This window comes from Urocitellus parryii, chromosome 2 (assembly GCF_045843805.1).
Source record: "Urocitellus parryii isolate mUroPar1 chromosome 2, mUroPar1.hap1, whole genome shotgun sequence".
Lineage (NCBI taxonomy): Eukaryota > Metazoa > Chordata > Mammalia > Rodentia > Sciuridae > Urocitellus > Urocitellus parryii.
In genome coordinates, this window is record NC_135532.1 from 21,728,491 (window position 1) to 22,016,848 (window position 288,358).

The 288,358-nt window shown below is 32.5% G+C and overlaps 1 pseudogene; it reads left to right on the plus strand.

The window, feature by feature from the left end:
• The first annotated feature begins 8,018 nt into the window (after positions 1-8,018).
• Positions 8,019-150,142, plus strand: LOC113182474 (STARD3 N-terminal-like protein pseudogene; annotated as a pseudogene).
• The last annotated feature ends 138,216 nt before the right edge of the window (positions 150,143-288,358 follow it).

The window sequence follows — 288,358 nt, forward strand, 5'->3', positions numbered from 1 at the left end:
TTTCCCTCTTAAAACTGCTTTCATTGTGTCCCATAGATTCCGGTATGTTGTGTCTGTATTATCATTTGACTCTAAGAATTTTTTCATCTCCTCCTTTATGTCTTCTGTAACCCATTGATCATTCAATAACATATTGTTCATTTTCCATGTGGTGTAAGGTTTTTCCTTCCTTCTTTTATCGTTGATTTCCAATTTCATTCCATTATGGTCAGATATGGTGCATGGTATAATCTCCACACCTTTATATTTACTAAGAGTTGCCTTATGGCATAATATATGGTCTATCTTTGAGTAGGATCCATGTGCTGCTGAGAAGAACGTGTTTCCACTTGATGATGGTTGATATATTCTTTATATGTCGGTTAAGTCTAGGTTGTTGATTGTGCTGTTGAGTTCTATAGTTTCTTTATTCAATTTTTGTCTAGAGGATCTGTCTATTGGCGAGAGCGGTGTGTTGAAATCACCCATAATTATTGTGTTGTGGTCTATTTGACTCTTGAACTTGAGGAGGGTTTGATTTATGAACGTTGCAGCTCCATTGTTTGGTGAATACACATTGATAATTGTTATGTCTTGTTGGTGGATGGTTCCTTTTAACAGTATATAGTGCCCTTCTTTATCTTTCTTGATTAACTTAGGTTTGAAGTTGATTTTATGCGATATGCGTATGGCCACTCCTGCTTGTTTCCGAGGGCCATGTGAGTGGTATGCTTTATCCCAACCTTTTACCTTCAGCCTGTGAATGTCTTTTCCTATCATATGAGTCTCCTGAAGGCAGCATATTGTTGGATTTATTTTTTTGATCCAGGTTACTAGCCTATGTCTCTTGATTGGTGAGTTTAGGCCATTAACATTTAAGGTTACAATTGAGATATGATTTGTATTTCCAGTCATGCTTCTTTATTTATTTATTTTAGTTTGGATAATTTTACTTTTTGGTTATTTTCCTCCCCCTTTACTGAGCTACTTCCTGCTATTGGTTTTGTGCACTATTTTTCAACTCCTCTTCTTGTAGTATTTTGCTGAAAATACTTTGCAGTGCTGGTTTTCTTGCTGCGAATTCTTTTAGCTTTTGTTTATCATGAAAGATTTTAATTTTGTTGTCAAATCTGAAGCTCAGTTTTGCTGGATACAGTATTCTTGGTTGGAATCCATTATTTTTCAGTGTTTGAAATACATTGTTCCAGGATCTTCTCGCTTTCAAAGTCTGTGATGAGAAATCAGTCGTTAACCTAATTGGTTTACCCCTGAATGTGATCTGCCTCTTATCTCTCTTAGCATTTAATATTCTCTCCTTGTTCTGTATGTTGGTTATCTTCATTATTATGTGTCTTGGAGTTGGTCTATTATGATTTTGAATGCTTGGGGTCCTGTAGGCTTCCAGGATTTGGCAATCCATTCTATCTTTCATCTCTGGGAAGTTTTCTACAATTATTTCATTTAATATGCTGTCCATTCCTTTGGTTTGAATCTCTGTTCCTTCTTCTATCCCAATGACTCTCAAATTTGTTTTTTTTATGACGTCCCATATCTCTTGAATAGATTGCTCGTGGGTTTTAAGCATCTTTTCTGTGTTGACTATACTCTTTTCAAGTTGATAAACCTTGTCTTCATTATCTGATGTTCTGATTTCTACTTGATCAATTCTATTTGTAATATTCTCGTTTGAATTTTTAATTTGGTTTATAGTTTCCTGCAATTCTAGGATTATCGTTTGATTTTTTTTTAAGATCTCTATCTCCTGATAGAGCTCGTTCTTTGCCATTTGAGTTTGTTTGTTTAATTCATTTTCAAAATATATTTTTATTTCTTGGACTTGCTGTCTCACGTCTTCTCTAATATTCCTTTCCATTTGAGTTAGGTATGCCTTGAGTTCTTTCCCTATCCCTGCTTCTGATGTTTCTATGTCCTCCTGTAGAAATAAGTTGTCTTGCATTGTTTGTACTCCTTTTTTCCCTTGTTTTCTCATGTTGTCCACGTTACTTCCCAGCTCTTTTTGATTGTCGTGTTTCTGCTCTCTTCTATAGCTTTGTTTTGGTTCTGTATTACTCTGATGTCTCTCCTTTGTGTTGTTAAACTATGCCTGCTAACTTGGATTCCGCTGGGAAGGAATTCTGAGGTCCGAGTTCCAGTGACAACACTGCTCTGCTATGGCGGGCCCCAGGCTCCTTGCTGGGGTGTCCTAAAGGGGGGTGTGACTGGACTGCCTCTGTTTGATTTCGGTTCCCAGTCACGGCAGGCAGGCAGTCTCCAGCCGCCCAGTACCACAGGCCGCTGGCGGGTGATCGGTCGTCTGCGGGTGACGTTCTCCTACCGCCCAGTTACGCAGGCAGTGGGTGAACTGTCGCCAGCGGGCCTGCGGTTTCCAGCTGCCCACTGGCCAGGGTCTTGCCTCTAGTCTCCTGGTTTCTCCTGTTAGTCTTGATTTCTCCTGTTTTGTTGTTGCAATCTGTTGGAGAGTGGTGGTGGATACTTCAGCTTTCCCAGATGGTGGCCGCTGACTGCCTCGGTTGGAGTGTCCGCTGTGGGGGATGGGACTGTACCGCTTCCTTCCCCTTCTGAAATCCCATACTCAGCCCAAGGCTCAGTGTGGGCTTGGCTGGCGGGATTCCACCTAATAGTAGTCCCTAATCTCCCTGCTTGCTAATTAATGGCTTCTCTGCAGCGCCACGCCTTCTGTAGCCACAGGGCAGGCCGCAGGAGTCAGTGGGCCTGGATCTCCCGGGTCCTGCTGCAGGCTATTGCGATCCCTGGCACTCTATCACTTTGATTTTTTCTGCTTGCCCCTCCCCCAGCGCTGGCTAGCCAGGTTTCGTTTTGGCTGCTACTGGGAGGAAGGGTTGGAGGTCAGGTGTCTCTAGTTTCCCCCTAGTCTTTATGGAGGCTCAGCTTGATACTCTCTCTCCTGGAAAGCCTAGGAGAGATTTTATGCGAATTCCCGATGTCTGGGGGGTGAGCTGATTGACACAAACCTGTTTTGATGTTGCAATCTGTGGGAGAGTGGCGGTGTATCCTTCAGCTTTCCCGGATGGTGGCCGCTGACTGCCTCGGTGGAGTGTCCGCTGTGGGGGATAGGACGGGACTGTACCGCTTCCTTCCCCTTCTGAAATCCTGTACTCGGCCCAAGGATCAGTGTGGACTTGGCTGGCGGGATTCCACCTAATGGCAGTCCCTAATCTCCCTGCTTGCTAATTACTCAGGTCTCCGCGGCGCCACGCCTTCTGTAGCTGCGGGGCAGGCCGCAGGAGTCAGTGGGCCTGGATCTCCCGGGTCCTGCTGATGGCTGTTGGGATCCCCGGCACTCTATCACTTTGGTTTTTTCTGCTTGCCCCTCCCCCAGCGCTGGCTCTGAGTTCAAGATTTAAATAACAATAATCATCATTGCATTGGTAACTTTTTTGTTATAACAAAACATTTGAGATGGTAATTTATAAATAACAAAAACTTATTATCTTTCATTTTTGAATGTTGGGAAATCCAAGAACAAGTCACTGGTGGATTCACTGCCTGGTGAAGGTCGCTTTCTGCTTCCAAGCTGGTGCCTCATGCTACATCCTCAAAAGGAGAAGAGCCCAACTGTTTCCTCAAATAGCAGAAGAAATACAAAAACAGAAGGGGCACAACTCTCTGATGCCTTTTTTTTAATAAAAGCATTTGATCCCGTTCACTAGCTCAGAACTCTTGTGACTTAATAACTTTCCAAAATGTCCCACTTCTTATATCACAACCTGAGGGTTTAGATTCCAACATAAAAATTTTGAAAGGAAATATATATATATATATATATATATATATATATACACATTTATATATATATATATATGTATATATATATTCCAACTATAGCAATGGTGTAATAATTATAATTATAATAAAATAATTAGAAAATATAACATGAAAGAATTTATTAATAGCCTGCAAATACATAGTATATTGATTTTAAACAAACATAATAGTCACAGGTAGTTTGAGGTGTGAGAAACATCGTTTTAACAAACGATGCTTAAACAAATTATAAATAAATACAATTTGAACTTTGACCAATATCTCATGCCAGAAACAAAAATTAATTTACTTGAAATACCAAGTTCAACATAAAAGCAAATTTGAAAATTACATTAGTAAGTGTAATGGTATGCATTCAATACTTTAGGGGAGGCAGACATTCCTTATAAATCCCAAAGAAATTCACTTAGTAAAAAGGAAAAAATGATTCATTGGATTTTCTTGTATTTATGTCACACATTCATCAAGAAACAGAATATAAAAAGTCAAAGTTTTGTTTTCCAAGAAGTAATATTTCCAATATGCCTATTTGGGAAAGGACTTAGGTCATAATTATATATAAAAATTTTAAAACTCAATAAAACAAATCTTGGACCCAATCAAATTTCTAAGCAATCCACAGTTCAAACACAAAGACATAGATATAGCTGATAAGCTCATATGCAGTGGTGTTGAATGTCATTGGTCATTAGGGAAATGGGAATGAAATAAGTTCTCATTTTCCATTCACTAAAACAGCTAAAATTTAAAAAGGCTGACAGTGGCAAAAGTGAGTGAGCATGTTGAACAAATGAATTCTTATAATGATAGCAATGATATATGTTTTTATATTAGACTTTGAAAATATTTGTCAGCTTTTTATAATATTAAATATAAATCTACCCCATGATCTGGAAGCTGTAGTATTAATAAAATGATAAATCAATACAATATTTGATGGGAATATTGTAACAATTTAATTAAATCAGAAACTGGGAACTAACCCATGTGCTCATCAATAAAAGATTTAACAAACAAAATGTGATATTACATGAAATGAAACACTACTCTACAGGGAAAAAATGAACTATATATCAATATGTTAAAATAACTGAGAAAAATAAGACAGAAAAACACAGGGGCTACGTGTAAATTAAACTGGTTTAATCTTTGGGAGATTTTTCTTTTCTATTTGTAGTAGAAAGATACACTATTATCTAGATCAATTTTATGTTCAAGAACCAAAATTGTTGTTGCCTTACTGCTTGGTCTCCTGCAGTATTTTTCTTATCTTAATCTATTTTTCCTTGTGACTCTAAGATGATCTACCCCTGTAAATCATTACCACATACACTTCATTCAGTATACATTCAGTAGAGTGGGGAGACTGACCTGTGAATTACATAAGAACAAGTAAATGTTTGCCCCAGAAGTCCAATAGCAGATGTCTCCTTAAAACTAATTGACCTAAAATAACATAAACCTCTCCCTCATTAGTCCAACCAATACTAGGAATCATGTAAATGGATTAAATGATTCAACCTAGGGTAAAAATAAGTGGAAAAATTGTTTCCCCCCAACTCCTTAAGAAGTAAAGTATTTACATGGCTACCATCTTAAACCCAAATAGAGCTAAATGTGGTTGGAAGCACCAATATTTTGCTTAAAAAAAAACACTTTAGCTTAAAACACATTTTCTGTCAGATTAAAGTGAGTCCATATAGCCAACTTGAGCAAGCTAGTTTTTATTTTAGATAATGTAAACCTAAATGTACATAGCAGGTAAAGAAAGTAGGAAGCACCCATAACATTACTTTTGAAGGTTCTATTTCTAATCAGGTGTTCTGTGCTTCATATAAACTGAGCCTTATTTCATATAAAATATCAAAGTTGCATAGTTTAGAAGTGCGTCTTGAGTAGATGGTAGAGAAAATTACAAAAATTTTTCGTTTTAGTGAGGAGATAAATCTTCTTATTATAATAGAAATTAACAAAATTTTGTAGAAAAACATTTTAGTAATTCTGACTAATATAATAATATGTCACACAAAAGTAAGAGGTCATGTTTTCTGCTGTACTGAGAATGCTGGGCTACTTTTCAAAATCTGAATTGTTTGTATATTGTTGACATATAAGAAACGAGATGTCACTTTTGAAGTGACTAACTCTTTAAAAGCCATCTGCAGTCACACTGGGTGGTTTTATGGCAGGTGGTATTTAAAAAGTCACTCAGCTCATTAGTGGTTCCAATTAGCTGATATGTATAGTGCAGCCCCCTGACAGGTTGTATCAACTGCCATGTAAAATCTGGGCAGGATTCTCAGGAAAGGTCTGGTGAATTGGAACATGTGGACCTGCCAGTGCAGAAAGGTACATCTTCTAATATCATTGAAATCATCTAGAATTGCCATTAGCATATATATTGTGACCAGATGGGCATACAGATCAAAATAGGGCATCCTTCTAAGGCAATATTTAGATTTAATAATTTTAATTTAGGATAAACATTTTTTGTATGTATTTATACCTTTTAAATGAAAATCACTTTAGTTCAAGGAAACATCCTAGGCCTGTCTAAACGGGTTCTGAGGCATATTTATCTTATTTTCAGAACACAATGTTGTGACAAATGTATAGTCACCTGTGTCTCAAAGTGAAACTACAACAGTTGAGGAATGTTCAGAACCAGTAACAAATCATAACCAAAAATAAAAATTTAGTGTTCATAAACTAATTATTATGGTAAAAGATGAGAATAATGGGTTTTCATGGGATGACACCAAATATTCATTACTAAAATCTTTCCAAAAGTTCTTACATTCATTACTTAGTTTCAAATAATATTTCAGTTTAATTATATTGCATAAGAGGCTACATATGTGTGTATGTGTGTGTGTATGTGTGAATGTGTGTGTGTGTAAGTAACACACACAGAGCATCAAGAAAACTATAGAACATTTTTTACCTAATGTATTGCTCCTAATAAGAATTATGAAATTTTTGCACATGTAAATTTAACTAAGCCTTCTCAAAGCCTTCTTTCATTACAAATCTCTTAAATGCATTAAATTTCAGCAGAAATAATACAAAAGTTCCAACCACAGGTTTTAATATGGTAGGTAGAGAAATTTCTTAGTAATTACCTAAAAGTAGCAAATCAAAATTAATGGATTACTGTCAGATGTATTTATAAATGATAAATTAAATTTTTATTAACAGGTAAAATGGTAGAAATTCCTAGTTTTATGTAAAAGAATTTAATATTTTTCTGCTTAACATAGTTCATATTTAAATATTTTATATTTAATATTCACTATTATCAATTATGAATAAAATGTGTCATGTTGTTTTATTTTACTGAAAGAACATGAGACTCATTTACTTATTTAATTTTTCTATATATTTATGAGAAGATGTGCTTATTAGTAGTAATTTTAAAGAGATTTTTGGAAGGAAAAGAAAGCTCTAACAGTAATGTTTCCAGAATCTAATAACTAAGGAAAAGCAAATTATAAACCATAACAAGATATTGCCTCATTTGACTAGGATGACCATCATTTTTTTTTAAAGGAAATAAAAAGTGTTGTTAAGGATGTAGGGAAATTGTGTCCCTTGTGCATTGTTGGTGGGAATGCAAAATAGTAAAGTCTCTCTTAAAAAACAAACAAAAAAAAAAAAAGAAAAAGAAAAACAACCCAAACAAACAAACAACAACCAAAAAACAGGCTTACACCACTACCTTTATTGCTGCTGCCTCTGATTCAGCTGCTGCCAGCGTGAGGTTGCCTGGAGGAGAAACTTCTGCCCCAGATGCAACTGAAGCTAACACTGCTGCTGACCCCAGAGATCGCCTGGTGATGCTGCCCCCACAGCTGCTGTGGCTACTGTTGACCGGCTGCCTCCTGCTTACAACCACTGCCACTGCTGCTGCTACCACTGCCTAAAGGACTGCTGTGGGGGAGACTCCAGGTTTGGTTGCATGTGGCTGCATCCATTTTGGGACAACAGCCAGCACCTGGGGCCTGGGTGCCAGCAGGTTTACCACAACAAAAGCCTCTGTCTGGGGACTCCAGCTGGGACCAGCAGGTCCAGTGTGGAGGTGCCTAAGGATTTGGAGGAGCCTGGGGTCTGCCTGCTGAGAGTGCTGGTGGCCCTTGTCTTGCTTCTTCATCTCAGAGTTGCTCCTTTGCATGAGTGTACCCCTGGTGGTCTCTCTGCAAGTAGGAAAAGCATTGAGATCTTGGGACTGCAGCATGGCTGATCCTGAGGTATCTGAAGACCAGATTGGTGGGATAGAGACTGGCTTTGCGAACCTGATCTGGGCTTGGTGATCCAAGAGAGGTAAAGTCAAAACTGAGAAACTGATGAACACTGACAAAGACAGTTTGACTTTCCACCAAGATTTTTTTTTTTTAATTTTATTTTTTGATTCACTAATCTCTCTACCATATTTGGAACAGGATGTTTTTTATACATCAATATGTGGAGGACAATGACATATGAATGATGTTTTGCATTATTGTTGTATTCTTATGTCTTTAATTTTTTTCTCTTTGTTTCTATTCTTCCTCTCTTTTGCCTTTTTTCTTCCCAACTTCTCTCCAATCAAAAGCCAGTCTCTGTCAGCTCCTCTTCCACTCTTCCTGTGAATTTTCACTTCTAGCTTCTCTCTTCCTTCCTCAAATATTGCATACTACAGTATCTCTGTTCTCTCATCCAACATTTGAAATTTGTAAATTATTTTAACAAATATTCTGTTTGCATTATAAATATAGGTAGTTATTTAACTCATCATTTTGGTTTAATGTGAGAAAGCAGTAGATGCCTTAGTGGGAGCTATTAGTTATGAGGCTATATATTGTGTACACTGGGTGCTGTTGATATTGTCTCACCAGTAAAGGTGAAGTGCTGGAAATCTTCAGGAACACTATAGACTAAAGGGTAGAATTATCCTGCCTTAGATCCATATTTTTAGATGGGAAAACATAATAATAACATGAAAAAGCAAGGGGATAAAGATCCCCAAACAAACCAAGATGCTTTAACAACAGAAGCCACTGATAACACAGTAGAAGAGATATCCAAGAAGGAGTTCAGATTGTATATAGTTAAAACTGATATGTGAAGTGTAGTATAAGGAGTGAAATCAAAGAATAAATACAGGAACTGCGAGGAAGTGAAAGACTACTTCAGTAAAGCATTAGAAATCATGGGGGGGAAAAGACAGAAATCCTTAAAATGAAAGAATCAGTAAACCCAATTATAAATTCAATAGAAAGCATCACCAACAGACTAAACCACTTGGAAGACAGAACCTCAGACAATAAAAGTAGAGTTGAACATGCAGAGAACATGGTAAGACACCATGAACAAATATCCAAAAATTATGGGATAACATGGAAAGACCAAATTTAAGAGTTGTCAGAATAGATGAAGGAGCACAGATACAAACCAAATAAATGCACAACCTTTTCAATGAAATACTAACAGAAAATTTCCCAACTGTAAAGAATGGAATGGAAAATCAAATACAATAGGATTACAGGACCCCAAATGTACAAAATTATAGCAGACCCACACCAAGATACATCATAATGAGAATGAATAACACAGAGAATAAAGATAAAATCTTAAAGTCTGTGAGAGAAAAAATATCAAATTACGCACAGGGGGAAACCAATTCAGATCTCAACTGATTTCTCAGCCCTGACCCTCAAAGCTGGAGGTCCTAAAATAATATACGTCAACTCTGAAAGAAAATGGATGCCAACCAAGAATTGTATATCCAGCAAAATTAAGTTTCAGATTTGAAGATGAAATTAAAACATTTCATGATAAACAAAAATTAAAAGAATTCACAACTAGGAAGCATACACTACAGAGCATTCTCAACAAAATATTTCATGAGGATGAAGTGAAAAAAAAAAGTGAAAAATAGCAAAAGGAGTATCTACAATAAGAGGACATTCAACCAAATAAGAAACAAAGACAAATTAGAAGTAAATCAAAATGACAGGGAATTCAAATCATATCTCATTAATAATCTTATATGTTAACAGCCTAGATTCATCAATCAAAGACACAGTCTGGCAGATTGGATTAAAAAGCAAGAGCCAACAATATGCTGTCCTCAGGACACTCACCTCATGGGCAAAGACATCCACAGGCTGAAAGTAAAAGGATAGGAAAAAAACTTATCATACTTTCATAGGGAAGTATATATAAGCAGGACATAGCAATTATAATTATTTATGCCCCAAACAATGGAGCATCTAAGTACATCAAACAAACCCTTTTCAATTTCAAGAGTCAAATAGACCACAATACAATAGTACTGGGTCACCTTAACACACTTCTCTCACTAGTGGACAGATCTTCCAAACAAAAACTATATAAGGAAACTATAGAACTAAATAATACAATGAATAATTTAGACTTAACAGACATATATAGAATATTTCATCCATCATAAGCAGATATATTTTCTTCTCTGCAGCACACGGCTCCTTCTCTAAAATAGACCATATCTTATGCCACAAAGCGACTCTTAGTAAATACAAATAATAATAATAATAATAATAATAATAATAATAATAATAATATCCTGCATTCTTTCAGACCACAATGGAATTAAAATAGAAATTAAGAATAAAATTAAAAAATAGAAGATACTATAATAATTTTGACTAAATACTACACAAATTAATGATGAATGGATAGTAGAAGAAATCAAGGATGAAATAAAAAAATTCCTAGAGGTAAATGAGAACACTGATATAACATCCTCTGGGACACTATGAAGTCACTACTAAGAGGAAAGTTTATTGCATCGAATGCAGTCACTAAAAGAATAAGAATTTATAGGAAATATTGAAGACATCGAGAAATTTCTAGAGACATCTGACCTACCCAAATAAAAAAAAGGAGGGCATACATGATTTAAACATCAATTTCAAGTAATGAAATAGAAATCACCATCAAAAGCTTACCAACTAAGAAAAGCTCAGGACCAAATAGATTCTCAGCTGAGTTCTACAATATTTTTGAAGAAGAATTAACACCAATATTCCTCAAAGTATCCCATGAAAAAGAAAAGGAGGGAACCCTTACAAATTCATTCAATGAGGCTAATATCACTCTGATACCCAAACCATAGAAAGACACATCAAGGAAAGAAAACTTCAGAACAATATCCCTGAAGAAAATAGATTCAAAAATTCTCAATAAAATCCTGACAAATCAAGCACAAAAACAAATTAAAAACATAGTGCACCACGATCAAGTGGTTTTCATCCAAGTGATTCAGGGTTGGTCCAACCTATGGAAATAAATAAGCATAATTCATCATATTAATAGACTTAAAACAAGAATCATATGATTATCTTAATAGACACAGAAAAAAAATTTGACAAAATACAGCACGCCTTCATGTTCAAAACACTAGAAAAACTAGGCATAGTAGGAACATACCTCAACATTACACTAGCTATATATGCTAAACCCAAGGCCAGAATCATTGTAAATCAGGAAAAAATTGAAAGTATTCCTGCTAAAATCTGGAGCAAGACAAGGATGTCCTTTTAGACCATTTCTCCGGAACCTCATCTTTAAAACTCTATCTAGAGCAATTAGACAGAAGAAAGAAGTTAAAGATATATGATAGGTAAAGAAGAACTCAAACCCCATCACTATTTGCTGAAGACAGGATTCTATATCTAGAGGTCCCCAAAAATTTTATAACTAAACTTCTAGAACTAATAAATGAATTCAGCAAAGTAGCAGGATATAAAATCAACACCCAAAAATCAAATGCGTTCCTATTTATCAGCAATGAATCCATTGAAAAAGAAATTAGGAAAATTACCCCATTCACAATAGCCTCAAATAAAATGAAATATTTGGGAATCAATCTAGCAAAAGAGGTGAAAGACCTCTACAATGAAAAAACAGAACACTAAAAATAGAAATTGAAGAAAATCTCAGAAGATAGAAAAATTCCCATGATCCTGGAGAGGCAGAATTAATATTGTCAAAATGGCATGGCCGTACTACCAACAGCACTATACAGATTTAATGCAATTCCTATTAAAATCTCAATGACATTCTTCATACAAATAGAAAAATCAATCAAGAAATTTATTTGGAAAAATGAAAGACTCAAGAGTAGCTGAAGCCATCCTTAGCAAGAAAAATGAAGTAGGAGGCATCACAATACCAGAACTTAAAATATACTACAGAGCTATAGTAATACAAAGAACATGGTATTGGCATCAAAAGATTGCCAATGATACAGAATAGAGGACCCAGACAGAAACCCACATAAATATGGTTATCTCATATTAGACATGGGTGCCAAAAACATTCACTGGAGAAAAGATAGCTTATTCAACAAATGGTGCTGGCAAAACTGAAAATCCATATGGAGCAAAATGAAATTAAACCTTCATCTCTCACCCTGCACAAAAATCAGCTCAGAGTGGATCAAAGACTTAGGCACTAGAACAGAGATCCTAGGTCTAATAGAAGAAAAAAATGGGTCCAAATCTTCACCACATTGGCCTAGGATCTAACTTCCTTAATAAGACTCCCAATGTGCAAGAAGTAAAATCAAGAATAAATGAATGGGATGGATTCAAATTAAAAAGCTTCTTCTCAGCAAAGGAAATGATTAATAATTTGAAGAGAGAGCCCACAGATTGGGAGAAAATCTTTACCACATGCACCTTCAATGAAGCATTAATCTCTAAGATCTATAAAGAACTCAAAAATGTAACACCAAGAAGACCAAATAACCCAATCAGTAAATGGGCTAAGGAACTGAACAGACACTTCACAGAAGAAGAAATACAATTGACCATCAAATATATGAAAAAGTATTCAACATTTCTAGCAATTAGGGAAATGAAAATCAAAACTAAGATTTCATCTCACTCCTGTCAGAATGGCAATCATCAAGAATACAGGCAAAAATAAATGTTGGCAAGGATGTGGGGGAAAAGGTACACTCATACATTGCTGGTGGGACTGAAAATTGGTGCAACCACTATGGAAAGCAGTATGGAGATTCCTCAGAAAACTAGGAATGGAACCACCATATGACCCAGCTATCCCACTCCTTGTCATATACCCAAAGGACTTAAAATCAGCATTGTATAGTGACACAGCCACATCAATATTTATAGCAGCTAAATTCACAATAGCTAGACTATGGAACTAACCTAGGTGTTCCTCAATAGATGAATGGATAAAGAAAATGTGGTATATATACTCAATGGAATATTACTCAACTTTAAAGAAGAGTGAAATTATTGCATTTGCCATTAAATGGTTTAAGTTAGAAAACATCACACCAAGTGACATAAGCCAATCCCACAAAACCAAAGACAAATGTTTTCTCTAATATGTGGATGCTAATTCACACTAGGGGGCACTAGGGAAGAATAGTGTTACCTTAGATCAGGTAGAGGGAAGTGATGGAGGGGAGTGGAGGGGATGTGGCAATAGAAAAGATAGTAGAATGAAACAGACATTATTACTGTATGTATATATGTGAATACATGACCAATATGATACTGCAACATGTATACTCAGAAAAAGAAAATTATATCCCATCTATGTATGATATATCAAAGTGCTTAAATGCATTCTACTTTCATATATAACTAATTAAAACAAATTTAAATATTTAAAACAAACAAAGAAATAAAACAGTATGGTAACTCCTAACAGCACAATGCTTCTTAATATAAGCTGCAACATTTTGAAAACTGGGACTCAAAAAAATATTTGTACATATATGTTCATAGGAATAGTATTTACAATAGACAAAAGCATCCCAAGTGTCTGCCCATCGATGAAAGAATAAACAAAATGTAATACATATATCCAATGGAATTCTAGCGTATATTGCATATCGAAATGGATGAGTCTTGAGGACTTTAAGTGAAATGCACCATTCACAAAAGACACATTCTGAATAACTCCACTTACATGAATTATGAAGAGTAGTGAAAGTCATAAAGACAGGGAGTAAAATGGTAATAATCAGAGGCCAGAAAAAAGGGGGGTGCTACTATTGTTTAATGGATATAATAGTTCAGTTTTCCAAATGAGTTTTGTGGCTGGGTGGTGGTAATTGTGGGACAACAAATTGAAGGTGATTAATGCCACACTTGAATTTGGTTAAGGTGGTTGTCTCATCCTCAATGCAGTTGTGCCAGGCCAGTGGGGTAGGCTGAGGGAAGGCCAAAGAAAGTGCCTGGGGTCGTGGTAAAAAAAAAAAAAATGTGTTTTGTTGAAGAAAGTTTGCCAGATGTCAGACACTGCTTCAAGAGTTTCGAAGAAATAGGACCCAGATAGGCTGACCTCTGTCCTTCAAGGTGCTTTGCCAGGTGTACTTGCTAGAAATTATCTTTCCACAGATAACACTAATTGCCCTGGTTCTCTGTGTGCATAAAAGGAAGCCAATGTCTCTCAAGATAATATGTATCTGGACTTTCAACCCAGACTTGATCTTATTGTTCCCTTAACTTGGCTGTTCCCAAAAAATGAACAGAAAGAGGGCACACAGAGACATGGTGTTTTACTGTTCTTCGTTTTAGGGGTGATTAAATGGCAAAATTTAAAAGTTTGCTATAATTCACTAGTGAAGCCATTTAGTGATAAACATTGAAATTACTTTTTTAAAAAGAAAATAAGGGTGCTGGGCACAGTGGAACATGCCTGTAATCCCAGCAGCTTGGGAGGCTGAGGCAGGAATATTGCAAGTTCAAAGCCAGCCTCAGCAAAATCGAGGTGATAAGCAACTCGGGGAGACCCTGCCTCTAAATAAAATATAAAATAGGGCTGGGATGTGGCTAAGTGGCCCGAGTGTCCTGAGTTCAATCTCCATACCAAAAAAAAAAAAAAAAAAAAGAAAGAAAGAGAGAAAGAAAGACATTAATTTTAATATTGCTTACCATATTAAAAATCTCAAAGTGTGATTGTCTCAAATTTGTAATAAAATTTGGAATTTTTATATATGAATTTGCCCATTAGTAAAAAAGAGCTAAGTCACATCAACTTAATACATAATAGCTTATAATAAATTTAAATGCCATCCTTGATTTTCTAAATTTCAGTGCCATAAGCCACTTTTCCATGGCCACGTTCATATATAAATGTCACCACTCTTGGAATCTCAGTAAGAAATTTATTTGGAGATAAGGTATTTACAGAAATAATCCAGTAAAAATGAAGTCATTAGCAAGAGCCTAATCTAATGATATGCATCCTTAGGAAAATGGGAAATTTAGACACAAACAGAGAAGAAAAACTAGGTGAAGAAAGATAATACAGCTATCTACTAGCTTTCCCTTGGAGATCTAAGAGGAAACCAAACCTGTAAACATTTTAATTTTGAGTCTCTGATTATAGAACTATGAGACAATAAAATCTGTTGCATAAGCCATCTAGGTTTTAATATTTTGTTATATCAGCTCTAGCAAATTAACACACCATTTGATACGAAGTGTCAATAGAGCCAGATCATTATTTCATGTGTAACTAAATCCTAAGTGATTATGATGTAAAATATATTGCTTATGTTAAAGACATAAATCCATCACATAATTGTAAACTGAATTAGATTGATGGAAACATTTAAATGTGTTTGCATTAGGGAATGTGCAAGTGTTACACACATATGTATTAATTCTCTCTTCCCCTACATTGAGAAAACAAAAAACAACAAAAAAAAAAAAAGTCATTTAAAAGTCAAGTCGTATTCTATTACATATAAGAAGGAAAAAAAACCCTGCTTGCTAAAAGCATGGACATGGTCGTACTTTGCTATCATGAATCACTAAGATATAAAACATTAGTAAAAACTGTAAAACTTTAGGAGAGATTTTTAATTTTACTTTATCTTATAACTAGCACCTCTGGAAATATTGGCTGTCCAATGTGATATTTGAACTAAGAAAGTGAAAAAAAAAATGATTTTATTATGGCCCGTATGTTGAAAACTGGAATGAAAGGTAAATGGAGAAACATTCTTAAATAACATAGTAAGTATATAATATTCTCAACAACAGCACCTTTATATATGTTGCGAGAATTTGGGGGTATTTTCCTTTAACATAGCAAAAAAAATTTAAGCCACAGTGTGAGGAAAGAGACTTTAAAATTAATTATTCAGAAATAATAATCATAAATTTTCATTTGAACTTTGCACTTTTTCCTTTATTGCATCTGAAATTTCAGCCATCTGATTTGGTTTCTTCTGGTACTAACTGCTGGAGTGGAAATGCTCCCTTAAATGAATTCTTCAGGCTATTAGTTTGGATGTGCCCCATTTATTTGTGTTCTGCTCTTTTTCTTGTACATAGATTAGAAAACACATAAATATATTCTATCACTTTCCATCATTCTCCTACCATTCAATCTGTGATTTTGTAAGGAGGGAATTTCATTATAAGATCAAAGATGCTTATATCTAAAACATATTTAGAAGCATAAAGTATGTATCTAAATGTTCAAAATGCTTCCACTTAATATAATTCAAGGCATTTGAATGCCTAACACACGAAACGATAGAATTCATGCTATGCTGAAAGACAATTATTATCACAGCAGTGTGTTTAAAGTAACTGCATAAAAAATCAGTTAAAGATTTTCTCACTGGCATTTTATCTTGAAACCTGACAGACATTCTGTAAGCCTATTCATCTTTACTACATATGGGAATATTTGATAAAAAAAACAAAATGTCCTAGTGCATGCACATATGTATCTGTGCATGATTATGATATTAGATTTAGATATAAAGCAACATCATCCTAATTAGTTCTTGTCTAAAAAGGAAAGATCTGGAGTTTTATCATATTTGCAATCTATAGCTATTGCTGGCCATGGTTCCAGAATACTGACAGAAGGCAGTAGACACCTAAACCAGGGACAAGCCATTTTATTACTCAGGGAAATAGTAGTTGCAAAGTATTAGCATTTTCATGTGGCAGTTCTCTGAGCCCCAGTTCCTGCAGGTGATGAGAAGAGAGCCAGGTGACACTTACACATGTAAGAAATTTCATTAAAGGAAAAGAAACGTGAGCATAACAAATTCAAATTTCATACTGACCAGTTGGCATGCCTTTCCTTTGCTCACACAAAAAAGCAATCTCTGTTCCTTCCAAGGCTCTTTGCTCTGCAGACACATCTTAAAAGAAAATCAAGAACAAAGTTGTCAGTGACTGTGATTGCAACATGTACAGAAATATAGGACCTGTGAAGAATTTTCTCCCAACTGTATTTTAATTTGGCCTGGAACAGAAACACTTGAATGTACATGAAGGTCACAAGCTTCTAACAGGTGGCTTGCTTATTGCCTACTTTAACATAAAGAGACTCTCAAGACTATTTTAACTTCTGTAACTTACAGTGAAGAAGATAATGTCTAAGAAATGCTATGTCATTGTGACTTTCAGAAGTATTTTAGAAACTACATACCAAGAAGGATACTATTAGGATGCCTGTAAATTGAGTTGTTCCTTGGCAATCTTTCTTTACCTTGAATATTATACCATCATCCCTATCATCCTATTTTTAAATATCCATTCTATCACATTTTAGACAGTTTAAGAAATTTAGGATCAAAATCAGCTGCTGTAAAATATTATTAAGCAGCCTAGCCAGCTCAGTTTAGCTTATGATGAGAAAGTAAAAACAAAATAAGAAAAAACTCAGAAAATAACAAGTCATTAGGCAAAGCTGACAACAGTTAATAACCTCTTAGGAAGTATTTCGGAGTATGTTTTTGAGATATCTTAAAAATGTTACTCTCTGGGCCAGGTGCTGTGGCACATGCTTATAATCCCAGAGGTTCAGGAGGCTGAGATAGGAGGATTGTGAGTTCAAAGTCAGCTTCACCAATGGCAAGGCACTAAGCAACTCAGTGAGACCCTGTCTCTAAATGAAATACAAAATAGGGCAGGGGATGTGGCTTACTGGTTGAGTGTCCCTGAGTTCAATCCCTGGTAAGCACCCCCCCCAAAAAAAAGTATTACTTTTTGGAAACTCATACATAATTTGGTGGCTAACCAAGAATTTATAGTTTGCCCATCTATATCACTTTTAAACATAGTCCAGAGTTTTGAATCTTACAAATACATCAGATACCTATGTTAACTCCAAAACATTCTTACGTAAAAGACCACATTAAGATCATAGCATTCATTTGTATGGCCCACGAGAAGGTAAGGAAGATGAGGAAGGAGTTTGTGTGTGAGGCTATCTCATAGGGACCATAAGAAATTATGAGAATCAATAAACTCAGGCACATGCATATGCTAAACAGGATAAGAAAATGCCAATATGAAATGTGTGATTTGAAAATCAGTTACATGTAATTAGTAATGCACCTTAGACCTGTCATGTGCATCAAAGAACAAAAAATTGAACACATGTTAATAGATACTTTTTAAAATAAGAGTTAATTATCATTACCCTCTCATTCATTCATGTTATGCACATGGAGATGGAGGACTATGTGACTATTAGGTCCCATGTCTATAAGATAAAGCTAACATTACTATATGGAATGTTGAGTATTATGGAACAAAATTTAATTCATGTAATTCATCCTACAGTGAAAATAGTGATAGCAAGTACCCTATGTAATTATTCTAATTTTATTATTGCATTAAGAACATCACTCCTACTCACAAAGAATTGAATGCATTATTTAATGTCTACACAATAAAATAATGTGTAAGACATGAAGAAATAATGAATTAGTACAATGAGATTTAATTTGGAGGTATTTCCACAAAGTTTCATTGATTGTATCAAAAAAATACTTTTAAAAAATTAACCAAAAAATATACTGCTCTCTGATTGAACATTTTTTAAATATCATTAATCATCTTGTTAAGGTTTCTGTTCTTAGTTTGATAGCAAATATACAGTGATTTGCAAAACACACACACATGCACACACACACACAATCTATTCTTATTGGTGTGTCTCAACTTAGGAAGAAGTACTTGTACTACATATATCTTATATTCCATATGGCTTTTGTTCTTACTTAATTTTTGTTTTCATATATTTAAATGGACAATAAGTTATTCAATAAAAATATGCACGAACTTTCAAAAATTGATTGGCTTATGTTTCACCTTATGGTGAATTTGAATTTTAAGCCATCCAGAAGTTTAGACTAACCTATAAATCCAAAGGTCAGTGAATGGAATTTTAATTATATATTTTAGAAATATTATATCAATTATTTTTGATAGTAAAGCCTAGCTATCAAATTGTTTTAGTTGTATAGTAGACCTGGGGTTATTTTAACCTCTGACAAAGAGAAAATATTAAGCACATAAAAATACTTATGACATTGAGCAAATGTAAATTAAAGAGTAAAACCAACTCACAGGATAACACATATATCAGATTTAAACACACAGAAGGAAATAATGCTGTGCATTATACATCAATGCATACATCCCAGAAATGAGGAAAAAGTTCGGTTCCCATGTGGACCTTGTCAGAGCTCCAGGTGACATGAATATCTGAGTATGTGTGCTTCTCCAGGTTCTTTGTGGGACAGAAGTTAAGAGTCCTGCAGCTTCCATCATTTGGCTGAAGTTCATTGCCTGCAGGTTAGCTCTGTTTTCACAGATGAGATCCTTCACCTTGTTTGGATACAGTCAACTGAGGTCTCTGCACCTGCTGGGTCAGATTACAGGAAGATATTTCTGTTTTACCCTGACTTTGACTTTATCTAAACCTGAGCCTTGGGTGTTCTGTCTTTTGATCTCTACATCTCTAGGCAATGCTAATAATTAATTTGCCTGACTTACCATTGCTCTTTTAATAAAGATCATGCTTTAAAATATTTAAAATTGTCTAGAAATGCTGAAGTCAGTGGTGAATATCTGGACATCTCTAATTAACACTCAAAGAAATTACTTTAAGAATACTTTGAAAGACCTGAAAATACTTTTTTATTTATGGACAAAAGATGAGCTTCACACGCTGAGCAACTATAAAACAAGATCAAATAATATTTTGATTAGTCTATTTTATTAACATCTAAACATTTTATTAACGTCAAAAACATTCTGATTTTACAACCCATATTATTTCAGATAGGCAAGGAAAGTGAAGGATTGTCTACACTCTCCTACCTTTCAGCCCTTGGAGGTTTCCTGGGGTTGCTGTTTATGACCTGTTTAACAGCTCAGTTGACAATGATCTTACCACTTTACATTAGAGGTCACCTTCTGAAGCTCTCGATTTAAGATCGCAGTTGTAATTATTATAAAGTTTTTATGGCATTACATTTACAACTGCGCCTTTAATCTTCAGAGCCACAGGTAAAATATCTAAACTCTGTCATGGAAGACTTTTAGATATCTGAAAACAGTTATATTTGCCTCCAGAAAGATCACGGATTCCTTTAGAAAGTTTCTGTGAAGAGGCTTCTTTATTTTCACTACCCTCACTGATACTGTTGGAAATTATTTAATTTTAATAATGTTTTTGTTAAACTATGGCTCTCAGAACTGTGTACAACTCTTCAATTGAAGTCAGAGAACCTCCCCTCCCAAAAAAGAAAAGATTAGTGAGAATTCAGTGAATAAATATTTATCATTATCATTAATCTGTTTTACTATCTCTATATAAGAGCAAAATGTTTGTACTGCTTGTTTGTTGTCTCCATTTTTCTGTTCAAAACACAGAAAACTATCTCAATGGCTATTAGGGTTTTTTAAAATGTTTATATTTTGGCAGCCCTATTCAAATATTAATCCTATTAAATATTCTTGTTACGAACTATTTTCAAGTCTATTACTTTCACCCAGAAAATTTAAAGCTTTTATTACATGTTTTACTAAATTTTAAATATTTGAAAAAATATTTAAAATTTATTATATATATTTTTATTAGTTATATAAAGTATAACTTATTATATATATATTATTAGTTATATACGATATAACTAATACATTAAATATATCAACTTGATATATTTATGCTGGTAGCTAAATTAAAAAGTGTTTTTCCCAACCTCAATTTTTTGAAAATGATTAACTGGATAGAATCACTAAAGTGTCTCTGTTTCATGGTATTCCCAGAGTCTAACAATATTTAGTAATTTTTAAATACTATTTATTGAATGTTATATTTTCTGTGAGGGCATTTCTGTCCATTCAACACTATCTTTTCCATAAGAGTGTTTAGCTTCCTATAAATTTGCCTAATTAAATTATAAGTCCAAATTTTTTAATTCTTTTTTTAAATTCTAATTTGTTGTATATGACAGCAGAATGCATTACAACTCATATTACATATATAGAGCATAAGTTTTCATATTTCTGGTTAAGTCCAATATTTTAAAAAATATCTGAAGTAGAATCTCATATCAACTACCTAACAATGACCAGGAATTTTTCATTCATTAAAAGTGGAATTTTTAACCTCTCCTATTTCTATCTAAACCATTCATTCATGCCAGATAAATTTTTCTAGAGCTCATTCTAATTAAAATATTTATCAACTGAGAAACTTTTTCTGGTTTAAGAATAGGAGCCTCACTAGTTGTTGCTCCTGACACACCATTTTTAAAATCTTTTCTCTTGCTACCTCCTTCAAAACCATAGAAATCCTCTGAAATTTATGTATTGCTTAACTTTTCTTCTCTTTTTGCAACTTAATGCAATCTACTTAAATCATAGAAGTCATGGACACTTCCTCAAATTTTTTCTTTCTCTTTCCTGTTTTACATGATAACAATAGCAATAAAAGTTGATGATTTCCATTCCTGGAGCTTAGTGGTAAACACTGCATAAATGGGAAAAATTATGCTAATAAAGTTCTGTGACATCTCCCTAATATTTCCCCTCTAGGAAATGGTTTATTCAGGAGTTAAGTAGGTCTCTCTCCTTTCATTTCCACTGTTCACAATTGCTTACTTCCTCTAACCTCCTACAGGAGCTCCCTGCAGTAAGTGATCCTCCTGCTATCCTTTCCATGATCACATATGTACACCACCAGTTAGGACCAGGAACTCTTAGTTCATTGAAAAGACACTTCCCATGTCTTTCTTTTTGCTTTTGTTTCCTCCTAATTCTCCACTCCTCCTGTGCCCCATAATCTGCTCAGCTCCCCAACTCTTTCTGCTTCACCAGTTTGCCCTCCTCTCCCTTTTTCCTACATCCTAGTTAAAGCCTGGTGAGGGTGGAAGAAAACAAAAACAAATAAACAAACAAAAAAGAGTTGCTCTTCAATGTTCTCATTGTGAGGTGCCCAAATTAGCCAACAGTTCATCCACTTCTCTGTTTATTTTTATTTCCTTTAATTTTTTTTTTTAATTTTCTGAGTTGATCTTGAAGAACCTCATTGAGTCATTCACTGGGAAGTTTGAAATAAATAAGTTTAGATAAATAAGTTTAGATAAAGCTGGTATTACCCGTTTTACTCTGTATTTTTAATTTTGTATTGACTATAGTTTTTAATTTTTTTAGTTTTAGAAATTGTGAACTTTACCTATTAATTAAAAATTTAGCAATAATTCTGAAAGGTTAGCAATAATTGCTAACCAGAAAGCATTTTTTTGTGAGCAATGTATGGGTGTGTTTTGGTTGTTGTTCTCTCCCTTTTTGTCTCTTTTAATAGTTATGCTCAAGTCAGGCAGGAAAGTGTGCCAGAGCCAACTAAATTGGTGCAAATTCTTTTCATTTTTTCAACCAAAGAAACACATGTGCAATGTTATGCAAATATGTATAGACAAGCTATGGCTGTTGCAACTCCAGTTCTCCAAATATATATATTACTTCAAGCTTTTCTCTTTATGCACAGGATGCAAAAAATCCCTTTAGACTGTCTAGTTTCTTCACAGGTGTTACTAAATTTTTAGAAGGCATTTTGGCTTAATAAAATAAGGATGATGGCAAAATTGTACAATCCATGTAAAATATCCAGGCATGAAATGCTACACTACTGTAGTGTAATTGATTTTTTTTCCTTTTAGCTCAAAGACACAATGAGAATCTTCTGGCATCTGTATGTATATTAATGTGAAGTTTTCTAAATCAAAAACTAAATTTTGGATAATTTTTGGTAGGAATTTCATTCAATATTTGGATCATGAGGGATAAGTTATCAAAGTTACCTGTGTATGAATCACTCAACTTCAAGATGCTGCTAAGTTGCCTTAGTTTATTGCCTGTGTTTCATCAATTCTTATCTCTTTTCCACAAATGAGTTTTATATATGTTGCATTTTCCTCATATTTTATTTTTTTTATTTCTAATTGATTCCAGGTTAGCTCAAGAATAATAGTGCTGCTGAATAGAGTTAATGCATTCTTGATGTTTCTTTTTACAAATTTAAGTAGTTTATTTTCTATATTTTTTAAATATTTAGCATCTTGTGTCTTCCTTTTATGTTTGTTTTTGTTGCTAAATTTATCTATTTCCTTATTTACCTTAATTCTTCAATTTATTAACACAGGCTCTATTTATTTTTGCAAATACTCAAAATACACTTTTGGAAATCACTCAGATTTAGTTCCAACTGTTTTAATTGAATATTCATATTCCATTATAAACGTATGTATATATTCAATTACATATACTTTTTTCCACCCCCAGATTCCATGTGCTTATTATAATTATACATTTTGTAAATAATTGCATTTGAAATTACTAGTTATCCTGCTGCATTGTAAATAACTATTAGATAACTGTTTACTCCAATTTCTGTGATTTTGACAATCAAAATTTGCCAATTAAAAAGCAAAAAATAATAAACTAAATTTATTCATTAAGATGCAAAAGTTACCAAACAAGGTCCAAGTCTCTTATTGCTTGATTGAGAAGTAAAATAAATCATATTTTATGCTGAATATTATAATAATCAATTTCTGATAAGTTAATTAGCTTTGTTAGAAATTTAAATATTTAAATATATGAGTTATATATTAGACAAAGATAACACTGCATTTTCTACTAATATGAATTGTTTAAGTTATTGAAACAATTTCATGATTTGTATATTGCTAAGTTATTATTTAGGTTATTTTTAAAATTCAGATAAAGTTAAAAGCAGTAGATCAAAAATTGATACTTGCAACTAAAATCTTGACTAAGAAGAAATTGATGCTCAGGTAAATGAATTAACTAAACTCAAAGAACTATAATTTATTAAACTGTTATAAAAGATCAATATAGGTATTTCACATCAATATGGACACTTTTGATTCAGTGGCAATATTTTAATCTATAATTTAATAATCAAAGTTTGAATAATTTTTACTTTTGATGTTTCATAATTTTTAGCTCATACTCATTGTTCATTTATTTTAAACACTAGGGAAAGTTTTTCTTTTTCTTTTTTTCTTTTTTTTGTAATTCAAAAATCTATTAGTATTGTGAAAGTGTATTTAAATGTTCCTGTTAATTACAGTTCTTTTTAATTTTGATAAATATTTCATTTGGGCTTATATGTATTTCTGCCCTGGCTTACAGCAACAATTTTTATTTCAGTTCACAGAAAATGGATTGTCAAATTATCGACCTTTACAATCTAAAACTATCAATATTCATAGGAAAATAATAAATTATCAAGAAGAATCAACATGAAGACTCTGAATTGGTGACGGGATTACATTTGGTAGTTTCTACTTTGTAACAAATCATTCTAATTAGTTTAAAACCGAAAGTATTTACTATTATTTCATATTTCTCTAAGTGGAATGGAAAGTTATTCTGGTCTGTGCAGGCTCATGCTGGGCTCTGGTATGTGGGTGGTTGATAGGGTGGTTAGCCCTGAATACCTTATTCACATGTCAGCAATTTGCTCAATATCAAGATGATAGTCTTGTGTCTTTATTAATCAGTTTAGTTTGTACTAACTTACATGATGTGGTTTGGGCTTTTTAAAAAGGAACAAGCTGAGAAAGCTCTCATATGAATGTATTTTCCAAGCATCTACCTGGCCACACTGGCAAGGAAGTCTCAGGTCCAGGATTACATTCAAGTAGTTGGGAAATTAATAATGCATTCATTCATTTTGCCACCTAGAGAGAAGTGACAGCATGTCAGAAAGTCAGATGATCATGTGTCCTAGGGATTTAGATATGAAAGGTACAGAATACATGGATCAAAGAACAGAGAACAATGGGTATCCAGACATCTCAGCAGGTGCCGCCTGCAGGCATGTCTATCTTTGGCAGAACAATGCACAGATAAGTCAATGTCAACATATCCTAGTGACAATAACAAAATGTGGCCAGAGATACTTCTCTGAAATTTGATGTGGCTCTGGGAAGATGAGTTTTTAGTCCGATAAAAATTATGATTAAATGTATGCAAAATATTATAGATATTTTTAGTAGTTATGCACAAACTCACACACACACACACACACACAAACTCACACACACACACAAACACGCACACGAGATATAACTAGCTCCAACTGTAGGCAGTATCCCAAAAGTGAGGTCTCAATATGGGATTCATTTTCATAGGAAAGATGTTATTTTATGTCTATTCAGATCTCTTTCAAAGGGAAGTGAATGTAAGCAATGTTGCTTTTACATAGTATGGTATTTTATGAAAGTCTCCAGGTATCTAAGATACAACTTTAGACACTTGCTTCAAATAAATTATAATGCCACATCAATAAAATGGACACAACATTTATTTATTCAGGAGAACCTCATCACTATTCTGTTTTAAATCAGTCATATAAGCAATAGCCAGAATAAACTCTATAATTATCTCAATGATTTTTTTTTTCAAAAAAATAATCTTTATAATCAGGTATTCTCTAAAATTATCAAGTGTTTTATTCTCTGTGCATCAGCAAACTTTATCTCCTAACAGATATTAAAAAGTGACCTTAAATCTACCATTCTACTTTCAACTCCTGTGAGACTAACTTTATAGATTGCACATGTGTGACATCATGTGGTTCTCATCTTTCTGTATCTGGCTTTTCCCACATGACATTATTTTAAAAATTGATCTACTACTTTTTTGTCCCAATTTCAAGCAAAATTAAACATGAATGTCTATACGTTTTGCCAATACATAAATAATTAAGAGAGCATCCCATCATTCTCAAGAACTAACAAGGGTTTTATACAAAATAATTCAAAATAAGCCATCAGTTCAATAATCTCCAGTGCCTTTACATACATAAAAATACATACTATCCCATAAATGTGATCTTGTATTTATTTATCACCATGATTTCTGGGAAAATGAAGTAGAATTATTCAAATTGCCATAACTTTGCTTATTCTACTTTTTCAACACAGAAAGTTTTTTGTATAACTTTATGTGTATTCAAAATAATACATATTTCTATATATTCTAATGTTTATAAAATAATTTATGACTTTTCTTCACTATCAATTTATTTTAGTCAGCTTTCTGCTACTGTGATCAAAAAGACCTGACAAAAATTGTTAAAGAAGGAAAAATTTATTTGGGGGCTCATAGTTTCAGAGGTCTCAGTCCATAAAGAGCCAAGCCCATTCTTTGGGTCCTGAGGGGAAGCAGAACTATAATGGCAGAAGACTGTGGTGCAGGAAAGTCGATGGGAATATGGCAACAAAAAGGAGAGAGAAAAGGAGAGACACTAACCTCTGCTCACAAAATATGTACTCCAAAGTTATTCCCCTATGACCCACCTCCTCTAGCCACATACTACCTGCCTTTAATAATCACTCAATTAAACCCTATCAGGGGATTAATGCACTGATTAGGTTAAGGCTTTCAAAACAATAATTCTACCTCTAAACTTTCTTACTCTCTTGCATTATTTTACACATGAGCTTTGGGGAAGAGACACCTCACATCTAAACCAATTTATGCTTAATTATGAATATTTAATACCTTTTCTGTTCAAGTATGTGTCAAAATTGTATCCCCAAATCCTTTTGTGTGTGTGTGTGTGTGTGTGTGTGTGTGTGTATGTTATTGTTTTTACTGGGGAGTGAAAACAAAGATACTTTATCACTGAGTTACATCCAAAACCCTTTTATTTAGAGGTAGGATCTCACTAAGTTTCACTGGTGGTCTTGAACTTGTGATCTACTGACCTCAGTCTCCTGAGCCACTGGGATTATACATGAGTTCCTATAATCCTGAGGGGATTTTTGTTACACATCATGGTAAAATATTTATCATGAAGTAAAGGATTCCATAGCACAAATATATCTAGCATTTATCAGTTTGGGGAAAGTCTCTCTAGGGTGATAAAACTTCATACTCTCTACTTTCTGCAGGCATCCATTACTATAGTTGTATACCAGAATATATTTGTTTAGGAATCAAACTTGAATGTCATATATGCTGTAATATATGGATTATGATCATGGATAAATTTAACATTTCATTTCATTTCTCTTTTTGTTTAATACTATAAATTTTCTTAAGAAGAAAAACATTTTTTCCAATACAACCCCAAATTTATTCAGTGATGTAACTTAAATTCACATATTCCTAATTCAACAAAAAATACATCTAAGTATACTGTGAGTTTTCTTTCTTTACTTGCAAGTTTAATATTGAAATTTCTGAGTTTCCTTGTAATACTCTTAAGTTCAAGCATTTCTTGACAAGTAGCTTACACACTAGTCACTTCTTTCATGAAACCATTACCTGTCTTGAGCTATCTTGCCAAATATATCCATTAACAGCCAGTGCACACTATGGACCTTATTTTCCCCAAGATCTCCTACAGTTAGAAGTACAGTTGGATTTCAATTAGCATATCTACCTTGTTAAACAGTAAGGTGATCAAATATTTCACCTATAGATTATGTACAGAAATATATATTTGCTTAGCACATCAGTTTCTTGCTACCTATAAATGGACTGCTAAGTCAATAGAGTAGGCCACCTAACAAGCCCTAGTGAACATGGATAGTTCCAAACCCTTATACAAATGCAGTGGATCATAACAGAGAAGGTTGCAAAGTGAATAATGGTTGGGTAGTACAAACACTGTGGATATAGTAAACAGAGTGTGATTTTGGACCTTGGTGGTACAGAGCAGGATAGCATGATTTTCACACCCTTCAGGGAATGTAATTTAAAGCTTATAAATTATTTATTTCTGGAAATTTCCAATTAATATTTTCAGACTGCAGTGGACTTCTGGTAACTGAATCTGTGGAAAGCAACACTGCATATAAGGGTAGATCCTAAAACACACAAATCAGGTTTGCTTCTAGTCACTAGAGACACATAAAATTAATCTTACACTCATTTCACATGTGCAGTATCCTGGGGTCTTCTTTTGAATATAGGGCCCTAGGTTCCTAGAGGTTCTACTCTTTTGATCTACATCCTCTCGAACAAGGGACCTTGCACCTCAATAACTGCAAGTTAAAATACATGTCCTTGCCTCAGATATTTCACTATAGTAGTGAAAAAACATCTAATAAAGAAGACTTAGTGTTTTGAACATAAAGGGATGCTGTATTTTGTAAAATACTTTTTCTGTGTCTATTGAGATGATCATATGATTCTTATCTTTAAGTCTATTGATGTGATGAATTACATTTGTTGATTTCCACATGTTGAACCAACCTTACATTCCTGGGATGAATCCCACTTGATCATGGTGCATGATCTTTTTGATATGTTTTGTATTCAATTTGCTAGAATTTTATTGAAAATTTTTGCATCTATGTTCATTAGAGATATTGGTCTGAAGTTTTCTTTTTTTGATGTGTCATTGCCTGGTTTTGGAATCAGAGTGATATTGGCCTCATAGAATGAGTTTGGAAGCGTTGCCTCTTTTTCTATTTCCTGAAATAAATTGGAAAGAATTGGTATTAGTTCTTCTTTAAAGGTCTTGTAGAACTTGGCTGTATATCCATCAGGTCCTGGGCTTCTCTTGGTTGGTAGACTTTTGATGGTGTCTGCCATTTCATCCCTTGAAATTGATCTGTTTAAATTGTATATCACCCTGATTCAATTTGGGCAAATTATATGACTCGAGAAATTTGTCGATGCCTTTGATATTTTCTATTTTATCAGAGTGCATGTTTTTAAAATAATTTCTGATTATTTTGAAAATTATTCTGTATTTCTGTAGTGTCTGTTGTGTTATTTCCTTTTTCATCATGTATGTTAGTGATTTAAGTTTTATTGCTCCTTCTCTTCATTAGTATGGCTAAGGTCTGTAAATGTTATTTATTTTTTTCAACAAGCCAAATTTTTGTCCTGTCAATTTTTTCAATTGTTTCTTTTGTTTTAATTTCATTGTTTTCAGCTATGATTTTAATTATTTCCTGTCTCTGCTGCTTTTGCTGTTGATTTGTTCTTTTTTTCTGGGGCTTTGAGATGTAGTATTAAGTCATTTATTTGTTGACCTTTTTCTTCTTTTAAGGAATATACTCAATGCAATGAACTTTCCTCTTAGAAATGCTTTCATAGTGTCCCAGAGATTTTGATATGTTGTATCTGTGTTCTCATTCACCTCTAAAAACTTTTTAATCTCCTCCTTGATGTCTTCTGTAACCCATTGTTCATTCAGTAGCATATTATTTAGTCTTCAGGTGTTGGAGTGGATTTTCTTTCTTATTTTATCATTGATTTCTAAATTCATTCCATGATGATCTGACAGAATGCAGGGTAGTATCTCTACTTTTATATATTTGCTAAGAGTTGCTTTGTGGCATTGTATAAGGTAGATTTTAAAGAAGGATCTATGTGCTGCTGAGAAGAAAATATATTCCCTTATTGAAGTTTGGAATATTCTATATATGTCAGTTATTATCTAAGTTATTGATTGTATTATTGAGTTATATAGTTTCTTTGTTCAGCTTTTGTTTGGAAGATCTATCTAGTAATGAAAGATGTGTGTTAAAGTCACCCAAAATTATTGTGTTGTGGTCTATTTTACTCTTGAACTTGAGAAGAGCTTGTTTGATGAACATAGATAACAGAAACATATCTCAACATTATAAAAGCTATCTATGCTAAGACTCCAGCCAACATCATTCTAAATGGAGAAAAATTGAAGGCATTCCTTCTAAAAACTGAAACAAGACAGGGATGCTCTCTTTAACCACTTATATTTAACATAGTTCTTAAAATACTGGCCAGGGCAATTAGACAAAATAAATTAAAGGATACACATAGGATAAGAAGAACTCAAACTGGCACTATTTGCTGATGATATAATTCTATACCTGGAGGACACTAAAAATTCCACCAGAAAACTTCTAGAACTAGTAAATGAATTCAACAAAGTAGCAGTACATAAAATCATCACCCATAAATCAAGGCATTTCTGTATATCAGTGAAAAATCCTCAGAAAGGGAAATGAGGAAAACTATCCCATTCTCAATAGCCTCAAAAATTAATAATAATAAAATAAAATACTTGGGAATCAACGAAAGATGTTGAAAGAACTATATAATGAAAGTTACAGAACCCTAAAGAAAGAAATCAAAGAAGACTTTAGAAGCTGGAAAGATCTACTTTTCTCTTTGATAGGCAAAATTAATATTATCAAAATGACCATACTTCCAAAAGCACTATTCAGATTTAATGCAGTTCTGATCAAAATTCAAATGATATTCCTCATAGAAGTAGAAAAACAATCATTAAATTCACCTGGAAAAATAAGAGACCCAGAATAGCTAAAGCAATCCTTAGCAGGAAGAGTGAAGCAGGTGGCATCACTATACCAGACCTTAAACTGTACTATAGAGCAATAATAACAAAACCAGAATTGTTTTGGCACCAAAACAGACTGATAGACCAATGGTTCAGAAGAGAGGACACAGAGACTAACCCACAAACTGCAACTATATTACACAAAGGTGCTAAGAACTTGCATTGGAGAAAAGATATCCTCTTCAACAAATGGTGCTGAGAAAACTGGAAATGCATATGCAACAAAATGAAATTAAACCCCTATCACCATGCATAAAATTCAACTCAAAATGGATCAAGGACTTACAAATACAACCAGATTCCCTGTGTCTAATAGAAGAAAACATAGGACCTAATTTCCATCATGTGGGATTAGGTCCCAACTTCCTTAATAATACTCCTGTGGCACAGAAATTAAAATAAAAAATCAATAAATAGAATAGATTCAAACTAAAAAGTTTCTTCTCAGCAAAAGAAACAATCTGTGAGGTGAATAGAGAGCCTACATCTTGGATGCATATTGTCACCCATCACACATCAGATAGAGCACTAATCACTAGGGTATATAAAGAACTCAAAAAGCTAAAAGCTAAAAACCAATAAATAAATAAATAAATAAATAAATAAATAAAAATAACCCAATCAACAAATGGGCCAAGGATCTGAAGAGACACTTCTCAGAAGATGATGTACAATCAGTTATTCATCATAACTAGCAATTAGAGAAATGCAAAGCAAAACCACTCTAAGATTTCATTTCACTCCAGTCAGAATGGCAGCTATTATGCATACAAACAATTTTTATATTCTAATTTTCCATAGAAACATTATTTGAAGTAAATATATTAATAATTCAAGAACAATGTTAAACTCCTGTTGTGAAATAATACTTTTCTAAGTAGAGCTTTGATATTATTTACTACCTATGAACTGCTTTGGACCACAGCAAAATTCCACACATAAATCAGTAAATATAGTAATAAATTTATTCCAAGTAGATTTTTTTGAATGATATTTGTTACTAACATCAAATTTCTGATCTTAACACATAATGATTCATTATTGTATTTATAATTCATCAAAAAGCAGGAAACAGCTGAATAAAAGCACAGGATGAAGGTATGTGTAGAGCTTGATGGCTCATAAATTTGAAATAGAAGGCTCTAGGCTTGTTTACCTGAAAATAGCTTTTAATTATTCATGCAAAAATTTCTGGCTATATTCAACTCAAAGAAAGACAGTTTTTGATTTCATAGATTACTAAGGCTCTATTTTTAAAAAAGTATTCATCTCTTATTTGCACCTTCAAAACCATCTCTCTAAATGTTTATTCCCTAAAGAGACCCCAAAATTGACTGTTCACTTAAATTTCAAACTCCTTATTTTTTTTCAGTTTGTTTATAGGAAAAAAATCATTGAAGCTATTGAGAAATGTTATGGTTTGCATCTGAAGCATCCCCAAAGGCACATGTGCAGACAGTGTGGTCCCCAGAGCAGCAGAATTTACAAGTAGGGCTTTTGGGAAGGGTCATGAGGATTTGAACCTAATTAATGAATGGACTATTGGTAGATGGTAGAAACTGTAGGAGGTTGGACCTGGTTAGAGGGAGTGAATCCTTGAGCACATGTCTTTGGAAACCATATCTTGTCCAGCCTTTTCCCACTCTTTCTATTTACTTCATGCTCTAAGGTGAGCACCTGGGCTCCACCATGCCCTCATGTTGCTCTGCCTTACCACAAGCATGGAAAAATTGGAGCTAGCTAATCATGGACTGAAATCTTTGAAACCATGAGACAAAATAAATCTTTCCTTATTTTAGTTTATTTTCTCAGGTATTTTGTCACAGTAATGAAAGGCTGCCTAATACAAGGAGAATATAATCAATAGATAAAATTGCCAATAACGAAAAAAAAATAAAAGGCCAGTACATAAAATAAGCATAACTGAATTTAAAAATGAACCAGGTATTAATTTTAAATTACCTTTATAGCATATAGTGTCATATCACAACAAGTAGTTAGAAAATTATATTAGAATCTTAAAATTCAGTGCTGTCTAAAAGACAAACTGACAATCCTCTTGTTGTTTGACAGTATATGTATCCAAGATCATTTTTCTTATTCATTTATATGTGAGAGAAGATAAAACCCAGTGAAATAAAAATTAAATGGTCACTTAAAAGGGGTTGACTGAAGGTAATGGGATAAATTCCTCAGAGGAAAAACAAGCTCATGTATGTGCACATGCACAGATTTGTGTGATGATCAAGAGTTAATTTATAGAAGCATTGTTAGTACAAAAAAAATCTATTTTATGTCTATACAGACATATATAAATTAAAATTTATAATAATTTATATGTATTCTTATGCATAAAATTTTGATATATTTCTCACACAATGAGGCTATTCATTGTTTATAATAATTTATACAGATACTAGGGTATTATATGAATATTAGCAAAATTCAGAAACAATGTCAGTGTCTAAAGGAAATATCTAAGTCAATATATTTTGTATTATCAGAATGTTTTTTAATATTTAGTAATTTTAAAAGTTATACCTTTGTATAATAACAAAGCAAAATGCAGTATTTATAGTATATTTATCTTGTAAATATATATTTCATTTATGGATATTGAGACGGAATTTTATGAATAAAGTGATTACAAAATTTGGAAAATTTAAAAAAAATGTGTTGATGGATAATTGATTTTTCTCCCAATCTTTCTCACATTGTCTGTCTTCTAATATCTATGGCGGGTATACATTTAGTTTATTAGCAGAGTATATATTAAATGAAAGTATATATGTAATCACAATATTCAGTATTTTATAAAACATAACTGTCGTGAGAGATGTGTTAAATACTGCCTCTGTTGAGCTGTTATTCTATATTGTAACACTAAATAATGCATTAAGAAGTACACTTAAATACATATTTTAAGTAGAAGAACATCAGTGTCAAAGTAAAATAATAACCGGGTAATAAAACTTGGTTGTAAATTGAGCATTATGTATTTGAAATTAGAATTGGATTTACAACCTTGTTGGGGAAATAACTTACATCTAGTAGACAAATTGTATATGACTCCTGAAGGCCAGTAAGAATGGTGGGGAGAAATGGGGGTTGACGAATCCATCAAATTATTTTCTGAGTAGAAGTCTCAGGTAAGAGTATAAAGGAAACTGAGGATCCAATAATCGCTCTTTCTGTGTTCTAAGCCAACAGATATGGAGATTTTCCTATGAGTTACAATTAACTAGTAAAACTTATTCCATAGGTTATGACACAGAGCTATTTTTATTTTATAAACATAATTAAAAAGGCAAAATCAAATGCATATCAGAAGACATACCAGCAGAAGAAAGAGTAATTGGAAACTGCTTGGGTTTATTTAAATAAGCAGATAATCATGCCAGAAGTAGAACATGGGAAATGGAATGGAAGGAGACAATGTAACACAATAATAAAATAAAGTTACAGGCTCAATGTAAGGGAAAGGGAAATTAAACAGAAGTATTCATTTATTGCTTATGTGTTGATGATAGCGTAGTTGTGCAAACAGATGTTGTAATGTTATGAGTTTATTTTAAATTCACCAACATATCTAATGCCTATTAAGCATTATCAAATTAAAAAAGTAAATTTATTCCCTGAAAAAGAAAATTATTCAAGGAGACCATTGCAATAGGAAGAATAGTCTGGCCAAGTATGTTGTGCAAGTGTTTTAAGAATTAGACAAAAGGGGGTTTCTTGTATAGGGAGGAGTATGTAACTGTAAGTGTTGAAGCAAATTTAAATTTGGGTTGTGTATAAATGAGTGCATTATACAGAGCTCAGCCTATTCCAGGTAGACTATTAAAGAAGGGCTATGGCTATGTGCTGGTTTGGCCTAAGGTAAACCAAAACTCAGAGTCCTGGAGGAAAGAAAGAATGCTTAACTGAAGTTTGGTTAATAAACATTTCTGTTCTGATTCACAGTGGGAAAATCAGTTTAGATAACAGTTTATGAATTTAAAAAACGGGATAATTGGGATTTTTAAAACAAGAAACAACAAAAATGGCACTATAAACTTTGTATTTCATAATATTGAAAATATGAGTATTTTTCAAAGAGAAAGAATTGTGAGTTTTCTGGAGCATCATGTAATTAGAGATAAGCTTCATATTTTAAGCTTATGTATCACATGTGGCTCTGGAACCAAAACAAGACTGGAGGCAGGGCCATGTTGAGTGACATCTTGAACAGGTCCCTCATATCCCAAGGCCCCATTTCTTACCTGTGACTGGTCTATTCCAGTGCTTGGTGAGCCGTCCTAAACAGGACAGGACCTTCAGAAAGATGAAAAAAAATATGGTCCCCCAACATGAAACCCCCTGGAAGGCTTTTAGCAGAAACACTCTAAGCATAGCAAAAAATATAGCTAATTCAGGAGCTAAACTTATACCTGCAGATGATTCAAATCTACCTTCATATACCTGTTATTCTTTTCTTCCTCAAGTTTTAAAAGCAAATTCATTGAGATTTTTCCAAAGATTGCTATGAAAAACAAACAAACATGGTCCTGTTTTCCCTAAAATGCACACAAAGAAGCGGACATTCTGTGCTTACTGTGATTGCATACATTCTGTCATTACGTACATGCTTTCATGTTTCACAGATCATCTGGCTCCAATGCTTTAGCATATTCAAATAAATTGCTATGTGATTCCAGATGCCAAGAGGATTCATGGTGGCACTGTTCCAAATGTGTGTTTCTGTGTGTGTGTGTGTGTGTGTGTGTGTGTGTGTGTATGCATGTGTAGATATATAGATATATATTCATATATCTATATAAATATATAAGGTGTGTGCACTGAAATGCAACTTGATAAAACATTTTTTTGGGTGTCCTAGGTAGTATTATCCAAATAAAACATGTTTACTCTGATTTCCCTTAATCTCCAATTTCAAGATAAATATTTAGATGCCTTTCATACCCCATACATTGTGTTTCAACATGGTTAAAATCAGTGCAGTAAATTCATAATTCATCTTCCTCTACTTTCCTCAGGTGGACGAGGTTACTTTCCTTGTAAGGAGGGGAATTGGTCAGGTCAGGTTTTAAGACACTGAATTAGCCCTGATGCAGATAAAAACTCAGGGTCAGAATGAACATTGTGTGTCTATATGTTTTCCCCATAGATAGCCAAGATCAGCACTTCAGTTCTCCTGGATTGTGTATTTCAAGCATTTTAGGTCACCACCAAGAATGTAAGATGTTCTTCCTTACCCTTTCTACTCATCACCTCATAGTTATTATTATTTTTTTTTGAAATGTGTTTTAGTTGTAGATGGACACAAAATCTTTATTTATTTATTTATTTTTATGTGGTGCTCAGGATTGAACCCAGTGTCTCACACATATAAGACAAGCACTCTCCCACTGAGCTGTAACCCCAGCCCCCTGGTTATTATTCTTCATGTCACTGGTAGTTCAAATATTCTTCCAATCTTTTTCTGTTTCTCTCTTTATCTCTCTCAATCTGCTGCCTTATTTTTGTTTTTTCATGCTATAATGCTTCTTGTTGAAACCATTCTTTTTTTCCTGAGAAATGCTGTTTATGGGCTACTTCAATGGTTCTTACACTTAATGTGAGAATCTGTTAGGGAACTAATTTAAATGCAAATTCTTATACTTATCAGCAAAGACTCTGAATCGATAAGTTAGTAGTCTTAAGCCAAAGATTGTCTGTGTTTAAGAGTCGTAGCAGATAATTCAAACAGTGATTTCCACAGCTCACGTAAAGTCTGGATACTTAACAGGTAATAGGGTGTAATATTGCTTATTTCTTTTTGCATATTTTACCTATGCTGACCATATAAGATGTTGTCTTTGGGGGTAGAATGAGGAATCTTGTTCTGCCAGACAAATGTCATCACTGTATCATCAAACCATCAGTACCTTCAGGACTGGGGGCTATCGCTCTGGTTGTTCCCTTCTTTTACCAGCTGAACTCAGGACATGGACACCTGGGCATGGGAGTCAGAGGATCCATATGGAATGAGACTGTATCCTGCAAGGGAGACTTCCTTTGCAGAAATGGCATTAGTAGTGTCATTTGACAATCAAAATTCAGCATTTTGACATCTGTTATAGGTTGAATATGAGGTGTCCTCACAAAGCTCCCATTAATGAGGAAATATTCCAAGGTAAAATGATTGGATTGTGAGAGCTGTAATCAAATCAGTCAATTCTGGGTTTAATGGACTGACTAGGTGGTAGCTATAGATAGGTTTAGTGTGTCTAGATGAGATGGATCACTGGGATCATGCCCTGGAAGGGCTATTCTTCCTGAGAAGCCTCTCTCTCTCTCTCTCTCTCTCTCTCTCTCTCTCTCTCTCTCTCTCTCTCTCTCTCTTTTCCAGACCCCACCATGAGCTGAGCAGCTTCCTTCTGCTGGGCCCTTCACTCGTGAGATGCTATCTCACCTTTGGCCTAGAGCAATACAGTCAGCCATTTATGAATTGAGACCCCTGACACCGTGAGCATCTACTAAACTTTTAAGAAAACTCCTGTTTGTAGACTATTCTCTCAATTTTCCATTGTGCACATTAAAATTTTTTTCACACAATATATTGCTAATTATTTTATTATGTTTGTTTATATATGAAGTCAGAGGGATATTATTTTATTTTTAAATATAAATGTTTTGTCAATAATATGAGACATAGTATCTGTAATATGTGCATAGAATATGACTTCTACTTTTAGAAACTTACAGATTAAAAAAAATGTTCCAATAAATAAAGAAGTTATATTATTAAGAAGGGAATTGTTGATCAACTCTCAGTTTTTCAACAATTTCAGTTCACAACCAAGGAGAGATTGTATTGAAAAACAAATCATTGACAAGTTTAACAAATGTTTTAGTCTTCTTAAAGCAGTGTACCATTTCTTTAAAATTTTTAATTATAAAAATGCTAGAATTGCCCACTAGAAAATCAAGCCACAAATTAACAGAATTGAAAGGAGAAAAGTTCAAGATTTATTGTTGGCATGAGTTTAGACTAAGCATTTTTCTAATAGTCCCCATAGCTCATACTGGGTGCCAAAGGCAGTATGCTTTGTATTAATTTTAACTATATGTTTGGAGCCAGTTGTTTTGAACCTCTTGATGATAGTGCCCCTTTGTGGGATTTGAAATTGCATAGAATAACCCATGCTACATTGTGCCCACTGGCTTTCTACTTAAGAATTAATTGCTAGCATTCTGCTTGTCCTATGTGCATTATGCTATAAACATAAGAACTTTTTATAATTAAGGGAAATTGCCAGTATCCTGGCCAGCAGAGTAAATGCAAACTTGTATTAACAATACTATAAGCCTCTGTGTTGTACAGGGAATTATAATAATGTCCTAAAACTCAATGTCAGAGAATTATAATAATGTCCTAAAACTCAATGTAGAGCTTTATTTCTACAATAGTGATTCTTTGGAGCTACAGCTTATTCAAGGAGAGCCTGACAATGTTAATGTAATGAGCAATGAGATTATAGTTTTGTCATTTCTGGGAGTCTTTTTGTATGTGATAAAAAATGTTATTTAATTAATTTTGAAATAAACTAAGTAATTATTCAAACTTTCTTTGAATCCCAATATGCTTTCTGGCTAGCCTTTGTTTTCCAGCAAAGTTAGGGTAAGGAAATGAAGTAAAGGGAGAGAGAGAGAGAGAGAGAGAGAGAGAGAGAGAGAGAGAGAGAGAAATTATAATAATGTTAAAAGTTATATTTTCCAAAACCCCTATTATTTTTAATGAATTAATTTTTGTTGATGTATCACTTGTATGCAATATCACACAGATCTTAATTAAGAAACCTATGTATGTGTTTACAAATTAATACATGTATATACACCATTTTTCAATCAAGATTAGAATATTTCAGTCACTTCATGAAAAAAACACTTAAAAAATGCTTAGCCAACCTTTATCTCCTCTGACCCTGCTATTTTCCCCATCATTATTGTGATAATTGTTACTTTGATCCAAAGGATTGAAATCAGTATCTCAAAGAGATATAGCACTCCTATGTTCCTTGCAACACACCAGCACAAGATGTGGATACAATCTAATGTCTGTCAACAGTTAAAGGGAAGAAGAAAATGCATTAACCACTCTGCATAGTTTTATTTTAGAGGTCTCCTAATAATAACTTTGTTCAGCTTCTATTTTTCTGTAAAAAGACCTAGTTTGCTTAAAAATTGAAAACTAATTTTGCTTTACAACTCAGGTTTAGTTTAGTTCCATTTTGTTTTCTTTCTATAAGTCCTTTAACATTACCATTTCACTGGCATCTTTTTATATTTCTTAATATATTTTTGTCATCATTAAGTTGTTGATAATCTGTGTTCATTCTTTTACTTTTAAGGTGTGATCTTTACAACTGTTTTTCAGCCTTTTGATTATGATTTAACATTGAATGAATTTTTTAAAATTTATCACACTTGAAATTTCTTGAGTTTTGTATATGTGGGTTTATAATTGCCCTAAAATTATTTTTTGATTAAAATTTTGAATTTATTTTTCATATCACCAATTCTGCAGCTAAAAATAAAATGACCTTCATGTTTAAAACTTGATAATTTCCCATTAGTCAGAGTCCTGTTCATTCATTTCAGTTGTCTTTTCACACTGTGATTCCATTTATAAAATCTCTATTTCCCTTATACCAGCTTCACCTTTTTCTGTATGTTTCCTAATATTCTCTGATTATAGTTTAGTTCAAAATTTTTATTTTTAGAATTTTTAGTTTTAGAATTTTGTTTTGGTTTTACCACATTTCTCTAATTTTTATAGATTCCATTCTTTACTACAAAAATACTTGTCTGTCTCTTATGCTCACCTTTTATTTAAAGTATTCAAATTTTTCTTACAAAAGTTCCTTTAAAATCCTTAATTGCTCATTCATTTATCTGAGTGATTTCAGGTTCTGTGTCCACTCTATAATTTTTATGGGATATTTGTACTTATTTCTTTGCACATTTAAGAATTTTGTATTGTACCTTAATATTAGGTACACCATGCTGTTGAGTGAGTTTTTCATGGCTAAGATGTCATTTTACTTCAATATTAGTTTGATCTTTTTGAAGATTGTTTTAGATTTTATTGTTGTATATAAATTAATGTTTACTATTGGGTTAGGTTAGCCCTACAACTATGGTTAGATACTTCTGATATATCTATTGAATATGGAATTCTCTACAGAAGGCTAGAGAGTTCAGTATGGCCACTCCTTGGTGATTATTTTGAACACAATCATCTTCTAGCCCCTTATGATTTTCAGGGGTACTTATCTCATGGTCCATGGATAGTGGTTCTTTTATCAATTAATTATTTTTCTTTGCCCCATACCCCCGCCGCCTAGACCTCCTAGATTAATCATGCATGGGATTCTACTTCAAACTCAAGAGAAAATTTTTGTTTATGAACTGTTTTCTTTGTTGAACTACCTCCTCTCAAATAATTTGTCTTACGTTATATCGTCATCTCAACAGCTGACCTCTGATAGGTCTCCTCAGGTATGTTCACCTGCCCTCAGGCACATGCAGTGATTTAGAAAATGCCTCTAGGCAGAGTCAAGGCCATGATGGAGCGCACCTCTTTTATTACCCTTATCTCACACATACTTGTTCATAACTGAACCCTGACCAAAATCTAAAACCATTTAGATCACATCTTTTCCCTGTAACTGTTCAATTGTTCCAGGTGAAAGGAATAATCTGCTACTTATTACTTGCAATGACAGAAGTATAAATCAGCTATAGAGATTTTGATTATAAAAACCTACATATGCTGTCTTCATTTTTATTTGTTATCCAAAGAATCAAATACTTTTTTCAAACATCAAGCATAAAAATATAAAATAATAGACCTTTTCTTTTTTAAAACTCCATTTCAACAGCTTGGGTTGTGGCTCAGTGGTAGAGAGCCCACCTAGCATGTATGAGGCCCGGGGTTTGTTTATAAAGATAAACAAATAAAGGTATTGTGTCCATCTGCAATTAAAAAATATTTTTAAAAATCCATTTCAAATAATAAAATCGCTGGCCCTTATTCAGGATCACATTTCTAAGTAAATTTTTACTCTTATAATTTATTTAATCATTTAAAATGAGAATATAAAATTATGTAATTATTGGGTTCAGCAATCTTCAATTGTTAGTTGATTATTTTGAAAGAAAAAATTAATTATGTGGCACAATATAACATTATCATCACAAATGAGTAAATTTTAACCACAGACTCTAATTAACTTGATTAAAGTTACACAACAGAATAGTCTGAGATCCAGTATATAAATCAAGACAATGTGATATAAATGTATCCACACAATCATTTTGCTGCTGCCTTTTCCATGATATTTTTGTTGCAGAACATATTTTAATTGAAACTTTTAATGAAAAATTTTTAGTTTCTCTATTTCTAATTTTCCATGATGTAATGAAAACAAATATAATATGGTTGAACTCTTATATTATCCTAAAACTTACTTAAATGCTATTATAGTTCTATTTTCGACATTCAGTACTTAAATGCATTTCTTTTGGTTTGTTTTAATTAGTTATACATGACAGTTGAATGTGTTTATGCACTTTGATATATCATACACAAATGGGGTATAATTTCTCATTTTTCTGATTGTACATGATTTAGAATCACATCGGTAATGCACTCATACATGTATATAAGGTAATAATGTTTGTTTCATTCTACTATCCTTCCTGTCTCCATTTTCCCTCCCCTGCACCCCCTTCTACCTAATGTAAAGTAACTTCATTCTTCCTTAGTATCCCCGAATTGTGAATTAGCATCCACATATCAGAGAAAACATTCAGCCTTTATTTTTTTGAGATTGGCTTATTTTGTTTAGCATGATATTCTCCAACTCCATTCATTTACCAACAAGTACCATAATTTCATTCTTCTTTAAGGCTGGTTAATATTCCATTAAATATATATACCGTAAAGAATGAATTAAATATATTCTTAAATATACTCAATGCTCATAGGTTTATTTATAAATATAATCATTCTATTTTTAATGTGTTTTATATATGTGAAAAATAGATATTAAAATATGTCATCGTAGAGATTGGAGTTGTAGCTCAGTGGTAGAGTGCTTGCCTGGCATGTGTGAGGCACGGGGTTCAATCTTCAGCACTATATAAAAATAAATAAAATGAAGGTCCATCAACAACTAAAAAAATTTTTAAAATGTCATGCTATATTAAATATACATATGAATATACTCAGAGAGGCACAATAAGGGGTGGGGGATTGGATTAGACATTGGATTAGACAAAGGAGAATGAAGGGAATATATTTATATATTATTATATATATATATATATATATATATATATATACACACAAAAACACACACTAAAAGTTTCTAAAATATATTTGACAGGAGAATATTTTTATATAAAAATATGTATTCAACTTATATTTTTTAAGTTATTTTTATTTATTATAAATAAATAGAGCTATAAATGTTTGATATTTAGTATGTGCCAAACAAGATGATAAGGTATGGAACTGAATTGAAGAGATGAAGTAGTATTCACCCTCTTGAAACTAATTTATTGAAGAGGACCAAATTAAAACATAATAAATACTATAACTAGGGTGAATTAATTTCTGTGATGCTATACACAGATAAAAAATATGACTGGAATTGTCCACATAAACCTGAGAAACACTGAGAAGAGAGGAAGAGGGAATCAGAAGGTGATATAACCTGAACAAAGCCATTTATACACATTTTCTGCTGGAAGCCATGTATATTGGGCTTGTTTGAGCTACCATAAGGCAGGGAGGCTACTTTTCTGGGAAATCCTGGGTGAAAATCTCAGGTTGGAGAAGCCCAGATAGTGCTGGTGCCGTACATTAGCTTATAGCCCTAGGTTCAAATGCAGCCTCTTGGGGATGGGCATAATCTGCCAATCCCCAAACAACTTATTTTTCCATTTTTAACCTGTTTTCCTCAAGAAGGCTGCCATATGGAAATCTTTTCATGTATTTCCCCTTATTTAAAGGATTGGGGCCTTTTTCACTTGTTCAGTTCCCGTTCCTATCAGGACTGGAATCCCACTAGGCACCCCCCTTCTAAATCTAATTTCTGCCAGTTGTCTTTTGTTCCTTATTATTTTCTGACTTTTTTTCCCCAGCTGATTGACACCTCCAAGCATAAATCTGCTCTACTGGAATTCTGGTAATCCCAGGAATTTTCTTTTAAAAAATCTATTTGTTCTTTTTAGATATACATGACTCTCGAGTGAGTTTTGACATATACGTACAAGGAGTCTAACTTGTCATTCTTGTGGTTGTACATAACATGCAGTTACACTGGTCATGTATTCATATGTGAACAGAAGAAAGTTGTATCCAATTCATTCTACAGTCTTTCTTTTTCTCATCCCTCTGCCCTTCCCTTCATTTTCCTTTTTCTAATCAAATGAATTTTTATTACTCTCCCCTCTTATTGTGTGTCAGCATCCACATATCAGAGAACATTTGACCTTTGAATTTTGGGGATTGACTCATTTCACCTAATATGGAAATCTCCAGTTTCATAGATTTACTGAAAAATGCCATAATTTCATTCTTCTTTATTGCTGGCTAACATTCTTTTTTGAATATAAACCACATTTTCTTAATCAATAGAAGTGTAAAATTAAGGTTGATAATTGTTGTAGCAAATATAAAAATACTGCATAGAGATGCTATGCTACTTTAAAATCTTCCATTTTAACTTCCTAAAATGACTAACTTAATAAATGTGTAAAAAATTTGATTTTTAAAAATGTAACAACACCGTATCATGTATAAGCACAAGAATGAGAAGTTACACTCCATCTATGTATAATGTGTCAAGATACACTCTCCTGTATGTGTATTTAAAAAGAACAAATACAAAAATAGGAAAAAATGTAACATCAGTTGCCTGCTCCTAGATTTTTCTAATACCACACACAGAAAATTACAATACCTTTTTTATTCAATAAATTAAAAAAAATATTTATTGATTGTTACTTATAGACAGTGGGACTTCAGTGATAAGGGTCTATGTATGCATATAGATCATGGAACCTACACTTTGGAAAGCATACTAATGAAAAGTATATCATATTAAGGGAAGTATAGCTAAATTTGCCTTTACCCACATTGGATGCAACTGAAGGGAGAAAAAAAAACAATGTTTTGCAAATATGTAATTAATCTAGCACTAACACGGCTTGTAGGATTTAAATTTGATATTAGCTGGATCTAAATCTTAATCTGGTAATTTAATTTACAGTAGATTTGGTGACAGAAACACCTTGACCTATCCATTCCACAATGTGTGCATATTTCAAAACATCTTTTTGTGCACCACAAACTACACAACTTCTACTTGTTGAGTTATACAAATTTCAAAATAAAACAAACAAAAGCATAAAAATATCCCTTCATTGAAAGAGTTATTCCCAACCTAAGACAAACAAAACAAAACAGAAAAAAAAAAAAAACTCTCAAGAAAATGAAGAACTTAGCTTCTGGTTTCTAGTCCAGTATGTAAGAAGGTTGCAAATCACACAAACAAAAACAGAACAAACTGAAAAAAAAATCAGTGAATCTTCTTAGATCCATGAAAAAATTGTGGATACAAGGCCATCTCTTGTACCCCACGCTAGAGAGGCGCACTGGTGAATATAGAGAATCACAGTTTACCAGAGCAGAAACCCCACATGCAGAAATCCCTAGTGGAGACAGAGCCAAGGTAAGAAAACCTGTAATATATTTTGAGACATTGCCACAGGCTCAGTATGGACAACTGTGAGAGTTAAACCTCCAAGGTGACCAGTCACTGTGGCTTGGAACCCTTTGTGAGTTTTATCATCAGAAGTTCAACTTCATTCTCAACTTCAATATTAGACAAAAGATATCTCCTTTGCTTCTAACAGATAGAGAGAAAGGAAATTGGAAATACAGTAGCACATTTTTAACCAGGTCTGCACTCAATAAAAACTATTTAACTACTCCCTAACCTATCAGGGTTTTCCCAGAGCATAACTGACCTGAAATTCACAGTGCAGAGGCATGAGACCATAAAATTTCCCATCTACTGGCATGTTGACACCATATTACTAAAGTATTATTTATAGTTCCTTTAACCAAGTACATCTTGTCTGGCAAGAAAAAAAATCATCATGCATAAAAAGACAAAAAAAATACAATTTGAAGATACAAAGTAAGCATTACAACCAAATTGATATATGGTAAGGATGTTTGTGAGAATAGCCAGAATTTTAGAACAACTTTGACTGATGTATTAAGGTTCTGATAAATAAAATATCTCACAAGAATAAATACAATGAAAGTAGAGAGATGGAGTTTCTAAGGAAGAACTGAAGAATAAATGTTAGAGATTTAAAAAAGTAATATAATAGCAACTAAAAAGTCCTTCAGTGGGTGAATAGAATAATTGTTGTTTTAGTGAGTTTTTTTCATCTCTGTGAACAAAAAACCTGCCATAGAACAATTTTGGAACAGGGAAAATTTACTTGAGGCTCACGGTTTCAGAAGTATTAATCCATAAACAGGTGGATCCATTGCTCTGGGCTTGAAATTAGGCAGAATATCATGGCAGAAGACTGTGGTGGAAGACAGAAGCCTAGGACATGGTCATCAGAAAATGGAGAGAGGACTCTGCTTGCTAGCTACAAAATATATACCCTAAGGCCATACCAACAGGAAACTACTCCTCCAGCCACAGCTTACTTGTCTTCAGTTAACAACTAGTTAATCCATTCAGAGGATTAATTAGGTTAAGGATCTCATAATACAGTTGTTTCATCTCTAAATTTTTTTTAAATTGTCTCTCATATGAACTTTTGGAGAACATTTCATATCTAATCCATAACAACTGTGGTACTTCAATGATGAAGAGAAATTATCTCTCAAGCAATAAAGAAAACTCAAATGCCTACAATTAAGTGGCAGATTCTAATATAAAAAGTGTATATACTGTATGAGTCAAACCACATGGGGTCTGGAAAAGGCATAGAATGCAAGTTGTAAAACGATCAGTGGTTGCCCAAGGTTTCTGGGGAAGAATGGAGGGAGAAATGAAAACATGGAGCACATAGGGTTTGAGGGGGCACTGAAACTACTCTGTAGAATACTATAATGGTAAATAAATGTTATCATAACTTTGTACAAACAAATTAGACATGCAAAACTAATATTGTACTTGAACCTGAATGATGGTCTGTGGGTGAGACTGATGTGTTAATGTAGATTCACCCACTGAATTAATATTCTATTTTTGTGAAGGTATGAGGTAAACTGGGCATGTATGGGGACAGGGATAAATGGTATTGTTCTAATTTCCTCTCAATTTTTTTTTCAAATATTAAATAACTCTTAAAAATAAAGTTAATAAAAAGGAATTAAAAATTATCTCTAATCTGAATTAGAGATTAGATGAAGTGGTGAATGCCTATAATCTCAGCTATTTAGTAGGCTGAGGTAGGAGGGTTGCTAGCCTCAGCAATTTAACTAGATTCTGTCCCAAAATGACATAAAAAAGATGAGAGAGTGTAACTCAGTAGTAGAATTTCCCAGGGTTAAATCCCCAGATTTACAAACATATGGGCATGCACACACACACACACACACACACACACACACACACACACTCACGTTGCTTGTAAATGTTGAGAAGTTTAAAATACAAAAAGATCATATTTATATGAAAAAATGTGTTACTTAAAATTCAATAGAAAACTTAAATAGATTAAAAATTATGGAAAAAAAACCCATTATACTATTATAGCAAAATCGCTTCTTAAAATGAGAAGCAAAAATTTAAAGATGGCAAAAATGGAGAGATGTTGAATAGATGGTAAAATTTTAAGGCTAGACATATCTAATTGGAGTTTAAAAGACAGTAAAGAAAAAAATTTTTTAAATATATCTTCATACTACTACTAGTACTACTACTATCACTACTACACACTCTGTATAAAATTAAGAATTCCTATTATCATTACAGTATAAAAAGTCAACCCACAGAAAAGGTAATAAGGTCACTGAAATACACATTTGATTAAAAAAAACCCTCATATCTACAGCATGTAAAAAAAGACAAAACAAAGCAAAAAAAAAAAAAAAAAAAAAAAAAAAAAAAAAAACCTCTGAAGAAACAGTAAGTACAATCACTTAAATGAAAGGGATAATTCCTGGAGATGTAGTATTAATCAATCTTTCCATTGTGTGAGCATCATAAAGAGTACTTACATAAGTTAAGACAGCTACAATATCACTGGGTTAAATGATTGTATGGGACTACTGTCATATATGCAGTCCATCACTAACTAAAATGTCCCTCTGCAGTGCAGAATTGTTTAAGACAGAAAGTACAGTGTGGAAAAAGGAGAGAAGGGTTGACTAATATATTCCAGTTAGCCAGTAAACATAGGAACAATATTAATAAGACATGTAGAGTTTCTGAAAGGACCTAATAAATCTGGAAAAAATATTACTCTGCACATCATACCTCAAGGTATGCAAATATATGATGTCCACAAAATTAGGACCACATCTTGGTTTCAAAGGTGTATTTCCATCATGTGGCATGAAGTCTAGAATATCATGAATTCAAATGATGTTTGTTGAATAACTGAACAAAATGTATTTCTTGCACATTTCATCATGCTGGGCATTAAGACAAATGTTGCTTTAAGCAAAAGAATTAAAGTTTACTTTGTTTAAAAATAACAAAGTATTAGTTGGAATAATATATGGTTATGTATTTGGAAATTATGATGAAAAAATAAGCTGAATTTAATTATAGAGTTATGAGTGAATTCATTCTCTAATCCATTCTCATTAGGAAGAAGGAAAAAAATTAGATAGAAAAGGACAATACTTGAAGGTAAATACTTGGATTAATTGCATATAGAAATGATGTGACGGCTTATTATTGTATATGATCAATGTTCACATTTTTAAATAATGAACACTTCTCTGACTTTTAAATTATGGCATTCCATTTCACTTTTTATTTCTCTGTGGACTTGTTCCTGTCACTTCCCTAAATCAGTATTTTACTACTTTTTATACTGTTATCACATCATGTTATTTTTCTTTTCATACAGTGCAACACTTCATGATTTATTATTCCATCTGTGATTTTAATGTAATATTCGGGAATCTTAATAGTAATAAACAGCATTTTCTAAATGTTAAAACACACACATATACAAAATGAGGCATTCGATAGAACAAGGTCTGTATTTTCTTTATTTATTTAAACTTCCAGAAGAATGGATTTGTCTTCAAAAAACAGTCATAAGATATGATTTCAATTAATGAATTTTTTAAAAAGCAGATTCTAGCATTTCCAAGTCTCTGTTATGTGTTTATACATTGAGTTAATTTCCTAATATATTTGTGTATTTTTTGAAAATATTTTAGAAATTAATGAAAAATGAATTAAAAACCTACTAACATTAAAATAATAAAAATTAAAATGTCATGCACAAAAGATGTAAAAAATCACATATAAGTCTTGAAATTCTGACTATTACAAAAATCAAGGATATTATTATTTTACACTGATTAATTTCTAAATAGTTTTTTGGATGCAAATAAATGTCAGTAAATAAATTATTAAAATTTCACATTGCTTTATTTTTTTCCTTAACACTCACACACACCCCTAACTTTTAATTCTATTCAAACAGTTTGTGTGAGTTAATGCCTTTCAGAGTGAATGAAGGATTGCCTATGGTATTCATAACTTTTGATTTGTAAAAGATGTTTTTAATGTTAATGAATGATATTATTCCAAGCTGTATATTATAATTTCCAGCATAAAAAATATTAATATAAAAGATAATACAGGTTTATTTTGTAAAATTCAAATTAAGCAAACATAGAATAGAGAAAATTAATGCCTTTCATTTCAAAATTGACAATAAAGAAATATTAATAATTAATAATATTAATAATTGATAATTATATTTATATAATTATATTTATATTAATAATAATTATATTTATATTAATAATTTAATATTTAACTTTTTGTTATGTATATATAACATACGGGCTGATTATTTATTATTTATTTATTCATTTGTTAATTTGAGATTCTAGTACAATGCTTTTGGGCAGTCTGCCATGTATATCAACCAATGTATACTATTCAGAGTTACCTTAAGTAATACAAGAAATTAACAACAAACTCACTATATTAATATTGACATGATACAAGGAAGATAACTGTTGTACTGGGGAAGAGCAGCTATCTATATTAAAAAGATAACTTTGCAGCTGTTGTAGATAAATTTATGTGATAATCAAACATGCCAGGTGATTCTAGTGTCTCAATTTATGAGTCAATGAAATTGAAGTCCAGAAAATTGGTGACTTGCCAAAATTTTTCCATTATCTCAAATATATAAATACCAAAAATTGGGACTAAACCTAGGAATAATGTCATAGAATAGTAAATTTATTTTGTAGGTAAAATTTTCCCCTATGAATGAACTTTTTCAGGTGGCCTTACTAGCAGTGTTATTCCAGCAATAAGAAAATGGGCATTTGGCATAAGTTATTTATATTTAGGAAGAAATCATTATGTTAGAAGAATCTTTAAGTTTGCAGAGTCTCTGTATTCCTTTAATACACATTCATTGGTCTCCTACAGGATAGGAGATATTTTATTAATTTTGTATAATATAAAGGAAAATAAAGTATTTAGCAACAAAAATTACGTTGGACTATAAATAATGTGGAATAATAATTACCAAAATATAATCATGATGATTATTTTTATATATCAATTTGTAAGATGCTTTTGATAAGGTTAACATTATATTGCTGATACTTTAGTATTCACAGTGTGGGGATGAGTTTTATCCAAGAAGTGAATCTGGAAAAAACAAACAAACAAAGATGCTTCAGATCAAATGGGAATTCTCCAAGAGACTTTCCTAGGACTTTTTTCCACCAAAGTTTTCTCATGTCTCTGGTGGCCTATAGACTTGACAATGCACATTTCACTCACCTAGCCATTGAATATAATAGTGTGTGACCAAAATACTTGATAGGAATAACTTGGAGGAGGCAAAGTTTATTTTGGGCTCACAATCTGAGAGGTTTTAGTTCATGGTAAGTTGACTCCATTGCTATGGGTCCAAGGAGAGGTAGAACACCATGGTAGAAGGGCAGGATGAAGCAAAGAAGCTCAGGACATGACATGGTGGCCAGGAAACAGAGAGAATGGGGAAAAGGGGCAAAAGGGAAGGTGAAACGTCCCAGGACACACCCCCTTTGACCCACTTCCTCCAACCATATTCCACCTGCTTATAGTTGCACCCAGTTAATTCATTCAATCTAGAATGGACTGATTAATTTATAGCTCTCAATACAACCATTTTACCTCTGAGTATTCCTTCATTAACACAGGAGTACTTTTTTGGAGGGGGGCACCTCATATCCAAAACATAACCCAACCCACTTTTAATATTTTGGATTTCACAGCTTCTTTAATATTGTGAGACATTTTTTAATAATAAAATCTCTCTCTCTGCCTCTCTCATTTAATATCCTGTGGTTATTATTCTGGAGAGCCCAGACTAATGCAGTACCAAATACAGAGTTAGAGTGAAAGATCTGTAATACTGAAACCATGAAAAATTTGTGAGGTGACTGATGCTAACTTTTTACTTTATGTGACATCAAGAGAGAATTTAATAATTATAGGAATTTACCCAGCTGGAGTACAGTAAGGGGCATGTATTGGGAAGAAAGAAATAGAGAATACAAAGGTCCAGTGAAGTGTATAGTGGTTTATTAGTATTTTTTGTACAATAAATGAATGAGTGAATGTTGCTCAAAGTATTGCACAAAGTTTGTTTGGAAACTATAGGAAATCTAGTATACAGGCTCATAATGTGTTAGGCATAAAAGGAAAATAGATGAGTAAGGCAATGGCAAAGGTGTGGTCTCTAAATTGTGAAGTCAGCTCTGTTTTCTTAGAGGAGCTTTATCTTCATCTTACAATCAATGGCTAGTCATATATAAGAATGTCAAATCCGCCAGGGGAGGTGGTGCATACTTGTAATCCCTGTGGCTTGGGAGGCTGAGGCAGGAGTATCATGAGTTCAAAACCAACCTTGGCAAAATTGAGGCACTAAGTAACTCACTGAGACTCTGTCTCTACATAAAATTCAAAATATGGCTGGGGATGTGCCTCAGTGGTAGAGTGCCCCTGAGTTCAATTCCCAGTATCAAAAAATAAGACAAATTTATGTCCTCATTTTCATATATCTTTCATGGTACCAAACTGGAGGTATACAAAGCAATTACAATGTTAAGTAATGCTTACAATGGAGACAGAGGATGCAAAGATAAAAGACAAATTTCCAACTTGTGAATTAGGCATATGCTAATACCTATATTGGAGTAGAAATATGGGTACTGGCTAGTTTCACTGGAACAATCATGGAAATAATCCAGATATAAATAACAGGATGATGTTGGAAATACAAGAAAATAATGTAAGAGTAACTGAATTATGTAAATATAAAAAATAAAATGGTTATCATATTAGACAAATGTGGAATTCAAGGTGAAATAGTAATGAAAGGAAACAAATCAGGAGAAAAACAAAGCTCTAAGTTAGTTAGAGAATGCCTGCGATCTAATTTGTCCACTGATCAAACATTATAGGCCTGCCAATAGTTTGGGTAGTGAATAAGCTTCCTTTTTCTCTCCTAAGTTATCAGTCACTGTTTCTGTTTTCAAAGAGACAGTGGTGACAATCATCATTAACACCTTTTTCAGGGTGAGGACCATGACATTGTGTCATGGTTCTGGTAAGAAAACACTTCTGGGTAACTTTGGACTGGGAACATTTAATATAATGTTGTGAAGATATTTCCAGGACTTTAAATATAAGGGAGGTCTGGAGGTGATAGCTACTGAGCTAAATAAGACCTGAATGTACACAAATCTTAAAACCTCTTGAGGTCTGATGAATGTAAAATGTATATGATTGGTTCTTTTCAGTAAATCTTTACATCTTCTACTATAAAAATTATATAGATTCAAGCAGACCCTCTACTGTGGCCAAGAAAAGGATAAGGGTGTAATTGTAAGAAAAGGGGATCAATGGAAACAACCCAATTTAACTCGGTGAATTACCCATGTTTGACTCTGTTCTGTTCTGCATACCAAATGCTTCTTGGCTTTAGTATTAATGCTAGACTAAAGGAGTTCTTTGGCAGCTCATAATTGTCTGAGTGTAATCAGGCACTTAGCAACCCTGACACTGGATGCTGGCATCTTTGTTTAGAAACAGCAATTGATTCCACAATGAACCAGTGGATTGCTAATTTAGTGCACTAATGTGAAGAAGCAGGGGGTCCACATACTGCACCTGAATCCAGATGTCAGTTTGCTTTCAAGGTAATATGTTGTTTAGAGAATATTTTCACTCATGTATTGGTTCTACACAGATACATTTTTACCTTCCTTTTTCTTGGATTTTTGACTCTTATCTTTTTAAATAGTGATATAAATGGTCATTGTTAATCTTGTCAATCTTGCCTTGAACTATACAAATACTAGATAGAAGTGTACTCTTAACGGTAATCAGTAAAAATGATGTAAGTGAACAATAAATAATAAAACAAATGGACATGTACTTGAGCATGTTTAATATTTTAAAATAGCAAATACTTATTTTTGATTAACATTTTAAATTTGTCAATATCTACCATATATTCAGCAAAATGTCATACTTTTAGAGTATTTTGATTTAGGCCAAAATTTCAAAAACTATAATATCAGATATTTATTTCAGTTAACTATCTAAACTTTTCCATAGCTCAATGAAAACTAAATATTATCTTAACCAAAACTTCTTAAATGAAGAAAAAGAGAAAAGCTAACAATGGAATATATGCTATATAGTTTTACTAATTCAGAAACTTGTCATCATTACCGAATTATGGATTCAATGAAAAAACAATAGTAGAGTAAGAAAGAAAAGAAAACCAATTTCCAAATAAATAATTAAAGTTAATGTAGGATTATTTTAAAGACCTAAAATAAAGTTTAAAAATATAATAAGCATAAAAATGAAACAAATTGGGAATAATATGTAGCAAATTATTAAGTTAAAGTTTGTAATGAACAGTTCATGCCATGCTAGTCAAGAGATCTTTTAATATGTTCACTGACTGTTTTGTTGTATCTGTGTATTAAGACTATACATTTCAAAGAGCTCTTGATGTTTGCATCTCCTGGACTGTGTATGGAACAGACAGAAATGCTTTCGTTAATTAACTCAGTTATTTTCCCCCCATATCAAATCAAGTAGAGTAAAACTTCCTCATTTAAATGTAAACCTTACTACCTGAATTCTAATATAAAGTTATTATTAATGTTATTGTTATTTTTATTCCTACATCCAATCTCTCATTAAATACACTTGCTATTTAGACTGGATTATAGATGTGTACCAAAATAAATCAACATTGTGTAAAACTCCCCTCAGCAAAGTCCCTACTCAATACACTATTAAAATTATGTGAATAAATCTTTAAGATAATCAAATTTTCTTAAATGGTCTTTTCTTTATGCCTTCAAATCATATCATTTATGTTTTTGATTTATAACAAGTAATGTATTGTTTCTGACTTTTTTTCCTTATGAATGGGGGTTTTTCTTTCATCTCCAAAATGGTTCTTCACACTTTTACTGTTCAAGAAATATTTCTAAATTTGTAAAGATGCATCATCTTTATACCCATCTTTTTCAGTTTTCCTTTATTTTTAACACTTGAATCTGTCCTTTTGTGTAGCTTCACTCATTGACATAATCCTCACTCTTAAGGCCTACACTCTCCAAGAATGTAAAACAGCCCTTGCTATGAACAACTGCTTGTCATGTGTTCAGTTTCAATTGAGCTTTGTATCATTTTGTAATTTTTTTTATTCTTAAGGTAACTTATTTAAGGTTCTATTTTTATATAAACATAAAATTATAGGAAACTGGTCATATAAATTAGTTTTATTTTATTGATCTCAACTTTGATTTTTATTGAATCCAAAAATTGTGCCTATTTTTGTTCCTGATAGTTTCCTTCTTATGTCAAAATCAATCCAAGCAGAAAAAAAGAAATATTTGCTTAAATAAGACATCTTTATTGTGTTTGCTATTATGTCAATTCTAAGTGTTTACAGTTTGATGTTTTTAAATGGAAACCTCAAATCAGTTATTTTTAGAAATTGTAAAATTGAAAGAATAATGATAATCAAGCTACACAGTTAATTAAATTAAATAGTGAAACTGATTCATTTAAAGTGAGATACTTTATTTAAAACCAAGTCATTATATTGTGATCCATATTCTGTGATGTTTATTTTAGGTCAACTTGGAAGGTTTGTTTGGATGAGATTAAAATTTGAATTGGTGAACTCTGGGTACAGGAGATTACCTTCCATGCTGTTGGGCTAATCAGTTGAAGCCTCAGTCGAAGAAACTAGCAAGAATAACCTTTAGACTTCATCACACCATGGCCACTGCTGGTCCTCTGCTTGTTAGCTGTTAAAGCTCTATCTTAATGTTCCCCAAAATCTGTTGTGCATAAGTATTTGTCCCCAGATAATAAGGTCATAGAAAAGTGGCGGAAACTTTAGGATGTGGGTCTTATTTGAAAGAAGTAGATCACTGGGGGTGTGACCTTGATGGGTATATTGGGGCCCTGACTCCTTCCTCACTCTTCCTCTCACTTTGCTTCCTGGCCACCTTGAGATGAGCAGCTTTGCTCTACCACATACTTCACACCATGATATGGATCATGACAGGTCCCAATGGCAGAGCAGCCAAGTGACCTGTAAACTCTGAAGTCCTGACTCAAGATAAATATTTCCCATTACAATGTTGCTTATCTGAGGTATTTTGTCACAGTGGCAGAAAGCTGACTAACACACTAGCCTTCAGAGAAGAACTCCACAGTCGTTCTCCTGGGTCTTGAACTGCTGACCCACATTGCAGATTTGGACTTTCTAGTCTCCATAATACTTTGAAACAATCCCTTAAAATAAATATTTTCCTGTATACACATACACATATGATTAGTTCTGTGTTCCTGCAGAACTCTGGCTAATTTGAATTCTCCTTTTATTTATTCTACCACCTCTATATTAACATTGAAATTCTCAGTAAATTAACTAAATTCCTTTACAGTCATTTGTGTGGTCATGCATAAAATTGATCCCTGTCTTGCATGTAAAAATTCAATATGATTACGATGAGTCAGAGTACTGGCAAAAGCTTTCATTCATAAAGACTGCCACATTCAAGTTCTTGGATCACAGCCAATTCCTGAGCAATGAGGCGATGCACATTGTAACTGTGCTGCTGGGGAAGACATCCAGGGAAGACAGATGACAGCAGGGTGACAGCTGTGTGACGGTGAGGTGAGGAGGGAAAACCACCAGCACACAGCATGCAGGAGAAACACTGCAAGTGCTCACTGAGGCACAGCTTCCCACAACATGACAGAGCAATGGAATGCGGAGAAACAGCAGTGGACAAACTGTCATCGGCAACAGTAATCATAAATGTGTGACTCATGTGGAGTAAATGCATCAGTTACCCTGTGGGGAGAAGGGAAGTGGATACTGCATAAAAACATCACCTTTCATAGCAAATGAAGGTTTGACATTCATCAGGTTTGTGAAGAAAATCAGTTGTCCTTGAAGCATGTTTATACAAACAAGCAACATTGGTACTTTTTTTTTTTCAATGTTACAATATAGCCTGAAAAAATAATATCTGTTATTGCCATGGAGGGAGCACTTTCAGAAGGAGTTTGTTGTTGTTGTTGTTGTTGTTGTTGTTTTGGGGGGTGTTTTTTAAATAAAAGTGGCAAGGTGTGCATTTACAAATCTAATGATGGGAAAACCCAAATCCTTAAAAAATGCTAATTTTCTCTCATGAGTTCTATGAGAAACTTTGGGCTGTTTTCCAATTATTTCTTTCCAATTATTTCTTTCACTTTTTTTCTTGCTTTTATATTTGACTTTTAATGCTATTAGTGACATTTATTGAATTGTATATTTTGCAGCTTTTGCAAATTATAAACACCAGTGCTCAGACACTAATAGTAATACTATTTTAACAGTCTTTTAATCAGTAGAGATATATTTTTGAAGCTATATATAATTGATAAAAAATTCAAATAAACAATAGCATGATAAATATGATATAAGATAATATGCAACTGTTATCTGTTCTTTTTGTCTCTTCTTGTCATCAGAGTTGAATAGCAAAGAGGTTTCAAATTGAAAACAAACTAAAGGCATATTATCTTTAGTTCAGTTAGTTTATCACAGAAAAGGTTTCAACGTACTCCTGGGTAGAAGAGTATTTTGCTTGTGTCCCACACTGATGAAATAGTTTAGATCTTTAGATCTATTTGTAAATTGCCGAATTCAAAAAATTGAAGACTTTAAGAGAAATCTGGCTTCATAAGAGGACATTGATGTTCCAAAGTACAGTGCATTTTTCTCATATTCTTGCCAAATGTTATACTATAAAAATGTCATTACTTTCCATGATCTCTAACACTTTTTTGTCTTTTCAACCTAATAATCGCCTACTTTTATGAATATTTAAAATGATATGTAATTTGCTTTTCTCCTTAGCAATAATGATAAGACATTTTAGTCAGCTGTTATGATGCTGTGACTAAAAGAACTGACAAAAACAATTATAGAGGAGGCAAAGTTTACTTTGTGATCACTGTTTTGTAGGTCTCGATCCTGAGACAGGTAGCTCCAATGCTGTGGGCCAGAGTAAGGAAGGACAGCAACGCAGAGAGTATTTTGGAAGACAGCTGATCAGGATGTGGCCACCAAGAAGAAAAGAGAGCCTCCCCTTACCAAAGATTAAACACATATCCCACAGTCAGTCCCCAATGACCCACCTCTCTTACCATGCCCTACCTGCTCAGAGTTACCACCCAGTAACTCAAACATTTCTCCTCTAAGCTTTCTTATGTTGCCTCACACATAAGCTTTTGGGTGACACCTAATATCTAAACCATAACACAAGATAAGAAGTCGGAACGTGAGCAGAAATTGTGCCTTGATCCTTAGGAGACTTATAACATTATGGAGAAAAGCAAATATAAATGATTGTAATAAGATTTTAATAAAAAAAAATATATATATATATATATATATATATATATATATATATATATGAATTTTAAAATAATGAAAAACCTTTCCATCTGAGTACTTTGGGGAAGTCTTCAGAAAAAAATAGCTTATTGTTTCAGAACACAAGTTTGGGAAGGATATTGAAAGAATGAAATTGTATTGAGTATTTATTCAATTTCATCCTGTAGATGATGATAACAATCTGCAAAAACTAGCATAAAATCTGCTATTATATTTTATTATAAATATTATATTTAGAAACTTACTAAAGTAGGAAGTAAAATTATAAGAACATGATATGTAAACCAACAAATCCATAGTAACTCATATAATTTAAGAAAAGAAAGCTTCTGGATTTAATCCTGAGAAGAGAGTGAATTTGAAAAGTTGGGGATGGAAGAAGAGAATGAGGACATTTTTAGAATATATTTGAAAGGTTTCTTAGATTCAATGTAAATGATTCTCAGAAACACTCCTAGGCTGGGCTTGGGGGAGCAAGCCTGTAATCCCAGGTACTTGAAGGCTGAAGCAGGAGGATCAACAGTTCAAAGCCAGCCTCAGCAAATACAACATGCTGAGCAACTCAGTGAGACCCTGTCTCTAAATAAAATACAAAATAGGGCTGGGGATGTGGCTCAGTGGTTGAGTGCCCCTGAGTTCAATCCCCAGTACCCTCCCTATGGGATAAAAAAACAACTCTAATTTCAGCAAACATATATTTATTATTGTTTTAATTGACACAATAATTATACATATTTTAGATAGAGTGTAATATTTCTATATCCCTATACAATGTATCATCAGGGTGATATACTTTCTGCATCATACTTTTGTGTGTGTGTGTGTGTGTGTGTGTGTGTGTGTGAGCATTTTAAATCTTCTCTTCTAGATCTTTTGAACTGTTCAGTGCAATACTGTTAACCTTGATGTTCAATAGCATTTATTGTTCTTATTTAACTGTAATGTGTGTCTTTGACAAATCTCTCCACATTCCCTTCACCACCAGCCACTGGTAACCCCTCCTGTGCTCTCTAGTTTTTTTAAGAACAACTTTGTATTCTATGTATGAATAGGATCATTGCAGTCTTTTTGTCTTTTTGTGCACAGTTTATTTTACTCAGGATTATGTCATCCAGGTTCATCCATATAGCTGCACGTGACAGGATGTCATACTCTTCTGGCTGAATAGTATTCCATTTTAAATAGCCCTTACTCTTTGTCCATTTATCTGTTGATGAATGCTTTGATCTATTGTGTATGTTGGCTGTTTTGAATGGTGTTGAAATAAAAGTGGGTTTGGAGATTGCTGTTCAGTGGTTGTGATTTTTATAGGTATTTTTGTTTGTTCTTTTGTGTAAACCCTGGATTGCCATACTGCATCAGAGATTTATTCACTCAAAATCAGGTTCCAATTTTCAGAACAGACTATTGCTATATTATTTCCCTACTGAATTAAATTATTTGAAGATATCTTTGACTTGTATATAGCAAATACAAGTTTGAACAACTAATGTAGAAATTATCCCTAGAGGCTAGGAAACCCTAGCTGAAATCTGAATATATGCATGAACTTTCTATTTTACAATAACAATTTAGAAGCAACAATAACAATAGAAAATAACTATTCTATAAAAGTATGAGGATATAAGTTTGAATTTATTTCATCATTGATACACAAAATAATAATTTTGTATCTAAAGGTGATATTAGAGACTAGATGATTCCTTAATTTTAAAAAGTGACTTCCAACTTAAACAACAAGTGGATGATTTTCAATTTTAGGGGACATCATGAGTTCATATTCTAAACTAATACTATATTTAAAACAGTTGTAATTTACAAAGTATTTTAAAATATTAGATCATGGAGGCTTTTAAACTCAAGATAAACAAGAAAATCTGAAAGATTTGCAACTGCTTCCATAGTCTTTGGGTATTACCTTCTTTAGAACCCATTAAAAATTGTGAGTGTGGGTATGTAAATGTGTGTATGTGTTCCAGTAAAATATTGTAGCTTCCTTACTATATATGGGGTAAAAATTTCTCACTGAGTAATAATGTATTTAATAACTACATTTGTTTCAAGTAATAAGCCAAACTTTTAAAGAAATGCTTTAACTTTTTTTTCTGCATAATGGTCTATTTCAGACATAGAATTAGAACAGAAAAATATATCTACCTATCTATGTTCTTGGAGAGACATAACATCTGGTCATAATTGTTGTCTATATTTACTAACATATTAAGCACTTACACTCCAAATATATGATAAAATCACAATTGAGTTAATAAAATTGTATATAATATATATGAAGTTAAATATAAATTAAATATAAAATATAATCACTATTTTTGATGTATGGAGAGCTTATATATATTGTGTTATTATATTACATATGAAATATTGTATGCATATACATATTGCATATATTTTGTTTTTGTAATAATTAACTTTAGTGTTGGAATTACGTATCAGCCACATTTTAAGATTCTGAACTATTTCTATTCTGATGCATGCTAGATAATTCTCCCTTCTGAATAGTCAGAAAATTAAACTTTCTGACCTAATAAAGAAAGAAAATTTCTACTGGTAGCCAAAATACATTAGTTTTGAAGAGAGCATTAGAAAACCCATAATCAAAAGTACAATGAAGGAGCAATTAACTCTTGTCTTGCAACACAGAACTGCTATCAGGCAAGGTGAGAGCCATACATTGATATTTCTAAAAATCAGGGGTAACATCTAGGTCAAATTGTATATGAATGTATTAGTAAGAAAAAGAAAATCAGGAATAAGAATAGAAGGGAAAAATAGGCTTCAAGGTTTTACAAATTGAACATAATAAATATTTAATTGCTATGTTCTGATTTGAGCATGTTTATATTTAAAATTGATGAATTGCTAAAATTTTGCTTTTCAATAGTTCCATATTTTTTATGGAAGTTGTATAAATTTTGTAAGTTTTACACACCTAAGAAAGGATTCCTCATTTAGCCTATTATGATAAAGTAATTGCATATCACACTCACAAAGATACACAGCTCCTTAATAAACATATTCCACTCTCAACTTGGAATGATAATATAATCTACCTATCTTGAATCCATATGTCTCATAATTTTTAAAAATGTCTTAAAATTGTTGCCCAAATACCTCTGTTCTATTGTTGGAAGCATTTTTTGTGGAGGCAAATTTACTGAAGGGAAAAGTGTTAAAAAATGGATAAATAAAATGACATTAAAGATCCAATTCTTTGCTCTGTACCTCAATAATTATTATCAGAGAGACCCACTGTCTGGGCATGTGTGTTATCTATATTGATTCTACTATAATCCACTTAAACCCACAGTATACAATCATGCCACAAAATCTTAATAAAATTACAGAAAAAAAATAATGTAGCACCAGAATGTTCACATTAGGCTCTGCCACCATTGTGGTCACAAAACAAACAAACAAAAAATTAAATTTTCATATTGGAGTAATATATATATATATATATATATATATATATATATATATATATATATTGATAATGTCACTATAACAAATCAAAAAGAGAATATCAAATTAGAAAGCTAATAAGTTAAAAGAGTGACTCTCTGGTCATTTTTAAAAGCAATAAATTAGTCCTTCTTTAATTCACTTTAACTTTTTATTAACTTTGAAGTTTCCAAATGTGAACTGCTTATGTCAGTTCACTCTATATCCCCAAACGTTTCTGCTATAATATCATGTATGTCTGGAAATAATTTATTCCAAGTGTTCTTGGGGACAAAAAGTAATATTTTAAGTGTTTGTATGTTTATTTAAAACAATAATCATGCAATCTGGGTTATTTGTTTATTTATTTTGGTATTGGAAATTGAACACAGGGGCACTTTACCACTAAACTATATCCCAAAGTCCTTTTCTTTTCCCTCCTTTTTCTTTTCTTTTCTTTTTTTTTTTTTTTTGAAAAGAGACCTCACTAAGTTTTTGAGATTCTCACTAAATTGGAAAAAATGTCTTCCAAGTTCAGTTCTTCCTGTCTTAGCCACCCAATTTGTTAGGATTACAGGCATGTACCATTGTGCTCAGCTTCGAAGTTTCATTTCCAAATTCCCTTAAGTGATAAAAGAGATGAATTTAAAAAAAAAATTAGTCCAAGTTTTCTTCAACTTTAATTATTTTTTTCTTCATTAAATTATTTATTTATTTTAATTTGTTATACATGATGGCAGAATGGAATTCATTTCATATTACACATATACAGCACAATTTTTCAAGTCTCTGGTTGTGCACAAAGTAGTTTCACACCATTTGTGTCTTCATACATGTACTTAGGTAATGATGTCTAACTCATTCCACCAACATATGTACCTGATTGCCCCCTCCATTCCCCTCCCTCCCCTTTGCCCTATCTAAAGTTCCTCCATTCCTCCCATGCTCTCCCACCATCACGATTATGAGTCAGCATCCTCATATCAAAGAGACCATTCTGCCTTTGGTTTTATGGGAATTGAGTTAATTCTCTTAGCATTATCTTCTCCAACTCCATCAATTTACTTGTAAATGCCATTTTATTCTCTTTTAATGTTGAACAATGTTCCATTGTGTATATATATCAAAGTTTTCCTATCCATTCTTCTACTAAAGGGTATCTGTGTTGGTTCCACAATTTAGCTATTGTGAATTGTGCTGCTATAAACATTGATATGGCTGTGTCCCTGTAGTATGCTGTTTTTAAGTCTTTTATGTATAAACTGAGGAGTGGGATAGCTAGATCAAATGATGGTTCCATTTCCAGTTTTCTAAGGAATCTCCATACTGCTTTCCAGATTGGCTGCACCAATTTTCAGTCCCACCAGTAATATATTAGTGTACTTTATTTTCCCACATCCTCTCCAACACTTATTGTTGTTTGTATTCTTGATAACTGCTATTCTGACTGGAGTGAAATGAATCTTAAAGTAGTTTTGATTTGCATTTCTGTAATTGCTAGAGATTCTAGCCTCAAATGCCTCTGTGTCTTATTCCTATAGTCAGAATCAAAAGCAAGTCTATGTTGTACATTTCCAACATGACATAAATCATCTTAAACAAGTGCCTGGACTGAAATAGTTTAGCACTGTTATTCATATAGGAGAGAGGAAAGTTGATAAATTAATATTGTGGCCATGGCAGAAGAGGTGTTGGCAAAGCCTGGAATCAGATTGAGGCTCTTTTCATAGAATCCTTTTACTGCACAAACCATCCTTAAATTGTGTAGCTTTCAAACAGAATAAATTGGTGCTTCATTCACACACCATAGTTCAAAGTTTAGAAATACTTCCTGGCTGACATCAAAAGGTAGACTTCATTGTACCATTTTCATAGGGACAAAATATGATTTTTGAATTAATGGATTTTTATTCAGGTTATGAGGTTGCTTTTTCTTTAGGAACAAGAACTACATTATTCACCAACATGGAGTTTTTTCAAAAAGATATTCAAATACAAACACATTTCAAGAGACTGATGGAATAGACACCTTAAGCCCTGGCTTAAGACAGAATAATTCTATAATCCTATCATAGCCAGTAGTTCGTCTCCTGGTTGCTATTTTCTCAGTGATGACATTTTTAAATATATTCTTTCCCTATTGAAATGCCTAGGTGATGAAGAGCACCAATATGTGAAGTGGGATAACATACATATACAAGTCCAATTGATAAATATATAATACTAGATTATTTTTTTATATTATGAAAGTCCAGTATAAAAAACAACCTTTCATAATAAATTTAAAGTCAGAAGAAATTAGCCATATTTTTACTTATTTAATTTCACTGAGTCAATAGGTACTTGATTTGTAAAGGAATCAAAGACTAAGTTTTAATTGTCATTTAATTTATGATTCCCAACTACTTGATGTATAGTTTTCCCTTCATATGATTAAAGATATTGTAAAATTCTAATTTAACTTTCTTGGATAGTTTAGAATATATTAGTGTAGGGCATGACTTGCTGCCCAATTCCCGGTCTTGGGGCTGCACATGTGGCTGGGATGGCGCCTGGCGATTAGCCAGGAGGTGGTGCTATGGGTGGTGACAGAGAAAACAGGCCACCTCTAGGATAGGTCCAGGGCTCTTCCGCCCTCATGGACAGCTCATGCCTTCCCTTACAGACCATGGGATGGGTGTACACGTGAACTCGCTCCAGCCCTCTGACCTTTATCCTGATTGGCTCCTGTGCAGTATATAAGCAGTGTGTACTTACTCAATAAATGAGATCCTGCTTGGACTCTTCTCCCTGGCGCTTCTGATTGTCCTCAGGCAAGGGAGGGCTGGGTGCAGGCTGCCAGTCGACCTTTGCCTTTCTTGGCTCCTCCTGGTCAGGGCGTGCTTTCCCTGCTTCTCATGGCAGTCAGGAGGAGATGGGGGGCTAAAAACCCCGACATATAAGTTTGTATTCTGTCCATCCATTTCTAGGGAATTATTCTATAAAATTATTTTATATGATTATATTTGAAAATTTAACTGATTGAAATTATATTTAATAACATTGTTAGTAATACATATTTTTAATAAAAATTATTCCATATATACAGTATCTTGAAATCAAAACTTTAATTAGTTAGACCAATAAACCTAAATTAAATTATTTTTATACTGTCATTGCATATCAATAATTGGTACTGCGAATGTGGAATTTGAGTAAATACTGTTTATGAATATGTTCACAAAAGTGAAAACAACCCTTCATATATTGAAGGATCATTTCAAATTGAAATAGAATATTTATCATAATAATCTATTCAGTACTGTGTGAAATGGCAATATATTTATTGACTTTTAACCAAATACCAAACAATGGTTTATATGCATTGTTTACTAATTTTCACTGCTATCCATCCAAAAATTACATTATTACCTGACATTTTGTACATTTATACAAGTTTGTCTAGATTATATTAATACTTCAAAGTTATAAACTTTTGCAATTCAATGACAGTATCAAGAATCAGTGCAAAAGTTGAAAACAATAAATGACTGCCTTGAATTTCCCCAAAATGTAAATTTTATGAATAAGTTGGTTTTCAGGGCATACAGTAAGCAAAAATACTTGTAGGATATAGGGAATCCAAATGTTAGTAGCGAAAACAATTTGGTGAGGATTAAATTTTCTTAAGTTTTTAAAAAATGCTTCAGACTGTTTTTGTGTAAAAATAAGGCAAAGCATTGTTTAAAAAGTTGAGTTGAAGAATTTTACAAGCACTTTTTACTAGGAAAAATAGTATGAGTAATATGGAAATTATTTCCTTAGGTAAATGAATGATGCTGATAAACCTTTTACTTTTATGTAAAGTGTATGGATGAGAAAATATTTAAATTATCAGAGGTAAATGCAAAAAAGGAAGAGTAATATGACATTACTCATTTATATAAGCAGTAACTACAATAATTGTAAATCTTTTATTAACAAGACTAGAGAAAAACAGATCATTGAGGAAATGTTCTAAAAATAGAAACTTTTCTCTAAACAGTAGTAACACAAACAATGGAAGAATCATAGCTCAATATTAAAATGAATTATGTTTTACTGGGTAGTTTTGTGAACATAGTAAACAAGCTCAGGTCCACCAAATGTAGAGCACAACATTTTCCTGACTTTATAAAACAGAAACTTATAAATCAAAACAAAAAAGTAAGGGAAGTTGGTATGGATTTTTATGAAACAAATGGGGAATAATTTCTATATTTTCATGATAAACTAAAATGTTTAAATAAAGAACAAAGGTGTATAAAAATGAAAAAAATAAAGTTTTCTTGCATACACACACACACATACACACACATACATATACACACTTTAGGAATTTTGAAAGAATTGTACAAGTTACAAGTTAAATATGTCCACTGTATTCATATTGTATAGCATGCAATTTTTATGAAGCAGTCAAGATATTCATCCAAATTAACATAATACTTACTGAGACAATTAACAAAGGATTTATAGAAACATAAGGTATTTTAAGAACCTAATATCACTAGTACTGAAAGTCAGCAACAGCAGTGAAATATAATTTCAGACAGTAGGTTAATATTTTGAAAACACTATGTTAGGGGAGGCGGTGCTGAAGCACCTTTGGTTAAAGATAGAATGCCATTGCATAAGATTTTAAAATATTCATAGTGTTGCTTTGTTTTTTCATTTCTGAAAAACATGCTTTAAAAGAAATAGTATTGAATGTAAAAATTGCTATGTACACAAAAATAGTCATGATTTTTAGAAGTGAAAAGAATCAAAACATCAGGAAAATTTAAATAACACTAGTTTTCTCTCTTTTTTAAACTGAAAGTACTAGAGTATTATATGTTTTATAATTTTTTGCTTATGATAATACATTTCATTATATAAAATACATTAAAATAAATAAGCATAGTATCATTAAAACCATACAAAATTTCTTAGAAAATTCAGTTCCAGATTTGAGTACCTAACATGATGGATCCTTCAACAACTTCTACTTTAGTTCTGATTATGAATCTGATAAAAGTTGTAGGAGAGACATAAAGGTTAACTGAACAGCAAATGCAGGGATTTTTGTGGGTATAGATAGGATATAGAGTTAGGAGAAAATGGTAGGTGATACTCAAAGATACAGAGATATGGATATGGAGAAAAGGTAGAGGAAAGTGCTTTAATCACCACACTAATTGGCTAATATATTTTGAATTATATGAAATAAAACAACAATAACAACAATAATAAAAAAAAGACCATGCTGCAGAGACATTAGGATAGTGGAAATCTGTTGGTGTGGGGTTGCAGGTGATTAGACATTAGGCGAATGGGAATTTTTTTTTTAAACTTCCACATCCCTTCCTCATAGACAAGAACATTTTAATAAAGAAGACAAATCTTGAAAACACAGTGGAATATACAGAATTGTTAGATGTCAGGGTTAGGAAATGGCACAGAGTGACCATGCAGACAATAATGAACAGCACTCTGCATGCAGTGAGTCTATCAGTTTTTTACTCTTGGCTGTGAAACTCATCCCAGTGACAGCCCAGGTTGTGAGTTTAGAGAAGAATAAATCACAAAGTAATAAACTCCCAGGGGGAAAAATGTGGAGAAACCTTAGGAGTTAAATAGGTATAACAAAAATAGAATAAGAAAAATGGTAGTTAAAGGAACGTATGTGAAATACAGTAGAGTTTTTGAATCAATGAGATCAGAGATGTTAAATAAGCCTCATAAATACTAAAATGATAAGTATGTGGGAAAAGTAAGTAATGTTGAAGTTATAAAGAGGGATTAATTTGAAAAAAAAACAGATTTGAAAAATATAATGATGGAAACAAAGTACTTTGTATTCAGTGGATATAACTGAATGCAGAAACAAAGGGACAAATTGTTTCTTTTTATGTCACAGATGCCCTTTTAGATCTATGTATTTTCCTGGTGGATTTTCTTCTCTGATAATATTTTTAACAGTGGAAAAACAAAGCAGAACAACAACAGAAAAAAGAACTAGTAAAAATGTTTCCCCAAAGTAAAGAAGGATCAGAACATTTTGGAAAACACAAAATATATAGAAATGATAGGTGATTTGTTGAGTTGTTCACATTCACATCCATACAGTTTCAGATTATGAAGAAAAAATAATCTAAAGTAAGTACAAACCAATTTTAAGAAATATGATGACAATTTCCTAATAATGTAGACAGATCAAGATGGCACCTTGAAATAATTCATAGAATTAAAAAATAGTTTTGAGTAGAAAAATAAATTTCATCTAAGTACACAAAATTGCAATAGAAAAGTTTACAAATTCCTGAAAATGTAAAGAGTGTCTTAGTAAGAGATTACTCTTGAGTAGTATGATTTCATTCAAATCTCAGTTGCAACATGAAAGCTAGAAAAGCTTGGTATAACGTTTTCAAGGTGATAAATAAAAGTAACATGAAGGCCATACTTCCTCTTTACAAAACCAGTAGTTACCAAAATACGGCTACAGGTCAAGTCTTTTATCACTTGTTTTTGAAAATAAAATTTGTGATCACACTTAAAAAATAAAAAGGCTGAGTTTTCCTTTTTGCTATGACTGCTTCAAAATAACAAAAGAAAAGGAAATGCTGCTAAAAATGAATTAGGAAAAACACTGGTCATAGTTGTTCAATGTGTGCATGAATGATTAGAAACAGAGTCTTATCCATTTGTGTAAGATTGAAATTCTCCATACATTAAATTTAACAATGTATTAGGTATTGAAATTGAAGAGTAATTGAGATGTCATAATTTAAATGTTATCCTGAAACGTTAATTTCATGAATATTGTGGGAAGTTTTATCAATGACAGAAAATAAGAAGAGTGAAAATAATTATTTTATTTTATTGAATTATTTTCACTCTTCTGAAAAAACCTATCATGCAATATGCAATATGAAGTCAAACTTTAAAAACATGATAAAAATAAATATTTACCTACAAATATTTTCTACATGTTACTTTGTACTGATCTAAAAGGACTATAAAGTTGTTTAATTTTCTTTATACAAACATACAATTTATATTAAATATTATAAAATGTCTACTATATATAAACATGAAATACTATACCAATGTATACATTATCTAGCTTTATATTTGAAAAGAAGTTGACTTTTGAAACTAGTTTTGGAAAAACAATCATTTTTTTGTTCACCAATATTTTCATTCAATATCATTAAGTCAATAAATATTTCTAAATTTTAATTAGACATAGTTTTTTTACTCTCAGATACCATATTATGTACAAGAAACATGACTGCAATTTAGACAAATGTAATGACATGGTTACCTGTTAACAAGACAAATATTATACCAATAAAATAAAACAATAATCAACATATGCACACTGCAAAATATTTACATCCTACAAAAACATGGATAGAGGTAAGTAAATAACTGTTATCATTGTAGATTTTAATAGGCTACTCTTAGAAAGGAAAAAAGCAAGCTCTTCAACATACGAATAGAGACATAAAAGATAAGGCTTATGATCTCTTTACACCCAAAGAAAGCATATGTAATAAAAATCAAAGAAATAATTGTAAAATTTAATAAATAGATTCTAAAAAGCATTTGGAAGGATACATATTATTTAAGAAACAAATCAATTTGAGAAAGCTACAGTCAACCATAAAGGCCCGTACTTTAATGGGTCATTATTCAAAAGCACAGTATTGGTACAAGAACAACAAAAAATCAAATATGACAGAAAAATCAAATGTACTCAGAAACATAGTTATTTAGAGATAGAAAATTTAGCAATGAAAACTTGACATTGCAAATAGATGAGGCAAGAATATGTCAGTAGACAGGATTGGGAAAATGTGATTAATCTCTGGATGAAACGGAGTTGAATCCTCCATGTTATTTTGCAATATAAAATCTATATTTATTAAAGAAGCAAATGTGAAAGGCAAAACAACTGTGATGGATGGAAGTGGGTCTGAATATCTTATGGTCATGAGTCATGGAGAAACATTTTTAACAATACCTCAAAACACACCTTATAACAGAAAGATGGCAGGATGGAAGAACATATTTGCAATGTCTAAAATTGAAAAGAAAATCTTACATATCAAACCTTACATATCAAAACATTAAAAATGGAAACAAGAAAATGAATAAAATTTAGACTATACAATAAATAAGTCTAATGCCTAAGAAAACTAATAAATAAATAAATAAATAAATAAATAAATAAATACAAAGATGTCAAACTCAATCTAGCCGTTGTGATATTGATGAAGTGTAACCTTATAGCCATGATACTGGCAAAATATTGAAATCTGGATAATTTGATACATTAGTGAGAATGGAGAAAAAGGACAATGCTTTTCCTAATTGTGGGGGTGGAGAATGATCCAAGTAATACTGAGACTGTTTTATTCAGATCCCAGTGATATTAAGTTTGCATGTACTCTATAATTCAAACAATCTTACACTTCAGTGTATATACAGAAAAAAAAACTTTTATAAAAGTTCATGAACTATATGAGAATAATTATCCCACATATTGGACAGAAGAAATGAAGACAAACCTGCTATGATTTAACAATAGAATAAATGATTACTTTGTAGTATTTGGGGAAAAAAACAGAAATAATATAGACTTTAGAAGCAAAGAAATAAATGAATTTTTATCTGTATAGGCAAATATTTAAAATTAGTCTTTAATGAAAAGCAGTAGGTAAATGAATACATTCATACCAAATATCAATCATAATGATTAAATATGTATTAAAAAACCTATATATATTACAGGCTGACATATACACATAGGGGTTTATATCTACCACATTGGGTCAATGCCCATGAAATAAGGCACAGGGTTAACTCAACTCTGAATATCTGCAACTCTACATTTCACCCATATAATAAAATGTACTATATAATATTTATTATAAGGGACAGATAATGGATGACATATTATTTCTCTGTTTTGAAATGTTGTCTAGTTGTTTTCCCATCTATTTTTTAAACCTATTCATTAAATTCATTCTCCCACTCTAGGTGGATCTGTTCTGTTTTCTAGGACAGTATTAAAATAAAGAGGAATAAAAACAACATGAACTGACTTAAATTCTCATAGGCAAAAATGACTACATTTACAGTAGCAGGAGAAGATTCCACTTTTTCTCCTTTCCAGTGTCCTAGCCACACAGAGATTTCAATGGGTTGAACAGGTATATAAATGTGAATAATTTATTGATTAATAAATTGATAATTTAATCTGATATAAAACAGTATAAGAAATATGTGTGTGATATACCCTAGACATTCTGATCATTCAGAACAATTTTAAAATATTGAGTAGGCCTCAAACTCTTTTCCTTATAAAATGCCTCAACCCCTAGAGTTCACCTCAAATTACAGATAGATTGCCCATTGAGTTTTATGTTTCAATTTTTTATTGAATTCATTTTAATCTAATAATTAGCAATTAGCTTGGGAAGGATAGTCTATTTGAGCAACTCAGCCATCTGGGTATACTTCAATGGTTATATTCATAGGACATTCAGGAAACACACAATGCTTGCTTCCTTGGCTTCAATGAAGAAAGAGAAAGGTATGGAGGCAGTGGATTGTGATCTAAATGCACAGCTTCCAGTCCCCCTACTTGGCACATAAGGCATAGGATCACAAGATCAGAGGGTTAGTGTGCAATAGTTTATCTCATTTCTGGGAAGCCTGTGACACTAAATAAACTAAATTTATTGATTCCTTGTGTTATTGTCCAAAGTGGGGTTTGAAGCAGCGTCTATCCTCAGGCAGTGATGAGGCAGAGAGACGATTAGGAAATCAGATGCTAATGTTTTCTTCCCAGTTTGCCCATGGATTCTTGCATCATATACCTCAAATGTTTTATCACAAAAACTTCTACAGTATATTAAACTCCAAAGGAAACTGTAAAATATCAATGTCCCCAAATATTTATGTCACCAAATGAGTCATAGAAATCCCCTATAAAACTTATGATGACCATTAACATATCTCCTTAGAAGTTATTTGTTTTCTTTACCAATTGGACTGTTTCTTTCTCCTTCATATAATGATTTCCTCCCTTTTGTCTGAACATTTATTCAGGCTGCCAATATTGTATATGACTTTTCCAAAACTAAATTAGTATTTCTTTTTAGAAATAATTCACAAGCATTAAAATGCAGACTTTTCAATGTGTTAATCTTTTGAGATCATCTTTGTACAACTTTAAATTTAATTTTTTTCTAAAATCGAATCTACAAATTTGGTTTTGTTCTGTGGTATTTTCAAACCTCCTAATGAAAAAGCCCCTCTGCCTTAATTGAAAGAAAATATTTTAATAATCACAGACACATAAATTGATATAAACAAATACATGCATTATACAGGAATCTACATATGAATATAAAGATTAATATATGAGTCTATAATTTACCTGTATATAATAAACTATATCATGCTCTAAAGACTGATTAGCATGTTTATTCCACAATATAAATATCTTTGCCATTTCAATATGCACAGATCAATCATTTATTAATTACTGGCTACAAATAACATTGCTTTAAGAACCTTTATTTTATAATGAAAATTCACTTTATCTGTATGTATTTTCTATTGTATATAATGCAAGAGTATGCATTATCATGCATGTTTCTGCATACTTATGTGAAAATTCTAGTTGGATAAATTTTTCAAGAGTCATAGGGAAAACTTATTTGAATTTTTTATGAGTTTCTTTCTTCTTCAATGTGATGTGATTCTAAAAATTTACAAATGCTAGTGTGTATGAAAGCATTCTTATTATACATGCACTGCTACATTTCAAAAATAATCAAAATTCAATTTTTAATAAAAGTATTCACAAGTCATGTTAATAGTGGTGTAGATAAAAATTATACATAATGTTATTGGCATATTAACCAAGAAGCAGACCAAAACACATTGTTAGTATATATATTTTAAGTAAATAAATATAATAAACATAACTCATATATATTTAAGTAAATATTAAACATATTCTATTTTAATGTTACATATACTTATTATAATTAGGATACAAAGTAACAGAGCTCATTCCTGATTTTTTTAGTAACATCAGGTTAATTGACTTTATTTGCTTGCCTACAGTTACTAAGAAAATTCGATAACATAAAGCAATGGCAACTAAAGAGAAGCAATAAAATAATAAAGAAAACAATGATTTACATTTTGAAAATATGTATAAGAATTTTCATGTTGTATAAAATGGTTAATTTCGTAAGGAAATTTGAAAATTCCGATATAATTTGTTATGTAATTTAAACTGATAATGAGATGTTCTACTAGGTAATTTTGGCAAATTTTAATGAGGATCTAATTAGCATTTTTAGACTTTTTAAATTTACTAATCTGTGTGCATTTGTGCTAAACCATGTCATTCAGTTATAAATACAAGTATCTTTTTATATTGGTTGCAATTTCAAATTATTTATATTTCAGATAATAAAAACAATTTCTGCACCTGTATTTACCAATTTTTTTTCTCATGTGTTAAATTTGCAAGATAAATGAAAATATTTGTGATGTTTACAGGTTCTGGTATTTCTGAAACCACTTTTTGGGCTTTTTCTCCAAATAGCTTGTAGTGCTTCGTGTTCACTCTTGAGCAATAATGCTTTTGTTTTATATATATATATATATATATATATATATATATATATATATACACTTATATATATACTTATATATATTATTAACAAAATTCGATATATATAGCATATATCGAATTTTCTTAATAAAATTTGATATATATATCGAATTTTCTTAATAATATATATTATTAAGAATAATATATATATATATATAGTACCTAGTGCAGCTAAGCAACCTCCAGATGTTACCTCATTCATAATTATAAATTACCCAAATCACCAAAATCCATCATAAAGTCATTTAGTGACAAACCTCAAGAAAACCAATGTATACATCTTAGTGTGTAATTCCTTTTAAATGTAGAAATGTTCATGTGTACACTCTAAGTGCAATTCTACAAAAGTTGTAAATATCCAATGGAGTACATATCTGTTAACTTTTCTGAAAGCTGAAAAATTCTAGACCCATGCAATTTATATGAAGTTTGAGGATAGAAAGCAGAGAATAGATTTATTTTATAACCATTATTATAAACAACCAAAAAGGTTGCTGTGATTTAGCATTATTCCTCCAAGCTACTAGTTAGAGTCTCACATTGAACTTCTGAAGACAAATGAGTAAAATATATTTAAATTTCAGGATGGTCAAGCCAAAGAGAAAGAAAGGTATTTAGATTTAGAATAAGATAGTAAGGTGTTAAAAAATAATAGCATGTGAAAGTACCTATACTGAATTGTGAAGAATCAACACAGAGACCTTTATTTATTTATTTTTTTTAACAAAGTCATTATAAGAAGTTCAAGGATGATTCAGGTAGGTATGAACTAGCTACCTTATTAAATATGGTGTTATTTTTCATTGTGATTAATGAACTCCTTACATATCCTTTTGATTTTCTTTCATTTTATTTTCTATTGTTACCAATTTGGATTTTATTTATGAGAAAAAATATTTTTGTTGACATGTATCTTCCTTTGTCATGAATACCAGGCAGAATTTGGTAAATGAAAATAATGAGAAGTTCTCTCACAATCTACTCTTTCCCATCAATCACTATATATGTCCTATTAAATGTTTAGTTTCTCTCAGTGTCAGTTTCCCTGATTCTAAAATCATAATATAGTTTATTATTGTCTGCAGATAAATTATCAGTGAAGCATATTTTATTTCCCATATCTCATCATATGGAAAAAAATACTTTGTCTTCATTTAATTCATTAAATGTAATACAAATCTTATTTTATCTTTGTTTAGAAACTGTAGTTATTGTTCTGTTTTTCTATTTGTATATCAATTGACTAGCATTTTTTAAAGTAGTAGGTAAAATGTACAGCACTTCTGTGTGAACATTTATATTTCATTTAATTTTAGAAAGAAATAAATGAAGCACACTTTTTTTCCCAATATAAATAAGAAGAAAAGTAAGATTTAAATCAATGAATATAAATCTGTGACTATGAAACTAATTGAACTGCTAAATACATATTTAGTGTAAGTTGACTGATTCTAGGCTAAACTTTTTTAACCAGTGTACCCCTTGGCTTCACAATATGACAGATAGATACTATTTTAGTGGTTATTCAAGTAGAAGACATTTACAAATAGGCTATTTTATTTACTGCTGATAATACACTGCTACAGCTAACTCTAAACAGTTTTTAAAATGCCCCAAGTAATATAATTTGCAGAAAATATGAAATGCTAAAATAATATTAAATTTATATTGAGTGAATTTTATAATATCTGTGCAACATTGCATGGTATTTCTTGAATTAGGTGAAAACATATCCAATATCTTACATGTCATATTCAGTTTAAAATGATAAATATTTCATGACCTAAAGAAATATAAGTATTGCTGAAGCTGAACAGGGAGAAAGACAGTGTGTCGTAGTGGTTTAGAAAAGTGACTCTGGCATCCTACATTTAATTTTCAGTTCTATATGTTTCAGTTTCCTAGTTTGTAGAATGAGTAGGATAAAGACTATTTGCTTCACAGGCTCTAAAATATTTGCAAAACACTTAGAAAATTCTCAGATACATAATACCTATGTCTTTTATAATAATACAAAGTGTTCAGATGTCAGTTGGGTAAACAGAAAATTAAAATATACTTTGCCACCTACCACATTTCTGTACTTAGTTTATATCATCTATTTTTCTCCTTTTAAGAATCTTGTTGTTAATAAGATTTTCTTAAAAATACATAGAAAAATGCATAGGAAAGAAGTGCATCTTAGAATATTTGGAAAATAATATCTAATGTGTTTGAAAAATTATCTTGAGTCAAAAATTGTCCTATGACTGAAAAGATTAGTAAATTTTGGTACATTGCAACAAAAAGTAGAAAAAGTCCTACAATATTTGAAAATTACTAACAAATATTTAACAATTCTTATAAAGTATTATTTAAAAAGAAAAAAAGATCAACTATAAAATACAAAGTATTCTCAACAACAGAAAGCTCGTACAAATGCACATACAAATGTAAACACATGTTCAAAGATACCGAAATGGAAGTTCCTAATAATTGAAATAATGATGAGCTCTGATTTTAATGAGTGATGTGCATGATTAAATATTCTAAGAAGCAATTAATTTTCTATAATATTAGTAAAATTTGAAATGATTTGATAGTATATCCTGTCAAGTAACTTGTGGTAAAATTGGTACATTCACATATTTCTAGGACAAATGCAAAACAATAGGAATGTTGTTAAAGGAGATTTGACAATATCTTACAAGATGATATGAGATTTGTACTTTCAACCAGTAAAACTATTTGTAGAAGATGTTCCTAACATACATTCAAAATACAGTAGTAAATCAGGCATTGCTGTTAACAGGTTCCTCTTTGTATGTTTCTTTTGGCAAAAGAATAAAAACAACTCAAAGGTCCATGAACAGGTCTGTGAATGACAAAGCAGGTTGAAATCCTCCAGGTACTACTTTCCTGAACAGCAGTCAGCTTCTGTTTCTTATTTGCCAATCTAAATAGATAAACTAAATCATCTATGTGCTAATAGGAATAGATCTTTCAACATGTCCCCTTTAATCTTGGAAAAATATTATTTCATTTCATTTCGTGTTTTATGATAACTTCTATTGATCCACTCCCTGAAAAAAAAAAACATAGCTAAATGTAGCATAACTTTAGTTGTTTTAAAACAATTAGCTAAGTAGATCAATTTCCAATGAATAATAATATGCTATTAAAGTTTTGGTTTATTTTAAATTCACTTAGTAATGTGGAATCCAACTATTTATTTTTTAAAGTATAGTTAATACTTTTTCATATCAAAATGTAGTCACAAAATTCTATAATTAAATAGAATTTAGAATTAGTTTTGCTTGTTGATGTATTAGAGACTCAAAAAACTTTATAATTTTTCTACTCTTGTTCCCTCAACTATAATTTAGGAATGGCAGTAGTGACTGGTAAGCCTAACACATGTTTTTGTGAGAATTAAATGAACTCCTTTGAATGAAGTACTTAAAACTCTACCTCCAGAATAGTCAAAGATGAATATGTGATACGTATATTTCTGGTCCTTAATAAAACATCTGATATTGTGAAAACAAGCCCTTGAGTATAGCTCACTCTATCCAATTTTAGTCATCTAGAGTAATTTCTAACCTAAAGATCAAGTGGTAATTCAAGGTTTATTTTTTAAAAATAGTAACCAAAATTTGTTATTCAATATTTCCCTGAATATTGACTAGTAAACTTTTTTTTTATCTCTTGTTCCTTCTTAATTGCATTGCAAAAGTACTTCTGATACAACAGAACAAATTCAACTCCTTTTCAAAAAGATTTGTAACACTGTATGTTCACTGACTGTTCATTTTGAGCAAAGGGTAGAGATTGTTCAGCCTGTCAGTAGTAATTCAACAAATTCCTCACTGGCACTTTTACTCATTATCTCTGAAGATACATTACTAGATTCATTCATTAAATGAGCCAATGAGCTCAACAAATCCAGTAGGCTAATTAAAGCTTTGCAATTCCCCTTGTTATTACAAGAATTCTTGTGCTTTGAGGATTTCAGAAGCTAAACTACTGCCACACAGGGGTTTTGGTCATGGTGCCACCAGGGGGATTTGGACATGCCTCACAGTCTGTCATGTTATTGGAAGAATCTCTGTTGGCACCGGAGTCTACCAAAAAATCCCAGTCCACCACTTTTCTGTCATTCTATCTCTAGATACTGGGTAGACATCAATATTCCTTGATGAAGTTTTAAAGCATTTTCCCGCACAGATTATTTGGAGTAGTATAATTTTCATGACAGACTTTAGTGGCACTCTGAGAATGTCCTGGCTCCCTAATTTTTCTATCCCCAGGGTAGGAGTGTTTATAAAATTAAGAAAAATTCCTGAAGTTAGAGAATTTTCCTCTACTGGAAAAGATTAATGACATTATTTCCCAAAGGATTAGCCAAAGAGAGCAGCTCCTCTCCCTAGAAGCATTTAATGTAAATTTCAACTCTCTCTCACAATATGGCCACAGAGGGAAGAAAGAAACATAATAAAAAGCAACCAGAATTTACAAAGAGCTTAAAATATTGAAGTGGTCTCTGAATGTAACTTCCCCAAGAAGAAGAGCTAAAATTCTAACTTTCCACTTTCTTAAAATCAGCTCTAAGAATAATATGTCAGACTTTAAAAAGTGTGATTAGTTTATTATTTCCTAAGTTCCCTTAGAACAAATTCTTCTTGAATTTCTGTCTACAGTCTGCATTTCTAGGTTTCAAGCAATTATTCAAACATAAAGGCTCAACTTTTTAAAATAGTTTTTAGAATGTGCTAATATGTAATTTTATCAAAATATACCTAGAATATATAGCAATTCTACAAACTCTAAGACAGCAAATATATCTCTCTATTTAACACAGTTTGTACAATGGTGTTATGGGTTAGATTTTAAAATCACCAAGAGCTTATGAATTACAGACTTGGTCCCTGACTGCTAGTGCCATTGGAAGTGGTGGAAACTTTCAGGGAGGGATCCAGTTGGAGGAATTAAGCCATTGGTGACATGCCATTCAAAGACATATTGGGATTCTCTCCTATTGCTTTTCAGCCATCGTGAAAAAATTGGTATTGAAAAGTCAGGTTGCTGTGATAATACCCAATATTATCATTCAGAAGCCCTTGGAATTGGTTTGCAAGTGCAATCTGGAAAAGTTTGGTGAAGTAAGTTAGAAAAATTTAGAATTTTATAAATAGAGCTTAAATGGGCTTCTAAGGAAAGTTCAGAAGACCAGAATTTTGATTTGAGAAATAAATGCAAATGGCAAAGGCTAGGCTAATGAGGTTTTAGATGAAAATGAAGGCTCTATGAGGAATTGGAGGAAAGGCCATTCATGTTATACTCTGGCAAAGAACTTGTTTACATTGTGTCCATAACCTGAGACTTGGTAGGGGTCTGAGTTTAAAGGGGATGAACTATTTTACCTGGGATTACAGCATTTTAGGCAGTGGCATGGGTGTTTCTGGCTGCTTTGGACCAGATTTACTTTGAAACTTGAGAACAAAAGCTCAGAAAGATTTGAAAAACTCTCAGTTTTGCTAGAAGAGGAGCTGTTTAAAGTGACAGTCAAGGAGGATACATTGTTTAAGATATTAGTAGCATTAAAATGAAGCCAGGTAATTTTCACTGGGAGAATAAGAAAACACTCTTGAGTGCATCTTGGAAATCTGCATGACCTGACCTATTGAAGGCTTAAAGACTTTTGTTTGAAAAGAGAACTACAAGGCATTCTGATTAAATTGGGACACCAGGGAAATACTTTTCTAGGATTCAGTTTCCCATGTTCACCCTTCCAAGCACTCAGAGGCTGCCATAGCAATGGTCTAGGCAAGCCTGGCTAATCCTTGTGTCAGAGGAAGGACTTGCAATTGTCTTCATGATGTCAGTTTTGCAGAAGTAAACAGTGCAATTGTTGTAGGGTAGTGAAAGCTTCTACCAATATTTCAAAGGAAATCTTTGGAGGACATTTAATGTGTGTCAGGTCAGACTCTTTGCAAGCATCTCAGAGAAGGCAATATGAGAGTCTGTGAGAGTGAAGCCAAAGCCACATGGAGCCTCCAAAAAGTTAAAAGTACCAAGAACAAGGAATGCCTGCTAAGGGAAATCTCAGGCAGGGAGTAAAGACTTTGGAGTTCATGTAATACCACCAGGTGCCCCATATGTAGGACATAGAACTATAGGATTTAATGGTTCAAACTGTAAAGGTTAAGTTTAAGTTTTTCTCTCCTGTTAAGTTTAAGTTTTGCTTTTCTGTAAGTTTAAGTTCTGTTTTTTCCTGGAACCCGAAACTTATGTTAAAAACAGTTACTTATGTTAAAAATGTACCCTGACCCAACACCCCCTGACAAAACACATGATTATTCTGTAATGGTTATTTTGTAACAATCGCACTCTTGCACCCTAACTGCCATATAAACTTCCCTGTTTAAACACTGTATAAAAACTTTGCTTAAGCTGTACTCGGGGCTCCAGTTTCTCTCAGGAGAACTCTGAGCCCCAGCATGCTGGTTCCCCTTCCCCCAATAAACCCCTTTGCTTTTGCATGAGACAAGTCTCTTGGTGTTCTCTTCCTCCGATGTTTGCCAGACCCTAACAAAACCTTCCCTTTCTATTCCCTTATCCCTCCTAACAAAATGGAGATGTTTATCCTATTTCATTATACCTGGAAATTTATAATTTATTTTTTTTTAAATTTTTACAGGTGCTCATAACCTGGAGTTTGCCTTGAATATAAGAAGTAATTTTGGACTTGGACTTCTGAATGATACTAGAACCATTAAGACTGTGGGGGACTCCTGGAGATGGACTGAAAGCATTTTGTACTGTAAGAAGTATATGACCCTTTGAGGCTCAGGGGTGGAATGTTGGGTGTAGACTCTAAAATGTCATGTGTGGAAGGTCTTAGTTGATGGGAGTTACTGGAAATTATGGAAACTTTAGATCTGGAGACTAGCTGAAGGAACTAGGTTGACCCCAACCCGTTCTGCCCACTCTGATTGCTTCCCAAACACAATAATATATGCAGTTTCCTCCATCATGATATACTAGCTGACCACAGGCCACAGGCAATAAGGTCAGGTGACAATGGACTGAAAATGCTGAAACCATATGCAAAAATAAATATTGCCTCCATTTAAACTGATTTTCTCAGATAAATTTTCGTAGCCAAGGAAAGCTAATACAAATAGTGTGAATGACATTTACCAAGATGTGTAATGATAATGATATGTGTATTTGTGTTAGTCGGGCTTCTGTCACTATAACAAAATACCTGAGATAATTAACTTATAAAACCAGAAGTTCATTTTAACTTACAGTTTCAGAGGTTCTAGTCAATGATCATATGGACCCATTTCTTTGAAACTCTAAGAGACACATCAGATTACAACAAGGGAGAGCATTTGGTGAAAAAAACTGCTTACTTCATAATATAGGAAGCAAAGAAAGGAAGTGACAGAAGTCCCATAATAGCACAATGATTTAAGGAACACGCAAACACCAGGCCCCATTTTCTAAATTTTCTATCACTTTTCCATTGTGACACCCTTGGTGCCAAGACTTTAATATATGCACCTTTGATTGTCATTTAACATCTAAACTAAAGTAGCATTCATAATGTCAATATTAGAACCTTCTTTATAGTTCTTTAGCACTGAGAGTGCCTAAATTTTAAGGATAAAGTTCTTGGAAATCTCACATTCATTTCCAAATGAATAATTTATAGATGATTTTATTTGGAAGTTGTCATGCATGTAAATATAAATAAGAAAAAATAAATGAGTTGTGAATGTATAACAAGTCACATTTTAAAGTCATATGCTATAAACTATAAATCTAAGTAATACTAAGACATGCAGATATTATTTCTGGAGGCAAAAATATATAGAAGTCCAATACTAATATAAATGCCTTTTAATTTTGTAAATAGTATTTTGTAGGTCATATGCCCAAGGAAATGTTTTATATTCCAAATACCAAGGCTACATTATAGAAACTACATTATTGATAGGGCTAGAAAAAATAATTAATGCCAATGTGTTTCATTTTTCTCACCTGTGAATAAAATATTGATAATTTCTCTCTATTTTATAGGAATACTATCAAGATTGCATGAGTTAATATTAAGTGATATTACCAAGATTATATGTTATTATAAAGTGATATTATCAAGATTACATAAATTATTATAAAGGATTAAAAAATCAGGGTATCCTATAACTTAAAATAAATTATTAAATGATTTGAATTAAAAATACCAATATAAAAATCAATAAGGAAACATAAGGTGCTTAGTTTATTTTTTTAAATAGCATAGTACTACTAAATGTTACAGACAGGATAAAATGAAACTCTGAAAAATAGTCCCCTGTGAAACTAATTTGTATACTATCATCCATTGATTCATTTTAGAAAAGTGTACTTATATATGATCATGTGGAACCATTGTTGTTTAGAAGTTGATATATAATTCTTGAATGTTGCAGTATTCTAGATTCTAGGTAAATTTGGGGCTAACAAAATTGAAAATGCATGAAAAATCTGTTCTAAAAATATGTCTTTTAAAACAAGACCTTTATCCTCAGAATATTTGATATTTTAAAATATTTACTTGCAAATTTCTACTGTAAGAATTCTGGTTGCTCATGCTCATGAAGGACATATTTCAAATAGATTTACACTTCATTTTTCTGACTGCATCCCAGTTTCCATAGATGGTATGGCATGACTAACTGGCTTTTAAGTTATGTTTTCTTAGCTGCCAGATTGCTGTCTATAAACTTGATTGAGACAGATTCAGATTTGGATTCTGTCTGACTACACTAAACTCAAGAAATGAAACTAAACTGAAAATCACATTTCAACCTATTTCATTCCAGTGGGAACTTTCAATGCTATAGATATGTCTGTTCTAGCTACTTTCAGCTTCAACTAAAGCTTGGATTCACAACATCATTCTCTGTGAAAAATCTTCTTTGTAGTCTGAGAACTTTCATATCTCCAAAGAAACTGAATAGATATAATAAAAATTCACAAAGTAATCTAAAACACAGACTCACTAAAGTTTTCTTAAAAATGTCAAGAAATAAATTTTGCAGAAAAAAAGATATTAAGAATAGGAATAATTTGACATTTAAGGGTAATTTTACAAAGATTCATATAGAACAATTTATTGTTTTCCTAAATTTCATTGCTGTTGTTTTACTAGCTGATGGTATTTAATGTATATATTCTGGTGAAATAGAAAATATATGGAATATGGCTAGTTGTTTTTAACAAGGATATTTATAAGTTTGAATCTCAATGCAAGGTGACAGAAAATGCTATCTGTTAAGAGGTTTTCACCAATCCTGTAGTAAAAACTCTTGTATTCATGAATTTCCATAAGATGGTTATAGTTTATGTATTTCTGATTTCTATCAAAAAGGATTTTATATGTCATCACCACAAAGAAATGATAAGTATTTGAGAAGTCACTTAAATACTAATCATCCTGATTTAATCACTCCACACCGTATAAATGTATCATAGTATCACATTGTATACCCACAAGAAATGTGCAGATATTATTTGTCAATGAAAAATAAAATAAGGCTAAAACAACACAAAAATATTTAAGCAATTTCTTATAAAACTGACCAGATTTTCAGAGTGCAACTATGGATATATTGTCTTATTCCTATCTTCTTTCACATATTTTATGTATCATGTATTCTTTTTAGTAGCTTTTTTTAAAATCAGTATGTCTTGTCTTACCTTTATGTCAGTATCCAAAGCACTCCCTAACTCTTTTTTAAGATACAGTGATTTTCATTGTTTAAGTACAACACAAATTGCACTGAATTTTTTATTGTTGCATGGTGGACCGTTTCCTGTTATAAATGAGGCAAAGAAAAGATTTGCACTCAGATGCTTAAACACTGATGCAGTTATACCATCAGGGTGGATTTCCAAAAGTTGGTTGATGATTCAGTGGATAAATGCATTTGAAATAGTGGCAACTATTTCTGAAGTCATTTATCTTGCTGGTGACTTCATTTGTACTCAAACCAGTAAAAAATAGAATATATTTTCTTACAGCCTGGTCCACTGAATCTATTATTATTAATCTGATATCTATCGTATTTATCTCTTATCATGAGGACTTTTGTACTAGGAAGCAATAGCTATGTTTTGTTAGCACTTGTATTTGTGATTAAAGTATTTCCAAGAACAACCTTCAGGACCATCTACATCTGCTTCATTAAGCTGTCAGTGTTGGGTTATAGCCTTGAAAAGCCCTTTTCTTTTATCCTCTATTCTCCTCCCCCCAAAAAATCTCCTTAATTTTTCCATTTCCACAAGAAAGGCTTCCTAGGAGAGTGGTTTCAAATTAAGTCTGCATAAGAATTGTCTGGAAATCTCAACATGTAGAATCCCACAATTTACATATCAATTAACCTGGACAGACACTGGCAATCATAGTTTTCTACAAACAAATTGATGATTAATTTTCAGGTTTTCCATAAACCTCACCTTGATACATACTGCTTTGGGGAAAATAGTTTTATTAGCTACTGATTCTGTAGTATTGAAGAATGATATTTAAATAAACAGTTTTAACTTCTCACCTTTTTTTTTTTATTTATAAAGTGTTTATTAGTACATTGCAATTAAACATACTGGCAGAGTTCTTTTTTTCCCTATTCATACATGCATGAAAAATAATTTGCTCCATTTCAATCCCCATTTTCTCTCCCTTATCCCAACCCACGTTCTGCTACTTTACTAGTTTTTCTTTATTTTCATGTGATCTTCTCTGCCCCTTAATTAGCTCTAGCTTTAACATATGGGAAAATGCATTCAACCTTTGACCTTTAGGAGTCCAGTTCACTTAGCGTGATGTTCTCCAGTTTCATTTATTTATCAGCAAATGACATAATTTCATTCTTCTTTATGGTTGAGTGAAACTCCATTGTGTGTGTGTGTGTGTGTGTGTGCGTGTGTGTATAAAATATTTTCTTTATCCATTCATTTGTTGATGGACACAGACTGGTTCCATATATTGGTGATTATGAATTTCGCTGATATAGACATTGATATGTCTGTATGCTGATTTTTTGTCTTTTGAATAAATACCAAGGAATGTGATAGATATGTTATATGGTAGTTCTTCCATACTTTTGAGGAATCAAAAGCATACTGTTTTCCAAAGTAGCTGCCCTAAATTGCAGTCCCACCAATGTAGTAAAAGTGCATCTTTTCCTAAACATACTCACTGCAATTTATTCTTATTTGTATTCTTCTTGTTTGCCATTATAACTGAAGTGAGATAAAATCTTAGGATACTTTTGATTTGCATTTCCCCAATTTCTAGGAAGTTTAAGATGTTTTCGTATATTTTCTGGTAATTTGTGTTTCTTCTCTAGAGAAACATCTGTTTTGTTATTTTGCTCATTTATGTATAGGGTTTTTTTTAAACTTTGTTTTGAGTTCTTTATATATTCTGGATATTATTGTCCTGTCAGAGCAGTAGCTAGCAAAGTGTTTCTCTCATTCTGTATGTTTTCTTTGAATGTTCTTAAATGTTTCATTTGGTGTGTGCATGCACAGGAGCTTTTTAAATTGCCATTTCACTTATTGTTTCCTGGTTTTATTTCTTGAGCTTTAGGGGTTTTGTTAAGGAAATCAGTACATGCACTGATGGAGTGTTGACCATAAGTTTTCTTTTCGCAGTTACAAAATTTCTCATCTAATTCCCAGGTCTGCCAAGGTCTCGGCTTGGCACAGAATCACGAGCCACCACACACCTTGTAGATTCAAACAGCAATCCTTTATTCCTGAACTCACACCGCCTCCACACAGGTTCAGAGGCAATCTAAAATCTCTCCACCCAATTTACCTACTCCACAAGGCTTTTTCCAAATCCCATTTCAATCTCACAAGAACTCAACTGGAACAAGCAGCAGGAACACCCTAATCCCAGCATCAATAATCTTCAACCTCCAACTTCCCTAAAACCCCTATTGTCTTAAACCGGGAACGCCTTAAACTCAAGGAGCGGGAAACTTCCTCAAACCTGATCAGCTCTAAACCCGGATCCGCCCTGGTCTTTGAGCAAGGTCACCTTACTAAAGCATACATGCAATGTCCCATCCAATGTCCTCTAAGCAGCATGGGGTACGCTGGCAAGGAAATTTCGATGCGTCATTCCTGCTTGGCAATGGCCCTCAGCACAGGTCTTTGATCCAACTTGATTTGACTTTTTCAAGGAAAGAAATAGGAATCCAGTTTTATTTTTCTACATAGGGACATTAAGTGTTCCCAGCATAATTGGTTGAAAATATTATCTTTTCTTCAAGTATGGTTTTGGTAACTTTGTAAAGTATCAGATGTTTCTATCTCTGTAGATTTATTTCTGTGTCTTCTCTGCCATTCTACTGGTCTTCATGTCTGCTTTGATGCCCAAACCATTCTGTTTTTATTACTATAGCTCTGAAGTATAATTTGAGATCAGGTATTGCAATGCCTGTACTAATGCTCATCTTGCTCAGCACTCCTTTGGGAAGTCAGGATTTTTTATTCTTCCATATGAATTTGAAAATTGCTTTATCTAGTACTGTGAAGAAAGTCATTGGCATTTTGATGAAGATTGAATACTTTGGTAATATAAAATTTTGATAATATTTATTCTACCTATCTATGAACAGGGGAGGTCTTTCCATCTTCCAACATCATCTTCAATTTCTTTCTTCAGTGTTGTGTTGTTTTCATTGTAGAGATCTTTTGCCTCCTTGGTTAGATTTATTCCCCAATTTTTTTCTTCTTCTTTCTCTTCTCCTCCTCCTTCTCCTCCTCCTCCTCCTTCTCCTCCTCCTCCTCCTCCTTCTCCTCCTCCTCCTCTTTCTTATTCTTCTCCTTCTCCTTCTTCTTGTAGGGAAACAGTTTTCCTGATTTTCTTTTCTTGGCTGATTCATCATTAGAGCTGTGGGTATATACATGACTGCATGACCAATGTGTTTCTGAAACCTGTACACTCAGAAAAATGAGAAATTATATCCCATATGATTCAAATGTATGATGTGTCAAGATCATTGTACTGTCATGTGTAACTAATTAAACAAAAAAAAAGAAAAGCTACTGATATTTGTATGTTGATCTTATATCCTGCTATTTTGGTGAATTAATTTATCAGTTCTAGAAGTTTTCTGGTAGAAGTTTTCTATGTTTTCTACATATAGGATCATGTCATCAGCAAAAATAATTTTATTTCTTCTTATTTGTATAGTTTTAATTTTCTTCTCTTTCCTAATGGCTCTGTCTAGAGTTTTAAGTACTCTATTGAAATGGGAGGAGTGGGAGTAGACATCCTTGTTTAGCTCATGGTTTTAGAGGAAAACTCTTCCAGGTTTTCCACTCAGTATGATGTTGATTTTGTGTTTGTCATACATACTGTTGATAGCTTAGAGGTTAGTACCTTTTATCCCTCAGCCTTTAGAATTTTTAACATGAATTGCTTCAGGATAATATCTGACCTTCTCTGCATCTATTGAGATGATCATGTGATTCTTGTCTTTAACTATATTTTTGTGGTTAATACATTTATTGATTTGTGTGTGTTCAACCAACTTTACATCCCTGGGATGAAACCCACTTGATTATTGTGTACTACTTCTTAATCAGCTTATGAATGTGGATTATTATTATTTCTGTTAAGGGTTTTTGCATTTACATTCATCTGGGATATTGGTCTGTAATTTTCTTTTCTTGATGAGTCTTTATCTGTTTTAGGTATTAGTATAATACTGGCTTTATAGAATGAGTATGGAATTGTTCCCTCCCTTTATAGTTCCTGGAATAATTGAGGAAGATTGACATTAGATGTACTTCAAAGGTCTGGTAGATGAATTTTCAGCTAAGCATCCATCTGCTACTGTGCTTTCTACGTTGCAAGGCTTTCAATTGTAGGTTCAATTTTATTGTTAATATTGGTCTTTCCAGGCTATCATATTTTCTTGGTTCAGTTGGATAGGACATGGATGTCAATAATTTTGTCAATATCTTCTATATTTTTAAGCTTATTGGAGTATAAATTATCAAATACTTTCTAATGATCCTTGGGATTTCAGGAGGTATCTATGGTAACATCTCCTATTTCATCTCTTAATTTTGTTTACTTGGGTTTTCTATTTCTTTTGGTTAGGTTACCTAAGGTTTATTAATTCTGTTTATCTTTTCAAAGAACCAACTCTTTGTTTCATTGATCCTTTGTATTGTTTTTTATTCTCAATTACATTAATTTTACCTCTAATGTTAACTATTTTATGTCTTCTATTGATTTTGATATTAGGTTGGCTTTGAGGTATAACATTTCATTATTTTGGGGAGGAGGGCCTTTCTTCCTTTCTTTTTTTAATCTTGACACTCAAAGCTATGTACTTTTCTCTCATATTGCCCCATAGATTTTGAGATATTTCTGTTCTCATTTGTTCCTAAGGATTCTTTATTATTTCTTCCCTGATTTTTTTGATATGACCCATTCCTTATTCAAGAGTATTATTCAATTTCCATGTGTTAAAGTGGTTTCTGTTTTTATCTCGCTATTGATTTCTGCTTTCATTTTATTATAAACTAATAGGATGCAAGGAATGATCTCCACTTTTTTTAATATGCAAAGACTTGCTTTGTGTTCCTAAAGTATGGTTTCTTTTTTTATGATATGAAGAATATACTGTTTTTTCTTATTGGTTGTTCAAAACATTACAAAGCTCTTGACATATCATATTTCATACATTAGATTCAAGTGGGTTATGAACTCCCATTTTTACCCCAAATACGGATTGCAGAATCACATGGGTTACACATCCACATTTTTACATAATGCCATATTAGTAACTGTTGTATTCTGCTACCTTTCCTATCCTCTACTATCCCCCCTCCCCTCCCCTCCCAACTTCTCTCTCTCTACCCCATCTACTGTAATTCATTTCTCTCCTTGTTTTTTTCCCCATTCCCCTCACAACCTCTTATATGTAATTTTGTATAACAATGAGCTTCTCCTTCCATTTCCATGCAATTTCCCTTTTCTCTCCTTTTCCCTCCCACCTCATGTCTCTGTTTAATGTTAATCTTTTCCTCCTGCTCCTCCTCCCTGCTCTGTTCTTAGTTGCTCTCATTATATCAAAGAAGAGAGCAGATTATGCTAAGTGAAGCTAGCCAATCCCTAAAAAATAAAGTATGGTTTATTTTAGAGAAAGTTTCATGTGCAGGTGAGAAAAAAAGTGAATCTGGTTGTTGATGGATGACACCTGTTCCCATCAACTGGTGCTTGCTTGTACTAGTTCTATCTAAAAATCTTAGTGATTGTCAGGCTGCTTAAGTGCAGGCTCACTGTGGGTGGTCTGTGGCACAGAAGTCTGCATCCTAGCTGACACAGATCACCAGGCTTTATCCTTCACCATGATGGGCATAGAGTGTCAGTTTATCTGGGATCCTATGGAGGCTTCTGGGAACATTGGGAAGGAGTAAATTTCTCAGGTCATCTCTACTTCATTCCCCTTGTCTGAGGTTAGAGGGAAAGCATTATAGTAGCCTTGGCTAGCCGCCATTTCTCCACAAATTTTGGTAGGTGAGGAAAATATGCATTGGTTTAATTTCCTCTAGGGAGGGTGGCTATCTGTAGGCTCTTCGAAGTGGCTGCCCTGCCTGCTACAACTTTCTATCAAACATTTTGCTAAATCCTATAATCTCTTTCACTGTCTTTCTTACTCCTGTATTCCCTTCATCTGATTTTTTTTCCATCAGTTCTTAAGGAAGTAAGCTTTTGGAGTGTTCCTCTTTCATTCTTTCTTCCCCTCCTGTGACCGCACCTGGTCAGGATGGGGATCAAGGAATCATTTTCTTATTTTCTGATCCAGAAACAAAATTCCAAGTCCCTCTAAGCCTTAAGTTTTACAATATTGAGTTTACTCTGTCACATAGCTGTTTGGTCAGCTGTTCTTGTATTATTTCATTTCTGGACTGTGGAGGAGACAAGGGTTGTAGCCTAGGTACACTACACCACTGTTTTTCTATTAAAAAACAATAATATATATAATAAAACAGCATAATATAAATTGCACTCTTTGATAAAAAATTTGCCATGAGGTAGAATACTTCTGTGAAACAGACAAAACTTGTTGATGTTACCACATATTTTAATAAGCTTTTTTTCATTGCTGCAAACAAAAGACCTGGCAAGAACTATTTTAAGGAGGAAAAGTGGTGAAGACATTCCTGCACCCGCTGTCTGACAGGATCACATCATGGAGGATGCTGCAGCAAGGCTGCACCATTTAGAAATTGGAACCATTAGGAATGCTAAGTGTTTTGTTTATGATACTCATGATATGGATAACAGGGCATATGTTCAATCAATAATAAAAGTACGTATTGCCTGAGATTGCAGGAAAATTCCCAGAATGAGACTAAGGATACAATGGAGACAAGCCATGAGGTGCGTTTCAATGTCTCTCAGGATACAAACAATAGTGTTATTCCTCAAGCCTAAGCAATGAGAAATATTTATCCCATGGTTAAAAATTTACACTAGCCCCCCCCCCCCAACCCCATCCTAAAGCTACAACCTGTACAATAGCCTAGCTACAGAAAAACAATTGCTGGGCCAACAGTACAAGGACCACTATATGTAACTTATGGCATCCCCTTGAGGACAAGAGGCTAATAAAAATACATTCCCCAACCAATAGATCCTCCTTTGCCTTACACACAAACTTATGATGAAAATGGAAAACACATAGTTAATATAAATGACAAATGAGTTGAGGTGTAAAGCCGGCCCTTTAGTTAAAGACTACAAAGACATAAGAATTGGTGTGCTTTGACCAAAGATCAAGGAAGTTCTTTAAGAAATCAATTGAATAGGTCATATGAAAAAAGGAAATTACCTTGGAAATTAAAATAGAATAATGTAAAATTAACATAGATGTATTTTAGAGGCACTTCAGAGTAGTAGGCTTTTAAATAACAGACTTTCACCACTGTAAGTGTGTTTTACTGGGATTTTAGTTTAGAAGTAAGAAAGCTTACCAATAATTGTAAGTATGCTTTAAAGTTAAAGGTTAATGAAATAATTATAGGTAAGCTTTAAAGTTAGAAGTGAATAATAGGTCAGGATTCATGTAGTCTAGTTGCATCACCTAGCACCTAGTGATTGACATGAAAACATAAAAGCTTAATCATGATTGTCTAAGGTTACAGAAACATATTTTGAACAATGTACTCAATATCTTAGGTAATCAATGTATGTCAGAAAAGATTGTAGCTCTTGAAAATTATGTAAATCAAAACAGTTTGGGGCTTTGAAGCTATCCATTAACTACCTGAAAAAACACCTGTAAAAAAGGAATAAAAATAAAGGTCCCTCCAGGGGCAATGAGAAGTCTTCTGGAGGTTGCTTGTAATTTGCAACCTGTCCTCAGGACTCTTATTCTTTCACTGACACCACTCTTTCTTCAGGACTGGCCTGGACCCTTACTCCCTCATGCAGGGGCTGGACCTCGCAGAAAAGTTTACTTTGGTGCTCACAGTTTCAGAGGTTACTCCATAGATAGCCAAAAGCCAAATCCATTCCTCTGGGCTTGAGGTGAGGCATCATGGTAGACGGGTATGGTGGAGGAAGGCAGGCCTGGACATGACTACCAAATATCAGACAGAAGGGGGGGGAGAGAGAGAGAGAGAGAGAGAGAGAGAGAGAGAGAGAGAGAGAGCCAAAGCTCAGCTAAAATATGAACCTCAAAGGCACACCCCTGATGACCCACCTCCAGCCACCCCCTACCTGCTTTCAGATTCTACTCCGGTAATCGTTACTGATTGTTAATTCATTGATTGAATTAAGGCTTTTATAACCCAATCATTTTACCTCTAAGCTTCACTGCATTGTCTCACACATTTTGGAGACAACACATATCTAAACCATAACACCAGTGTTGAAACATCATAAACTACATTTATTGCTGATGTTTTGTGTTTTTTTAGTGATCATATTTGGTTCATTTTTCCTGAGAAAACTACATTCTTAATTATAAAATGAAATCTGATTAGTGCTAATGATTATGTGTTTAGCTTAGATCAATCTGATTTCCTTTAGTCTCATTTTTTCCTAACATATTCTAAATTCTATCATGCAACCTATGTGGTTAGTTCTGCTGATAATATAATTCCAGCCTAAAATTATTAATAATATTAAGAGACTAATATTATTAGGGGAGATGACTCTTACATGGTCTAGAATTTAACAAATCCCATATTCAAGAATGTATTTTGAATTTTGATTATAACACTTTTTTTTACACTGAAGTGTAATTCTTCTAGTTCAAAAGAAATAAATCATAAACTTTATATATTGATCACACAGAGAAAAACATAATTTGCTGCCACAGTCTGGCTGGGCACAAATCAGGAGCCACTCAAGCAGGAACAAACTTTATTTCCAAACTCCACCAGCACAATCCCTGGGAACTCTCCCCAATGCCACCCACAGGGCTCCTCCAGGAACCACCACACACCAACAGGAACTCCCACCACTGGAACTTCACCAACCAATGCAAACTCTTCAGGAATCCCCGTGAGAGCTCAACCGGAACTCAAGGGGAACTCCACAAGAACTCAAAAGTCATCATCTTAATGGCTCGCTGGCATCACCTCTCAACCACTACTTCTGGCAAAAATGCCATGAGTAATCCCGACTTGGCTGTGGCCCTCAACAATTTGCAAAAAAAAATAAATAAATAAATAAATAAAAAGGAGGATAAGGAGAAAGATTATTATATACCAAGCACTTATTGTGTGCCTAGGATTTTGCTAGGTACTTTACCAGCATAGTAAAGAAGAACCTGGAAGTTATTACAATTCATATTTTGAGGGTAAAATTGTTAGATATAAAAGACAAATAATTCCTAGACATCATAATATGTATAAAATAGTGGCTACATTGAATAATGCTATGATGTCTCCGGAAATATTTGCTTAAAGAGAAGATTTTATATCAAGCATTCTTAACATAAAAATTATAAATAAAAAATCAGGAGAAAAATATCAAAGGTGATAATATATTTATCACATATATTATGTTGGGAGTTTAATGGATATATATATATATATATATATAATCAATACCCAAACTAGTGAAGCTGCCTATATTAAACATGCACAGGTTTTTATATGTCAATCTTACTTTAATGAAGTTAATAAAATATTTCAATAAGTGAAACAGTGTATACAACATTTAAGTAACAGGAATTGTATTTCAGTATGTATCAGAAGCTATGCTTTTTAGATGCTTTTCATGGTAATTCCTGTTTTATTACCAATTTTTAGAAGTAATTCTTGTTTAGTTTTTCTCAAATACTCTGAAAGATGTTTTGATTTTGAAGCAAGTATTCAACACAGTAATCATATCTCCAGCACTAATGTTCAAAGAATTAAACTTTCTATGTATTCTTTCCCTCTAGGTATGCCACATGACATGTTGAATGATAATGACAATATCTGTCAAATTTATAATAAGAAATACAAACACATAGTTAGACAAATTACTTATAAATTTCTTAAACCATTTTTTTCTCTAGACAATTTACTTGAAATGCTACTGTGTTCTTTTACATTGTGGGGTGAGCTTGAAATCAGAGCAAATATATTTACAAAAGAGCTTCTAAGGAAAATCTTACTCTTACCCATTTGCTTGTTCAGTCTCTGTCTCTCCTACCAGCAGAGGACATTTGGTTCTTTGGGGATTTCTCCATAGGTAAAGATGGTATATCTCACACATACTCTCTCTCTCTCTCTCTCTCTCTATATATATATATATATATATATATATATATATATATATATATATACTTACACACACACATTATCAAATTAAGATAACTAAAAATGGAAATAATGGTCACAGGATTCAGAATACAAGTAATTGTGATTGGAGAATAAAGGAGAAGAGTGGGGAAGGATCATAGTTGCTTATCCTACTGTATTTGTTCTGGCATTCAGATATATGGCACTTTTTTTACAAGAAAAATGGGTATAGAGGGAAAGAGAGAGACAGAGACATACACAGAGATGATAAAAAACACAAACATAATGATACACAGATACACATATATGTATAAATGTATGTATATGCATACAGACATACATAAAGTCTTGCATGAAGAAATGATAAGCATGGGTCATGACCCAGCATTAATCCTAAACTCTGGGCATAAAATATGTTTAAAATAAAAGTGAAAAAAAGGAGAAAAGTTGATCAAATTTTAGCTAACAACAGCAAAAATTATGTTATCATCCTTGAATAAGTTTCCATGGGATTACTACTAGAAAATCGCAATTAGATTTAAGTTCAAACCTTTATTTCTAGAGATTACTACTTATTTCTATTATTTCAAGTTTACCTAATTTATATTTTTAACAGGTTAACATAATTTGTTTCAAATTTTAGGAAAGTACATCTTAATATAACCATCAGACACTTTGAAATATATCCCTTGGCCAACTGATCAGTAATACAAACAGAAAAAAACAAATGAGGGTCAGAGAAGCAAATAATGTCAGTATTATTCAAAGCAGTGTAACCAGAAGATGATGTATGTCTTCACCCATTCTGGAGGCAAGTATTTCTCTACTGAAGAGATAGATACATCAGACCATCAGAATTTATTAATATTAAAAATTCACCTCTTGCAGATTTTACGACTATCCAGCAATCCTTGAATAATGTGTCATCTTCTAAGTCAAATCCATCTTCAACTGAGTAAATATATTAATCACATGAGAAGTAAGTAGCATTTCTCATTGTGAAGTAATAATTTCACATGTAAACTTTCATATTAGAGTCTGAGAGCTCTATTAAGTCAGACTACCCATAAGAAACAGGGGCACTCTAGTGTACTGGTATAAGCTGATTTTGGACTTGACTTTGTACAGGACTGGGGACATTTTTGCCAGAGTAAAGTTGTCCTCTGCTGCCTTTTGGTCGACAGCCAACTTATTTCTTCTGATGACATTTTGACTTCCCCTGCTCTTCCTATTCACACTTCAACAGGTTCTACTTGATTGAAGTGCCCCCTCAAGACTGCACAAATGGAGATAACTCTCTTAATTAGAGTTCTCAGTATGTGCCTGAAATCCTTCTGTGAAGACACCAATCATAAACCTGCAAAGGGAAAAAGAATCAGAAAATGCATGCTAGTGATTTCCTCTGAGCCCGCTCACCTCTTCTGACTCATGTCTTCTAATATCTTCCCTGTCTGGCTAGTTTATGCAATGTCAAACTCAGATCTTGCTTCATCTTAAACACATCAAAATGGTCTTATCCAAGCACATGAGATAGAGTGTGGTCGCCATGTTTAGTTTCAGTTCTAACTCTAGCATTTGATAACACTTGAATTTTGGGGAAAATATTATTAGCTACTTATAAGTTTGTTCCAAATGTATAAAAACTTATTCAACATTTTGAGCAAGTTCACCAAACTCAGTTAATTTGTAACAAACATCTTTATACATACATAAAAAGAATAATTTTTACATATAATGTAAAGTCCTATTTCAGGAGCAAAGGTATATTCATAAATGAAAATTAAACATTTTGTATTCATACAAATTAGATTAGTAAAAGAAATTACTAGTTCATCATGCAAATATGGTATCAGTGTTTAGGTTCAAACATTGATCTCATTTTACAGAGTAAGTAATGTGTATATGTTCAAAAAATTTCAGAATTCAGGGACTTATTGCAAATACACATTTGCAAATTTCCCTATGTGCCAACATTTACGTGTGACCTCAAGCTCAATATTTGATAGCAATGGAAGTTTTGACCTACAAGAAATGAGAAAAACATAAGCACAATAGAATCTGAGAGCAGAGCCCCTTCCATCTCTTTTGATTATCCTGCAAAATCCTTAATTGGAAAAATTTAGCATCATGCCAAGTAATAAAAAAAGTCCAGAAAGTGAAGTTAGCAAGCAGCATCATATGGATATGGATGTGTGATTCAATAAATTGGTAACTAGGACAGGACAATTCCATGAAATACAATGTCTTAGAACCAGTGTATTATTACAAATATCTCTCCCTATATATCACCCTGTATTTTTACTTTAGCATTGACTTTACCCCTGAGGATCATACAAGAATCTTCAGACACAGATCCTGTTGAATTATAGCTATTGACCATAATATCAAAAAGAATTGCTTTCCAAACTTGAAACCACAACATTTATATTCTATAGAATCATCAGCTATACCTAGGTCCATAAATATGAGAACTGTTTTATTAGTAGGATACTATTTACATCTCAGTACAAAATTTGACATTAAATTTATAATACCATAATAGAATATAATGTATTTAATTAAAAAATGAAGTTATACAATTCAGTAAGGATAAGAAAAATATTACAAATATGTGTGTGAATATAGCAGTATGTCTATCTCATGCTGAATATGACAACAAATTTTATTGTTGCAAATTAAAATCAACTATTCCTGTAAGGAACAAACTATGTGATACTCAGATTATTGTTTCATTTTATGTTTATGGCATAGAGTTATTCACTTTGATGATTTTGATATTTACAATTAATATTGAAGACATTCTTTTATTTATTAAGTTGAAATATTTTGTTAATACTATAAATCTATCTTTCTTATTAATTATATGTATTAAATGATTCTATAACTCATTAAAATGAATCAGGGTGAATACTTGGCTAAGAAAATGTAGGACACGTGAATCAATGATTGCACTTAGCTTCATGTTAATAAAATACTTAGCTGCTTCTTGGTTTGGTGTCACTATTTTATTTATAAAGGAATATACTAAATCAAATACCACAAATTATGAACACATTTAAGTAAATTTATTAAATGCCTTATTTCCAAATTATAAATTATCTGATGGACTTTTTTAAAGCAAGATGCTGAGAATTTGATAGCATTCTTGCAACTGTTAAGACATAGTTTTAAGGACAATTCATTTATTTCTCAGATGGATGTTTTTCTATATACTTCCATTGGAGGCAGACAGATAAGCCTGAGGAAATAACTGGTTAGATTCATTTACACTTTGCTGTAATCTGAATCAAGTAGAAGCAGGGTTCCATGTCTTTTTGAAATTTCTGATTTGAGCACATGCATACACGTTCACATGTCCCAAAAGATTACAAGAGCTTTCTCAAATTAAGAACATAGCCAGAATATTAAATGTTTTGCTTGAAATCTGCTAACATTACATCTTAGTTGAATCTGATGATACCTAAATTTAATCATGACAAAGGCTTACCCTTATCTTTACATTTCTTTTGGATTTACACAATTAAAGTGAAGAACAACAACAAAAATAATTTCCAAAGTTTCCATGATGAAAGGAATACTCCATTTTAATTAGATAAAAATACTGCTTCTAATGTAGTTTGTATGAATATTTTTTTTATTTCCACACCATTTATATGTAGTACAAGTCTGAATTATATATTTTAAAGGTTAATACACAAAGTGATATTTAAGACAATTATGTAAGATTTTAAGCAGATATTCACTATGTTAAAAATAATTTTATGAGAAGAAATATTTAATAGAGAATTACAATATAGATATCAGATGTCTGCATTTAATCAAATCTCATGCAGAATTCCTGAGGAATATATTATAAGGTGAAAAAAAAAACTCAATTGTTAAGATGAGAAGAAATATCTTTTATCTTGTCCAGACAGGAAAAGTTACAAATGGAAATATTGTTGTGATATTCTTAATATTTTTTGAGCATGAAGAAAACCCAGATTAGGATTAACAGAAAGTGCTGTGGAAAGAACATTTGGAATTCTGTTCTATTTCTGCACAGAGACATTGACAATGGCCTCCATGTTCAAGCTTTGTTTATTGTAGATGAAGGAGCCCAAAAAGGAGCCTTGGCTTCAGTGAGTTTCAAAAAAAGACAGTTAGTGGAGAAAAGAGAATTTTACCACGTGAAGACCAACATAGAAATAAATTTAAATTAAACGAAATATTTCAGTCTTTCTGCAAAGTGGTAAGTGACTTATCTGCTTCTTGTAATTTACTTATTATTTTCTACTTTGACATTCACTTCTGAAATGTAAATCTTTCAGGTAAAGAACTTAGATCAAGGGCAGCCAGAAAGTTTGTAATAGAAGAACAAGAGTTCTGATGTTCACACAGGAGAATGCTAGAAAGGAAAACCACAAGACACCTGACCTACTTTGGCTTCTCACTTCTATACCCGAAATACAACCTACCCTACAATTAATTTGATTGTTAAGTTAATAGAAATTAGATATGAAAATTTAACTTTTTCATTGTGAGATAAAATATGATTCATAAATGGTACAATAAAGTCTCTGAAGGTAATGTATTATAAAATCAATTCCCAGAAAAGCACAGGTTTTTTTTTAAAACCAGTAAAATGATAAACATTTCTGATTGTTTTCTTAATATCAAGGATATAGGCAATTATGAGCAATTTAAAAAGTTACTTAATATAATAAAACACCATTATAAAAATAGAAATTTCTAGAAATAAATAACCAATTTTGTATTACAAAAGAGATTTAAATGAATAACACATGCATAAAAGAGGGAAAACATGGGATTAGGATAACCCCAACAACCACAGTACTTAGTGGTAAAAGTCTAAATGCTTTTCCACTTATATAAGAATCAAGGTCAAGGATGTCTGCTCTTACCAGTCTTGTTCAAAATTTGATGGAAATTCTAGCCAATGAAGGTTATTCAAGGAAAAAATGACAAAGAAATTTATATTGGAAAAGAAGAACTAAAACTTTCCATATTCATAGATTACATGGGCATCTCTACTGAAATTTCCAAAGAATCACAAAACAAGCAACTTATAACCAACAAATACAGCCTCTTACACTTAATATGTGAGTTCAGCAAAATCACACAATACAAGATAAGTATACAAAAACATCAATTTTTCTATGTATTATGCAGTAATCATGTGAACAATGAATTAAAAATAAATGGGCCATTTTTACAGCTCTAAATTTGAAATAAAAATGTGCGAAACTAGAAAAAATATATAGGACCTGTCAGCTGAAAATTACACAGTGTTGATAAAATAACTCCAAGTGGAGCTAAATAAATGGAGAGACATTCTGTGTTCATGGACTGAACTCAACATGGTAACAATGATATTTCTCTCTAAGTCAGCATTCAGGCTAAATGCAATCCCTACCCAAATATTAGCAAAATTTCCTAAATTTCAAGAAATATACACACATACACCCAAACTTGATTACTTAAAGTACATTTGTTTATATGTAAAAATCAGTAGAATCCATAAAATAAATGTTGAGAATTAAAAAAAAAATAAAGGAATTACTATGCCCCAATTTAAAGTTTGCTATACAGTTACAGTAAATCAATCACTATGGTACTAGTTGAGGTAGAGACAAATAAAGACAGTTTACATGTAAATCCATATAAATATGCTACATTGACTTTTGACAAAGATATATAGATGATTCAGTGGAGAAAGATAACCTTTTCAACAAATAATGGAATTTCAATTGGATATCCATTGATTTAAAAAGAAATACTGTAACCTAAAACTCTCACCTAATATAAAATAAACTCAAAATTTATCATGGAATGAAACATAAAACATAAAAGTACTTAAACATTGGAAATGTAAAATGTCATTGTCACTATGGAAAGAGTTTGATGCTAGTTTAGAATACTAATCATGTGATTACTAAATGACATAGCAATTACACTCCTAGACATTTCTGCCAAAGAAATAAAAACTTCTATATAGCAGCTTTATTTTTAATAGCTAAAATATATTATAAGGAAGATAAATTGAAAAATGGAAACAACTAAGATATCCTTCAATAAATATTTAAACTAAGTGATACATACATACCATGTAATAGTAATCAACAATAATAAAGAATTATTGATTTATGCAATGATCTGGCAAAATCTCTAGAGAATGATGCTTGTTAAAGAAAGTCAATCACAAGTAGTTGCATCCTTTGTGATTTCATTTAAATAATTTTCTTGAAATAACAAAATTATAGAAATCTGCCAGGGTCAGATGAATTAGGATCAAAAATGTGCATGATTATAAAGATCAATATGAGGGAATTGGGTGATGAAATGAATGTTCTTCATTTTGAGTATTAATCTCATAGTTTTTGTACCCTTTTATACTCTTACAAAACATTATCCTGTGAGAAATGATACAAAGGTATATAGATTTTTCTATTTTTCCTCTTACAGTTAATATTAATTTTTAATTTTCACTAAATAAAAAGTTTAATTAAAAATAAAATTAAACATTTTCATATGCATGATTTCCAGAACAAAATTTAAATAAAATCATTCAACTATCTAGAATCTAAGTTAAAATGATTCAAAAGTTTTCCCTAGCAGATCCCTAGGATATACATGTTATATACTTCAGTATATGAAAAACCTTCTTCTGTTCCTGAGAAAAGTAAAAAGAGTATCATTAATATCTGAAAATGAAATTTTAGAAAGATTATTGATATCTCTATTATAGAGAATATATCATCCTTTTCAGTAAAAGTAATTTAATCCTTAACTAAGGATTAACTAATCCTCAATTAAGTTTAAAACTGGATAAATAATTAAAACAATTCAAATTTTAATAACATTAATGCTGTATACCATTTTAGCAGTCTATAGTTATAACAATAAAAAGAAAAGTTTATTTGAAGATTAAAGTACTTATATTGTCTAAACTTTAATATATGAATAAACTGGAAACATATAAGAAACAGCCTCAATATTTAGTCACATAATACAACTCCCTCTTTCAATTTCATGACTTAAGTAATATTATATAGGATTTCGAACAATTAGTTATTTGCTTTGAATGCTGTTTTAGTCAGTTTGTTCACTGCTGTGACTAAAGGACCAAATCAGCACAATTTCAGAGGAGGAAATTTTTATTTGGAGGCTCACAGTTTCAGAAGTCTCAGTCCACAAGTGGCTGGCTGCATTCCTTGGGGCTCAAGGTAAGGTGGGACATCATGGTGGGAAAGAGTGGCAGAGGGAGCCAGCTCACATTCTGATCAGGAAGCAGAGAGAGGTGTCTGCTCTCCTTCAAAGCTACCCTCCAATTCCCACCTCCTCCAGGCACACCCTAACACTCAGTTAATCCCTAACAGGGGATTTATTCACTGATTGGGTTAATTCTCTAACAACCCAGTCATTCCTCTTCTGAACCTTCTTGTTTTGTCTCACATGTGAGCATTTGGAGGAAATTTCACATTCAAACCATAACAAATGGTGTTTCCATATTTATTTGTTTATCATCTGTTATTGTTGTTCCCTTTTTTTCCAAATAAGTATGTCTAACTTACTTACTTTTTTTTTCCTGGATCTAAGAGTGCAGAACCATAAACTAGATTCAAATATAAGTTCTTTAACTTAAGAACTGTGTATTTTTGGAGCTAGTTTAACTTTATTAAGGTCCTTCTCTTCATATAGGAATATAAATTATACAGCACTGACTTCACCAGATTGTAATGTGTTGACTAACACATTGAGTATAGCCCTTATACGTATGTCTGCCATATCTTTAGTGCCTATAAACTGTGTTTAGTGTTGTTATTATTTACCAACAGCAATATATTAATTTCTCCTATATACAGAAATGTGAAATAACTTAAAAAATGACCAATTAATTGATTATTTGCATAATCTTAGTGATCTTAGTTGAAGATAAAAAATTTCACCTTGAAAATATAATAATTGGATAATTAATATAATACACATATTCCTATCCATTCACTATTTTAAAGAAATAATATAATTGACTAATTGATCAAACTAATGAAATAATATTTTGTGATTAAAATTTTGTGTAGAAATGGATTGTCTAATGAATAAATATATCATTAGCCAGTCTCTTTACTAAATGTCAATGCACTCTCTTACATTTTTCTTCCATACATAGTTGTTTTGTCTTTGTGAAGTCAATCTTACAGTTCAGTCCATGATTACTTCGAATATACAAAAAAGCTTCACTTTATCATTTTCACCCAAATAGTACAAAATAGAGATAAAATCCAACTTCTGATTTGCTTTTTCCATTTAATGTACTCGAACAGTTCATCTATATCTTTTTTATTTATGTAAGTCAAATATGAACAACAAAAACAAACCATCAAAACCCAACAGATTTCATCTAATTCTATTAAAAATTAATTGTTCATTCACAATTTATTATATAGGAACAATTGAAAATTATTAAACATAAAAAACTCTAAAAAATGTAATGACAAAGAAAATAGAAAAGAAAACCACTTACCTTATCTCCAATCTTCACATCATTAGGTGAAAATCAAAGCAGAGTGACCTTGGTTGTAAAAAAAATAATGTACTTGTGAAACACCTGAGGAAATGCCACTGTGCAGTGGGTATGCAGCCTATCCTATGCATCCCCATCCTTGCTGGCCAGTTAAAGCCACCCATTATATCTAGTTCTTCTGCTGAAAAGAGTGCATGGTGATGCATGTCCAAAACCTCTCCTTTGAGCCCTCCAATTACTTTCTCTGGGATTGGTTAATAGTATGCTTTGTGCATTTGTAGTACTGGGGTCGAATAATATGCCAAACAATATTTTCATTGTATATGTTTTCACAGCTTAAGAACAATCACATGACATAAATAAACAATATGTTACTCTAATAAAATGGGTGAATTGTGTTTGCACATCCATTGGCCAATATAAGGGTGATATGGTAAATATAAAGAAGAACAGTAGTTCATAAAATGCTATTTGTTCTTATTAGTTATACATGACAGTAGAATGTATTTTGATATATTAATACATATGCAGAGTATCACTTCTCATTCTTCTAGTTGTATAATGATGGTCATGTAATCCATATATGCACATAAAATAGTAATGTCTGGTTCATTCTACTGTCTTTTCTATTCCCATTCTCCCTCCCTTCCCTTCATTCCCCTTTGTCAAATCCAAAGTACAATAAAATCAATCAATTCTTTCCTCCTCACCCCTTATTGTGAGTTAAGATCTGCATATCAGAGAAAACATTTGGACTTTGTTAGGGGAAATTGGCCTTATTTCACTTAGCATGGTATTTTCCAGTTCCATTAATTTACTTGCAAATTCCATAATTTCATTCATCTTTATAGCTGAGTAATGTAATGTAACACACACACACACACACACACACACACACACACACAATTTCACTATCCATTCATCTGTTGAAGGGCAACTGGGTTGGTTCCATAGTTTAGCTATTATAAACTGTGCTGCTATAAACACTGATATGGCTGTGTCACTGTAGTATACTGATTTTAAGTCCATTGGGTATAAACCCAGGACTAAGATAACTGGATCAAATAGTGGTTAGGAGCTGAATTCCTTCAAAACTCCTAAAGCATAAGAAGTAAAATCAAGTATCAACAAATGGAATAGAATCAAACTAAAAAGCTTCTTCATAGCAAAGGAAACAATCAAGAATGTGAAGAGAAAGCCTACAGAATGTGAGGATATCTTTGCCACCTTCACATCAGATCGAACATTAATCTCCAGGATATATAAAGAACTCAGAAAACTTAACACCAAAAAAACCCAAATAACCCAATCCATAAATGGGCAAAGGAACTGAACAGATACTTCACAGAAAAAAAAAGACAATCAATCAACAAGTATACGAAAAAAAAATGTTCAACATTTGTAGCAATTAGATAAATGCAAATGAAACTACACTGAGATTTCATATCATTCTAGTCAGAATGGCAATTATCAAGAATACAAGAAACAATAAATGTTGATGAGAAAGTGAGAGAAAGGGCACACTCATACATTTCTGGTGGGACTACAAATTGGAGCAACCACTATGGAAAGCAGTATGGAGATTCCTCAAAATACTTGGAAATGAAACACCATAAAATACTCTGTAAAGTTTAAAATTCCTTTCCCTGGAAGCACCCTGTCATGTTTAGGGATGTACACATGGTTGCTTTACTCCTGATTTAACCAGTCACACATCATTATTTGGTATGTGACCAGTGAGAACAATTTTTTTTTTTCTGACAACTTTGGCTCAGACTCTTCTAAAATAAAGACTTCCCAAATATTCTGGAGGTTTACAATACAAACCAGAATAAAGAATATACTTCTTTGCTACCAAGAAAGTAGCTACACTCATGCTTCTTGCCTAAGTCATCTTTTGATGTGTCAAATCCTTTCTCTGCATTAAACACTTATGAAAGAACTGTCAAGTTAAATACAACGTGAAGTGACTTTCAGAATAACAACAGCAATTTTACTTGAGGAATGAGTAAAGATTGGAATCTAAAGTATGTGCCTTATGATGAATTATAGACATATTTAGGGAGGTTAAGGAAGACAAGCATTTTTAAAGATGGAATGAGAAACATTATATAAGATTTTAAAAAAATTATTCTTGAAGAGAAGAATCAATTACAGATATGGTGTCAGTCCAAGGTTCAAGAGACAGTTGCTGGACAGATGTCCTCATAGAAGTATTATTGACCTCCTGGCTATTCTTGGTTTTGGATCTGATGTAGATGACTGCATTTTGCATTGGAAAATTTCACAGTAAAATTTGTAGAATCTTATGAACTGACATATCATTATGTGACTGTGTATTATACCATAATCATATTGTAATTTTTTTACAGAGCTGATGTCATAATTTTGAAGCTTTTAAGATGAATCTTGAACTCAGTGCTGTGTTATTCGATCATTGAAATAATTACAGAATGTAAGTTTGTATTTAAATGTCTTTTTAAAGAATGTATTATTTGTCCAATTCACCAGATCTTATCATTTTTGTAACTTTAATGCTCACTTGAATCATTTTTAATATATCAATGAGTTTTGTAGTTGTATTTCTTTATATTACCTTTTAAGCACTTGTGTGGTTTATAATCATTACCCATTTACTGGTTGCTTATTTTTATATATGTAAATTTATTTCATATTATGCTTTAACTCTTAAACTAGATTCCTCAACTATTTTAAAGTACTGGTTTTAAATGAAAGACTAAGTTCCTCATGTTATAAATTTTCTCCTTAATAGATTTTGAACAAAAATAGAAGTTAGTCTTGGATTTTCATATAAATAGAATCTTTGAACAAGCTGTTTTCCTTTTTAGTAGGTGCAGGCATGGGACATATAAACAATGCAACCATTTTTAAAATGAGAACATCCTGACTCAGGGAGTCCTTCTGAATTGCTTTTATATAATTATTACATTGTGACATGGATAAATGTTATTCTGATAGATATTTTCTATAAAGAAGTCATGAGATTCCTCTGCTCTTCTGTAACTACTTCTGTTTCCCTGGTATGCTCTTTCTCAATAAGAAGGAAATTTTGTGCAGATTGTGCCAGTGGACTGTTTGTTCTTGATGATAAGATAACTGAGAAAAGAATTCTGGGAAATTATCAAGGACAGCCTAGCCTGCAGCACACGTGTCCTCAGTCAAATCTGTAAGTGTCCTCAGGCCATTAATATAGGTTTCCACCTGGGGTTAATATTTACCATACTTCCATATTGGGATGGCATTAGTTCAAGAGCTACCTAGTACAGGTTCAGTGACTGCCTAGGTAGACCTTCAGTTACTGAACCTGTTGTTGGCTTATTTCCCATTCCCTCCATGCTGATACCATGTTGGAGAATCCTGTGTTCTGCCTGGAAAAATAACTCCCACTTTCACAGTCAGTCCCTGATCCTACTTTCAAAAGATACTGTTCTTTTCTATTTCATTAGTAAGCCCACTTCCATCTGCTTGACACATTTTATCAAATACATTAAGTGCTTTCATCCTCTCATATCTCTTCCTCCATAATCTCAGCTTTTGTGGGTTTATTCCCTTTTGCATCACTTTGCTTTCATTTTAATAAGGTCTCTTGAGGGAAAAGGGAAGAAAACAAACGTGCCTCTTTTTGTTTTGCCATCTCACTGGTAAATCAAATAAACAAACAAGTTCCTTGTACTGATTTTCTAATAGCTACAAAGTGATGCCAACCAATGTCATCATGCTTTCTCTTTTTCATAAAATATAATTGTAGGAATATTTTTCCAGAATATTTATTGTACTTTAAAATGTACTATTTTTAGTTATCTTGGATATACAGCACTTACTATGTTTAAATAGCAGTATCTGTTATAAAATGGTTTAATCTTATTGTATTTAATAAACACAAATCAATGATGATCACAATAAAAGGAATTAGTTGATATGACAAGAACATTAAAGCACATCTGCACATGTAAGAGGAAGTGGTTCTGGAAATGACTAATGATACTATGAGGCCATTTCACACATCTAATGAAGTTTTGTGTAACTGCCTATTCCAGGAGTCTTTTGTGTGTGTGTGTGTGTGTAACCTGTACATTGGAACAGAAAAGTACATCTGAAATATATGATTTGGTTAGTTGGAGTCTGTCATGCTGTACCTCTATTCTTTTTAATTTGAGAAAAAAAAATTACACATTTTAAGATTTCACTGAAATTGATTTTTATTGTGTATGAGTACTGCCATTTTCTTCCTCTCATTCTTTCTTTTAATCTTGAGCTATTTTGCTTATTTGATAAGTTCTTTAGCCAAGAAATAGATCATATAGCTTTAAAATCATTTATCATGAAGTCTTAGGATCATATTTATTTTATGTCACTTTGACATGGATAAATTACCCTTTATTTTTAGTTGGTAGTTGGGGAATGGTTAGGTTTCATATATATATATTTTTTTCCTGAAATCCCACCTAAGATAAAAGCACAGAACACAATTTTAAGAATAAAATGAATCAGTTCCTACTAGAAGACTGATTTTTCAATTATTTTATTATTCTATGTGATAGTTTGCTTAATTCTCACTTCTTTCTCATTGGATTTTATGTTTTCTGAGTTTGTGTTTTATCTGATACTGTTTTCCTCTATATTGCATGTCAAAATTAAATAAGTTATGATTATTCTAGAAAATCAGAATGATGGATACTTTAATTGTTTAGTTCCAAGAAATTTGGTAAGTGAAATAATTAATATGTGATTTAGGAATGTGAAATGATCTTTTTCTGCTCAAATTTTTTAAATAAATAGTCAAATTAACATAGGACTATTATCTCAAGAATACATATTTGCATTGTTTGAAAGAGAGTCGTTTTTTCACTACATCTAATATTGAGAAAGTTTGGACCTTTCTATAGATTTACCTAAATTGAGTATGACTGATTATTTTAAAATTAACACTCTCTGAATTCATCATAATTATTCTTCAAATGGGTAAGTTAACTTGTATATCAGAAATTCCTTATAGGAATTAGGTTGGAGAATTATGTGAAAGATTTGTACAAGAATCACATGGGAGGGCCTGGGGTTATGGCTCAGCAGTAGAGCATTCACCTTGCAAGCTTGAGGGCCTGGGTTCGATCCTCAGCACCACATAAAAACAAACAAACAAACAAAGGTATTGTGTCCAACTACAACTAAAAAATAAATATTAAAACAAAAAAATCACATGGGATCAATGCCTATAATGAAGAAAGGGGGATATTTAGAAGAAGAAGTAATGGTTCAGTTTCTAAGATGCTAAATATGTTGTATAAGTTAAAATTTTCTTGTATATAAGGAAAATGCTTGCCTTGTAATAGCCAAAGCTATATATTTGCAACATTTAATATTATTTTGAATTTTACCATGAGATGTGGCATGATCAAATAGATGTTACAGTGTAAATATTTGATAATTTGAATCTGTACATTAGATCTAGTATTGTGCAGTCATAGAAGAAAAAAATGAAGAAAAACTTACACAATGAAACAGCATTGTATAGAAATCTGAATCATGGAGGACAAAGAAAATTCATTAAATTTCTAATATCTTAAATTATTTTTAGGATAAAAAAATGTCATATTTTTGAGATTTCCACTGACATTAATGGAAGTAACTGGATGCTTAAATTATCAATGGATTATAAAAACACCTGGTATATTATATTTCTGTTATAGTTGAATATTAAACAAATATGACCTAGGATGAGTCTATCAAACTAACATTATGCATCATAGGACATTTCATAGGAAACTGTTGTGTAAGATCCTAAAAAGAATGAGATTTTTTTTTATCTCTTTGTATACTTAAATGGATAAATATGTTATGAGAATGTTATGTAACAATATTCCTAGAAACAAAAACTGATTATACTTACTAGACTGACACCACCATTCTGGTATAGTAAAACAAGAATTCATTTATAAAGCAAAGTACTACAATTCTCTTTCATCTCTACCCCACCCCTCTCACTTTACAGTGAATCAGCCATGGGTCTATTGGTTCTTACTCTGGTTACAGGCAAAATGGTCTTATTGTCGTAACTACTTCAGCTCTTATTTCTAAAAGCTTCCTTACATAATTCTGCCAGAATGGAACTCGAAAAAAGTAATTGCACTCAATAAACAGTAACTAACCTGATGGATGTATGTGTAGGTTGATTTAAAGGGAGGTTATCATCTTTAACATCCTTGTGACATATTAGTGTGCCCTTTGTTCAAAGTAGCAGGTTTCAATGAGTGAAGAAACAATATTCTTGCACTTTTTCTTTTTCCTAAATAATCATTAGTATCCTCTTTGAAATGTATGTAAATAAAACACATGGGGATACACATTGATTTGTCTTACCTAGCATGATGACATGAAAAATCAGATGAGATTTTAAGCTAGCAAATTTGGCAGAAGTGGGTAAATTATAACTTGGCATGGATCTTTCAATAAGGAAATGATTCTCAAAATATTGTCTACTATTTTTTCATTTGTATATTACTTTTTATTTTCTTTTTGTGATTTTAGATCATTATGATACATGAGTAATTTTTCTTAATCACCTTTAATACTGCTCAAACTCAGGCATATTTTACAATTCCATAGATAATGACTCTCTTGATTAAACCTTTGTTTTCAATTAGGAGTTTAAAAAATCTTGGGTTTAATTCACTGATATGAGGGACAATATACTTTTAGTTCGGAAGAACAAATAGAAGTGATTTCTTTTTCTTTTTCTTTTTCTTTTTTCTTTTTCTTGTTTCCCTTTGTTTGCACCCACAGCCTAATGCATGCTATGCAAGGGCTCTACTACTGGACTGCACCCAAGCCCTCACAAGTGGTTTTGATAAATGAAAACTGAAGAATATCTGAAATGTAAGGCACATGGTATTAACTATACTTCAGGAATAAGGAAAAAAATCCACAAACACTACCATCTAGGATTCTTTTTTTTTTTTTTTGGTAGTAATTCCCTAGTTTAACAACATTGAACCCATGATACAGAAGTTTCTAAATTTTATTTTATTTTTTTTCTCTCTTAGGCTGATCAACTAACTGCAAGTTAAGCTTCTACAAGGGTTAGATTAACTTTATTTCATTTATGTCTGGATTTTAAACCACCTGTGTCTCAATGATTTGGTCAAACTCTGTGAGTTCATGTAAGTGTGCATTTGTAGTATGCGAAAGACAATAGATAGATTGTTTAAAACTCAGAATCATGATTATATAGCAATATAGCATCAAAATGGATAGAAACATAGGCATACTATAGGACTTCTGCTAGAAATTCCTGTTTGTATATACCATCACAAAATTTTAAAATCATATTGGTAACATAAGAATTGTTCTTCTCAAAGTGCAATCAAGGCAACTTTGCAAAATCAAACAAAATTTTGTGATTTATTTTCTTTGTATTTTTGCTACACCATGTAAACAATACAAAAATTTAATTCCATATATACAGGAGAGTTTTCCTTGTTTCACAAAATACTATATGGCAGCTCTAATTATGCATGTACCTAGGATAAAATGGGGGTAATAGGTGATTCCTACTACTTACAAATATAATAACCAGTGACATTTATAGAATAATTATTAAATTCAAATTCATTTTCTTATTAGGGTGGTAAACATATTAATGTTACAGCTGTTTTGGAGTGTATGTTCCAAGTAATGATCTTGTTTAAAAATATCTTAATTATCTACCTGGATTCCTCAGATAGTCTTAATGAATTTTCTAACTAAGAAAGAATATGTTCTGCTATTTTGTAAATAAGTTCATTCCCTTTTCCTGTCTAAGAGGTTCAATTACAATTATTGCTGCCTTGATAATAATTTAAACATACAATATTCCCTTATAATAACCATGGAAATATAACTCTTAAAATAAATGTTTACTTAGAGTATCTGTGTATATTAAGAAATTATATTTGTATTCATTCTTGTATGTTGAGCAGAAGTATTTTACCAGTGGCTTACTATAAGCTACTAAGGTTCACAATTCTTTTAATTGTAGATAAAGCCAAAGTATTTCTTTTGAAAAGGGTTCTGGCGATTATGATTTCTGGTTTCCAACAATAAAAGTCCTAAAACAAAATAGCACAATGAAAAAATAAGAATAGAAACTCTCAAGTCCCTTTTCTCAATGCTAATCTTCCAAAAGAAATGAAATTGCAATTGTATAAACAGATGGCTGATCACCAGAGCAACCAAAGTCTGATAAGAGTTTTTCAGAAGCTTGTCAGGATCATAGCCCACACATTTGTACTTAACTCGAAAAAAAAAATTAGATTTAACAGAATTTTCACAGGAGCTATTAGTGGGCTTTATAAAATTAAAGTAGTATTCTGGAAGCATTCTTAATTTATTTTCTACTACTGAATTCAACAAATACTGAATACCAACTTTTCTTCCCCCATAAGCTATAATACTAAGCTTAATATTGAATAAGTAGATGAGTAAATAGATAGAAAATTTTCAATTTTGCTTCCTAAAGTTATTTAGCTATTTAAATAATAGATTAATAACTACACCAAATTAAAAAAATAATATGGCACATGCTTTATAGCAGTATAGAGTAATTAATGTAGTGTTTTGATACATGTATATGTTGTGGAATGATTAAATAGAAGTAATTAACATATTCCTTGCTTCATATGCTTAATATTCTTTGGGGCAATAATATTTCAGATACTCTTTGATCAAATAAAATATATGATACTTTATTGATAACTGCAATAACCATGCTATATAATTGATCTCCAGAACTCTAAAGATTGCTACATATATTTAATTAAATATGTAATAAAATATATAATTAAAAAACCAAACAGCCTAGATTATTTTATATTTGGCAAATTATTTATTTTCTCTCTCATTTCCATTCCACATCTGTGAAAAGTCAGTAGGCACAACCAGTTTAGTTTCATTGAATGGATTGATAATATATTGACATAATGATTGGAGTCATTGTTCTTACTGGTTTTAGTATCAGTTTTATTAGTATTAGAGTCATCAGTGATGGTGAGTTCACATTTAGTAAAGTTTTTGACTGAAGATGGATATGATTACTGCTAAAACATGGAGATGGCTATCTGTTTTCAAAGAGATAAGGTAAATTGACTGGAAGCTATGTTTCCATAAAAAGAACATGTTGATTCTACCATAGTTTGTTTTATGCTGTGTGTGTGTGTGTGTGTGTGTGTGTGTGTGTGTGTGTGTGTGTTTATATATACTGTGAGGAAGCCAGGAAGGAGATAAAACTAAGTCACCTATACACAATGGACATGACTTTTAAAATTTAGATTCAGGAAAAACTACTAAAGGTGATAGAAATATTAACTAGGAAGGGTGTGAGTACATTCATAAATAAACACAAATTTGTCTGAATTTAGGGCAGTAAAGAGAAAGAAACTGGGATAATATGAAATAGCTCAACAGAGTCACATGAAAGCTACTCTGTTTATTTTCTTGACTTCTGAACATCTGAGGCCCCTTCATGTGTTGGAACTCCCACCTTTAATGATCTTTAAAAGAAAATGCTATGGTACTCTAAAGGTAGATGTTCCCTTGTGATATATCATATTGTTCTGACTGCACTTTCATGAAGGTTTACAGGCAATTAGTAATTATTTTTCAAATACAATATTTTAAATTTATTTTTAATTGGTACATAACAATATGCACTTTATAAACATTAATGAACAAACATGTGTTTATATATATATAAAATAACATTTAAATTATGTCTAAACATAAATAAACATGAATTTATATATAAAATAACTTTTAAATTATGTCTAAACAAGTTATGTCTATAATATTTCTATACATTTATCTCTTTTTAAAGTAAAAACTTCAATTTTAAAAAAATTCCTAGATTCTATGAAGTTAAATTTGGAATACACAGTAAATGTCTTATACACATCCTTGATTTTCATGCTCATTTATTCTTAGAACACTTCCCCTATCTTAAAAAAGTCATTAGCAAAATACTGAATTAATTATGAGAATAAATTAAAGCATATATATTTGCAGTAAGGAATGTGCCAGAAAGAGAACCATGTAGCTAATGCAACAAATGAGTGAGGTACACTTTATCAGAAACAAAGTTTTAACTAGGGAAGGATTCTTACAGTGTTCATGTACAGTGTTGGTGATTCAAGAGTAAAGCAATCTGAATAAAAATGTTTGAATGGAAAACGCTTAGCTCCTGAAACTGATCTTTGTTTTGAAAGAAGTTTTTTTGCATGCATTTTTCCTTGATCTAGATCTATTGTTTATACTTCAGTTAGCAAAGAAATGTTTATAATATTATTTTAGATGGAATGACATCTATTATTTTATTTAGAAAATGTCTATATTTAAACCATAAATTGGAAAATAAAATCTTAAGAGGAAGAATGTTAAGTGATATCTTACCAAAATTGTTTGTAGCAAATGCCAAACCATATTGTTCTGATTTGGATGTGTGGTGTCTTCCTAAAGCTCATGTGTGAAACAAGGTAAGTAGGTTCAGAGGTAAAATGATCAGATTATGAGAGCTATAACCTAACTGATGGATTAATCCTCTTGAATAGGTTAACTGGGTGGTAACTGTAGGTAGTTTACCATATGCGGGGCTGCAGGAAGTGGGTCACTGAAGCATGCCTTGGGTTTATAGTTTGTCCTTGGTGAGCGGAACTCTGTCTCCCTCCTGGCTGTCATGAACTCAGCAACTTTCCTCTGACACACCCTTCCAACAAGACGTTCTGTACAACCTTGGGCCCAGAGGCATAGAGTCAGCTGAACAGGAACTGAATATCTGAAACTTGTAAGAAGAAGTGAACCTTCCTTCTCTAGGTTGTTCTTTTTGGATATACATCTTCAATAGTCATCTGCCGTAATATTTGCACCAAAAATTACTTTAAAGACTAATTAGCAAATTCTAATGAAAGGCCTAAGAATATTTACAGATGAAAAATTAATCAAAACTGTTATACCTAGAGATTTTGAAAAGTAATTTTCTAAAGTTGGGAAGTATTTGGTAGAAAACTATATTTAGAAAAATATTGTTATAGTTTGTATATATCATTGAGTATACTTTTGCTGTTTTCTCTACAACTTTGGTCTACTTTTTATTATTTTCATATTACTTAATCACATTTTTTAAATTTATTTATCTGTTTAATTCTTTCTTTTTATTTGTTTATTATATATTGTTTTATAATGTAAGATCCATAAAGCTACGAGGAACAATGCTGGACGTAAAATCACAACTGAATAAATAAGTATTTAATAACAATAAGCATTCAATAATAATTTAAAATGTATGAATGAAGGTGGGAATAAAATTAAATGCAATTTACTTCATGTAACTACATATGCAATGGCAGTGAGCAAAGAGATTCTAGTTACAAGTGTACAAGAAACCAAGTTAGTACTACCAAATATGGTGAAATTAAATGCATCTAATATGGATTCACTTCAACAACTTAACTAGGAGCTAGTAAAGTCTATGGTGTTATAGCAGTTTACTTCGTGTAACAAAGCTAAATATTGCTTAGAAATATTTTAAGTGTATTCTATCTTATTAATAGGAAAATAATGTGTGCATATATTTTTAAAAGATTCTATTTTCAATGATTTAATTTTAGATTATAATACTTTATTTGGTTTTCTTTTCTATGAGAAAATCAATATCAATTTCATTCTTTTAGGAATAAAACTTGAAGATATATATTTCTAATTCATTAGTATGGTTATTACAATGTAATTTCTCACTATTTCTATGCATTATATATGTGCATTTGTTTCAGAAAGATGCAATTTTCATCTAGAAAATCATTTATTAATATTTTAGTAATTTCTAATCTTATCCTCACACCAATAAAGTTTTTTTAAACTAATTTGTACTGCCTTTAATTCTCTAATTTTATATGTGAATATTATCATTCTTTCTTAAATACATGAGTAATTATACTTAAAGAACAACATAAAAATTTGGTTGTATTTTTTCGAATATTTATTTTACATTATTAGTAAAAATATATATGCTTTTTATTACAGATATATTGTTATTATTGGGGCTGATTTATTCATATACTGAAGCAGATGATTTGAATATGTCTACTGTTTATATATCAACCACTACTTATAACATCAACCATGTTTGTTAGTAATAATTAAGTACTTTCAAAATGATATATAATTGACTTTTCTAAACTTATATTAGCTCATTAACTTATTTGTTTCTTTTAATCTAATAATGATTATTTTAATTACTGTGCTAAAAAAAATCAATAACTGATTTAATCATTAATTTAATAAATATTAAGGATATTAATGTAATAAATAATTTTAACTTAATGTCTATTTGAAGAAGATTTTGATATGGCCAGACCACCCACTGTTTTATGAGTGTTACATGCATTATTTCATTTAATCTCCAAATAATTTCATGAGTATACACTTCTCATTATGTGATTTCAGAGAAATGGATACTGAGACAGGAATGGTTTAGGCAATTGTCAACAGATCACAGAGCTTCTCTGTGCTGAAGCCAATACATAAAAGTAGGCATGGTGACTCAAATTAGTTCCTTTCTTCCTTATTTTCTTCTTTAAACTCCATTCTTTGTCTTTTTTTTACTCTATGGAAATACTGGAATTATTTAGTTCTAAATGTGATAAGAAAACATTGGAGTTTCTACACTTTCACATTTACATACTTTTTCACTTTTACACTTTTACACACTTTCACTTTTAAACTTTTACTCTTACCTCTAAGCACTTTGTTCTTTTTTCTATTAAAACACATCTAAGCACTTTGTTCTTTTTTCTATTAAAACACATCTGTAACTGCTTTTTCGGTTAATAAAAATATGCTAAAAATATATGGGATTTAATGGTAAGTACAAATTGCATGAAAGCTACCTTTTCCAGGAACCAATACAGTTTGGAAATATTGCATGGTCATCTCTTAATGAAAAAGGTAGAAAAAACATTTGACAGTGGTAGGTCAGTTGGATCAGTACCACCCTTAGTTTCAGCACGGTCATTGGCAAATTTATACGTGAAATGGGAACTCATTGTTGTGTACTTTTCTTTTTCTTTTTCCTTTGTCCTGCTCTGACTAAATGACTCTACAAGAATAATTATAGAGGCTCACATTTTCAGAGGTCTCAGTCCATAGAAGACCAGCTCTATTCCTTAGGGCTTGAGGAGAGGCAAAACAACATGGCACAAGAGTGTGGCAGAGAATCAGCTCACATGATGATCAGCAAGCAGAGAGAGAGGTGTGTGTGTGGGGGGGGGGGGAGAGAAAGAGAGATACTCCACTCTCTAGATACAAAATCTGTACCCCAAACGCTGACCTTAATGATCCATCCACACTCTAACAGCTTTCAATTACCACTCAGTTAATCCCATCAGGGGATTAATCCACTGATTTGGTTAAGGTTCTCATAACTCAATCACTTATCTTCTGAACTTTTTTGCATTGTCTCACACATAAGCTTTTTGGGGATGTTGGAAGCGGTGAAGGAATCAGTGCTTCTAAACTTCCCTGGAGAGCAGAGAAGCCTCTTTGGTTATCTTTCAGTGTGAGGGCACAGAGAGGACTGCCCATTTACAGGTGGCCCCTGTAAATAGGGAGGATTCCGTGCCTGTCGTGGAACTTTTTGGTTCAATAGGCTTGAGTTCAAATGCCAGCTATCCAGAGATAGAACAGACCTGGGTGCTCACTGATAAGCCCCAGTTGGGCTGTTTTCACACACAACTTTGTTTTGTTTATCTTGAAGATTTCTCACAGTAAATCCTTTTGATGTTTAAACCTATATAATAAACATACAGAGGCTGCTGTGGCATCAGTCAAGCCTCATCGGAGTTTAGCTTTCCCGTCGGGTCCCTCTTTCTTTATATTTGTCATTTTTCCAATTCTCTCACCACCCCAATTTGTGAAATTGATCAAATATTGTATTGGTTCATGACAGGGAGACACCTTACATCCAAACTATGTAACATGTATTAAACAAGAGAATGAACCTATGAAAGTGTAAAGAACTTAGAAAATATGGCAGGTTGAATCACGGGTCCCAATTATTCACTGCCCTATAGTAGTCATACTATTTGTCTATGTGCCATCTTACACTCTAATGCTAAACCTGGTCATATGACTTACATTAACTAACTAGATATTTGGCATATGAAGTGACCAGAAATCTGAAAAAAAAAGCTTGTATAATTAAGGTTACCCTACATATTGGCAATGAATAGATATGCCTCAGACATGCTAATGCCAAAGAATGAGATATACATGGAGCAGATCTGACTTCAATCCACAGCCTGATACCAAGACCAGTGGAGGCTAGCCTAAATTTTTTGAAACCCAGCTGACCTAAACATACTTCAGAACAACCCAATGCATTTAGTTGTAATGTATCCTCTTTGGTTTCCCTCAATTTGGTACAGATATTTAAACCTCAGGACCTTGGCACTTTTGAAGAATAGACATCAGTTCTTTTGCAGAATATACTTCAATTATGTCCATTTTTTAGTAGATTCTGACTATTCTTCTTTGGCAAGAAGACCAGAGAAATGATCTTGTATTTTTTTTCTTATATTTTTTTTTCCTTGTACTTTTTCTTTGCATCTAATAAGATGGCACATTGATTTGACCTGTTTCTGAGTATACTCACATTGAATGTTCCACAGAGAAGTTGACTGATACATCCTCAGTATAAAGTTGCTTTTTTCCTGTTTGTGATGATGAATATTTTATAAATATTTGATACTGTGTACATATTGATGTGTGCATGATATATTAGTGTTATTAAAAGCAAAATTAAAATGGAGATCAGGCTTGAAAAGTTCCTGCAACTTTAAAATACACTTAGAAATAGATCAAACTGTATGATCTCACTGAAGTGGAATCTCAAAAAGTGAATCCAGCAGACAATGATATTTAATATGAGTTATTAAAAATTTAGGAAGATTAGGAACTGGGAGTTACACAGAGATTGGCCAATGGATAAAAAGATAGACTTAAGTGGAATTCTGCTGTAAAGGCACAACATAATTAACAATATCTATCTCAAAAAATAGGAAACATGTTTTTTGAAGTCCGCACAATAAAAAAAATAAAATTTTAAGATTATGGATATATTAATTACCCTCATTTGCTCATACATGAATCAAATATCATGTTACCTCATAAATAAGTATAAATATCATGTCAATAAAAATAACCTAGATTTTAAAAATGAATAAAGGTAGACTTAAGTTTGCTTAAAGTGCAAAACCAAGTGAAATATATCTTGTATTATTTATGTAAATGCTTGTGTTAGAAAAAAAAACATACTCAGCCAGTCATAGCAACCACCAACCAACACATGGTTACGTGACTAAGAACTTTCACATAAGGTAAACCAAGCACAGCAAATTTATAATTTCAACCTATCAAATGTACATACATACATATATTTTTAGTTTGGTTTTGTACCCGCTTTTAATACTTTTGCCCTCACAGCAACAAATCTCTTTGAAGGCTTCACAATTCATGACCTGATGAATTCTGTTGTTAGTTACATCTTACAGAACTGTAAGTTCCTAAAAGTTGACACCCTCATACTCTTTTAGTGGTAGAGGAGATACTTTTTCCCCATTTTTTCTTTTATTAGTGCATTATCCTTATACATTATATTTTGTTTCATTTAGATAAAATCATACCTGCATAGAATTTGATTTGCTCTATTCCATCTCCATGCCCCAATTCTCTCTCCCCTTCCTCCTCTTCTACTCTAATGATCTTCCTTTCACTGGTTTATGTGTTCATTTTTTATTAGTGATTCATAGATATACAGAGAGGTGGAATTCACAGTGGTATATTTGAACCTGCACATAGCAAGATTTTGTGAAATGCATTCCACATTTCCTCCTCTTTCCCATCCCTCCTCCCTCCCTTTTGATCTTTGTCTTTGACTCCACTGTTCTTTCCTATACCTTTATGATATTCAATTCCATCATCCTCATTTTGATCTATCTTCCATATATGAGAGAAAACAGTCAACCCTTGATAGAGGAGATTTTGATAGCAGAGTCAGCCACACTGAGGACCAGAATTGAACTGGCTGCCTGCCAGATAGGAGTACTTTCTAACATGTCCCAACGTGTGTCTCAATAATGCCATTTTTTTGGCAGATTTCTTGAGTCACTGCTTTTCTAGTCCACATTATTGTTAATACCTAGTGAGTCACAACACCCCATATGAATCATTTTTGAAAATTTTATGTATGTATATGAGTGTATTTGTGTATATACTTTCTTTTGCACATAAATAAAATAAAATTAGTTAAGACCTTCAAAGTAATTATGTCTTTCTTTATAGTCCTTAACAGAGTTTTATATGTTTTTTTATGTAATACTTACACTGTTTTTTATTTTTCTAGGCTACTGATTCATTTTTAGGGTTCTTTATAATAGGAACTCTTAAGTAAGCAAACAATAAAAAAATGACTCTCTTCATTTTAACTAGCATTCAGATTAAAATCTTCTGATATTTTAATATTCATTTTCAGTATAAATAAAATGATTTGAAAGTAATTTAATTTTCACTGCTCAATTTTATAAATCTTTTGCTAAGTATAATATATGGGAATAATGACTAATTTTTTAAAAATTTCTCCTTGACCGATTTTTTTCTGTAATCAGGTTTAATAGCCAAGGATGTTTTTTGTTGTTGTTGTTTTTTGTTTTTCTCTCCTATCAGGTAACTCTTAAATTTTAAATCACAAGAGGATATTGTTAATACCAAATGTTTTGTCTGTGTTGAACTAATAATTATTTTTCTACCTAAACTTGTTAACATGCTTATAAATAAAATTGGATTCTTGTGATGTTATTATAAGGACTGGTATTAAAATTAAAATTCTTAAATTTTTTACATGCTAGACAACACAACCTGCTTTCACTTGAAACTTGTGAATAATAAAAAGACTATTCGTGAAGAAAAGAAGGTAATACATTAAAAATCAGGTCTTGTTGCAGGAAGGGGAAAGGAAGTCTTCTCCATTTGTGTCATTTTTTTGAAACATGTTGCTTGAACCCTACTGCATGATAAGAATGAGTTGTGTAGAGTGAGGACAGGAAGAACATATTGCTTTCCCTGTGTAGTCACTTAGCTTATCAGCACAGGTATAGTTCACTTATGAAGTCCCCTGGGAAGAACAAAGGCTGAAATCCAAAAAGTCTTGCACATTCCCTTGTAAAAATAAGCAAAATCCTCAACTAATGCCACCTTTCATGGGACCAGTAAGATGGCTTTAACCTATTAGGAAAGAAATCACAAGAGGACATTAATAAAATCAATGTCAAGGCAAACTTTATATGAAGCAGAGCCTCCCTCCTGTTACCAGGCCAACCGTATTATCCATTCTAAGTCTTAGTGATTTTAATAAAATGAAGAGCACAGTTTAGGATTCAAGAAATATTTATTCGGTTGTTCTTGGACTAGACGTTAAGGATAACAGGAAAACAAAACAAACGTACTCCTCCTGTCCTTACAGCTCTTTCATCTGGCAATGTCAATTATAGCACATCTCAACTGAAATTACCCCTTCAGCAGAAACCTGACTCACACTTATTCTACCATCTCTTCCCTAATATCTAGTTACATTTATTTTAAAATAAGTCATGGTTGGCAAATAGTAATGTTGGAAGCATTTTACAAAAGTCAAAGTCCTTAGACTTATTTTTCTTGTTCTCTTGTTTTTCCTTCAATAGAAAAAGTAGAAGAAATCTCAAATCAAAGTATTTTTGGTCAAAATTCACGCACTGGAATTTTACACAGCTTGAGGAAAGTAAAGCGTAGCTGAGCATCAGCCCCACATGGACCCAGGGCCTTTCCCTTCAAGTCTTTTCTCTGTGTGTCTTTTCTTCCAGCTTCCTGCTGCTAACTGGCTCCATTCTCCCAGGCAAGTTTCCAACACACATCAGGAACAAGGCCCCTAGCAGGACCTGAGGATACTTGTTCCAGAGACATATGGGGATCCTTCCTTAGCTTTGGAAAATCATGTGGTCTTGTTTGGGGGAAATCAAGACTCCATAGATTGATCAAAATGTCAAGGAAATACTTCATAATGTTTTTACAACAGTATACCAACTCAGACTTATAAAATACACCCAAGGGACAATTCTAAGTCTCAGGCCTAACTTATAATTTCAAAAGACAAAAAGAGATCAAGATTCTAGCTTTGAACTCTTATTTTTCAAGACAATGCAGCAAAATGTATTGCTTAAAATAGCATCACTCCCTATTTTTTACTAGATACTCTGTTTTAGAAAACAATTAAAACCAGAAAAGGCCATCTTCATTTTGTATGATCTAATCAGTCTATGTCAGTTGATCAAACTCTATGAGGAAATATTAAAATCAGAAAACAGAAATCATATATCAGGGAGTGAATTATAATCTGTCCCTACGTCCAAACTTGCTGTAATGACAACTGTTTTGATGATAGCTTTACCCCATAATAGACTTCCTGAATATTTGAAGCCATTCCATCTCCATTTCCTTCCCTATTCATTTTCTACAGGAATCAAAATGAAGAAATGGGCTTCTCCAGAGATATAACCTATTTTTTAAAAATTTTTTCTGTTATGAGCAGAGTACAACAAAGTTAGGACTGGTCAGAGTTAATATCCCATTTCTTCTTTTAGTCCCTTTTCAAGCTATCCTTCTGCAGGGTTTCAAACTCAGGAGAAACTTGAAGAATTTTTTGAATGTATTCTACTGTTTTTCTTTATTGTTCTTCTTCCTTTCTCTTCCTGAGTACCTTAGACCTTGAACCCTACCTTTTGAAAAATGTATTCCCTCTTGTTGGAACATTTATACCAGCTGAAGAATCATTATTAACAGATTTCCAAACTAAAGTTGCTTCCCAGATGCTTTCAAATTATTCAAACTTATGCATCCAGTAAGAAACTACAGGGCTGGGGATGTGGCTCAAGTGGTAGCACACTCGCCTGACATACCTGGGGCGCTAGGTTTGATCCTCAGCACCACATAAAAATAAAATAAAGATGTTGTGTCCACCGAAAACTAAAAAATAAATATTAAAAAATTATCTCTCGCTCTCTCAAAAAAAAAAAAAAGAAAGAAAGAAAGAGACTACATGTACTTTCCCAGGTGGCCCTCCCCCAAATCATTACCTTGCTTCTATATTTGTGTTTCCAAATGTTGAATAACTTTCATGATTTGAGTGACTGCAGAAACATTCTTTATTCTCCACCTCCTTCACTAAGAGAAAAAAAAAAAACCTTTTTAAAATCATTATCTAATGTTCAATTTGTTCCACTAATTCTTTGAAGCAGACACAGACATTAAAATATTTTTTTTTACTTAATTTTCAACATATCTTGTTCTATTTCTGCCCTCTTTGCAAGGTCAGAATGATTCTCTTTCTTTTTTTATGGGACAAAACATTCATTTTATAACACAGAACAAGTAATGTTGCTTAGTGGAGTTTAGAGATGGGATCTGGAAGATTCAAAGGCTTTGATTGTTCTTGCCCACTGTGTTAGCTCTTGCTTCACATGCCGGATGCAATGTGGAACTTATTTCAAGTGATTCCTGTACAAACTCTTCTTATATACCATTGTTAGGAGAAATTATTGGTGGATGTGTCTATAGGTCCACTGAACCCAGTGTAAACTCACTACCATTTACTTGGTTTCTACAAGTCCCCATTTTAAGAGAGAGTCCACGGAGTTACATACAGTTGGATGTCTGGGTACCCATGCTGTCTCAGAATATTGTGTTCTGTAGTTTTCAGAATGTCTGATCATTTTGGTTTCTTCAGTATACAGTCCGTGGGGCAAATAGCCATAGGTTCTTTTGTAGAAAAAAACTGGAGGAATAATTGCAGTACAAATTTACTCTATGATTGCAGAGAATTTCCTCCTAAGTAAACATATCTTCAGTCAATGTATTGGAGAATAGAAAACACATTAAGGACTGGGAAGTTAGTAAGAGTCATGAATTTTTATTAAGGCAGCCACCCTTGACTCTGCTCTGGCAGAGTCCCAAGGGACATGATCTATTAGCCTTCTAACTTTCTAGCTAGTGAAATTATGCAACTCCCAACTTTACTATTCCATAGAGTGATCCCAGCCTTCTGGCTTCTGGTGATAACATACTGTTGCCTGCTTTCTATTACCATAGGCTGGCAGGATACTGATGAACTCAGTACTACAATCACTACTTCTACTATCATAACTGGCCTAGATACAAAGACAGGGTAACACTTTCCCAGTGATGCTGGTTTGCCTTCACCAACACATACTTGACTGCCTGGGAATGAGGGTCCTTTAATAGAAGGCAATTGCACATCCGAAAAGGTGGAGAAAACTAGTAGAGGACTGTATTCCATAGGAAGGCAAAAGGACACACTATGTTCCAAGGTTGTCAAGAATGACAGCATGCACATCTCCCTCAGCTTTTATCCTCCTTCCTGTATTCCCAGCCAGAGAAGCCTTAACATTTCTACTCTGGCATTAGTCATCAACTTCTCTATGCCTCTCAGAACTACCCTCACATGTAATTTAATACATCCTCTTTGATCTTCGCCAGGTTGTGAAATCCTGTAGAAAGTACTACTCATCAAAAGACATTTTTCTTGCATATCTTTATATGCACACTTGCCTGGTCGAGCATTCCTAGTATCCAATTTTTAAATTATTCCCATCATTGACTACAATGTCTTACTTATGTATTTAAATGCTGAGAGCCACAGCCGAGTCTGTATGGCCCCTGGCATTTTGCCAACAGTATTGATTGACAGGCAAGGCGTTAATATCCGCCTCTGCCGCTACTTTTGAGTTCTAGCGCTAATTTTGAGTTCTCGCGCTATTTTTAGTTCTCACGGGGATTCCCCGGGAGTTCCCATTGGTTGGCGAAGTGCAGGAGGAGGGTTTTCCCGGAGAGATATTTCCGGCTGGGGGTTCCTGGAGGAGCCTCGTGGCTTTTCGGGAGGATTCCCCAGGAGCGTGTGTGAGGTTTTTTCTTGCAGTAGAAAAAATAAAATTTGTTCCTGCTTTAGTGGCTCGTGATTTGTGCCCAGCCAGACTGCGGCATTTGGCGGCCCGGACGGGGAACGTCTGAAGCTTCGGGGTAAGTGAAATTGCTTACCCCTAAGGGAAGGCAAGAGAATGGGTGACCATTTTAAAAAACAATATGTTCTTGCTTTGATTTGTTTTGGTTTTGTTTCAAGCTGCCTATCCCTAGAATTTCCTCAGGCAGACTGGGAAAAATGGTTGGCTCAAGGTTTGAAGTTGTTTGCCCCTGAGGAAGAGATAGAAATAGACCACAAATGCACATGTCCAGAAAATAGGAAAATTGATACAACGATTTTTTGTTCCATTTTTGTTTCATTCTGTTTCGGTCTTGTTTTGTGTTATCTTTTTGGGTTGCGTTATCTTTGTAGCAGATTAGAAATTAGTAAAAAACAAACTGAAAGAGTGTTAAATAAATTGTTAGAGGTTCAAACCATGGAGAAAGACAATTTAGATCAAGCAAAAGAGAAGGTCTCTCAAGCTAGTCAGACAGAGGAAGAAAATTTAAAGGAAGAAAGCTTAGAGGAGAAACAGCTATCAGGGGGGAAGCAACAACAGGAGGCTGCTACTAACACCGATCTATCACCAGAGGGCGTAATTCAGCCAACAGCTCCACCTATGGAGATAGCTGAGTGGCCCTCAACCCCCTCAACCCCCGTAGTTGATAGATGGGATCCTGAGACAGGACCTCAAAGATTAGCATGCCCTGTACTTGAGCAGGCAGGAGGGCAGCGAATTCACCGTGAGTTAGAGTTCAAAACAGTGAAGCAATTAAAGGAGGCTGTAACAACCTATGGTCCTCATGCACCCTTCACTGTAAGCATGGTCGAATCCATTACTAACTTGGACATGACTCCAGCAGATTGGGCTAGCATGTGTAGATCTGTGCTAAATGGAGGACAATATTTGTTATGGAAGGTTGCCAATGAGGAATTTTGCAGGGAGACAGCTAGACGAAATGCAGCAGCCGGTTACCCTCAAAGAAGTCTAGAGATGTTGCTAGGAAAAGGACCTTATGAGGGTCAGCGGCAACAAATTCAATATGATCCTGCTGTATATGCACAGATTGCTGCAGACGCAGTTAGGGCATGGAAGACTTTACAAGGACATGGAGATTTACAAGGTCAGCTATCTAAGGTAATACAGAGACCTAATGAACCTTACGCTGACTTTGTAGATAGGCTTATTCAAACAGCCTCCAAAATTTTTGGTGACACAGAACAAGCAATGCCATTTATAAAACAACTGGCTTATGACCAAGCAAATCGTTGCTGCAGAGAGGTCATTAGACCATGGAAACATGAAGATTTAAACACATATATTAAATTATGTAGAGACATTAATGAACAAGGACAAGTCTTGGCAGCAGTACAACAGGCTTTAGATGCCAGGCCAAAAACATGCTACAATTGTGAACAAACAGGACATTTTAAAAGGAGTTGCCCCATAGGAGGAAGGTATAACAAAGTTAGGTATCAAAGGAATAGAACACCAGATATTTGCCCACGATGCCGTAGAGGGAGACACTGGGCTAATGAATGCCGTTCTCAAACCACCATAGAGGGTACTCCATTATCAAAAAATGGACAAGGACCAGGTGGTTACCCACGATATCGTGGAGAAAGGCATCAGGCTCCATTGCCAAAAAACGGACAGGGGGGCCCAATGCTCCGGGGCCCACGACCACAAATGTACGGGGCACTGGAGGAACCCAGAAAAACCATGGAGGAACCCAGCAACCCCATCAGGGTAGTACCCAGGACACATTATCCATCCGATCTCTCATCAGACGAACCAGAGGGAGCGCAGGGTTGGACATCTGCGCCTCCGCCAGAGCAGTACTAACTCCAGAGATGGGAGTTCAAATCATTCCCACAGGAGTAAAAGGACCTCTTCCCAAAGGAACAGTAGGCTTATTGTTAGGACGTAGTTCTTCTACGCTAAAAGGACTTATGATAAGTCCCGGGGTAATTGATCCCGATTATGAAGGTGAAATAAAAATTATAGCTAGTTCTCCAAAGGGTATATCAGTAATTTCACCAGGAGATAGAATAGCACAGTTATTAATAATATCCAGCCTACATGATAAATTTTCCAGTACTACTATGGAAAGAGGTTCCAGGGGATTAGGCTCCACAGGTGTAGATTGGGCTATGCTGTCTTTGAATTTAGATTCTCGCCCAATGCTAAAACTAAATATTCAAGGACATGAATTTAATGGGCTACTGGATACAGGTGCAGACCTTAGCATCATATCTCGTCAAGAATGGCCAAAACATTGGCCATTACAACAAGCCACTCAAACGCTTCGAGGCCTAGGAGTGGCAACTAATCCCCATAGAAGTGCAATGGTCTTAGATTGGAAGGATCCTGAAGGATGTGAAGGAACTATACAGCCATATGTATTGGATCATCTTCCCGTAAATTTATGGGGACGAGATGTCTTAGATCAATTAGGTTTGACATTAACAAATAATATCAATCAAAATGCACCCACTATTATGGCTAGACAAGGTTTTAGGAAAGGAAAAAGATTAGAAAAACAAGAACAAGGTATAGCGGCACCAATACAAATAGATCAAAGAATAAATAGACATGGACTGGGTTTTCAGAAGGGGTCACTGAGGCAATAAAAATCACTTGGAAATCAGATAGACCAGTATGGGTTTCTCAGTGGCCCCTGACTAAAGAAAAGATACAAGCAGCCCATGACCTGGTCAAACAACAATTAGCGGAGGGACATATACAACCTTCTGTATCTCCCTATAATACTCCCATTTTTGTCATTAAAAAGAAATCTGGTAAATGGAGATTATTACAAGATTTAAGAGCCATTAATAATGAGATGGTTATTATGGGACCTGCTCAATCAGGGATTCCTCAATTGTCTGCTTTACCAAAAACCTGGTATGTTTTAGCTATAGATATTAAAGATTGTTTCTTTTCAATTCCAATTCATCCTGAGGATAGTCCACATTTTGCATTTACTATCCCTGCACTGAATCATGAAGGTCCTGATCAGAGATATGAATGGAAAGTGCTCCCTCAAGGGATGGCTAACAGCCCAACTATGTGTCAAATTTATGTTAATAAAGCAATCCAGCCACTTAGAAATCAAAATCCTGAACTACAAATATTTCACTATATGGATGATGTATTGTTAGCACACAAAGATAAAAACACATTGTTGGAATGTTATGCCACACTTACAAATTTGTTAAAAAATTATAATCTAGAGATAGCAATAGATAAAGTACAATTAAATTTTCCAATTAATTATTTAGGAGTTCTATTATCCTCAACCATGGTCCGTCCACCTAAAATTCAAATACGAGTAGATCAACTCAAATCGCTTAATGACTTTCAAAAGTTGTTGGGAGATATAAATTGGATAAGGCCTTATCTAGGCATACCAACAGGAGAGTTGGGACCTTTATTTGATATCCTAAAAGGTCCATCAGATCCAAATTCACCCCGCATATTAACTCCTGAAGCAAGAAAGGCATTAAAAATTATTGAAACATATATGGAAAATATGCATTTGGACAGAATTGATATAAGTTTGCCTTTATTATTCATTGTAATACCAACAAAAAATATTCCTACAGGAGTATTTTGGCAAGAAGGTCCATTATTGTGGATACATTTATCTTACTCTCCTAACACTATTCTTACTAGGTATCCTGAGGCTGTAGGACAATTAATACTGAAAGGAATAAAAGCAGCAAAGGGAGTGTTTGGAATTTCTCCCAATAAAATTATTACTCCATATACTATGGAGCAAATTGATGAGTTAGCTAATGAGTTAAATACATGGGCAATAATCATGTGTAAATCAAATGTTTCATTTGATAATCATTTACCATCTAATCCTTTGTTGTCTTTTTGGTCTAAGCATCCTGTAGTTTTTCCTAAAATGACAAGAAAAACACCTATCGTGAATGCTCCAAATATATTCACTGATGGGTCTAATAATGGTACAGCAGCAGTAGTTACCCCTGATCAAACTTTTACATTTTTAGTTCCCAAACAATCAGCTCAAAAGGTAGAGCTCAATGCAGTTTTACAAGCTTTTGTGATGTTTAAAGATTCTGTATTTAATTTATTTTCTGATAGTCAGTATATAGTTAATGCTATAATATCCCTTGAAGATGCTGGTAGGATTTCCCCTTCCTCTACTGTTTTCTCTTTGTTTTCCACTATACAAAGTCTAATCTGGGATAGAAAAGATCCATTCTTTATAGGACATATCAGGGCACATACAGGATTGCCTGGAGCCCTTAGTTTGGGCAATGATTTAGCAGATAAAACTACACATGATATACATATTTTTTCTACTGTAGAAGAAGCTACAAATTTTCATAAAAGGTTTCACGTTAATGCTAATACTTTACAAAAGCGTTTTAAAATAACTAAGGAACAAGCCAGGCATATAATAAAACAATGTCAAAATTGTGTGACCTTTTTACCACAAGTTAATCTTGGAGTCAATCCTAGAGGACTGATACCTAACCATATTTGGCAGATGGACGTCACACACTTGCCAGAATTTGGAAAATTAAAATATTTACATGTTACAGTTGATACTTCTTCCGGATTTTTGATGGGCTCCCTTCATGCCGGAGAAAAAACTAAAGATGTTATAGCTCATTGCTTACAAAATTTTGCCACTGTGGGTGTTCCTAAACAGTTAAAAACTGATAATGGTCCTGGTTACACTTCTAACTCTTTTAAACAATTTTGCTCATCTTTTGGTATTACTCATATAACAGGAATCCCATACAATCCACAGGGGCAAGGCATAGTTGAAAGAGCTCATCAAACTATTAAAACGTACTTATTAAAGCAAAAAGAGGGAATTGGAAAGGGGTATATATCCCCCAAAGATAAACTTAAAATAACCCTTTTTACTCTAAACTTTCTAAATTTGGATTCATCAGGACTTAGTGCTGCGGAAAGACATATGTATCCGAAAAATGTACATAAGCCTAAGGTACTTTGGAAAGATATTCTAACAGGACAATGGAAAGGTCCCGACCCAGTTATTGTCTGGAGTCGGGGTTCCGTTTGTGTGTTCCCACAGGGAGAACAGCAGCCGATTTGGATTCCAGAGAGGTTAACCAAAACAATTTCTACAGAAAAAGAAGATGATTTGACTGAAATCCATAACAGCTGATATCCAGAGCTCCAGCTTGGCTATTCTTACATCTGCGACAGTGATTAACCACGGTGCCTTTTTTCAATATCTATTTTATTATTGCATTTTTCCCACATCATAAAGTTCTATTTTATTTTTTGAGCTCATACAAACCTAGGTTAATGTTTTTCTGATCAGTTTTGTTTTTTGACTGTGTTTTATTTTTTGACTGTGGAGTTTTTAAACATTGCAATGGAGATTTCACCTAGGTAAAGCTACAAGGCCTTTATTATTGTCTTATATGTTGTATGTTATGTGCGCACACTTCTGTTTTGTGTTGTATGTCTGTATGTGTGTATGTCCATATATCTTATATGAGGAGCGCTCATGAATAAATGGATCCGAATTTTTTTTTATTCACGTGATTTTAATGGTTTAATTTAGATTGGGTAAACAGCTGTTGAAAATTGTTTTAATATGTGAACAAATAAGGAGGTTAACAGATCTGTTTGTTTGCTTTCACCTTTCCTTCTCATTATATTTAATAATTCTGTTCAGGATAATGTAAATTGTTCAAAAAATTGTTTTCTTAATGCCTGTTGGAATGTTACATAATTTTTTTCCTAGCATCATTGCCAGAATTCCTATCTTCATCCCAGTGCCGGTGAAGACAAAGATAAAACCAAACTACAGCTTCTTCGGTAGCTATCAACAAACTGTATAAACTGATGCATCAGTGAATAATAACTCAACAAGTAATGCTCAATCAAGGAGTAGATTTACTTTGGGAGGAAATGGACATATTGACAGATTCCTCTACTTTGAACTGCTTGCAGAACTTGCCTGGACTATGTATCACTTGTATGCATTGTGAACTATCTGTTGGTGCAGCAAATTGTGGTAATGCTGACATCTTTGCTGATGGTGTCACCGGTGGTACAATTTTTCAAAGGAGCCCTCAATTGGCTTGGTGTCATGGCATTTTTCATCCTCCTCCCTTCTACTAGTGATGGTCTAAAATTTGGGGGCCAACAGAGGTGAGGCAAAGAACCTCACCCCCCCATTGGCACCAAGGACAAGTTTGGGGGCCAACAGAGGTGAGGCAAAGAACCTCACCCCCCCCACTGGTGCAAAGGCCTATCCACAAGTATGGCTGTATGCTGGACCGGTAGTCAGTGACGGGTATGATCTGATTGCAGTGGTACCAACCTAAGACAGGAGGCTGACGCCTAGAGGTCAGTTCATCCGATGACGGGTAAGGACCATATGTTGAATTGGACTACCTAACAGGCACGGTCCCTAAGCCACATTACTTGTTGTTAAATTAAACAGAAGGGGGGAGATGCTGAGAGCCACAGCCGAGTCTGTATGGCCCCTGGCATTTTGCCAACAGTATTGATTGACAGGCAAGGCGTTAATATCCGCCTCTGCCGCTACTTTTGAGTTCTAGCGCTAATTTTGAGTTCTCGCGCTATTTTTAGTTCTCACGGGGATTCCCCGGGAGTTCCCATTGGTTGGCGAAGTGCAGGAGGAGGGTTTTCCCGGAGAGATATTTCCGGCTGGGGGTTCCTGGAGGAGCCTCGTGGCTTTTCGGGAGGATTCCCCAGGAGCGTGTGTGAGGTTTTTTCTTGCAGTAGAAAAAATAAAATTTGTTCCTGCTTTAGTGGCTCGTGATTTGTGCCCAGCCAGACTGCGGCATTTAAATAGCAACCACTCTATACTTTTAATTATTTGATTCTCCATTTTCTGATTATGTGTTCCTCTTTCTAATATATCAGATAAAGTTCTATTTGTAAGCTAGAAAACAGAATTTTTGACTCTCAAATTTGGTCTTTAACTGATTTTAATGACTTTAAGGCTCTTGTTATCATTCTGCAGAGTGTCAGCAATACCCTTGCAAGGCCATTGCCCCAATCTGTGACCTTTTTTTTCTGGACATTTCAATAAAATATTGACAAATTGAACTTGCACTGCCACACCATCTGTGACACATATACTACTCTGAATATTACCTTGTTTGCCCACTAATAAATGAGTCAGTGATCCCAGAATGCAGCCTCTTTACCTGAAACCATTAAGGCACCATATACTTTAGTTTGTGTTCTCCAAGAAGCAAACATCGAGATAGAATTAAACATGCAAGAGGTCTACTGGTTGAGAGAGAATGGGAAGAAACCAGAGAATTTCAGGACCATCATCAGACCATGATGCATGTCTGACTCCTGTAGAGACAGACAGGGAGGAGAAAATTCTTGGATAGAAAATAATCTTAGATTGTGTTAGAGTTCTAGAAAGTTTTAGTAATGATGGAGCCAGAAATAGACAGGCAGCCAGTACAGATAGGTAAATCAAGTCAGGTCAGATCAAGGAAGCCATTTTGAATGAGTCCAGCAAGTTGGAGACTGTCCCTGAGGGATTGAAATGCTAATTCCTTCAGATCCCTTCCTCCACCCTTATCAAGAACCTCCCCCTGCTCCAACCTGTTGCTAAAGTAACCTGCCTCAGGAATTGCCCCTTCCTATAGGAAGCTATAAGGTTGTTAATTAATGTGTCCTTGGATGCTCCATCATGCCCTTCGCCCTTCAGTCCACCTGTTCACCTTTTGGCCATCCCACCTAGCATTTCCTAGGCGTAGTCAAATGCTAAGTCAGGTACACAGGAGGAAGAAAGATGAGAAGGCAGGAGAACAAAGGAATCCTAGGACATATAAAAAGAGCAGAACACCTTGATTCCTAGGATACTAGGATAACAGCTATGGCCCCCTTCTCCTCCTGGCCCCCTTCTCCCCTTTTTGTTTAAACCCTGCTTTATGTCCGCCTCTGCATGCTTCCTTAATGCTATACTTCAACATGTGTGGAAGCAGAACTCATCACCTATAACCAGCAGTATCAATGATAAGGGTGAGTCTTAAGTCAAATCCTCTATTATAAATATAAAATCTTTCAGGAACAGAAACTTAGCTTAACACACTCAGTTTTTGCTTCCAGGGACCTATGGGAAGGCTAACCATATTTAGTGTGCAGAGACAGATTTCAGTGTGCAGAAACTGGAACCAATGAACAATCATGTTCCCTGGAGCTGGAGATCTGATAGGCATATTTTCATGACAATGATTCCCATTTCCCAGGCTGTCTTCATCAACATGACATACAACATTCGCAGTTGCATAGGGTTCCATACTTAAAACAAAATGCATTTGTCTTAATGCTCTGATGGAGCCATCTTAAATTTCCTGATGTTTTTAAAATAAGGAGCACAACCATTTAATTTTGCAATGGGTTTCCAAAATTATGTATTTATTCCTGTGTAATTGGAACTAAAATTCATATTCAAAAATATCTGCAGAAGGTATAGTTTGTTTTATACATACAACATCACCTAAATTTTAAGACTAATTACCTAAATGTCAAAGACTGATGATTCTTTAGTGAATACCATACCTACTCAAACCTCAAATATAAAACTTATGATTATTATGGTTTTCAAGAATGCTATCCTCAATGGGATTTTATTTTTGTCTCTCATTTGTGTATTTTAATGGACAACTTTCTAAACTTTACTGTTATCTTAGGTTATCTGAACAGTTCATCCCAGTTTGTATTTTCAATTCATTACTTTTATATTTTGATTTATCTTTGATGATAAACCTCCAAAAATATAAATACATAATCACCAAAATAATGCCTTAAAAGTAAATAGGTTTTCATGTCCTTTGAATAGAGTTCCAATCTCCCCTGATCTTCAATAAGTGTTTTTTTTTTCAGAAAAATACATTTTCTCCAAATTTCTTTGCTTTTTCACACTATTCCTCTTCAGTCCATTTCTAAGATTATTTATTACAATTTAAGTTTTATTTTTTATATTTCATGTGTAATATTCTCTTTTGAAAGCTCAACCAATGATTTCCTACTTCAAGTTCTGACTCTAAATTCTTTTCATCTTTGGTTTTTCTTTCCTTTAGCTGCTAAAGCCAAAGTGTTCTTTTGATTTTTAGTCTTGATTTTTAGAAAAAATATCATTAAAGCTACTACTGCATTCCTGCCTCATATACAATAATTTATCTCATTTGAAACTGCCAATAAGGCTTCATTTGATACAGAGTCTGGGTAATTGAAATGAGCAATCATATTCAAGACATGCTCAGTAACTAAAAGTCATTTGATAGTGGACACATTTCTATTATAGTTCATATTTCTGTTATAGGACACATTTCAATTATTATACTTCATTTGAAATCAAACGATGTTCACAAGGGTACCAAATTCTGGAGTCCACAGTTCATCCCTACAACCTTGATAACATGTAGATGGAGCTCCTGCCAGGATAAACCTTAGTATGACTTTGTATGAACACTTTTCCCTATTAAACTCTGTATTTGTTGAAATTATTGTTGCATTAGTGGTACAGATTTGTACAGTATTCACTAAGCTTCTGCCTGCTAAGGGAAAGACAGGCCCTATCTACTTATAATGTGTTTTTAATGAGACAAAGGAAAACTAGGCTTTAATATGGAAGGCTAAATGATATGCAGTGATCATAAAATAGGACAATTGCAATCCTATCTGCCTTCTTATTTTGAAACAGGGTCAGAGGTAAATCTTGTATACTTTTATGTTTTTGGTATTTGTTTTTTGCTTACTGTTCATTGGCTACTGTACTCATACTGTTTGGGGTACATTTATTCTCCATATAATATAAAGATTTGCTGCTGATTTAGTCTTTTTCAAAATTTGAAACAATATTTTCCTGAAAATTTGTATTGGTTTTTCAGGAGAAAGATATTATATGGGTTCATTTGTATTATCTAGTTTCATTTAAAATAGACACGAGTAAAATTATTTATTAATTTTTGTCATGCTGGTTTCAAAGTTCAAAGTAATTAAACATCTTCTTGTATTTTTAATAATTTTGGCTATTTTTATTATTTACCAGTGGTGGGAGAGTTAAGTATAATTGAAATGCAAGCATATATACTAAAAGTGTGGCATGCAAAGAATCGTTTTAAAACTTGTGATTGTGATCCAAATAAGCATTATTAGATATTCAATGGGTTTCTGTGTAAACAACATTTTAACTTATCTGATCTATGTGATATATAAAAGCATAATTAGCAATGGCAAATGCTATCAGGTGTATACTGGCTTCTACATCTCTTGTGAAGAAACCAATTGAAACTACTAGTAAAAAGAAAGATGTATGGATATGTGATTTTATACAGGCCTATCAAAGAAGACTATGTCAATAATGGAGCAAGTGTTATTGGACTGTAAAACTATTGTTTAACAGGATACCTTTCCCAAAGTCTTATAAAATGATACCTTATTTACAATTCATACTAAGTGATATTTACTACTCATTACTTATTTAAAAATTGTCCTTTGCCTTAGTATGCATTTTAAAATTAATGTGATAATTTATGTAAAACAACTTTGGTTTTAAGAGTGTGCTTCATAGTCTGCATCAGGATAGCACATAATTTAAAAATCTTTCTTTTACTCATAAATGAGTAAAAGTTTTATCAGGTTTCAAATCCATTCATTGCTGCACTCTTTCCCCCTGGATCTAAAGAGTTTGCAAAGTAACATCATGGTCTCTTTTAACAACTAACTGAATCAAATTAGTCACTTAAAATCTCTGAATAAAGGTGAATAAGGCTTCCCTAAGTACTGAGTCAACATGAGGAAAGAATTATGCCATTATGATAATAATGCTACATATTTGTACAGAGCTTTATAGTTTATGAGGTGCTTTCATCTACTTTAAACCATTTGATCTCTGTGATAACTCTGAATAAGTGAGGCCATTTTTTTATTGCACGTGACAGACATGTTAACTTCTGCTGGATTGAGAACTTAGGGGAATTTGTTATGAAGATCTTCAGTTGACACATGGAAATCAGTGGACAAAAGTGGGTTGTGAGACAAAAACAGATGTAAACAGAAAAGGTTCTCTCACTACTCTCTCTTGTTTCTCCTCCTTTCCTAAGTGTACATTTTCTCTCATTCTTTGGCCTACCTCTATTGCATGTTTTCTCCATTATAGTTCTACACATTTTGGTATGTGTATAACATAAATTTGTCCACTAATATCCTTGAAGTTTTAAAACTTAAGATCAAAGTAAGTCAGATTATCTTTTTCAACTCTTTCCAGAATGTTCAATGAAGCATGATCTAAAATTGTGCAGACACATGGGAAATGAAATCAGGTATAAGAAAGAGGATACATTTATCTGAGGAATTAAGGAAAAAATGATACTTATTTTCTACAAACAACACAAGATTCACACACTTATTATTTAAAATTTAAATGTGAGGAGCCAGAGTATTTACATTATGTTATGTGATAAAATTAGTTTGGAATATTGCTATGTAAAAATAAAAGACAAAGATCAGGCGATTTAAAAGTATAGGTCATATTGTTCACTGCTTAAAAACTTATCTAGTCTTAGGGACTCAGGAATATAGACAGATAGGGAGTTGATAAAAGCATGTATTGATAGTACATATAGAAGAAAAATGCATAAGCATATATATAATGTATAATTTATAGAGACAAAAACATATTTCTATGTTAGCAAGTTGCAACTGTGATGTAAACTTACATATATTGATTAAATATTTAGATTGCTAAATATTAACAAAGAAACTAAAATGCAATGTATAACTTTCAAATTAAGCACTGTGCTGTATGCTTGTTTATCTACATAAAAATAAATTTAAAAATTCAGACAATAAAACGCCAAACTAGCCACTATGGTGGTAAAGGAACTTTTAAACTCTAAGATGAAATCAAATGGTCAAGTGTTCTGTTTGTTCTAAAGTAACTCCAGTTTGCTACAGAGTGATGTATTTTTGTGGGGAGTGAACTATAGTTCCATACAACCTATTGCAGGTCAAGATGGACCAATTGCTGTGGTGATTCCTAGTCAGAGGAGCCTAGGAAGAAGGCAAGCAGCTTTATCAGTTGGAATTTTGAGCTCAGTCACCAACTCCCAGCAGTAGAGAGTTCTGGGCATAACAAGATAACCTCAACGTTTTTAAACTTTCCTGTGAACTTGAAGTCTGTTTGCTTTTCCGAAACTTTCTCACAAATAAACTTTTGATGACAAATCTTATATAATCAATATGCTGAACGAGCTCTGTCTCAGGCAAGCTCCATCAGAGATTGTCTTCTTACCTGGCCTCAGCATTTTCTCTTTGTGCATGTCTGTTAGTCTTTTCTTCATCCGCCATCTCACTTCAAACCTTTTCTTTTCTACCCTATTCCTTTGGGATTTACTATTCAAAATATAAGAAAATATTGATATTTCTGTGGCTATAATAATTGTTTTAGTGTTTGAGTACTACAAATTTTCTTCTTAAAATATTCTCAGCTATGTTAAAAATTGGATATGTTATGTCTTTTATAATTCTATTTATTTTCTAGTAATTTCTTATAATTATTTTTGTCATTTTGAAACTTTCCTATGTAAAAGGAAAGTGATTATGATCTTGCCCCTCTCAGGTTTCTGACCTAATGGCTGTGCTGGTAGTAGCATGTTTTGAGTATTTACACCACTCACTAATCCAGAGGCTTCCACCTATTAACTCATATAGGAAATAACTCAAAACTATATTAATTGTGTAAAAAACTGGAGCTACTTCAGAACAAAGAACTTGATCTCTCTCTCTCTCTCTCTCTCTCTCTCTCTCTCTCTCTCTTAAATTTTGCTTCTGAATCCAATATATTTAGGCACACCACTGTTACAATGACATCTATAGGTCTTGTTCATATTTTCTAGTTTATTGTTTAAAGAACTTGATCTCTTGATGTCATCTTTCCTTGATTCCAACCACTTTTAACAAAGAATCATACTTTCCTCATTTTATGTATTTTATAGGTATTTAAAGGGTCATGCATAAGTTATCTATGGGAAATATGTTTATGATTAGCAAAAATTATTTCATTAAAAACAAAATGAAACAGAAATAAATAAAAAGAAGAAATTAAAGAGGAAGTATTTCCACATGTATTGACCTGCTGCCTATTTATTTCCATTAGTTCTTACCAATATTTTTGGAGTTGAGATATGTGTGGTGTCCTGACTCTTCACAAACTATTAAAGGATCATATCCAGAAAGAATGAAATAAGGAATTTCAGTTCTCTATTGATATCTTCATTCCATGTAAATAAGAAAAGAGTAGTTAAAAAAAGTAATTAAAATAAAAACCCTAATATCTAAGCCCTAAATATGACAATTCTTTTTGAGATTTTACAGGAGTAGAGATAATAAGATTGATAAAATCATATAAATAAGATCATATAAATATTTTAAACTTTAATTTATTATTACCAAATTTGCATATCATTTGTTTGAAGGCATATTTGTCTCACTTTTCTTTATAATAAAAGTGAATATTGTGGAAAAACTGTACCAGGATTTTTTGTTTGTTAATTTTATTATAAATTGAAGTTTATTATATATAGAAATAAAATCATTTCTAAATAATTATACAAGTATGAGGAAACTATAGAGTGATTTTACTTTATTAGAAATAGGACTGATTTGCATGTTTTAGTCTTGTTTTTTTGCTCACATGATGATGTAGAATCAAAATAGTATATTCTCTGTTGCCTGAAGTAATTATTTTCTCAGTTTAGTATAATTATGCATTTGATATACATTATAATTCAAGTGTTTTAATTTAATTTCAGTTTCGAGGACTGTTTGATTTCTAATAATTTTATTTCTTTCAACTAATGAACATGTAAATATTTATATGGCTCCAAAATCAAAGCTTACTGAGACATCCCACTCCAATCCTTTTCTCCTCTACCCTATTACTTTTGGATTTACTATGCAAAAGATAAAAACGTATTGGTATTTCTGTATCTTTAATTAATTTTTTTACTGACGTTAGTGTTTGAGTACTACAAATTTTCCTCGTAAAATATTCTCAACTATATCAAAAATTGGATATGTTATGTCTTTTATAATTCTATTTACTAAAAATTCCTTATAATTACTTTTGACTTTTTGGAACCACAAGCTGTTTAAAAGGAAAATGATCATGATCTCAACATGAACGTGAAATTTTTCATTTTAATTTTGTATTAATTTCTAGTTCAATTTTTTTCTGATTAAAATGGTACATGAATTTTTTAATGCATAAAGATATTATTTGAGGGACATGGGATTGTGGCTCAGTGGTAGAGCACTTGTCTAGCATGTGTGAGGCACTGGGTTCAATCCTCAGCACCACACAAAAAGCTAAAACAAAGTAAAGTTATTATATCCATCTACAGTTAAAATATTTTTTCAAAAAGACATTATTTGAGACAGTTTTGCAGGGCAATTTTTGTAAATACTTTATATATATTTGAAACAAGTATTATTTGAAAACACTGATTTTGGTATATACTTTAAAAATCTTTCTTTTCTCTTTGCTGTTTAGCATTTCCATAACCACCCTAAGCTTTTGCACATTTGATCTGTCTTGGACTGAATAGGAAGTATTTCCACCTATTTCATGTGTATCTGTCTATATTCCACATCCTATAATATCTGCTACACAAAAATCATACTAAGCTATGTTGTGCATAATTGTTGACAGTTACTATAATCCTACTGTGCTCTATGGCCTATAGATCATCTTGCTTAGAACTTTTGACCAAGATTTTACCTTTATAAGCTCTTAGGGTCATAATAATCACTTTTTTAGTTTGCTTGTTTGTTTGACTTTACCCATCCTGTTATTTCTAGTCCTGATCACATTTGTTTGTGTCTTCTATAACAATAGAGTTGAGCTTTCCTTTGTTAACTAGTGGTAGTTGAAGTCTGTGGTAGCCTCCAGCCTTTACACATCTATCAGACCTTCATTATGAGTAATAGTAAAATTATTTTGTAACAACTCCACCTGCTGCCCTGCGTCTTCTAACATCTAGTTTTACTCAAATGGCACTGTCTTCCTTAGAGACTATACATGTATGATTATGCCTTTTCAAAGATTAAAATGCTGCACATGATGCTATTGGCAAAGTAACACTCTCGTCTGAAACAATAGAGAAACTGATAGCCCTCTTCTTTACCCCTGTCTTCTGTCTGTTTCATTTTGTATCCAAGGAATTGAAATTATGAGTAGCATACCAGTACCCAACCATTATAGTATTATTTGTCTCAATTTTACATTTAATATCAAACACAGATCCTGACTCCTTTCCTGTGGTTTCTATAAAATGCTTCACCACTTACCTGAGGTTCCAAAGACATCACTGAAGAAGACAAAGTTTTTACACCACACATCTGGATTCCTGGAGAGAAAAAGAGGAGAGTTTTATTACTGTGATATTTTCTGACTTCTTATATTCCTAATAAAGTTTCTCCAGTTTTGATACTTAAAGGAGAGGAGACGGGACATAAATTCCTCTCCTCATGGTTTATTTCCTTGAGTGTCATGCAGATGTTTAGTGTTGGTGTCAGTTGAGCTGTTGTTGGTAATAAGTCTAGTATAGTACCTTTTTACCTTTTCTGAGTGATCCTGACCCTACAGCCCATGAAGAATAGGTAAAATAGATTAAGTAAACATTTTAAGGTAAAAGTTTATACACACACATTCACATGTATAAATTACATACGTGTATATACACACTATATATATATGCACATACATATATATATGCATATACATATATATACACTTTGGTTACTTTAAATTTCTTTTATATATATGTATTTAAGCATAAATATTTAAAAGAAATATTTCAAATGTATAATATAAAGAAAACTACTTTTTCATACTGGACTTTATTCATATTGTTTATGTATAGCCTTTGCTAATTCATCCTTCTTTATCTTTCATGGGGTAAAAATTTGGATGTGCATGTACACACACACACACACACACACAAAACTTCTCTTTTGTCATTAGTGCTGGTTGCTTATTAACTTGTGTTTTCCTTTTTAGGTAACTCTTGACTCTTGAGTCTTTGAGCTTTAGACACCTAATCCATATACTAGGAAGGAGGTAAGAAAATGAGGAATTAATTTGTTGCCCACAACTATGACACATGGTCTCTTCTATATACAAAATAGGTTGAAAAATCAAATTTCTAACTTTTAAAGAACCAGAACTTAATAAGAAATATCTTGGTGGGATTGGAAATAAATAACATAAAACATTTACTTTTTTAATATTTATTTTTTGGTGTAGATGGACACAACACAATGCATTTTATTTTTATGTGGTGCTGAGGGTCGAACCGGGACCCGGCCATACTGTACTAGGCAAGTGCTCTACCGCTGAGCCATATTCCCAGCCCCCCAAAACCTTTACTTATGTAAAAAAGAAGCAAGCATGATATGTACCACTTATTTTTTAAAACTATTGTTCTAATAAGCATTCTGTCTCTCTGTATCTCTGACTCTGTCTCTGTCTCTCTCTCCTCTCTCCCTGTCTCTTATAGACACACAATTAAAACATAGCAACAATTAAAATATTGGATTTTCATTACTGTGTTCATTATACTTTTTGTTATACTATAATATATGGCTTTTACTGCGATGAAACAAGTTTCCTTATCAATCTTTAGAAATATCTAAAACTTGATTGGTGCTCAATAGATGTTTTTAAACCAAGTACATATCTACATACTATAAAATGTCACAATTATTGTAATGTGATAGTTAACAATTATCAAGTTAAAAACTTGACATCTTTCAAAGATGGAAGAAAACATCTCACTCTCACCCAATACCTATTAGTGTGGACAATTTTGATACCAATAGAAAATGGTTTACATTGATGTGATCTTAGGGAAACTGATGTAATTTATGCAAAACTAAATATCTAAAAAAGCAACATATTTTTTTAAAATGCTGAAATTTCCATTTTTTTTTTAAGGAACAACATGGACTTTAATGAATTTTGAATAATACATTCTGATATAATAATGTTTTTTATAAAATACAGATAAATGTAGTGAGAAAAAGTCAACTGCATTTCCATAATGCAGATATAATAAATTTAACATTTTCTGTATACATATTTATAAATATCCATTTATTTAATGAATATACACTTATACACATATATGCACTATACAAAATTGGAATAAGATTGTGCATATACTTTATACGATTTTCTTTAAACTTAATTGTATATATAAATATTTTCATGTTATTAAATATTTTCCTAAAATATTTTAATGAATGCATAGGATTTTAGAATATGGGTATGTTATAAACTATTTAGATATTTTTAAGACATACAGTTCATTTCCAATTTTCTGTTAGCATAAACATGACTTAGATAAATATCCATCTACAACTTTGTGCAAAGTTCTGGTTATTTCCTTAGGATACTTTCCTAAATATACACCAATGAAAATTTAAGATACATAGTACAAATTCCTTTCCAGTCTACATTCTCTCAAGGAATCCATGAGTGTTCTCCTTTTTTTTTTTTTTACATCTAATTTATACTAGTTCTTAAAATATGTTACTATTTTAACATATGAGAATAACGTTGGGTTATTAGTTATTTTCATTTATGTTATTATTTAATTTTCATGTGTTAAGGTTTCAAAATTTATATATGTTCATTCCATTTTCAATATTTCAATGCTTTCATGTTATGATCAATTTATAAAATTCTTTATATATTGAGGTATTAAGATATTCACTGTTGTGACACACACCTGAAATCCAGTGGTTCCAGAGGCTGAGACAGGGGGATTCCACATTCAAACCCCATCTCAACAACTTAGCAAAGCCTAAACAACTTATGGAGAACTGTCTTGAAACAAAAAATAAAAAGTAGTCTTGATGTGACTCAGTGGTTAGGCCCTGAGTTCAAATGTTGGTTCAAAAAAAAAAAAAAGCAGATGCATAATTTATAGTTTAGTCCTGAATTATGTATGTCCCTATATTTTCTAAAATATGACTTCATGGCTCTTTTTCAACCAAAATTTGTATTTTTTTCTATCTAATGTTGGAACAACATTTAATTATTTTTAGTCAAATAGCATTTGTAGAAAAGGTCTTTTATTAGAATGTTACAGGTTCATGATCATGCTTGTCCATTATGAATTTTATAAGATATAATACTAAATATGATCTTTCAGTAAGTACGTTTGCATCACTTGATACAGAATTAAAGCATACATCTATGTGATACAATGTCATGTACAGGAAAGAAAATTTTGATTGCAGAAAATATTGTAAAAATTATACAGAAAAATAAATTGAAATAAGTAGATCTTCAGATAATTAACCTTAAAGTCTTCTTCCATTTAAATAAATCTGATAAATCTACTAGTACTGTACTATAATTTGAATATAAATCACAATATAAATAAATATATATAAATTTAGGCACAACTAATGTATTTTAATTCATTTTCTATAATTTAAGCTCTTCTAAGCAATATAGATGAAAATTTGAACATGCTTTGCAGATAAACTAAGATGCAGAAAGAATGTTATTTTTGGTTATTTGGAGATTGATTTCTTTACCTCTTTTCTCTTATTAAATAATAATTAAATGAAACTAGCTCCCTATCCTCTGCATTATAGACACATAGCTCCTCCTAGAGCTATATTTTATATTTCAAGTTTAAGCTAGTACTTCTCATTGTCTTCTCATAAGTGGTGCCTTTGAAATGGCATCAAAATAAGAGTTTCCTATGGTTGATGATTGATATTGCTGATGTGTGTATTCACTTGTACTCATTTATTTAGCAATCCTAGATAAATGCAACATATTAAATATGCATTCCTCAAATTTACACATAGATTTAGGCTAATAGTTTATATATTGTGAGGTCAAATTATTATCAAAATACTTTATAAATGCTGTGGCTAAGCTTTTTAACATACATCTAACATAAGTTAAAAATTATCCCCAGTGTTCACACTCAATTAAAACTTTAAAAAGACAGAGATAGCATAAATATTAAGTCAGTATTGCACAAAACATGGCATTATAATGTCATGGTTGTAAGAACAATAAAGCTTTAAATTTCCCTACAGGATACACTTGCCTATTTGGGTATGTTACTCAAGTTGTGCATTGCCTAAAGGGAGGTATTCATGATAAACAATGCTTTCTAAACAAATTGATGTTCTATACCACAAGTTAGGATTTGATTACTGAAAATGTGTGTATAATGCAAAGCTAATTATAAAACCCCCAAATTGAAATGTTCTTTTTTCAGGGATTTAAATGATTTCCACCAAGGGAGAGGACGTTTCAATATGCACAGAGCTAGCATTATGTTTCTTCTACTAAATAGTAAAATAGCTTAAGCCAAATAACACTTTCCAGTTTTTTTTTTCCTAACATTTCTATGTGGCTTTAGAGAAATTCCAAAATAGTACTCAGGATCATATTCTACATAATGCTTATCTCCAATTGACAATATGCATTGCATTTCTTTAAAAAATAACATGCTTTGGACAGAGAGATGCTGTATTTCTAATTAGAGTTTCTATAATTAGCAATATAACTTTGGCTACTCCTGAGCAATATTAAAATGAAAGTTTCATTTGCTGTTTAGTTTCCCAGGGAATTTTCTAGTCATGCTAAATGACTGCCATAGGCCCACAGATTAGAATGAAAACAAATGTCACAATATATTTTGTATGAAATGTAGACTATCTCCAACATTTTCTTTAAAGAATCACTGTATTTTCTTTTATTCTTTAAGGTACTTAACATCCTATGCTTCAGAGTTCTCCTTATTAATCTTTTTATTTACTAAAAAAATCCCAATAATCTTTTCATCATTGTGACATGGAGTTTAGAAGCTTAATAATAAATGCTTAGCTTTGTCTCTGAAATGTTTTCATTTTAAAATATTTTCTAGCTACTGCATGATATCTAATAAAATAAAGAATAAACTTCTTTTCTATAAACTCTATAATGTAGAGCAAATTTCATAGAGAGCTAGGCTCTGAGAGAAACAAAATACTTTTGGAATCAGGCTCATTTGCTTTGACTCTTAGTCCCAATAACCTGTAACTTTATGATCTTTCCTCTTCGTGCCTCCATTTTCTCCTTAATAAAATACCAAAATTTTTTTTAAGATTATATATATAACAGGAGAGATAGCCAGCTCTATTAATAGCACATAGTGTGTTTAATGTTTCTAGTTTTGAATATTTGAGAATAAGGAAGTGTGGAAATATTTCTTGGATGCAGCATGATCTTAGATCTGAAGGAGAAATGGAAAACCACGGCAGAAATGTGAATGGAAGCAAGGGAAAACACAGGAAGCCGCAGGAAAACAAGCAATTATATTTCATTAGTTCACAAGTAATGAGTACAGAGCATAACAAAATAAAAATATGAGAAATATTCATAGTAGTCAGATTCTGTAGGACAGGAAAAAAATATACTTTGCACTTTAATACCTGTTTAATACATTGTTGTGGGAAGAATTTAATTACAAAATGACACTTTGGTTCTATTTTCTTGCCTGCCTATATTTTGATGATTGGCTCATTCATTTGTCTAGTTGTCAATGGATTTCTCGACCCAAAGAAGACATCATAGAAGTCGGTTAGAATGTTATCACCACAATAGTCCATCTAAGCTATTCTGAGTAAGTGGATTTTGTCTATTTTAATAAGGAAGTTGGTGATGAACTATTCCAAAGAAATATTTATGATGAGGTAGTGTTTGAAGGATTCTAATAAATGATAAGCCTGTCTTCTTCCACAAGTGTCCTTTTTCTTTATTGAAGAATACTCATTAAATATGTACCATGTGACAGAACCACTTTGAGGCAATGTCTCTGTGATGAGACATAGTTCAGGTTTTAAAGGATCTGTTACTTTGGAAAAGACCAAAAAAGCAATTGCCTTTATTTATAAATATTATACTATAAACAAAAGAGAGATAAGCTAAGATTGTAGGTCATTTATATCTTAGTTAGGTTAGTTGAAATAATTATTCCAGGAAGATAGCTTCTAACCTACAGACATAAAAGAATTAAAGGAATAAGTCACTCAGATATCAAGGACAAGAGTAATGTGGAAATATGAATCCACAAAGAAAATACATGTGAACCATAACCAAATACATATTTTTTAATCAGCAGAATATACTAGGGATTACTGCTGATTGTGGGAAAAATAGTGAAATAAAAATTAATAAAAAATCAAGAAACCAAATAAAGTAATTATTTGTATAATGTGATGATGAACTTTATTTTTATTTATTTATTTATCTATTTTTTAAATTTTGGGGGGTACTAGGGATTGAATTCAGGGGCACTCAACCACTAAGCCGTATCCCCAGTTGTATTTTGTATTTTATTTAAAGAAAGGGTCTCACTGACTTGCTTATTGGCCTTGCTTTTGCTGAGGCTGGCTTTAAACTTGAGATCCTCCTGCCTCACCCTCCTGAGCTGGTGCAATTACAGGTATGCACCACCATCCCCAGCAGAATTTTATTTTTTATACATATTAAAATTGCAATCTTTTGAAGAGGATTAGGCCTATAAGTCATTTTAGCTTTCACGTGAAGCAGGCTGTTAGCATACAAGTAGGGATGTGGACAAATCTACCAGGGACTTATTTTTAAAAGTCCATTATGTTGGTGGTTAGGATTAAAACACAATGATAGATTAGTAATAAGTGCTATTTTCCATATATTTTCAAGAATCTTCTCATAAGAAGTATTGATTGCTTAGACTTGTGTGGGAAAAGAAGAGAACAAAACAGAATCACGGATAAATTTTGTTTTAAAAAAAAGACATTTCAAGGAAAAAAATGCTTCTTTCTTTACTTTTTTTGGAAAGAATTTTTTTTTTACATGAAAGTTTGTTAACATTATTAATCATCAAAGAAAAGAAGTCAACACATATATAAACTCACACTTGTTAGGATGTCTATTATCAAGAAACAGAGTTAAGTTTTGACAAAATGTAAAGCAAAAGCAACCCCTAAGTACTTTCTGGGAATATAAATTGTTATAGCAATACAAAAAACACTATGGAGTTTCCTTGAAAACTAAAAGTAGAACTTTTTTATGTGTTTTTATTTATTTATATGTGTTTTTTATGTGTTAAATTTTTTATGTGTTTTTATTTATTTATATATAAAACATTTCAGCTAAGCTTTAATATTAGCTTATTTATATTTTTAATAAAAATAATTTTTAAGAAATTTTATGTGTCCCAAAGAAATAAAAAAATTTTTTTCTTTGGAACACATGATCAAGTTAGGACATATATCCTGTTACAGTTGTATAATGATATCAAGTTCTAGAGATAAAAATTGAACTTAAAATAAGCTGGCAGAATCATTAACAGATGATATGCTAAGATGTGGAATTAAATGGATTCCACTCGTGATTGAATAATGAAATGCATAAGAGGACAGATCATGATCAATATACTAGCTTTAGTAACAGATAATGTTCAATAGCACATTGAATTTGTACACCAATATCTTTTCCCTTTATAAAATATGACTGAGTTTAACATGTCCTTCCTTCATTGTCTGAATCCATCTGGCAAAACTCAGTATATGGCTGAAGAAACAAGAATGCATCTTTATGCAGAGTTGCAGGAGTATCAAGAGGGAGTTGGAAGAGGGAAGTTCCTAAGTAAGTATCCTTTTGAATCTTTAAATTTTGTCAGGATAGTCCCAGCCATGGGAGAATGAAGGGGGGGGGTGTTTTTCTAACATTTTTAATTGGTAGGTAGTGAACAGACCTAAGTGGTAGAAACATGAGATTAAGGAGATAATTCTACAGATTGGGCTACTGCACTGACCCCCTCCCTCTCAGCCAGACTTTTCTTTTAAAAAGTGATTCACCTGAGGCCACTCTGGCATTTCCTGGCCTGAGTTGATAGGGTATGCTACTTTCCTAAGAAAACAACCTATTATCTGCAGAAGAAATGCAGGCCAAAGAAGATGCCATTTTCCATATATCTTAGGTAGTGTCCTTTACTTTGTTTGAGCTTTAATTTTAAACTAGAAATTTTCTGGTATTTCTTTATCATTTTTTTTTTTTTTACTTTTAAGCAACTCATCTCATTATTTGAAATAAGTTTCTTAAGACATACACTTTGGTCCTAATAAATTTTGATACTCTATCCTGTTAGTGTTGCGTTTTGATCATTTACCTTTATATTTTTTGTATTTACTGCAATTATTGATATGTTTGAAACTATATCCATAATTTTCTTATTTGTTTCTGCTTTTTCTTTTCAATTTCCACTAATTTTAGGGTTATTAGAATATGTTTTATTAATACATTTTTGTATATATAATTTTGTCTTAATCTCCTTACAAACTTTTGTAGTTGCTTTTAGAGTTAAAATACATATACAACCCATTACCAATGAAGGTTTTATCATTTTGAAAAAGAATGTTGAAGTCTTACTCTGATATCTAAGTTCCTGTATGCAATAGTTTTCTAATATACACATCTACATGCATTAAAAATCAAGTCATGCAGTACTATAATTTATACTTTCAATCATCATGTATATTATTTAAAAAACTCAAGAAAAAATCATTATAATTATCCAATATTTGCCAACGCTGCCATTCTTTCTTTGTTGCTAGGTTTACTAATTCCCAAGTTTCTGATTGGGTATTATTTCCCTTAAGTCAGAATAATTCATTTAGCAGCTATCCTTTCATAGCATATGCCCTGGCATTAAATTCTCTCTTATTTTTTTTAATCTGAAAATGTCTTTATTCCTCCTTCATTCATTATTTATATTTCCAGTGGATATTTAATACATTAAAAATTGATCTTGGGTTGGGGCTGTGGCTCAGTGGTAGTGCACTTGCCTGGCATGTGTGAGGCACTGGGTTTGATTCTCAGCACCGCAAATAAATAAATAAATAAAATAAAGGTCTATCAACAACTAAAAAAATAAAAAATAAAATTAAAAAATTGATATCACCCAAATGTGGAATATTTTTAAAGTGTGGTCTTGGAGAAATTGAGAGTAGAACATTGGTTATCAGAGGCTGGAGAGACAGGAAAGATGGGAAAATGGAAAAAACATGGATCCATGGGAGCTAAGTTACAGTTAGAAACAGAAGGTGTAGTGCTATTCCACAGTAGGGTGACTTCGAATAATGATTATGTACTGTATTTTTTAAAATCAAGAAGAAAAAATTTTGAATGTCTTCACCACAAAGAGATAATGCATATTTGAGGCGATAGCTAGGTTTAACCTAATTTAAATTGACATAATGTATACATGTATTGAGACAACACATAGATATGTGCAATACTTGGTGTTTTTATAAATCAGTTAAACAAAAATAAAATGTTAAAAATAATAAAATAAAATAAATGACATCTAAGTCAAAAGGGGAAAAATATTAAATTTAAAAGTATTATACCACAGTCTTTTCCATGGTTTCAAGGCAGAAGTCTACAGTCTTTCAAACTGTTGTTCCTTTTAAAATTGTATGTAATTTTTACTATGGGTACTTTAAGGATTAAAGATTATGTTCCTTTTTATTCCATGAGCATCTTTTTTTTTCTTTTTCTTTTTTTCCTTTTCTTTTCTTCTTTGTCTTTTTCTCACTTTTCCCTTCTCTGATGTTCATATTGGACATTGATTGATGTATTTCAAGCTCATGGTCTATTCCTTCTGTCACTTTATTTCAGTAATTGGACCAATCTACTGTATTTTCATTGCATTCATTATATATTTTATATGTAGCATTTCTACTCAATTTTATTTTATATCTTTACTTTCTTAGCTGTGGTTCTCTATTCTTCCATTCAGTTCGGGAGTGAACCCAGGATTTCATAGCTGTCTTTAAAAGTCACTTTTCCAGAAACCTACCCCTTTTCCCAGCTTTCTATTAAGCTTTGTTCCTCTGAGGCTCTCTTCTTTTCCTCTCTATAAAGCTAGGCTTTACTTGCAGCTTCTCTAGCACACTTTAGTGACTACATCCACCTCCATGACTAAGTGCTGTAGGTACAGAGAGAACCCAAAGCAACTGTAATCACAGCTTCACCCATTAGAAAGGCAGATTCCCCTTCCTCAGAGTTGGCTGCTCTGCTATTGTACCTGGCCTTTGTGATTTTTTACAATATGTGATATTTGAAGTTTCAGTTTCTGTCCCCTTGAACTAGAGAAGAAAACTTTTTCCTTGTGTTGTTTCCATCTGCTCACAGTGCTTAAATTTGTAGTTCTAGTTTACCGTGTTGCCACCACGGAAATCTTAGGGAAGAGTTGGCAATTCACCACCCATTCAATGTTGTCTTGAATTCTTCCACAACCAGTTTTACTTTTCAGCACTAACCATCCCACATTCTTGGAAGGTTTTATATTTGTATTCACGGGATGTGACAGGATAGGATTTGATTATTCCATATTATTTGGGCCAAGACCAAAAACATCTCACGATTTGAGCAGAAAATGTATATACTTCCTATGTTACATTAAGGGTAAAATATGGATGACATGCACTGTTAAATACCACAATTTCCCTAACTCTCATTAGTAATGTAGGTAATTTGCTTTGATAATTTGTGCTTTTTATGTGGACTATGCAGCTCCCAGAGCTAATATATGATTGTATCAATAAGTTAAGTGATCATCTCAGGAATTAATTTCAAAGGAATAGCTGTAACATAATGGCTAACCTTTCACCCTGGGATAGCTTCCAAATCATACCATTCCTCTATTATAAATATCAAACCTTTATTTCCATCACCATTTTATAAAAATCATACATTCTTAATACTATCTCATTCATGCAAACGCCTTCAAATTTCTTATGAACAGTTAAGAAAAGTTCTCTTTGGTTGAAAACGTTTGATTTAAAATAGCATGATTAATAAAATTATACTATAATGTACTTCTGCTTTTTTCAGATTAAAATATTATGCCTATACAGAGAAAAATAACGTGCATTTCTCTCCAAACAATTCCAATATACTTAGACATATATTCCTAGGTATACATATATAAAATGAAAGTATATTACCTCTTTTTGTAAGAGTATATCTTATCCCAGCCTCATAACATGCAAACAAAAGCAGATTTAAGTGTTATTTGTTTTTTATTTTTATTGGTGTCAGAGATTGAACCGAATGAATGCCTCATGCCTACTAGGCAAGTGCTCTATCACTGAGCCACAATGCCAGGCCAGATTTACATTTTAAATAATTAAAATTTATTCTAATCAAATGCATAAAAACATATATCATAAAAGTTCTAGAATTTTAAAGTTTTCAATACATAATGTTTTATGCTAAAATGTTTTAGCATATCTTTATGTTTTAATTCAAAGACCCAAGATTTCATATGCCATGTATTATACAAAAATAAATTTTGATTATACTAACTTCTCTACAAATTATAAATTAATATATATGGTCATTTTAAACTAAAATAGAGTTTTCTATATGTTTCCTAACAAAATTATATTTGAATAACACTTCAATCTCATATTGACGAAATTAATATAATTTTAACTAATTACTTCATCTTTTTTGTCATAATTAACTATGTTACATCTAATTTCTTTTATGGACTTTATACCATTATAATTATTTATAATCAAATTTGATCTTTACTTTATCAAATCTGTCAATTTGAGTACAAACTGGTATGTATCCTTTGTGATATATGGTATGACCAGCAGCTCAAACTTAGTATCATAACAAATTCCCATTGAACTATTTTTTGTAGAAAGTGTATAAATTTGCTCTTAATTACTATCTCTTCTTAATATTAATCTATTTCTTTAGACCTTGAAAATGAATTTGATACATAATGTGAAGGCTGTATTTAGCAGTGTTATTTCTCTGACATCAGAATGATCCAGAAGATCTATTAGGATTTTTTCTATGCTTCTTTTTAAAAATATTGCTTGGGGCCATTGAGAGGACTTTAAATTCATCCCACTGAGAGGCTAAGCAGAGAGGATTAATAGAGGGTATGTTCTTGCATTTATAAGTTCTAAACTGGGTTGTTAAGAATCAGAACACTCCAAGTAGGAAGGCATATCTAGCAACGATTTTAACAGATTATTCCTCAATTTTAAGAAGGGATAGAAAAAATATGTCAGCAATTTTATTCATTCAAATATAATGGGAAAGCCATGAAAGAGATTTGTAATCACATAAGTGAGTATTTAGTTTTTATATTTTACAAAGAACTGGTTGTGGGACAGTTGTATTATGTTGCCTTCATCTAAACATCTATTAAATTTTCTTGCATTTCAGTTTGATCTTTTACGGGAACTCCTGTGATCAAAAATGTAACAAAGTGGCTTCCTCAGTTTCTTTTGCTTTATTCCACTTTTGTATATAAAAACTCTTTAAATGAACCAGAGAATCACAATTTCCTGCAGAGTCGTTCTTGTTTTAGCTGCTACAGCAGAAAGAATTGCCTTTTAAAGCCCTTTTATGTTTCCCTGGGTTGAACTTTATTATTCTGTATTATAGATTCTTCAAGTTTAAAAAAAAAATGTTCAAATGAATGAAACACTCACCAGAGACTTTGCATATCTGGTCCATATTTATTTACCTATAAGTCAAGTTTAATGTGAATGAAAAAAAAAAACCCTGAAACTGTTTAAATTTATATTTTCCAGGAGTTCCATGGTTTTCATTTTTAATGCTCTTGAAGTTTTTCTAATGAAGAGCTTGCTGGTGTTCAATATTGAGACACTGTGTTACATATACATTTATTTCAAATATTCTCAATATTTATGTAGAGGTATAAATAATACAGAGTTGAATATAAGATAATAATTTTGATTAATGTATTCAATAATACATGGTAGGCTGCGGGTGGTGGGCTGCACTTGGTCTGCTGCACTGTGCCTGGACCTTCCCCAACAAGACCCACCCTGCCACCTGGAGATCCCCTGAGGGCGCAACCACTGAGCCACAGTCTCAGGCCCATCCAGTGAGGTCTCCTCTCTAGGGATGGTAAAGTTTAACCCTCCTCTAGGTTGACCCACCTGCCAGACGACAAGGAGAATACGCTCACTGGGAGCCAGAGCTCACATGCTTCTCTGAGCGATGTCCACTCCATCAACCTCATGCAACTTATGGCCAGTATGGAGTCCTATGAAGGAAGGGAAAAGAAAGGCATATCCGAAGTCAGGAGGACTTTCTGTTTGTTTATCACCTTTGACCTCTTATTTGTAACACTGTTGTGGATAAGAGAGTTAAATGTGAACAGAGCTATTGAAAACACGTTAGAGAAGGTGGTACAGATGACTACTCCTCATCTTATTTTGGTATATTTCTTTTGGCAGTTTTTCAATATAAAGTGTTGATACTCGCCTAGGCTGCATGCAGACTGTGCCACTGGTGGGCAGTAGCGTTGACAACAGTAGTGACCAGTGCCTTTTTAATAGCAAAAGTGATCCTTTCAAAGCTTTCCTCCCCAAGGAGCTTTTGGCTATGTGCTGCCCAGCATTTCATTCATCCTCGCCTGGAACCAGACATAGTTCATGGATTTCAAAGTGTTACCTTGAGAAACAGAAGGAGAAAGCAGACTCCTGAGAGTTCAGGATGCCTCAGAGAGGGCATTCCTCATATCAGCTGGCCTTTCTGATGGTCAGTTTTATTCCTCTCCTAAAGATGAAGTAGTATCTGAAGAAGCTGAGGAAAAACAGGAATGTGAAAAACCTCTTTTAGAACACAGAGTTCTGCTTTATGAGATGTGAAGAACCCTCACTGAAGTATTTGGAGGGAAAAAAAAATATAGAGATGGGGTCTCCCTATTGATAGTTGAAATGGCCACATCCACTCCTGACTTTGTTGAACAGCTAGTGAACATTTATTTATGGTGAAAACTCATGGACATTTTCTGACATCCACACATGTTAGTCTCCTGCCTCTGGCCTACCAGGTCATGCCATGATTATTCTGCTCTTCAATGAGACTGAGTCTGACCTGTCAATGTATTCATTGAAGGAAAGTTGTGTTCTGGATCCTTATCAAAAGAGTTCTTAATACATTGAAATAATACCTTTCTAATAAGTGAAATACTTTTTATTTCAATTCACAGTATGGAATTGTTTGTTTTATGTCTCAGACTTCTTTTATATTTCTTTTTTTAACACCCTATATTTCATTATTTTTCACTCATGTGCATGTGCTCTTCATAGAATTTTTTAAAAAGTAATAAAATTCAGCATATCAAAAAGAAAAAAAAATATAGTACATGGTAAGTAAGCATTTCAGTTTCTTTTAGTTGCTGGAAGTTACAAGGAGATATCTAAATGTTTAACTTATTACTCCATGATGTCTTGATAATGTGGAAAATAAATCTCCATGTAATTGAACTAATTTTTTTAAATAATTAAAATGCTTAGTACAACAGTATGATATTAAAATGAAATTAAGTAAAAAAATTCCCTTCAGACGTCCAAGGCGAAGGTGAGCTATTGAGTTTATCTTATAGAGTAGCAGGAAGAGAGAAAATCAAATACCTTTAAAATTCCAGAAATGAAGCTTATTTATTTAAAGTTAGTACTGTATGGGTTTTCAAGCTGTGTTCTAATATTTTTAAATTGTTATATTGAAGAAGCTATAAGATACCTTAAGGCAGGCTTAGGGGCAGGCAGGTGAATGAGACAAAGAAACAGAAATCTTAGCTCAATATTAGAAGGTACTTTCTAACAACTAATCATTTCCCCATCAGGCATGTAATGCATAAAAATTAGGAACATTGTACAGGGTTTCAGCATTGGGAGAAAAGAATCACATTAAAATGATCTCTGAGGACATCTGAAGCTAATAATCTATGAGTTCAATGTTCCTGTTCTACATTTAATTAGCCTTAGCACTTTTTTTTTGGTTACTTCATTTTGTTTTTAGTTCAAAGAAGATAATGGGAATAAATTCACATCTATATGTCATTCTTTCATTTGGGAAGAAAAACAGTTATAATTAGGTCTCATAATGAAAAAAAAATTAAGTCAAACGTTTAAAAGGGGTGAATATCATTACTTTCCTGTGAAATTATTTGTTCCAATTATTGTTTACCAATCAAATAGAAATCAGTGCAATAGATATTACATTACGTGGATGATCATCAGCAAATCATAGCTACCATTTTCTTCACCATGTTAAATTAGTAATTCAAATGGCTTTAAAAATTGAACTATGCTTGAACAGTACATTTTTAAACATTTTAATCGATCAAATTATTATTTATAGAGATACGAAATTTATGAAAGTAATTTAAGGGAAAATATTAAGAACTATTATTTTTCAGTTGTAAAGTTTGAATTGATAATACTTTTATTCATTGCTTTCAGGAATGTGTAGATATGTACCACTTCATATGTTCCCAGTGAGTGTTTAAGTTTCTATAATCAATTGAAGGTGTTTTAATGATATAAATGATCTTAAAATGTTAGTACTTCTGACTCCAGAGTTTCAAATATATAATCTTATCTGAAGATCTGATCAAGGATGAACACAGAGACTTGTGTAGATGTTGCTATTCTGGGACAATATACTAAACAACACTAAGATCTTCAACCACACATTTACTAAACCAATATTAACTAACTTAAAGCTCTCAATATCTACATGATTAAGCAATAAATGATACAGTTTCTTAAGTGCAGAAGTAGAGACAGAGTTAACACAACTTGTCCACCATAATAAATAAAATAAATGGGAAGATAAAGATTTAAAGCAAAGAAAAAAACTTCAAATTAATTCCCAATTCCTGGTTTTTAGTATCCTTTAAAAACTGCATCTCAGTAATGGAAGCTTATTCAGCTGGTATAGAGATACTACATATGTATAAATAATGATTTGGAGTATGCTTAATATGGATAAAATAATTAGTTATATATGTTATATATCCTAGGAAGAGATTTAAATGTATTAAGATATTAATCAATCAACCTTCTGAACACATCTATGAATATGTCAATATTCATTCTGCATTAAACCGGTTGAAAGGGTTCTTACATATTATGGTTTAGTATTTGTATTATGTATATGAGATTCATTTTTTGTTAGCATTTTTATCTATATTTTTATTTACTTGCCTCAAATCATACTAATTTATTATGTATGTACATTTATCTTATTTGAAATATTTTTATTTAAATCATTGCTAATTCCAATTCTAGATTATCTGTAGGCCTGATTCTTACGTTTGTTTATTCTCTTCATTATGTCTCATTATCATTTCCCTTGACAGGTGTAATAAGTCTTTCATATCATTCTAAACAATATATAAAGAGGAAGATAAGGTGCTCTATGTTTTATCATTCCACAGGATCATTCCCAAAACAGATCAACTATCGAATTAGAGATCTAGCTGGAGTAGGGAATTGATGTAATTTTATTAAGATTAACTTCTCCATTAATCTTTTTTCTATTCTGTGTGCATAGTCTGTGTGCATATTTATTTTAGGACTGGGATGTTTTCTGCCTTCTCAAATGGAAGTCTGTGGAATCTAGAAAAAGTTGGAGATCTCAATCTTTTGTAATCACATCAAATGTCTTGAGTATAAAACAAGGTTTTTGTTCAAAAGTACCTTCACTCCTTTTTGGGGAATATGTCTTGTACATATTGCAAGACTGTAAGAAACATAATTATGCCTTTCATAAACTCTGAATCTTCCACTTAGCAAAATAACTTAGTAAATAGACCATAGAGAAAAAAAAATGATCATACACTTTGGGCTCATGGATTTCAAAATTTTTGTGCAGAACTTCATAAAAGCCCAAATCATTATGGAATTTCCTTCTCCAGCAGAGGACCTCTGCATGAGTCAAATTCAATCATCAGACCATGCACATCAGCAAGTACTACCTAAAAAGAAAATACCCAGGTGTGAACTTCTCACCTTCTAAAGTCTTCCTTTAAGGAATTTCAGTTTATTCAATTTTATTTTCTTACAAATTTGCATATTTCTTTAAAAACTATATGTTTTATATTAATTCTGCTTTTCTCTTTTTATTTTGATTGCTGTGAAACACAGCCAGTATACCCTACTCAGAAGTGTTATTCATTAGTGTTTATTTTCTATGATTATGTTCTTAATTTTTAAAACTATTACATGTACATTTTAAAGTTTTATTGGTTATTTTTACAATTTCCCAATTTCTCCAGATATTTTGCTGTATTTAATTTTCATTAATAATCTGTAATAGCTATCATATTATATTGGATGTCAAATTATAAACAACACATTATTTTCTTTTGTTTCCTGCTTATTATCATGAATCATACTTTGTTTCCCTTTGTGCTAATTGTTTTTTGTTCTTCAAAATGTTTATGATCCTTTGAAAATATTTCTGGGATTCCTCTGAGAACAAGGGTAAATCTGTACTCCTCTAAATAGTATTTCCTACTAGTATAAGATCACTTTAAATATTATGATTCACCAAAGTTTTCAAACATTTCAAGTAATTTAAATTATAAGAAAGACCTATGAATGTACACTTTGATTGGACTCTCCCAACCCACTTACTCTGAATGATGTCAAACATTTTTTTTGTAGTTGTCTGAAATGAAGAGGTAGCCCTTAAGAAGTCTACCTTATAGATAAGTAGAGTTCTATTGTACTCAGCATACATAAAGGCATAAAGCTCTGTCTATCCTTTTATGAAACCTAGGTTTATAAAAAACAGTGTTTAAGTTTGTGCTCTAAGTGTTCCTCAGAGCAAAAGAAACATTAATCACCCCTTTACTAGATTTAATGATATATCATTATAATTTTATTAGCTCATAGATGGACCTAAAATATATTCTATCAAATATTTTTGTAATATTTGTAATTTTGTAAGGTGTTTGTAAATCTAGGTTTCATCGACAGTCATAATATGAGAAATGATATCTCCTTCCATTCAGTATCATCTATCTATTCCATTCTCCTTTACACATATATCGGGTTTACCAATTATCACGACTTGCCTGAACCTAACAGACACTTTCTTTTTTCTTTTCTTTTTCTTTTTCTTTTTTTTTTTTTTTGGGGGGGGGGAAGGGGCAGAGATTGAACCCAAAGGCACTTAATCACTGAGTCTCATCCCCAGCCCTTTTTATTTTTTTATTTTAAGATAGGGTCTTGCTAATTTTCTGAGGATAAGTCTGGCCTTGAACTTGTGATCCTCCTGCCTGAGCCTCTCAACCAATGGATACTTTCTGACATAATTTTATTTGGCTTAGAGGCAAGTTTGTATGCAGTCTACCATTCTATGTTCATGTTTGTGTGTGTGTGTATGTGTGTGTGTGTACATGTAATGTTTCATTTATCTCTTCATTTATCATTCTTCTTTCTTTCTTCTTCCACTTAGTCTCCTTTGCTGACTCCTCTGCTTCTTAATCAGAAACATCAGGAATGGATCTGGTTTAAGTAATCCTTCAAATACATGCTGAAATATTCGCATAGGAAACCTCATCCAAACCCATAGCATTAAATAGCTTTTAGATTTTAAAATTATATTTAGAACCCTAACCTCTTTACTGTGCTATGGACTTGTATGATAAAATATCTGCCTAAAATCCCTTTCACTTAAAACATATAACAATCTGTTTCTATCATCAGGATGTAGCATTAAACAAAATATACAAAGTCACTAGCCACATGAAGCTTTCATTCTGGGGGTCAAACATAGGAGAGTGAGATTATTATGTTAAATATTAGTTTATAATAAATGGAAAGAAAAAAAGTACAAAAAGGGAAATTATAAAAGTGTTTTATCTCTGAATGGAGCATACATAATAATAGACGATTATTATACAAATTCACTTTCTTGGGGCTGGGGATGTGGCTCCGGCCGTAGCGCGCTCGCCTGGCATGTGTGCGGCCCGGGTTCAATCCTCAGCACCACATACAAACAAAGATGTTGTGTCCACCGAAAACTGAGAAATAAATATATATTTAAAAAAAAATTCACTTTCTTTCCAAGTAAACTATAGTGATAGAAATAGCATTCAACTGCTGTTTAAGCCCAAAAGTGAAAATCATTTTAACTTTTTATTTTCCTAACATCCCATCTATTCACAAATGTGTCTTAGGATCTGCCAGTATTAATGAAATGTTCTTTTGATTCATATTCCAAAGACACAAAATTCATTCCATCCTCTCTACTTTTGCCTTGCAATAAATATTAAGTGAAAAGTAAGATATCTTTAAATTGGAAACAAGAAATGCCTTACAAACGTAACATTTCAATGACTTTGTTTTTATGTAGCATGAAACCAAAACGCAACCATCTTCTTCCATATCATTGCTCTTTGCTGCCTGCAGAAATCTTTCCCAATGAGCTCATTCTCACACCTTTCCACATTCTTGTGTCCTTTTCCTTTTCTGAAATACTCAAAACTCTTGTTTCCCAATGCATTTTTTTTCTCTACTATTTCTTCCTTTAGGTGTGCGCACTAATTTGCTCCTTTTCATTCTTCAGGTCTCAACTCAAATAACACATCTTCCTTACTCTTCCTGATCATGGAGATCTGCATTGATCATCCTGTCTAAATCAAATTGCTTTGCAGCCATGGTCTTATAAGTAAATACAGTTAAAACCACCAGTTTATTTTTTTTCCTTCAGATTAGTTTTTGTTTTGTAAAGTCATTTAGTCTTATTTATATACTTATTAATGTTCCCCAACAATGTGACAGTTTTTTGAATGCCAGAATATTTATTGACATCTTTGAAATTACATACTTAGTGCGAGAGCAGTGTTTCATAAACCCTTGTTGAATGATTCCATATTGTTGGGTGAAAAGATGAAGAATGTTTTCCATTTTTCTTCTTATGTAATCCTTAAAATATACTTGTAATAGAAGAAAAATGTTGTTCTTGTTATGTAGAATTTAATATTTTTAAATAAAAGTATTCTATTTCTCCTTTCCATGTGCCTTGAATTACAATGTAATACAGTTGACTGTATAAAGATAGCAAATTTCCATATTTCAATCAAGAAAAAGTTTTATATGTCTCATTTATATTTTGGAAATGTGAACCTCAGATTTGGAAAGAACAGTAGTGATCTTTAGATAGTATGATAAACTAATGCTCCTGTGTATTTTCCTTATATACCTCCTAGTTATTTTCTACGTGTAACTTCTAGGTTTGTAATCTCGCTAGATAATCTTTCTTTCCTGTTCAGTTTATTATCACAGCAATGTCTGCCCACCTATTATTTCCAGGTCAACAGGGCAAGCAGATTTTGCATCTCAGCCATCTATCTAGTTGTGAGAGTAGAGGAAATAAACTGAAAAATATTGAATCACTTTTTAGCTTTAGATTTGGGATGCTTGTGTTAAAATAATATTTCTAAAGGAGATATAAAATTGGAAAATTATGCAAATATAATACAATATTAAAATGTTTGTATAATTTTCCATTTGTTGGAAAATGATAATGAGTAGTATAGCTAATTTAGCAAAATGAAATGCATCCATTTAACTACAGCTATAAAAAAGAATAAGATGATTACTGCACCCTATTAGAGCATTACTATCATCTCATTCCCCTTCCCAGAAGTGCCTCTGCCCACAGACCCTAAGGGGCCTATGACTCTGTTCTTCCATCTTGATTCTGTCACTCATTTGCAGCAGAGAATCCCTGTAGTCTGAATAAAATTGGATAAAAGAGTTTTCATATTTCTTCTTTCCTGTCAATTCTTTCCATGAAGTTAGTTCTGATGTAACATATGTACATAGAAACACAGACACATGCACATAGATATATCAGTCTTCCTTGTCTTTGTTCCCCATTTTCTCCTACTCATGTCTGACCCCTGAGGGTTGCCAATCCTAGTGCACATACAGTGCCCTCTTCAACTTTGTGCACTCATTGTTGATTTTTTTCTCTACGCTCAAAAAAAAAAAAAATCACAATAAACTCCCTTTAGTTTCTGAATTTATCTAATTGGGGAAAGGTAAAATGGAAATAACAATATAAAGTAATTCTCGACTGAAATAATAGAATATACTATTCTTGGATTAGCTTGTTAGCTGTTTCCATGTACCAAATCTATCTGTTACAAAAATAAATGCCATTTTAAATAATATATGACCAAATTTTCATCTTTCACAGGGATAATAAAAGTTTCAAATACAGAATCTTATTTAAGTTTTTGAATCACCTTACTATAATAATACTAGTTACATCATCATTTACAAAGAGACATTTATACCTAGAAAAAATTTTACATAGAACTGGTTGTTTTTAGCATTCCCCCAACCACAGTTTATCTAAGAAAGAAAATACATATCATGTTTTTCCCAGAAACTTGGAAGTTATTAATTTTTAATGCTTTAAAGCATATTAATTATTCAATCAAATAAAAATAGACAGTTATGTATGGACATTTTGGCTGCTTGAATTTCTTTTGTATTATTCAATAAATAAAAAGATAAAATACTACAGAATAATGAAGGTCTCATAGAAGTGACTGTGTTTACACTTGAAAAGGTTAATTTAGCAAAATTAAATGCATCCTTTAACTAAAACTATAAAAAACAATAAAAGCACTACTGCACCCTATTAGAGCCTTACTATCACCTCATTCCCCATCCCAGAAGTATCTCCAACCACAAACCCTAAGGTGCCTATCACTCTGTTAGTGATAATAGTGGCAATTGTTTTCCTTAATTATTCTCTCATATTATTTCTATTCCTTTTTGAAAGATTTCTAGCAAATAGAAATTATTGAAAATGACATCATTTATGAAGATTTTCAAAGTTAAACTTCCATTTAAATTTATTCTCACTGATAAGTTTCAACCCAAATTTACAATTTTATGTCTGTAAACATCTAATAATTTATGTATAAATTAAATGCATATTTATTTACAGCATTCAATTTTTTTTCATGAACTAGTATGTTAAAGTCTTGGATGCTAAGATGGAGGTTGGAAAATCACATCTTTTTAACAAACATGTGATTTTAATCCTAGTATTTATAACCACTCATTGAAAAATGAAATCAGGAAATATAAACTAGTGACAGTTTTTGAATCAGAAATAATATAGTGATCAAATTTTGTTTAGTTTTATCAGGTCTTTATAATTATTCAGAGTAAATAAATATAAAGAAAGGAAACTCCATAATATTCTCTATGTAAATAAAGCCCATCTAGATGCATTCTGTTCACATTACTTACATTCTTAAATATTCTACAGTATACACTGATATAAAATACCATGCTGAAAAATCAAATTAATTTAATTCTCATTCACCACGGTGCCCATAAACAACTTTGCTGTGGCAGATTACAAGTGTGTTAGTGGGTCATATTCCTTTAACACTTAACAAGAAATTACAATGGAAACCGAAGAGTTTAATATATTAGCCAAAGTCAATGTAAGATAAAAATCTCATTGCACGTAGGCTCTTTTTCCAATAAAAATCAGTTATCTGAAAACAGAAGATACTGCCTTGAGGTTTCACAAGCATGCATATTTTTTAGGCCTTGGGGTCCATAGAGTTTTAGGATGGAATCTCTGTAGTAGCAGAGATTTTACAAATGCAATTCATCTTTATCTTAATATTCTTGGGATTACTGTTTAGAAAGCTCTTCATAAGATCCTGCATAAGCCAAAAAATAAGAAAATACTATACCTCTAAGTTGTTTTTTATTTCTTTCAAATAGAATTTCTAGTATTTTATATATATATATACATATATATGATAAATTATATATACAATTTATCACATTTTATAATTCACATATACATGCAGAAAGATATACACATGTATTTAATATGTGTATATATGTAGATGAAAATATGGGTATACATAATAGGATATTTTTAAACTAAAAATTATAGTTCGTTTTACTATGACAATAAAACAGTACATCTTATATTTAGAATTATGGTTGCTTAGATATTAAGCATTAGATAGTGATAATTCAAATGTTCTATTGATATATAAATTTAGTATGTATTTGACCATATATTGCTTTTACTTTTTATATAAAATTATTATCATTTTGTAAATGTAATTCATATAATTTTTCATGTTTCATGATGGTTGTTCAAATCACATGGAACTAATTAATACAGCCATTTTACTGTTCATTGTAGCAGGTCATTCATCTTTGCCAACAGGTACATTTATATACTTGGCAGTCACACTTTTTAAAATTTTTCTTTTCCTTTAGAATAATGAATGGAAAATAGAGCAAAATGATAGCTTTTGTACATCTCCTATGGTTATAGCAATAAGTATTAACATTCATGTATTCTATGATTTCTTAAGAATGTGTACAGCTGTGTTTATTATTGCATATACAGAATATATGTAAAATTATTATTTAACTTATTAAAACTAATTTTTAATACTTAGAAAAGAATATGAGAATATGGGTTAGCATGTATAAGATAGGTTGTTCATTACTCTCTTTTTACTTTCCTATTTTAAGTATTAAAAACTGAAATCTGATAGGATAGTTAGTGTCACTACAACACAAAAAAATAATGAATAATGAGAGGTAATTAATATGCCCATCACAGAGAACCATTTAATGCATATAGAGATATTTGACCTCTAAATAAAGCTAGTGAGTAGAATGTGAAGTGTTTAAGTTATATAATAGCACATGAAAAACATATTTTAAAAACAAAAACTTCCCAACCCACACTTTAAAGAGTCTATTGGAGAAATACAAAAATGATTATTGAGAAAAATTTTAAAACTGGGATAGGAGAAGAGGATCCAAGATGGTGGGCCAGACAGAGAAATCATCCTGTGTTGTTTTGTGACCCAGATCTCACTTAGTGGGAATACTATTTGCTGAGAGTGATAGAGGACCCCTCAACAGCTGATCCCACAGTGGAAATGATGGCAGCTGTGCTGGGAGGGCCCCAGGCCTCAGTGTTGGAAAAGGATCCTGACTCCCGTCTGCTCACCCATGCAGGTCTCACAGGTGCCTTAGAGGGACCACCAGCATCAGCACCAATGCAGAATTTCCAGACTCAGCTCCCAAAGGACACTCAGCAAGGAACTCTGGCTGCCATTCCCATGTGAACCCTCATTTACTAACGTGGGGCTCCCTTGGTTGCCTCCATCTTGGGACTAGGCACCTACTGCCATTGTCCCTTACTCCCCATAGCCTATCTGTACCTGGGGACATTACAGGCTCTAAAGAAAGCTGACAGCTGCAACACCACACACCACAGAGCTCATCTCTGAACCTATTGCACAATGACATCGTCCGGCTCATCCCACCCAACCTGACACCCCATTGCTGGAAGTAGAAGCTCCATCTTGGGTCACCTCCATCACCATCTTTAGTTGTGGCAACTACCAGTTTGGAACACCAGACAGCCAGATACCCATAGTTTTCTATTTCCCCCCATTCCCCAGCAGCCGCTAACTTGGCAGAGTTACTGCCCAATGCAAGACAGCCCTCCAGCAACAGAACCACAGCCACCAGAGTGCAACACACAAGACCCCCAGAGAGAAAGGTCCTGATTAGGAGTAGAAAGTGAGAGCGTGAGGGTGATACACTTTAGAGACTAATTTATAAGGCAGGAACTGTGATGTCTACAGGTGAGATGAGGAGATAAGACCCAGCACCCACAACACAGGAGCAGACCTTGAATAACACCTGGAGGTGCAGTCTCCCAATGGGACCAGTGGGTGCCATACCCTAGTTCCAGGTGCCTTGCACCCAAGACCAACTGTCACACCCTGGTAAACTACCATCCTGAGGGTGGAGTTACCAACTAAAAACAGACAACCCCACCTATAGAATGAGAAGGGAAGAAGGTAAAATATTGATCTTCAGCCCAAACAATCCTTGTTTCTTCCTTTTTTTCTTTCTTCTCCCTCTTTATTTTCCTGCCCTCCCTCCCCAACATATATGAAAACAAGGTCTTTGAATTCATTAGGATATTGAGGACTGAGATGACTGAATGGTATGTTGCAGTTGTGTTGTATATTCTTTGATTTTTCTCTCCTTTTACCATTTTACCATTTTTTATTTTTCTTAACATACATGTATATTTGTTTTATGTACTTTGTTGTCTTCCCTCTTATTTGTCTACCCCAAATTACTACCAATCTATTCTCCTGCTACTAACCTTCTTCTTTAGATTTCTCTTTTACACTTCCTCAGATATAATAACTCTATATCCTCATCTCATACCTCCTCGGCATATCTTCCTACTCTTCACCCCCAGTTTTTTGTCCATTATCAGAAACTATAAATCCTTTCATAATCCTACTGAGTATATCATAGAGAATAATTGAATTCACCATTTCTGTAAATTGTGACCAAACTGTATATGTCTTAAAACAACTATTGTTTATATTGGGATCCATTAACATTTTCCTTCTCCTCAAAGGAGAGATATTGGAACCCTACAGGGGCACTATAAGCCTATAGGGTAAAAACAGTAACATCTCAGATACATAGAGCTAGAAAGTGATGGCAAGGATGTGGAGAAAAAGGCACATTCATATATTGCTGGTGGAAATGCAAATTGTGTAGCCAATATGGAAAGCAGTATAGAGATTTCTTGGAAACCTGGGAATGAAACCACCACTTGATCCAGCTATCCCCCTCTTCAGTCTATCCCCCAAGATTATACACACACACACACACACACACACACACACACACACACATTACTCAGGAATAAAAAGAGAATAAAATCATGGCATTTGCAGGTAAATGGATGGAGTTTGAGAATATAATGCTAAGTGAAGTTAGCCAATCCCCCAAAACCAAATGCTGAATGTTTTCTCTGATATAAGGTAGCTGATTCATAGTGGGGTTGGGAGGGGGAGCATGGGAATATTAGACGAAGTCCACATAGGGCAAAGGGGTGGGAGGGGAAGGGAGGGTGCATGGGGGTAAAAAAGATGGTAAAATTAGGTGGATATCATTACCCTAAACACATGTATAAAGATACAAATGGCGCAAATATACTTTATATACCACCAGAGATATGAAAAATTGTGCTTTATATGTGTAATATGAATTGTAGTGCATTCTGCTGTTATATATAAAAAATTAGAATAGAGAAAAATATTTCAAAATTCTACAGGAATTCTGTTGCAATAAAATGTTACTTTAGAATAATGGCAAAAACATGGGGAACACACACCCCAAATCACCAGTAATTGTATTGGAGGTGAAACAGTATTAATGATTTATTATTGCTTCTGAAGATTCTAGAAGGAATTATGTACTAAAGATATTTTTGATGGAGTACACTAGAGTGGATAAATCTGTTGAGAAAGTTGGAAAGTCAGATGGGGGTATGTGAAACTTAGTATATCACTTTGATATTCCTGATTCCATGTGAAATGGTACATACAAGTGAAGTTGCACACAGAACTTTAGGTCAAAGACTAAATTTAGTAGTTTCCAATGTGTTTGAAGTTATGTGGGTGAAGAGATCTCTATAAAGAGGTTGTGGGTTATGAAGTAAATGATTAAGTGAAAGCCCTAAAGGTTATCAAAACATAGCAACTGATACAAATTTCTGAAGAGAAAGAACATAAGTATTTATCATGGAATAATACATATACATGGAAAGAACGTTGGTGTGAATATTTAAAAAAAAGAGAAAATAGGGTAGGAGTCCCTAGAATTAAAAGAAAATTCAAAATATTAAATTAATCCAAATGTCCTAACTTTGCATAGTTGAAAACTGAAATAATGGTATATTTATGGTATATTATATAACATATGGCATTTTATATAACATTAAATAACCAAATAAGTATAAATCAAGGTAAGTTAAAAATCAATATAATCATATATAAAAACTGAAATAATGGTATATTTATATGGTATTATATAATACCATATAAATATATATATATAATATATATATAATACATAAATATATATGTATAGTATACCATTTTATATATATATATTTATATATAAAATGGTATACTATACAAATAATGGTATATTTGAAAAATATAGCTAAGGCCGAGAACAGTGACTCATGCCTGTAATCTCAGTGGTTCAGGAGGCTGATACAGAATGATAGCAAGTTCAAAGCCAGTTTCAGCAACAGTGAGCAATTCAGTGCTGAGAAATTCAGTGAGACTCTGTCTCTAAATAAAATACAAAATAGAGGTGAGATTGTGGCTCAATGATTTAGTGCCCATGAATTTGATCCCTGGTACCAAAAAGAAAGGAAAAAAAATACACACACACACACACACACACACACACACAACACACACACACACACACACATATATGCTTAAAGAACCTTACAGAATATATAACAAAATACAAAGAGAGTGCAAATAGAAGAGTAAAAGTGTTGGAGTAGATACTGTAGATACATGTGTTTACATGCTCTAGTAATATCCCTAAGGATACAAATAAAGCTCAAGTTTCAAAAATTCCATTTGAATGCTTTATGAGAATATTAAAAAACAATTGAATATTCTTCTTAAAAATTATAGTAAAGCATTTGTAGTCAATTTAAAAATAACATGCTATATGCTATATAAAGTCTCCCAGATAGACACAGAAATAATTTAGAATAACAATAATTTTGCCATCCAAAATATTAAATATAGGAAAGAATAAAATATATTGTTTGTACACACATATGTGTAAACATCTACAAATACACAGTTAATGTTTAAGATTAATATTCTAAAAAATTGTCCCTTTATTCCCTCTGAATTATATAGTAAATTACTTCACCTCTTTAATCTAACACTGGAAAAGTGATATAATTATTACTATAATTTTTGATTATATGAACAATTATAATTTTTAAAAGGTGTGAACTCATTTTAGGTAAGCAATATTTTATAAGTTCTAGAAGTTTATCAATATTTAAATAAGATTTGAGAATAGAATGTATCTTTGCCCTAAAAAATAGAAATGTGTTTGCTTTATTTTATGTCCTTAAGGATTACTATTGGAGACTATGTGCTCCAATGTGTTTGTTTAATATTTTAAATGATTCCAAAAAAATAAATAATTTGATAATTTACATTTGTAATTTAAATCTTATTTGTGTCTAACAAATCTTATTTGTGTCCTCAATTGTAGATATGAAATTCTCAAAACTTGCTTTTCAATATTTCATCTAGTTATAACATGATAGCAAGAATTATGCAATGCACTACATGTTTACCTAAAAACTGAATTATATATAATTTTAAAGAAATGAACTGAACCTTTGCTAAAATTAATTTCTATATTTACCATTCAATTGTCATCTTTTTAGTAAAGAAAATTTTATTGCAACTTACCCATAAAAAATAAGAGATTGTTGATTGTCACAATCAATGTTAACAAATCATATGCTGACCTCAATAAAATGTAAAATTGATATTAAAATTAAAATTTCACTTGGAAAATTGACATAATTCTCTTACTCATTTTACACACATTTTTTAAAACACTTTTGTTGAGTAAATCACTCAAGCAAACATGAAAAGTTTCCTCTTTTTTATTTTCTTGTTCCCACAAAGATTTTAGAGTGTCTCAGAACTCATAAGACTAAACACCATGAAATTAATAATTGAGAGAGCTAATAACAGTTTTAAAATCATGAAATAGAATAAAACAAGATATGAATAATATTGACTTTATGGAAGGCACACATATTAAATAATATTTTTGAAGCAATGTCATTTACAAGCTTTTTCACATTGGCTGATTCCAGAGACTGTGCTGAAGGTGTTAATTTAATGAATCATGAAAGTCAACATTTTATTAATTGATGGTTGGGTTTATTGTTCAATATGTGCATAGGTAGAATGCTTGGGGGTATGTAGTCTTATTGACCTATCATAATTGTATGCATCTTCCTTCTTTTCCAAGAACAAAATATTAGAAAATAACATTATGCTTAATAAATGCTTATTTTCTCTGTTTAACCTCATCACTCACTGTTCTTCAATAATAGAACCATCCTGCATGGCACAATACACTTCCTTCAATCCCTGGTGCAGCACCTGGACCACTCCTTGCTTTCATTGTTTATCTTTTATCAGATTTTAAATTTTATCAGAATTTCTCATACATTCCACTACCAGGAACCACACAGTTTAAATTCAATTTTTCGAGTACCCCAATCACAATACATCTCTTAGAACTTGTGTACTTCAGTCCCATGTTCCTTGACTGTTGTCATGCTTACTCCCTTATTATTAATTTTATATGACATAGCTCACTATAGTTAACCCTGTACATCACTTTCAGAGATGCTGATTTTCTTTTTCTTCTTTCATACTCTAATGAAAAATTCCAAATCTTGTTTACCTGTCCCCCTAATTTCTGTGCCTGGAGTGAGCTGATGAATAAAATTTGAGACACACACACACATGAGCACACACATGCACAATGATACGTTTCATCTTAAATTAATGATTGGTTTGGACATGAAGCTTATACAAGATATTACTTATCCTGGTTTTGAGCTCCAGAACCACTAAAATAATTCTCATTTTCCTGCTCCTATTCCTCCTTCTCCTGTTCCTCTTGCTCTTCCTCCTCCTCCTTCATCATCACAATCATGACCAAAATGCGGAGCTGTATTTAAAAAGTTGCTGGAAATCCTACATAGTTCAAAATAAATCTATTTATCATATTGCAGGACAAGTATATTTTCCTCTTTCCTTAAGTTTCTAGCATCTCCCCTCCTCACTCATATGGTTTATGACACTATTCCTGGTTTTCCTGAAATAAGACCACAAAGAACTTCTCTTTTTCCAGGGGACAAATCTGTGTATGAGCTTCTGTGCATGACGTGAATAAGCCACCATTGGCCTATCTTGGACACTGAGTTCCATTTCTACTCACCTTGCCAAAGACACCTCACCTGCAAGTACACCTTAATTCTTCAGAACACTGTTTTTAAAATTCTTATTTAGTGTAATACATTTATTTAAAGATTTATGAGGAAAACAAAAGAACATCTATTTTGCCCCAGTTTTCGCCACCAACTCCTGCCCTTTTCTTGTCTCTTTTGTAACAAATCTAAGTACCTAAGTAAAGGGGTAAGAACTTACACACATGTCCTCATTTGTTTTCTTCTCCCAGAACACACTCAAATATAAGTCAATATTGATTTATCTCATGTAACTCTTTATAGTAAGCTCATCTATTTCCTCCATGTAAGCAAAATGAATTGAAAATTTGTCTATAATCTTTGGAGTTTGGGGATATTTTTGACATATTTCACTCCTTTTTTCTTTTAGAAAATATTTTAACTTGTATTACACCTTCATTTATTATAAAGTACACACACACACACACACACACAAATACAAATTGTGCCCAATAAGGATTTATAGTCCTGATCCAGTTTAGGGAATAATAAATTATTACTGTCACATTTAACTCCTATTGAATATCTTCCCAATCATATTCTCCTTCTATTCTCTTACAAGGATAAGCTTTATTCATAATTATATTATTATACTCCTGCTGCTTATCTGTATTATATAAAAATATGTCATACTATATGTATTAATTTGAAACTTTTTCTTTCTCAATGCTATTTCTTAAGATCCATCCATTATACAAGGAAATAAATTGCTTGTTTTCATTGCTGTATAATGTCATCAAGTCAATGTGTCACAACCTATTTATTCATTCTTTTGTCCCTTACAATGTTTCAATGAAATTATAACAATTGCTAATATGAGTATTCTTCCTGATATGCATGTGAAAGAGCTTCCCTAGAATTTTTAAGTAGAAGTATAATTGCTGAATCATAATTTTAGATCCATATATTTAAATATATTATGATTATATTCATATCTCAAAAGCTACTCTCATTTTAATTTGAATCAATATTTTATTAAAATTCCTATCATTTGATATCTTAGTCAACACATGAACTTTTCACACTTGAAAATTTCTTCCAGTTGAATAGGTATAGGACTTTTTTTTAACTTTAATTTCTGTTCCTATTCAGTAATGGTCTTTATTATATTTTCTGCTATTTATTGGCCGACATTTTTTCATCTTGTAAAATCATTTTTTATGCCTTGGTCCATTCGTATTATTTTGTATTGATTGTATTTCTCCTGTTCAATATGTGATAATATAAATTTTAATCTCTGCAGATAACTGGATTCAGCATAATATATCAGAACATATTCTTATTATTGGTATATTCAGATTATGGTACATGTTATGTATTAATTAATACTTCAATAATATATAAATCATGCATAATACTAGTACCCTGTATAAGAACTATAATGTTAATAATGACTTAAATTGCCTGTTCATTTTGTATTCTATTTTCTCCAAGAAAACAGCTCTGCTGATTTTATTTTATGAGTTCTTTGATTTTATACATGTGTGAATTACCTTCATATAGGCACACATCTCTAAAAATAAGATTGTTTAGTTTTGATACATTTAACCTTATTTTTTAAATGTTGAACTTTGGCATTTTCCAAGAATTATTTTCACATTAACAATAATAACATTAATGTATTATAACTGTATAATACATGTATAATGTATAACTGTAGCTTATTATCTTTCCTATTATTATCAAATCCTGTTGCATGTATATACTGTGGTGCATTTTTCCATTCTTGCGTGGCTGTTAGTTTGAGTCATTTCAAGTTCATTTTACATAGGATCAGTTTTACCATTCTTGAACACATCCCCTAAAATACATGCACAAGATTACTTTACACCTAGTAAGATGGTGGGTCATAGAGTATGCGACTGCTCAAATTTCCAAGATAATACTAATTTATTTATCAGTATTCTCTCTCATTACCTGATACAAAATTATCTCTAATTATCTGATGTAAAGTATCATTGGTAAAGCATATGATATACATTTTCTTGGATTTCCGACACTTTTCACTTTGCTTTACAAATTGCAACTCTTCCTCCAGTCTTTAGTATTTTTCTTTGAGTCTCTCCATGTCATGCTTTGATATCCAGTACTCGTCTAATCATACTTGCTCCATGGTGATAATATTTAGTCACAAATAATGAAAAATCATATATAGCTGATGTCAACCAATTTCATTGTGATTATTTTTTTCTTCCAATTATTCTAGTCAAATACCCTTCTCTCAGAACTCTTGTTCCAATTTAACCTAACTATCTTCACTGTTTCAAATGGAATTAAAGACATACCTCCTCTGTCCTGGATCACTGGATAGACTCCTATTTGCTCATTCTGCTTTCTCTTGTACCATTATATCATTTATCCTCAACAGGGAAATTGTTTTATTAGAATATAAGTCAGATCACATAAATGATTTTCTCAAATTCAAAGTTGACATTTGGATTTCTACTCAAAAAATTATTTTTTTAATATTTTTCTTTTATTTGTATGTGGTTCTGGGGATTGAACCCAGTGTCTCACACATGATAGGCAAGCACTCTACCTCTGAGCCACAGCCCCATCCCTCAAACACAATTCTTAATGAAGCTTCTTTGACTATCAACTTCATTCAAAGTCCTTATATTTTTCTCTTTTTTTTTTTTGCATTATACTGATTTCTGTTTACAAATTCTCTTCTCTACTAACCTCAACAAGAATGTGAGCTTTATAAGAACATGAATCTCCACTTTCATATTTGTAGAAAAAAAAATTGCACCTCATGGATGGTTGGTATACACAACTTGTTAGTTAATAAACAAAGCCTTCCGGTTAATAAAAAGTGATTCACATCAAATTTGTAATTATTGTACAATTTCTGTAAAGTAATGACATGAATATAAAATAGAATAGTTTTCTATCTTGACTGTGTTTCCTTTATTACAAATTAGGTTGAATTGCTCTTTGTGTATCTGTATTTAATGTGTTTATATATATATATATATATATATATATATATATATATATATAAACTTTGTCCATTTAAAAAATAAGATTATTTTTGTTGAGTACTCCCTGGTATAAGGGATTTGCATGTTTTATATTATCAAATAACTTTGTATTATTTAATCCTTAAAAATAACCTCATAATACTAGAATTATTACTTTAAAATTTAAATTTAATTTGTAATTGGTATATAAATTCATAAAAATTGTGCATAATTAAAGAGTACCTCTGTGATGTTTTAATACATATGTGCATTTTGTAATTAGATTCAACTTCTTTCGTCTCAAATAGTTACAATTTCTTTATGATGAAAGCATTCTAAATACTTTCTTCTAACTTTTCAAATATACAGTACATTATCATTATTTATAGGCACCCTACTATGCAGCACACCAGTGCAAAAGCACTCTACCTACAGTCCTCTTGACTGTATATTTTTAAAGCATGATTAAAAAAAAAAAAACCCTAGAGTTTGTTTTAAAAGAAATAAACAAAAGACCTCTCTTCAGCAGGCCAGAGAACCCACTCATTGCTTGCCAATTGACAGAGTAAAAACCATTATGATGAAATAAACCAATCAAAACCACTCAAACTTACTTCCGGAATGAGTCAAGATAATAAATCAGAATAACTACCACATCTCAGGTGAAACCACAGGGTTAACTGCTACCTTATAAAATTTAAACGATATAGTATATCATCACTAATATTCCTATTTGATTAATAAGCTTACATTCTTTCATAAAAGAAAACAGAAAAGAAACAGATGTGAGAAGTGAATGATACTGCATTACTGTCAACTAAAGGAGTTGATAACTTGAATATCAACTTCTGTTCAAAATGTGTTATCTTTAATTTTATTGATTACTAATAGCCTCTGGCAGCTGGTATGCATGTCTTCTGAAGATATTCCTTAGATTCTCTTTAAGAAACAGAATTAAAATCTTTTCACATTAATATGAACAGAGAAGCACTGCATACCCACTGAGTTGTCACATGGATATGTTAATTACCCTGCTTGTAGTCATACAGTTCAAATGACCTAAGCATCTTAGTCTTGTGCAGAAAGGCATAGTGATCCACTATATTAATGACAGAAAGTGTATGTTTTCCTAGTGTTGCAGTCATCTATTGTTGCTTCACAAACCAACCCAGAATTTAGTGTCATAAAATGGAGTGTCATGGTTTTGTGTACTACAGCTGAAACATTCTTTCTCTAGCAATTGTAATATGAAGAAAACACCAGAAATCCAGGTAACTGTCTAAATCAAGGCAACAAATATGTGGCCCCAGTCAAACCACCCTATCTCCTCCAGCAGTTCAAGCCTATTGGTAGGGAGGGAATAAACAGAGTAGGAAAAGAATGCTACTTCCTGAACAGGTTCTAGTATGAGCAATTGGGTAGGAGCTTAAATTCCTCTTAAGAGGCAGGAAGACTGATAACTGAAATTTATTAGAAATACGGGGTAAATTCCATCAGATGTATAAGGATGCTTCCAAAGGGACTGGTTGGCTCTCTGGTACTGGCCTGAAGCATGCACATAAATTGGATTGAATGGGCTCCTTGGTCAGAGAAAAATTCCCAGTTTCTTGAAGTGGGAATCTGAACAATGTTTGATTTAAAGAAACACATCCATGTCTCCAATGCTTCTCCAGTATAACTTTACACTAACAAAAGGGGCAAGGTTTTTAAAAGGCTATTGGAATGAGGCTTTAAACTAACATCAATGTATTAAGAGAATATTAAATATTATACAGTCTTCCTTAGGTCCCTTGCATTTGCAAGCTGAAAAATAGGAAGATGTAGTTGTATATGTGGAGAACTGAGTGGCATGAGTAGAAAAGCCATGGCCTCTGATAAATAGCCTTCATCTTACAGTCACTGTTCTACTTCCTGGTAAGTAATGAAAAATCTATTTATTAGTCAATACATTCTTTATACCTGTAAACATTATGTCAAATAACTTCCCTTAAAATCAAAAAGGACTGTTTAAATTTTTCAGAATCATCAATTAATTTCTTTTCAAATTGTTATAATATTTTCAGAAACTCTAAGGATACCTATTAAAAATTTACTTGCTACACATGAATATTTCTGGACCCTACAAAAATTCAGAACATAGCACTAAAGTGTAATAAGGCAGGAGAGATATTAAATGGGCTTGGAACACATTAAGAATTAATATTCATACTCAATTAAGTGTGGGAGGATAGATTAGTAGAATGCATACGATTAAACAATATTAATATCAATAATAATTATTCAGCACATGTTTATCAGAGAATAAAAGCCTCCAGAACACTAGAAAGTAAACTCACAGAATAAGACTGACTTCCCCCCTCCACTTTTCAACATTGCTTCCTGGCATTAAGTGTCCCCAGGAAATTCACATGTCAAAGCATTTTATTTCTTGTAGAGAGCTCACTGATGTATCTCTTCTAACATTCCTGCCATTCCTTTGAGCCTACCTGTCCCCCATCACTATCATAAAGATAAATACGAAGCAGAAAAATCAGCTTTAAATCTCTTATTGTGACTCACATACATTTGTTTCTCCCAGCAATGATTTTTAAATAGCAGGGGGCTATGAATGAACTAATATTATTCTGTGATCCTAATATCTTGTAGCATAATTTACAGATTGTTTATTGGGGTGTAATTTTCATATGCAAAATTATATCCATTCTCAATGAACATTTTGATGCTTTTGAAATGTATATGCCCATGATAATACTACAACCATCAAGAGGGAGAACATTTCTCCAACCAGAATGTTCCCTCAGTGACTTTTCTAATTGATCCAATCCCTACACTCCACCCAGCCAAAACTAAAAAATACTCCCTTTCTGCATTTTATTACCACAGATTAGTTTAGCCCCTTTTAAAATAGGATGTACATATTGAAATGCAATGTACTCACTTTTCTGTTTGCCTTCCTTCACATAATGTAAAGTTGTGACACAAGTACCTGGCATTTTGTTTATCACTACTCTATTTTTGTTGTTGAGAAGTATGCTAATCATTCTCCGGTCTATCAGCATGGGAATTATTTCCAGATTTGGGCTATTATGAATATCTATTATGCACATTCCTGTTAAGTGTGATATGCTCTTATGTCTCTCTGTGCTCCACAAGGCCTATACAGTGGACTTACTGGATATACAGCCAGTGTGTTTTCACAGAACAGTATTTTTTTTTTTAGTTTGCAAAGGCATTTTTAAGACAAATTTTAATATTTTGCAATAGCACTAGCAATATATCAGCATTTTACTAGTTTTAATTCTTATTAACATTTTGTGTCAGAACACTTTATTTTATTATTGTCATTTTACGAACATTTAATATTTCATGTTAGTTAATGTTAGAATATCTAAATAATGAAGCTATTCATTTCTTTTTATGTTTTTTGGCCCACATGAAACTGGGTATGATTGAAGTGATTATGAGTGTGTGCGTGTGTGGTGTGTGTGTGTGTGTGTGTGTGTGTGAAAGAGAGAGAGAGAGAGAGAGAGAGAGAGAGAGAGAGAGAGAGAGAAAGACAGAGGTATCTGTATGTCTTTAGACCTTTTGATTTAATTTTTTAATTTTTATCAGTATATATGTATACCAATATAAGATCTTCATTCAATAAATGTATTGCAAATATTCTGAATATTATTTCAATCAGCATCTTGCTATTTCTTTTGTAATGCAGTTTTTATTAAATAGGCATTTGCTTTTGTTTTAATAAAATTGGATTTTTCATTTATCTTCTTTTATGGTTAATAGTCTGTTTCTAAGAGATACCTACTTGAAACCTATAAATAAGTGGATACTATGTAATTGATTACTTATGTACATACTATTGAATAAACAGCTTTCTATTTCACTTTGAAGGGATTATTTTCTTTGTAGTACAACTATATGAGACTTTGTGATAGCCACTGCTTTTTGACAATATCATGGAACACGTTATTTTTATTTAATCATTTAAAAATCTTTTCCTAGGAGCAAGTATGTTGTATAGTTCTATGTTCTAATAAAATTGATTTTTTTCTAATTTTAATAGCAACCTTTTGCTTACCTCACTTTTCAATACAAAAAAATTGATACTTATCATTTTGTTCTGAGTTTCTCAGAGAACAAGAAAATAATTCTTAAGAGTCAAGTAAATACTATGTATAAAACACTTAACATCAGTGGTTACTTATAACAAACTTTTACACATAATAAACAAAATTGTAACCACAGTTAAAATTGTAGCATCTACAAAAACTCACTTTCTGATACTTTTGAAGAAAACAATTTTATTTTATAGAATATATGTTACTTTTTATTAAAAGTTCAGTAAAAAAACTAAGTTGAGTTTCAGTATTTTAAAACGTAGAAAATGTATGCCCAATTGTGTTCACCATATAGGAAAAATAGTAATGACTTTTTTTGTCAAAGACTGACTCTATAATGTTTGATGAGTATTTTAAAATAGTGACAGTTCTCATTTTGAGGGCAGTTTCAACCTCATTTCATGCTTAATGAAATGAACCTAATTAGCCCCTTGCATTTTATATTAGTGTTTAGGTCATCTGAGACCAATTTTAATATTTGCCTTCATCTCCAGGACTAATCCCACACCAAGAAGTAAAGAAAAGGATAATTAGTTTCTATCATGTGAAGACAACCCTTTTTATGTATGCTCAGTTTTTAGAAATGTAGTGTGGTCTTATTTTTAAAATCTCACTGAATTATAGTCACCTGAAAAGTCTTGCATCAATATATAGTGTCATTATTTGTGCCACACAGTTAGTAACAAGAGACAATTCCAATGCTATAATCCTTTCTTGTTATTATGGTTTGTAATTTTCTAAATTGTTATTAAACATTAAATATTCATGAGTTTGTTTTAGTTTTTAGTTGTCAGCAATGATGCAGTGTGGTGCTGGGGGCTAGCATTTCTTATGGACATTGTTATTAATCAAGAAATGAAAAAAATGCTCCTTAAAGAATAACCTCTATGAAATAATAAGAGTGCAAATTTTGTATTCTTCTAGTCATTCTAGGAGAAATTCCTCAAGTATTTTTCATTAAAAAGAAATCAAAGTCAGGAAACAATTCAGAACTAAGACAGTTAATCTTGCCCTGGTGAATATTGACCTAGACTAAATATGTTGTAAAACTTTTCAATGTACTTAATCAATCAGCATCTTTGAAATCTATTTCTGAGTTAAATGTTTTGGAGAATTATAATACCATCTAAGTGCATACTGTCTATAGATAATCTTTGAGAAGTTGTGGGCCCCAAATTTTCCTAAATAAGCCTCTACTCAAAATATATAGTAGTGTAGATTCAACTTCAGCTTATGCATGACACTCTTTATGTAAATGTGTAATTACAAAATGTGTACATGTAGGCTTATATTTGAGAAATAGCAAATCATAAAATATTTACTTCCCGTATAATACAAATAATCAAATGTGACTCAGTTTAAATATCTGTACACCCAACATTGTGTTTCCTTTAAAAATTATATATTACATAGAGTTTTCACAATAAGAATATTTTATTTTGAATAGTTCTAATGCCGATTCTATGCTGAGTTCTGCTGAATCAATGTTTGTTACTCTATGGTCAGACATCTTGATATTCTTAATATCCCAGTTCCGTGGAGTGACAGTAAATGTGGATGTGTTTTTAATAAGCCAGGATTACAAAAATTGTCATTACTTCATTATCTGGTGAACCAAATTGTATAGATTCCCCTCAACTAGCTAGTGCTCAGAATTCTAAGAGATTCTGTCCCAATGAGCACAATCTTCTACAGTCCTCCAGAGCCTTTGGATTTCATCAGGATCATCTCTCCACTGAGCACAGTTCTGTTGGAGTTTGTGATGGTCAATATTGACTGTCAGCTTCACAGGATTGACAGACACCTAGAAAATAGGTAAGGCACCTGGATGTTTCTGCAAGGCCTTTTCCAGAGACAACTGGTGTGTGCATCTGCGAAGTGAGGAGGATAGACTCACCCTAAGCTTCATAGGTGGCACCAGCCAGTAGGGTGAGGGCATCAATGGAACAAAAATTTGAGGAGAGGTGAAACTCACCCTCACACAACCTCCATTTATTATGAGCAGGTGTGTGTTTTGCTGTCCCCAACACGTACAGCTATGAGACTTCAGATTTTTCAGCCTTTGAACATAGACTCTCAACAGTGACTTGGGAAGGAGCTTCCAGGCCTTTAGCCTCAGGCAGGGGGCTGCATCTTTGGTCCCTCTTATGCTGAGGCTGTCCACTTCTTGAACTGAACAGTCAATGGATTCCCCAGTTCTCCTGTCATGAGATGGCCATGGTGTGACTAAGAGGTTTACGGAAATCCACACTAACCTAATAAATATACTCATAATTATGTATGCATTCTGGTGTTTATTTTTAATCTAAAGAGCCCTCATACAGGGCTACTATATTTAAACAAACAAACAGAGGTTACCTGGTTTAAATTAGTCTAACTTAAGGATACCTAATTTTTCATTTGAGGTTAAACCCCCTATATTATTTGACATCCAAATTAGTCTTCTAAAACTGTATTCTTCATATATACTACCACTCAAAATTCACTGGTCAAAACAAATTACATGCATATGGAAACTTCACAGTGATGGGGGAATAGAAGTGATATTTGTTCCAAAGAAAAATGAATATCAAAATTATTTTTTGTGTTTAGGCGTAATTTTAAATCTTATGTGTGAGAATTTGTGGATGTGAAATGTCTGTATATCTACCTCTATAAATATTAAATATTTTCCCCTTGTTTTAATAAGGAGGAAATCCCTTTAATGTTAATTAACTATTCAATGTTTAAGAATCTTTAATTTTAATAGCTGTGTGTGTTACAAATATTTACCTGAAGATATAAATGTACTCTAAACATAATATATGCTATCTATATTCATATATATATATGTATATATATATATATATATATATATATATTGCTTTATAGTTATAGTTTTTCTTTCTTTCTTTCTTTTCTTTTTTTATGGCAATAAATAATGTCCTCCAAACCCTTGTTTGAGATATTGTTTCTAAGAGATTTGTTTTTTATTGTTTTCTGGCATATCATGAAAAAACATTTAAAACTGTCTCTTTGATGAAGTAATTCTTATTCCAATTTAATTATGTTGTTTTGAAAATACATTTGTTTATTGTTTTAATTGAACACTATTTTAGTTAAAGTAGCACAGCAACTACCTGAATATATATTGGCTTGAATATAATTTTCTATGGTTTCCTAAAAAATTAGTAAAAGGCCAGAAAGGGTTTACTTAGGCAGTTCTCATCTGGGTCTGTCATCCTGAATTTGCAGCATGGTGGCTTGGACTGGTTTCCATAGATTTGAATGGGCCAGAGGATTCACTTTAAAATTATCTCACTCATGTTTCTGAAAAAAAATGAAAATGACCTCAATTCTTCTCTACTTGGGCCTCACCAAGGGACTTCTTGAGAGTTCTAACAGCAAGCAGCTGGCTTCCCTCAGAGTGAGAAATCTAAGAATGTTCCACTGCCTTTAAAACCCAGCTTTAATTTTACATAACACAACTTATGCTATATTTTATGGTTAAAACAGTTACAAAGAGTTTGCCAGGTCCAGGGATAGGAAACAGAGATCTCACATCACAATGGAGGAATGTCAAGTCAAACTGGAAGAAAAGATTGTGCAGTCACTTTTGGAAAGTATAATCTGCCACAGTTCTCCCTGTGTTCACAAATTATATCACTCCCACATATAAAATATACACATCGCCTCCCCATGTCCTATAAAATTTTTATAAAGAAATGTACTGGAAACAAGGCCAGCTTAAACTCAATTAGGGAGAAGTCATTCATTCTCAAAATCTTATACACAAGTAATAAGTAGAAGAGAATTTTCAGTGAAAAAAAAAAAATCAGCTGTTTTCTTTGGGAAACCAAAGATGCCTCAGAATGTGAAATGAAGGGCAAGAAGAAAAGCCCAAATCAACAATGGCTCATTTTTAGGCAGTAAAAAGAAGCCCCATCAAATTACTATTGGTGTGTGCTAGTGAGATTTTATAATTGGGGCCCAGTATTTTCTATGTGATGCATTTTGGAATGCAATGCCCCCTTGTATGTTGAGTGCATGAAAGCTATACGTAACCAATCGCAGACTTTTGGGGGGCAGTGCTACCTGCTGATCTAATACTGGATTTTAAAAAATCATAGATTCCAGGGATCAGAGGACTCTCACAGGTGTAAGACATGAGATCATGCATAGAAACTCAGTTATTTGACTGGTTGATTGAGGCTTTTTTATTGGATTGTGTTTGTCCTATATTGACATGCTTACAAATTATGAGTTTTATCATGATAACTCGGTTTGGAAAAGCATTTTCATCGATTCATGTTGCTGTAGATGGATTGACTGGGTTCAGGTGGATTTTTTTTTCTTTTTTTCATGTTTTCTTTTGCTATGTTTCTGTGTTTATGGTACAATTCAGGTTTTCCTATAGTTTAGAAATTTTTGTATTCCAACCATATGAAATTTTCCTTCACAGTTTCCAGGAAATACTTTTTCATGTCCTTGACATAACTATTTTAAAAAACTCTTTTCTCTCAAACTGTATTTAGTAGGTGTTTTAGTCAGCTTCACTGTGACCAAAATACCTAACATGAACAACTGACAGGAAAAAAATGAGTTTTATCTGGGGATCAAAGTTTCAGAGGTTTCAGTCCATATAGAGCCAACATCATTATTGCTCTGGGCCCAAATAAGGCAGCACATCATGGGGGAAGGGCCCAGCAGAGGAAAGTTGCTCATCTCATGTTAGTATCAAGAAGCAGAATTGGGCAGGAGTGGCGGGTAGCTACAGAGACAGAGGGACAGAGAGGTAGGGTGATGTGGCACTGGAATAAAACTCTTCCAGGGCATGCATCCAGTGACTCACCTCATTCAGTTACCACCTCAATGGTCCACTCAAATAAGAATGGACTGATTTGGTTATGAGGCTCATAACCTTTTAATTTCACCTCTGAATATTTCTGCATTAATAGGAGCTTTTGGGAAACACTTCATATCACAACCATAACAATAAAAATACAGAAAAAAAAAGATTTGGAGATATTAGAGGCCTGTCTAAGGAGGTTAGCAACTATATATCACAGTAACTGTTGCAAAAAGTAATTGAGTACTTATGTGATGTATACTCCCACAAAAACTTCTGAGATGTGTATTCCCATACCTTTATGCTAGAGATTTGGGCTATCTAGAAGGAACTCAGTTCAAGAAGCTGAAGCCACAGAATAAGAAGGACCAAGGATTCAGTCACAGTTTGGGGCTATAAACTGAAGTCTTCAAATTCCACTCATTGGAGTCTATATTCAAAGGCTGAAGAACCTGGAATCTTAAATCTGTGGCCAATGGCAGCGGTGAAAATCACCCATCCAAGAATAATTTAGCTACGATATGTAAATGAACTTCATCCTTCTGCTTTGTTCCATCTGTATCCCCAACCTGTTGGTGGCACCTCCTATATGTGGCATGGGTCTTCCACTTTCATTCCATAACCCACCTGTCAATTTTATCTGGAAATGCCATCACAAGCACACCTAGAAATGTGTTTTACCAAATTTTTAGGTATCTCTCAATCCAGTCAAATTGACAACAGGAAGAACCATCACTGAGCCAATGCACTTCTTCTCCAAGGAGTAGAACCTTCTGATTTTATTTTAAAAAGTAAAAGCATTTTGCCTCTATTAAACATTGCAGTTTAACTGTAACTGAAGCCTTTAGATTGTTCAGTCAGCCAAATATTACTAAATATTATGAAAGTTATCAAAAACAAATACAATGTTTGCTGATGAGGAATTAAAGTTTACTTTCTTCCCCAGTGGTGTCTGGGAGAAAACTCTAGAGAACACCAGACTTAAGTTAAAATATTAGCAGCATTACCAGAACGACTATTAGGAGGTGTGACTTCATTTGGAGATGCATTTTGAGATGGTGTAACTAATATCTGGATCAGCTGCAATAATCTGACAAAGGATGTACACAATCAAGCAGCCAGAGTTCAGTCCAAGACAGTTAGTTATGGAGCCAGGCTCTTAACCATGTATTTATAATCTCCATAACATATAAATATATGAAATATTCATTTTCTTCTTCACCATGATTAAAAAGGAGTATGAATGACATTCACAAAATATCTCATATTATGTACTAAAATTACAAACTATATTGAGAGTAATCTAAAAGTAGTCTTAATTCTACATGAATGATGCTAGACAATTCATCAGAGGATGTGTGTACACTCAAATAGAGGTAAATAATTTCTTGAATACAAATTTTCAGTGGATATATTGAATATTCATTAAAATATAAATTTAATACTGTCTATGAAGATTCAAAGGGAAATTTTTTTTGGAATTATCATGAGTAATATTAAGAAACACAGAAATTGTGTTTAAATAAACACAATATAACAATGATTAATATTCATTTAAAAAGAATCTACAAACAAATGAATGATAATAAGTCTTATAGAAAAGAATGATAGGTTCTACTATTCAACAAAATCATTAAAAATTTTCAACCTCTTAAGTACTGCTAAACTTCATCCAACATCAGAGAAATTAATATTGATGCTACAATGTGATTGGCAAGGCATGAAATGATTATAATAACTACTGAACAGAAATTTGTGGAAGTGGGTATTCATACAGTATTGATGGGAGTATATATTTTTAAAAGCCAATTTGGCAGTAAATATCAAATTTAAAATGTGCATAACCTTGTCTCAGCATTTTTACTTTTAGAACTTCATCTTCAACTACTCTAATAAGGGTGCATGAGCAGGATAAAATTGCTTTATTATTTATAAGTTTTAGAAACAGGGTTATTTAGGACTGTGTTAAATATCACACAAGCATGTATTCACATCAATACAGAAAAATCTCTGGTACACAAAGATACTTAGTTAATGCTTTTAAGAATGAATGAAAGGAGAATGAGAAATAATGTTAACTTTAATTGCATGTTATTTTATAAACAATATGGGGAGTATAACTAATAATGTGTCTTTGAATTATTAGATTCTTTTTTTACTTTTACAAAATACTGAATTTCAGCTGAAAACAATTACATCTATATGGATGTTTTAGAAAAGAAAGAACACTACCTTCACAATGGAACTTTTTTTTTTAAAGTAACTGTTAGAGAACACCTGCATTAGCACTATCTGGTAGGACTAATAAAAATATAGATTATTTTTCCTCCTACACAAATATGAAGAAATAATTGATGGGATAAATTTTGCACTTAAGAAGATATCTCTCAATTTTTATGTACACCAAAATTTGAAAAAAATTGCTTTGGATATCCTAATTTTTTTGAATGACTACGAGAGAAGAAAACTGTATATCCCTAAGATTTATTATCTTTTTTTTCTCTTTCTGCTCTTGGGATTCTGTAGTTAACCTCCATCAAAATATTAATTACAAAAATAAATGCCTGCGAAACCCTGTCACCTTATTGCGACAGGGAGGCTGTTGAACACATATTCTTATGAATAATAATTATAAATATTCACATTAAAGATTATTTTTGACTACTTTGTTGTCCTCAAAGTTGCTAAAACATCTCAAGTAATAATTTTTGCATTTACTCATATCTGTTCCAGAGGAAATAGAGAATTAAATTTATTTACACTATTAACGGTTTTCTAGTCTATCTTTATGGTTATGTATATTATGTATATTTCCTATTGTAATTTTGTCTTGTTATGAATCATATTTTATCTTTTTATTTAATGAGTTAAAGAATCTCTTACATAACACGTATTACCATATAGATAAATGGCACAAAATAAATTAAATGCATATATAAATAGATATTTTTGTCTGTAAAACAATTTCTGGATATAGATAAATAAAATATTATGTTTTAAAATGCATTTCAGTTGAGGCAAATTTTAGTAATTATTTATGACATCAAATATATAAGATTCCTATTGCCAAAGGCAACAAATCTGCATTGGAATTCACACTTAGATGGTATAATATCAAGTGATTAATAAGTTGCAAATTTGCAAATGCAACTTAGAATGATACCATTTCTTTTGTATAATAATCTTTCACAAATTACTGTTTTGTATGGTTTTATTTCATCAGGTGAGAAAACTTATGATATATATGTCTCTTATTTGGCTTTATTCTCAAAGAGATTACAAATTATTATTTCATCAGGTATATATTCCAGAAGGGAATAGACATACTGAAATTTTATTAAATGATCACCATGAATACTATTTTCTAAATTTAAAGATATTTAAAAATAAAATCCTGAGTAAAGTGAAGCTAAAATAAATTATTGTAAATTAGAATTACTGGCTTAAAGGAATAGGATTTTAAAAAACAATATCAATGGAAAACAGAAATCCTATATGTTTCAGGAAATTCTTTTTTAAGATTTCAGCGTTTGTAGATCATAGAAAAGAAATATTTTCATTATCCATCAACATAAGTTTTCTTCTTAATGTCCTGTAGGAGCTGAGTTTAACAGGTAATCATATTATTATTAAATTATGATAGAATTCAGAAAATCTATGAATTTACATTGGAAAAGTATCTTTTTACTTCACTCTATAAAATGTATCATTTCCTAATTATAATTGTAAGTAACAAATAATAATATTAGCAAGAAAGGTAATATAATTGTTTTGGTAATAGTGTTTCAGATAATTTTCTTTGTCATCACATATTTTTTGATGCATTTAAAAAAAATAGACTTTAACAGACTGCCAAATGGATTCATGCCACTCCAAAATGTTAACACGAGTACAATATGACTTACTCCTTGGTAACATACTGGGAAAATTTTATTTTTGTGGAGTTGTAACTCACACTTCAAATCTCAGAAAGTGTAAACTTTTCTTTGTGTGACTTTTTTTAATATTTATTTTTTAGTTGTAAGTAGATACAATACCTTTGTTTTATTTTTTATGTGATCGGACGCAGTGCCTCACCAAGCTAATTGAGCACTCTAGTCTGAGCCACAACCTCAGCTCTTTGAGTGATTTTTAAAGCAGGAGTTGTTCATTCTCAAAGTTAAAACCATTCATTTTATTATATTATTTAAGTGTGGCTTCCTACTTATCACCTTAAAGGATTTAATATGACCAAGTACTTAATAACACAGTGTCATCTTTTATTTAACATTGTTGTAATGTATGTCAATTTGGTATTTAAAATTACTTTTAATTTGGACAAGGTTTGAAATTTAGCTTACTTTCCACGATGCATCATGTGAATTAAGGATGCCATTTCAATTTATTTCTATATAATGAATGGGAAATTATTGTAAAACAGCAAATTCTGTGTCCATGATATGTGATTTTCTTGAATAATACTAATTTCTGAACTTAAAACATTTGGAAAAAAGTATTAGCAGTTAATATTTGATTTTCACAAATACCTTATATTATGACTGTTTGTTTTTAAAACATTGATGATTAATGATAGACACAGAGATAAAAACCTTAAAATGACCTTGTTTCTTCATTATATTAGAATATATTTTTAAAAATTCTATGGAGAAAAAAATTTTCTGATTAATTTCTGATGACTTTAAACTTACACATAAAAACATATATGATAGTTTAATTAACATAATTATTCTTAAATTAATAATGGTTGCCTTTGAACTGATAATAAAACAAGATATTTTTGCAAACTGATGTAAAAACTGATATTGAGTTGTCCACATCTAAGCCTTCGAACAGAGCTCAGATACATTCGTGCCCTTGTGTGTAAGGATGCTCACCACAAGACCACTGAAAGCCCAATCACTATCTGTAAGGGCATGATGGTTCTACACTTATTCCTCCTTAAAGACAAATATATCTTCTCAGTTCAGAGAATTAAGTCTCAGAAAAAAGGTCTAAATGGTTGTTCATGTTTGAACACAGCATATAAACAAAACAATAAAATGTAAATTCAGCCTCCGAATACAAGAATGAGGAGGGATTTGTTACATAGGGCTGTGGGGCTTTCTACACAGTTATCTTCTGTTTCAGTAACAAGAGTCATATGAGGAGGATAAAAGGAGAAAGGAAAGGCATGGGAAGGAGAAGCACCTATTGGAGGAGTAGCAGGCCAAGATTTTCTTCCCTCTGTAGACTCTATACCCTTAATGATTTCCTTTGCAGTGCAGAAGATTTTTAGTTCATGGCATCTCACTTACTAATTCTTGGATTCATTTCTTGTGCTTTGGAATTCTTGTTAAAGAAGTCAGTTCCAGCACCTATATGATGGAGTATTGACCCTTTGTTTTCTTCTAACAGTTGTAAAGTTTCTGATGTGATTCCTAATTCTTTGATTCATTATTATTTGAGTTGTGTACAGAGTGAGAGATAAGGGTCTAGTTTCATTTTCCTACATCCGGTTTCCCCAGCATCATTTACTAAAAAGGCTGTCTTCTTTCCAAAATATATTTTTGGCACCTTTTTCAAATATCAGACATCATCAGGTATATAGATTTGAGTATTCTTTGTTGTATTGTGCTGGTATTCGTGAGCTCATTAACTCTTTTCATTTATTCTTGTTATGGAATGCATTTATTTTCCTCTCAAACTTGAAACTGAGTTTTGCTGGATTTAATAAGCTTGGCTGACAATTGTTTTCATTTAGGGCTTGAAAAATATCATTTCTGGCCTTCTTGATTTTAGGATCTGATCTAAGAAATCAAAAGTTACCCTTATCAGTTTGCCTCTAAATATGAATTGACGTTTCTGTCTTGCAGCTCTTTATATTCTTTCCTCATTTTCTATCTAGATATTTTGATTATGATATATCTTGGCAAAATTCTCATTTGACTTGTTCTATTTGGGTCCTGTAAGCCTGCTGTGTGTGGATAATTATCTCATTTCTGATAAGGGAGTTGTTTTCTGGAACTACCTCCTTGAAAATTTTCTTTATGCCTTGTGTTTGTATCTGTATCTTCTTTTTATTCCAATGATTCTCTGGTTTGGTTTTTTAATGTTGTTCCCATGTTCTTGTATATCCTAGTCATATTTTATAAGTTTTTTTTTCTTTTTATTGCATTCTGTGCTCAAGATTGTAAACTCCATCATCAAAGCCTGAAGTTCTGTATTCAAGAGCTGGGGTTCTATTTTGTATGCATTCTAATCTATTAAGGGTGTTTTAAGAAAGTTTTCAATCTGATTCTGTCTTTTATTTATAGGAGTTATGCTTGGTTCCTTTTTCACTATTTATATTTCTTTATTACAGTGGTGTTTCATATCCTGTAATTGCTATCTTACTTACTTAGATTTTCATTTTGTTCATTGAACATTTCAATATCTGTTTTTTATAATCATTCTCTGGGCTTTTGTCCACTACACTATCAATGGAGTCTTTTGTTGGGGAATTGTGGATTTTGGAAGGAGACTTATTTACCTGTTTCCTTATGTTTTTGGAGACCTTGGACTTGCATATCAATTAAATTGGATTTAACTCTCTCATTTTTGCATGCATTTTTTGTGACTTCTATTTTTGATAGAAAATATCTATTTTTATATAGGGACTTCTATTTTTTACTTACAAGTAAATACCAAGGGGTGGAACATGTGGTCCCTTGCTAATTTTTCCTCCTTGGGTAATTGTTGTTGGTCTGGGGGATTTGTCATCTTACTTCTTTGAGTTGGATTAATGTCAAGGAATGTTGAGTTCATCAGCAAAGTCTCCAACTTTTGAACTTTTAGTGTCCCTGAGGTTCTGAGCACCTCACAGAATGGGGCAGAATAAGCAATAGTAAGAACCATTGCAAACAACACACGGTGTGGTGTTAAATACCCAGTTCCTACTATGATGTCTTCAACATTAATTAACCACAAATAAACAGGAACGGTGGGTTCAGCAATTGTCAACTGTAAAACAATAACCATGAGCTAAATCTGGCTTTAAAAAAACCAGCAGGTGTCAACTATATCATCCATAGCAGTAATGATTATATTAGCATTAACAGTGTCAGTAGGAGTTATATAAGCCAATTAGTTCTGAAAGATCATAAAGGTAAAAATACAGTTAATTATGAGGGAAGCCAATGTGTTATAAAGTTAGAAAATAGTTTATAACTTCAAAAGTGAACAGAGAAAATGCAGACAATATTCATATGAAATGAGGGGGAAAATAGAAGATGCAAGGTATTGGGAGAGAGAGCAATAGAAATTGGCCATTATCAGGTGAAGATAAAAGAGAAACAAGAGAAATAAACAAATGAAATAATATAAAACCAAGCCAAAATATACAACCCCAAAATTCCAAACCCTCAAAATACAATGCTAGGAAAATGTAATTACATTGAAAAATGCTAAAAATGAGAGAAAAATTACCAAGTGTATGTATATATGTCTATGATTCTCTCTGCAGAGCCAGAAATTACACATGCATGTGCATATGCACACATGGAAGAAATAAAACAAACAAACAAAAAAATTTTAATGATGGATGAAAGAATCATCTTCATTGAAGTGGTCAATCTAGTTGACCAGTTTGGGTGGACACTGTCTATGCCCAACAGCCATTCTTTCCAATTCTTCTTGAAAGAATTGGATAAAGATAGAGCAAGGGGTGGAGATTATTAACTTCTTCCTGTTTTATGTTGCTTTCTGTGCTGCCAGTTGGAGCAGATTAAAATTGAACCCATTTGATATAAAACTCAGTTTCCCTTCACATCAGCATGAGGTGGGATGGGTTAGGAACTTAGGAAGTAAGTTGGCATTTTGTCCATTCTGACCAGTTTAGTGCAATCCCAACTTCTGCACAGTTCTGAAAACAGAGTTCCAACAAGTGGGGCTGAGGTTTAATAAGGTCTCAAGGTTTTGTTGGATATTATCTGCTCTGAAGAAATTAAGTAAACCCATCCCTAGGTCTCGGCAGTAGCCCATTTCTTTTGTGGGTCTAGTTCTCCAGCAGGAGTCTCCCAAGAAGTCTAATCATAGCTGGGTCAGAGGAGAGAGGCAATCCTCCACTCACTGCCCAGGAGCACAGCTTTCCTGGTGCTTTGTGAGTGTATTCATCCTCACTAAGACTCCCAGCCAACTTCAGCTGATCACAAGAGTCACCAGACACAAAGGAGAAGCAAGTTGAGCTCCCCTTCTCCCTTGCAACTTAAGTACAGTCTATTCTGTGCCTGTTTTACTCCTGTTCTGCCAGATACAACCTAGGTCTCTCCATGGGTGCTCCCTGGGATATTGTGGCCAAGTTTTTGTTTGTTTTTTGTTTTTCTAATATCCTGGGTCCCACAATTGCCTTGGCAGCAAGATCACCCTAAGATGCTTCTTGCCTCCACTATTAGTGGCAACTTGAGACACAGAGTGCACTTTTTAAGCACAGTGCAGACTATGGAGAAAGTAAGATTAGGCAGAATTTTGATCTCAGGTTTTAATGTACAAAAACTCTGTTCCTCCTTGACATTGAGAATCCATGCCAATGGTGAGGCAGCTCTTCCAGTGTATTTTTTCTTCTTTGTTTTTTCTTTGTTTCTTGTACCCAAATTTCTGAGTCCCTAAGCCACTTTGATTGTCCAAATATTAATTTCTACTAAAATTCCTCTTTCTCCCACCTTAACAAGAAGATTTATACTTGCTGCTTTGGTCTCATGCCACAACACAGCTTTGGAATGCAACTTTCCTCTGCTCTGCCATCTTCCATCTCTGATGCCTTTGATTTTTAAAGTTAATAGTATTTATACATGTTTTTCTTATCACTGTTTCACAGTGAGCATTCTGGTTTTAGGGACAATGGGTTTCTTTTTAGTCTTTGAATTAAACATGGTAATATAGATCTTTCTTAGAACTTAGTTTCTGAAAATTTCATGTATTAATTTGTTTTAAATATATCTTTTTTTAAACCTGAAAATCTTTATTTAATATTAGAACTGGTGTGTGTTTTTTATTCTTTCTTTTTAAAAAAAAAAAAACTATTAGGCTTATTTGAAGTCTTATGTCAGGCGTATAGTACAGAATAAACATTTAACTTGCATCTTTTAAAATCTGGTACTAACATCAGAAAACTCTACTTAGAACATGTGAATTGAACTCTTTTCTGTTCTTTTTTATTGTCATTTGAGTGACTGTATGTTATTTTTCTTAAAAAAGAAAGAAAATTCTTTCTTTCATAGCTTTATGAAAACTTTTTATTTTTTATTCATAGCTTTACTGTGAACTAATAGTATTTTCTATGGATGCTCATTCAACATACATTACAATTAAACATATTATTTACATATGAATAATATGAGATACAATCCTTTGAAATGAGAATAGCTAATATCACTTAAAGTTTCTGTTGAGATAAATTTTTAAGGGAGTATTAAATCACTTAAGCATTGTTTTTGTAATTTTTTAGTTATACATTTTTTACTTATTTAAAATAAACCTTTTTTAAAGAGAGAGAGAGAGAGAGAGAGAGAGAGAGAGAGAGAGAGAGAGAGAGAGAGAGAATTTTAACATTTATTTTTTAGTTTTCGGCGGACACAACATCTTTGTATGTGGTGCTGCCAGGCGAGCGCGCTACCACTTGAGCCACATCCCCAGCCCCTTAAAATAAACTTTTAATTGTTTGAAAATGTTTCCTGTATTTTATTCTTGATTTTATTTACTAAATTCTAATGTATGAGAAAAAAATAAAACTGTCAATTATAGTTGCTAAGTGTTGATAGTACCAACTCTATCCCATTTTCTACTGACATGTACTCATAATATGCTGAATCTTCTTTCTTTTTTAAAGCTCATATTTGTCTTATTTTCTATTCTCACACTGATTTCTTTTTTTCAAATCATTATGGCAACTTTTTTTGTATTCTATCTCATAAATACTAAAATACTATAACTGCTAACTATAATGTTGATTTACTAAAAAATTATGTTTATATGTTCTTTTCTGTTTGTTTTTCATCCTCAAATTACATAAGTAGAAAATATTTATTATGGTTCATTATTTTTAGTGGAGATAAATCTGATTGGTAATATCGTTATGCCAGTAACTACTGGCTTCTTCAAAGTATTAGTACATTATCTATATTGCTATACCATTAAATATCAAATAAAATTAACTCTTTATTCTTAGTCAATATAGAAAATAATTTATAATTGAATAAAATTTCATTGTTATTGAAGAGGTAAAAATAAAATAATGTTCTAAATATTCTTATTACATCATTAGCATTTTGTTGAATTTAACATACAATTCTTGTTTCACTTCAATATCTCTTGATTTCCCAGGAAACTTCTAATAATGAAGTTAATAAGATTTAAATGTTCAGTGAATAATGAGTAGCAATCAAGAAAATATGTGAGGCTAAGCACATTGGATTTCTCCATTTTCACTCTTGTGATAATATAATTTCTAACTATGAAAATAAATGACAACCAAAAATCTCCATCCCAGTCTAATTTGGATTATAATAATATAATAATTTTTTTTTTCTGCTGTGGTGGCAGAAGTAGGAAGTTCCACCTGTCTGTATCTGTGCTTCCAATCACATTTCTACTGGTGCAGTACCTGTGACCTCCTTCTGCTGCTGCCAGATTCCTTCCTACTTCATCTTTCTCAACATCTTGACTTTGAGCCTTTGCATACTTCCTCTGTACTGAAAATTGGTATTGTTAATGTACTACTGATTTGGAGTGCTAAATTTGCCTTTTAACATAAACTACATTCTATGTTGATGTCACTTTTAGGGGATGGTATGGAATATTTCCTTCCTATTTTTCCTATTTCATTATAGATGATTTTTCTTCCTCTAAATAGCCTTGATCTTTTCAGTCTCACCATTTATCACCACACAGAGGCTGAATATTTCATGTGATTACCAGGTACCTTCCACTTACAGATTTATTGGTTGAATTTTAAATATACTACCAAGATTCTTAAACATGAAAAGTTAGATTCATTTATAATCGTTCCCCATAATTCTTGACACACTTTTCACAAGGCTTAGGTTTCTGCAAAGTAATAATCACCATAAGAGAACATACTCTGTAGACCTAAACTTTTCATCATTATTCTGTTTAATGATTCAAACTGTAGAGGTAAGGCAAGGATTTTTAGCATATTGTGGCTCACACATAGAAAACACATCCTGCTTGCAGCTTTTGCCAATAATAAGTTAATAGTTTTATGTTTGGCTTCCTGTGTTTGTTGTCCCCTTCACTGCTTCAGAATTTAAGAGAGAAGCTTCATAATCCTATTAAAATCACTACTTTGAACATTTCCTTGGCTTAACCACTCTTTCATTTGGTGATATATATGTAAACCTAAATACAGTGCAGAATTAATAAATGTAAAATTAAAAATTGATAAAATAGAAAGTAAATTATTTCATAGAACTGAGAAATGTATTATGAATACATGCATTCATTGGTTCTTCAATAAAAATACTTTGAAATAATTACATAGAACATTATTAACAAAATCAGAAATTAGATATAAAGTTTAAAAATTAAATATTTTATGACAGCTTATAAAATATAGAAAATGTAATAACATAAATAACTTGTATGTGACAATGCTTATCAACTCTGTGGAAGCTGAGTGAAATTTAAATCTTATAAAAACAAATTATCAAAAATTATTATTCAAAACATAGACAATATAAAAAACAAACTATCATTAACAAATTATAAAAACATTTTAGGGAATTAACATATTCAGAGAAAACTTGGGCAAAAAGCATTTCATAGATTTTATGAAACATTAGAAAAACAAAGTGACTGTATAATTTAGTACTTTGGAAGCATATAAGAAAAAATTTATAATTTTTTTACTCAACACTGGTAATGAAACAGAAAAGTATTAGAAAAAAAATTAAAGGAAAAATCATACTAAACAGATAAAATACTAGTTTTAAGCTTCTAATTAATATATATAAAGTTAATATATAAAAATAATAAGCAAGAAGATCTAGGAACAATTTGAAAGATAACAAGGTGTTTAGATATTTTAGTATTTATGAGATAGAATACAAAATAGGTTGCCATAATGATTTGAAAAAAAGAATCAGTGTGAGAATAGAAAATAAGAAGAGAAATATGAGCTTAAAGAAAGAAGATTCAGCATATTATGAGTACATGTCAGTAGAAAATGGGATAGAGTTAGTTCTATCAACACTTAGTGAACTAAAAATAGAGAGCAATAGTCTTAGTTACATAAATAATACCTCTTAAAAATGTAAATGTTGTATGTAATAATAAAATATTTACAGACTTCTCTCAAACTAGAGTTGAAACAAATATGCCACTTAGAATAAGTTCTTAACAACACAATAGTTATGAAAAACAACGTAAGTGTAAAGATTAGTAAGGAAGAAATAAAACTTAATCTTACTTTTATGTTCAATTGTGCACTTAGAAAAGATTGACTAGGTAGAGAAAGTAATATATTTAATAAGTATTTAATGAATTAAATTTAGTATTAAAACATTTTTGCTGATATAAAGTTACCAAATAAAAATTATTTTTTGATGTTTTTATCAGCAATAAATACTTACATGATGAAATTTTAAGATTGTTTATAATTTCCTCAAAAAACATTACATACATAGGACTAAATCCGAACAAAAAGTTCAAATCAACTCAACATGACATTATTGTAAAATTTTTAAAATAAAATAATTAAAATAGAATATTGCCTAGATTATACTAAAATTTAAATAAAATAACAAAAAAATAATTATTCACTGAGGAAAATTATTATGGTATCACAAAACCACTCTAGATGTAATATTGATAAGAACTAGATGAGAGCATATTCAGAACAATCCAAAGCAAAAGAGGGGTGGGGCGTATACTATTTTGCTCTTTTTTTAGGGTAGTTAAAAATTTACCCTCAGCCCATATTTAATATTCTGAAAATGAATGTCCAAGTTGAGTTCATTTTCTAATTAATACTTCTGAAATTGGGAATATTTTGTCAATGTACTCTTTTTATGTATTTTTCACACATTAACTTTTCTTTTAGTCATAAGTAATTTAGTAGCTATCTCCTGCTGGCATCATCTATGAAATAGACTGTTATGCTTAATACATATTAAAACATATTTTAATAGAATAAGTCATTGTTTATTTCAAGAAGATTCCCATGAATATAGTTAGGCACATAGGCATAAAGCTGAAATGTATGTTTAGCTAGGAGGAAGTAATACATTAAATACAAAGCAATAACTATAATATATACATTTCCACATAAATTGATATTAGACTCATATTATAATAACAGTAACCTCTAAAGTATGGACATTCCAACAACCAATACTTGCAAGAAATGCTGAGTGTAATTAGGGTTATGTCCCAATATGTATTGGATAGAAATCTACTTAAATAGCTTTCTTTAGAAGAGTGTAAGTAGACTTCCCAATGCACTTTTATATCATTGATGCCTTAAACTTTTAATAAAATTGTAAATTAGATGAAAAAAATATGTTGGGGCTTTCTTTATTTATTAAAACCTTGGTTAACTTTCACGGCAGGAACTTATTATCGATCCTCAGCACCACATACCAACAAAGATGTTGTGTCCACCGAGAACTAAAAAATAAATATTAAAAAAAACATATATTGCTATTTATGAAAGTTTAAAATTACTTACTGTTTTGTTTCTACCAATGTATCAGAGGAATAAAGATTATCTTCATCAATTTCTAAATATTTTGACAAGTCATTCCAAACTTTGGGAGATTAACAAGAATATAAAATGAATTCAGTAGCAGAATGATGTATTTTTAGAACAGACTTTAATAATCAGTACTTTTACCCCAAAATATTTATTTGGATGAAATGATTCTGAAAAAAAATGTAAGCTAAATTAAAGAATACTTCATAGAGATACTAAATCTTAATTATATACATTGAATTTCTTTCTATTATAAAATTTAATATGTGCTATATTCATTTCAGCTTCATATTTCTTTTCTGCTATACATCACAAATATAATCTACTTACTCATATTAGCTCAGTTATATTTACCAGGACTTTGGTATAGAGAAGAGAGTATTTGGGGAATAGAATTATCATAGCACTTTAGGAATAAATAGCTGAGAAAATCAAAGGAGAAAATCAAGTTTTTATTGCAAACCCACACAAGCAACTTTCTTATTTTGGAACTTGTCTCTAATAGATGCTAAATAAGTTTGAATGCAGAATAATTTTGTCTGACTCATTTCACTCTCTCAATGCAGAGAAGTTAAGTATCTTTGAGAGTATAAAAAGGAACATCAAAACTACAGAAAATTAACTCTTGTTTACTTAAAGTAATACATATGTATATATAATTACACATATATAAATTCTATCTATCTACCTATCTATCCTTCTATCTAGCTCCTAATGGAGACCTAATTGTAGCATGCATGATTTGTTAATTTAAAGACCCAAGGAAATATTGTAATTTTCTGGAGCTATTTATCTATTTCTTCTTTCCTGGTATTTTGCTCCTCTAACTCAATAATACTCAGAATCTGCAAATTCTGATTTCTATCTTATCAATTTAGAGACAGTTCTATTGTCTGCTTGGATACCAAAATTATTGTCAAGTAAAATCAAGCTATAAAGCTGGTGCAATTATGGTCCTTACCTTATTTATGTGTAGCTGGTCTTAGTTCTCACCTGTTTTCACTATATGAAATTGCCATTTCACTTAGCTGTCCATTTGGTAGTTGTTTATAATGGGGGTTCAGGTCTAGTCCTACTATACAGTTCCAACAACTCTGTAAAGCTTCAAAGAGAAATATATTCATAGTTATTTACTTTGGGAACAAAATTAAAAATTTATAAATTGACATTTTTAGACATGTCCTAATCTCTAAGATGCTTTTTCTCACCACTGCTGTAAATCTAAATTCTCCACATTCTACATAGTCTTGTAAAATTTATTCCAAATTCATTATAACAAATCTTCATAGCTATTATGAATGATATTTTTAAAAAGTATGTACAAAGAAACTAATTGATTTTTGCTATTTACTTTGAATTACTGACTATGAAACCAATTTACTAATGTTTGGTTGTTCTTTTGATTCTATAAATATTACTATAAAGACAATTCTAGTTCATTATTTCACTGGTCTTAATTTCTATATTGACTTACATAAGTTACACAAGAATAAAGATGCTGAAAAATTTTTTTCTCTTATTTGGAAAAAATTTTAGGCATATTTTAACCACAAATTTTAATTTTTTTTGAGTAATGTATGTTTAGACATTCAACATTTTTTAAGTATGTAATGGCAATTGATACATACCTTGATTGCAATCCATTTAAATGTAAACTTATTTTTTCAACCTTTATCTACATATTTAGCTAATAAGCATAAGCAATATTATAGTTATATAATTATTACTGTAGTAGGATATGATATAGATTTAATAACCTAAATGATTTTATTTTTCATTTTTAAAATCCTTTATTTGTTCTTTTTAGTTATACATGACAGTACAGTCTATATTGATATATTTATACAAACATGGAATATATCTTATTCTAATTAGGATCCCAGTCTTGCAGATGAACACAATGTTGAGATTCAAGGTGATGTATTCATACATGTTCATAGGAAAGTTACATCAGACTTATTTACTTCCCATATTATCTCTAGCCTGATAGAACTGCTTATGCCTTTGCTATCTCAAGTCAACTGAAACTCTTATTTCTGTTCCTTTAATCAAGAACATTCTACCTAATTCCTACCCTCTTTGGTGTTGGTAATCCAAACCATGCTTTTGCAATTGCCTCCACCTTTCAGAATAATAGGGAGAATTGCAAATAATTTATTTTTGTATAAATTTTTGTCTTTTCTATGTGATGGCTCTACCTTGTTTCTGAATTCTATGACATATTTTTAGTCCCAAGTCTAGTTGACTCACAACAATGGATGACTGACTTGTCACACTCTGTGTTATTTTTCTAAGTTAATTTCAATTCTTTTTTTTTCATTATTTACTGTTGGGAATTCAAAAATATTATCATTCTCAATGACATATAAACAGATGATATTTATTCATATCGTCTTATTTTTAATATATTGTATTTTATAGTACCTTAATCTCTTGTATTTTATACTTATTTTAGTATTATTTGTATTTAATTTTGTTCCTTTTATTTTGAGTATAGTATAAATAGCATACCTATGTTTTAATACATGCATTTTTATCTTTTTTTTTCCAAAACAGTTACTATTTTTGGATAAAATCATTTTTTTAAGTTCTTTAAAGCCAGTTCTAGCTTTGCACTTCTCCGCATAGGCAAATGAGGCAACTATGTTAACCACCTGACTGGACCCCATAGAGATGTTGTGGATGTATCCACTAATGAAGTTTTTATGAAAATCCCTTCCTTAGAAGCCATTTCTCAAGATTTCTGATGTAATCTATTTTATGAAATAGAGATAATTTTCTATAGGTAAAATATACACAACACTTTAAAAAATTCTCTTGTGGAAAGATTCAATAAAAAGTTTTCTAGATAAGTTTGAGATTGTTATTAAATGAAAAAAAAATCTTTAAAAATTTGAAGACAATGAATTTAAGATGTTAACTTTAGAAAATAAGACCTAGATCTAAGGCTGATTTCTATTCTAGCTTAGACCTGGTGAAAGGAGATGTCAGCAGATAGCTTCAAAAGTAAATGTGAAATAGATAATTATAAACCTAAAAAAAGGAGTAGGAATTTTATGATAGAAGAGACTTTTGCAAACAAAACAGCAAGTACATCAGAAATTACATATGGATACACCTTCAATATTGAAGAAAATTATTCAACAAAAACTCTCCTGAAAATGTTGCCTCAGGGTTGACAAACTGAAATACATTTAACAAATAGTTACTAAAATTGATATCTACACTATCAAATAAGTAACTGAAAATTAGATAGCAAATTTAGACATCAAAAAATTAAACAGTAAAAAATAAAAAATAAAGTAGACTCGCAATTCTTGTTAAATTGGAGTCCGAGATAGAAGGATCACAAGTTTGAGGCCAGCCTGGTCAACTTAGTGAGATCTGTATCAAGTAAAAAAATAATGATTAAAAAATACAGAGGAGAAATAAATGTGAATTGATCATTAATAGTGTGGCAAACTATGAAGGTATTCTATTTTTTAAAAAACCTCCTATTTCATTATGGGTTAGAAAGAAATGCAGTTTTTTGGAGGGAGTTATTGGGGATTTAACTCAGGGGCACTGAACCACTGAGCCACATCCCCAGCTCTATTTGGTATTTTATTTAGAGACAGGGTCTCTCTAAGTGGCTAGCTTTGAACTCATCATCCTCCTGTCTCAACTTCCTGAGCCACTGGGATTACAGTGGTGCACTACCACACCCAGTTAGGAATGCAGATTTTTAAAAGACATAGCATTTGACTGATATTTTGAAAAGTTAAAAAGTCAATTTCAAGTTCTAATGGAAATTTGAAGTAACTACATCATGAGAGAATGTAATGAATAGGCTATAAATATACAGCAAATATTATGTATTTACACACAGTGACCCAACATCCATTTTTCAGTATATATGCTCATGAGAAAAACTTAGACACAATAATAAGAAGAAATTTGCAAGCATAGACAATAAGATGGTATTTCATATTTTCAAGAGTAAGAACTGACCGAGATATGTACCATCAGAGAACTGGGACTAACATAGGAATGCATGCATCTACATGCATCCTTGGCAATGGATTCACATACATTTATATGCTAAAAGAGAAATATATTGAGTGAAAATATATAAGAAATAAGTTATTTTCTCCTTGAAGTGTTTGCACTACATGAATTGATTTTAATTAATCTATCAATTTTACTAAAATCTACTTCTCAATCCAAAAATAAATTCATGCAAATTACACAGTATAAGAAAAAAGAATATTGTTAATGAAATTATTTTTATACTTAAATATTGGGGAACACATACCTACTATACTCAAGCCATCTCCTAAATATCTAATAAAATTCAGAGCATCCTAATAATTCTTCAAGGAAAGTCATTAATTTGCATCCAATTGAAATTTAAAATAACACAATTATGTGCTGAGGGCCATTGCCAAGTAGGAATGACGTATCGATATTTCCTTGCCATCGTACCCCATGTTTAATGGACTTGCATTGGAAATTTGCTGTGACCTTGCATGTGTGTTTGAGAAAGATGACCCTGCTCAAGGTGATCGAGGGTGGATCCAGGTTTGAGGAAGTATCCTGCAGGTTTGAGGAAGTATCCCGGTCCTTGGGTTTAGGGTGTTCCTGGTTTAAGGTGTTTCCTGGTTTAAGACAATAGGGGTTTTAGGGAAGTTGGAGGTTGAAGATTATTGCTGCTGGGATTAGGGTGTTCCTGCTGCTTGTTCCCGTAGAGTTCTCGTGAGATTCAAATGGGATTTGGAAAAAGCCTCGTGGAGTAGGATTTTGGGGGCGGTGGCATATTGGAGATTTCACCAGAACGTGTTTGTAGAGGCCGCTGTGAGTTCGGGAATAAAGAATTGCTGTTTGAACCTACAAAGCTGTGTGGTGGCTCGTGATTCAGTGCCAGCCGAGACACTGGCAATTATGCATGTTAGAAATTTATATCAAGCAACTGACTACAAAAATTGATGACTTTAGAAATATTTTCTCATGTAAAAAATCCCCAAAATATTAAATGATTTTTCACTTACTTTTTTTGTGATTGTAATTAATCAATTATCTTTTGCCTATACTGGGATAAAAAAATAAGAAAATCACAAGAAGAATGTTCTACCCTGATACATTCAAATGAGAAACAAAATGTGTAATTGTTCTAACTGTATATTTTAAAATTTATGTGCTAACACCATCTATATGAAAACATAAATATTAAAACCAGTTTAAAAAGGATATGAATGAAATATATAATTGTAGGTTGCAGTTTTTGAAAATTGACAGCTATATTTCTTCTTTAGAAAATAAAATAAGGGCTGGGGATGTGGCTCAAGCGGTAGCGTGCTCGCCTGGCATGCGTGCGGCCCAGGTTCGATCCTCGGCACCACATACCAACAGAGATGTTGTGTCCGCCAAAAACTAAAAAATAAATATTGAAAAATTCTCTCTCTCTTTCTCTCTCTCTCCTCTCTCATTCTATCTTTAAAAAAAAAAAGAAAAGAAAATCAGAATTAATAATACTGTTTGTTGAAAAAATATTGTCTTACATAAGACATGGCATAAATATAAATCTGAGTGAAACTTTATCAATAATATAATTTTCCTCTATAAATGTCTCCCAATTTAAAGAAGGCAAGACTAGAAATCATTTTCATCTAACATAGGTAGAATTTCTTTTATTTTGTAAAAATTAGGGAACTAAATAATACACACCAATTAATGCAAACCCAAATATGGAAATATTTAAGTATCTCAGCTTATAAAATATTGTTATTAAAACAATTTGGTTCATACAATAAGCCCATGCAATGCACTGGACACTGAAAGCATAAGAACAATTTGGAAGGGTGACTGGATATTGACAAAAAATATAATTTTTATGTTAATTTCTTAAAGATGATAAAATTATTTATACTCTTTGGCAAAAATACCTCAATCCTTTGAATTTATTTGAATAACATAATGCAAAAAAAGAAACAAAGAAACCCTACCAAGAATATAGAAATACTAGCAAAGGTATCATTCTGGTTAAATAAAGAAGGCTAAAAGGGCTGAGGTTGTGGCTTAGTGGTAGAGCACTTCCCTAGTATGCATGAGGCACTGGGTTTGATTCTCAGCACCGAATATAAATGAAACAAAGGTCCATTGACATATATATATATATATATATATATATATATATATATGATGGGAATTTTTATTGGAAATTTTTTATTTTTAAAAAAGTATGAAATTTTCATATGTATCATATGTATCATATATATGGTACAATGTTTTGAATTTATATGTTATCAATACTGTATAGAAACCAGGGAAATAAGTGATGTCATCCGCAAAACATTTGATCTCAAAAGTTATTTTTGATGATTGATTTCAAATGTGAAATTGTATCATTTGTAGTAAAATGGATGGCATTTGGGAAAATTATGTTTAGCAAAATGAGCCAAACTCAGAAAGTCAAAGTTTGTAACTTCTCTCTCGTATGTGGAAGCTAGAGACGAAAAAGGAAAAGAAAGGTGGGGGTTTTGGGAATCTCATGAAAACTAAAGAGAGATCTGTAGAGTAGACAAAAGGGATGAGGGTAAGGGAGGTGTGGAGGGAAAGGGGAAACAAATACTGGGGAGCAATATTGATCAAATTGTGTATGAATGAATATGTAACAACAAATTCCACTATTATGAACCAATACAAATATGGAGAAAAAAGATATGCTTCAAATAAAATGTTGACAAAAGGAAAAAGAAAAATCATTGATTTGCATTCTAACATAAGCTAGAGTTCAAAACTATTGGATCAGATCTTATGCAGCAGTATGTGGCAATAGCATTTCTCTTCAGAAACTGTCATGATATTTTCCTAATTGTAAATTCTCATTATAAATTTTCTTGTGATCGTGCTATTTATTTAACACAACCATGCAACAGAATTGTCATTCATCCACCTTATACATGTTCAAACAGGTTTTCTGGCCTTAAGACATTTGAAGGACACATGCTTTATTATTATTATTATTATTATTATTATTATTATATTAACAATCATAAAACACACATATGAAAATAATGTTTTTGTTTGTTTAATATATTATCATTTATCAAAGCTGATGAAAAAATTTTAATGTTTTATAAGAATAATAAAAATTAATTAAAGAAACTACCTTGCCAAGAGAAAGCAGTTTGAAATATAGTGTAAAAAAAACTTACAATTTGTAAATTTTGTGAATTAAAATTTTAAAATGAACTATCCAATTCAACTTTTCCTGTGATTAATGTTCAGAATCAAATTCTTTTTTAAATTACATTAACTCATTTTGCCTTTTCTTCCACCTCATTTTTTATGTATGCAAATGACATCCGTTTCATAATTTAGTAAAAACTGTGTCATTCCTGTATCTCTCATGCTCACTTTTTATCTCTCCTTCTTTTTCTCTTTCTTTCTCTGTGCACTACCTTTTTTTTAAAAAAAAAGTTATGTGTTTCTTTTATTAATATTTGTGTAAGACATTTTTCCCTTCAAATTCTCTTAAGAAGAATTTTTCTTATATTATAAAACTTTTTATTAATAAAGAAAAACTATATGGTGTTACCTCCAACAAATTCTCACCCTTAAACATTGACGACTTAGCCTTCAACAGTATTTACTGAAACTGTTTCTCAAAACTAAACAATGATACACTTATTGGCAAATGAAAAGAGTTTCTTTGTCATCATCCCCGTTAGTCACAACACAAATTTGACATAGTTTGAAGATCTCTTCTTTGTAACTTGCCTTTCCTGATTTCAGTAGCTTAAAATATACCACCTATTCTCTCACTCACAGGGTGACTTTGTGTACGGGAATTTGTGTGTGTACTGTGATAGCTCATTGGTGTAAAACTGTTCATTCTCCCCAGTTTTCTCTTCTCTGATCATCAGTTTATGTGATGTCTATCAATCTCCAATTTCTCTTCTTTCTTCCATGAGTTCTACTCTTTAATCCCTGCCATGAAATTTTTAGTATCCCAGTCATTGTATTGGTAATTCATTTGACTTTTTTATATAATTTCTATCCCTTCAAGGATACTCTTTTATTTGGTATGAGCCTGTTATCAGACCTTCCTTTTGATCTTTGGTTATATTTTCTTTTTCTTCTTTGAACATATTTATAATGGTTATTTTGAAGATTTTTTTTCTGTTAAATTTGATATATGTTTGTTTTTGTAACCTAATTCTGTTTCTTGCATTTCTTTTGTTGGTTTGTGGTCCATACTTTGTTGTGCCTCATAATTTCTTCTAGAATGTGGACACATATTGTTATAACTCTGAGTTATCTTACTCCCAATTCTGGATTCTTATTGCTATGTCATTTTCTTACATAGGATTAATGGATTTTTTCCAATAATTCTGTTCCCCTGAAATGTTCAGCCAATTCTGTTGTCCTTCAGAGAGATGTAGATTTCTCTTTTTCCCTCACTAAATACAGCTGTTAAATTCCACAAGTGTTGGTTGATTCACACATGTTTTCCATAGCGTTCTAGAAGATAAATTGCTTTACAATATCACCTTTCTAGATTATGGTTCTGTTGTGGTTTAGATCTTAGGCAATGTAGCAATACTCAGAAGTCAAAAGATTAGATCCTGACTGCTCTGACCTCAACAGTGGATTAATCCACTTGCCCCTTGATAATTTGAGTTTATTGATAGTCAATGAAAACAAGAAGAGTTGGGGTGTGACTGGAGGAAGTAGGTCACAGGAAGTGTGCTTCTGAACACTTTATCTGTCTCTGGCCCTTTCTACTCTTTCACTTTCTGTCTCTGCCACCCAGCTACCCTGAACTCACTGTTTCCTTTTTCTGCACCTTTCTGCCATAGTGTTCTCCCTCACATCAGGCTCAAAACAATGGAGTTGGCTATCCATGGACTGAACTTCTAAAATTGTGAATTCAACAAAAGTTTTTCCACCTCTAAGTTGTTCTTATCAGGTAATTTGTTCACAGTGACCAAAAAAAAAAAAAAAAAAAATTAACACAACTTTCTGTGAAAGACCAGCCTTTGAAATCCACACTTTCTGTATTCAGACTCCCAGGAATTTTACCTAGCTACCTTAATCCCATTTTATGATAACAAATTAGTTGGCCTGGAGTTTAGGTTTTATTATCTTTAAATCGCAGCATTTCCTTCAAGTTGCCTTTTACCACAAATTCCACTGTTCTTGAAAATGGCTTAGGCTCAAATTTCTTATGCCCTGTTTTAAATACAGTTAGTATTTTTGAACAGAGATGTGGAGCTATGCCAACTATCATAACATGCACAAATGTGTGTGTTTAATATATATAGTATGTATATGTAAATGCATATATTATATGTATACATAAACATATGTGCAAATATAGTATATATGTGTAGACAAAATGTATTTACATGTATAATTAACTTTATATAAAATTTTTATATGAGCACATTTATGTTTATAAATTTGTATGATTATCAAGTATATGAACACCTAAAACCATATAGCTATTTTTTTTCCTCCAATTTCATATAGGAGCAAATCGGCTGGGCTCTGCATAGTCATTCTAGAAATTTTTCGCAACTCACAATAATACTGTATGATTATTTTTCACAATAAATATGTGGGTAAACAAGTAAATTGATAGGTTTCAAATTCATATATGGTATGAGTGAATATTCTCACAATATGTGAGAAAATGGAGTTTATAGTACTACTTTGTTTTATTTTTTAATCATTTATAATCATCTGTTAGGACCAATGCTTATGAGAACAAACTAAAAGTTGCATTTTTTCTATTTGAAGAAAAATAATGACAGGTTGATTTTATGTGTATTGCATATTTTATGTGTATTGCATTTTATATTCATTGTATATGAAGCAGATATGTGATCACTGCACTTTCAAATAAGATAAGGGAAATACTCCAATTATTTTTGAAAAATATTATCTTAAATTACTGTGTTGACTGAGAAAAATGATAAAAATACTAAATTAAGCCATTAGTTCTCTCAATCACATTTGTGTTTCAAAATGTAATATAAAATCCCAAACTCTTTATTTTATTGAAACTCAAGAGAAAGTGGCTTTATTTCCTACAATTTAATGCTGATTTCTCCACTGCTGTTATCTATTTCAAATCCTTCCATTTACTGCAGGACTGGGAATTTTTATCTCCGTCTCACAAAAGTTTCAATCTCTGTCTACTAATTTGTTCCCTATAGTCTTACCACATTTTCACCTCTCATACCACATTTCATCTCTCATACCTTAAGAGACCTTTGTGTTAGTCTCTGAGTCCCAAGATCTGTACTTTAGATCTCTCTTTGCACTGCTACAAAATTGTGCAAAGATAAATGCATATGCTTCCATACAACACTATCAGTTCACTTATCTACCTGATCTTGTTTTTGATTACATTTTAAATTATCTTTCCAAAGTTTGAATGACCAATTTCAACTTTATATGCTACCTATGCTTTCTTTGCCTAAATACTTCTTCCTTAATTATTTCCTTGAGTATTTGATACTGCCATGATGCCATAATTAAAAGCACATTTCCTAGTTCTGCAAAACTGGAGGAGTGATTTAAAATCCCTGTGTCTTACTTTCTTTATGTGTTTAAGGAGCTAGAATTTTTAATATGTGTAAGTACTAAGACAGTTAATAAATGCTCAACAAACATCAAGTGCTATACTGAGAATAATCATTCACTCTTTTGCCCAATGCTTTCTACACTATCTGCTTAGTAATTTCATTTATTTGAAACAAATTTATTTTATACATATATTGACCTCAAATTCAACCTAAAAAATATTTTACAGACTGGGGAAGTAGCTCAATGGTAGATCATTTGCCTAGTATTCTGTAGGCCCTGGGTTCAATCTCCAGTACTACATTAAATTAATTAATTAAAAATAAATATATCTTACCTATAAAACCACTTTTTGACTTAATCACAACAGCTTGTTTCTTATTCTATAAGTAAATGCAACATTGACTGATTTACTCATAAAGAAGTCAGGACACATCCTCTTTCCTTTTACTGTTATTTTTAATTTGTGCTTCTTTTTATTTTAAATCAGTGATTAATGTGCCAATTATAATTCTTAAATATTTCTAATATTCTCCATCTCATATTTATCACTGTTCTACCACAAATAATTCCTTTTCTGAAAGATCTTACTATATTTCGTCTATTACCAATATTATTGTAATAGATTGCAATTGGAGACTTATTTAATGATAAGAAAACTGGATCACTAAAATTACAGTGTAACAAACACTCTCTTACATGGTTTACAATAGTCTTTATTAATTACTCATTTAGCTCCTTGCAGCTTAGACCTCAGCAATAATAAACAGCACCCTAACACACTATCTTGTTTTATTCCTGAGCACTTTTAATTATGCTTTCAGCAATCTTCCTTAGCTTTCAAAAATTCTCCTTTTATGAGGTTTTACTGACTTTCCATTCATCAAGGGAAACAAAAACTCATTCCCTTAGCAACCCATATACCATGTGAATAAATCAAGCACAAGCCTTCCAATATAGTGTGCATTCTTTGTTTTTGCCTGTTTCATTAAGTTAATGAGAACAACCATGCCTCCTTAGTCTTCCTAATCTTGATAACTATGCCTGGTTCATCTTTCTCATCCTTACCCAATTCATATTAATAATATAATAACAGGATTATACTCATTCAATAATAATGGGTATCTATATGCTGATTTCAATTTTGATGTTTGTTAACATCCAATCCAAGAGACAAGCACTGCAAGTTACAGAAGACAACATTAGTGTCAACTGATTTTTTACCAACTGTTTTTTTTTGGGGGGGAATTATTTTGTTTGAAATTCTGACTATTGGCTTCTGAGCCTTCTTGTACGTGTCTACTGGTACTTTTATTAACGTGTGAAGTTATGTTCTGTCACATTTCCTCTTAAGCTATTTATTCTTTCTTATGGTTAAAAAAATTGCCTGTTCCAACCATCAGGAGAAAAGTGATTTATCAACTCAGAGATTTTTTATAATTTTTAAGAATGTTAGAAAGTAAGAGAGTTTTATGGTGGTAAATTGTTTTCCAAGTACCAAGCTATCTTTTGATAATCATATTCTAATTTAGTTTCAAGTGGGAAAACACTATTCACTATATTTCATGTATACTGAAGGAAATTAAACTATGATTCTTCCCCTCATCACAAAAAATATGATAAAATTAGGTAAATTAAATAGTGTTCTCTTGAAAATTATTGTTATTTATTCATTTTAATGAGTTTTTCCTAACATCACTGGTCTCTGAGTTTATAATAATCTTTCAGTTTTACCGCAGATTAAATGAGATAGTGATTTTTTTTATAAAAAGATTTTTTCCTTACAAAGTACAGTATTTTAAAACTATTTTAAAAGGTCTTTTCAAAAAGACCTTTTTAAAAATTTAAATTGCAAGGAACTATATAATCATTTTAAAGAAATTAGAAAATTAGGTTTACTCTAAACTGCATAGTTAAGTTTGTGTCAGATTAACAAATTAATATTTTGAAAAAGAAAACAAATAGTCTAAATACATCACTTTAGTTTTAAAAGTGCTGACTTTAAGTTACCAACAGTTTCTGTCTTTGTTTCCTCCAGGCATTGTATGCTTGAAGATATTGGTGTATTGGCATAATTAAATCTGCTAATCATCTGAAGGAAGATATAAACAAGAAAATGTTACAATAAATCTTTTTGTTTCTTACCATGCAAATAGCATCCAGACAGTCATCTCACATTTAGAAGAAAATCATAATCTATAACCTATGAACTCTCCTTTTAATGGCATATTGCTCATAATTATAACAAATAATTGAGAAAATGTAGCATAAAATTACTAAAGCAGCATAGAGTGCTAATATTTAAAATCACAAGAAAAATTTAATTAATCAAGAAAGCAATCAACAGAAGTGGATAATTTTATTTAGAAAATGATTATATGAACTGTGATAAAGGTGAAGTTGGAAGAAGATAGAACACAGAATGTCATTAATTCTATCACTTTTGATAAAGTTAGAAAAATTAAATGCCCTGACTTTAATAGTATTCAGATGCAAAAATGGAAGCTTCAATACATTTGAAAGCATTGTTTCAGATAAGATTGTTTCAGATTAGTTGTGGTCTAATAGTGTATCTAGATTTTTTATTTAAGGCAGTTTCTCAAATCTTCCTTCCAACTCCTGCCAGAAACATCCTCTCCCTTAATGAGAGACCCTATTTTATACAATGTCTAATTTCAGCATGACTATTGCCTTCTTTAAGAAATTTGTATTCCATTTAGAATTACTACTTTGCCAAATATTGGGAATTAAAAGGCCTGGCAATGGAAATCATACCCTTAGGAAACATACTACTAAAAAGTCATGGAATTTCAAAATTTCCCAAATTCACTATTTTAATTACAGTGTTTTGGTTATTTATTTTACTCAGGAGGCTGAGATTAAAGGTTCAAAGCCAGACTGGGCAATTTAGCAAGACTCTATTTCAATAGAAAAGTGGTGGTGGGGGGGTGGGACGTTGGGCAGAGGATGAAGCTTGGTAGAACTTCCTAGTTCAATGACCAGTACCATGAGAAACACACACACACACACACACACACACACACACACACACACACAAACACACAGCAAATGAATAAAAAAATAACAACAACAAAACAGTGAGGCCTGGGGGAAAATAAAAACCCTGAAACAGAAAGTATTTCAAGATACAAAATAACAAGTTTAAAAACTCTGAGTGGATAAGTAATCTTGTGCATTCTATTAATGGAGAGAAACACTGTGTGACTGTAATTTTGTAAGCAGATATAATGAAGCTAAATGGACAAAGCAAACATGATATCACTCAGGGCCAGACATAAAAGCCTTGATAGCCATGTTGAAGATTTGCAGGTGTATGGTAAACATCCTAGAAGCCAGTGTGGGCTGAAGCCACACATTTCTTCCTGTGCTGAGCTATTACCTTCTGCACGACCCCTAGTTCACATAGCATTTTCATCCTCTGTTTATTTTTGTCTTGCATAATATTTTTGTGTTATTCAAGAAGAGAAAACCTTATTTCTTCATTTATCCATACATCTAGCCTAATTCTGTTACATTTTAAAAGTATAACTAACTTTAAATTAGTGACTTGAACTTGGGAGAATTTAGCAATACTTTTTCTTACCCACTAATATATATGAATTACAATCAGAGATGCAGAAAATGAATAAACCTCTTTCCCATTCTGAATCACTTACTACTCTCCAAAATCATTTTTAGAGAAAAACGAATCTTCAGTTATACATTTTATATAGTGACCTTGTTTTCTCATTTTGAGAGGAATGTAGCATAAATGGCAACATCTTTCAAAGAGCACCCAACATATTTTAAAATATGTTCAAAAACCTTATATCTAATTGAATTGCTTATATTATCACTATTTTCATCAGATATTGAACTCATAGATAAAAAATTATTCCATTGCTACACATCTTTTTGTTTGATAAGTTATAACACCATTGAAAATTCTTCAGAACACATTGAATTTAATGTGAGTTATTGAAAAACTGTCTCAAAACTCCATCATTTCCATCTCTCTTCAATGCAGCTATTCATATTCATTCCCTTTCTTTCTTATTTCTTACAAAAGAAGAAATATACAGAAAAAAAACATCTGCCTATAATTTTCACTTGTGCCAAGTATGATAAACAAGAAATAAGGCACTGTGTCAGGGGAAATGTGAAAGGGCCTTTTTCCTTACTTGGATTTTAACATCTTTTTATTTCTTAATCCTTGTTTATTGCAGCACTATAAAGACACTTTGACCTGAGCAACAAAAATCTCAAACTTATTTTCTACCCTTACATCTTCACTTTTCACCTTGTAGGTTTTTTTTTCATTTTTACTAATTCCGAAACTATTTAGTTTTATCACTTTCTTAACTAAGTACCCATATAACTGGGTGTTTTTCTTTGAAATTGACATTGGTAATTTTGGTCCAATTCTCATGTAGCATTATAAATAATCGTCCACAGGGGAAGAGACAAAAAAATAAAAATAAAAACTGATCAACATCTAATCTGACTTTGCATCAGTTAAATTAGTGGATAGAAAGCTAAAATGAAAATTGATCTTAGAATTGTGAAGAAATTGCAGGAAGTATTTTTTTTAAGCTTAGTAAGCCTTTGAGCTTTGAGAGACTGAGCTATAGTAGATTGATTTTATTTTTCTATATTTTACTATTTATCTCATTTAATTTATCTACAACATAGAAAATATATTTTTGAGACTCAGAACTTCTATTTCATTGGCAAACTCATATACAACATTTATTTGTTCCTACCATTTGTTTCTATCTTTATTCTCTTTGGGCATTCTGATCTCTATTATTTAAATAAAGGATTTATTCTAGGCCTATGGTTAACACTAAGATGAAAATTTAAATGATTTTAAACCATATTATAGATATGAGCCACTGGATACTTAAGCATTGACCTGGGATTAATGGTTGATTCTTTTGAAAAAGAAACTATTGTATCAATATTAATACTACAGACATCAATGACCTGAGAACAAGGCTGAGAACTATAGAAGCAAACTGTAGACCACATCAAGCAACTTACTGTATAGAATTATTCTGTTTGTTTTGGCAAAGAAAATATACAGTAAACCCACATAACACATTCCACATTTTATTTTTATTAATATGTACATGGTATATTTCACCATGCTATTTGCCTGTACAAAAAACTAGTTTACACGAACAGTTTCATTATTTTCTAAAACAATTAGCTAACATGTGTTCAGTGCTCACTGTCAGGTACTTTATTATTGAGTTTATTAAGTTTTTGTTTAGTTTTCAAAATAATCCTATAATCATTATGTTCATTTTAGCAACTGTCAACAAATTTATGGTTTCCTTCTCTAGCTCATAAATGCTTTCACCCATATGTTTTGTTGTTGTTGTTAAACTCACAATAAGGAAGATCATCACTTTCATTTCTTACCTTAAGAAACATAAAGCTATTTTTCAAAAAAGCAAGAAAAATTTGGGATTCCTTATTAATATCTACTGTAAAACCCCTAACAATTGCTATCTCTCATACTTCAAAACCCCATTTATGTATATCCAATGATATTAGAACCAATTTTACTATATAGATCATTTTCTTTATGCAATGAATAAAATAGTGGGGTGTGCCAAAATAATTTAAAGTATTTATTGTGAATATCAGCAGTAAATAGAAAGATTTTTTAAATGTTGAGCTTGACCATTCTTCATTGAATATTGACTACCAGGAGACTTGACAATTTTAATGGAATTTTACATAATAATTTCAACTTAAATGAGATTTTGAATATTTTAATAAGTTATGTAGTATTTCAATAGAATCTATAATTGACATCTCAAAGTAAAACTTTTTCTTTATGCTTTTTATGGTTGAGCAAGTTTCTAAAGAACATTTATAGAAAATACATTTTAACATTTTAATTATTTATATTAATTTTTGAGACTAAAAGTTGGTAAATTCAGTTTTCTCAGGCACTGCCCTTTTCAAACAGATACTTTAAAGAATAAATGGAGATCATCTTTTTTAAAAATGCTATGTACAATTGAAATGAGATAATTAAAAAAGAACATGGATCTAAATAATTAAGTCAGCCATTCAAAAGTGTTGTCCAAACTCCTGTTGTAGTCTTTAAAATATTTTTAGTGTGAGAAGATTTTTGTTTCTTTAAAGTTGACATTTGTTATTTGAAATAGACAAAACCATTGTGATTTGTTAATGACACTAATACAAAGCAATTATGTTACCAAATCAGGTTTGAAATATTAATCATTATTAATCACATTGATTGTGTTTAAAAGCCTTTATTGCCTCCAGTATACACAAAAAAATTAGTCTACTTTAGATATTTATTCCCCAAATTGTGATTTTGGTAAGATTCGTGTCTGATTATAATGGAATAAATGATTTATGAAGCAATCATTGTTTTTGCTTATTCTCTGTTTGAATTATTAATGTCTTATAAAATATATTTAATTAAATTTTTAAATATTTTAGTTGTAAAATTGGAAGGGACTGTGAAAGGAAAATATTAACCAATTAAATTGTACTCAGGCCTTCTAAAGTCTTGCCTGAAGTAAACATTATTTTTTAAAATGCAATATCAACAAATGTGGTAGGGTTCAAATATCACTTCCTCCCACACACACACAAAAAAAGGGAATGGGTATTCTAAGGATACTTATAAATTAAATAATCTTAGAACGTGATGTGATGATGAAGAAATGTTAAAATTCTCCAGACTCAAACAAGGCATGTGAGACCTCTTCCATGAGAATTATCTAATTTTCGGAGATGGTTGCTGAACCTATATTTCTTGGTTTGTTCAAGGGAGAACTCAGCCTGGAGCACCGAAGTAACTACTGCATCCTAACTTAGTAGATAAACTAAAACTTAGCTAGGAGTATAGCAAATGTCTGAGTTTCAGGGGATCATAGGCAGCTGATGATAAGACTTTCCCAGCCACCAAGCTGTGCAGCCAATCCACTGGTCCCTGCAAGAAGCAGCAGGGGAGTGGTGAAGCAGCAGAGCAGCTGCCTGGGCAAGCTAAAGCACAGGCAGCAAGCATGCTCTGCTGTGGGAAGCCTGCCCTGCAGGTATGGGCCTGAGGTGCCAAGTGGGTGAAGAGGACATCCAGGGTGAGTGGACCTATCACCACTTAGCAGTATGGCTGCATACAGAGTGGATGCCTGCTGCAGAAGCACACTCCATTCACATGCACCTCCTCCAGACCTCCTACCAGCCCACCACCACCACTATTGAGCACATGCAATTCAATGCCTTTAACTGTTTCCCAAAGCAGGAGAAAATGGAAGTAAGGCAAACCTGAATGGGATTCAGATAATTGATAACATCATTATTTTTCCAAATCCTAAGTTTGAACCAATAGCATTGACCCAAGAACAATATAAACCCTTAGACTAGACAACCCCTGTTGGGTCTGTCCTCACTCTCTGGGAGTTTTGTTCTATGCACAGCTGAATAAATCCTACTCTTGCATTCACTAATCCTGGTCTCTGGGTTTAATTCTTCCAATTCAGAAAATAGAAACCCAGAAAGAAGAAACTGGTGGTCAACTGCTGGTGTCTGCTTCATCACTGAAGGACAGAGCCCACCATTAAGAGCTACAACACGTCTCAGTTTGGGCACACTTCACCTGCCAGCAGAAGCAGTGAATCAAGTTTCATCTCAAAAAGCTGGTTTTTACTGGGTTTTAGCCAACCACAGGCCTCCAGCTCAACACATTATGTTGCCACCAGGCATTTAACTATTTTTAGCCAATAGGATGACTTCTCTTCTTCACTTCTGAGTTTGCCCTATAAAAACTTCACTACTCATTGGAGCGTAGAGCTCTCTAAACTTTTTATACTTGAGGGCTGACTGATTCATGAATTGGGTATTCATTCAAATAAACTCTGCCAACTTTAATTCAACTATAGTTTCTCTTTCAACACAGCAGATGCAGCATAGGCAAATTAACATTAATAGAGTGGGATCAGTTACATCATATTTATTTTTAAATCAACACCATTCAAAAAACAGCAGAGACATGTCAATGAGAAATGACTTATCTGTGAGAGAAAAGGTGTAGGGCAAAGAAGAGAGAGAGAAAAGGGAACAGAGCTTACTTTTTCAATTTCATGTGTATTGGAAAGGACAGAAGACATCAAGAACAAATACTGTCACTGTTTCCCATCTTTACATAGATATAAATTGCTTATCTGAAATGGACCATTCTGCTTTAATGCCTTTCCGCAGCAAATTTTTATAATGGTCCATCTGGATCCTTTCAACAAATACTGCCTTGCCAGTGCCACCTTTCATTCAATGCTCCAGACAAACTTTAATTACAATTCTTAAACACTCAATTCGTCTCACTTCCAGGTTTTTTCATTCTGTTCTCCTCATCTTGCAGTGTCCTTCGTTCTTCACCTGGATAATGATCACATATCCTTCATGTCTGAGATTCGAAGTCATTACTCATGGAAAAAGAAAAGTTATTAGTGACTCATAAAATCTGTTAGCTCATCTAGTCTACTCATTCCATGTGCTTATCCTTGTCTTAGCATTTATAGCTCTTGGCTGTAAGATCTTTTTATGTGCCAAGACTCATAAATATTCTTGACCTATAATAAAAGCTGGGGCTGTGTGTGGCTTACTACTGTCTGTCTACGGCTGACACAAAACCCTGTATGATCACTTAATCCTTTCTGGAAGTATGGATGATTTTAATTGTGACACACACAACTATGGAACTATATGTATGCAGATAGATAGATATAGATAGATGATTTTATATATAATGTAAATATATATGTATTTATATTTTTACATATACACTACTTTTACTCATGATCACATTTAATTTCAACACAGTATAATAAGGAAATTTTCTGTTAACCTCTTTGGTGTGTGAGCATTTGAAGACAGAACATAAAATTGTATATCCATGAGAACATCTTTTAATATTTAACCCAAAACGAAACTTAAACTTTTCAAGTGCTTTAGAGATTATGTAGTTTCATACACTTAGAGGAAGAAACTAGTAATAGGGGAATTATATAACATCAAAAATCAAATCATTTGTAAATGACAGATCAAACAAAAACCCGGTCTCCATAGTCCAAGCTTGGTGAATTTAATTTATTAAGAGACTGTTGACCTATTTATTTAAAAGCAGTAAGAAAATAAATATATATATATATATATATATATATATATATATATATATAGTGAACTTCTCAATTATTTTTCCAACAGGCTTCTTGTTAGCACTACAACCTAATCACAAGCTGTCCTAAAAAGATTTAGATTCAAATTTGAAGTACAAAAAAATTATTTTAAACAGCATATACAGTTACCTTTTCAACTGCATCTTAGAGTAGAATTAATGTTCCCTGGACCTATGAATATGATTTTTATAGTTAATTTTTTAAATTTAGTATATATTTAAAATTACTATATGGTAATATTTCTACGCATTTTAGAAATATTGGCTGGTTTAAACATAATATCAAATTTGTCCAATTCATTTTTTAAAACTCTATTTCACCAGTGAAAAAAACTTATAGTAGAATTTATGCACCTTAGACCTATGAATATTATTCCTTTGTACATATGTTAATTTGATCAGGACAAAAAGAATAATGTACTTTCAGGACTTTCACTAACTGTGAATAAAGTTGTGTGCTCATGGCTATAGTAATTACTGACATTGGTCATTTCTGCTACTCCTTATATAGACTCTAACCTCTGACTCAGTTTTTACTTTGAAGGGTTACAGGGAGTGTCCCTGTAGGATCACAGACACATCCACTTAAATTAGTCTTGTCCAGAGTTCCAGTCTCTTGTATTATATGTTTTAGCCTTCATTGTGTTCTACTAGTAGTCTGCAACCATCAGGATTTATTACAATTTCAGCAGATGCTCTGTCTTGAAATACTTTCCTTTGGGAAAACATCACTATGTGTAAGTTGCAGTGGCCTCTCATCATACATACAAGTGTAGATAGATGGTCTCAATCAAATTTGTGCAACTAGTTCTATAATCTACAGCTGATAAAATTAAATCAATTAAAATAAAATAAAATAAGTAAAGATAAATGGGAAATGATATCTAGAGTCATATATTGAAGCTAAACTCAGAAACCACACACTCTGGTCCCATATCCTTAATCTAAAACTTTGTAGTTCTGGTCCTGGGTAATAAACTTCAAGTATCTGTGCATCAGTTTTCTCCACTGGTTTTTAAAAATGTACTTGACAGATTTGGCATTATGTTTAAAACAGCCAATATTTCTAAAATGCATAGAAATATTAGCATATTTTACTTTAAAATATATACTAAATTTTTAAAAATCAGCTATAATTAAGCTTCTCAACATGCAGTCCCATAAGACTGCAAAATAATAGTCTGCAAAGCAACTGTAGTCATATTGTGACAAAACAAATCTGTACTAAAATTTATTTAGGCAATTTTATCTTAATCAAATTATTATACAGTATGTCTTCAGGTTAATTGTAGATATTAATAATAGCAAACGAATATCACAAATTACCAGCAGAGGGTATAGTATTATTGTTTTCCAATTTGTTTTATCTGTGAAATCTTTTTTACTAAGATTTTAGTTAACTCTTCCATAAGTTTGGTATGGTGCTCTAGTTAACACATATAGGAAATTTTGCCATAAAAGTGGTGTGCTACCAAGGAATATTTCACCATATTCTACTACTTTATGCAATATGTATCATTTCTTATTAAATATTTTATATTTAATTACAATGTCTTCAAAACACTACATAATTTATGAATAATATGCTTGCAATAAATAAAATTGAATATAGTTTATTAATAACATTTGTTACTTTCCACCCTTAAAATGATTAAACTATATTCTGAGTACTCAATAAATAAATACTCTGATTTTCCAGATAAACATAATATACACCAATAGGAATAAGTTTGAATCCAAAGTAATTGAGAATGTATGCAATACCAATTTAATTCTGCTCTTTGTTATTTCACTTTTAGAAAAAGGGTGTGCCTATGGCTTTTTAAATGTCTTATACATGCATTTAGTTTACATTTAGAAATAGTTGAATAAAAATTACAGATCTCAAATGTTAAGTATATAATAACAATTTTAGTATAAAAATTGTAAATTTTATTTTTTTCTGACTACACCTAGGTAGATCAAAAATATATGTATATGAACATTATTCCTGATTAGGAGTTGATATAGAAAACAATAACCTGCTCATTTACTATCAGTTAACTTTTAAATGACAAAATATATAATAAAATATAAATAATTTACATATTAAAATAAATAGTTTATGAGTATACTTTGATAAAAATTTGCTTTATGTTTTTCTCTATTATATTTGAGAAAACAAGTTTATATATGTTGTAACCTCTTCAATTTAAATAAGGTCAGATTGATTTACATAATTATGCATTCGATTATATGCATGTGTATTTACACATATTTGCTTTCATGTTCAATATTCCACATCATAGAACATTTTATAGTAGTTTCATTTGATTTTTACAAAACCCTATTAACGTATGCATGGCAAAATCTTTAAAGTTGAGACTCATTTTTAAACTAAATTGACTCAAACTCAAATACTTAACTACTTGTTTAGAAATCTGCAAACAAGAGCGAAAGCCTTCTTCGTTGTGACTTAAATATGAAATACACAATCAAGAGTGATTTATAAGTACTCAGATACTTTATGGAAACTAATCTGCAAAGATTTTGATTATTAATGTAAGTATTTCTGTTACTGGAGGTATCTTAAGGCTTATTAAAATTTAGTGTTTCATATAAATTCAGGAAGTTTCATGTAATTCAGTAAGTTTAATATAAGCAAAATTCAATAAGTTGGAAAAATATATATATATGTATATATAGAGAGAGGATATATATTAGGGTGGCTTACACAAGCCAAAGCCAGATAATCCGACAGTACTTGTCAGAAAACCAGAGACCCACAGGAGCCAGTAGCTCCTCAGTTCAAGATTCTGGAGCTTCAGAACCAGAGGGACCAATCCTGTAGCCCCAGTCAGATACTGGAGGCCTGGAAACTCCCTGGAGAATTGCAGGTCACAATTTGGTTTGGAAGAGTGAAGTAGCTGGAGTCCATTGTTCTTAGGTGATGGCAGCAGCAATCAAAGAACTGACCTTGCGTCTGTGTCAAATTCTTCTTTCTTTCACTTTTTGTTAAATCCAGGCCCCGGGCCTATTGGACTATGTTGCCCACATTTAAGGTGAATTCTCCTGTCAATTTGCCATCACACATGCCAATCATTTCTGGAAACTCCTTCATTGATACATTCATCTAAACTTAAGCATTTAATAACCCAACCAAGTTGATAATTCAAATTAAACTCATTGGGTATGGTATGCAATGAAGATAAATAAAACTAATCATATAATGGAAAAGCTGGAATTAGACTTACCTGTCAATAGAAAAGAAAGAAAAGAAAGGAAAAAAATGGACTTCCATATCAACTAAATATGTAAAATTTAAAAGCAATTAAACTTACATAAGAAAAACAATATACAAAAGTATTTAAATAAATATATCTATTAGCATTCATATGGTAGCTTCTTAAAACTTTCTTCACTCATCAGTATAGAAAAGTCACTGATTAGGCTTAAATATAGCCACTATATATAGATTGAAAATACAATTTAAAAATCTAATACTTCAGCAATATAACAAGTATACCTTGATCTTAGGAGACATTTAGACATGCATCATTATATTTCACAATTTCAACAAAAGCTTTGACAAAAACTTTTGTTGAAATTTGACAAAAACTATTCACTGGATTCACTGGATTCACTTCTTACTGCTTTGTGTTGGACACAGAAGTTTATGGAATAGGCTAACAAATTTATATGAATGGAGACAGGAAAGTCTCCTGTGAGAAGCAATTTAAGATAGAATCATTCAAATGTTCCTAGTTGGAGGGCCTGGATGGTGGGGTGAGTGATGGGATTTTACATGGATTTCTACTATTGATACTACTTTCAAATTATACAGAATATTAGAATCCTATAGACTATGGATAATTAATAAGATAGTAAATGAAGAGGCCAACAAATCATTTAAATTAAAAGAAAGAGAAGACAGAGTGGGAGAGGCATGTGTGTGGTTGGGGAAGGGGAACAAAAGTCTACAAAACAAGAACAACATTTAGGAACAAGCAGCACAACTCAGGACTGAAGCATTGGGATGCATTGTCCCTCTAGTCCCCTTGAAGTTCCAGCATCACAGGACTTTCCCAGCTGACCTGGGAAGGAAATTACTCAGTAAGAATGTAGAACTTGGTTAATCCTGCACACACCAGTCAAACCTTAATTTGAGAAAACATATTCACAGAATGCTTAGGCCAGCAGATGAATCTTAAAAATAGGTTTCTATGAATATATGTAATAAACTAGCCTTAGTTAGAAATATGTCAATAAAACTTGCATGGAAAATTTAGTGCTGCCTTCATCAGAAAGTTGATAAGGGAAGGAAAACAAAAGTGAAGTATTTCAATTAACTTTGTTTTATTATCACAGGTTGGAGAAGCCACAAAATCTATAAATAAATAAAATTGATAAAACTTTAGTCACGCTGACAGAAAGAATAAAAAAAACCTCAAGTTACTAAAATTCATAATGAAAAAAGGAAATATTACTATGAACACAACTGGAAATACTTTTTTTAAAAGTATTTACTGGTTAAATACTTAACAAAGTATTTACTGGTTAAATATTTAACCAGTAAATACTTTGAAAAAATTTATTTCAATTACCTAGAAAATCTTAACGATATTAACAAATTCCTAGAGACACATGACCTACCCCCATTGAACAAGGACATAGAAAAATTTAAGAGATCAGTTTCAAGCAATGAAATGGAAGATGTGATCACAAGCTTACCAATAAAGAATAGCCCAGGTCCTGATGGAGTTTCAGTCCAGTTCTACCAGACCTTCAAAGAAGAAATAACGCTAATCCTCCTCAAATTATTCCATGAAATGGAAAAGGAGGGAAACCTTCCAAACTCATTCTATGAGACCAGCATCACCCTAATAACAAAACCAGATTGTGATACATCAAGGAAATAAAACTTCAGACTAATATCCCTGATGAACATGGATACAAAATTTCTTAACAAAATACTGTCAAATTGCATACAAAAATGTACTTCAAAGTTCGTGTACAGTGATCAATTGGGGTTCATCCCAGGGATGCAAGTTTGGTTTAACATACAGAGATCAATAAATGTAGTTCATCACACAACTGACTTAAAGACAAGAACCACATGATTACCTCAATAGATACAGAAAAAGCAATTGACAAAATCTGGCATCCATTCATGTTCAAAACACTAGAAAAACAAGGGATAATAGGAACATACCTCAACATTGTGAATCTGTCTATGCAAAACCCAAGACAAACATCATTCTCATTGGAGAAAAATTGAAAGCGTTTCCTCTAAAAACTGGAACAAGACAGGGATGTCCTTTTTCATCAACTATTTGGCATGGTCATTGAAACTCTGTCCAGAGTGATTAGGCAAAATTAAAAAAAAAAAAATTAAAGGGACACAAATGGGAAAAGAAGTGTTCACACTATCCCTACTTGCTGATGACAGGATCCTATGTTTAGAAGATGAAAATCAACTCCACAAAAAATTTCTAGAACTCATAAACAAATTCAACAAAATTGCAGGATATAAAATTAACACTCATAAATAAATTGTGTTTCTACTACCAATGATGACTTTGCTGAAAGAGAAATTAGGAAAATTATCCCATTCACAATAGCCTCAAAAAAAAATTAAGAATCAATCTAACAAAAGAAATAAAAGACCTCTACAAAGAAAACTAAGAAAAAAAAAAACTTAAGAAAAAAAAAAAGTTGAAGAAGACTTTAGAAAATGAAATGAACTCCCATGTTCTTGGATACGCAGAATTAATATTGGCAAAATGACCATACTACCAAAAGCACTATACAGATTCATTGCAATTCCTATTAAAATGTCAATGATGTTTCTTCATTGCAATAGAAAAATTAGTCAAATAATTCATTTGGAAAAAGAAGAGATGCATAATAGCCAAAGAAATTGTTAGTGAGGAAAGAGAAGCAGGAGGCACCACAGTACTGAATTCAGACCTTTATCTATGTCCTGTGACTTACTGAATGCTCCATGAATTGTGAGGCTTTCCTGGTTGGTAGAACAACGCGTCATTGATTTGTGCTAACTCTAGGTAGTATTCCCTATAATGTTTTAAGTTTTTCCTCAGCCTTGGGTATTTTTTTTTTCCATATGCATCTGCTGATCAGTACTTTTCTAAATACTTCAGGCAGAACATGTGCAGATCTCCATAGTTTCCCTTTGTGTTTCTTTTTTCTAGCTTTCCTCACTATCTGCTGAGTCCCCTTGGATCCATTACAATGCCTTTTTTAAACTCAGGAAGCTCACTGGGTTCTTATCTCCATGTCTGGAAACTATCAAGGCAGTAAGCTTACCTATCATAGGGCTCATCTTCTTAGTTTCCCATCTTCCCATGATCATTGTCCTTTCTTCATGAATTCTGGTGTTAGAAAACAGTGCTTTCATTCTTTTTGTTGTTGTTGTTGTTGTTTTGGTTTTATTTTGCTTGTTTCAAGTATTAGGAAAAGAACTGTTATTCAGGAGAGGAACTGTCCTATATTGCTTTTTATTATCTGTCTCTCCTCTAGTTTTCTGTTTTCAAAATCTGTAATTCCCTTTTTATGGGTGCATGCTATCTGATTTTCTGCTTGTTTCTGTTACACACCATATCTAAACCACAAGCAAAGCCGCAGTGCTCTAGATTCAATCTAGATCAAGATGTGACAGCTTTAAGTCAGGTTTTCCTAACATTTTATGAAAAGTCAGCATCATTACTGATGAAGACTAAAAAATTTTTTGATGATTGGTACTTCTACATCCACATTTGCCTTCTTAGGTTCGATTTTCCTATAAAAGGCACAGTGATATTCATAAAACAGTATTCATTACATAACATATGCTTTGCTCAAAATTCTGTGATTTATTTATGCTGAGTGAAACACAGAGTCACTTTCCCACCCATTGAGTCCTCTGATGTTGGCTATCACACTCCACGGTTCATTTTCCTCTATTTTCTTGATATGGTTTTTTCCTGTCAGATATGCCAAATGTGCTATCAACTTCTCTAGAAGAGTACTTCCTCAATTATTTTAAGCCTTTATAGTTCTTCTACAACCACAGTTTTAAATGCACATTCCCATCCATATCTATCTCACATTAGTGTATTTCCATTTTTATTATAATAACACATTAAATTTTTATTTTACTTCATGTACCCCATTTAAATGTTGAAAGATGAACCTTTAAATATTTTCCCTGCTGAATTTAGGATCCAATCTCTGATACACTGTAGACAGTAAGCAAACATTTCTCACTTATGTTTAAACATATGAGCCCCATTAATATTTACAATAAGTATCATCTTGTATCTATAAATATGAAAAATAATTTTAAAGGGCTCATGATATTTGGGTCATCATATTAATATTGAATAGCTGAGTATTTAACTCAGAAGAATTTTTTTTGATTTTACAAAGTTTCCAAGATGTGTAAAAATATTTCACTCACCAAACATGTAAAAAATAGTAATAGATGTCAGTATGTGTTTTTTATTACTTTTATAATTAAACATTTCAGTTATGTGGGTTGGAATCTATCAATGTGAGATATATTTCATAAAGATTTTCAAGACATTATAAAAGCATTATTTTGATTCTTTCGCACTGTTGTGGTTTGGTAATGAATTGTCCCTCATATCTTTTGCATTGTGAAAGTGAATGCAAAGGGATTTAGAGGTGAAATATTTGGTTTATGATAATTTAGATATAAACATGTTATACAATGAATGTAATAAACTGGTAACTCTGTATGACTGAGGGTGTGGCTGGAGGAGGTGAGTCAATTGGGACCTGTCTTTGGTGTTTATATTTTGTCCCGGTTTAGCAGAACTCTCTCTCTGCTTCCTGATCATCATGTCTTCAGTGGCTTTCCTTCACCACCTATTTCTGCCTTGGTGTTCGGCCTCACCTTGAGCCCTAAGGAATGGAACTGGCTGACTGAGTCCTCTGAAATCCTGAGCCACAAATAAACTTTTACTTTTCTAAAATAGTTCTTGTCAGGTCTTTAGCCAACTAAAACAGGAGCCATACCAATCACAATCACATATAGTAGAAATATAGATGATTTCTATGTTGGTGACACTTATCTTGCAATTATTGAAGGAAGGTGGGGTGTAGTATAGGTTACACACTCTTAGATACTAATATATCTATTTTGTTCACAACTTCTAATAAAATGTGTTTTTTATTTAGCTCACTTCCAGTGCAAATATATCACCAAGTGCCAAAGAGAGGGTTTATAGATCCATTAGATCAATTATGTTAATAAAATCTTTTGTCCTTATAGATCACTTTGTCTCCATAATCTATGGTGAACTCCAAATTAACTCTATATAGCAGGTTTAATAAATGATCCATTTATCTCTCTCATTTTACTTTCTATATCAAATGCTATTTACTCAAAACAATAGAATTATGAAATCATTATGTCTTTGTGGTGAAAAAAATATTTTATATATTATGAAATTCATTATTTCTATTAATAACTGCAGTGATAAAATGAAAATTCTTTCTTATCCTAGAAAATTTGACTTTATTACTATTTTTGAAACTATTGAGATCCTACTAGGAATGTGACCCCTAATTTATTATAAGATATGCTTAAAAGTATAGAAAGTCAATTACTGTAATTTTTAAAGTTAATAGGGCTAGTAAATGAGAAAGACGAGCTCATAATATTTACAAACATGAGGCAAAAAAAAGAATTTAAATATCATGGCTTGCAAGGTAAATAAAAGTAGGCACAGAGACAAGGTACAGAGGCAGAAAAAGAAGTGGTTGCTTCTTTTATTTATACCTATAGCTTACATTAGGTCACTAGTACCATAACTACATTATTGTTTAGAGTATCAGTAAGGTTGCTTATTTTGCAGTTACATTCTACAGTTAAAATAAAAGATGTTAGGAACTTTGTGTAGGTCTCAAGAAAGTCCATCGTATAAAGTAACTGTTATGTGTACAGATTTAGGTTCAGTGAAACATTGTGGTTTTCTAAAAAGAAAACCACAGGAGCTGTGTGCCTGAGATGAAGGTTGAAGCTGATAAGACACTAACACAAACCTTGCTCATGAAGGACATTGCTACAGCAGCGAGGCATCCTATGTCTTTACACAGAATTTTCCTAGTAATCAGGCATTCTGCATCTTTGCACAGAAAATTCCTAGCAGCCAGGCATTCTGTGCCTTTTCACAGAAACTCCCCATCCACCAAGCATACCACAATCATGAAGTTTAGCACAGACCCCAATCCCAAACACAGAACCCCTACAGCAGCTCAAATGTAAGTGACTGGTTTGATCTACACAGTTGTAGAGACAATAATGGGACACTGAAAAAAATGAACCAAACTGCAGGCTCATTAATTTATATATTAAATATTTATTGGAAATCGACCATGTACCCTTTGATTCTCAAGTTGTTTTTTTTTTTTTTCCTAAATGGTATGATCAACTCTGACCATAAGGCTCCCAAATGCACAGTCATGATATTCTCTTGCTTTTTGTGACATACCCATATCTGTAGCACAAGCTAACATAAGTCATAGTGTCACTTCATGAGTCTTTTAAAGTATGATCCCATTTACTAACATTTATTTGAATAATGAAAAGTGAATTTCATATTCCATGTTAAAAACATAAAATTCAATTTTCCTAGTATGCATTCTTTATTCTCCACATCTTGTGCCAATATTCCTGCTTCCCTTTGGTATATTTACTGTCTCTTCTCAATTATTTTCCTCTAAGAAATGCTGATATGAGATCAAACATGTGAGAAAGAAAAGATCAACAAATGCCTCTATATTAGTCTATTGTAATTTTATAACATGAGAACAATTCAAAAAGGATTCTTTGAGAAATACCCAATGATTTAGGATTTTAAAAGGAATGCTCAGAAAAGTCAAGTACAATCTTTATTCTAATAGACATTTGTTCAAATTTTGAGAAAATATAATAATACCTAGTATTTAATCATAGAACAATGGACATCACAACTGGGTTGGGATGTGGCTCAGTGGTAGAGCACTTGCATAGAAAGTAGAGGCCCTGGATTCTGTCTCCAACACTGCAAGAAAAATAGCAATAAATAAATTAGTGTTGCAGCTTGATATTCATCGATTGGGCAACTAGTATTTGGCAAGGTTAATGGAAGAAATAATAGTGGACAAATAGCTTGCAAAGATCAAAATGAAAATTATTTTATCTTTCTGATATTTAAGAATTGAAAACAAAATCTTAGATGCTCCATGAGCTCTCTCTTATATGGACAAAATATTTACTCTCAATCCTTGCTTCCTCACTACAGAATATGTATAGCACTGATTTCATTCATTTCTCAAAATTCTGAAAGTTTATTTTCATGCATGTATAATATTTAACAAACTGTAGGACCTATAACAAATAAATTGGCAACAAGCATTTTTATTAATTATTGGTGGAGTTTTATTATGTTTGCCTCAAATTAAATTACAGTAGATTTTTATGAATTAAATTTTAAAACTATGGATTTTTGTAATTATTTGTCATGCTTCCTGTGAAGAGTCCTTAAGGAGTACTTTTCCTCTCAGTCCTTTGCCCTGCTTCTACCATATTTCATTGCTAACCTAGACTGTTGAAGTTGTAGTGACTCATAGTTAATTTCCTTACCATTCAGTCATTTACAAAATATCCATGTTAATGTCAGAGTAAACTCCCCTAAAGAAGCTCTAATTCTATTCAAAACCTCCAGTTTCTTCTATTTCCTAAAATATGATCTCTAGACATGCATTTGCAAGAATTTGTTCTATTGCACTGTTCCAAATAACTGGCTTTACTTAATTTCTAAGCCTCCTTCTTATGTAACTTTTTATGATTCAAACTGATGTATGTATTTTTGCCAAATATGCTCCATCAACTTTTATGTCTACATCTGTTGTCATTTGGGTTTCTTTACACAGAATTCCCCTTTGTGTGTGTGTATATAAGTTAAACTCTCCAAATTACTACTGTGTTGCTCACAAAGATTTCCCACTCACCATTAAAATAAAATCTCTCCTTTAGCTGAACATCCATAATATTTATATGTCTTTCTAACATATAGATCATTCTGTCTTCTTTTCTCATTATTTCGCATTGCTTCCTGAGAGAGGAGCAATATTGGGTTCCTTTAGGTCTCTCAAGCCAGACTTACAGTATGTACATCTCAGTTTAATGGCAGAACCCTTTTCTACTTCCAAGTGATTATGTCTTTCTAATATATTGCTATTAGCCTTAACAAAGCTCACTGTCCTACAGTTTAATTGATTTCCATAAAAATTAAGATTACACATTCCCAGCTTTTTGGCATTTCTTGAAGAAAGTGTTCAGAAAAATCCTTTTCTTTTCCATCGTTTTGGGCTATAGAATATTACATACATTATGTTGCTAAGTACATGTGGAAAAGCGGCAAGTGAGAAACTATAAATGTACTTGTCAATGCAGTACAGTTTGCTTTGTAAATGATTGGTATTGCTCTAAGATCAGATGCTGTCAGTTCTTTTTGATCATACTTATCCAAGGGCAGTTTTGTAGGATAACAATTTTCTCACATCTCACTCTCACCATTGATATGGTAGCTTATTATAAAGTGAGCTTTCAGGTTATATCAACTGTGAGTAATACTAATTGAATGCTGAAAAGACTGACAAGAAGGTTGACATTTTAATGGAATTACTTTTAGGCTTTGGGATCAGCTGACCTGTAATGAAACAGACTACAATCCCAACATTTTAAATAACACCTACTTCTATGCTTTATTCTTAAAAAATATTTACTTTTTAGTTATAGGTGGACACAATACCTTTATTTTATTTTTATGTGGTGCTGAGGATCGAACTCAGTGTGTCTCCCATGCTAGGCAAGCGCTCTACCTCTGAGCCACAACCCGAGCCCTCTTTGCTTTATTTTTACTAACTCATATGCACAACATTTAAAATATACAGTTTCAAAAATTTTGTCACAACCAAGTTTAAATGTCAGTTTTTCAATATTTTATAAGCCAAATGATGGGTAAACTAAAATATCATGATAATACTCCTTAAAGTGTGGACTACAACCAGGTAAATTACAAAGACATTAGGCTTGACATTGAGAAATGTGATTTCTAGAGCCAGATTCACAACCATAACTTTATCTGAACTTGGGTAAGTAAATCAAGATTTTTAATTTTGGTTCCGTAAACTATGAAATTAGGGGGAAAAATCTGCCTGTGTAAATTTTCAGAAATTAACTTACAGTATTTTGAATAATATGTAAATCTGTTTATATAAAGTGACTTAAATAAACTGTTTTTTTCTAAATAGAATTGGAACTGAATGAAATAATATATAGTTTAGCATAAATTTGGATGAGTATAAAAGTGAATGTGTTGTGGTTTTGTTTTTTAATCATTCTTACAAAGAGTACTCCCTAAGGATCTATTGGATTTTTCTTGACTAGATAAAGCAGTATGAGTTACCAGATATCAAAAAGAATTTCTGTATTAGTGTAGATCAAATAAACATACAAAATAACTTTATACTTCAAAGCTAGTGTAAAGTCTTGAGAATGTAGTAATAGGCTTAAAATAGATTAAAACTCAGTCTCAATCATAATAAATCAAAGAAGTCATAAGAGGGCAGGATTATATTGAGCTGACCACTAAATACTTTGTAGAATGCATATTTTACAAAAATGAGAGAACCATATAAATAAAGCAGGATAAAAAAAGTTTACTTTGGGAATAGAAAAGAGGAAAATAGAAACTAGTGACACTGAAGAAGAGTGAAAACCAAGCTTGATTTAATCACAAAATTCCCACAGATTGATTTAATTCATGCTAATCATTATTTATACAATGTCCTGTGAACAAAATAGTAAAAATACAAACCAAAAATAAACAAATAGACAACAAGCTCCATGTTAATTGCAATTGCAATATATTTGCTTATTCAGTTAAAGAAAAACAGGTCTGAGAACTAAACTATGATTTTCTTAATTTCAATGTTATCTTTGGATTCATATTATCTCAAAAAAATAATATGTTGAAGAACATTGCTATTTCTTAGTTTCCCCAAATTATAACTACTGTTGGGATTACTGGGAATCTCATGATAAAAAGATTAAAATAACATGCTTACAATATGAGCCCTACTCCATACAATTCAGATAAGGCTCCTCTTATCCCTGATACCTACTTGGCATTGATGGATATAATATACCTGATTCTGGGATAATTTCTTCTCCCTATCCCTGGTACAGATTGAGTTGAGGATTAAAACAAATCTGCACTATTTATGGAAGTATTTTCGAGATGGCTTAACTCTTATCATCATTAGTGGATTTGCCCCTGGTAGCTAGCTAAGCATCCAGGGAAGATAGTAGGATGGGGAAGAGGACAGGTGGTAGAGTAAGTAACCTTGGCTCGATCTGCCATGCAAGTATGGAGACCTTGGAAAAATCATCTTTCCTCTTTCAGCCTCAGTTTTCAGCAACGTAAAACTTACAGGCAAAAATGTGTCACAAAATTTCTTTATAAACATTAAAATTTTTACCTGCTTTAAGTAGCTCAGATAAAGCCTGGTATATAGAAATTGTATAACACATGCTAATTAATTGCAGATCACTAAACATGGAGATTACCTTAGGTTTCCCAAAAGCAATTTTTCTATTACAGTCAATTTTTATTGGTGCTAGATTCTTTTTATATTGAAAGGAACCATAGCTTTAAGAAGCATCAAAGTCACATTTAGACTTGTAAATTAGGTTATAAGCTCTACTGCAGTCAAGGACAAAGCTTGATTTGATTTCTTCATCCCAAGTGCCTAGCAAAGGACCTAGTAAAGAGTAGATGTAATAAATGCTTGATGAATGCATCTATTAAAGAGGAAAAGGAAGAGCCCAGAAACACTTTCTGACCAGCAATTGTGGCAAATGGGAATAGACCGATTTAGATGACTTGACTTGTTAAATGAGAAGCCCGTCTGAAGGGCTTGACACAGCTGGCTTTGATTTGAGCTGTGATACTCTTCAGTACATTGGGGACCCGAAGCAATCATGCTGGGCTGGGAAGTTTTCAGAAAACCTCCCACCCAAAGTAGCACTTATCTATTGTGACCTACAGCTATTGTTTCCTACAAGTTTTCTTTTTTATTTTTTTGTACTTTATTGTGCCTTGATATTATTTTTATAAAATGAAAGTGATTTCTTTCTGAATACATTGAAGGAGAAATAAGACTATTTTTTAATATTAGTCACAAGAAAAAATGCACATTTTTATCCTTCAGATATAAGAATTCAGATATAAGAAAATTATTATACATACTCCATACCTAGATAACAATTTTTTAGAAAGATAAATATATTAAATGTAAAAAGTTAATGTGTCTAAAGGGGGCATATTAAAGATGCAATTTTAAAGTATATGATTTTTTCTGAAAGTGGGATGTTAATAAAATTTAAATTCAGTGTGATCAAATTACTATGCTTTAGATAAGTAGTTGCATATAAAGAAAAATATCACATATATGTAAGGAAATGAATGTGAATTAAATATACAATTAATTCATACACACACGTATATATACGTGTGTGTGTGTGTGTGTGTATACATATATATTCCTTGTAACACTAAGAAATCATTTGTCACTTTGTCACTGCTAATATTTATACTTATGGTGATGAAGCAGTTATGGCTGAAGTTACTGGTTCCTTATCAAAAATCAAGGCAGCAACATATCAGAAGGTATTAGTAATCATATTGCACACATTTGTTATAGACTTAGGGGTTGGGATATCATTTAGAATATCCTTGATGTAGGAGTGAAATTATTAGTTTTTATGCATTCTGGAACATTAGGAACACACTGTTTTTCAATATGTGGTATAACAAATTAGGATGGCACATAATGCATTTTTCAAATGTTAAAGTATGGAAAATACTTGTATTTTGAGAATATATCCCTGTGTTCAATTGTCTAATGTTGTGTTGGGGAATTTTTCATCTATAATGATTAGGATGTTGATGTGTATTTTTTCTCCATTCTTTTGGTCTTTAGATTTAAGATTTGGTTTTAGGATAACCCTTTTCAATTATAGAAGTAATTCTGCAAATCCATAAATTAAGCATGGTGTTATTTTAATCAGATATGAATATACTTAATTTTAGAGTTATTATATTTTATTTTATCAATTCAATATATGCACATGGGCATACATGAGATGGAAGAAATTATGATTAAAGAAAGATTCCTTTACCTCATTTTTCTTGGCCCAGGTTGCAGATTCAAGAAGAAAAATATTTCTCATGTTTAAACTTAAATTACATTTTACCTTATATGAAAAAATAGGAAAATTAATTTTAAAGACTCATCAATTGTACAAATATAAACATGCTGCCATACTATTATCAGATTTTTTTTTTGAAAAATACAATTTAATCAAAGCTCTCCTGGCAATTTACTTACATTCCTTCCTGATATATAATTCCTGAAATTTGTATATTTTCAATGAAAGGTCTTTATTTATTGATTTATTTGCTTTTAATTATTTATTTTTATTAAGAATTCTTTGATAAATATCCATGACAGTAGAGTGCATTTTGACATATTGTACATACATGCAGTATAACTTCCCATTCTTGTGAATGTGCATGATGTAGATTTACAGGCTTCTGATCCTCTATATGTAGTGTTTCTATTTTCTGGTTTTGAGATCTCCTTGTTATTGATTTTAAGAAAAGTGGCTGTTATGTTTTGGAATATTTCCTCTTTTTATCTTTACATATGCATGAAACTTTATATCTATAAATTTATAGTATTCACTAAATTCATTATATTCATCAAATTATGAAATAGTTTGTTAAATTCTTCATTTTTCCCTCAGCATCCCTCTCTCTGCAGGGAATGCTTAGATTATTTTCCTTAGAGATTTCATAGAACTTACTTTTCTATTCTCTGGCATCTAATCTGATACTAACTTCTTCTTTTGCTTCTTTATGTTTACATAGCAAATTATTACAACGTGAGTGGCTTAAAATGTTTTTATTCTGCATGATTCTAGAGGCCAGAGTTCAAAATCAAAGAGTCACGAGGGCACACTCTCTGGGGGTTCTCCAGGAGAATCATTCTGTGCCTCTTCCAACTCTGGGCTGGAAGAAATCTGTGACTCATGGCTATGTTTCTTGTGGAAACTTCTTTTCTGTGTGTCTCCTATAGTAAAGGCGTCCATCTTTTTAGTGTTCACCCAGACAATTGAGGATGATCTTATCATCTCAAGATCTTTATCTAAATGACACCTGTAAGAAGTCTTTTTCCAAATAAGGTAACATTCTCAAGCTCCAGGGATTTGGACATAAATATATCTTTGGGAGATCACCATTTAGACTACTGTCACCCAAACCATTCTAATTTTCATCTCAAAAATGCAATTTCATCATCAGAAGTGTGTTTGATTATAACTTTCTTGTTCTTACTTAATATATTTCTCCTTTTGAACATATATCATATAGTTATAACAATTTTATTGCCTCTTCTTAATAATTATATTATTTGAATCATTTCCTTCTTTATTAATTTATTTTTTTCCTCATAATCTTTTTCGTTACATGCCTGATAACTCTTGATCAAATGACAGATATTTTCAGTTTTAACTTCTTGGATACTTTATTGGTATCCAGTGTCCCAATAAATCTTTGTTCTGAGATGCAAGTCTGCTATTTAAATTCCATTTGGTAACATTAAGCTTACTTTCAATTTTCCTTTGGGTCAGGTGAAAAGCATAGGGAGCAATCCAATATGACAGGTATCCTCATAGGAAGAGAAAGAGATATTAGAGATTGGTAAATAGAAGAAAAGGGCATGTAAGCACACAACTAAAAGATGGCTGTCCTCAAACCAAGAGACCTCAAGTGAAATGGAATCTGCTGACACCTGTATTGTGAACTTCCAACTACTATAACCCTAAGAAAATAAGTATCTTTTGTCTATGCTACCTACTCTGTGGTATTGTTTTAGGACAGACAAGCCCTCACATGCACTATCCTTGGAGAGTTTCCTGTATATATCATGGAGCTTGCTTCCTGTGCAGCAATCTTTGCCCTAGGGCTTTTCCCAGTGAACTGTTCTTGCCTTCGATTCCCTAAGTTTTTAGCTGATTTTTTGAGAAGGAGACTCAATAGCATACAGGTGACAGTTTCCCTTAGTTTACTCCATAAATTCAGTGCATTTCCAAAACTAATTCAAAGTAATCGTTTTCACAAACAGACAATTATTTTAAGTGCATCTTGCATAAAAATTATATAATAGTAAAATATGTATTAAGGATGGTGAAGGATTGGGGTTGTATGATATATTATGCCTCAAAGCTCTACACAAGTCTTTCTTGATTGATGTCACCATGGAATTTCTTTCTTTCAAATTCAGGCTGTGTTATTTTCATTATGTAGTTCTCAGTATTTTGTTAGCCATAAATTCCATGCCATTTTGCCTGGAGAACAAACTATGTTAGTTCAACCTGACACATGAATCAGGACTAAAGCCAGATTTCCTGATTTTTGTTTCTTTCTTTATCACTGCTATCAGCTATGGGTCCACAAATTTATACATTGCTTTGTTGCTACCTGCAATATTTAACTCAGATTGTCCTATGTCTTCTCCATATTTCATAACTATATTATTTGAATGTTGATATTGGCTGACTGGGTACTCTTCAATCATAATGCTACATTCAATGGCTTAACACCAGTGTAAGAAAAATATGCTTTTTAAAATCCTGAAATTGGTCATGGGACTATTTATTTTCACCCAATAACCATTGCCATCAATATTGCCCTTTAGTGTTTGGGGTCTGTTGTAGTGTGTTTACTGTGTGCCAGGAGTGGATCTTCTGCCCTCACCTGCTTTTTGTGCCCTATCATCTGTTCTGCTCATAATCACAGAGTTGAGCACCCTCACTGGCTGTTCTATAGAAGTCCTTTTCAACTCATTTCTGCTTGGGTTTGTCCATGAGACATGCTGGCAGGTCACTATAGAATGAGAGAATAGGAGAAGCTAGTAACTTCCTCTCTTATCTAGCAGATTTGTGTCATCACTGCCCCTTTCTGGATGCCTAGCAGACTTCCAAGTGGTTGCAGGCTTTTTTCCTGTGCTCTCCTAATACCCTCATGCCTTGTCTTTCCTGGTCTATCATCTACGAAATCAATTATCTACATCAAATACCCACTGTTTTAAATTCTTGTAACTATTTATTTCCTCCTGGAATAATTCTCATTAAACAATTTATACTGAAGTATCCTTATTACAATGTTATTTTCCACATTTTTTCCTAAGGAAATGGGTAAACTTAAATTGATAAATTGGGGAAATAAAATGCATTTTAACATCTCAATGGGTTGAGACTATTTAGCCTGAAGAAGAATAGGCAAATGAGTAATATTAAGTAGCTCAATCATGTGAATATTAAGGAGGACAACAAGCATCCATTATTAACCTAGATATAGAGAGAGAATAAGAAAAACACTCAAACTGTCTCAGAATGAGCAAACAGCTGCTAGCGAAAGAAACCAATTTAGAAGAAATTGTAACTGAAAACCAGAATGCCCAGTAGGGTATGGCAATTACCCAGTGTACAGATGAGTACCGGAAACAGCCCATCTTAAAGAAGTTGGAGAAAACTCTATCAGAAAGGAACACAGCACATAACCATAGTGTAAGAAGTACCAGTTAGTAACCAGCACAGAGCTAATTAGGGGATTACATTTGAAAATAAACATAAGGGAATAACATTGTAATTCCTTAAGTAAACTCAAGAGTATAAAATCCAATTTGTTCATCCTATTAATAAATATATAAAATGACATAAGTTAAATAAATTAAGTTAAAAAGTCAAGATACCTGAAGTAAACCTGGCAAGTATGGACTCAGCCTAGAGGCCAGACACTTCCCTCTTTCTTTATTCCACTACTTGTTTATGTTTGAAAACATGGTGAACAAGATGATTTCAATTGGCACATTGAAAATGTTGTTTTTATTCAATGAGTATTTGAAATGAATAGTAGCACTATATTTATTTAATTTGTACTTACAGAGGAACTAAAAAGGGAAAAATTATATTACAAATATTATAATTTAACGATATTTTTAGTCTCATTTCCCTTCCTATATGTGTTGGAGATAGTGATTGGATTGCAATTATTTGAAGAAAGACTGGAAACATAAGTAAACCTATGCTTCTGTGAGGTTAAACGATCATGGTATCTAAAAAAATCAGTCTAACTATAGAGAGGACTAGCTAGTACCAGGGGGAGGCTCCCGCTTTTCTCAGCAGGTTACATTTCACTTCCACCATTTGTGACTTTCTCTATTTGACTTCCACTTTTTGTGACTTTATTTTATCTAGCCAGAAGAGTTTCTAGTTCCCATATACTTGAGAATGGACAGCTGGATTTCTCTTGATAATACCTGTAAACAGCTAAGTGCTTTGTACTCAAGTTCTATTAATTTTGTGACAAATAAGGTTTCTATCTTGCCTGTCTTTAGGAAAAGTGCGCAATGGTATGGAGGAAGATTCCTTTTTATTGAACATCTGGCCTAAGTAAGCCCCTTGGGATTGAAGTATGGATTGAAGGACCTGTGTCATCACTTTCTTATCCTTGACAATATACTTTCTCCTATGAATTTCATTTATAGATCCAATTTTATAATTTTGAGAGCATCACCTCACCTAACTTACATTATGTTGATTTAGGAATAATATAAATTACAGTAGAGGTTCCATGCAGATATATAGTATGTACATGGAATATTAGGATTTTGCTTTTCTAATAGCTGGGGAGATGTTCAGGTTTTTTGAGAGTCATGTGAGGAGTGCTGGGGTATAGCACCTCCAGGATCACAGGTTTTCAATGTTTATTACCTATGCGTTGATGGGGAAGGTCTAGAGGTCATTGAGTAGGACTAGGACATACAAATCCCACCTTACAAGAGAGTCAAAATGGAATTCAAAAAGGAAGAAAGATCTAAAGTTCAAGAAAGAAGAAATCCTCTTGATAAGTTTGTAGGGACACAATATTTACATTGGAAATAGACTATAGACATGCAATTGATTGTAAATAGGGAGAAAACAACATCACAGCAATAGCATAAGGATATAGAGCTAGTCTGTCCCAAAGCTAAGTAGCCAGTTTTGTTAATTTGTGCACTCTCATATATACCCTGAACTGGTGTCAGAGTTTTTCTAGTTTTTATAACATGCTTGTGTGTACACCTGTTGGAAGTAATTGAGTGATTTAGATATGTAGTGTGGTAAAATGTCATAGATGTCATAGTCAGGTTTGGCAGGTTCATTGCAAAGTGTTTTATGCGGGAATTTTATTTACCCTGATGTGGTATTTTGAAAAGCATAGCCCACAAACCAGAATCATTTGGGAAGTTGTTTCAATACCTATTTCTGCATTCTCCAGGCCATTCAATGAAACAGCATTCTGACAGTGGATTTTTAAAATCTGCATTATTTGCTAGCTTCTCAAGTGACTCTTACACGTACTGACACTGAAGAAGCTTAGACATAAGAAGATATTATTGATTGGATAGTTTACTAAAGAGAGGGTTATGTTTCAAAAGAACGGCATGTGATATCAATCATGGATATCTTTAAATATAAAATTTTAAAAGTCTGCTACAAGTAGATAAGCATAGTTATGCCTGGAGGTGACCTTCAGTTTTGAGACTCTATATGCTTTTTCTTCTAAAACAGGATTAATCATCTATCACTGAATGGATGAGAAGCTTAAAAAAGAATTTCATGCATTCTAACAAAAAATTTTCATGTATATACAATTTTTCTTGCTTTGAACTTAACTTGAATTTCATTTGTAAAAATCATAATTAATACATAACAGGTGTCCACGTATTGCATAAAATTATAAGTGGTTCAGAGTGCTGCCACAGACAGTCTTCCTGCTGTTTGTATTTTATCTTCCACCTTCATTAACAAGATATTTCTTGTGTTAATTTCATATATTTCAAAGGAATTATATATGCAGGGCTTGAGAACCATGGGACTCTCTGTGGCTTTTCGATACACCTCACTAGCTTGCCAGTGTGAAAATAACTTAAAAATGGACCTTGAGGGAAGTGTAGCAGAACAAGTGAAGCCAAGAATGTGTAAAAGCAGGAGAAAATACATTAGCTATGGCAGGACATTTATTAACGTATTCTAAACTGCTTTTTAAAATATTTTGTTGGAAAACTAAATATCTGTCACATGGACTAGCAAAAACAAACAAAAACAACTGCTTCTCTTACAGAGGAAAAATTCTGCAAGCTTTATCCAGTTTAATACAAAGACACTGAAGTAGGACACTTACGGATACTTCATAGTTCCTTGATAGTACGATATAATCTGGTTTCAGAAAAGATCAAACAAATTCAATGAGCTAAATATAGTTGAGGAACAAAATACACTGTTATATGAAATCTTACAGTAAAAATGGGAAATGTATGGAGTATAGCTAAAGACAAGGATGTCTTTGTGAAGATTATGAACTCTTAAACATTTACAATAAAAGGATGCTATGTTCATATTCTGCATTGGTGATATGAAAAGAAATAATGACATATAATTTTAAATGAGATACTTCATAAAAATACTTTTATTATGTCATGTATATTGATTCAAACCCTTTAGCTGATACAAAGGCATTGTCCATTGCCAATGATAAGGACAAAACATTCATTTTCTTGTATTTTGTCTGGAACAAAACATTTTTATTCGTTAGTTGAGACATCTCTTCTTTTGAGGTGTGCAACATATCATTTGCTGATTCTTTTTAACAATACCCTAGTCAGTTACTGAAGGAATTCAATTTTATTTTGAATCCATGTAACATACAATTTTTAAGTATTTTCTTTCTGTCTGTGGATTTTAAGAACATAATCTCTCATGTTATATGCATTCAGACACTTTATGTATTCTGGTAGAAGCTTCATTTTTGATATATATGATGGATTGAATTGCTACTCATTCAAATTCCACTACATAAATTCATACATATAACCTTTGTGTTTGCCTTGAGTTTTACATATTACTTTTTTAATTGATCTTTTTTCAATCACACATGAATATACAAATCACAACTGTATATATTAGCTTTGTTCCTACATTCACAAATTTTGATTTGTTTCCTGAAAATTTTAAATTACTCCTCCAGAGAAAAAAGTTTTCTCTGAGATCGATATTATATAGTCAACATAGAAAATGTACTCTTGTATTAGTATTTTTCTGAAATACTGTTATAAAGTAGAAATGATTTAATCACACATTATATATTTGAGTTTTAGATACACTCTATGCTAGAAAATATATAGCTAAATTTTTGTAAAGGAATATCCACAAATATTTAGACCTAGATGATATAGATATTAAAGTCACGGTCACATACAATTCTATAGCTTCTGTGACTTTAAACAATAAATATTTTAATGTAGCCCTCTAGGCACTTGTAACATAGGGAACACAGTAGTAATATTTATTTTTCATATGTATTTTAAAGAATATATTACATACAAAATGCTCAAAACAGTTGTTAGGTATAATAAATGTTCACATATATGATGTTACATTTTGTTATTAAATTTTAAACATTAGTTTTTTTGTTGAATTGTGTTTACAAAAAAAAATATGCTGAAATCTAACCTGTAGTTCTTGTAAATGCAATGTTACTTCCAAATAGGATCTCCGAGATACCATTAGGTTAAGATGAATTCATACTAAGTTCAATATGAGTGGTGCTCTTCTAAGAATAGAAGAGGGTACACAGACCCACAGCAGGAAAAGTTGACATTAAGACAGAGGCAAATATTAGGTTGATGCATTCTACAAGGAACACCAGGATTTCCGTCAGCTTCCACAAGCTAGAAGAAAGACATGGAGTAGATTCTCCCTCAATGTTTCCAGGAAGGGCCAATCTGGTTGGCACCTTTGTTTTAGACTTCTAGCCTTCAAATCTCTGTGATCAAATAAGTTTGTTTTCAGCCTTTCAGATCATAGCATTTGTTATGTAACTCTAGAATGTTGAAACATATGCTATTAAAACCATAGCTCCACATTCAGTAACAATTGAATGAATCAATCAGTGAAGCTCACCAGGAGGAGCTCAGGACAAATCACATGTTCAAAGGAAAAATCAAGAATAGCATAGTTTAGAACCCATTCCACAGGCTGCTTAGGGAACAGGACAAAGACATAGAGGTACAGAGAGGACAACCAAGTAAATAGTCAGTTCAGGTCTTAAGAGGACAGTCAGACAATGAGTCACTAAAACAGGGGTCTTATCAAAACAAAACGAAACAGGTGTTTTGTTAATCAGAAAAGTACAACACAGGGATTTACCAATTAGGCAAAACCACTAAGAAAACTATGAAATATATTAGTTATTCCAGCTTTGGAAAATACCATCAAAAGCCATAACTTAAAATTGCATCCTAAAATAATTTCTTTATGAATATTTCTTTAGTTTAGTACAGTCTAAGAGCTTGATAGGACAGGTAAGTTTAGGGATGGGGGGAAGGTCTTTGTCTAAAATAAAAAAGTGATTTGAGGGCAGGTTATTTTGCAGCAATTTAGATTTCTAGTCTCTGAATGTTACTCATTATCTATTGAGAGTTTTTTGTACCTCTGTCACAGTCCTTTCCCCATACCATTAAAATTCTAAATTTGAATAATTACATATATATATATATATATATATATATATATATATATATATATTTTCAAACTCCTTATCTGTCACATAGTTTGCCTTTATTTTGTAGACTTCTGCCTATTCTTGAGTTTTGGGATTTTCATTCAAATTAACATCATAAAGTAACTTAAAGATTTGCTTAAATATATCTAGAAATTAAAAATTCAGATGCTTTAGATAGTAGGCATGGTTGTTAACACAACTGACTCACTAAAAGTCATTAATTTGGGGTTTTAGTCAAATATTAGTCATACTGATCTCTTTTTATCAAGTTAGTATTATCATAGAAAGCAGAATCATTCTATTTTCTCATTTTCAGCATGAATTTTTTTCATCTTTTGGTTTTAGCTGAGACTAGATATAGTAGATATCTCTACAGCAATTGAATAAATGAATAATTTGGGGCTTATTTCTATCCTCTATAAGGAAACACTCATTTCATTCCACATTGAATTTTTGCTATATAGGAAATGTGAGTGTACATGTGCTGTATGACAATAAATTGCATTCAATAGCATGTGCTCTATGTTTGTAATAAAATATTATGCATTATTTATAGAAATTAATTGACTCAAACTTGGCTCTTAATAATCACAATAGTTTATAGAATGAGAAATGTGCATGTGTAAAAAAAGGTAAGTGAAATTAATTGAATATTAAGACAATTTTGACTCGACTTATTAATGAATATTATATTAGACCACTAAGGTTTTCAGTGTAAATAGAAACATTTCAACCAACAATATATTTTATCTGTACAAACATGAGCAAGTTTAGTTTACTAATGGGAAATCAAGAAGATAGGCAATCTTGCACAAAAATAAACATGTGAGTAAAATACATTTAGAAATGTTCTCTACACTTTTTTTGTATTCAGAATACAGTACTCTTTAAGAGCCAGCTCCAAGTTAAAAACAAACAAACAAAAAAGACACGTTTGTCACAGAGCTTAGTGTCATCCTCCCCTTAAGCAAGTATTTAGAATGTTCAAACTTCTCATGAGTACTATGTCTCTAGTAGAGTCAGGAACCAGGATGGTGAAAATTCATCCACATAGAGAAATATGAAACTCTACTATATCATAAATATGGATCCCTGATCCCTATTCCACACCTTTTCTTTTCAACAAATCAGTGAAAATGACCGGATAAGTCGCTTGGCTCTATGATCCTGAGCAGCACTAACTGTATCTTACAGGGCCCATTGCTAAATGAAGATGCAGGATGTTCAAAAATTACTGAGAAGTGCAAGATGACAACAGTATAGTATTAAAACAAGTGTGGGGCTGTATGCCACTGCATAGGTTTAACATGTGTAAAGCCAGAATTTGGGGAATTTTCATGACTTGTTTGATTGGATTAATGATATAGCCACCACAGGTCTCCAGTCTTTCAAAATATTCCATTTTCATTCTTCTGCCCATAAAAGCAGGAGAAGCATTACACTGACCTGTATTTCCTAAACTGGTTAATGACGCCATCAACTGCCTTCCCTACAGTCTCCATTGTTAATTTTTCCGTAGACCTATGTGGAGAAGAAATCTAAACCAATCAGCCTCTTTACAAGGACTAGTTCAATAAATTTCCCATTATTAGTGTTTAGTCTTTACAAACAGAAAGATTTGACATTTAATTAGAGCTTTATATGTGCTAGGCATTGTTCCAGGGATTTACATAACCTCTTATTCCATTTGATTTGCTATAACAAGAAGCACCACAGACTGAGTGGCTTATAAACAACAGAAATTTATTTTTTCACAGATCTGGAGGCTAGGACATACAAGATCAAGAAGTCTCAAAAATAACAGTCTTTTGAGGGTCTCCTTCCTGGTTCATACATGGAGACTTCTCATTGCCTCCTCACATGGTGAAAGAGGCAAACTGAGCTCCCTGGGGCTCTTTAAGGAGAGCACTAATCCTGTTCCTGAGGGCTCCATTCTCATGACTTAATCACCACCAGAAGGCACACATCCTAATGCCATCTGATTGGGGATTTCATTTACACAGACTTTTGGACTCACTTCATCTTCAAAACAGGTTGAGTTTCATGATTTTCATTTTCTAAATGGTGAAGCAGAGTTGAAGACAGGGATAAGGAAGTAAATTTTTCATATTATCCAGACAGTAAATGGCAAAACCTTGATGAAAATCAAGGCATTGTCTATCAGGAATCTTCTTCCTCACATTTATTTTTGGTAATAAGTGATGACTTTTCTTCTTGTTTTATTAACTATTTTTTTATTGAGATAGAGTCTAGATGTACAAAAGTACAGAAATAAGTGGACATCTGAACAAATTGACATGAACTACCACACAGGTTCAGCAACCTAATAGATCCAGTCAGAACTCTCTCAATCATTGGCAATCATTCCCCTTCTTCAAAGACAATTAGTTCCAATTTAGAGTTATCAATGTGTTTGCCTGTTATTAAAAATGGAATCATGCGGCTGGGATTGTGGCTCAGTGGTAGAGCGATCGCCTTGCACATGCAAGACCTGAATTAGATCCTTAGCACCACATAAAAATAAATAAGTGAAATAAAGGTATTGTGTCCAACTACAACAAAAAAATAAATATTTTTTTAAAAAATGGAATCATTCAGTATGATCAATATGATCTGGCATCTTTCTCTCAAACTGTCCTTCTGAGTTTCATCCATGTTTTTGCCCCATAGTAGTATTTTACTGCTGTATAAATGTTCCACTGTGCAATAGTCAATTTATTTATTTTATTTAGTTTTCAGTATCAAATTGTTCCAAGTTTTGACCCATTGTAGATAATGTTTCTTTACCCATTCTTTTAGATGTGTTTTGTGGCTCTGAAAATTAAAAAAATGAAATTGCAAAATAAGAAATAACAAGTATGCTAAATTTCAGTAGCTATGCCCAAAATGCCATCTACAGTTTTGAAAAAAGTAGCCCGGAAGTTCAATAGTCTAAATAAAATTATTTTTTAACTATATATTTTTCAGTTTAGTTAGACACAATACCTTTATTTTATTTATTTATTTTTATGTGGTGCTGAGAATCGAACCCAGGGCTTCTTACATGCTAGGTGAGCGCGGTACTGCTGAGCCACATTCCCAGCCCAATAAAATTATTATTGTATGTAAGTAGTGGTGTTCCTTAGTTTTTATTTTGAATTGCCTTGAATAATAGGTTTGAGCATGTTTTCAAATATTTGTTGGCCACTTGAATACCTATATTTGTGTCATGCATGTTTATGATTCTGAATTTTTTATTTGATTGAGTTTTATTGTTTATATGTAAGGTCTCTCTATGCATTGCAAATTAGAAACTTATGTTAGCTATCAATTTACACCTTTTTTTTTCCGTGACATCAAGACATACTGTTCATTTTTCTTATTCTCTGTTGAAGAATAGAGGTACCTAATTAAATCTATCCAAATGAATAATTTATTTTATGGTTAGAGGTTTTGTAAACCATTTAAAATCTTTTCTTACATCAAATTAATGAAGATATTCTCATGTATTATTGTAAAGTATTTCTTTCCATTTTAATTTTTTTATATCTAGGGTTCAACTTGATTTAGTACTTTATGGAATACATAGGGGCCAATGTTCAATATTTTCTTCATATATGGATATCCAATTAAATCAGAGGGTTTAATTGAAAAGACTGATTTTTCCCTAGTTTTATAATGCCATCTCTGTTTTAATTTATGTGGCCATACTGGTATACTATGTTTGGTTTCTCCATTCAGTATCATTGATCCACGTTTCTAATCATGCTACAATACCACTGCAGCAGGGGACACAAATATCATTTCCTTGACTATCTGGGTTCATGGATGATGAACTTTAACAAAAGACAACAAGAGAAAACATACACATTTTTTTAAATATAAGAAGATGTGACTTGGGAGTCTTCACAAGCCAAAAAGAGGGATACAACTCTATATGCTAAGTTTGGCGAAGAGTGTCTATGTGGAGAAACACAACAGGGCAAGAAGAGGAGGGTGGATTTAGTAAGTCCTGCTTGTTGAGAGTCTTCTTTGTGTATCCTGTCTTCAGCAGCAAAGGTGTTTATTTTCTCTGGGGATGAGAATGGCACCTCTCAAAAGAGGATCTTATGACCTGGTTCAAGGAACAGTCATAAGACCTTTCCAAGTTTTATTACTTCAGGAGTAGCGGACCAGAGTGTCAGAGGCGGCTTTCCCACTTTTCCTGTGTTCTCCATAGCCAAGGTGCCATATAGTGTAGCATGTCCTGATTCCCCATCACCACTCTACTTAATCGAATTGATTTATATAGTATAGTTGTACACCAGGCATCTTCCTGGCTTCCCTTTAATTCAGATGTATCATGATTATGTGGGAAGCTTTGAATCTCAGTATATATTTTAGAATTGATGTTAACTTTTATGAAAAATCTTATTTGGGAAGAAGTGACATGTGTGATGTTGAGTCTTATTCTAGAAAATTACTGAAATTTTCTAATTAATTTAGATCTTCTTTGAAGTCCTTCAATAAAGTTAAACAGTTTTATTTATAAAGAAATTGCACATATCTTAATAGATTAATAATGAATCTAGTGATGTAAGTCATCTTCTTTTTTTTCTCTAAGTCTTCTTATATGATCTTTCTTTGCTGGTATTTTCAGGTGGATTTTAGAGAAGGCCTGCAAATCTCACACTTTGCTCTCCCAAATACATTTTGACACCTTTATTGGGATTTTATTGAATCTATAAATAAATTTAGGAGAGAGCAATTTTTATAATAATAAGTATTCAAATACACAAACATGCACCTCAACTTATTGATATATTTTTCATTTTATCTCATTAATGTTATGTTTTATATGTGTATATCTGGTATGTGATTAAATTATTTAACATTTAAAATTTGATATTTTCAGGGGATGGGGTTGTGGCTCAGTGGTGGAGCTCTCACCTGGCATGCACGAGGCACTGGGTTCGATCCACAGCACCACAAATACGTAAAATAAGGATATTGTGTCCACCTAAAACTTAAGAATAAATATTTTTTTAAAATTTGATATTTTCAAACTTACTGTATTTTTTTTACTCTAGGTTGCATAAAAATGGACTTTTTATGTTGAATTTGATCCAATGACCTTGATAAATTCACTTAATGTCATCTATAATGTATTTTATGTCTTTTTTTAAATTTCTTATTTTGTTGTTTTTGTCTTAATGCACTAGCTAGTTCCTCTAGAAAAATAGTGAATAGAACAGTTGGCAGATTTCTTACTCCCAATTTTAGTAAAAAGTTTTAAGCATTTAACTATATATCAGAAGTCATAAATCTTTTTCTCTGAAGAGACAGTAATAAATACCTTCAGCTTTGCAAGTCATACTCTCTATCATTAGTCTTTGATTAGACAGAGGGTGTGGGGAGGGAACAAGGTGGAGGAGGCAAGAACCATATTAGAATGAATCAGAAATTATGACCCTGTGTGTATACATGATTACAAACAGAAAAATGAGAAGTTATACTCTATTCATGTATGATGTGTCAAATGCACTTTACTGTCATGTATAACTATTTAGAAGAAATAAAAAAACAACTTTTAGTGTAACGACACTTAGCTTCTTATTGACTCTGGAAAAATCCACGTTAATTGTGGAAAAAGTGCAGTATTGGTTTACAATGATATTATTAATCACTTACTATCCACTATTGTAGCCTCTGGCAACCTGAGATGGGTTTACATGGACACTGAAATGACCTCTTCTTCCTTTGGTTCTCTTTAACTACTTTTCATTTTACCACATAGACTTATTCCGGTGATGCTCATTTACTCATTTAACTTATGCAGTCCATTGTATTTTGCTAGAGAACTTAAGCCTAACACATGGATTATGCTAAAACCAATCCCTTTTAAAGGTTCCTGGTGGGTCAAGTGTAAAAAATATTCTGCACTCACATATATTTATTTTCTCCAATAATCTTTTATTCTTATCAGACATTCCCAATTTTAAGAGAAGGGCTAAAATGTCTTAGGTAGGCAGCCACAGAGAGAAATCTCTAAAGGTTGGCAGTACAGGGAAGGAAGTGGAATGATGCACTTGATCATGAGTGTGGGCCTGATATAAATGTGTGTCTACACAGAACGAATTTGCAAATTGCAACTTGGAAAGACAGCAACTCAGAAACTCAGTATTCGTTTTCCTTATGGAGATTAATTTACATTTTGCAGATAAATGGTATTTAAAAACTGTGAGAGGTAATTTTCTACTTTGATTCATGCAGAATTTGATTTTTGCATTTTTTAACATAATTACTTATTTTACTTCACAGTACAATATAGATGTATCTGTAAGTCACACTTGTACAACCTATGGTTGAATTTATATTAGATGATCTTGATCTTAATTTCTTGAACTACTTTTCCTATAGAATTTTTCCCAATCACTTTCATCTCAGATTAATTAACAGTATCTTTGATCAAATATTCTCACTATTTCTGAATATTTATGTGTTTTGCAGTCCAGGAATAATTAATAATCAAAAGCCATCTACATATTTATCTTTGCTCTAGTGTAGAGGAGGAGATAGTACAGAAAATAAAATCCAATGCTATCTCCCAGCACATCTTTTATTCCACATGAGAAGTATAGAGAACTATAAATAAAAACAATGATTTTCACGCATAAAACAAAAGTAAATTGTCTGTTTATGTTAAAATTGAATTTATTCCATATACATATGACAAACATCTACCTTGTGTAAAATATATAGGATGATGGATGGGACTACAATTAAAAGCATTTTAAACAAAAATGTATGTACTTTTAACATGATTCTATTTATCAAAAGTTTATTAATATGTGGTGAAGAACTTAGTATTCCCATTCACAAAATATCTCCCAGGTCCATAGGAAGAAGTCGTTCTTGGACTAGTTTCATAAAAGCTATGCTTTTATTAGATCAGAAGCCTACTAGTGCATGTGTCTTTGCTATATCTTTTAGCCAATTACAAGCAAATCTCATACTTTCAAGAATTTTATGTTCACTCCTTTTGGAGAGGTGGTCCTGGGATTTACACCCAAGGCTTCACACATCCTAGGAAAGCACTCTAACACACAGAGATTCCTGGTCCTTTTATTAACACAGTTTATTAATTTGTATTTTTCTTTTTATCATGACCATTTTTTATGTTTGTTTTGCTTTGTTTTTACAAAAGTTTGACACTAGTTTTAAATCTGTCCTTGCTGGGTCAGTTCTTCTTGCTAAGAAAGAAGAGAGAAATGAATTTTTCATAGTAGTACACAATCAGTAAAATAGATTTGTATCTTTAGTAAGACTCAGAATTAGATAACTAATCTTAAAAATACTATATCAAGAGGAAAACTTAGTTTTTCTTTCAGGAGAGGCTCATGAGATGAATGCATTTTCTCCATACTTTTTCTTTCTTATTGAAAATGTTATGAGCAATGACTTTTCTTAATAAAATAAAGAATGAAAATACATTGAGAAAAACTGTCAAGTGGGTTAGGACTTAAAAACTAAGTTAATTCTTATAAGAAGACTAACATTAACAATGTTAAAACATAAACAAGTACATAAGTTACTTCTGAGGATAAAATTATGGCATAATAGCCCTCAGTTTAAAATTATTTAATAAGAAAAAATATTCACTAAAATACATTCATAGAAAAAGTATACAAATTAGTAGTTAAAAATTAATTTTATTTGGATAATTTCCTTAATAATAAATTAATAAAAATTACTATTTCACTCATTAGAGTACTAATCATGCAAATTTTACATTAATTAAAAAGGAGGAGGTTTTCCCTACGAATTTAAAACCTTAAAATACAATTTGCTTTGTTCTATAGCTTCATCACTAAATCTAATATTTCTATTTAATAATTCAAATGTATGTGATAGTCTATGAACTATGGCCATTTTTTAAAAAAAAATTGGGAAAATTCACAGTGTGTAAAATATAAAAAGGCTCTACATTATTTGCATTTTTAGGTCTTTTACAATACTTATTTCTTTTTTTACTTCTTTTTTTTTTATTCTGAGTTATATATAACAAGAGAATCCAATTTGATAAAATTATATAAGCCTAGGATATATCTTATTCTAGTTAGGACCTCATTCTTGTGGGAATAATTATTTTTAACTTAGGATTATTTATCATAAGAGAAATGGTATCTAGGACATTTTGTTTTATCATTCAAAAAGAACTTTTACACCATTGGTTAGGTATCTAATTTGAAGTGTGCTTAATTTGATAAGCATATATATTACACTATTCCGTTTGTTACAAGAAAACTGACCAAAGGAAAATCATATCTTTCAGAAGACAAAGTATGGTGAACATGCATTCATGTCATGAGCCTCTCCTGAAGTTCCAGCTATGATCCACAGCACATTAACAGTACTGTCTCCAGCCTACATATTGACATTAACTCAGGGTCAGTGTTCAAATATATCAAACATTTCCTCCCACTTTCCTCTACTTGGTGTTTGGTTAGGTGGCTCTGAAATAGAAGGACGATTTACCACACATATTTGAGAATTTATTGCAGACTTCTTCCTACTTTTACCTGGCCTTCATTTATTTCAAGGATCTCTGTTATGAATTTGGGTCTAGATGAATCATGACTTCTATATATCAGGTTGGCCTAAGCCAAATATCTTTTTAGCAGATTCAAATTAGTTTCATTACTCAGATCTTGTGAGACTTTAATAAACTTCCCTTATATTTTAATCATGAGTCATGAGGATGTCATAAACAATTAGCTACCATCAAAATCTCTGTGGCTAAACCAATTCTAATTCCCAATTTGACAGCCAATTACTCCTACTATTCCTAATTTACCTTTGAAGGTTAATTCCAGATGCTTGGATTGTTCTCCCTATGTATCTCACATTCCCTATTGAAACTAAGGACACTATTTTCATGGTAGAATAATCTCTTGTCTCCATAAAGATCAATCAACAGTATATTTTTCAAAGAAACTTATCTTTTTTGGTTTTTTTTTCTTACCAATATCCCTTTCAGTGCTCTAATAAAGCAAGACTTACGGCTGTCCCTCCCAAAGGCCATAGCCAAGGGATGTGTGAATAATTTGATGGTTTTCCATTTAGGATAATTACTCAAGATTATAAACAAACATTTCCAACATCTCACCTTCATTTACCATTGCCCACCGTAGAGTATAGGTCTTAACGATAACAAAGTTTGGACAATGCAGGAATGTTGGAAAATCCCCTACAATCTAAACTTATCCCTAATACTCTAAATAATAACTTATGATGTAGTCCCTAAAAACATGCCCCCAAATGCATCATAGTGACTATAAAAATCAAAATTAATTATATAATTCTATTTATTTGCTGTATTTGCCATATTGGATTTCTCTTATTCAATAGTGTTTTAAGGGGCCAGGGGTGTAGCTCAGTAGTAGAGCACTTGCCTAGTATGTATGAGGCACTGGATTTGATCTTCAGCACCACATTAAACAGCACCAAATTAAAATAAATAATTTATATATATATATATATATATATATATATATATATATATATATTAAAGTTGTTGTGTCCATCCACAACTAAAAAGGATATTTTTTAAAAAGTAGTGTTTTAAATACCACCTCATCACTATGTTTATAAGGGAGGATTTACACTCCAGATTATGGCTCAACATACAACACTTGAAATTGTTCAGATAATATTGACATCAGTTTTGATTCACATTTCATATAGGAAACCATACAAGTCATGCATGACAACATTGGGGTTGCATTCAGGAACAAAATGGACAATTGGGGGCTATGGCCAGTAGGGCTTGTAGCTTGCAGAGAATGGCATGTCCTTTCATTCACTGGGAAAATATATGATTGACTAATATGATCCATGGGCTGGTAGAGCACTAACCCTCACTGCTCAGGGGTAAGCAGGAAGTTCATCTGGTCCTTTTAGTAAATAAGGAAAGTTGTTCAGCTAGTATACATCACCCATGTGATCCAAGTAGGGAGAACTTGTGCTTAGACCACTTAAAACCCTACTGATTTCATCAGATGTCAACTTTGTATGCAACATCAGACCCTAATTTTAAACTCAGCATCACAATTAGGCTTCTGTGGTTGTTTATGTCTGAAAGAAAAATTTGGAGTTGTGAGAAATGAGGGCACTTATCCTTCCCTTGAAAGTAAACTCCTCAAGTGATATTGCTACAAGTCCTCACACAAGATGGAGCCATCTGCTTCAAACAAAGATGGAAAGACTTCTTTGAAAGACAAGGAAGGCTTTATGTAGTTTGGGAATTAGGATGTTTTCCATATCCAATATCCTTCTTGCAGTCTCTATTTTAATTCTCATGTTTCATTCTTGTATTATCAGTGCTTTTGTTTTCATTTAAGGAAAACTGGTAACTCGCAATCATAATTTTATAACTTATACGGTCAAATACTGTATTTTACTTTGACTTTTTAACTTCACGCTAATAAGAACAACATTATCCCTTTGGAATTCTTATTTAAATACTGGTTTTCCTTGAGCCAAAAATTCTGAATTTTTGGAACATCATGTATTTTTTAAAGCTCTTAGTGCAATGAAGAGAATCGGTTCAAAAAAGCCCTTATAATTTCCCTGTCTTAGATAATGTTCCATAGCAAGCCATTTGACTGACTAAATATTAGCTTCAAAATGGACTTTTTTGGATCACTACAGGTGATTGTTGAGATAGATGTTTTAATGTTCTGTGCCATGGACTGCCATGTTGTATCTATTCATATGAATTATTTTTAAACCAATTTTTTTAGCTCACCAATCCATATGCTAATTTTCACGATGATCTCTTTTGAAATAGCTGTATTTGCAAATTACTATATCAATTAGGATTCCAACTTGCTGACAGTTCAGGCCATTCTGATTTGCCACATAGAACCATTAATTAATTAATATGCATCAGAGATCTCACAGAATAGTGATAAAAAAGGATTCATAGATAACATTAATAATGACAATCAGAATCATACCACAAAGTGATTTCAGAAGCAATTTGTCCATTGACAACTGGAATTCCCCTAATATGACTTTAATAACATACCTACACTTACCAGAAAACTTGATGATACTATAATCTCTATTGATAACTTTGGATACCAGACCTCTCTTTAGCATCTTTTACATGAATGCCCTATACAGTGTTACTTCTCTTTGTTCCCAAAATGAGCCAAAGTGGAGGTATGTCTGAATGACAGAATTTTGGTTACATTCCTTTTTTTGTATGTGAGAGATTTAGGATTATCTTATTATATTGTGTTCTTTATTGAAAAAACAAGCACGCTGATGTTCAATTGTATTGAAATATTGTATTCATTACAAAAGAGGTTAGAAAACTGTGCATGCGGAAACATCCATTACATGTCACTATGATGTGGGTCCTTAAAATGGAATGTTAAGTTCTCCTATGGAACTCTACTAGATTGAAGAATGCATCCTTTTGAAAATGGAGACTGTGTGGTGTGTGTGTATGTGTGGGTGTGCATGCTGCTGTTGCTGTGTGTAATGATGTAGGTGTATATTTGATACTACTTACCTTCAGGACTATTGGAAGAACAAGGTGACCTGAAACAATTCTCCATATTTAGATGGTGGACATCCCTGACTGCGCTAATCCATACCAATTCTATCAGACTTGGAGAATCCTTCTGAAGCTGCTTAAGGAAAATTCTACCACAAGTAGCGAAATTATGGTATGAAGGGATTGAAATGGGAAGGCAACTTGCAGGAGGGGGCGCTCTGTGTTGGTTGGTCCAGCTGAGGTCAGGAAAAGGACATGATTTCAGAGAGTCCTCAGAAAAACCCGTGGACAAAATGCAGTTGGCAACTGAGATATTGCTGAGAATGATAGTTTAACATTGAGGGTTCAATTTGTCTAGATTATAAAGGGAGTATTTCTTAATTAGCAATTACCTTTTTCATTACCTATACTAAAAACTTTATGCTTTCTCCAAACCTCAGTAAAGTCTGAAGCACAGTCTTCCTTCATACACTGTGGAGAACAGTGGGAGGCCACAGCCAAGGAGTGTCTGCCCTGCCCAACACTAATTTCTCTACTGACATCTTCTAAGATGGATCAGCATTCTATCAAGGGCACTCTGTCCAATAAATCAAGAAGATAAACAGCTACAGAGTGAGTGAGCTGCTGTCCATGTCAAAATTGGGACACCAGTAAAAAAGAACGAAACAATACAGAGAAAGTAACAAAATGAAAAATGAAACTGCACAACTGACAGCTAGCCCTGACCCTATTTTGAATAAGCACATATTTTATATCCCTCAGCTGCAAAGAAAACTAATGCACTTCACTTACTTAGGTAAAAAATAACATTAAGTGTTTTCACCACAAAAAAAGGATAACTGTTTGGGGTTCTGTGTCAATTATGATTAGTTTTAGTCATCACATAATATATACTTTAAAGTATATATATATTCTAAAACAATATTTTAGAATACTGTATTAGAATAAAGTATTATACATGAGAACTGTATACCAAAAAAAATAGAACAATTAAAACCAAAAAAAATGTTGTCAAAGTATATATAGTTGGTATCCAAAAAAAGAACCTTGAATAAATTTAACGACAAAATATAAACTTATTCTGAAGTGTTGATGCTCATAGATATGTTACAAACTTTACAGGTATCATAATTATGGAAGGAAATCAGAAGTTTTTCCATTATAAGTAGACAGAATGCAATATAATAGACTCAATAATTTGTTTTCTTCCACCCAGTAATAAAATATGGACTCTTGATAACCTTCATTGTAAATTAAGTTTTTTTCTTTTACTTGTCTAATTTTCCTATGGCAATCACAGTAGGAAAGTCATACAATCTCATCCTATTGTTTTCCCATAATCGAATATAGGAAAGTAAGTATTTTAAAAAGGGATAGTAGCTGGGTGCAGTGGCACAGTCTTGTAATCCCAGTGACTTGAGAGGCTGAGGCAGGAGGATTGCAAGTAGGAAGCCCTCCTCTATTTCTTAGAAAGACACTGTTCAAAATAAAGTAAGATGTGTTGGGGATGTAGTTCAGTGGTAGAGCACCCCAGTGCTGGGGAAATAAAAAGAGCCAAGTGAAAGAAAAAGACTGATAAGAGGTTTAATTTGTGAAGGATATATTTACAATGATTGCAATCTGGGGTAAATCATTATCCTAAAGTAGAACTGTGCTTTTCTATTAAACCCTAAATGCGTATTCAAATGACTTCCAAGAAACACAAAAGAACTTAATGAGTATTCTAAAGAAGCTGAACAGTGTACACAGAATGTGGTTAGCATCATGGTAAAAATGTAAGTCTATGCTACCATAAGCTGGATAATATGACACAAATCACTGTGTAAGTGCAATTGTTGAAGTCACATCTGCATACATGTGGCTTTATGACCTCGACATATCTGTCTGTGCTTTCCATAGCTCCATGTGACACTGACTTAAAATATGCACTATTTCCTATGTGTTAACACTGCATATGTGCATCATTGGAAAATAACATGTCATGAATTCAATTTAGATAGAAGTTATGAGGAGGCAATTTACAACTAAGCCCATCTAAACCAAAACAATCAATCACTATAGTTTGTATTAAAAAAAGCAAGTATATCCAGGAGTTATACAAAATTTTTAAAAAAGAATTACTGGTTGGCCAATAATTCAACATTATATAATGAAAATGATGCTTCTAATGTAAATAGAAAAGGTATCAATAGAAGTCTTCCAAGATTACATTTTCCAGGGGAAAGAGACATAATTCACAAAAATATTAGTTAAAAAGGAAAGGTTTCAGAGATGATATTTTCTCTGGACAACCTGAAAGATATGGGGATTCTATTCCATTTAATCACTTAAAGAAAAATAAAATCCTCCAGAACTAATAGCTTGGAGATAACTCTAGTTGAAACAGGAGGCCAATATAAATCTGCCAAGATAGAACTAATATGTTGTCTCTTCACAGTGAAAGTTAAATTATGATCCAACAAGTTCTAGACATGCTGTAATTTGGAGATAGCCTTATCAAAAAAGACATAAAACTAAATTTCATAGTAATACATTGCTGTAGCAACTGTGATGTGAAATAAATAATGAGAAATTCAAAAAAGCAAGTTATACAAAACATGCAAAAGTACTGTATGACTCATAAGGCATTAAATTCACATAAATTTTTAAAACCTTTTTGAAATATAAATGCTTGCACTCTTCCTTTCAAAGTGTGAGATGCTTAAAGCTTAGAGATACATATTAAAAATGCAAAATGAAAAAAGTTTATTGTTGTAAGACAGAAACTCCCATTCAGAAGTAAAACAAAGGTGGCCTTTATGTTCATATAAGTTATGAATCTGAAGATTAAATATAAATAACACCATTCAAGCACACTTAATTCTTAAAAATTCAGATCTTACTATTTGCAATGACATGGATTAAATTAGAGGACTAAGTGAAATAAATCAGAAATAGAAAGACAAATGAAAATTTTAAGAAGTTAAATTTAAGAAGTAGAGAGAAGAATGGTGGTTATCAAGTCTGTGCGGCAGTAAGTGAGAGGGCTGAGAATGGATAGGTATTGGTGAAAGGGTACAAAGTCTCTCCTAGATACAGGAATAGTGTTTGAGATCTATCGCACAGAATAGTGACCATAGCTAATAATGTGATATTTCATATTTCAAAATTGCTCAAACATTGTATTTCAAAAATCCCGCCACAAATAAATGTCTGATATATGAGGGGATACATATGTTAGTTAGCTTAGTTGAATCATTCTATTTTGTGTGAGTATATATCTATATAAAGGTACTATATATCTATATAAAGGTACTTAAATAAAAATGTACATACTCTACATTATCAATGAAGTATTTTTTAAAAATTAAAAATTATACATTCTTAAAATAATACCCTTCTTTCCTGTCTATCTCCTAAACTTTCTTTTTTATTTCCCTCTCTTCCTCTGTATTTCAATACTCACCAATCTTCCTTAAAATTCAGCATTTTCAAAATAATTTTTATTATATGCCACACTGCAATTCAGTAAATAGTTTTCCTTTTACAAATTAATGAACATAAGATCTAATAATACTTGAGATTGTTACAAAATTTTGTGTTTAATAAATCTTCCTATATTTTTTCTCAAAGTCACAAGAAATGGTCTTATTGGTCTTTATTGCCTAGAGTCAGTTTTCTTAAGAGAAGTAGATAATGGATTAAATACATGCAGAAGAGTTAGTTTATTAAGGAGTAAGTAGCAATGCCATTTCAGAGATGGAGTCTAAAAAATCCAAATATGCATTGAGCATATTCAATATAATCCAGAATTTAATCTAATTGATTTAACTCTTGGTTACTAGATTTCAGGTACACAAACTAACGGAAGTGGTAACATGTTTTGACATTATATTTTGACTTGCAGCCAATGAAACCAGAAATCTCAGAAACTTAATCAAAATTTAAGTAGTTTTAATCTTAGAGTCAAAAACATAATTAATATGATTCATGAAAAAATACAATTTTAGATTAAGTGGGTGCTATCTACACTGTGTCTACACTTACAATTCAACTAACTTAGAATTACCCTTTGAAAATTAAGAAGAAAAATCTTGCTAAAGCTTAGAGTGAGATCAAGGTCAACAAGAGAATGAAAGAGAGAATATAGAGATTGACTAATGTAGAAGGGATAAAATTGTTAATTTTATCACATGAAAGCATTTATTTGCTGTTTCATTCATTTCAAATTTTTATTCTTATGCATGTAAGATATTTTATGTCAAGTCTAACAAGACACTTTCATAAAAACCCACTGTTCTTTATTCTTTATCATTCGAATCCCAAATTTCTTTGGGAAAGTGAAGCGTACAAATGAATGGCTAACCCTCAGAGTCCCATGAGTACAGTGCACATCCTACATACTGTAAGAGACAAGAGGTGATTCTGCTGGTGGGATTCCCAACAAGCTGATTAACATTGAAAGAGTCTGGTAGTGCCTACATTTTGCTCTTTTATCCCCTTAATTTGCCTTTTTCTTTACTTTGCTCTTCTTGGCTCAGAGTGTGGATGAAATGTTACAGGTCTCAACCACTTTAAGAATACAAGGATGTGACTTCAATGTGGATCTAAATGGTCTGTCTTGGATAGTTCAACACCAGAGCACTGCCACTTTTATGTGAGATCAAGAAACTTCTATGGTAATTCAGTTTCCTGTAGCATAAATTTGAAATGAGCGTATTGGTGCCCTAAATATTCTAATTATATAGAAATTTATTCATGTTGGGAAAACACAATCTTTTTGAACATTTGTTTCTTATGAGCCACATTTGTCTGTATAGTCTAAGTCACATCCATGCTATCTGAATATGTGAATGTCTGTCCTTTAACAGTATGTTAATACAGATTATACTAGTATTTATGTGCTCTATCTTATCATAGGCTACACTACTTCCAGATTTTCCATTGCTTTACTTGAGCATAAATAGGAAAACAATAATTAAAACAAAGTTTTATGTAGATGAGGGCAACCATTTTAGTTAATTTTATCCTGGATGGCTGTGGCTAATATATAAAATACTTTAAAAAATTCTGATGAAAATCTTTGATTGAGAAATCCAGATTATCTCAGAATAGACCAAATTATATTATTATATTGTGCACATGTATGAACATGTAACAATGAACCTCAATATTATGTGTAATTGTAATGTGCCAATAAAATTCCTTTTAAAAGTTTAATAAGTTTAAATACTTTCACCTCAATTTGCATTTAACTTTTTAATTTATTTTTCATAGTCACACAATTTTAACATGAGAAAACATCATTCAAGGAGTTCATTTACACTGGTAATTACTTTGAAAAACATTGTTATATCCACAGCTAATTTACTAATGGGAAAGTTTAATGTAAATAAAATTGATATATTTAAGCTGTAGTATATTAAGTTTAAAATTACTACAATCAAGTCTCCAAAAAGACATACATAGATTTGAAATTCCTGAAAATTTTGCAAGCTATCTCAAGCAAAATTTCAAATCTCTTTACATTATCTTTGTAAATATTATCATGTGGATTTATTTTTTAGATCCATATGATACATGGATACTCTGGAATTCCAGCAAGGATTGCATTGATTTCCATTTTATCTAGAAGAGTCACATTAGAAAGAAATAAAGAAAACCAAAAACACGTATCTGTGTGTATGTATGCACACATATATATGATGTCTTAAGTTTATTTTTATTGCCAGATATTACACTTATGATAGAAAAAAAAATCATGTTCTAAGGATTCCAAAGTAGAAATATGACATGTGAAATGTGCCTTTTTAGCAGAATGTGACATGGGCTATATATAGCATGACCATTTTGATAGAGTTTATACCGGTGCAAGCCTTTTCATCTTATTTATAAAACCAATTACATGCTGATTCAGAAATCACATTTCACAGTTTCCCTTGTCAGATTACCACATGACTAAGTCTGGCGATGATTCTTTTCTTTTTTTCCTAATCAAATGACTCACATTTCCCAAGGTCAGTTGAGTGTGAAACCGAGGTTCACAGTTCTGGCATTCATCTCCATGCTTCTGTCACAACTCCTCTCCCACTAGATAACCATGACCTCCATCCCTTTCCTCCTGCTGATCCTACTTTTCTCTGCCCCACCCACCTGCATGCTTTGTACAGATGATTGCCTCAAACCTTTGGGAATAATTTCAGAGTATAGGGCTTAATGAAAGGGATGCTTTGCAAATAACTTCTAAAAACACTATATCTGCACTATTGGGCTTTTCTCTAACAAAATAAAACATAGCATCAGAAGTCAGATTGCCTAGTTTCAAACTTTATTGGCTGTACAGTCTTGCAAGTTCCTGAAATTGTATGTGTCACACAGTCATGAATTACATAGTTTATTGGAGGATAATAATAGCGCTTACCTTAAAAGGTTGTAAGATTTGAATCAAATATTGGGTATAAGACTAAAACTAAGCAAGTATGGTGGTTCACACCTGCAATTTTAGCCCCTGAGAAAGCTGAGGCAGGAGGATTTCAAGTTTGAGATCAACATGGGCAAATTAGCAAAATCCTGTCTCAAAATTTAAAAATAAATAAATAAATTAAAATGTTTAGGGAGGTAGGTGACTGGTAAAATCCTCCTCAGTAGCCCTCCAATAATAAATAAATAAATAAATAAATAAATAAATAAATAAGTCTAAAAAAATTAAGAATCATGGTTCTCAAACATAAATCAGATCATTATTTTACCCATCAGAATATGGGTATTAATATATCATAACAAAAATTATGAGTTATACATATTTTAGTAATATTAATTCCATTATTATTTTGAAATATACATTGTGAAAACTCAGTCAATACTTAAGTTGTGTCGAGGTCTACATTTTGTTTCAAGCCATGAAGTTACAAAATGAAACATGTATGGTGGCAAATGAAAGGAACTAGAGAACACTATGCTAAGTGAAACAAACCAGTCTCAGAGAGTCAGAATTAAAGTTTACTCTTGTATGTGGAAGCGAGAGAAAAAAGGAATTAGAAAGGGGATGGGGTGGTCTTAAGAACATACATGGAAAAATAGCAAGGGGATCAAGGGGGATGTTGGAGAAAAGGGGAAAAGTACTGAAGATTAATTTGATGAAATTATGCCACTTGCATGTATGAATATAGTACAATTAGTTGCACTTAATTATAATGTACCAATTAAATAAATAAATAGAAAGGAAGGCAGGTAGAATAGAGAGAGAAAGTAGGACAGGGAAGGGAGGTGAAGAGAGAAGGGAAAGTACTGAGTTAATGAAATGGAGAAAATTATTTTATGTGCATTTATGAATATGACACAATACACACCTCTATACTCTATAAAAATGTAATAAAAATTAAAAATAAATGCATGAATAAAGAGCCATATATTATTAAAGAGAAGTTAAAGGACTGAGGAAGAGCAACATTTCATAATTTTACCCTCCTGGGTATCAATACCAGTTCTTTTCTGGGTCTCCATTGACTGTAAATTTATTACTTTGTTACTGAGATCTTCTATAAACTGAGGAAAATATCTCTTTCTGTGTTGTGACACATAATAAGTGTTCCACAAGCAACAGTCTTATAATTATTTTATCATCGTATTTTGTTATTTTCTTGCATACTGGCCTCTTGTACCTTTTATATTCTCTGTAGAACCACAAGACACTTGGTGAGTAAATCTTTAGACAGTTTACCTGATTTCTCAAGGGTAACATTGTTACAAACCTTTCTAATTGTCTGTTTTTTCTCTTATTTAGCTGGGTGGCCCACACCTGCAATCCCATTGGTTCATGAGGCTGAGGTAGGAGGATCATGAGTTCAAAGTCATCCTCAGCAAAAAGCTAAGACACTAAGCAACTCATTGAGAACCTGTCTCTAACTAAAGTACAAAATAGGGCTGGGAATGTAGTTCAGTGTCCAATCAATCCCTAGTTCAATCCCTAGTAGCCCTCCCCAAAATAAAAATGCTTTCATTTTATTTTATAACATGAAAACTATAAGATTAAATTCTTCCCATGGCATTTTAAGATAAAATCTCCTGTTAATGCAGAAGTATTCAGAGATAAATGATTAGATTATGACTTGTAACCGTACTAGATCATCCTAGTTTTAACAGGCTGCCTGGGTGTTAACTATAGCCAGGTGTGATGCTGCTGGAGGGGGTGGGTCACCTGGCCGTGCAGTGCCGTGGACAGGTGTGTCTTGTCTGTGTCTCTCCCCCACTTCTGCTTCCTGACACCTCATGAGTTGAGCAACTTTCCTCCTCTGGGACCTCTCCCCAGGAGGTGCTGCCTCACCTTGGGCCCAGAGCTACGAAGTTGGCCATCTATGGACTGAGTCCTGTGAATCTGTGAGTCCCAAATAAACTTCTCTAAGTGGTTCTGCTGTGTATTTTGGTCACAGTGATGAAAAGCTGACTAAACCAGAAGATATTTTTACTTCAGTAAAACGAGAATATAAATATATTCTTCACATGGGAGAAAGATTAAAATGTAATATATACGTATGAGTTATGTGACAGACATTCTCAAGTAATCATCTCATCTTAATTCTTAGATAAATATTTACAAAGATTTTAGAAATTTGGAAAGTGGGATGGAATTTTTTTCAATCACATTAAGTACTTATCAAATATACTTTTTATTAGAAATGATTTTTATTAGTTTAATATATAATGTTGTATTGTGATTAGCTGTACACTATGTAAAACAATTACAAGTAAGATACCTAGGGGAATTATTCCCTTTAAAAAGTGACCTGATTAGGGAACTCAAGGAATATAAGTGTAAAAGAAAATGTAGATATTACTCAGGTCATAGGGAAGCTAAGGAAGGTACATTTCTGTCACCAAGGCATGTGAGCATTTGTTGACAGGAGGCATAGAAGCAAGATAGTATGAGTGACTTTCAGGAAAAAACAGGTATAAAGCTTAAAGACCTGGGTTTTTCAATATTTTCCTTAAGCACCAGTAACTCATCAACTTATTCTTTAGTGTTTCCAAAAGTGTGGTGAAAGTGACCTATTCAATAAAAAAAAAAAAAAAAAATCTTTGATCATTAGAAGGCCAGCTAGTTTAATTTCAGTTGCTTTTTACTCATCACATATGAATAGAATCATTCTTCTAAAGAATATATGGTATAAACTAGTATTATTAAAGAAAAAAAAACAGTGATACTTGTTAAAGCATAAGGCTGACTTTATTCAGGTCTATTGCAATGCATATAGGAACTACAGTAATGGGGTTTTGTAGTGGGAGAGGTTAGGTTCAATGCCAAACACAGCCTAGACTAGTGAGAACTTACAGCTAAAGAGCAGAGTGGGATCAGTGGATGGAAAATCACTGGTGAATTACAGGGATACTTCAGGGACAAGGAAAATTTTGGTTAACAGAAATTCTGCCCTAACTGGATTCTTGCTTATAGACAGGCCAGGGTGATAAAAATATCACTGGAGGGATGGCAAAAGATAAGGTACCTGAAGATGATGGAGGTATGGCTTCTTCCAAAACCGACTTCACGAGGTTTTAGGCTAATGCTGGGTTTTACAAAGAAGTACACGAACAGGCTTAGAAGAAGTTTCAGGAGACTGACTAAAGTTTTATCAAGCAAAGAATATTTGTCAGTATGAATATGATCTAAATTTATGCACACCATATGCTTTGGACCTGCTTTATGGTAAAAGCTGAAAATTATCGCAGCCTAGTGGTGATTTGTGATCAGAAGAATCTTCAAAGGGCACAGGCTCAGCTAGTTTAAAGAAAAGGATGAATCTGCTGAGGACCAGCCAGGAATGACTTTAGTCACCTGCAAGCACAGGAAGAAAAATGACTGCCATCCCAAGACATTGCAAAAGAGATAATATATTTCTTTTCGGCTTTCTCAACCAAGCTGGCACTTTTGTGCCTTAATCCTGCCACCTTCTGGTCTCACATAGAACTGCAAAGAGATGACAAAATAGATTTTAATGTGAATTTTATAGGAAATTCATAAAATTAAGATCCAAAATACTGTAAATAAAGTAGCCCATATTTTGTCAATGTAGTGTTTTTTCTTATAAAATTATAAAAATATACTCGGTAAAGAAGGTAAAGAAGGAAAGTTAGCAAATGGTTTTAAGCCATTGGTTTCCCTTTAATCTGTAGCTTCTTTAAGGACTTGATATTTAAGTAAAAGATTACTTACTAGGAACTGAGGAAAGTGTGCACAGTAATGAAATATTTTCATAGGAACCCCAAATACTTCAAGTAATGAATTCAAGTATGACTTTAATATTCTTTTCTTTTTTAGAAATATATCTGCCTGGTTTTTCTAGACTTTTTGGCTTCCCATGCCTTGTATGCAAATGTGTGGCAAGAAATCTTAGCCACAGCAGAGTCACATGAGGAGATGCTATTGTATTTTTGCTATACAATGATCATACAGAAGACGAGCTAAATCTGTACTGAGAGAAATTATAGGGAGAATTTAATTATGGTTTGCAAGGAAACCTATATGATTATAATTTGGGGAATTTAAAGAAGTTGTTTTTTCACATTTGGAGACAAAATCTTTTTCTCATGAAAACTGATTCTTTTTCTTTTCTAGGCGAGCAAAGACAATTATATACTCAGAAACATAATTTGTACAATACTGATTAAAGGCAAAAAGGCACTTTAAGACCACTTATTAGTCATGCCTTTTTGCATTTTATCAAGAGAATGTCTTGGAATAAACCAAAAAATGCAAGTAAAAAATTCAAGGAATTTAATTTTTTCAGTATAGAGTTTGCCTTATTTTTCGGTCTTTTATGCCAAATTAAATTATTTATGTTCATTATATTTACATCAAAATACATAGTTTGCCATGTTTTCTTCAGATTGATTTACATAAAGCAGAAACTCAGTATTTTGTAGGAGTTTGTTCAGCAATGTAATCCCAGGAACTAGGGGAGGACGTGGGGAGGAATTTTTTTTTCTCCATTAGCAATGGAAAGTCCACACACTGCTTTTTGGAGCCCAGGTGATCCTCTCTTAAGTGACCAAAGGGAAGATTGTAAGATTATCCTCTAAGAGTCAATGAAACTCTCAGGAAACTCTGCTGGGGAAGAACTAATTCATCAGTTCCAATCTCAAAATCATGAATATCTCCCAGGGATATTACATTTCAGGCACTTTGGAGCTGTAGATGCACAGGCATCACAAACCATTGTGTAAGAGGCAAGTGGTCTAGGCGTGAGGTGAGGGATCTTCAAGTCACACCTGCCTGAAAAGGTGGGAGCATACACCAAGTTGGTCAATTAGTAGCAGCTGAACTAAGACAAGGAAGGGTAAGTCCAAGAGTTTCCAAAGACATATGTAAGAAATGTCTAAAAATCCATCAATATTCAGTTCTCACCAATTTAAAATGCATACATTTGTCATAAAATTTTCAAACGGCAGTTTAAATTTTCAGTTACTCATTCAGTAGAAGGTGAAGTTCCTAAACAAATCAATAACCAAGAGCCCAGAGTTTTGCTGTTCGTGCATTTGTTAATTTTTTTAACTTTAGTTATTTTCAAAAATGAACATTTATATTGAGAACAAAAAAAACTTACTCTTCTCCTAAATAAGTCTATTAAAATACTAAGTTGAAAAATTATAAATGCATATTGTTTCACTGTCAAAGCATATTGCTGAGTTTATTTTTTCTATTTTAAGGTATATTTTTGTTTATTTGTTCCTATGATGGCAGTGTAAATACAGAATTTTAGGTAATGAAAATACCACTCATGTCATTTCTATGTTTGCTACTTATTTTGTTCTGGCTTGCTTCAGTTTTGTGTGCTCAGAGTCAAGGGAACGTGATTCTGAAAACCCCAACACGGCCACTACTGGTGATGATTGTTAGAAGTGTCACTATTAATGGAGGTGATTACAGAAGCATTATGTGTCTCTCCATGTTTGTATCAAGGCAATCAGAATTTTATGTCAAAGGAACTAGTGTCATGGCAAGTGATTCATTCTTTTATTGCTGTTCAAAATATTGGCCTTTTTCTCTTTTGGTGTATAAAATATTGAATCAACAATGTGTCATGACATCATCATGCATTTGTCTCTGGAAGTCAAAGAGCTCTCTCAATTTTTGGAAATATTTTTTTGCATTAATTTTTAAAAAAGCATTGCTTTTTTTCTTTCAATTATCATTGAAATATTTCAGCTTTTTATTTGCAAAGTTCTATACCTAGACTCAAACACAATTCATAAAAGCCAGGAAAGAATATAATTTCAGCAGATACATGTTTAGTTATCACATAACAAACAGTGTTCCTCACAAATTTAGCACCGAAGTAAGAAGCATCACAATGTATTATCTAACTCACTAAATGAATAACAGTCCATTAGATATTAAAAAGGAATAAAGAAAGGAAGGGAGGGGAAGCAGAGGAGGGGAAGACCTTTCTTATAATAGAAATGAGAACTTTATATAAATGTGTATCTATTTATATGAGAAAGTCTGCAAATGTAGGCTAAAGTTACACTGATGAAAAAGTTAACATCAGGGTTAAACTGATGAAAAAAGACATTTGTATAATTGCAAGTCAGATACCTACATTATCTAATGCTTATCTGCAATATTGATTAATTAATTGTAATTATTAATTAACTTTAATGGAGGAGAAAAATTTAGGCAACTGCTTAATCAAGTTATCTAAGTAAATCTTACCAATACAGGGGGAAAAGGACATGTTTTCAAAGGTGATGTACTGTGAAAGTCACCTTCAGCTGTGAAGGTGTGGTATGCCTGACAGCATAATAAGAACCCAGCATTCAGAAATATCAGACAAGTTCTCTTTAGAGAGACTGTGCAAAATGGCTGCTTGGACTTTTTGTGTCATGGTTAAAAAATAGAAACAACTGTGGAAAGGCTGAGGGGGGTAAAACTAAATGCCCTGCATGATTCTATATGCTATTCCAGAAGAGAAACAACTAATACAAAATGTAAAGGAGATTATTTGGACAACTGACATTTAAATGTAAACTACATACTATATGATTTTTTAAATGTTTTATTTTCCAATTTTAAGCAACTGTGAATATGTAAGAGAATTTTCTTTTTCCTTGCACATACAAACAAAAGTATTTAGGTGTAAAGGGCATCAGAACATCCAAGTTGCTTTTCAATGATTCTGACAAAGGAAATGTGCATATGTGTAAGCTTATAGAGAGAATGAGACAAGATTTTCAATTATAAAACTGGACAAAATGTATATGGAAATCCATGTTACTATTCCTGCAATTTCCATATAGGTTTAAAGTTAAATTTTAAAAAAAGTCACTTTCTATATGCCATTTCATTCTGGTCTAGTCTCTTCACATTTTGTAATTCTTTTTTCTTTCTTGTCCCTTAAAATATTCTCAGGGTCTTTTCAAATATATCTCCAGAAATCTGGTCCCATATACCCTGCTCAAAAACATGTAATCATATACAAATATCTTACATTTTATAAGCAAAATGTAATTGATGAAGTAAAAAAGGTAAGGGATAACTAATATCCTGTCATGGATAATGAACAGGTGCCTTATGTATGCCCTAACTTGAAGAATCATATTAAAGTAGTAAAGATTTTTTTGTAGAATACTAATAAAAATTCACAGCCTAAAGATAACACTCAGTAGTATTAGGCCATCCATATGAATTCTGGAGGAAAATGTGAATAAGCAAATGCATATTAGACAAAAAGTTCTCTCTCCTAAATTAATAAAAAGCAGTCATACTTTTTTTTATCAACTTTGGTTTCCACCATGAGGGGAAATTAATTGGGCTTAACACTTCAAATTACAGGACAACATTCTCAATTATTTAGTTTTACTATGTCTGGATTTTACCCCAAATTCATAGGTACATAAGTTACATTTAGAGAAAAGAGATGCTAGAAACCTATGTTGTCAGCCAGTGGAATGCATCTTCATAACTTGTATAACAAAATATGTATATCATAATAGTTCCACATAGAGTGACATCATAATTATCAGAGAAATAGAGTGAATGGCTCATTTTTATCTTGCTGTTGCTTTGTTAAAGTTAATACTTTAAACCAAAACTCATCTTCAAGCGATTTGCTTGTTTCAGTATATTTAGACTTGAAATATGCTGGGCAACCCTTATTAACATTTCACAAATAATAACCTCTTCAACATTGGACTCATTTTCTTCATTTTCATAATTTGGAAATGGAAGCCCAGTGACCGCAAGTTAATTTCCTAAGGTACCCAGAGATTTTGCTTTTCATATCTATTGTACCTATACAAAGATTAATCTGACACATGATTATTCTTTTCTGTTTTCTGGAAAGATGTAATATGTATTCAGTTGGATAGTGTAATTTTAAATGATATAGAGATCATTTGAACCAGACTTTAGTCTTCATAATACTCATAAGTTTTTGCTTGTTGTTTGTTCATTGGTTTGTTATTGGTTAATATGATTGAGGAAGAGCTTTAGAGATCTCCAAAAAATGTCACCTATTTCCCTCTTTGTAGGGACATAGTAATAAAGTTTACAATAATGACTAATAAGTCATTTGTAAATATCTGTGCTCTGTGATGAGTATGAATCATTCTACAATCAGAAACAAGAAACATTCGTTATAGGAAACTGTTAAATTGACTCCAATTATCACACTGAAAACTGGAAATAGTATATTCACGAAGTTTAGAGAGTACAGTTATCACTGAGATTTAAGCTCACTTGTTAAGATAATCAAGGAACAATTTTGCTCTTTAAGTAATTTAATCAATACTGAATTATATAAAACAATTGATACAAAATCATAGCACTATCATAGCTAGCAGAATTTGGATTTTAATAGTAAATGACAATTCATATATTTTTTGTGCAAATGATATGTTTAACAAAAATGCAGAATAAGATGTGTGAACTCATAATTGGAACAACTAATTTCCCTGGATTCAGCAGCTCAATGTCCATCATAAATCAATAACAAGGAATACCCTATCTGGCAAGAAAAAATATACAAACATTTTATTAAATCTTTATGCAGTAATTCAATTGTAAATCTTGTCCATTTTCTTTTCAGTACATTAAATGCAATTAGCATTGTTGTCAATCTCTGCCCCAACAAATAAAAGGCAACTGAGGATACTGAAGTTAGCTCACTCCAGCAACGCTGCCAGGATCATCCCCTAATTTTTATCTTTGACCATTTATTCTCATTTCCCAAAGGCTCTAAATACTGCAGCTTGTGACATATAGCTCTGACCTTTTTACCTGATTTGGACAAGAGCTCAAACTCTTCAATAGTTCTAAACCAATTCTGGATTTTTTTCTACTTTTCAATCCATATTCCTTGCTTTAAAATATAAGCTCCTTTGGCTCTTATAAAACATAATTTACTTCCAACAATTCTCTGTAAGATTATCTGATAAATATTGGGAAGCTCAAAACCAGTTAATTTCATTTTAGCCTTATTCATGCCCCTAATCTGATTGCTCAATCAAAATTCAGGGATAACTCTTTGCAGTGGCCTATCTTTGGTATTTTCATTTAGCATTTTAATCACCTCATTTAGCTCTTAGCAGTCTTAAGCTGTTTCCTTGCTATAAAAACTTCTTCTTTCCATCTCATCTAAAGGAACTTTTGCTCACCATTGTGTATTGCTTGGAAATACCCTTACTAAAGTTGAAGAAAGTCTTGTACAATACCTTTTTGCAATTTTATTAAGAATTGTCTGAGTGTCAAATTATTCTGCACCAATAGTTAAATACAGAACAACCAAAATTATACAGATAATTTCATACATATTTGTGAAATTTGGAAATTAAAACTTAAAATCCAAAAAATTCTGATGACAAAAATAAAAATTATATTAGTTAAAATGTATTCATTTTTTTAAATGAGAATATATTTTTAACACATGAAGTAGAAGAATTTTTTTAAATGAAGTTAAAAATTAAATTTATAACAACACCAAAACAAATAAACAAAATCTACTGAGGCATAAACTCAACAATGGCTAAGGCTTGAAATGAAATTATAAAGTACTTCAAAAAAAGTTAAATAATATCAAAATAAATAGAAAAACATGGTGTGACCATGTATTAGAAGACTTCACATTATTGAGGTAGTAGCCTTCTTGAAATTAATCAGCAGATCTAATGAAATAAGCTATCAAAATACTATAGGGCTTATCTGCAGAAGTTAAAAAACCTGATTCTAAGAATCATATGGGAATTTGAGGGATCATAAATAGACAAAACAATCCAGAAAATATTAAGGAATTCAGAGGACTCACAATCTGGTGTTAAAATCAATTAAAAAATCCATAATAATCAAGAAGGTGTAATGATAGCATTAACAATAAATACACAAATCAGTATAATAACACTCAAATTACACACATTTGTACTTTAACACTCAACTGCTTTTTGAAAAGGAGTCAAGAAAATTGAGTGGGGGTAAGTATAGATAGTCTTTTTAACAAATGCTGCAGATACAGCTAAAAGCCCATGTGCAGCACATTAAAAATAGGTTGTATCTTACACCAAATAAAAACTATCTCAAAGATGATAATATATAGAGATGTAAAATATAAGCATAAAATTATTAATGAAAATAAATACATGTACATTTATGGTCCTGGGTTAGGCAATGTTTTCCACAATAGGACATCAAAAGTACTAAAGTATACATGTGTTTGTGTGTGTGTGGGGGGGTGTGATTTCATCAAAATGTAGTACTTATATTGCTTCCAAGCACATTATTAATAAAGTGAATATATAACTAAACACCTAAGAAGATACTTGCAAATCACATGCTGGGTAAAGGTTTAGTTTTGATAATATATAAAGACTAATTAGAGCTCCACAATTAAAAGACTAATAATCTAATTGAATTGGGCAAAGCATTTGAATAGGCATTTCTTCAAATCAGATGTATAAATGAGTAAGGAGCATATTACAAGAGTCGAAGACATAACTAGTCATTAAGGAGACAGAAGTTAAAATGCAATAAAATTACATTTAAACCCCACTAGAATGACTAAAATAAAAACGGCAGCAAGGACCAGTGACAATGAGGAGAAACTCACACTTTCATGTTGCTGGTTACAATATAAAATGGTGCAGCTAAATGGAAAACCATTTAGAAGCTCATCAAGAAATAACATATAGACTTTATATCACCTAAATGTTCTTTTTATAGTTATTTAACTGAAATCATTGAAAATATTTGTCCAGTAAATAACTGTACAGGAACATTTATAGCAACATCCATTCTAGCTAAAAAAGGGAATTAACTCATATGTCCATTAACTAATGAGTGGATAAGCAAAGTTGTGTATATTCACACAAATTAATAATATTTGACAAAAATAAATAAAGTATAAATATATGCTGGAACATGGGCAATATTTGACAATATTGTGCTAACTGCAAGAAGTCAGTCACAAAATATGACACATTCTTTGGTTCCCTTTATATGAAATGTTCAAAACAAGAACATTTTTAGGCTGGAGAGTGTGTTCGTGGCTGGCAGAGGCTGGGAGGGATAAAGGAGACAGGGAGAGCATGCCAATGGGCACAGTTTTCTTATGGTTATGATCAACATGTTCCAAAATTATGTATCTCGATGATGACTGCAAACTCTATAAATATGCCAAAAGCCCATTACCTGCCATGCTGCACATAAGTAAAGGCATTTTACCTCAATGTTGGTATTTCCCAGTAAAATATTTTTTGGAAGTAGCGCAGACAGGATAGGCTTTGCCACCAAACAAAAGGAGACACTAAGGACATAGGGAACACCAGGAGGTGCCTTTTGTAGCTTTATGCGTGTTGTCTCAGCTTAATTACAGAATCCTGTTTCATTTTCAAAAAATGTACTGGGTTAAGTGACATATGATGTGATCATCAGAAAAATGAATTATATCCTTTTCTAGGTCAGGAAAAGTACAGAAGGAAGTTGAGGGTAATAGGAGATATCCTTCAAATGTTAAGTTTAAACAAACTATTAGATATCTTTGGGGAAATATCAGATAAACTATTATACATACATGTTTGATAATGCAGCAGAGACAATTTGAACCTTGGCTGTTTTTTTCTAGAATCATATTTGGTGAATGTAAGGACAAGGAAAACATGAACTAAATAAAGTATCAAGCTCTTGATTAACAAAACACTGAAGTCGATAGAAATAGTGGTCACGACTGTGAATGCAGGATTAACTCAAATGATGAAATTACATTTTAAACCTCATAATTTATATTATAAAATGAAGTCCTAACATTGAGTCCTTCACAATCATGCTGATGAAGAGCATGGTGCATTCTTTCAGCGGGTCTGTTTGTACACAGCATGATTCCTTCCTCTTGTAATCGTCCCAGTCACACAGAGAATGGATGCCTTGGAATTGCCTTTCCCTGAAGCTTTGAAAGCAGCATCCAAGTTTATGTTCTGCTAAAGACAAACATGTGCTTGAGATTTGAAAAAAATCAGGAGTCATTCATTTTCTTCCTCCAGTTGAGGCCAGCCGAGTAGTGAGTTTCGGTATATGTGTCCAGTCCCCAGACATTACCCTGCAAATCACTCCTCTCCTTCCTCAGCTACTTGTATCCATGAGCAGCTAAACAGAATATTGAACAAACCAACTTTAACTGAATTTCAAAGAAAAATTCTCTGGAGCAATGTAGCATTTACTTTTGAAATAGTATTTTGCTGTACTAATAGTATACATAATAATATATGTATCTTCATTAGCCTTAATAGTTCCAAGTTATCCCTTTATATTTTATCAAATAATAATTAACAAATAAATAATAATTAACAATTTAGTAATTCACTTTATTTATTTTGTAAGATTAGAAAAAAATTATATAATCAAACTGGGAACATTAGTCTGTAACAAGAAGAAAGCTTAGGGGATACTATTATGGTATTTTTTATTTTTATATAGTATAACGATGCCTTAACATGTTATATGATTTACTTTAAAACCTACACAGCAATCTCAGGTCTTCTGCTTAAATCAAATGCCTACATATATCACTAAAGTGTTCAATTCTTTTCTACAACTGTAATGACCAACAACAAAAAAAAAAAACCCAATTCTGATACTCTTCTTTGTTTTTTCACTTCTTTTCTCTGATTTTACTACAATTTTTTTACAAGTCTCAGCATGCAAACAGATAAGTATATGAGAATTCTATAAAGCTTTTTTCAGAACTGTAATTCAAAATTGTTTAATAATACTTGATATAAAGACATGTGTCATTCTTCACTTGTGATTACAATGATGAAAACAACGAAAGGCAAGATCGAATTTAGAGTGAGCAGGTCAGAGTTCTGATGTGCACTATTTGTAGGAAACGGATTCAAACTAAATTTGGATTTGAATTGAGAATGTAATTTTATGAAGTAGGAAAATAATTATTATAGTTCTCCAAAGTATTGATTTTTTAATTTTTTTCCTAAAATTGATTATTAATATAGAAACATATCAGACATCAAATACAATGTCTTTTAAAATGTTTAAAAATCGACCACTAAAATTCTTCTTCATAAATCATTCAATGTGATAGACAAGAGAGAGAGGTTTTCAGAGATAAATTAAAATATCTTTTTTAACAATTCAAAATCTAAAGGATGAGATCATCCTTTAACCAGCACAGAATTTTGGAGATAATGTTTATTAAATATTACGTTGTCCTTAGACAATTGGTCACCTAACATCACCAAAGGACTTTTTAAAAAAATGACAAGATTGAATTTATTGCTTACATTTATTGGGGAAACATCACTTCCCAAAGCTCTGCCTGAGAAGGCAAAATGAGTTCTCAATCCATTGAGATTTGAAAATCCAGTTAAAGGTAGGTCTTTGATGAGAAGATTTGATTGGGTTTGATTGAGTTTGGGTGGAAGTAATACAGTGCTACTAATCTAGGATTGGTAGGAGTACAAGAAGAGGGTTTTGAGAGGAGAGATCCAAAGAATCTTAGCCCATAAGTGTTGATTCTTTCTATTGAAGAGGAATAGATGGATTTCTCAGGAATCTTTTATAAGTTATAGTGAAACCATCTTTTCTGGGATAGAATAGTTCAGAAAAAGATAAAAATAATTCTAAGGAACACCATAGAATAGCAAAGCCATGCAAATGCAGACAGTGAGATGTGGTTTATGTCAACAGTCTCTAGGCTGGCTCAGGAGGGAGACAGTTTGGCTCCTCAAATGACATCATTTAAAAAGTGTACACATAATAGTATAAATGTACCATTTAAAAATAATCTGAAAAGTAGACTTTTAATAGGATATGGTAAAAAATCAATTATATGAATTTAACTACACTATCCAACTAACAGCTAAGCATGTTTTCTACCTATTGAAATACACACAGTTCATTTAAAAATCACCATGTTCCCTCCCAAATTAGATGACACCAGCAGAAGTTCAGAGCTTTCTTCAAATTTGTACAGCTAGAGTGAAAACAAGACACGTTGCTAATATTTTCTAATATATTATGGATTCTGGTCAGTTTCCAATGAAGAAAAAAAAGAAGAAGGGAATAAAGACAGTTAAAAATTTTTAATTTACCAGTCCAGAAATATATATGTGTACTAAATTTTTATATTTTTATTTTTGTATTTTATATTTTACATTTTATATTTTAATTTTTAATTTTTCTTCATTTAAACATACATGTATATAACATAGGACACATTTATATTATGTATGTATATATAAATATATACATATATATGTGTGTGTGTGTGTGTGTGTGTATGTGTATGTGTATATATATATATATATGAAATTATTTAGGAAAGCCAACCATAGTAATCAACCAGAGTAATTATAATTACTATAATAATTAAATTAGTTTTCTATATTTACACCACACATTCCCTCAAACCCAATTGATGTAAACACTCACATTTCTCTTCACAGATTCCTAGATCATGTATGAGGTTGTACAACATCTCCCAAGCTGCAAGTACACATGGGTGTCGGCAGAATTCATTTCTTTACAGCTGCAAAAATCAGGGAGAAGTTTTTTGTTGTTGTTGTTGTTGTTCAAGATCAGTGGTAAAAGAATCTCCTATTTCCAGACCCTCATTTGAAGGGCTAACTTGATTATGTCCAGCCTAACAAAGATAATTTACTCTCTATTAGTTTAAAGTCAATTCATTAAGGGACTATATTACATTTGCAATATCCGTTTATCTTTTCCATACAACAAAGCATAATCACAGCAGTGATGTCCCACAACCTTTCCAACCTTTCCTGAATTCTGTTGGCTAGAAACAGTTTATAGATTCTATGCATTCAATAGGATTTTTGGAGTCATTTTGAAATTTTTCCTAGGATTGTTACTGATTTCAAAATATGTATAATAAAAGTACAATTTACTTAATATCAGCTATTATTCATGGTTCTTACAGAATCTTTTTAAAATAAACATTTTATGTTCTCTTTTATATCAAGAACTACTTCTAGGTCATAACTTCAGGTTTGTGATTTCTGATTAGTTTCATGGCCTGAATTCTCTAGATATTTTTGGCTATTACAAGGAATCAGTCCCACTATTGTGAACTATTTCAAGAACACATGGATCTGTATATAATATAGATTGCATTCATGCCACTCAAGAGTCGCTCCTGCTACTGGAAAGAAAACTTACCAGTCATAATTAGAAAGTGTGAAAGTGCATAATTTATTACTCTGATGTTTAAGGCTACTAGGAATATTTTTGCACATGTGTCTAGACACATGCAATAATTTTAGATGATGTCAGGGATTGCAGTATCTGAATATCAGATCACATGCATTTTAACTTCATTAAATACATATGCAAACATTATTCCAAAGCTGGTAATACAATGTACACACCAGTCAGTGATGTGTAATGTTTCTCATTGTCCTGGTTATTCCCACAAACCTTGGGTTTGAACATTTTTTTTTCTAATCAATTTTATCATGTGAATGTTTAATGGCATGTCATTGGTTGTTAGATTTCTACTTTCCTTATTACTAGTGGGGTTAAGCATTATTTTCTGTTTAGTTATCATTTTACTTCCATATTTGAGAAGTGTCTATTTGTCTTTTGCCATTTTTCTGCAGGTCTTTATTTTTTTGTATGTATTGAGTGGTGGGAGATTTTTTTGTATCAAAATTTAACTTTTTATAGGTATTATAGGCATCATAACGAGGCATATAATTTTTTCCCATTTTTAATTTTTAAAAATATGTTCAAATTAGTTATACAAGACAGTAGAATGCATTTTGACTCATTGCACACAAATGGAGCATCACTTCTTCCTCTGGCTGAACATGGTATAAAGTCACACCAGCAGTATAATCATACATGTATAAAATGTACTGTGCATATCATTCCACCATCCTTCCCATCTCCACACCCCCACCCCTCCCCTCATTCCCATCTGCACAATCAAAAGTTCCTTCATCCTTCCCCACCACCCCATATTATGGATTACCATTCACTTCTCAGAGAAACATTGAGCCTTTGGTTTTTCAGGTTTGGCTTATTTCACTTAGCAAGACATTCTCCAGCTTTATCTATTTACCTGAAAATGCCATAATTTCATTCTTCTTTGAGGCTGAGTAATATTTCGTTGTTTATATGTACCACATTTTCTTTGTCCATTCATCTGTTGAAGGGCATTTAGGCTGATTACATAGTTTAGCTATTGTAAATTAAGCTGCTATTAATATTGATGTGGCTGTATCACTGTGTATGCTGATTTTAAGTCTTTTGGGGATGAACCAAAGAGTGGGATAGCTGGGTCAAATGATGATTCCATTCCAAGTTATCTGAGGAATCTCCAATTTACTTTCCATAGTGGTTGTACCAATTTGCAGTCCCACCAGCAATATATGAGTGTACCTTTTCCCCCACATCCTCACCAACACTTATTGTTGCTTATATTCTTGAAATTGCCATTCTGACTAGAGTGAGATGAAATATTAGAGTAAGTTTTGATTTGCATTTCTCTAATTGCTAGAGATGATGAACATTTTTTCATATGTTTGTTGATTGAATATATTTCTTCTTATGTAAAGTATCTGTTCAGTTCCTTACCCCATTTATTGATTGGGTTATTTGTTTTTTTTATTTAAATTTTTTGAGTTCTTTATATATCCTGGAGATTAGTGCTCTATCTTAGGTGAGTGTGGTCAAGATGTTCTCCCCTTCTGTAGAGTCTCTCTTCACCTTATTGATTGCTTCCTTTGCTGAGAAGAACCTTGTCAGTTTAAATCTATCCCATTTACTGATTCTTGATTTCACTTCTTGCACTTTAGGAGTCTGGTTAAGGAAGTCAGTTCCTAAGCTCACATGGTGAAGATCTGCTCCTACTTTTTCTTCTGTTAGGTATAGTGTCTCTGTTCTAGTGCCCAAGTCTTTGATCTACTCTGAATTGAGTTTTGTGCAGGGTGAGAGATAGAGGTTTAATCTAATTTTGCTACAGATGGATTTCCAGTTTTCTCAGTTATTTTTTCTGCAATTTAGATTTTTGCTACCTTTGTCTAGTATGAGATAATTGTATTTATGTGGATTTGTCTCTGTATCTTCTATTATATACCATTAGTCTACATTTCTATTTTTATGCCAATGCCATGTCATTTTTGTTACTATAGCACTTTAGTACAGTTTAAAGTCTAGTATTGTGGTGTCTTCTCCTTTACTTTTCTTGCTACAGATAGCTTTGAGTATTTAGGCTTATATGTTCTGTTCTTATGTTGTTTTCACTTAAATTTTTTCTTTACTTTTAATATATTTGAGCATTTAAGTTTTTATTCATAGTTAGATTTAAAAAAAAAAAATCAACCATTAACTAGGTGTGGTGGTGTATGTGCATAATCCCAGTGGCTCAGGAGGCTGAGGCAGTAGGATCACAAGTCCAAAGCTAGCCTCAGCAATTTAGAGAGACCTAAGCAACCCTGTCTCAAAAGAAAAAAACAAAAAGGGAATGAGGATGTAACTCAATGGTTCAATACTACTACTACTACTACTACTACTAATAGTAATAATAATACTGTCTACCTTCAATTTATGATAATCCTTTCTTAGATTGTCTTTAGAAAGATTTATTGCCTTGCTAGATATGGTGGCACATGACCTGTAATTGTACTGACACAGGAGCTGAGGCAGGAGGATATCAAGTTCTAGGCCAGCCTAAGCAACTAAACAAGACCCTGTCTCAAAAGAAAAAGTAAAAATTGCTAAAAGTGTTGGAAATGTACCTCAGTGGTAGAGCACACTGGGTTAAATTTCTAGTACCCCCCCAAAAAAAACTCACTTCTAATAAATAAGTCTTTAATCTATTAAACTTATTTTTTATAAGCATGCAGTTCATTTTATATGAATTTCCAAATGAATGAACACATTAGTGAATATTCCATAATTTCTCTTACTGTATGTGCAAAACCACCTCCGTCTATACATTATGTGCTCAGATGACTTTGTACCTTTGGGCTGCTATAACAAAGTATTTCTCACAGTTCCAGAGACTGGAAAACTCCAAGATCAAGGAGTCAGCAAATTTGATGTCTGATGAGGGCTTTCACTTTGTAGACTTTATTTTCTAGCTATATACTCATAAAGCAACATAGCTCTCTGGATCACAAATCCTGTGACCAAATTATTCCCAAAAGATTTTACCTTTTAATGTTATCTCCTTGGAATTAAGCTTCAAAGTTTAAATTTTTAGCTATATGCAAACATTCAAACCATAGCAGCAGAAATGTGTGAATATATTTTTATACATTATAGTTTATGCTAATGGTAGTACTACACCATCTTAATTAATACACTCAATAATTATTGGTTTCTAGAGGAGCAATACTCCCACTGTGTTATTTCCACTCCAACTGTCATGGAAATTTTTGTTCTTTGCACGTCAATATACATCATAGTGCCAGCTTATTAATGTGTAGGAGAAAATAGTCTGAATGTTGAGAGAGCCACTGTTCTATGACTCATTCCAAATTTGAAGCACATTTCTAAAATGTACTCAATATATGTAAATTATCTTTATAGAGAGATATTTCACAAATAAAATTCTTTACTAAAAGATCAAAATTGGGGGCACCATATTTAGTAGTAAATAACTATTTACTGATATGGGTAATATTTAAATTTTAATATTATGAAGCACTATATTATGTACTCCTTTTTAATGCTTACATATAAATTGATATGGGAGAAAGTTATATAAAATTGAATAAAGCCAAGCAAAGTTGTAAACACCTATAATCCCAGCAATTTGAGAGGCTGAGGCAGGAGGATCTCAATCTTGAGGCCAGTCTCAGCAACCTAGAGGGGTCCTCAGGAATTTAGTGAGACCCAGGCTCAAAACTAAAAATTTTAAAGAAGGGTTGGGGATGTTGCTCAGTGAGAAGTGCCCCTGTTTTCAATCCCTGGTATGGAAGGAAGGAAGGAAGGAAGGAAGGAAGGAAGGAAGGAAGGAAGGAAGGAAGGAAGGAAGAGAAATTGTGTAGAAATGCATTGTCTGGAGCTGCGGATAAATCACTGCTTTGAACCATGTAACCCTGAAGAGTGAGATGCCTCTCCTGGGAATTTTTCTGCATTAGGGTACCAAGAGAAACACCCATTTCCAGGTGACTCCTGTTGATAAGGGAAATTCCATGCTTATCATGGAATTTACTAGTTCAACAACCTTGAATTCAAATCCCAGCTGCCTAGAAGTAAAAGTGATGGGCATAAACTGATAAGTCCCATCTAAGCTGTTTTACTATCAACTTCTCCTGTTTACCTCATGAAGCCTTTTCAGAGTGAATCCCTTTGATGTTTAAAACCTATATAATATACACAGAAGCCCACCAGGGCTGATTCACCTACTGAGTCCCACTTATGGAGTCTTTGATTGAGTCTTTGTCTTTATTTCAAATAATTTCTTATTTTCCCAATCTGCTCACCCTCTCCATTAGAACTGCTCACTCGCTGAGCAGATTGTGGTGATAATACATCAATTATTTTTCTGGGTTGATATTTAGTAATCTATCTTCTATTATGCATGCAGATAGGATTATTTTACATCCCAATTTAATTTGATTTTATCTTTTTTCATGTATTCATTAATTCATCACATTTTTAATTTTTTTTCTTTTGTAGTTGTAGATGGACAGCATGCCTTTATTTTAATTGTTTTTATTTTTATGTGGTGCTGAGGATCGAACCCTGTGCCTCACATATGCTAGGCAAGGGCTCTGCCATTGAGCTACATACAGCCCCAGCCCCTAATTCATGAGATATTTTATATTAAAACACTTTTAAAGCAGCATTACATATTTGTAAAGGAAAATATTACTTTTTGTGTTTTCATATTCTTATACCTTCTAAATTCTTAGAGATTTTTCTTTAATATTCCAGTTTCGCTGGTTAACCTTGAAATTCATCATTCAGAGATTTAAGCTCAAATACTTGAAAAATGTTTATGCACTTAACACTTCCGTTTAAGAACCTATCAGCATGTATCCAGTTACACCTTTGATAAATGTTTTATCAAAGTTTAGTCAAATCTCAATCTTGCATAGTTAGTTTCTTGGGAAGATAACTATGTTATATTAGACTATAATGTTAGATTAGGCCCTTAAGGGATGACAACATATTTGTGTATTTGTAGAGAGAAGCTAAAAAATATGCTGTACTGCTGGACTATATAGTCATGAATAAAATCATGATCAATAAATGATAAATATATAAGAAGGACAAAGAGCCTCACCAAGGAACTAAAATTTTAAAAGTTTACAATGACCAAACAATTCCTGACCTTCATCATGCTGGTGACAGTGATAACACAGTAAGTTCTAGGTCAGATGGAGAGAGTACAGGCAGTTTTATCTGCATTTGTTCTCCTTAGTTATCTGCATAAGGTATTCTCAGTTTTTTGATGTTTATTTATCTTTGCCTTAGCTCAAAGAGATATTCTTTTACTTTAAGTTCAAGTTCTAAGGAAAATCAACCACTGACTGATATTTGGGCTGATATTTCAGTGAATTTTACAAGGACTGGCATACAGCTCCAGTATCTACTCCTGTAGCTACAGGAAAAACATTTTCACAATTGTGATCAGAACTATAATTTGAAGGTCAAGGGTGAAGATGATTTGGGTCTCTGCAAAACTAAGGGGTCCTTAACCTGAAGTTGCTAGTACTTCCCAAAATAGGATCAAGGGATATTTACCACTGTAAACTCAAGCATAGCTAAGGAAAATATTTTGTTTTTACATTCTCAATAGTTTTTCATTCTCTGATCCAATGTATGAAAATACATATTTATGCATTATTTTATCCATATGAAAAGAATACTGTGTTTGAATTTTGTGTTGAAGGTATTTCTACAAGAAAAAAAAATTATGTTAGCCAAGGTGAAAAATGTTCCAGAGACTCAGGTCACACCCATCTGACATTATTTTCCTTTATTATTCTTTAAGTATTCTGCCTTAGTGGTATGTGATTACATCAATCATCCGACATGAAATTCAATCCTAAAACATTTCAACACCTTAAAGATAACTTTCATTTCCTGTTTTCTTATCTGTTTCTAGAGGTTAATATATATCAGACTTTCAGTTTCATCATAAAGGAGCAGTGATACAAATTTTCCTAAATTATACTTTATGGCAATAAACTACCCACAAGATAATTTAAATGCAATTTGTTGTGCAGAAAGTGTCTTCTTTAAAAATGTTAATTGATCTCAGTGTACTGACATTAATTTAAAAACACAATGCAATCTAATCAAGGCTGAGAAGACCCTGCTTATATTGTTCCTGAGATATGATTATCTCCCAGTAGTACAATGATCTCTAATGAAAATCAAAAGTCATAAGACTTGGTAACAGAATGAATCTTCAGCTAGAAATAAAAATTGTAAAATAGAGAAAACAGGACTGATTAGCCCTTTCAGTGGGGGACAGAAGCACATGACAAAAACTGTAGGTGTCAATGGAGACTATCACGGCAGTTATCTACACATTTGGAAAATGCCTGTTTGTACTTTACAATTAACTGATATGTACTTTATTTCATTTAGTACAGCTCTCAGAAGTATATTGAATACATTAAGAAAATTACTGTTATTTCAACACTATAACAATTACTCAAAAAGATTTAGTGCTGAGATTATTTCAGATTAACATTTTTGTGAGAGAAATATCATTATATATATATATATATATATATATATATATATATATATATATATATATATATATATTGGAATGTCTTTTGACATTTTTTAAATCTCCCAAATATAATTTTTAATTATTGACATTTCTGTTGTGACTAAAGCAATATAAAATGCATAATGCCTTAGCAGATATTATCATTTCAGAATTTATTAATAATTAGAATAAGCCAAAACTAATCACAACTTCTACTAATTATTCTTAGTTAGAATTATTGCCTATTTGACCTGTGAATACAAAAAAATAAGTATTAAGAGATGTGCTGAAAACCATATATATATATATATATATATATATATATTTATACATTATATATTTTATATCCATAATATCTTTTATATATATACAAATAAATATATATTCATACTATCTTTTAGTATTTAGACACCAGAGCAAATACATTTTTGAGGTCAAAGACTGGAAAAGAGATATGCAAGGAGGTAAATTATGCAAAAACAAAGCAAAATATAATAGGTATACTGGTAGTTTTTTTACCCAGTATATAATTCAATGTAAAAATGTGATGAAAAAGGGACATTTAAAAATGAACATGTTACAAAAATTGAATTTCAGCTGCAGTCAAACCAGAGATTAATAATAGTTGAAACTATATTTAAATCTGCAAGCAGAGTACATTTAGAAATAGCACTAATAATAGAAGAGATGGTCTTTCTCAAGGGAGATATAAGTAGATCAAAAGGAAATTCATATTCTGGAAAGGCAGAAGACCAGACATACAAATAAAGCATGAATTTACACAGAAAAGATTCAGGAATCTAACTATCAAGACAATATTACAACATACAACCCAGGTCCATCAATTTAAAAAATATGATATGTCATTTACTTACACTTTGTCTAAACAGGATTAATACAGATGTTGACTTTAAACTTAATCTACCCATCCCTGTTCCTCAACTACCTCCCCTTCCTTAACATACACACAGATAAGACAAATACTTTTTAAAATTTGAAATAAAATGAGTACCTCTCAGTGTTTAGCATAAAGTAAGTATCAAATAATATCTTCTGTTTGGGAAACTATCATAACAGTTGAATGTGGGTGGAGAAAGTGAAAGGAAACATCAATAGGTAGCTATAGAGTTCTTCAGTTTCCCTTAGCTATACCATCAATACCTCTTGCAAAACAGGAGCTGAGTTCTTCACTGAAAACCAATGAATAGTTTTACTCATTGTGTGTTTTTAAATGATATTCAATAATTCTGAAAATTAAATAGCAATTGATTTTTTACTATAATTTTCCGTTTGTCACTTAATTACCAAGAGATTGCTTTCATCAGCTATTGATAACAATTATTGTTAATGCAATACTTTAATACATAGAGTGATTCACATTCTAAGTAATGAGGCACCTAACTAGTAAGTAGATGATTAATTATGTTGATCTCTACTATAAAAAAAGACATAATACATGCAATTATAATTCCACTCATTATGAATTGTTTAAAGTATATGCTTTATATTCTTACTTTAAAGCTATTAATTTACTACCAAACAAACCTACCAAAATTCACATATTAAGAATATAAAATCAGGTATTGAATTTCCCAGGTGCTATAAAAATGTTTATTCCTATTATAAATAATAGAAAATGCAGGCAGGCATATTAGTTTTCAGTTGCTACACACTAAGTTCACTTGATGAACTTGGAGGTTTAAACAACACTAATTTATCTCACAGTCTCTGTGGGCTGAGAGTCTGATCACAGTTTGTGTTTTCTGCTCAGAGATTTACGGGGCTGATACTGGGTGTAGCCTGACTTTGTGAAGACGCTGGAGAAGAAGTCAAGTTCATATAAAAAATTAGTTTATGGCAGTTGCAAGACTGAAGCCCCTGATTCCTTGCTGATTTCCAGCTTGGTCTCAGCTCCTAGAGGCTGGTGACATTTCTTTTTTTTTTTTTTATTGGTCGTTCATAACATTACATAGTTCTTAATACATCATATTACAAGGTTTGATTCACGTGGATTATGAACTCCCCCTTTTACCCCGTATACAAATTGCTGTATCACATCAGTTTCCCTTCCATTGATTGACATATTGCCTTTCTAGTGTCTGATGTATTCTGATGTCTGTCCTATTCTCTACTATCCCCCCTCCCCTCCCCTCCCCTCCCCTCCCCTTTTCTCTCTCTACCCCTTCTACTGTAAATCATTTCTTCCATTTGTATTATCTTGTCTTACCCCTCCTTTCCTCTTGTATGACATTTTGTATATCCCTGAGGATCGCCTTCCATTTCCATGCAATTTCCCTTCTCACTCCCTTTCCCTCCCACCTCTCATCCCTGTTTAATGTAAATCTTCTTCTCAAGCTCTTCGTCCCTACCCTGTCCTTGTTTACTCCCCTTATATCAAAGGAGTCATTTGGTATTTGTTTTTTAAAGATTGACTAGCTTCACTTAGCATAATCTGCTCTAATGCCATCCATTTCCCTCCAAATTCTATGATTTTGTCATTTTTTAATGCAGAATAATACTCCATAGTATATAAATGCCACATTTTTTTTATCCATTCATCTATTGAAGGGCATCTAGGCTGGTTCCACAGTCTTGCTATCGTGAATTGAGCTGCTATGAACATCGATGTAGCAGTGTCCCTGTAGCATGCTCTTGTTAGGGCTTTAGGGAATAGACCGAGAAGGGGAATAGCTGGGTCGAATGGCGGTTCCATTCCCAGCTTTCCAAGAAATCTCCATACTGCTTTCCAAATTGGCTGCACCAATTTGCAGTCCCACCAGCAATGAACAAGAGTGCCCTTTTCCCCGCATCCTCTCCAGCACTTATTGTTGTTTGACTTCCTAATGGCTGCCAGTCTTACTGGAGTGAGATGGTATCTTAGGGTAGTTTTGATTTGCATTTCTCTGACTGCTAGCGATGGTGAGCATTTTTTCATGTACGTGTTGATTGATTGTATGTCCTCCTCTGAGAAGTGTCTGTTCAGGTCCTTGGCCCATTTATTGATTGGGTTATTTGTTATCTTATTGTCTAATTTTTTGAGTTCTTTGTATATTCTGGTTATTAGGGCTCTATCTGAAGTGTGTGGAGTAAAGATTTGTTCCCAGGATGTAGGCTCCCTGTTTATCTCTCTTATTGTTTCTTTTGCTGAGAAAAAACTTTTTAGTTTGAGTAAGTCCCATTTGTTGATTCTATTTGTTAATTCTAGCGCTATGGGTGTCCTATTGAGGAATTTGGAGCCCGATCCCACAGCGTGTAGATCATAACCGACTTTTTCTTCTATCAGATGCCATGTCTCTGGTTTAATATCAAGCTCCTTGATCCATTTTGAGTTAACTTTTGTGCACGGCGAGAGATAGGGATTCAGATTCATTTTGGTGCAAATGGATTTCCAGTTTTCCCAGCACCATTTGTTGAAGATGCTATCCTTCCTCCATTGCATGCTTTTAGCCCCTTTATCAAAAATAAGATAGTTGTAGTTTTGTGGATTGGTTACTGTGTCCTCTATTCTGTACCATTGGTCCACCCGCCTGTTTTGGTACCAGTACCATGCTGTTTTTGTTACTATTGCTCTTTAGTATAGTTTGAAGTCTGGTATCGCTATACCGCCTGATTCACACTTCCTGCTTAGTATTGTTTTTGCTATTCTGGGTCTTTTATTATTCCATATGAATTTCATGATTCTTTTATCGATTTCTACAAGATATGCTGTTGGGATTTTGATTGGCATTGCATTGAACGTATATAGGACTTTTGGTAATATCGCCATTTTGATGATGTTAGTTCTGCCTATCCATGAGCAGGGTATATTTTTCCATCTTCTAAGGTCTTCTTCTATGTCTTTCTTTAGGGTTCTGTAATTTTCATTGTATAAATCTTTCACCTCTTTTGTTAGGTTGATTCCCAAGTATTTTATTTTTTGGGGGGATATTGTGAATGGAGTAGTTGTCCACATTTCCGTTTCAGAGGATTTGTCGCTCATATACAGGAATGCCTTTGATTTATGCGTGTTGATCTTATATCCTGCCACTTTGCTGAATTCATTTATTAGCTCTAATAGCTTCTTTGTAGACCCTTTTGGGTCTGCTAGGTATAGAATCATATCATCTGCAAATAGTGATAATTTAAGTTCTTCTTTTCCTATTTTTATGCCTTTAATTTCTTTGGTCTGCCTAATTGCTCTGGCCAGTGTTTCGAGGACTATGTTGAACAGAAGTGGTGAGAGAGGGCATCCCTGTCTTGTACCAGATCTTAGAGGGAATGCCTTCAATTTTTCTCCATTCAGAATGATGCTGGCCTGTGGCTTATCATAGATTGCTTTTACAATGTTGAGGTATGATCCAGTTATCCCTAATTTTTCTAGAGTTTTGAACATAAAGGGATGGTGTACTTTGTCGAAAGCTTTTTCTGCATCTATCGAGATGATCATATGGTTCTTGTTTTTAAGTCTATTGATGTGGTGAATAACATTTATTGATTTCCGTATATTGAACCAACCTTGCATACCAGGGATGAATCCTACTTGATCATGGTGTATAATTTTTTTGATATGTATTTGAATCCGATTCGCCAGAATTTTATTGAGGATTTTTGCATCAAGGTTCATTAGAGATATTGGTCTGTAGTTTTCTTTCTTTGAAGTGTCTTTGTCTGGTTTCGGAATCAGGGTGATGTTGGCCTCGTAGAACGAATTTGGAAGTTCTCCCTCTTTTTCTATTTCCTGAAATAGCTTGAAAAGTATTGGTGTTAGTTCCTCTTTAAAGGTTTTGTAAAACTCTGCTGTATACCCATCCGGTCCTGGGCTTTTCTTAGTTGGTAGTCTTTTGATGGTTTCTTCTATTTCCTCTATTGTTATTGGTCTGTTTAGGTTGTCTATATCCTCCTGGCTCAATCTGGGCAGATCATAAGACTCAAGGAATTTATCTATGCCTTCACTATCTTCTATTTTATTGGAGTATAAGGATTCAAAGTACTTTCTTATTATCTTCTGTATTTCTGAAGTGTCTGTTGTGATATTGCCTTTTTCATCCCGTATGCTAGTAATTTGGGTTCTCTCTCTTCTTCTCTTCGTTAGCATGGCTAAGGGTCTATCAATTTTATTTATTTTTTCAACGAACCAGCTTTTAGTTTTGTCAATTTTTTTCAATTGTTTCTTTTGTTTCAATTTCATTAATTTCAGCTCTGATTTTAATTATTTCTTGCCTTCTACTTCTTTTGCTGTTGTTTTGCTCTTCTTTTTCTAGGATTTTGAGATGAAGTATGAGATCATTTATTTGTTGGTTTTTTCTTTTTTTGAGGAATGAACTCCAAGCAATGAATTTTCCTCTTAGAACTGCTTTCAATGTGTCCCATAGATTCCGATATGTTGTGTCTGTGTTTTCATTTAACTCTAGGAATTTTTTAATTTCCTCCTTGATGTCTTCTAAAACCCATTGATCACTCAGCAACCTATTGTTCATTCTCCAGGTGATGCTTGATTTTTCCTTTCTTCTTTTATCATTGATTTTCAGTTTCATTCCATTATGATCAGACAAGATGCATGGTATTATCTCTACCTCTTTGTATTGTCTAAGAGTTGCCCTGTGACATAGTATATGGTCTATTTTTGAGAAGGTTCCATGTGCTGCTGAGAAAAAAGTGTAGCAACTTGATGTTGGGTGGTATAGTCTATATATGTCAATTAAGTCTAGGTTGTTAATTGTGTTATTGAGTTCTATAGTTTCCTTATTTAACTTTTGTTTGGAAGATCTGTCCAGTGGTGAGAGAGGTGTGTTGAAGTCTCCCATGATTATTGTATGGTGGTCTATTAGACTCTTGAACTTGAGAAGAGTTTGCTTGATAAACACGGCTGCACCATTATTTGGGGCATATATATTTATGATTGTTATGTCTTGTTGGTGTATGGTTCCCTTGAGCAGTATGAAGTGTCCTTCTTTATCCCTTTTGATTAGCTTTGGCTTGAAATCTATTTTATTAGATATGAGTATGGACACTCCTGCTTGTTTCCGTGGTCCATATGAGTGATATGATTTTTCCCAACCTTTCACCTTCAGTCTATGTACATCTTTTCCTATCAAATGCATCTCCTGTAGACAGCATATTGTTGGGTCTTGTTTTGTGATCCATTCTACTAGCCTGTGTCTCTTAATTGGTGAGTTTAAGCCATTAACATTTAGGGTTATTATTGAGATATGGTTTGTTCTTCTATCCATATTTGTTTATTGATGTTACTAAACCTGATTTGTTATCCTCTTTGACTACTTTCCCCCCTTTACTGTCCTACCTCCCATTGTTGGTTATCAATGTTATTTTCCATTTCCTCTTCCTGTAATGTTTTGCCAAGGATTTTTTGAAGAGATGGTTTTCTAGCTGCGAATTCTTTTAACTTTTGTTTATCGTGGAAGGTTTTAATTTCATCTTCTAATCTGAAGCTTAATTTCGCTGGATACACGATTCTTGGTTGGAATCCATTTTCTTTAAGCATTTGAAATATGTTATTCCAGCATCTTCTAGCTTTTAGAGTCTGTGTTGAGAGATCAGCTGTTATCCTGATTGGTTTACCCCTAAATGTAATCTGCTTCCTTTCCCTTGTAGCTTTTAAAATTCTCTCCTTATTCTGTATGTTGGACATCTTCATTATAATGTGTCTAGGTGTGGATCTCTTATGATTTTGCACATTCGGCGTCCTGTAGGCTTCTAGGATTTGGGATTCTGTCTCATTTTTCAAGTCTGGGAAGTTTTCTTGTATTATTTCACTGAATAGATTGCTTAATCCTTTGGTTTGGAGCTCTGTGCCTTCCTGTATCCCAATGACTCTTAAGTTTGGTCTTTTGATATTATCCCATAGCTCTTGAATGTTCTGCTCATGGTTTCTTAGTAGACTTGCTGAGCTATCTATGTTCTTTTCAAGTTGAAATACTCTGTCTTCATTGTCTGATGTTCTATCTTCTAAGTGATCAACTCTGCTGGTAGTATTCTCAATTGAGTTTTTAAGTTGGTTTATTGTTTCCTGCATCTCTAGTATTTCTATTTGTTTGTTTTTTATTACCTCTATCTCCCTGTGAAATTGATCTTTTACTTCCTGGATTTGTTTGTCAATATGATCTTTCATTGTCTGATTTTGCTGTCTCATGTCTTCCTTGAGACTCCAGATCATCTGAAGCATGTATGTCCTGAGCTCTCTATCTGGCATTCCATCTGTTGCAGCTATTACCTCTTCTAAAGTTGAGTTGACCTGCATTGCCTGTGGTCCTTTCTTTCCTTGTCGTTTCATACTGCTGGCGTTTCTTTCTGCTTGGTGAAATTGTTGTGTCTTTGATATTTTCCCCCTCTATTTAATTATATTGCTCTTGTATAGTTGAAAAATCACCCTTTCAGGGCAGGTAGTGGCTGTGATCCTCCTCCAATTAGTGTGATCCGTCTACCATGCTGGCAGGCCCTAGGTCTGCTTTGCTGGTCGGTCAAAGGTCCACCTACCCAGCAGGCGCCAGGGGCACCTGTGTCACTCCATAGGTTGATGGGCCTAACCTCCCGATGGGTTGCAGGTTCGCCTAGCTTGCAGGCACTGGGGGAGGGGCCGGTTCCGTCCCTCAGCAGGCTTTTGGCCCGCTCTGCTGGTGTTCACATTCCCGCCTACCTGCAGACACTGGGGGGAGGGGACGGGCCTAGCCCTCAGCCATCCGCCGGACCTGTCCTAGTGGTCGGTCAAAGGTCCACCTACCCAGCAGGCACGAGGGGCACCTCTGTCACTCCGCAGGTTGCTGGGCCTAACCTCCCGATGGGTCGATGGTTCGCCTAGCTTGCAGGCACTGGGGGAGGGGTCGGTTCCGCCCCTCAGCAAGCCACTGGCCCTGTCCTACTTTTGGGTCCTGTCCGAGTTCCCTGCAGACACGTGTAGCTGTTCTGTCACTCTGCAGGTTGCTGGACCTGACCCGCCCGTGGGTTGCAGGTTTGCCTAGCTTGCAGGCACTGGGGAGGAGAGATATTAGAAGGGGAGGGAAGAAGTCACTAAAGAGAATGAGTGTAGGCAGGTAGAATTCAAGGAAGGTGGAATAAGAAAATTGAAAAGAAGTGAGAAGACAAAAGAAAAAAAAAGTGAAAAGAAAGAAAAAAGAAACGAAAAAAAATAAAAATTTAAAACCAAAAAAAAAAAAAGAAAAAATTTTATAATGATAGTAAAAAAATGGAAATTAAAGTTTAAAAAATAATAGTAATACTCATAAAATAAAAAGAATTTAAAAAAATTGAAACCATTAATAAGAACGTTAAAGAACAACAACTACATCAACAACAAAAAGTGAAAATAAAATAAAATAAATAAAAAAAAAATACTAATAATAATCATTAAAAAAATAATAATAATAATAAATGCAGTCATATAGCTCGATTAACTTCTCATCCAGTTGGTGGAGCTATGCCCACTGGGCCAGGCTTCTCTTCTTGATAGGTGGGAACCAATCACTGTGCCTCAGCTCTTCTTCCCAGACTGTGTGGGTCTCTAATCCTGAGTGCCTAGGGCCTTCTCTTGTGGTTCCTCAAGCCAGGCCCCGCTCACCTGTGACACTCACCACAATACTGACTACACGCCAGGTCTGCTGCTCCTGGGAGCCCTGTTTTCATGGGTGCCTGGGCACACCCTTTCTGTTTGCCTCCTTCAGACCCTAAGTTTGTAGGGCTTGGGGCTAAGGGCCCCCAGTGAATTTGTTTGCCCTCAGGTAGCAGCAACTCCCCTGATAGCTGGTGCAAGGGACCTGTTGTCAGCACTGGTGATAGCAATAGCTGGGATTTCTGCGCAGCTAGTCCTGTGTCACTCCTGATTCCCTGGGTCTGGCTGTGGTGCTCAGTTGGCTTTTACCTCTTTGAGTTCAGGCGGGCCGACTAGTTATTTCAGCGGGATCATTAGTGTTGAGTCACATGAAGCAGGCGAACCTGAGCTAGAATTCAGCCAATTCGGGCTCGGTGTGTTCTGAGAAGGCTAGACCGTTCGCCCGGGGTCCACTTCAGCTCAACCGTGCCTAGTGGTCCTGAGCGAACAGTATTTTGACAGTTTACTTCTCCCTATGCCCGTGAAGCTGAAGGGGTTAGAGACTTGATCTCTCCGCGTCCGCCGCCATGTTGGATCATTTAGATTTTAAATTGTCACTCATCTTATCAGCTGTTCCATTTCACTCGGCAGCTCACTCTCGCGGTTAAGAGTCTGTTCTAAGGTGCTCCGCGGAAAGCGGTGGCGGCAGCAGCGGTGGCTGCAGCGGCGGCGGCGGCAGCGGCAAAGCTGTGGCCTTCGGGACCCCTGTGGAGGGGGTGCGGGCTGGGGGAGGGGAGGCAGCGCCTCGGGGCCCGCGCGGGCGGGGTACTGGGCAAGTGAGAGAGCGGGTGGGGTGGGGGAAAGAGATTGAGATCTAGATTTAGGGAGTGAGCATGGGAGGAGAGATGGCGGGGGAGAAACGAAGCGGAGAGGCGGAGAGGGGAGTGAGAAGGGGCCCAGGGAGCCCGGCAGCTCGGGGGCTGCAGCCTTACTGCTCGTGCTGAAGTCGTGGCGGATTCACTCCATCTAGGCCCTTTTCTTGACACGGTGCTGAATCCTTGTCGACAGATCTCCTTTAATGATCTTTACTTCTTCTTTTAAGAAGCAGCAACATACGCTGCGGTGGCGGTGGCGCGGAGCACAGAGCGGCTCACTCATTCCCCGCCGCCATCTTCCTCCGGAAAAACCTGGTGACATTTCTTGTCATGTTGCTGGCCCCCTTGCTAAAGGCCAGCATTAGAGAATCTTGCTGTCATTGGCCCGTCTAAATCCTTTGATCTCTTTCATTAGAAAGCCGAGTTACTTTCAAAGGTTCTCATAGTTAGGTTAGGCACTCCGAGAATAATTTCTTCATCTTAATATCAAACTAGGAAACTTAAATATATCACAAAAACCCTCACAGGAATACCAAAATTGTTTTATATATATATATATATATATATATATATATATATATATATATATATATATATATTAGTTGTTGATGAACCTTTATTTTCTTTATTCATTATTTATATGTGGTGCTGAGAATTGAACCCCTGTGCCTCACGCATGCTAGACAAGTGCTTTACCACTGAACCACAACCCCAGCCCCTAAATTGGTGTTTTAATAACTTGAAGAAAGTGTTTAATGAAAGAGGATTGATTCCTTGAGTGGACATTTCAGAATTCCACCTCATCCAAGAAATTGTTGGATGGTAGAGTTAAAAAGGTCTAAACACATAGGTAAGCAAAGGGAAAGCATTCTTCCCTGTCCACTAACAGGGCACAGAAAACATTTGCAGTGACCTAACTTCACATAGAAATTGGAAAAAAAATATGAAATCATGAATTTCAGCTTTAACAGAGGTTTAAAAGACTTTGTTACCTCTTTAACCAAACTCACAGAAAAATGATTTCAAAAATAGATGACTAAATAATTTTGGAAAAAGGCTAACATATAATGCTGTGAATGCTTCTTATAAGATCACACTGAGGCTTCCTTTCAAAAAACTGTCCACCACTCTTAACTATAGTATAAATGACTCTTGATATGCCAAATCATCATTATTTCTTAGACATTCTACCCTCAGTAATGTCTGCTCCATTGTGGATTATAGTCTAAAGCAGAACTTCATATGCTGTTTAGGAGGACCCAACAGTAACTTGCATATATCTCTATACTGAAGTTTATTTCATTATATTTTTGGCTAATCTTACATGAATTCTCCAAACTTCACTTTGTCAAGAAGGGATTTGGAGTCATCTGGAAGTAATAGATACCTGTCACACTGCCTGCCTCAGGGTGATGATTCAGTCAAATATACTTGAAATAGTAGAATAAATGCATATATGTCAATTAGAATAAAATATTATATTTCCCCTACATGCCATGATTTCATTTTCCAATTTTATTGAGCTATATTTGAGAAATAAAAATTAATTTATATATTCAGGTGTACAATAAGATCTGTAGACACACATAGACATTGTAAAATGATTATTATAACCACTCTAACAAATCCATCACCTCACAAAATTGTACGTACTTTTTATGTTGAGAACACTTAAGATTAAATATCTAAGTAAATTTGAAGTACCCAAATACAGTGTTATTAACTAAAGCCACCATGCCATACACCTTCTAGATGAAGCTTTGTATCTTGATAAAGGACTCCATGTTTACCCCAACCTCCAACCACTGGTAACCATGATCCTACTTTTTATAACGTTATAAGTCCACAATTTTTAGATTATACTTTTTTATATGAGATCATGCATTATTTGTCTCTTTGTGTCTGGCTTATATCACTTAGCATAATGTTCTCCAGATTCATCCAAGTTGTAGCAAAAGGCAAAATTTCCATCTTTATCAAAACTGAATTATATTCTAGTGTGTGCATATGTTTGTGTATGTGTGTGTGTGTGTGTTTGTGTGTGTAAATAACATTGACTTTATCCATTCATTCATGGACAGAAACTTAATTTGTTTCTATAACTTGGGTATTGTGAATAATGCTGCAAGTAACCTGCAAATACAAACACCTCCTCAGGATAGTGATATTATTTCCTTTGCATGGAATTGCTGAATCGTTTGGTACTTTTAGTTTCAGATTTTTTTCCATACTATTTTCCACTACGATATTTCAATTTATATTTAAACAACAGTTTCAAAGAGTTATTTTTTCTCCACACTCTCACTAGCATTTTCTGACTGGTGACTTTGAGATTATAGCCAACAGTATGGAACACTATCTCGCTGTAATTTGTACTTTCTTGATTATTAGTGGTGCTGAGCTTTTTTTCAGTTCTTGACTATTTTATGACTTCTTTTGGGAAATATTTATTAAGATCTGTAACCCATTTTTTTTAGTCTGGTTGCTTGTTTTATTTGCTGTTGAGTTATTTGAATTCTTACATTGCCAACAGATTTTCATCACATTTTTTATTATAATGCCAAATTTAAGTAAAAGTCAACTTCGTATCAGAAGAGCTTTAATATTTTTCTTAATGCATTGGAAAAATTATTTGGATATCAAAGTATCATTTCACCACCCACAAAATCATTCAAATTTGCCTGCTACATACAGTTGTAAATACCTGTAATTCTAGCCATTCCCGAAGAGAAGGCAGAAAGATCACAAGTTCTAGCCTCAGCAATTTAGTGAAGCCCTATACAACTTAGTGAGAATTTTTCTCAAAATAAAATAAGATAAAAATTGAAAGGATCTGGGAATGTACTTCAGTGGTTAAGCCCCCTGGGTCATTCCCTGGTACCAAAAAAAAAAAAAAAAAAAAAAACCATTAAATTTCATTGACCATAGTATTTGCTAATTTGACATGCTTTAATAAAATATTACTTTCAGAGGCAAATAAACAATGTATTTTGTAGGTACAAGAACATAGTTATTTTGGATCATTAATTATATTTACCTTCTAAAAATAAGCATCTAGAAAGTGAAATAATGAGCTAAGCCTAGAAGGGCAAATTTCAGTGTTCAGACTAATAGACATACAAGTAGGGAAAAATGAGACTACTTTTAGATCTTTTAAAAGGCAGAATTTTGAAGGCATTGTATTTTATTGAAATGTTGAATGTCATCCAATGCAATATGAATAACTGATTACAATCAATAAATTTCCTCAGTAAACTATATGGAGTATTGTTCATTCAAGTTAAAGTCACATAAAGAATAATAACTGTGCTTCTAACCAAAATGCTGTGAACCATTTCATGAAGAATGCAAATTACACTTTTTTCAGACATAATGTTGTCAGGAAGGAACAGCCTATTTCAGATTTTTAATATTCCTAACAATTTTTAAGAATAGAGCAAAATGTTCTATTTCAACATATAATGTGAAATATTTATTAAATACAAAGTAATCATATTTAACCCACTCATAAAAAAATCAAAGTAAATTATTATATTTTCTAACTAGCCCAACAAATAGAAAGCTAAAGATTTCTGAAATTCTCTTGCTAATAAATTTCGAGGTTAAAAAAATACCCACATAATCTAACATTAAGAATAGTTGTTAACATCTAAAAGTTACTTATATTTGCTCAATTACTTAACTAATAAGGTCTTATTAATTTTCTTTCTTCAATTTGCATGAAATGAACTCATTTAATAATCATCATAGAAAGTTTTGAGTTCTATGTGCTTAAGGTGTTTAATTTTTCATATTTATCTGAATTGATTCTGCTAACAGTGAAAACTGACCTTGGATTTTATTTTATAAATGAACTTTGTTATCTGTTG